This window comes from Mustela erminea, chromosome 10 (assembly GCF_009829155.1).
Source record: "Mustela erminea isolate mMusErm1 chromosome 10, mMusErm1.Pri, whole genome shotgun sequence".
In the NCBI taxonomy this organism is placed as follows: domain Eukaryota; kingdom Metazoa; phylum Chordata; class Mammalia; order Carnivora; family Mustelidae; genus Mustela; species Mustela erminea.
In genome coordinates, this window is record NC_045623.1 from 11,502,357 (window position 1) to 11,747,449 (window position 245,093).

The 245,093-nt window shown below is 39.9% G+C and overlaps 5 protein-coding genes, 1 non-coding gene and 2 pseudogenes across 17 annotated transcripts; 5 read left to right on the forward strand and 3 right to left on the reverse strand.

Moving 5' to 3' along the window:
- Window positions 1-607: 607 nt before the first annotated feature.
- On the reverse strand, window positions 608-698 carry LOC116568443 (annotated as a pseudogene).
- A 2,461-nt stretch (window positions 699-3,159) lies between these two features.
- Window positions 3,160-42,895, forward strand: CSDE1 (cold shock domain containing E1). 4 transcript variants are annotated; one of them, XM_032302652.1, is made up of 21 exons: window positions 3,160-3,278; window positions 11,865-12,251; window positions 20,179-20,328; window positions 21,955-22,153; window positions 23,140-23,249; window positions 23,652-23,744; window positions 24,362-24,459; window positions 26,935-27,016; window positions 27,368-27,496; window positions 27,602-27,727; window positions 28,320-28,532; window positions 30,100-30,240; window positions 30,325-30,489; window positions 33,525-33,632; window positions 34,238-34,413; window positions 34,990-35,102; window positions 36,290-36,409; window positions 39,248-39,426; window positions 40,190-40,353; window positions 41,097-41,229; window positions 41,577-42,895. In XM_032302652.1, the coding sequence occupies exons 3-21, from the start codon at window positions 20,188-20,190 to the stop codon at window positions 41,622-41,624; spliced, it is 2,538 nt and encodes an 845-aa protein (XP_032158543.1). In that variant the 5' UTR covers window positions 3,160-3,278; window positions 11,865-12,251; window positions 20,179-20,187; the 3' UTR covers window positions 41,625-42,895. The 4 variants fall into 4 exon arrangements, with proteins under 4 accessions (XP_032158543.1, XP_032158545.1, XP_032158544.1 ...); XM_032302654.1 differs by lacking the exon at window positions 20,179-20,328; XM_032302653.1 differs by lacking the exons at window positions 3,160-3,278; window positions 11,865-12,251; window positions 23,652-23,744 and having other exon boundaries at window positions 20,173-20,328.
- A 128-nt stretch (window positions 42,896-43,023) lies between these two features.
- NRAS (NRAS proto-oncogene, GTPase) lies at window positions 43,024-52,934 on the forward strand. Its single transcript, XM_032302661.1, has 7 exons — window positions 43,024-43,160; window positions 43,657-43,784; window positions 45,777-45,955; window positions 47,960-48,119; window positions 48,668-48,791; window positions 49,374-49,415; window positions 49,523-52,934. Exons 2-5 carry the CDS (start codon window positions 43,674-43,676, stop codon window positions 48,785-48,787), a joined length of 570 nt encoding a protein of 189 aa, XP_032158552.1. The 5' UTR covers window positions 43,024-43,160; window positions 43,657-43,673; the 3' UTR covers window positions 48,788-48,791; window positions 49,374-49,415; window positions 49,523-52,934.
- Window positions 52,935-59,273: 6,339 nt separating this feature from the next.
- Window positions 59,274-59,406, reverse strand: LOC116568408. The gene has a single exon (XR_004276614.1).
- An 8,287-nt stretch (window positions 59,407-67,693) lies between these two features.
- On the forward strand, window positions 67,694-90,287 carry AMPD1 (adenosine monophosphate deaminase 1). Of its 2 annotated transcripts, XM_032302656.1 has the most exons (16): window positions 67,694-67,843; window positions 69,129-69,140; window positions 72,761-72,941; window positions 73,996-74,161; window positions 76,794-76,959; window positions 80,294-80,513; window positions 81,262-81,391; window positions 82,511-82,705; window positions 82,995-83,126; window positions 83,949-84,112; window positions 85,917-86,043; window positions 86,227-86,390; window positions 87,262-87,382; window positions 88,048-88,221; window positions 88,635-88,745; window positions 89,103-90,287. In XM_032302656.1, the coding sequence occupies exons 1-16, from the start codon at window positions 67,720-67,722 to the stop codon at window positions 89,259-89,261; spliced, it is 2,346 nt and encodes a 781-aa protein (XP_032158547.1). In that variant the 5' UTR covers window positions 67,694-67,719; the 3' UTR covers window positions 89,262-90,287. The 2 variants fall into 2 exon arrangements, with proteins under 2 accessions (XP_032158547.1, XP_032158548.1); XM_032302657.1 differs by lacking the exon at window positions 69,129-69,140.
- Window positions 90,288-91,649: 1,362 nt separating this feature from the next.
- On the forward strand, window positions 91,650-175,675 carry DENND2C (DENN domain containing 2C). 7 transcript variants are annotated; one of them, XM_032302645.1, is made up of 20 exons: window positions 91,650-91,921; window positions 109,047-109,232; window positions 137,306-138,319; window positions 139,263-139,399; window positions 140,008-140,120; window positions 140,753-140,923; window positions 145,248-145,344; window positions 150,921-150,965; window positions 153,166-153,353; window positions 156,036-156,145; window positions 157,717-157,786; window positions 158,519-158,596; window positions 159,126-159,266; window positions 160,042-160,190; window positions 161,218-161,395; window positions 165,399-165,440; window positions 166,338-166,443; window positions 171,680-171,916; window positions 172,160-172,246; window positions 173,818-175,675. In XM_032302645.1, the coding sequence occupies exons 3-20, from the start codon at window positions 137,496-137,498 to the stop codon at window positions 173,847-173,849; spliced, it is 2,805 nt and encodes a 934-aa protein (XP_032158536.1). In that variant the 5' UTR covers window positions 91,650-91,921; window positions 109,047-109,232; window positions 137,306-137,495; the 3' UTR covers window positions 173,850-175,675. The 7 variants fall into 7 exon arrangements, with proteins under 7 accessions (XP_032158536.1, XP_032158538.1, XP_032158535.1 ...); XM_032302647.1 differs by having other exon boundaries at window positions 109,105-109,232; XM_032302648.1 differs by lacking the exons at window positions 91,650-91,921; window positions 109,047-109,232 and adding exons at window positions 135,543-135,936; window positions 136,171-136,789.
- An 893-nt stretch (window positions 175,676-176,568) lies between these two features.
- BCAS2 (BCAS2 pre-mRNA processing factor) lies at window positions 176,569-191,254 on the forward strand. 2 transcript variants are annotated; one of them, XM_032302658.1, is made up of 7 exons: window positions 176,569-176,739; window positions 176,844-176,936; window positions 180,272-180,342; window positions 183,339-183,500; window positions 187,967-188,017; window positions 188,852-188,932; window positions 190,376-191,254. In XM_032302658.1, exons 1-7 carry the CDS (start codon window positions 176,647-176,649, stop codon window positions 190,500-190,502), a joined length of 678 nt encoding a protein of 225 aa, XP_032158549.1. In that variant the 5' UTR covers window positions 176,569-176,646; the 3' UTR covers window positions 190,503-191,254. The 2 variants fall into 2 exon arrangements, with proteins under 2 accessions (XP_032158549.1, XP_032158551.1); XM_032302660.1 differs by lacking the exon at window positions 188,852-188,932.
- Window positions 191,255-194,466: 3,212 nt separating this feature from the next.
- LOC116567548 lies at window positions 194,467-195,597 on the reverse strand (annotated as a pseudogene).
- Window positions 195,598-245,093: the final 49,496 nt, after the last annotated feature.

A 245,093-nucleotide genomic window follows, 5' to 3' on the forward strand; every position in this document is an offset into this window, starting at 1 on the left:
AGCCCTGCATTGGGCTTCCTGCTCTGCAGGGAGCCTGCTTCTCCCTCTCCCACACCCCCTGCTTGTGTTCCCTGTCTCGCTGTGTCTCTCTCTGTCCAATAAATAAATAAAATCTTAAAGAAGAAGGAGGAGGAGGAGGAGGAGGAGGAGGAGGAGGAGAAGGAGGAGGAGAAGGAGAAGAAGAAATGATTATTCTTTATGAAAGTTGCTGCTCTAAATGGTGTTTTCTTGTTCTGAAATCTTGAATATGGATCCCCTTACAATCCACTATAACCAAAATTTTATAAAAGAAGTTCCCTTTACCTTCCCTAAATAGGAAGGACATAATGTCAGAATAAAGAGTCCAAATCTTGAATAAATTTAGCCTTATTTTATTTAAAAATCTCCACACTGACCTAATTTTTCTCATTTCATAGAGAACTTAGAAAAGTCTCATCCTATACAGTTCCCATCACTGCTCAAGAAAACTTTACAAATGTGTAAAGGATGGTTACTTTTGTTTGTCAAATATACAAGAGATAAGTGCTTATTGATATTCGTAGAGAGATTAAGAAAAACAATCATAATCGATTTCATTGCCTCTATGTTTCTCAGAGAAGAAAAACTAATATGATAAATACCAAAAATAATATATACTTTTTTTTGCTTCATGTTATTCCTTAATACACTTGATCTTAGCCAAAAGGCCAAGAAGCAATCACATTACTCCTTAATAGACTATCTCCTCAAAATCCATGACTACCCCATTATATAGGAAAAGGTTTACCAAGTGATTTCACAAGTTTCTGCTTTAACTTCTGTTTTAAAAAATAAACCTAGGGGTGCCTAGGTGGCTCAATGGGTTAAGCCTCTGCCTTTGGTTCAGGTCATGATCCCAGGGTCCTGGGATGGAGGCCTGCATCCAGCTCTCTGCTCAGCAGAGAGCCTGCTTCCCCCTCTATCTCTGCCTGCTGCTCTGCCTACTTGTGATCTGTCTCTCTGTGTCAAATAAATTAATAAAATCTTTTATTTAAAAAAGTGATCACACTACATTTTTTCAGCTTTTTGACTTCAAAATTAACCTGAAAAAAAAAATTATTGCCGTAAAATGTAGTGATCTTCTAAAACTGAAATCAACCTCTAGTTATGGGTAGTACTTGTAGAAAGAATAAATCACTTAAACTGTGATTTAAATCAAATGACTCCATCTTTTGTTTTCTTGACTGCATTGGGGAGCTAAAATGTAAGCCTCTGGATGTAAGCATATTTGCATTTTTGGTTAAATGTAAATGATACTAATTATGGACTGAGGAGGAATTTAAAGGCAACTGAGACACTCAGAATGATGAGGATGAAATGGTTATATGATTTAAGAAGGTATTTAGAAATTATGTGTAATGGTAGAAATCAAGACTCACTCATTCTTATTCTTTCTTATTAATTGGAATTACATATATAGAATTTGAGACTATTACTCTTTACATTTCCCATTACTGTGATATTTGAGAATGTGCGCTCTTAGACCTAATTCTACTTTTAGCCCAGCTTCACATGACCTTGTTTCTAGTGCAAGAGCCCAGGGCAGTTTCTCTGTAACATTAGATTGGATTATCCAGACTAGATCTATTGCTAAGAAAAGATCTCAATTTAAGAAATGGACAAAGGAAACAAAACAGCTGGTTTGATATATAAAATGATTTGTACTGCCCCAAAAGAACATTCCAATTTCTGCCAACTTTTTACACTGTTGTTCAGTGTTATTCATTCAACAAGCCTTTGACAGTTGTCTATGCCAAGCATTGTCAGGACCAAGTATGCAAAGATGAATGTCATAGGCTCTGTCTTAAAGTATCACTAGCTAGTATAAACTAATAATTACTTACAGTAAGTGATGAAAAGTATTGAAAGCAAATACATAGCAAATATCTTGTGCCTACGAAAGCATGGGAAGGCATCAAAGAGAACAAAGAGGCTGCTAGGAGGTGGAATGTAATTGGACCAATAGCAACAGAGGTAAGAGGAAAATCTTTTAAAAAATCTTAAGTAGGATACTGCCTCCTCTTAGAATTCGATAATTTGCTCAGCATTGGAGGCTACTTACTCTCTTAACACTGCATCTTTCCTTCATTGCACTTATTTCACTGAGTACCTTAAATTTGTTTTTGTGATTACTGAATGATGCTAGACTGAAAGTTCCTTGAGGGCAGAACCATATCCATTTGTCTTGAAAACGGTATACACCCCAACGGTGACACATAAGAGACGCAGGATAATTATGTGTTGAAAGCGAAAATAAAGTGGCTATCAGAGTTCTCAGGAGCATGACTGGTCATTGCTTATCCAATACTGTCGAGAGAGAGAGAGAGAGAGAGAGAGAGACAGCGAGTGCGCGAGCCCGAGCGCTACAGAATCTGGGAAAAGCATTCCTCTCACCGGAGGGTACTGCTCTCTTGTTTGACAAGGGAAAAGTCATTGAACTTTTCTGTGGTCACAATTAACTGCTTTCCTCACTCCTCTTACCCTGTTGGATTAATCATCCATTTGCCCTGATTTCAAATTTTAGTTACTGATTCAGCCTCTTTGATTACCGGATAAACCACGAATATCTTGTGGTAATTACAAAGGTCAGATGAAGGTTTTGGGGGGGGGGGGTTGGCTGTTTTTTTAATGATTATGCGCCTTGCTCACTCTTGTCCGTCGTTGCAAGCAATATAGTTTCTGGGAGACAACGGTCTCACGTAAAACTTCCCAATTACCTTACTAAAAACCTACTCTATACTAATGAAAATGTCAATATATTATAGCAAACAATAGGTGGAAAAGACTTGCATTATGAGGAGAAACTAGGGTTTGGGGCTTCTGGATTATCTGAGAAAAAGCGAAATCCTTTATATGACATTCCTGGAAATGCCCTCTAAATCGTTCGCCCTCAAGTTTACCCTGGTCTCGAGGCTTAAGATTTATTCAGGATTGCTAAGACCAGAGACGCCGAAAGTTACCCGCCACCCCTCCCCATGCGTCCCAGCGGAGTCAGTAAACACAGATTGCTTCCCGCAGCTCACGGGTAAGGGAATGTAGGGTAACGCGGGCAACCATATTGGTTGTGGTTAAGCGCAGCGCTCTGCTTGGCGTCACTCAGCCCTCGTACGCAGGCGTATTAGGAGCACCACCCCCCCACCCCGCGCTTCCCGTGCACGCGCTCGGAGCCCGCAACTCTCGCGAGAGAAGCGAGATTTATTCCTACGTACCGGGCCGTGCTGCTTATGGCGGCGCTGGAGAGGGGGCGCTGAGCTGTTGGGGTGAGTACGACCTCGGGGTCCAACTGGGGGTAGCAAGAAGCCGGGTTAGGGGCAGATAAGAAGACCAAGATTAACGGGAGAGGCTTCTGAGCCAAGGTGGCCACTCCTAGGGCTCCGGGCAGGGAAGATCTCACCCTGAGTCTTTACCCCGGGCTTTCCCACCTGGGCCTCGTTTAACTGTCTAAGCCTCACGTCAGGCCGCAGAGCTGAAACGAAGAGTCGAACCCAGGCAGCCGCGCGTGGTAGTGGTGGTAGTGACTACAGTGGGGGGAGGGAGCGAAAATGGAGGCTCCGACCGCAGCCAAGATGGAGGCAGGGGTGCGGGGCTCGGGCGCGGAGGCTGCTGGGAATTGTAGTCTAGTCACTTCCTCCTTTGCGGTTTGGCAGGGGAAACGGGAACTACAAGTCCCGGCGGGCGGGGCGAGGGGGTGGTGGCGCGGTCCTTTGTGTGAAGCTGGAGGAGCCGGAGGCAGAGAGAGAGGGGCCTACTCTCACTTCGGACTCTGTAGTTTACTGTCCGTCACCTGCTTGGGGGTCTGACTACGAGTGCCAGAGCGCAGTGCGGTAGAGGAGCCTCCTTTGTGTTTGGACTGACCCTGCTCCATCTAAATGCTTAGAGGCATCTCCTTTCCCCGACCACGTCTGGCACAGTAGCTTAGCCGAAGTGTCATCTTTACTTCCACTCACCTGGAGCTGTCTGTCTTCAGTCTCTGCACCCAGCCTTCCTTTCTTGCTTCCTCTTCGGGTTTTTGAGAAAGGAAACCAGTCCCTGATCTTAGGCACGTGGCTCTTACTCCTTTATCCTGGGATTAGGGCGTGCTGTTAGAACCACCATCTCTGGCTCTTACGGTGCAAAAGCCCGGTCTACGTTGAGCAATGAACGGCGTGGCTTCGTCATACTGTGTAGGGTTAGTTTTTTAGAGCCCTGGTTGGAGACACTTGTGGTTTTTAACCATTTTATCAGTACGAAATTTCAGTGCCACGGTTCTTTTGCTTTAAGGTTTTCCTTTAGAAACACCTAGACGGCTTCTTTCTTGCTTGACTCACAAGTGAGGTGGGGAACGCTGCCTAAAAACAGCTTTCAATTCTGCAAACACAAATCTGAACATTGTAGGAGGAGGTAATTGATTTGCACCTAAAATGAGTGAAAGAATGTGGTCCTCTTTAAAGGGCGTGGAGACAGGGTTGGAGAGGGAGGGGAAGACTCTCAAAGGCACTGTGGTGGTTAAATTCGGCAGATACATGAACTGACAGCTCTTGGCCAGAGCAACTGGTCTATAAAATGTAGGTACAAAGTTGTAGCTCATAAGTTATTCTGTATCAAAATGCTGAGTAATTTGCATTTTGAGTTTCTAGAAGATTAGCATTCTCAATACTACATTGAGGGGCAGTATAATACCTTGGTCCTTTTGGGGTACTAATGAATAATAGGTGTTCTGGGTGTGGATAGATGGGTTAATATGCCTGAACAGGCATATGCCTGAGTCATAATATTTAGATAAAAATTCAGTCTTGTTTCTTTTTTTTCCTTTTAACCTTAGGCCTGAAATAAGAGAGATGGTAGTGGTTTGAGTGATTTTGCAGCTGCTCTGGATGTTTACCATTGAGATGAGTATTTATAGCAGCTGAGTTGAAAAGTAAAGTATTTGAGGCGCAGAAGATAGGTTTTCTTTTTTTGTAATTAAGTTCTGACTTATAAAGTACGGCCTTTAGAGTGTTGTTGAAAATTCTAGTAAATTCCTGCAAATCAAAATTTTGAGAGCATGAAAGCTGACATACAGTCCTGCTTTTTCCCCCGCCATCCATGTAAAGACCCACTCTGAAGGGCCATCCAACATTTTAAAAAAATTAGTTTCTTTTAAAATGTGCTAAAATATACTAACATAAAATTTATCAGTTTTAATCTTTTTTTTTTTTTAAGTGTATGGTTCAGAGTTACTAAGTTCATTCATGTTGTGAGGGCCATATTTTTGACAAGGTAGTTGAAACATGATAATGCTGTTTGGAAAGATTTTTTTTTTTTTTTTTAAGGAGCTGAACTTCGGGGTGGTATCATGAAATATGACAAAAATCCTGATTTTGTTAAATAAACACAGGATTGATGTGCCTTCTTAGCTTTGTCTTTTAAAAAAGCAAAAGGGAACTTTCTTTGAGATCTTTAACTCAAACTATCTCATGGAGAGGTGTCTGTAAATCTTGTAGGATTTTTCATAATAGAGAATTACAGCCACAAAAATTATAACTTTCTTTCTCTCTCTCTCTCTCTCTCTTTTTTTTTTTTTTTAAAGACTTCATAGCTAGAATGTCTCCAGGGGTGAAACTGCTTTGGTAGGACTGACTTTTTTCCCATCATTTCTTGATGTTAAATTCTTTTTGCCGAGTCAGGATTTAAAAATTCCTTTGTCTATAGATACTGGAATGTTTTCCACTTCCACGTATGAGTACCAAGTTAAAAACAATGGAGAACTTTTTTTTCAGTTCATACTGCCAAGCTTGAGGAATTGTGCTACATTTTTCATTAGGGTTATTAAACTGGAATATGATATTTTAGGCAGTATTCTGTTCAGAAGTATTGAATAGTAATTTTATTTTTGGAGTGTTTTTTATACTTAGTATGTCCTTTAATGCTGAGGCAAAACTGTGTAGTTGAAAATAAACTAATAAGCAGTTTCTTCATAGTTAACATGTAGGCTATCCATTGGTTTGTACCTATAGCCAGTAGATAACCACAGCTAGTTATTTGGATTTCTGCTTCTCAAATGTAGTAGGTACCAAGCTCCGGCTATGGTTTGCTAGATAACTGCCTCCTTTTAACTCTGAAAATCTTCTTCCAGGAGTTTTTTGTTTACTATTTATTGGGTATGCCAGTGCCTTTTGCCCTCATGAGCCTATACTTACTGTGACCAGTATTGTAGCCAGTAGCCATGTGTGGCTGTTGGGCATTTAAACTGGGTACATTCTGAATTGAACTGTTGTAATTGTAAAATAGACGTTGGATTTCAGAGAAAACATTTTTAAGATTGATTATATATGGGAAATAACATTTTGGATATATTTGATTAAACAGATGTAATTAAAATTAGTTTCACCTGTTTTGGCTTTTTAAAAGATTTTATTTATTTGATAGCATGTGCATGCACGATCAGGGATAGCAGCAAGGAGAGGGAGAAGCGGAGCCTGATGTGATGGGGGGCTTGATCTCAGCACCCTGAGATCATGACCTGAGCCGAAGGCAGACACTTAACCGGCTGAGCCAGCCACCCAGGTGCCCGATTTCACTCAATTTTAATATGATTACCGGAAAATTTTAAATTACATATATGGGTTGCACTGTGTTTTTTTTGGGACAGTGCTGGTCTGCACTATTTTCTGATTTTGTGTCTGGAACATTTAGCTTCCTATACTGGCATCTGTCCTATTTCAGAGTGTCAGTGTATTGTAAAAACAGTTAAGTGATAAATGAATACATAACTTTAAATGTCCTAGCAGCTGTTCAGGTAACAACTCATCATAATTGCTGTTACTAAACATACACAAAAAAATAATTGTAACAATTTGATTTTCTCTCATTTCTGCCTGACATGTTACTGACTTAAATTGGTTAATTATCTGAACTCTGTCATTTTCCATAGATTCTAAAGTGAAAGTGAATTAAAACCTGTTAAGCTCTTCAGTTTTACAGGTTATTGAAAAATCTGACATACTTAAACTTGTCTTGAGTTATAATCAAGAAATATGAAGGAGGAAGTTAGGGTAAGAATATTATTCATATAAAGCAACAATAGAGAGCTTTCTCAGTCCCATGCTGTGTAATTGGATCTTCACTTCTCTCAAAAAAGGGCGGGGGTTGGGGGGGCTCAGTGGGTTAAAGCCTCTGCCTCCCAGGGTCCTGGGATCCGGCCCCTCCTCCTGCTCTCTGCTCAGCAGGAAGCCTGCTTCTGCCTCTCTCTCTGCCTGCCTCTTGGCCTACTTGTAAGATCTGTCAAATAAATAAATAAAATTTTTAAAAGTTACTTAAGAAAGTGGGTTGGGGGGGAGACTTTTAGACTGGTTTAGCCTTTCATTAACATTCTCCCCCAAGTGAGTGCTGTACAAACTCTGAGAATAATGTCAAAATGAAGTGAGTTATGGGATAGATTTTAGGTGGGTTGCTGGCCACATAAGTTTATTAATTCAGCGTGTAGTAGTTTCTAGTAGTCCTTTTGAGCTAAAGCAGTGAACTGGAGAAGGCTATGAATAAAACAGGTGATGATAATTTTAAGACAGGTGAAATAGGGAATAACTATTTGGGTTATCAGTTTAAGTAAAGGAATTCGCTTTAACTCCTAACTAAAACAATGACATAATAGTTAGGGTTGTTTCTGTTTCCAAACTGAGCAGAAAGAAAGGAAGTAGATTACTTAATAATCAGGGAGACTTTCAGATCCAACTATCAATTAGTATTATAGTTGTTACTCTGTATTTCATGTGACTTAAGTATCTAGCCTTTGGGGGATAGAGGGATTGCACTGTGTTCAGAGGTTTAAGTCAGAAGAGTTTATCAGTACCACCCATGAATGTTAATAATCTTGGCATGAGTGCATAACTAATTTTATTAAAATACCCAGTGGGTACTTTCTAAGTGTTTCATTAAGTGTTAATTTGACTGGAAAGTGTTTAGTTAGCCATAGAAATCTCTTAGCTATGAAGGTAATAATGAAGTGAAATTCCACCACTTTGGGTTTTTCATGGTAGTTGGTGGGTTTGTTTGAGCTTTAATGGATCCTGATAGGCTTCATTAGTGCCCAAGGCTGGGTCTGCAGTGCTCCCAAGTATTAGATTCTGGAAGTCTCATTTCTCTGTTACTGTGTGTCAAATTAGACAGTTCTTAACGTAATACAACACCCTAGACTGGGTTAATCCAATTCAAGTTTTTCAAGGTAGGTTGTTTTTCTTAATTCCCCCCACTGTGAGATACACAAGCTTGTCCTTAGCAGTTTGATGAAATTCGTATCTGTTTTATGATATAGCAATTTTGAGGTCTTTGGGTTCATAAATCGATGTAAAAAATATTAAGATTCAACCAGTGTTTTGAGTCTGTATTTTTTTTTAAGATTTTATTTATTTATTTGACAGAGATCACAAGTAGGCAGAGAGGCAGGTGTGGGGGAGAAGGAAGCAGGCTCCCTGCTGAGCCGACAGTCCAACATGGACAGGGGACTTCATCTGAGGACCTTGAGATCATGACCTGAGCGGAAGGCAAAGGCTTAACCCACTGAGCCACCCAGGCACCCTTCGAGTCTGTATTTTTAAAAGAAGACCTTATTTCTTGGTGGGATAAGTAAGACTATACAGCTAACTAAAACAAAATTTTTTAGAAGTTGGTAGAACTGTCTGCCCTTAAATTGTGATGTCGTTTCCTATTATGGATTAACTACCTCTTTGCTATTGTAGTTTTGCTATGGTAAAGTTTGTCAGTGATGTATGCTGCATTAGATGCTGAAGGGGGCTGTGGTAAATATACTTGAGTTTGTTTCATAATTGGAGGAACAAGATACATAAAAATGTGAATTAAAGCAAAGTGCGGAAACGATTTGGTATCAGAAAGAATGTTGCCTACAATGGGAGTTAGTGCCTCACATAGTGGAAATTAACATAACTCTACTGGAATGGTCAAGAAAAACTTCTTTATTTCTTTGAAGATGGCAAAAATTACTTTCTTTGTGAGAAGAAGACCCATATATATGCATGAAGAAGACTAGAATTCAGGCATCTCCCAGGGATTATACTTAAGGATTAGGCAGGAAAATACACCTATCTAGGAGAAGATCTGGAGAGAGGGAAAAGGTAAAAATGGAAAGGTAGAATAGAGAACATCGTAAATGGTGATTCTTAAATCCTGGCTGTAAATCAGAAACACAGGGGCAGGGGTAGAGGAGGATAAAATGTACCAACTCCCGGGACCTAATGCTAGTGAAATTAAATTAGAATCTCAAGGTAGGATCCAGGCTTTATTTATAAGTTACCCAGGTGGTTGGGTTGGATGTGTGGCCAGCATTAAGAACTTCCCATCTAGAATGCTGGAAAAATCACTGAAGATTTTGGACAATGAAATGAGTGAAATTGGAATTTAGATCCATCAGTCTGGCAGTGTTATGTGACAAAATGGAAAAGGTTGACAAAAGAAGTTAGCAGATGTGTTAGATATTTGGACTAAAATGTGATGTCATTTAAGACAAAAGATCTCAGTAAGGAGGTATTGATAAGACTTGGCAACATTTAGTGTGAAGGTGGAGTGGGAAGAATCAAAGATCATAACAGAAGTGGCCCTACTTCAGGCCACTTAAATTATTCATTGAGTGGGGACTGGGCGTAAATATTTTTTAAAACTTAACAAGTGATTTGCAACGATTGCTCTAAGAAGTATCTATGTGGGAAATAGAATGATCCAAATAAAATCTGAAAGATGGGACAAGTGTAATATTTGAAGAGGTAATATAAAGTCAGGAACTGTTAGGTATAGGCCCCCCCACCAGAAACAGCGCCATAAGTCAGCCGTTGATAGGTTTTCATTTTGCATATGTGAAACTGAAATTTAGAGAGATGAAGTGACTTGTTCATGGCATTTTACTAGGAAGTGTCAGTGAATGAACTTGAGCTCTCCTAGTCTAAACTATTTCACAATCTCCGGCCTCTCACCATATAGTCATTCTTATTTCTGATGTTTTTTAAAATAAATACAACATTATGGGTGCCTGGGTGGCTCAGTGAGTTAAACCTCTGTCTTTGGCTTAGGTCATGATCTCAGGGTCCTGGGATCAAGCCCTGCATGGCATCAGACTCTGTGCTCAGCGGGGATCCTGCTTCCCCCCTCTCTCTCCACCTGCCTCTCTGCCTACTTGTGATCTCTGTCAGATAAATAAATAAAATCTTTTAATAAATAAATAAATAAGTAAACATACCATTCATTTTTTCAGCATTTCTAAAACCAAATCTACTTTTTCTTCTCCCCATACAAGTTTAGCTAACAGAACCAGTTTAGTTAATATCCCAGTCAGTGCAAAAGAATCACTTTTATGGCCAATATAAAGCACAATTCTGTGGCTTTACTTATAAATATATATATATATATATATTTTAAAGATTTTGTTTATTTATTTGACAGAGAGAAATCACAAGTAGACGGAGAGGCAGGCAGAGAGAGAGAGAGAGGGAAGCAGGCTCCCTGCTGAGCAGAGAGCCCGATGTGGGACTCGATCCCAGGACCCTGAGATCATGACCTGAGCTGAAGGCAGCGGCTTAACCCACTGAGCCACCCAGGTGCCCCTACTTATAAATATATTTTTTTTGCTTCCCATCTCCTCTCATCTTAATTGTTTCTTTTTTATAGGCATTTCTCATCTATTTCTGGCAACAGCTCAAATGAGATTTCTGTTTCCTTCACTAAGTCATCTCTCATAGGATTTCAAGACTTAATACCCTTTCATCAAGAGCTAAGGCTTTCTGTTTCCTGTTATATCAAGTTGAAATACTTCATAATCTGGCTCCACTACACCTGTCATACCACATATCCCATTTCACTTTAAGCTAGCCCTCTGTTCTGGCCGGACTAGCCTATTGATTTCTCTGAAACGAGCCGCGCTATTGCCATGGTCCTTCATGTCATAAATCTCCCTTGATGTCAGGCATAGAAAATCATATATGTGGTCCCTGCTTTCAGGGAACTTAGAAGTTAGTGGCACACCCTGTCTTGGCTTGCTTGACGTGCCTAGAATACTTGGCTGTTTTATTTCTCTTAAAATTTTCCTGATTTCTCCAAATTAAGCCTTCAACTCTGATTAAAAGCCTGCTGTTGGGACGCCTGGGTGGCTCAGTGGGTTAAAGCCTCTGCCTTCGGCTCAGGTCATGATCCCAGGGTCCTGGGATCGAGCCCCGCATCGGGCTCTCTGCTCAGCAGGGAGCCTGCTTTCTCCTCTCTCTCTCTCTCTCTGCCTGCCTCTCTGCCTACTTGTCATCTCTGTCTGTCACAAAAAAAAAAAAAAAAAGCCTGCTATGACTGCACACCATGTTGCTTCAATGTACATGCAGTGGTGAATAAATAATAAGTAGTAGTTCTGATATATAGTATATGACAGCCAGTACTCAGATATTAGTTGAGCAAATTAATTTTTGGCATTTTGTTCTATATTTGGTTCTATATCTGGTTTTTCTCTACATATAATTCTTGTCTTTTCAGAAAGCGTGTAAATTACCTGATGGAAGGAACTTCTTTTATATTTTCCACAATACCTGCCACAGTGCTAGATACCTATAAAACACTTGTGTTAAATTGAATGTTATGCTCTGTAAATTAGAACTTACAGTGTGGGGGCATCACCAGGAAGTGTGAAATAATTTCCCATTTTGAGTGTGAGGTCAAAGGAGGTGGTATCCATTAGCACTTGAGAGGTTGCTCAGGTAACATCAAATGAGTGTGCTTCCAGGTTTCCCGCATTACTTGTTAACCAGTGGTTCTAAGTTTATGAAATGAGTCTGTCCCTCTACCCACCCTCTGTCCTGGTTCTTTTCTGTAAATTAAACTTAACTGTCTTCATTTTTTATCTCTAGTATGAAGTGTAACAGAACAGACTTTACCACCTGAAACTGCTGCTTCAAGTTCAGATCAGGCAAGGAACAAACCTCGAAACAACCAACAAGACCAAAGAAGAGTACACTTAAGTTGAAGACACAACACTTGATCTGAAACAAGAAGTTTGTGCCTACTCAACAGCTTTGAAAGAGCACTTCCCAACGCTGCTAGTAGTCTTTGTTTTCTTCAGTGCTGCACTGTGAGATTGCCCGGTGCAGCAGCAGTTGTATTCTTTATTAGCTTGATAGATCATTTTCTCTCGCTCTTTTTTTTAATACTAGCAACTTTCATCCTTTGAAACGTGTGCTGAAAAAGAAGAATCAGCAAATACTACTGAAAGTGCAATATTTGATTATCACTGCGAGGTAGGTTTGTAGTTTTCTTTCGGCAAGAATCAGTTTATAATTTCCTAGTTATTTTGGTCAAACAACAAATCTTAATCTGTTCTAAAGATACTTTGAAAACAATTTATAGTCTCAACTAGTATGAAAATATCAACACTGGATTGTTGTATTGAATTTATTGTCTCTTATTAAACAAGGACAATATTTATGGTCACACTATGGGGGGTTTTTTTTCACACGGGATTACATTTGTTAATACATGTGGATCTCTCTTAACTTACTAGTCTCTTAGAAAGAAAAACTCCCATCTGTACTGTTTAAAAGTTAAGGTTTCAGTTATGGATGCCCTTTGCAATCTATGTTCAGAGGTCTCTCTAAAGGGGTAAAGAAAGAGAGAAGGGACATTAAAGGTGAGTAGTGCTTTGAGAGAGAGAAGAGTCTTCTGATAGCAGCAACAGAATGAGCAGATTCAGGGAGGTCTGAAAGCACATGGTATAATATGGTAAGTTCATTATGAACGAACTAGAAAATACAGCTTTGTAGGTAGAATAATTAGAGTAGGAAATAAGTTTTGTGGGTTAAGAGAGTAATTAGAAAGGGATGCTTGCTGAAGGCAGGTTTTGAAGGCCCGCTGTATTGACTTTGTTCTGTGGAGAAGTCATTAGGTGTTTATAAGCAAGGGCTTAATGGGTTTTTTATTTCAAAACTGAGATAGTTTTATTGCTTCAAATTTTAAAGAAACACTAAAAGTTACATATTCAGAAGTGTATCTTATAAAACAAATGGTGTGACTTTAAGAGATGGGCTGAAGATGGGAACACCTTTAAAGAGCAATGGATAGACTATAAGGAAGATAAAAGCCAGGGTATAGGCAGAGAAGGAGGCAGTAGGGGTTTTAGTGGTAGAGGTCATAGGACGTGATAACAAATTGAATGTGAAGATGAGCCTGCAGGGATTTGACCCAATCTATCCAGTTTTAGAAGTTCAAAATCTTTGTTTTTCATAGGAATAGGGACGTTTATGTGGGGACTTGCTGAAAGCAAAATACACTGTGGAAATCTATTGCATTCATTAGATAGTAATCTGAAAATTGAGAAAGTATGCTAGCATGGAATGTCAAACTTTTTTGGGGGAGGGAGGATGAGAAAAGGTGGTTTTCCTTTTTAATCTTTAGTTTTGGTTTTCTAAATTGGATAGAAATTAAAGCTTGAAATTCAGAAAGGAGTCCTCACTTTATACATAATAAATGAAGAAGGGAATGTTCAGAGAAATGAGGTAGCCAGGAAGGAATAACAAGGAAGATAATTTCAAGGAGGGTTTACTTTGTGGTAAATCTTTTTAAAAATGCTGCAACAGTCAAATAGAATGATAGGTTGTTGTCTTACAAAAGGTTCATCACCATTTCAGGAGGCACTCTGACCTTTAATCTGTAGTTTCTTTAAAGGTTGATGAGCCTACTATGGTAATGACCTTACTGTGGACCAAAATTACTCCTTAACTGAAAACTACCAACAGTACCAATTAATTTAAATTATCTCTGTTCTATCAACAGACAGTTACTCAATTTTAAGGCTGTTGTACCATTTGCTTTTTCTGTTTGTTTCTTCATATATCCTCATCTGATTAAAAAATAATTTTAAGCTGTAATAAATTGTGCTGGGTTACTTAAGATAGTACAGATTGAAACTGTACAGTTTTTTTTTGTTGTTGTTTGTTTTTTTGTTTTTAAGATTTTATTTATTTATTTGTCAGAGACAGAGAGGGAGAGAGACCGAGCACAGGCAGACAGAATGGCAAGCAGAGGCAGAGGGAGAAGCAGGCTCCCTGCCGAGCAAGGGGCCCGATATGGGACTCGATCCCAGGATGCTGGGACCATGACCTGAGCCAAAGGCAGCTGCTTAACCAACTGAACCACCCAGGCGTCCCGAAATCTTGACTGTATAGTTTTATCTTGACTGTTGAAAGAGTAAAAGACTAGAACTAAAGCTTTCATTTCGTTTTATTGAAATGAATTGTAGAAATGGATTTAAAGTAGCAGTGCTTTTTTTAGTCTAATGTTTGTATTCTGAATATTAGTTTAGTACATGAACATTTTTACAAATTTTATTTTATTTTTTAAAGATTTTATTTATTTGAGAGAGAGCACAAGCTAAGAGGCATTGGGAGAGGGAGAAGTGGACTCCAAGCTGAGCAGGGAGCCCAACGTGGGGCTGGATCCCGGGACCCCAGGATCATGACCTGAGCCGAAGGCAAATGTTTAAGCAGCTGAGCCACCCAGATACCCCTAAATTTTATTTTCCTCTACTCCCAGCATTGGGTTCAAACTCAAGAGTTTCATGCTCCATTCACTGAGCCAGCCAGGCACTCCAATGTGAACATTTTTAATATATAAATATATGCACTCACAGCTCTCAAAATAGAAGTTCACAAATTTTACAAAAGATAAAAAACAATTGGGGTTTTTTTGGATATGTAATTGTAAAGTATTCCACTTAAAAGGGGTATAGCAAAGGAAATATATCTGATAATGCAGTAGAACCCTAGATTTTATTTTATTTTATTTTAAAGATTTTATTTATTTATTTGATAGAGATCACAAGTAGGCAGAGAGGCAGGCAGAGAGAGAGAGAGGAGGAAGCAGACTCTCACTGAGCAGAGAGCCCGATGCGGGGCTCGATGCGGGGGTCGATCCCAGGACCCTGAGACCATAACCTGCGCCGAAAGCAGAGGCTTAACCCTCTGAGCCACCCAGGCACCCCCAGAACCCTAGATTTTAAAAGGGACTTTTTTGTAACATGGTAACGGTATTACATAATTAAGAAGGAATAAATACGGAAGACATTGGCCTGAAAAAATGTCAAGGAAGAATAAAACTTCTGAGAAATTTGTTTTGTATATGAAATGGATTGATTCGTTTTTTGCTCAAGGCACTCTAAAGGTGACAAAAGGAAAACAAAGGTGGGAACATTAAAAGAAAACTAAAGCCCCAGATTGAATGAGAATATAACACTGTTAACTTGCTAGGAGTGTGGTAGTAGTTAACGGAGACCTGTGACCAGGAACTGTACAGATCTTGACTGATTTTTAAAGACAGGTGTGGGAACTTTGAAGCTTGTTTTCCATCCCTAGCAAAATCCAAGAGCAAATGAATTTAAAAAAAAAAAGTTTTCAGTGATGGTATTTGATTGGGTATCTCCTGATATTCTGATATGGTCACTCTGGAGAAATGTAGGTTGGATGATAATCATTAAAAGTTATTAACTAATGGACTGATTTTCAGAGAGGTTTCCAAGTGTGTTGCCAGATTATCTCCTTGCCCTGCTTTTGAAAAGGACCTGATAATAAGTAGTTATGTGAGCATTTATGTGCTAAGTACTACTATAGGCTTTTTATTAGAGCAGCTCATCTAACCCTCCCAGCAACCCTGTGAGGTAGGAATTAAGGAAGGGCATAGAAGAACGCTTAAAAAATTGATTACAAAGCCTAATTTAAAATTACCTCTAAACTGGAATTGGAATTCCAGGTTAACCAACAAAGGAAATGTAGCGTTCAGTTAGCTTTTTCTTTAGGAACAAGAGCAGTTACAGAGCACTAAATGGAGAAAACCTGATTTTACTGATTTGTTAAGAAATGATGTGGAGAATATTTTTACTGTACGGAGTTACTGAAACTTAGGGCTATAGAATCAAACATAATCACTCCATGCTCTCTAAATGTTTGTCAGGGTACACTAAGAGTAGTAGTAAACTGCACATTAACGAGTAATTACTTGGAACATCTCCAAAACTGAATCGTTCAGAAAAACAGTTGCATTCAGAAAACTGAAAGGAGCAGTGGGAGTGAAGGGTAGATATGTTTAGATAAAGAATACCAAGTCATTTTCTAAAACTGTCTTCAAGTGAAATAGGCTACCTCTTCTAAACTAACTCCTTGTCAGTTAGCAGCCAAGCAGACTAGGTTAGGAAAAAGGCAGAAGAAACAACTCAGGTTTTGGATGAAGAGATTTCAGAACACAGAATTTTGATTCCTCCCCGCAGGAGAATTTGGAGACCCCTTAGGCTTCCACTTTACATTTGAGGAAACAATCCTAGAGAAGTTAATGTGTGAGAAGCAGGACTAAAAGCCAGTCTTTTGATTCTAGTTCTGTTTCTTGGATCAAGTTTAAATTTGACCTCTGATTCTAATTCTTTTTTTAAAGGGTTGGGTTAACACTGTTAATGACTTGACTTTCCAATTTTAAAAATTAATACGTAGAAAAGAGTAGAAAGTTTAAACTTTGTAAAGTTGGGGATTTTTGTCTGTTGTGCTCTCTATGTGCGCAGATCCTAGAACAGTGTTGATGTATTATAGGTACTAAGTGGTTACGAATGTGAAACACAGGGGTTTCTGGGAGACTCAGTCAAGGGGTTAACTCTTGATTTTGGCTCAGGTCATGATCTCAGGGTCCTGGAATCCAGCCCTGCATTGGGCTCTGAGCTCTGCGTGGAGTGTGTCCTTGTTCTTGCCTCTCTGCTTCCCCCCACGCTCGCTCTTGTGCTTGCTCTCACTCTCTCAAATAAGTCTTAAAAAGAATGTGAGTCATGGAATGAGTACTGGATTCTATCCGCATTTACCATTTTAAGACACCTTCCACGTGTTTTTTTGAGAAGTCTGAGCATTAAATTAGATTTTTCTGGTCTTTCTTTTTTAAGTACATTTGAAATCACACTTGTATAGGTATCTCTCTCTCTCGTTTTCATATTATAGCATAAGCTTATTCATACATCCTTTCTAATGACTGCAGAGCATTTATATAAATTACTGTGACTTCTTGAACTAGCTTTAGACTAGATTCTTTCTAGGCACTTGTTACTAAAATATTTCTATGAATGCGTTTTTGCAAAGTGTTCACGTTTCAGACTGCTCCAGGATAGGTTTCCTGCATTGAAATTATTAAGGAAAACAACTCCACATCTTGATACATGTTGCTAAACTGCATTTCAGAAAGGTTATAACCAGTTTACCACCATAAAAATATTTGAGCATATTATTCTTAACCTACCTTCTCACAGTTTTTAAATCTTTTATCTCTGGTAGTTTGATAATGACTAATTTGCTTTTTCAAAATTTTTTATTGACAGAGCTAAAGTTCTTGTGTTTTGTGTCTAATGTTTAATTATGGTCTTTAAGACTAACTTATTTGTCTTAATACTTTTAGTGTTAAGACAAATGAGTGCCTAATATGGGGCAGCAACTGTTTGTCTAGACTCTCAGGATTTAGCTTTGAACAAAAAGTCCTTGCCCATATAGACGATGTTTTCCCTATACTTCCATACCTGTGATTAAGTTTAACTTCTAAATTAGGTGCAGTAAGATACTAATATATAGCAGTTATAACAGTATTGTGAACATGTCTCTGGAAATAATCTTATTTATTTATTTATTTATTTATTTATTTATTTGACAGAGACATAGCGAGAGAGGAAACACAAGCAGGGGGAGTGGGAGAGGGAGAAAGCTTCCTGACGGTGGGGCTCTATCCCAGGACCCTGGGATAGTGACCCGAACCAAAGGCAGACACTTAACAACTGAGCCACCCAGGCGCCCCTGGAAATACCTTACAGTACTTGGCCTTGTTTTAATGATGTGGGGTGATAAAATGCTTACATGAGGGGATGAAGTGATGAATGACATAAGGATAGTGACGCAGTGTGACGCTACTATTGACCTTCTGAGGATGTCAGGAGATAGCACCTGCTTCCAGACTGCTGTTGTGGGGAGGTGGGGGTTTAAAATTGCAGAAGGCAAAATTAGGAAAAGGGGTGACTATTACAGAGCTTACTGATTTCAGTTTCCTTAATAGTACACTGAGATATTTGCATTTGTTTTCCTTAAGTTTGAGTATAAAACTTGTCCTTTTCATTTAATCAAATATTGATCCTTTCCTTTGCAGTTTTTTTCTATTTCAAATCTAGAAAGTCTTCCTTCCAAAAAAATTTTTAATAGTATGTTTTTATTTGATGTTTGTTAGAGTATTTAACTCAGTCTGTCTTCAGTATATTTTTGTATGCTATAAGGTGAGCAAATAAATTGAATTTTCCCACTATTTAAAAAAAGCCAAGTAACATTTATGCATTGGTCCTTTCCTTCCATCTTTTTGTGGGGGGGTCTTTATCTTAATTTATTATTAGGTTTCTGTTCTTGAGCCATGAACTTTTTTCATTGGACTTACACTTTTATGTAATTGGCAGTGTTTTTTTAATGAACTTTTATTTTGTTTAATGGTGAAGTGTAGTGCTGGTTAAGAAAATTTTACAATGCAATAGAATTGTAGTTTAATTTGAATTGTGAGGATTCTTTGAAGGGAAGGGTGTTAACATATTGTTTTATCTAAAATTGAGTAATACGTTTTTCCTTAGAAAAAGAAGACACACCCCCCCCCCCATGGATGAAAGCTAGAGAAGGAAACTTCAGTCAGGAAAGATGCTAAGAGAAAGGAAAAGCCTTTTTCAGTTGTGTTTTGATGTTCATTTAGAGGTGAGGTGAGACTTAAAGAGCAATACAGCTTAAATTCCAGAACCTTCCTTGTAATTCTGTTTCATTTTCTCTTAGAAAAACAAGTGTCTTACCTCGTTCCTATAGGAATGTGTGGTAGGACTGGAGACTTGAGGTTTCTGTGATTTCATGACCTGTGTGTTACAAATGCCCGTGTAGTGTTCTTACCTGTATGTAATAAGAACTGTCATCCAAAGATGAGAGAAGCTCAGCTTGAAAGTCATGATCCAAGATAAATCTTGGGCTCAGAGTAGTCTTCTTCAGATTAATTTGATGAAATGGTTAGTGTAATAGCATGTACAGTCGGTGTGTACGTGTGTATATACTTAGAGATCATGTGATTATGCTATATTTGTGTTGTAAAGTCTAGTGCTACAAATAAGATAAAGATGAAATAAGCAATATTATAAAAATATTTTACTGTTAACAGTGCAGAAACTTTCCACTCTTACTAAAAATATTATGTCTAAATGCTTTTTAGGTGTTTAAAAACTTTATGCCATCATAAATTATTATGTGGGGAACAATGTACATGTAGTGTGTCTTATTGCTCCTAGTATGTCTGTACATAGTCTTGATATTAATGTTTTGGCAGACTTGTCAGATATTATTAAATGGTCATTTTATGTTCTGATTTGGAGGTCAAAGAACTAGTACTAGGATGAGAAGTGTCGGATCCCATTTACTTTGCCTATGTTTTGCCTTGTTTAGCATGGCCTACCTAAGATTATTCTGCAGCAATCTTTTTCAACCATTTGTCTGTTTTTGAAGGCAGTTTAGTTAATCTAGATAGCTAAGTTTGTCCACTTAATTGGGCAAATATAAACTAATATGCTGAAAGTAAATGAGTGGGGGTTTCACTTACCACCCTCTTGTGTTCCTCACCCTTCCCTCAGAACACCTAATTAATGTGTATATATGTGATGTGATCTAACATACCAACTCATTCCTCTCCTGCAAGTACATGATAAATATTTACAAAGCTTAATTTTATCTTTGGACAAAATAAATACGTAGTTGTAATATTTTCTTCCCATATCCCATTGGATTATCTTATGTGTACTCTGGGGAGACAAGTTGATTAATAATTTTAGATTATTTGTAAAGTTGTGAGATGTTGAGAAGAAATTGGGCTGAACTGTGTCATTATAGCAACCACCAGAGAATCCTGATGGCATTTTAAAAATTGTAAATGTTGTGGATTAGGGATTGTAAAAATACAAAGTTTTAAAAATACATTTCAGCTTGATCTTTTAATATTAACGCCATAATTTCTTTCGTCAATAGAAATCTGATTGAATTATATTTTGCTGAAGTAACCTGGTGAATCTGAAAAGATGAAGAAGTTGACTGTCATGTGTGTGTTAAATTGTTCTTGATCCATAGTTACAAACATTGTGCTATGTTATCACAGCTGTTTGAGATGGAGAATGCTTTTACTGTGTCATCATCAGATCCTCATCCCCCTCCTGCAGCCCCTCCTTCACATTCTTTACCTTTATCTTCATCTTCTACCTCATCTGGGACTAAAAAACAAAAGAGGACCCCCACGTATCAGAGATCTGTAAGTCAGGAAAACTGTCATCTTAGCCTATTTTGCTTTGTGTTAAGAGCATGACTTAGGGCCACTCACTTCTGTTGAAATAACCTGCAAACTCACTTTCTAACCCCTAGGCCTTTCCTTTATCTTTTAGTTTAGGGTCTTGCTACTCAGAGTGAGTCCAGAAGTCTAAAGTGTTGCTGTCACCTTGGGAGCTTGGAGAATCTCAAACTCCTGCCCCCAATATCGTCAGTATTTTGTATTTTAACCAGATTGCCAGGTAGTTAAAGTTTGAGAAGCCCAGATCATAGAGGTAGGCCTTCTTAGTTTGAATCCTCTGCCGTTTGACTTTGACAAGTCATTTAACCTTTCTGGGTCTGTTACCTCATTAGTAAGGGGGTGATAATACTACTTTCTAATGGGCTTTGTAAAAATTAAATAAGTTAGTAAGTGGTAAACACAGCAATGTCTAGCACGAAAGAACTAGAACTTCAGCACCTACTTGTTGGGTGACTTTGATTTGCATGATTTGGCCATCTTATGCACTGTTTCACTACTCATTCTTGGGTTTAGTGTTCTCCAATTTGTCATTTTTTTTTTCCCTAATGAAAGATATTTTTATTAATAATGCCAACATCACACTTAGGATGCTTTTTAATAAGTCAAATTTTCAGTGAAAGGGTCTAAAACTAGTAAAGATGTGGATATGTTGCTGTTACAGACCTGACCTTTGCTAGGGATTTAGTCCTCTTTAATTCATCACTTATATTAATAAAATAATTTGTTTTTATAGTGTCTCTCAAGGCAAAATGTGATAGACAGTATTTGACGATGTAAACAGGTTCCATTGCATTGTACTTAAATAGCTCTTTTCACTAAAGATGTTTTCTTTTGCTTTATGTGATCATAGAAGCAAATGGCAGTATTTAGAGATTTCATCGGCACCTGAAATGGATGAAAAGATTTCTTTAAATATACCTGTGAAATGATTAAAAATTTTTAGATTTGAAGAGCTTTTGTTTTCTTGGAGTTTTGTTTTAGAAAAATCCTGTTTTCCAACTCACTGTTTGGCTCGTTTTCCATTGGAGAATCGAAGTATGCATTTATTTTCTGATATTTTCTAGTTTGAAATAAGTATTTCATACCAGGTTTCTTTTGTTTTCATCTCTACTAATTTAAATAATTGCTTTTGGATGCATGGCTTAACAAATAGTATTCAGGTTTCTATTTAAGTTTCAAAGTCGATTTTAATTTCTTAAGGAAGTGTTCTGGTAGTTTGGGTTTCCATCCCTTGGATATCCATTACCCTGCTTCTGAAATTACTGTTTTAGTCATTTAAAGTTAACATAAAAGAAGCTTTTACTTAATGTAGCTGCTCTGCCTTAACACTGAACTCCAGAAATCCTATTTGCTGGTAAGTGAAAATTCTACCATAAATTAGGGAAATTCCCTAAAATAAATGAGATTATTTCTTCTGAAATGTTTTATAGCTGAACTAATATTTCAGTAATAAAAGTCCATAAATTTCCCTTTACCTACTTTATTTTCTTTACCTTTTTCCATTAAAAATTTAGTGGTTTGTTCATCAGACTTCGTATGCTATGAAGATAATGTACAGATCTGAGTATATTCTTTTTCTTTTTAAAACAGATGAGCTTTGATCCAAACCTTCTCCATAACAATGGACACAATGGGTACCCTAATGGTACTTCAGCAGCACTGCGTGAAACTGGGGTTATTGAAAAACTGCTAACCTCTTACGGATTTATTCAGTGTTCAGAACGTCAAGCTAGACTTTTCTTCCACTGTTCACAGTATAATGGCAACCTGCAGGACTTAAAAGTAGGAGGTAATCTGTCACTGATTATCCTTTTTAAAATAACTCATCACACATTTCTGTTGCATAATCAACTTGCTTATGACAGTATTACAGTTTTGGCCTTTTAATTGTCCCAATTACAGATGTGTGTCTCTGTAAACCAGCAGAATCTTGATTTCTGTTGTGGTGTCTTTGAGGGGGATGAAAGACTCATTGACTTAAAGATACCTTTGAAATTTTTTTTTAATAGATACTTGGAAGATCTAATTATTTTTCTCCACGTTTATGACTAGAGTTATATATTGGATTTTAAGCCAATGGAAATACTAAACTTACAATGTTAGTTTTAACTATTTTATTGGGTCATATATTTGGTAGTACCTGAAAAAAAAAAAAAACAGAATGTTACCACTTGGACTGTTCATCTTGGTTTACACAATAAAAATCACTTTTACATATGAAAATATATGACTTAGTAGAAGACTGAAATTATAAGATCTCAGTGTGTGTTTTTTAAAATATCTTTGGGGGAAAGTCAGAACAATAGTTAACATGAGTATTTGCATACTGAATACTTTAACCCTACAAGAGCATTATTTTGGTTAATCCTTATTTTGTGTATGAGGAAACCTGAGAAGCTTAAGAAAAAAGAAAACTTGCCAAAAGTTATGATTTGCAGTATACGTAAATACTGTGAAGATTAAGACTAAGATATTCCTATCTTAGTCTAAAGCAGTAGTTCTGGAGCATTAGTATGTATGAAAATAAACTGGAAGGCTTGTTTAAACATAAATTGCTGTACTTGGTGCCTAGAGTTTGTCTTTGAGTAGATCTGGAGTGGGGCCCAGGAATTTGCATTTCTTCTAAGCTCCCAGGTAATGCTGCTGTTACTGGTCCAAGAAGCACACTTTGAGAAGTCACCAGTGTACAGCAACTCAAATGCAAAGTTTGGCTTGAAAGTGAGATACCATTTTGTCAAAGTTAGTCCAACAAATACAATACTTACTTTATTTTAGATGATGTTGAATTTGAAGTATCATCTGACCGGCGGACTGGGAAACCCATTGCTGTTAAACTGGTGAAGATAAAACCAGAAATCCTCCCTGAAGAACGAATGAATGGACAAGTTAGTGGCTTTGATGCTTTGTGTTTTCTTAGGGCCCTGCATTTGGATATCTTTCACATTAGAAAAGGAAGATTCTCCCCATCTCCTCAGTTTGCACGCAAGAGAGCTATAGTATATAAAGATTATTATTTTAAAATTCTATCAGAAGCACTGGCATTTCTTGACCTGAAATATAAAATATGGTCAAGATTCAATTTGGGTTTTTACATATAACCCTAAGTCTATACTTACAGTCAGTTTGTGTACTGTAAGTTTGAAACTTGGCAGCATGACATCCTCTTGTGGATCATATTAAAATGCATCCCTATGTATAGTATAGAGGATATTAAAATTCAGTTAATATTGCACAGTGCTGCTCCTGAAATGATTAGCAATGGAAATTTTTTTTTTTTTGACTGGTAGGTTGTGTGCGCTGTTCCTCACAACTTAGAGAGTAAATCTCCAGCTGCCCCGGGTCAGAGTCCAACAGGGAGTGTATGCTACGAACGTAATGGGGTAAACTTGTGTATTTTTCTTAAACCTTTGCCTGATCCACCATGTGATCTATAAGCGTACTTTAAAATTCAAAATAGAAAACGTAAGCTGCAGTTGATAAATTCAGTTTTAAATTTGGTTTCTAAGAGACTTCGAGTGCAGCATAATCAAAAATTTTAAAAAGAAAAAATCCTTAGGACTTCCAAGTGTCTTAGCTTGCCCAAGTGTGACCTTAGTTAGAATATTAAGGTAAAATGTTCCTTTTACTTGCTTTTTTGGGGGTTGTGGGAGGGGATCTTTTTTCTGGTTCTTTTTAAGCACTAACTCCATCTTTTTGTTTGGAATGCCTTATATAAAAATTGTTTTTTTTGAAATGTAACTACAGTCTCTGGGCAAATGCTTCCACGTGTGTAAGCTTTTTGAAGTTGGATTGCTGCTCAGCTGTGGACTCGCAGAAGTCATCAGCATCATGGAGGGGAAGTGTGTGTTTATATGACTAAAACGATGTACTTGTTATAAAGCATTTTTAAGAAATTTGGCTTAAAATGCCAGCTTAAGAGGTATTTAACGAAGTAAATCGCAGTATACAGAGAACATGCATCCTGCCAATATAGTAATAATAACTTATTAATTCACAGGAAGTGTTTTATCTGACTTACACCCCTGAAGATGTCGAAGGGAATGTTCAGCTGGAAACTGGAGATAAAATAAACTTTGTAATTGATAACAATAAACAGTAAGTTCTTTTATTCCACCTAAGTTGGGGTTTTTTGTTTTGTTTCTTTTGTCTACCCCCTCCAATAAGAAGAAAAAATCTGAAATGAGTTAAAAACCGAACATGTAAATGTGGATAATTTTAATGATTTTCATGATCTTTTAAACTTCATTAAGAATTTTAGGGTCTGTTCTATGATGGGCACTGTGTGGATGTCAAAAATAGGAATATAATTAAAATATGGTCGAGTTTTTAAGGAGCTGTTTGAGAAGTCAGTGAAAGTTTTGCAAAAGCAGTAGTGTGGGAGAGAAGTTTTAAGGGAAGGGTGAGGGTGTAAAAGTCACTAGGGAGATTGCGGGGGTGTGGGAGCATTCTGTGTAGAAGTATAATTTTGAGGAAATGGCCAAAAATTTGAGTTGATTGAACTGACTGGATCATGGGAAGATGAAGTTTGAGATTTATCGTGTAGTCCTAGGACTCGTTGAAGGATTTTAAGTTGGGTGGGAGCCAGAATGGAGGTGTGATCAATTTAGGTCATTGTAAGTCATGGAGGTGGTAGACATGGAGAGTAGTGGTACTGTAGAGGCAGTGACATAAGAGTTAATATGCAAGATGAGGATCTAATACACTAACAAGGATAGGCCAGTGGTGATCAGGTGGAGAAGTCAGGCCACACTGCGAAGATAAAACCACGTTTTGTGATTGATTAGGTGGAGGTGTATATGGGAATTACTGAGAGGGGAATCCCAAATGACACTTGTCTGGCTACTGGGCAGATGATGATATTATTAACCAGACTAAGAAGATACAAAAAAAACTATTAGTGTGGGAGAAAAATTCTGCTTATTTTGGCATTTTGAATTTGAGGTGTCTGGGTATATCTAGGTGAAGCTACTGAACATGTGTTGTATGTGTAAGTCTAAAACGAGCTAGTACTAGGATATACAGCTGTGAAATTCATCAGCATAAGCAGTTTAAGGGAAGTGTAGTTAAGAAAGCCTAGGGATAGTTATTTTTAAAAGAGTACAGAAGGAAGTTAAAAGAAGTAGGAAGTTGAAAAAAATGCTAGGAATGCACTTTCCAACAGCACAGAGAAAGCAAAGACCCAAGAGCATGTGCAGAATTAACTATCCCTGAACCTTATTTCTTATAAGACTTTAGTCTTCATTTTTAAGGAATCAGATTGAGGGGCTTCTGGATGGCTCAGTTGGTTAAGTGTTGGACTCTTGATTTCCACTCAGGTCATGATCTCCAGGTCGTGGGATATGGGCCCATATTGGGCTCTGTGTGGCTCAGCGGGGAGCCTACTCCCCTCTCTTTCCTCTTCCCCCACCTTGCATGTGCTCTTCTTCTGTGCTCTGTCTCTAAAATAAATCTTTAAAAAATAGAAGGAATCAAATTGAGTTGGTGTTATATTAATAGTTCTAGTCTAAGGGCCTCGATGTGATCTCGCGAAGTACGGGGATAGGGCTTGAGTTTAAGGTGGAGCCAGGGAAAGGGTTTTATTTAACCTTTATTAAATTTCTATGTGTGCCAAGCACTTGCACTGAATACTTTTAAGTGTAGTTGTTAATCCTGAGAACAGCTTTACCTGATGTGTTCCATCTGTAAAATTGAGGTATGTTCTCACTTGCCTGAAGTCATAACAGTCTTGAAATAGCAGATATTTGAACCCCAGTGTGGTTCTAAACAAATTTTTCCAGTGCCTTCATTATTTTGTTGATTTTTGAAATAAAAAGCACAGTTGGGTTATAGTTTGTCCATGAAAAATTAAGGGAAGTACCTGCTTAATCTGCAGCTTTTCTTAAAACAACTCTACCAACAGTTTGTACCATCTTTGAGAAGAAGTCAGATTCATACTGCTGCTGCTCAAAGATGGGGACAGAATAATATGTGGTCCTTAATTTGTTTTCAGTGAAGGTGAATGTCATTTTTAAAAGTGTAGCAGATTTCTTCCTTAATCACTGCATTTACTCAGCTTTCTTTTATGGCTTTTAATCAGAAATGATTGATGGGATAGCTAAATTCAGCACGTCGGAAATAGGGACCATCTCTTACTCATCTCTGTATCTATCCCAGTACCTTTGTTTGTAGCATGTATAATACCTACTCAAATGTTTATCCAAGAAATGATCTTCCTAAAATTTCAGATTCTCCATCTTTTGTTGCGTTCAACTTGTGACTTCATTTCTTTTGTTGGAATAGGAAAGCATTGAGTGTCCATGATATTCTTTTAAGAATCTAAGAGAAAAATGATTCATATGTGTGTGTGTCTAATTTAGAAGGATAGGGAGTTTGAACAAAAATCCTTTGCATATGAAGCCATATGAAAAGGATCATGTGCTGTAAACTATATTTGCTCTTCATGTTGACATAAAAATTCTTGAGACCTCAGAAAATTAGTTTGTCTGAACTTATGTCTAACCAAACCAATGCATTTTTCACCCCCTCTTTGATTCCCGCCCCCCCAACCCCACCCAATTACTCCCTTTCTAGTACTGGTGCTGTAAGTGCTCGTAACATTATGCTGTTGAAAAAGAAACAAGCCCGCTGTCAGGGAGTAGTTTGTGCCATGAAGGTAAGTGTCATCAAGTACAAGAAACTTGAGGGTTTTTTCTTTTACTACTTTTAGTCTGTACTTCATACCCAAGCAAGCCTTTTGTTTTTGTTTTTTTCTCTTAATCTTCCCTTTAAAAATATTTTCACTGTTAATATCAGAAGTACTCTCTTAAAATTCCTTGGTTACTAATTCATTATGTTTTTTAAAATTGATACTGTTAATAGTAGACCTAACGAAATATATTGTTTCTGATACAGTATAATTTTATGAAAAGATTGCTTATTGAATGCAAATTATAATCATAAATACGGCACTTAATAGTACCTAATGTTCCTATTATTTTTTTGGGTTTTGCTTGTTTGTCTTTAGGAGGCGTTTGGCTTTATTGAAAGAGGTGATATTGTAAAAGAGATATTCTTTCACTATAGTGAATTTAAGGGTGACTTAGAAACCTTACAGCCTGGAGATGACGTGGAATTCACAATCAAGGACAGAAATGTAAGATAGTTGACTGGCTTGATCTTTGGCCTTTTAAGATCGAAAATGAATTACATTTTTAGGAAACACTTAAAATTATATGACCCCCCCCCTTTTGTGATTTAGGGTAAAGAAGTCGCAACTGATGTCAGACTATTGCCTCAAGGAACAGTCATTTTTGAAGATATCAGCATTGAACATTTTGAAGGAACTGTAACCAAAGTAATCCCAAAAGTACCCAGTAAAAACCAGGTAAGGAGTCTTTTTCAAGAGAGTTTTCTTTTATCTCATGAGTAGTAGAATAATTTGGTATACAGAAATTTTAATTAATGTAATTTTATGATGTTGAACAATTGACTATTTCTTGATATATATAATTAAGCTAAATGAGAAACCAGTGATTATATATGAATATGTTTTAGTTTTTACTGGTTTATAAGGAGAAAGGGACAAAACTGTTGGTTAAATTGGGGGAAAACCAGTTTGGGTGTGCATTTATTGGGGTTCTCTCCGAGGGCACACCCCCCTCCCCCCATTTGTTTCATTTGTGTGGGAGGTAAGGTGAGGAGAGGACACTGGTGGTGTCATTGCTGAAGAAATGTGAAACATTAAAGACTTGAAATTTTTTTTCTTAAATATCTCTGTGTCATTTTATGATTTTATGATTGTATTATGTGACCGTAGAACACAGAGCTTTCAAATTGGACTTGTTATCAACATCGTTTTTCCCTGTAGGGAACTGTTTATTATAAATAACATGGGTTTGCTGTGTGTTCTTCTTGTTTGACTTAGAACTAGGAAGGATGAGAAATCTCCAGCTAAAATAGTTTTTCCTTCTCATCAGAATGACCCATTGCCAGGACGCATCAAAGTTGATTTTGTGATTCCTAAAGAACTTCCCTTTGGAGACAAAGATACAAAATCCAAGGTGACTCTGCTGGAAGGCGACCATGTTAGGTTTAATATTTCAACAGACCGACGTGACAAGTTAGAACGAGCAACCAACATAGAAGTTCTTTCAAACACATTTCAGTTCACTAATGAAGCCAGAGAGATGGTACGTGTTGGATATTGTTTGATACTTGTATTCAGTATGGGGCCAATATTATATTTGAATTTGTAATGCTGTATTGAGAAGTTTTTAAGGTAATGATAACATTGGGCAGTTACCTTAGTGATTAAGAACACAGATCTTTGAGTCAGTCTAGGTTTGATACCTAACCCTGCCAGTTATCTTGGAGTAGATGTGAAAAAGTTTTAGAAAGTGTGTACAGGATGATTTCTTAGATCTTTAGAGAGTCACTGATTCTCTGGACCTTAAACAGAAAGATTGAGAAAAATCAGATCAATTGTAGAAAGTAAATTTTCCCAAACTGTTCCATAAAATGTTTAGTAAACACTAAATAAAGTTAAATAGGTTTTGGGTTTTTTTGGGCTTTGCAGATTCTTTTTAGTGGATATAAATCCAGGAATGACATGTACCAGAATTGTTTCCCAAACATATTTTATGGGCTTGCTTTTCATAAATTAACTTTCTCAGATGTAATACATTGTTTCGTTGAGGGTTATAACGTGTGGTATATCTCATGCTGTTAGTAGAACTGGGTACATTTACTGGAAATTTAAATTCCTTGGGACTTCTAACCTTTAACTTTGGAGATCTGATCTTATTTGACATTTGCAGTGTGCTTTTAACTTTAAAAATTTTGAGAACCAAAGGAATGTGTTTTTAAGAACTTCGCAGGTAGCATCTATTTTGCCTGACAGTGTGAACTGCACTGTAGAGTACTGTGGCTGCCATTAAGATTTAGCAAGGATTAAATGTCAGAATATTGTTTATGCTACATTCAGAACTGGTTATAGAATAGTCATCAGTAATAATGTAAATAAACATGCAATATATAAGTCATTGGTAGGTTAATAATAATTGTATCAATAAACATTTGAATACCTGCCATGTGCCAGGTAACTCTGGATATAATGCTACCACAGAGCTGGTAATTTAGTAAGATGGGGGGAAAAATAAGGAAAGGATTTCCTGTATTTTATTTATTCTTCAGACCTAAATTTTAAGCCTTTCTTGTGCCTAAACCCAAATAAAATTTTTTAAGGTAGAGACTAAAAAATTGCTTTTAATTGACTTTGGAAGTTCTTGAAATATTAGTGTATAGATTTTTGTAAATTCCCAGATGTCATCATAAAGCTTGGGACTTATTTGGAGTCTTTGATTCTGTCACTTAATTAGCTGGGTGCTTTGGACAAACTGCTTAACCTCCCTCAGCCTCAATTTCCTCATCTTGCAAAACGGGGTAATAATACCAAGTTCACAGATTTTTGAGAATTAAAAGGAATACATTGTGTGCATGTTCACATTCAAATGTTGATAATTTTTCCTATGCATACTGGCCAAGGATTAGCATCTCACACATTGCTTAAAGGTTAATTTACTAAAAGACTGAAAAGCAGTGAGTTTTTATTTAAATGGAGAAATTAAAATGTAGATACAGAATTTGAGTCATTAATACAGATAATTCCTAATGAATTCAACTTGATGCTTCCAAAGTTGAATATTGTTTTCTTGGCAAGCTTCACAGCCAGTGAAAATATTATTGTCTGGATTTCAGGGTGTAATTGCTGCCATGAGAGACGGTTTTGGTTTCATCAAGTGTGTGGATCGTGATGCTCGTATGTTCTTCCACTTCAGTGAAATTCTGGATGGGAACCAGCTCCATATTGCAGATGAAGTAGAGTTTACTGTGGTTCCTGTGAGTAGTTTTTGAGCAAAGAATGGAATGGTTTCTTGGTGCTTCATTTTTCAGTTTAAAGTTACTTTTATTTTTCACTTGTAGGATATGCTCTCTGCCCAAAGAAATCATGCTATTAGGATTAAAAAGCTTCCCAAGGGCACGGTTTCATTCCACTCCCATTCAGATCATCGTTTTCTGGGCACTGTAGAAAAAGAAGCCACTTTCTCCAACCCTAAAACCACTAGCCCAAATAAAGGCAAAGAAAAGGTAAGTTTTACATAATCAAAATGATTTGTGTAGCTTTTTTATTTTTTAAAGATTTATTTATTTTAGAGAGAAGGGCATAGTGGGGTGAAAGGGGCTGAGGGAGAAGGAAAAAGCAGACTCTAAATTGAGCATGGAACCCGATTCAGGGCTTGATCTCACGACCCTGAGATCATGACCTGAGCTGAAATCAGGTGTCGGATGCTTGACTGACAGCCCCCCGGCCCCCCCATGTATGTAGATCTGTATTAGTCTTCGGCTTCAAGGAAACCACTGTCCACACAATAATGGAGTTAAGTATTATCTCTTTTGGAATTCTCTAATATTAATGGTGGTGAACTAATCTAAAAGTTTTCTGATCTCAGCACTATTGACTTTTGTGTGGGAGTGGGTTGCTCTTGAGTACAGTGTTGGATACTTTGCAGCATCCCTGGCCTTTTCCAGTAGAGACCAGTATCTTCCCTCTCTCCCTCTGTGACAGCCAAAAGTGTTTCCAGATACTGCCAGACGTCCCAGAATCACCCCTGGTTGAGAAACACTCATGTAAAATGACAGTACTTGTCTTCCAAGGCAGTTTAAAACTTTGACATTTGGGTAGACTCCGTTCACACATTTGAACTCCCATTTATTGACTAGTTCACTGAATAGAAATATAAAGCTGTCTAGTCTAACATGGCTTTTGCTCTCAAGTAAGTAATAAATTGAGAGTGTACAGAAGCAGGTAATTCATGCAAAATATAAAATGTTGCCCAGAAATGTCAGTAAGAGTGCTATGGTTAAAATGAATTCTAAACTCAGGGGGAGAGGGGAGGCGGGGGTTGCTGGGATGGTTTCACTAAGGCACTGGCATTTAATAGGTAGAGATAACTGAGGAAAGGACATTCCTTACAGAATAGAGGCCAGATGAGAAAAATTCCGTTTCTTAAGAAAGCACTAAGTATTAAATAGGAAGACAGGGTTTTTCTTTGATGGGGCCAAATAGGGGAAATAAGAGTGAAAAATCAGAATACAGAAAGATTGAGAAGGTTTGATTGCTACTCTGAAGAATTTAGACATTGTTCTGTACTCAGTAGATTTCTTTTGGAAAGTGTCATTTCAGGAAGAAATGGCAATAGTATGAACCCTAGATGGGGGTATGGAGAAAGGCAAAAGATCAAGAGGCTTGATAGGAAATTTAGATAGTTGTTGAACCAGGGGACAGAGATCATGGATGTAGAGAAGAGAGAAGGAACATGAGAGAGAAGGTGATACAATTTAAAAAAAAAACTAGGAGCCTGTAAGAGTGGAATAGCATCTTCCCTTTTTTTTTTTTTTTTTGGAAAGAGCACAGGGGAGGAGTAGGGAAGAGGAGTATCTAGACTCCCTGCTCAGCAGGGAGCCCAGTGTTCTGCTTGATCCAAGGACTCTGGGATCTTGACCTGAGCTGAAAGCAGATGCTTAACTGACTTAGCCATCCAGGCACCCCAAGACTAGATTAGCATCTTGTTTTGCCTTTTTTTTTTTTTTTTTTTTTTTTTTTGTAGTTTAGGAAATCACTTCACCTCTGAGCTTAAGTTTTTAAACAAAAAAAAAAGTCAGTCTCCTGTTTCGCTGAAAAAGCTCTCACAGGGCCTAGCCCATAGTAGGAATTTCACAAGTGCTTCTGTTAAAAATAATAAAAACAAAAGAAAACCAATGGGGCTTATTTTTAATGGTTTTTAGGTCTTAGAATGTCCAGCTTCCCAGATGGCTCTGGCAAAGCTGACTTGATCAAGACAGCCTTTGTATGAGAAATTTCCTGCCCTTCTATTATTCTTTTCTTCTTGGCCAATACTGGACCCTAGTGAGTCCTTCTGTCATTGGGCTTATTTATAACAGTGTATTACACTTGTTTATGAATCTGTGTTCTCTACTAAACTGGGTTCTTTGAGAGCAGGGATTGTCTTATCTCTATTTCCTATACTTGGTGTAGAGTATGGTGTCAGGTGATGGCTAGATATCGAGGTTAATGGACTATATTTGAGAGCAAAATCAAATGCTGAGATTTTGAGTGTGGTTGACTTCAGAAGAATCAGTGTAAGACCTGATTTCGCTGACCACCTCCTTCATTTAACCAAAGTCAGATACTTAGCATCATTTTGTGCTGGCTATATAACCTTGGTCAAGTTTATTTTAACTTCCTAAAACTTTCCTAATAGAGGTCAGAGTAACTTTTGAAGATGGTTTTATCATAACATTAAATTTGGTAATAAAAGTGCCTAACATAATATCTGATATAATTTAAATGTTCAATATGATTACATAGTAGTTGTACAAGGAATATGAATGGTAAAAGAGTAGAAATTAACTGGTTTTGAATATTAATAGTTGGTAATGTATTCTGGAGCTTAGGAAAGGAGAGATGTGGGCAGTAATCCCCATAGGAATGATATTTGAAACCATAGGAGCAGTATAACTTATGTAGTTGCTCTACAGTGTTGTTTACTGTGTGATTCTATGTCACATATCCGAAATTTCTTAAGACTTTTGAAGAGCGAATCTTTCTAGTATTCATTTAAGTGTTACTGTGGAAACATTGGTATAATTGCCTGAATATCACATGCTCTGAACTGCGCTAGATCCTATATCAATTTAAATTCTAGTTCATTAGTTAAATTAATTTCATACAAAACACTACAGGGTACTATGGGAGATTCAAAGTAGGTGATAGAAAAGCTTCTTTACCCTACAGAATTTCCACTTTGCTAAAAAGTCATGCTTAGTTTAATTTTTGACGGTCTATGAGAAGTATGAAGTAAGCATGTGGTAAATTTTCAATAAGCTTTTCCTCCTCAACAAAAAAATCAGGTTCTTGAGACTAAAAAGATAGCAGATTGAGTTGGTCTTAGGTTAAGGTAAGACCCCCTTTTATTCATGAAAAATCTATTACTGTTAAGGAACCCTAGAATAGGGTATTTCTATAGTTGTGCCAATTCTGTAGCTCAAAGGTCTGTAAAAACTAGCTGCTTATTGCCTTTTTGTTCTTGATACTTTTCTTTTTTTTTTTTTTTTTTTTTTAGGAGGCTGAGGATGGTGTTATTGCTTATGATGATTGTGGGGTGAAATTGACTATTGCTTTTCAAGCCAAGGATGTGGAAGGATCTACTTCTCCTCAAATAGGAGATAAGGCAAGATAATTCTGCTGATTTGAGAGCAGGGTTAAAAATTGTCATCTTAATCATAAGTCTTGTACAATGGTTTCTTTTGAATTTTATCAAGTTTTGCTAAAACTGCTTTGTGCTTATGAGGTTAATATAGGAACATCTTCCCATTTAAAAGCGGCTTACTCAATTAAAACAGGGTCTGGAAAGCCCTTGTTAAAGCTTTTTGAGGAGTATTTAAAACACTAGCTAAGATATGCCTAAATCAATTAACTTAGATAAAAGTAATAATATTACAAGCTAAAACAGCCACCAAAATACTAGCAAAGTAAAATCACACTAAAGATTTTTTATTGCTTTGCATTTTTCTTGTACTTACAATGTCTGGTTTTCTGATAGCCCTGCTTTAGAGAAATTGAGACTCTATAAGGAATAAATATACACTGGAGAACAAAACTTGATCCCTTATGAAAAATGGAATGAGACATAGAAGTGTTAGTTTTGGTGAAAATGTATTTAACACAAAGGATATTTAGAGTGGAAAGCGTGGTCTAGGGGAAGTTACAGAACCTGAGGTAAAGAGCTTGATGTGGAAAAGACATGGTATTGATGAGTGTCCTTATTTTTCACAGGTTGAATTTAGTATTAGTGACAAACAGAGACCTGGACAACAGATTGCAACTTGTGTGCGACTTTTAGGTCGTAATTCCAACTCCAAGAGGCTCTTGGGTTATGTGGCAACTCTGAAGGATAATTTTGGATTTATTGAAACAGCCAATCATGATAAGGAAATCTTTTTCCATTATAGGTGAGGAATGCCTTATAGAACTTAGAGCCTACTATCCATTCTTTGGGAGTCCAAAATACTTAGTATTGGGTAGTTATATATTTTTTTAATTCCAAATCTCATATTGGTAAAATTATGGCAATATATAAACAAAAGTTACATATTGTATAGAGAATATGTGGCCAAGAGATAAAGGCCTGTACCTGCTTTGAACATTGGATAGGAACTTTCCTGCATCAGTGAAAGAATACTGTTTCATATGTTGTTACCAGATTAATTATACGTTTGATTTGGCGTTCTAATACAGCATAGTGTTAGTTAAGGGTGTGGACTCTTAGCCGGTTCAGATTTAAACCCAGACTCTGCCACCTAATTAACCTCCTGGTATCTTAGTTTCATTGCCTTAAAACTGGGGATAATGGTGACCTCTTAATGGGTTGTTTCTGAGGATTAAATGAGTCAGTGCCTATAATGCGCTTAATACAGTATCCAGCATAAGTAAGCACACCATGAATGTTGTTATATAAGAAATAAAATGTATTTGCTACTGTTGATATTTGTGGTGATTGTTTATTCACATGTTTCCTTTCTTCCCAGTGAGTTCTCTGGTGATGTTGATAGCTTGGAACTGGGGGACATGGTCGAGTACAGCTTGTCCAAAGGCAAAGGCAACAAAGTCAGTGCAGAAAAAGTGAACAAAACACACTCAGGTAATGAACTATGATTTCTACTTGTTCAGTCTGCTTTTGGTGTGAAAACAGGAGTAGGTAGGATGTGAGAGAGAGCAAAAACCCATTCATTCTAGATTAGTGGTGTCCCAGGTATGATCCAGCCGCATCACCTGGCTACTTACTTACTAGAAATCATAAGTTCTCAACCCTACCCCATAAGTACTAAAGTCAGGATGGACAATCTGTTCTAACAAAGCCTTTAGATAATTCCGATGTATACTCGAATTTGAGAACCACTAGATAGATGGTTTAGGTCATTTGCTATATGCTTATTTTCAATTTAATATCTGTTTCTTAAAAAATAATTCTAAGATAAAAAAAACTCAGGGATGGGGAGAGAGGCCTTCCTCTAGGAGACTGTTTTGGAAAAGAATGAGTCAATTAGGTAAAATAATGGGAATTTAAGGAAATTGTTGCTATTTGGATCTCTAACTTTTAAAAACCTGTACTTTTTGGCTTTCATCTCAGTTTCCCAAGTAACACTTCTTGGTAAGACCTAGAGAAAGGTCAGCTGTAAATGTTCATTTCAATTTAGTAAATATCTAAGTGCATGCTGTGTTTTAGGTACTGGGGATATAGCAGTGAAGAAATCAGACAAGTCCTTGCCTTTGTTGAGTTTATTTTTTAATTTGTCTGTAGTCACAGCAAACAAGATGAGTATTGTATATAGTATATTCAGAAATATAGTAATATATGTTAATTAAGATTAAAGTAAAGAGGGGCGGGCCTGGGTGGCTCAGTTGGTGAAGCCTCTGCCTTCAGCTCAGGTCATTATTCCAGGGTCCTCGGATTGAGTCCTGTACCAGGCTCCTCCCTCTGCCCACCCTCTTCTCTCTCTCTCATTAAAAAAAATAATAAAAAATAAAGATTAAAATAAAGGGAAATGTGTAAGTGTTAGGGTTGCCATTTTAGAGACAGGGGAAGGCACCCCCTAAAAGTAATACTTGGTCACCTAGAAAAGATGAAGAAAATAAGACATGGTTTAAATATAAGTACTTGTTAATTTCTTAAATTAACTTTCTCTGTTTTATGGTAGTTTAGAAATATTTCAAGAATAGCAGACAGTCAACCCACTGTTAACATTTGTTGCAATGATTTTAGCTTCTTTTAATCTAGAATGAGTTGAAATTGTTGAGTAAGAAGTAGAACATGCTTTTGTTTTGTAGTGAATGGCATTACTGAGGAAGCTGATCCCACCATCTACTCTGGTAAAGTCATTCGCCCCTTGAGGAGTGTTGATCCAACACAGACTGAGTACCAAGGAATGATTGAGATTGTGGAGGAAGGTAAGAGCATTCCTGTCAGATACGTTGGTGGTGGTGCAGTTCTTTTTGGATTCCTTAAAAACTGAAACTAAGGAAAAGGGATTCTTGTCTCTTGGCCAAAGCTCTGCATTTTCATTTTTGGCTTTTTTCTCCACACCTTCAGTAATTCTCTCAGTTCTGGTACCATTCCTTATCCCTAGGAATTAGCACCAAAAAGACAACTTTGGGGGTACCTAGGTGGCTCTGGTCATGAGTTCAAGCCCCGAGTCGGGCTCCACTCTCAGTGTGGAGTCTGCTTGAGCTTCTCTCTCCTCCCAGTCCCACTCATGTGCATGTACACGCACATGTGCGATCAAATACATCTTTAAAAAAAAAAAAAAGACTACTTTGTACATAAAATAAGTTTGCAATAGGGGTGGTAGTAGGAACCAATGGATGATTAGTATAGCTAAATTACATAATGATGGGGTTGGTGAGAGGGTTTGAATTTTCAACCAAAGATAATAGCTTGGTTCACAAAGAGAATAAATATTGTGTCATATAAGTGTCAAAGAGCCCGAAGTGGGGAAGAACAGGTCGTTTGAGAGAAAGAAATGAACCTTGATAACATGTTCCTTTTACCATATGAGGTCATTAGGAGTTTGTTTTACACAGAACCTCAGAACACCCATTTCCCACCTACCCACCTCAAAAACCCTCCAAATAGGAATAGATTTTATAGCAAATCACTCTTACTTTAATCACTCCTTTTGTTAATTTGGGTCTAATTCATATTAATTTAAAATAAACTTTGTTCTGCTTTCCCACCTTTACTTGTGGTTAAATACACTGTTTAAAAAAAAAAAAAATCACTCAGTATAGATCTGGCCTTTTACAAATCAGTATTTTAAACCAATGCCATGATACCATACTCCTTAAAAGGGCTGTGGGGGCTAGGCAACTTATTAAATTGTCCTTCTTCCTCCTCTGTAAATGCCACTTATTTTGTGTTCCAGTCCCCAATCCATTTATTCTTCACCACTGGCTCTAGGATACAGTCCAAAGCAAGGATTTTATGGAAGAGGAAACTTTCTGAAATCTCTAAGCCTAGAGGTTTTTGAGACTAGACCGGTCACATTTTCCCACTTGTTGATGAGAACAGTTCTTTTGTTCAGGAATAAAAAAAAACTTTGTATAAGACCGTGGACTTTGAAGTAGGGCAAGCCTGGATCTGAAAACCAGCTCTTGTACTTCCTAGCTATAGAATCTTAGACACATTACTTAAATCTTTCCTAGCTCAGTTTCTTCATCTTTGAAATGAAGATAACTTCAATCTAAGGTTCTGGAAATACTAAATATGAATCTATAAGTGTTTAATAAATGGTAGTTAGTATTAACACAGCTACATCACACCAGCTATCTCTAATCCTACATGACCTGTTGGATGTGTATCCAAAAATTTGTGGTTCCTGTATGTTGTGTTTTTTTTTTAATTATTTTATAACTTTTTTTTTAAGATTTTATTTATTTATTTGACAGAGATCACAAGAAGGCAGAGAGGCAGGCAGAGAAGGTGGGGGGGAAGCAGGGTTGCTGCTGAGCAGAGAGCCCAGTGTGGGGCTCGATCCCAAGTCCCCAGGATCATGACCTGAGCTAAAAGGCAGAGGCTTAACCCGCTGAGCCACCCAGACGCCCCAGGGTTCCTATATGTTTGAGAAGACAACCTTCATTTACCCTATAATCATCAAGAGAATTATTAAAAACATTTCCAATTCTGAAGCTTCCTCTTCCACCTGATGGTTTTCTTCTCTTCGTTTTTGTTGATTCATTGGCTTTACCATCCTGGTGAACTGATAAGCAGCTGAACCTTTGGCATGGTTTTTATTCAGCCTGCACTGACCTACGGCCAACATTTTTTATTTACTCTTTTAAATTTTATTATTTATTTATTTGTTCGTTTATTTTTAAGTAGGCTCTGTAAGTACCATGGGGCACAATGCAGGGCTTGAACTCAAGTCGCTGAGATCAAGAGTCAAACGCTTAATCAACTTAACCCCCAGGGCACCCCAGCCAACTTTTTCCTCTAAGGAAGAGCTCTACAAAACTATGGTGGCTTGTTTCTGTAAAGAAAGGTGTCTTGAAACGCATTAATTTATATATTGTCTTTGGTTGCTTTCTCACGGCAGCAGCAAAGTTGTGTAGTTATGACAGGCGCAGGATGACCTGCAACCCTAAAATGTTTACTGTTTTTTAAGAAAAAGTGTGCTGACCTCTGAACTGGGAGAAAAGTACCAATTGGTTTGAGGGAGCCACAGTCAGAACAAAGAAAAGATGTAGAATGCCAAAGAAATTTATCCACATTGTTTTTGCCTGTTTCTGACTTGTTTAATGCCCTGTTAAGTGTGGGCCAGAAGTATTTTCAGCTGGTTGGCTAATAGTGTGGAGTGGGGAAGAAGATAATCCAGTGGATCATGTTAGCAACCCATTGTGCTTAAAACACCCAGATATTTAGGTAACGAGATTGTGAGTGATAGTGTTAAGTGTAGTTTAAAACTGTTATTAGGGGTACTTGGCTAGCTCAGTGTAAAGAGCATGTAACTCTTGAACTCAGGGTAGTGAATTCAAGCCCTACATTGGATGTAGAGATTACTAAAAAAAAAAAGAAACTTCAAACTATTCATTAGCTGGTGAAGTACTGCAAGTTCTTACTTTTTTCATGATAGTATTTCATTGAAGCTTTATGGTAAAAATTTCTCAGGTATGAAAATCTTTTTAGGAACATGCATTTTTAGCAATTTACTTATTAATTTATGAGGAACATCAGCATAGGACCGTTGTGAAATACTAGTTTTTAGACTTTGTATCTATTTCTCCTTACAGGGGATATGAAAGGTGAGGTCTATCCATTTGGCATAGTTGGGATGGCCAACAAAGGGGATTGCCTGCAGAAAGGGGAGAGTGTCAAGTTCCAGTTGTGTGTCTTGGGCCAAAATGCACAGACTATGGCCTACAACATCACACCCCTGCGTAGGGCCACAGTGGAGTGTGTAAAGGATCAGGTAAGTGGTAGTATCTCTGGATCTGAACTTGATCCTTTTATTAGTTGGTAAACAAGTGTTAACCAAAACCTTGAAATTTTTTCAGCCAAGGGAAAACTGCCAATATTCACTTGGTTTTTATTTCTGTTCCACCCCTTTTTCAATGATTTGAGGTAGTTTGTAAAAAATATGAAAAAAAACACGTGAAGAAAATGGCGATACGAGCAAAAAGAATGTAAAGAGTATTATTTATATTACATGACTGGAAAATAAATTTGGAGTGAGATATTTCAGAATAGAACAAGATTTTGTATACTTTAGCTTAGAGCTGCTTTTGCAGACCACACAAGAAAGAAAGCTGTGTAAAAATGTTCATAAAATACATTTAGGGCAAACAAAACTATTCCTAATATTAAGATCTCAGTATGATTTTTTTTTTCTTTTTTTTTTTTTGCCTAATTCAAAAACTCCATATACTATATGAAGACACAAGCCAACATTTGTCTCAGTCATGCTATGATAGATTAAATGGCAGTGATTTCAAAGATTTCTTCCCTGACAAGTTTTTTGGACCCATATCTTACATTCTAGCACAGACAAGTCAACATTAATATACCATGTTTTATAAATCCCATTCTAGTTAGGTTCAGGCAGTGTACTTCATCCAGAGTGATGTACTTTTCCCCCTTGTAATATGTCTCCCCCCTTTTTTTTTAAAGCTATCATTGTCTTTCCTTTTTTTTTTTTTTTTTTAAGCTTTTTTTTTCCCCCCCTCTTCCCCCAGTTTGGCTTCATTAACTATGAAGTAGGAGATAGCAAGAAGCTCTTTTTCCATGTGAAAGAAGTTCAAGATGGCATTGAGCTACAGGCTGGAGATGAGGTGGAATTCTCAGTGATTCTTAATCAGCGCACTGGCAAGTGCAGTGCTTGTAATGTTTGGCGAGTCTGGTGAGTTTGTTGTTGTTGGGCTGATGAATTCCCTGGACTGCCTTTAAACTTTCGTAAACTCTGGTTTATCATGCTTCCTCACCTTTCATCACAGCTTTTTTTTATCCTGCCACTTTCTGGTTATTTCTTGATCTTTTCTGTGTCTTTTTTTTTTTAACCTCTAGTCTTCATTGTCTAAATTTTATAGTCTTACACATCTGGCCCAATGAAACATTAATTGGGTACATCCTATGTATTAGAACTTAGATACAGTAATATTATGTAATCTTTGTTCTTAAAGGTTCTGTTTAACTTTTTCTTTTCATTAAGCCATTTATATGCTGCTTAAAATTCTAACTTTGTAGTCTCTATTTTTTTAAGTGTTTTAAATCTGTAATATTACCATGAGAGGAGCTGGGAGTCTCTTGAAATATTTCTTCATATTTAACTTTTCTAAGGCTTTTCATATTCACTGCCTCATTTTGTGGAACTGGTTTTTCTAGTTGTAGATTAGATGGAATGAGGGATGACCCTCACCCAAATGATTCTTCCAGTTCCTCTGTAGTAATAAACCTTGAGTTCAGAATAAAAACATAAACAAACTTGTCTGTCCTGTCTTGCTAGCTAGCTGGCTAGGTGAGGCAAGAGTCCCTTATTATAACTGAGTCATTTGGGGGTAGTTAGTTAGAAAACATACTCCTCTGCAAGTGCTTGCTTTCTTCCCACCAAGAGTTGTTTGTTCTCACCTCTTGACTTCATTGCAGTGAGGGCCCCAAGGCTGTTGCAGCTCCACGACCTGATAGGTTGGTCAATCGCTTAAAGAACATCACCCTGGATGATGCCAGTGCTCCTCGCCTAATGGTTCTTCGTCAGCCTAGGGGACCAGATAACTCAATGGTATGAGGGTGTACAAGGTTTTGGGGTGGGTAGGGGCAACTGACCTGTATGCTACTCAGGGTCTTGTTTCGGCATAGCACAGAGCTTAATGAAGCAGGAAAACTTAAGGATTCTCTTTCACTACTCAGTATGCTTTTAACTAGTTAAAACTCCCTACTCATTTGTTCAGCCCCTAACAATAACAGATTGCTCACAATGAGCACATTTCTTGATCTTTCGAACAGATTTTAGGTAATAGATCAGGAGGGCTTACTATGGATTTCCTCCTCTGAGAAAGAAATGGTGGTGGTTACAAAGATTACAAGTAATGCTTTATAGTAATTAACTGCAATTTTACTTTTTCACAGGGATTTGGTGCAGAAAGAAAGATCCGTCAAGCTGGTGTCATTGACTAACCACATCCACAAAGCACATCATTAATCCACTATGATCAAGTTGGGGGGATTCTGGTGAAGGGTTCTGAATATCTCCCTCTTCATCCCTCCCAAAATCTGGAATACTTATTCTATTGAGCTATTACACCAGTTTTAACACCTTCCTCGTGTTATGTTTAAAAAAATAAATAAATTTAAGAAAACCATTTTAAAATTATGCACAGTTGCAGCCTGGAAAACTTAAGGTGGCGCCTTATAGTATCAATTTTAGGAGCTTTATTTGGTGCATTTAACGCAACTGGTAATTGCAAAATCCACTTCGCCTGTGTAAGTGAAAAATATAGACTGTTATCTCGTTGGCCCTATGAAATTCTGCACTTGGTATTTAGTATATACTCTACCTTCATTACTATCTGGCAAGATGTTCTGCCTTAGCACTCAGTTGCGTTCTTTTCCTTTTCTTTCCTGTTCATTATGCTTTAATCCTGAGGACCATATGAAGGTAGAATATATTAAAAATTACAAAAATTATAAAAATTTGTATAGGCAAACCATTTCCTTAAGTTGATGGCCAAATGTTAAAATGTTATTTTTCATATCATTTATAATCTTGTCACAGTCCACTTAACGAAGTTTGGTTAGATTTCAGTGAAAATTATCTTCCAGAGTAGTTTCTTTTTTCCTGGGATTGGGGAGGGGGGGTAATTTTACTACAATTAGTATGTATGGTGCAGAATTTCATGCAAATGAGGTGTGCCAGCAGTGTGGTAATTTAATCGTATTTAAACAAAAACAAAACAACAAAAAAAAAGACGAATGCACAAACTTGCTGCTGCTTAGATCACTGCAGCTTCTAGGACCCAGTTTCTTTTACTGATTTAAAAACAAAACAAAAAAAAAAATAAAAAAGTTGTGCCTGAAATGAATCTTGTTTTTTTTATAAGTAGCCGCCTGGTTCCTGTGTACTGTGAAATACAGGCACTTGACCCCTGGTGTAGCTTCTGTTCGACTTTATATCACGGGAACGGATTGATCTGATTTCTTGGCCCTCATCTTGAATTGGCCACATCCAGGGTCCCTGGCCAGTGGACTGAAGGCTTTGTCTAAGATGACTAGGGCAGCTCAGGGGATGTGGGGGAGGGCGCTTTTATCTTCCCCGTTGTCATTTGAGGTTTTGATCTTCTCTGGGTAAAGAGGCCGTTTATCTTTGTAAACACAAAACATTTTTGCTTTCTCCAGTTTTCTGTTAATGGCGAAAGAATGGAAGCGAATAAAGTTTTACTGATTTTTGAGACTCTAGCACCTAGCGCTTTCATTTTTGAAACGTCCTGTGTGGGAGGGGCGGGTCTGGGTGCGGCCCGCCGCGTGACTCCTGGGTCGGTGGCCCACGTGGCCGGGGCGGGGACTCTGGCGCCCCGGGCGCCGTCTGATTACGTAGCGGGCGGGGCCGGAAGTGCCGCTCCCTAGTGGGGGCTGTTCATGGCGGTTCCGGGGTCTCCAACATTTTTCCCAGTTGTGGTCCTAAATCCGTCGGAAGCGGAGGCAACGAAGCTTGAGGTAAGGTTGTGTGGTGTGTAGCGCTCCGTCTTTGGAGCATACAGGCGCCTCGTTGTTGCCAGGAATCGAACGGAGTCTGCAGGCTGGAGACAAAGGCCCTTGGGCGGGGGTCTTTAGTTTTGAGCCCTCCGGGGGAGATCTTTGGAGACTGGCGGGGGTGTAAGACTAGGGGACGGCCTGGAGGTTGCCCCGCCGTAGCTGAGAAGTGCGGGAGGAGTAGGAAGAGGGTATTCATTTACCTTGGGCTGAGGGCGGGGCCCGCGGTCTTGAAAATAGAGCTAGGTGGGGGTAGCTCGGCGACTCCCCAGAATTCTGAGGCCTGCGGTAACCTGCGACTGTTTTTGCACTCCTGAATCACTTTGAGAACCAAGTGGAGGGTCACGTGTCTGGAACCGATAGATTTCAAACTCGGGCTTTAGATACTATTGATTATGGAAGGCTTTGAAGTACTGTAGTTGTGGCTCGCCCATTAAACCTAATTGCTGCTTTCCCACAGGTTCTTGCTGGTGTGAAATGACTGAGTACAAACTGGTGGTGGTTGGAGCAGGTGGTGTCGGGAAAAGCGCACTGACAATCCAGCTAATCCAGAACCACTTTGTAGATGAATATGATCCCACCATAGAGGTGAGGCCCAGTGGTAGTGCGCTGACCCTACCTCTGACTTTTGGTTCACCCGTACACCCACCTTTTGCTGTTCGTTATCTAAAGGAATAATCAAGAGAGAAAGTAAAAGTTATTTGGAGTAGTGCCTTCAGTAATACAATAAGGAAGCTTTCCGTGTTTGTGGAGAAGAGTTCAGGAGTTCAAGAGTTCTTCATGGCTGCTAAAGATTTTCTTTAAAAAAAACCTGATAATGTAATAGTTTAGTAAACTCTCATACTCATTGTTGAACTCATGACATCTCTGTTAAACACAGGCCATAGGAATAATAGGATGAAGATAAAAGTTTCAAGGATCAGGTGATCCTTCACTAACTAAAATTCTCCAATTTTAGTTAGCTGGCTGAAGCAGCTGAGACTGGGCTGGAGTAGAAAGAATAAGAGATTTTGAGTCACTGCCTAGATTTCTTTTGGTCCCTGTTTGCAGTTTATTTAGTTATGTTATATTGAGCAAATCACTTAAACTCTGAGCCTCATTTTCTCATCTACTAAATTACCATAAACATGTTCTGCCTGTCACACACAGGGATGTTCAGTAAAATCAGTATGTTTTTTGTATGAGTTCATGTTATAGATTGGCTTGAATAATGGCATCTAAGTTCCTTTAAATAAAAGGTTTTGTTTATTCAGGTTAGAAATGTCTGATTAGAGATTATTTTATTTTAACCCACATCCTGGTCTTCCTAACCCCCAGCTATTTAATGTTTAATGGAAGCTAACTAACATAGCCATTATTAAAAATCAGTCTTCAGTCTTTGAAAGAAATTTCATTTTAAGTGTAAGTACTCATTTAAGCTGTAGTGTTAATAGTTAGAACCTTTTTATATTTTTCTGGGTTTTATTTATTGAAGGGGAATGTACATACAGTAAAATACACAAATGGTAAAATACACACAGTGACTTAAATATTTGTATATACTTACATAACCACCACTCAGGAATATAGACAGTTTCCAGTGCCCCAGAGAGTTCTCCCATGCCACTTTCCAGTCAATAAACCCCCAGCCTGCCAGGAAATAACCACTTCTCTGACTTCTGTTACTGTAAATTAGTTAAAATTGTGCTCATTTCTTCGGCATATTCGTACACTTAGCCATATTTCATGCTTTGAACAAGTTTTGTCAATGCGAATGCTGTGTTAATTTCAAAGTACATTACAGTCCCACTGTGAAGATGCGTTACAGAGGCACTGATCAATGAACTGGGAAACTAGGTCACATTCTGTTTCTGGAGCCAGATCTTTACCAAGAGTGATGGGTTATTTTCTTTGAACTGAATTCCCAAAACATGAGTATTAAGATACAAATAAAATTTTGGCCTCAGAACCAAATTGTGAACTTTTAAAATGTAAATATATGTGATCTATGCGTGTTTTTCCTTCTTAGGAAATATAGCTGTAAATCTTGTTTGGCACACTTAGGAACTTGATTCAGGAATATTTCCCAAAGGTAAAAATTCACCATGATGAGAAAAGTATTTTTATTTTATAATCTTGTCTGAAATAAAAAAATTTGTGTGTTTAGTCATAAAAACAAATGACACCGTGTCTAGGGCCAGGTATAATTGGTGGAGGTATATTTAGAACTTTGAATATACAGTAAATAAGTAAGAAAAGTCCACTTTGTACCTTAATGAAACACTGTGAAACTGAATCTCTAGTCTAACTGCAATAGAGCTGTCTTTTGAATTACCACACTTTTGCATCTTTTCCAGGAAGAGAATGACCACATTTTTCTTTTTACAGGCAAATAGGATTTGGGGCTTTTTTCCCTAGGGTGACATTAAGTACTTTCTGATTGTGATTATATATGAGGAGTTTGAGGGATAACCAGAGAGATGGAAATAAACTTAGGTAGGAGCTTATCTTACCTTGGCAATAGCATTGCGTTCCCTATGGTTTCTAATAAAAATGAAATCTTCCTCTCTCCTTGCCGTCTCCCACCCTCCATACCCCCAGGATTCTTACCGAAAACAGGTGGTTATAGATGGTGAAACCTGTCTGTTGGACATACTGGATACAGCTGGTCAAGAGGAGTACAGTGCCATGAGAGACCAATACATGAGGACAGGCGAAGGCTTCCTCTGTGTATTTGCCATCAATAATAGCAAATCATTTGCAGATATTAACCTCTACAGGTACTAGGAACATTATTTTTTCTGAAAGGATGATCTGTAAGTGTATTCTGAAGCTTTGTGGGGTGGGGGTGGGGGGATGAGGATACCACACTAGGGAAGATAGTGTTTTTTAATTATGAGAAGAGTTGGTTTCAGTTTGTCTAACATTGAGGTTCTGGGTTATAACTGAAAGTTAATATTGGAGTTTATGTAATAACGTGGCTAGAATGTGTGATAACACTTAAATGAAGTGCTAATTGGATTATTCGGATTATTCAGATCATTGGATTATCCAATTGCTAATTGGATGATTCAGAACCAGAGGTGATGGTATAAAGATCACACAGGAATTTCAGAAAGGAAAACATGTCTGAGAGTCCTCAGTCATGGAAGAGAGAAGATGATAGGAAGAAATGAGTGGGAAGTAAATAAAGAGGAAAGATGGTCTTTCTCAGTAAAACCATTTCAAAGATCACTCAGACCATAAAAAATTCTAGTACAACATCCTTGTTTTACGGAATCAGAGGTAGAGTTGCAGGAAGTGGTTTGTTAGGTTTTTGGAGTCATGGCTGTTACCAGTAGCAGAGCCAGGACCAAAAACCCAGGACTCCTTTCTCTTAGCTCCGTATTCTTTGAGCAGAGTAATATAACAGGTAGAAACTTGGCTCCGTCATCTATTATCCATGGGACTTTGGGGCAAACTACCAAATGTCTTTGCCTCAGTTTCCTTATCAATAGTATGGAGAGAATACCAAGAGTTGTTTTAAAAATTAAACAAGTAATAAACATGTTAATCACCCAGAAAAGCGTGTGGCACGTAGTCAGTTCTATGCAAGTGTTCTTCCTATGGCCTGCAATGCTGGCTTGTGCTCGATCCGTGTGATGTCTGCTCAGAGAAACAGGCTAGCCCAAAACTGACTTCAGTGGGGTTTTTTTCCACCTAAACCTGTTCTATTTTCCATCTGGTCTCTGGAAGTAATAGCAGTATGTAGTAAGATTTCCAACACTTGGCAAGCATCTAATATTTGTTGAATTTCTAAAAGTCATTTTTCCTCTTTGGCTGTCTTGACTTATATTATGCTTTAAACACTGCCTTTACAGGAAAGGTCAGTTTTAGAGCTAACCAGTGTGACACCAGTTCAGCACATGACCATGTCTGTAATCCAGGGGTAGGATCTGGAGCGGTACTGTGCTGTATGGTGGCCACAATTTTATGTGCTTATTTCATTTAATTAAAGTTAAAGAAATTGGAAAATCAGTTCCTTGGCCACATAGCAACTGATTCCTCAAGTGTCCAACAGCTGCATGTGACTAGTGGATGTAGTTGGGACAGCCTGGATAGAGAACCTTCCCACCATCGTGAGAAGTTCTTTTAGACGGTATTGGTCAGGAGAATCTAGAGCAGTTGTTTCCAAACTGCTGTGTGCTATGTCGTCTTTGTCATTGAAGGGAGTGCTGTAAGTTGGGAGTTGCAGATCTTTCCCCTTTTAGTAAGAGCAGTTCTGGTGTTTTCTGTTTTGTATCTTGGACTTCCAGCTAATACTGTTTGAAGAAAATGTCTGAATACTACCCAACTAGAGAAGTGCATAGACTGTCTTTCATTAAATACTGTTACTTTGAAGAAAACCTCAGAAACTTATTTTGAGACAGTAAGCTTTACTTTCTATACTTCAGATCTTAATCTAGAGTGTGATTTCAAGTTGCCAGTTAAATCCAGAGCCAAATTCTTTGGAAAATGAAGGGGCCTAACAAGGGTATGTGTCAAAAGGTAGAATTGCCATCCATTTCCACTAGAAGGTGAACCAGTATTTGGCTTCCCTCTCTCTACATCAAGTCTAAACCAGTTAACGTAGTATGCTTGGTCTTTTATAATTAGTGGGGAGGGGAGGAGTAAAAAGTAAAACTCCATACTAGAAGCTAATAGGGCTAGCTAAAATTCATTAGAACCTTTGTTGTTCTAGCTGCTCATTCCTTCCTAAAAACCTATTGTTAGTTTAGGATAACATATTCTTTTTTTTTTTTTAGGGAGCAGATTAAGCGAGTAAAAGATTCAGATGATGTACCTATGGTGCTAGTAGGAAATAAGTGTGATTTGCCTACAAGGACAGTGGACACAAAACAAGCCCACGAACTGGCCAAGAGTTATGGGATTCCATTCATTGAAACCTCAGCCAAGACCAGACAGGTATAGCAAAGCTTTGAGCATCTGGCAAGCGTTTGTTGAGTGCAGAAAAGTTTGACTGCTAGAGATAGGAGCCGCGTTCTTTGTTGTTAATTTTCAGTATTCTGTTTTTTTAATCTTCAGTTTAACCCAAAATGAACTGATGAATATTCTGGTGTGGTATTTTACTCCCACCTTAACATGCTAATATTACTTAACATTACTAAAATGAGGACCCTTGATTAAAATAAGTACAAACATTAGACCTTTCTCCATCAACCCCAGCTACAGTTTAGGGCTTTTGCTCTCCTGAATGGAATCTTTAGATCTGGTAGTTCTATATGTCCCACATTACCCATTTTCCTGTGCTTGAATGTTATTTTTGCAAAATACTGCCATTTGTATATCAGGCTGTTGAGGTGTTCGGTAGAATGCTAAGTTTGCTGTCCTCTTCCTAAATCACCCTATTTCATCAGCTAATTGGAATTTTAAATCCACTAAAGAAGTACAAATGAGAGAGCTTACAACTTGGATTGTGTCTATGAAGCCATCCTTACCATATTCTTTTATAGGGTGTCGAAGATGCCTTTTACACACTGGTAAGAGAAATACGTCAGTACCGAATGAAGAAACTCAATAGCAGTGATGATGGAACTCAAGGTTGTATGGGGTTACCTTGTGTGGTGATGTAACAAGGTGAGCATTTTGTGGTCTCCTGACATTATTATCAATTTTATTAATTTAGCATCAGGAAATTTGGAGGAAATTGCTATTATTTTTTTCCAGTGGTGCTATTTAACTGAGAGTTTCTGCTCACTTACAGTTATAAAACATTTTCCTTATGACACCTTTTCTGAGAGTACTGAAGTCTAAACTGTTTTTAAAGCATTTAAGTAGGCTACACCTGGGTGGCTCAGTTGGTTAAGTGTCTGCCTTCAATTCAGGTCATGATCCCAGGGTCCTGGGATCAAGTACCACATCAGGCTCCCTGCTCAGCGGGAAACCTGCTTCTCCCTCTACCTGCTGCTCCCCTTGCTTGTGCATGTTCTCTCTCTCTCCCTGACAAATAAATAAATAAATAAATAGAATCTTAAAAAAAATAAATAAAGCATTTAAGTAATTTTATAGACATTATTACACTTTCAATAATACTAGAAACTAGAAGGCATTATTATGAAAAGTACATACTTTACCATATTCTTGGCACTGATTAGGAGTTTGAAGAACCGCTACATGAAACCTGATTATAATGACCTGGTATGTGTGCTTTTCTTATAGATACTTTTAAAGTTCTAGCATCAGAAAAGAGCCACTGTCAAGGTAGGACAGGTTTGGAAATGAGTATGTTATCGTTTGTGTTAATTTCTTAAGCTTGTTTTTCTTACTTTCTTTGTATGTCACTTATACAGATTCTGTCTTTATTTTAGCTGCACTGACACCCTGGTCCTGACTTCCCTGGAGGAGAAGTATTCCTGTAGCTATCTTCAGTCTCACAGAGAAGCGCCTGTTACTTCCCCAACTCTCCGTAGATCAGTACAATATTCTCTATTTGAGAAGTTCTCTGAATAACTACCTCCTCACTTGGTTGTCTGACCAGAGAAATGAACCTCTTGTTACTTCCCACTGTTTTCCACCCTGGGTTCTCCCCCAACATAAACAAACCTCCGCCATCCCAGGTTTTTCATCTGAAAAGTAATTCATGCTCTGAAACAGAGAACCAAACTATAGACATGAAATTCTGTAGGAAACAATGTCTTGAGCTCTAAAGTAGCAACTGCTGGTGACTTTTTTTTTTTCCCTTTTTACTGTTGAACTTGGAATTATGTTGGTTTTTGGAGAAATGTCATAAATTACTGTTTTGCTGAGAATATAGTTAAGTTGCCATTTGGTTTGTTTGTGATGTCTTTGGCTATAGTCTATAACTTGGCATCTGCTTTGCATTCATAAATAGGCAAGTGAATACTGACTTTTGAGTCTATCCTAGTGTTCTTGACTTTCACATAATTAAATCTTAACTCTTGCAGCAAAGTGCCTTTTTTCTTAGGAGTGGTTTGTAGACTTGCTTTATAATATTTCAGTGGATAGATGTCTCAAAAATCATTATACTTGGAAATGAATTTCTGAGATACATCTATGACCTGTCTATGTTTGAGGGAAAGACATACCGATGTGATAGTAGATGCCATTTCTTCATTGTATGAGGTTGGATTTCCAGAGACCGGATTTGGGTCTCTTCCAAGAGAAAGGTGAAACTGGAAAAAATTATGAATAATTTCACTTAATTTTTACCTAATTTCTACTTTTTGGGGGGGGATGGGGCAGGGAGTTGGTTACCACTTACAAAATGTATGCAATTTGTTTCTTCCAGCTTACTGATAATGAACTTCCATTCATATTTAAATTTAGGTCATATCTGAAAGCTCCACATTTGCAGGTGTTCTAAATTGTAATAGTTTAATGCAGTTTTAATAGCTTTTATTAATGATTTTTAAGCCTCAGATGTATTAACAGACACTTTTACTTTATATCATGGTATTTTAATGATGTATATAACTGCCCTCGTTCCCCTTCTCACTCCACCCTCTCCCTCATCCCACCACAATGGCAGCATGGTTATTTCCGTTGAGTAAAGCATGGTGCTGACAGACCAGGGTCACAGTTTCCAAACTTGAGCAAGCCAGTTAGCCTCACAGAGAGAGAAATTCTTCCATGTTTGCTCATTGCACCAGTAACTTCAGCTAGTAGTTTTGCCAGATGCACACTGTTAGTCCTGCAAGGAAGGAAGAGGTCAGTTAGCACAAATCCTTCACCATGGCTGGAAAAACTTGCCATCTTGTGGATGGTCAGCCTAGAGGTTTTTATAAATAAAATATTTAGACCTTTTTAGCCATGTGGAAAGTCTGAATTAAACCCTTTTTTCTTTTCATTATTTTGAGAATGAGGATGCCTCAGATCAAAATTTTTTAAAGTTTTCTCTATTGATAAGTGTTCTTTGAAGGATGCAAAACAGTATGTTAATGAATTAGTCTGTGCATACCAGATATATAAGCTGATGAGTTTGTTCAGAACAAGAAGTCGCCTTTCTGTTGAAATCGTCATTTGAGAAGAGAATCGAAAATAGAATGAATTGTTTGTTATGAGGATTTGGAGGTAGGGCTTTTCCATTTGCAGATAATTTCATGGTAATTCTAATGAAAAATAGACTCGATACTTCTGATAAATGACTAGTTACAAAATGGCCACTTTCTGTTCTGGTCTTAGATGTGTAAATTCTTACTGAGGGCCTCCATCTTCTAAAATGAATTTTCCTTTAAGTAAACTCCACATTACCTTGAAATGAATTCCAAAGATGGGAAGAAACGTCAACTGTGCCCAGAGTGGAATAAATCCAGAGAATTGTGTTCCTTTGCGTTAATTTTGAGACCTTTCACATACTGTCAACATCTGTAAACAAAAACTGCTGCTGTGTTTCTGCTCCTTGGGGAACACTGCTGTGTAATTTTCTCAAGGATGGATCGAGGCCTGTCGCCTCCATCCTTGTCATTGTCTTCCACCTCTTCCTCCTCGTCCTCTGGTCTGCTCTGTGTGACTCACAGCAGGACTTTTCTTTTTTTTTTTTTTTAAATATCAAATTTAGGGGAAAAGATACTCATTTTAGCCCTTACATGGATGAACCTTATAGTTTTTTCAAGTATGTTCTAAGCACAGATGTATAAAAATGGGCCCAAAATTCAGACTTCAAACTTTTCTTTTAATAGCTTCTTAAGAAGTTACATGTAGGTGTGAATTTTGGCACAATAGAGTGACAAACTTAGGGTTAAATGCTGAATGACTTCAGTTGGTGTGAAGTAAAGTGTGGTTTTTTGAATATGTTTGTAATTGCTGAAAACAGTTCTAGTTTACCTCAAAGTCTGAAAGTCTCTTTCCCCGAGTTAAGTGCCTGGCCAGCTGTTAGAAATTACATACTACTTTATGTGTGTTTGTGTTTTAAAGGTTGCACCTTCAAGAGTGTGAAAATGTTCTGTCTAAAGGCTACCATGCCTAATCTGTAAATGAAACTGTTAAGTGCTGTATTCGCTCCAGCAGCATACTCTAGAATGTTACTTGGTAATATATCATCATACTTATTACAGTTTTCACTTTAGTGTAATAGGTAAAATTATCCTCAGTATGTATTTTAGTTGGCCCATGTTTAGTCTTTCATCATCATTTAAACTGCTGTGAATTTTTTGTCTGACTTGAATTGAAAGCAAGGATAGAGAAACACTTTTAAAGAGATATTTTGTTTTTTTCCCATTCCAGAATTTGTGAGCATAATCATTGCTTTACATTTACAGTCATGAACTCTCAAGCTGGCAGCTACAACCAAGAACCAAAAAATGGTGCATTCTGCTTCTTGTAATTCATCTCTGCTAATAAATTATAAGAAGTGAGGATAATTAGGGAAAATATTTTATTTAGGTGGTTTCTATAAGCAGGGGACTATAATTCTTGTACATTATTTTTCATCTTTGCTGTTTCTTTAAGCAGTCCAATGTGCCACAAAATTAATCTTTAAGGTTTTTTCCTGTAAGAATTGTTTTAAAAGTGTTCTCATTATCAGAGTAGTTGTAGATATGTTTCAGAATGTAACTGGTGATTCTTAAAGGCCCAAGAACTGACCTAAGAAGCAACTGTATGAATTCTACTCTGGAGGGAATGGAGGATCTCAATGGAAATTGTATGACTTTCATATTTCTGTGCCATCGAGTATAGGTAAAAATACCAGTTGTGCAATTCTGCTGTTAAACAGGAATTATTGGCCTCCTCGGCCCTAAATAAAAAGGGCTGATATTTTAAGTTGACTATTTTATTGTAAATTAATCCATCCTAATTTTTAAAAATTTGGTTGAATGTTTTTCTTGTTAAATGTTTAAAAAATAAAAACTGGAAGTTCTTTGCTTAGTCATAATTCTTTTTTCCACGTAAGTGCCATTATTGAAAGTTAATATCAATTTTAGACATTTGGATATGACATTTGGACAATATTTGGAAGATGAAAATTCCTTATTTTATACCAACATAAAATATGTCAAAGCCTGCTTTTAAACTCTTGCGTTGGGCGTGATTCATAGCCCTGATCCACAGCTTCATGTCAGATTCTAACATTAATATGAAGTGCTTGAAACTATCTTTGGAAATCTTTTGTCCTATTTTTGCATTACTGCAGTCTACCAATCTCAGTTATCATTAGAAGAACATCTTTGTAGGAGCCAAAGAACATGGGTTCCAACTATAATTTTACTACTCTGAACTATAGTTCACTCATTTGCAAAATAGGAAAGTTGAATTGGTGTATCTCAGATTCCCAGCCCTAATCAAGGAAATGTAGTTACTAAGAAATAAACACAAAACAAACTTTACACCTAGGACTTTCCACCTAACGCTGGCATACTGTGATTATGAGGACCTTGATTTGTTCTACCACAGATAGCTTTTTAACTTTCACTTTAATTTCAAAAGAGGACAAGGATGGATACATTAATATTTGGCTGAATTAAGCTTGAGGAAAACCAAGGTAAATTACAAAATACTGTTTCCAGTTAGGACTATTAGGAAATATAAACATTTTAAATTATAAAATGTAAATGTAAAACAGAATTACCTGCTTTGTATATTTAAGACATTTTCCCCCAAGTCAATCATCTGTGCCTACTGTCATTTATTTTTTGCTAGTATTTGATAACCGTAGTAACAGAAAGAGGAGAGGAGAAAAGGATGTTTTCTGGCTTCTGCTGATGGGTGCTATTCTGTTTGGCAAAGTGAAGCTATAAAGAGACAAATGATGAAAAAGTAGCCTAGGAAGCTTGTTTATTTGGAATATGTGGGACCTCTCATGCATCTCTATGCAATGAAGATTTCTGTTCTCAGAACAAGCAATACTCAAGGTCGTTAAAGGGCCAACGTAATTAGATGAGTTATTTGATAATCCATGAATATGGGTCAAGGGCCAAAAGGCCATGCTAGTGATCATTTTGCAAAACTGCTTAACAGATGTTTCAGAGAGTGTCCATCTTCGTGTCTTCAGAGCACAGGATCGATGTCCAGTATCCAAGTGGGAAAATGTGTGCTTTGTATTGCTTTAAAAATAACTTGGCAATGAAATGTGGTCAATAAAAGCAAACAGAACTCTAGGAACATACAAAATACAGGACGCAAGTATCCTTTGCAGCGTCAAAAGGAGCAACAAAAGGTTCAGATTCATGAACTGGAAGTAAACTTCATAAATCGATCATTCTTATTTGGAGATTTTGTATTCCTGATTTACTTCACACTTGGCACCAAAACAGTTTATTAACCTACTGCATGTTCCTTTTTTTTTTTTTTTTAAGATTTTATTTATTTGACAGATCACAAGTAGGCAGAGAGGCAGGCAGAGAGAAAGGAAGCAGGCTCCCCGCTGACGAGAGAGCCCGACGTGGGACTCGATCCAGGACCCCAAGATCATGACCTGAACTGAAGGCAGGGCTTAACGCACTGAGCCACCCAGGTGCCCCTGCATGTTATTTTTCAACTTAAAAGAATGAACTTAGTCTCTTAAAATAGTATAAATATTCCAGTATAAACATACAACCGACTTGTAGGACTGTAAAAAGAGGTAGCAGTCACCCAATGTTGGGAGTTAAAGTGATATTAAATGTTTCTGAAATGTTTGTAAAGATAGAGGCAACTTACAGCCGAACTACTACGGGGGGGAGGACCGGGGAGGATGTGGTTGGAAGGGAGCCTTGCCTCCTAGAGCTTTTTAAGCACAGGAGCCTGAAACATCCAAGTTAGGAGAAGTCTAGAACGGCTGCTGTGAAATGATTCAAATGGCACTATTGACCCTTTCTTTAGGAGCTATGAATGTGCGAGGTAAATACAAGATTAAAGGCTGACAGAAAACTTAAACATTATTTTAAAACATCTTACCATAAATTGATTGTCCACATTTACAACTGAGACCCAACATCCCTGATATTTTTTTTAATCAATGGAATTAAGTTTAAAGACCTCTTTGAAGTTAGATCAAGAACTCTCATAAATTTATGCTTGTTTTGCCTGTGAATTTGAGGAGTTTGACATTTAATAATTAAAGTCCAAAATGAAACTCTAGCATACGAACTAAAATTACCAAGACCTGTGCCTGTGTCACCCCATCATTCTGTATGTGGTGTTGACATTTCCTCTTAGAGAACCATATTTGGAGCCCGCTGTGAAGCAGAGCCACATGCCCTAACAAAATGTATTTGGTTCATTGGCTCACTAAATTTTCCTTATGACTTACTTTCCTAATTCATTCAGCAAGTTTTTATTGAATACCTGCTATGTACTTGTGTGCCATGCTCTGGACATTGAGTAGGGAACCAGAGAGACATTGGTTCCTTATTGATCTTTTAAAATAATCTGTTGAGGAGAGATCATTAAAACAAAATTTCTTAGTTGGAATTTGATGATTGTCTCCAAGACTCTACCCAGTTTTTCTGATTCCTCTCACTCCTTCCCTGTCTTTCTGAGAATGCTCAAGTCTACCCAAGATGCTCCAGAAACTGCCTTGTGCCTCATTGCCACTTGGGTCTCTCCTTTTCCAAGTTGAGCCTCTATAGAAATGGAGACTTTATATTGCTTCACAAGTTCAAAGTGCTCTTATGAACCTCATCTTATGTAATCCTCAACAACAAGGTAATACATGAATGGCCTCCATTTTACTGGTGAAAAAAACTAAATCTTAAAAATGGATTTTGGACAGCTGGGTAGCTCAGTTGGTTAAGTGTCTGCCTTCAGCTCAGGTGATGATACCAGGGTTGTGGGATTGAGTCCCACATCAAGCTCCTTGCTCATCAGGGAGCATTTTCTGTCTCTGCCTACTGTTCTCCCTGCTTGTGCACTCTTGCTCTCTCTCTCTCTCTCTCTCTCTGACAAATAAGGTCTTTAAAAAAAAAAAAAAAGGATGGATTTATTTAGATTTGAGCCCAGGTCTCCTGATTCCAGATCCTGTGCTTTTTGTTTCACTTAGTAGTTTTGAAACCATGCTTCTCAAAGCTCTTCGAGTCCTTACAAAGAAGTCTTCTGAGAAAGCCTGAGTGGTTGGCGCTCTGCCCTTCCTTGTCCCCCTACTTAAGCCAAAGCAGTCCACTTTCATCCACTTTTCATTTTAGGCTTTCAGTCAAGATTTGGTTTGAAGATTCCTTAAGAAAAAGGTCAAAAACCACTCGACTTCACCAATCTACTTCCACAACCATCTATCAATGGGGAATCACTAGGTCACATCCTCATGACTAGTCCAGAACCCAGTACACTCTAGGCACAGTCATGGTCATTGCACAACTAAGAAATAGTGAGGCAGGATTCAACACAGTGGTTCAAAATCCCCACTCTGGAACCAGAATCCCTGGGCTAGTAACTTGCCACTAAGCTTTGGGTACATCAACTTTTATGTATCTAAATTTCTTCAACTGTAAAATGGAGGTAATAACAGTTCCTCAAAAGACTATCGTGAAGGGGCGCCTGGGTGGCTCAGTCAGGTAAGTGTCCAACTCTCGATTTCAGGTAAAGTCATAATCTCGGGATTGTGAGATTGATCCCCACCCACAGTAGGCCCCATGCTGGGTGTGGAGACTGCTTAAGATTCTCTCGCCCCTCCTCCTCCTGCACATGCACACCCTTCCCCCCTTCAAAAAGACTATTGTGAAAATTAAATGAATTAATATATTTTTGAGTTAATATATGTTTACAAAAACAACAACCACCAAAAAGCTTGAAACAGTCCTCAGCACAATTACCATTGCACAGACCCCATAGCACACCTCCCTCTTACTTCCAACAGAATGCAGCACCCTGTTAAGTTTAGATTGTTTTGTTAAAAGCAAATTGCTGAATTTCAATTCCATTCAAGAGACAGGAAATAATGTCAGCTTGTCTCATGGAAAAGGATGAGTTTTAAAATCTGACTTCTTTATTTTTAGGCATGTATGGGAAATTATTATCCACAGGAAAATGAAGCTGAATCCAGTAAAATTCCACAGGTCTCATTATACTCCAAACAAAAACTGATTACTTAGGTATAAAGTAACTTTTCCATACCTGTAACAGGGTGACAGAAACAGTGCATAGATGCTGCTGGCAAAAGGATTGTGTTCCCCAACCAGAAGTTGTAATCCACCCATTTGCTCCCACGAGGAAACGAGGCATGTAACAGAAGACGAAGCTGATCCTAAAAGTGTACTTAGAGCCACCCTGAGCCCCATAGGTGGCTTTGGATCTCTGGATGGCATGCATGGGGGGCGGGGGAGGGGGTGGGATGAAAGGCAGGTTGGAAAGGGGTGGGACCTCCCAGTGGGTTTCACAGCAGAGAGGGAGACCTGCTAGAGCAGAACAGAAGGGCTTTGCAGACCAAAAAAGGGCAGGCAGCAGTGAGCTGCGAACAGCTGATTCCCTGTCATCCTCCCCTACAGTCTCAGGTTACAGATCTCTCTAACTCAATGAAATACAAGTGATCTCACCCTTTTAAAAATACTTGTAGGGGTGCCTGGGTGGCTCATTTGGTTAAGTGTCTGCCTTCAGCTCACGTCATGATCTCAGGGTTCTCTGATCAGTCCCTACATCAGGCTCCCTGCTCAGCCAGGAGTCAACTTCTCCCTCTCCCTCTTCCCCCTGCTCTTGCTCGCTCTCATTCTCTCTCTCTCTCAAATAAAATTTTTTAAAAATTTAAATCTTAAAAAAAATACTTGTAAATTTGTTATTCAGAACTCTGGACATTTTCCATTGGAATAATGTTCTAAAGGATTTTTTCCTAGGTTAGCTCCAACCAATGTAGTCCTTAATATAGCTGAAATAGTCACGTTAATAGTTTTTAAAAGAAAACAAAATAATACTTTTTTTGTGTGTGTGTGTGAAAAACTAAAGCAAAAAATATATAGAGAGAGAGTTGAGTAAGACTAGTTTATCTTATATACTGATGCTCGAAGAAAAGCAAGCTTGGGACCCCTGGGTGGCTCAGTTGTTCAGCATCCAACTCTTGATTTCAGTTCAGGTCCGATCTCAGGGCAGTGAGATTGAGTCCCAACTGGGGACTCCATGCTGGGCATGCAGCCTACTTAAGATTCTCTCTCTTCCTCTGCCCCTTGCCCCCCACCCTAGCTCTCTCTCCTTCTCTCTTTCAAAAAAAAAAAAAAATGATTTAAAAAAAAGAAAATGGAAATAAGCCAATAGAAAAAGTAAAAAATCTCCATCATCCCACTCCCAGACAGAACACTCATGTAAGTTCCCCAGGTTGCTTTTCAATGTCTATAGTGATATTTAAATTAAATGCCTTTCTCTCTTTTTATTTTTCACAGAAACAAGACTATACTATGTATACATCTTTGCACTATGTTTTCTCACTTTATCAACATTTTTTAATGATTCCTATGTTACTATATATTCATTCACATCATCATGTTAATAACTAAGTGGAATTTTATGTGATGGTTGTACTATACTTTAATCAATCTTCTTTTACAGATAAATCCATTGTTCCCACATTTTTGGCTCTTATAACGGTTTTGCTATAATTAACATTTCTTTTTTTTTTCCCCCCCACGGAAAGTGGTTTATTGCTTTTAGAACAAGAACTTTTGTTAGTGAACAACAATGGTTAGAACTTGAGCACTTTCCTCTAACAGTATCTTGTCAGCTGACGAAGTAGGCACTTCAACAGAGAGAAGTCCCGGCGTGCGACAAGGCGTGCGACAAGGCGTGCGACAAGGCACGCGACAACGGGCACAGCCGGGCCGTCCCAACACGCCCCGCTCGCCGCTCAGAAGCGGGGCTTGCGCCTGCGGCCGGTGTACGGGGTGTCCGGTCTGACCTCCCTGCCCTGCCGCCTGCGGCGCGCCTTCTTCTCCAGCACCCACTGGCGGCTCTTCCTCACCAACCCGCGCCTGGCCATCCTGTACGGGATCCTGCTTCGGTGTGTTTACTGGTCAGGCGCTGCCCGTGGGGCAGGCACGGAGGAGCCCCGCTACTTTTGGGGCAACACAGGCCCGGGTCAGCTCCCGAGAGCCTGGCACCATCCAAGGAGAGCCAGAGGCCCCGTCCCCGGTGCGGCCACTTGAGCCCCTCACGTGGCCGTGGGGTCGGCAGGCCTGGGACAGAGCACGCGCGGGCTCCCGGCAGCTACGGTGTCGGAGGCCGGAAAACGCGGCTGCCAGCTCGCTGCAGCCCCGACAATGCTCCTCCAGGGCTGACCTTGGCCTCTGGCCCTGGCTGAGGAGAAAAGAGACCCCTCATACAGCCCCGTGGGAGAGAGGCCCTTTAACATTTCTGAAATACATTTTTGAGTACTTGTATAACAATTTCCTTAAAGTCATAAAAATAAAGTTTTTTTATCAATAGATAAGCAGATTTTTTAAGGGTTTCTGATAAATGTCTGTCAAATTCCCGTCCATAAAGACTAAAATCTTATACTTCCACACCAACCCCATATGAGAATCTGTTTTTCCCATTTATTAAACATTGAGTATTATCAAAGAACTGGTTCTTTTTTTTAAAGATTTTATTTATTTATTTGACAGAGAGAAAGAGAGAGATCACAAGCAGGCAGAGAGGCAGGCAGAGAGAGAGGAAGGGAAGCAGGCTCCCCGCTGAGCAGAGAGCCCGATGTGGGCCTTGATCCCAGGATCCTGAGATCATGACCTGAGCTGAAGGCAGAGGCTTACCCCACTGAGCCACCCAGGTGCTCCGGAACTGGTTCTTTTTTTATAGAAAATTCACTTCAAGTTGTATGGAATAATAGAAACAAATTATAAATTATTTTTTAAAAAAACAATAAATGTTAGGGAGTCCCTGGGTGGCCCAGTTGGTTAAGGGACAGACTCTAGATTTTAGCTGGGTTCATGATCTCAGGGTTGAGAGATTGGGCCCCACCCCCTCAACCCCCCCTCCCAATTTGGGCTCCATACCGGGTGTGGAGCCTGCTTAGGATTCTGTCTCTCCCTCTCCTCCTCTCCGCCCCTGCTCATTCTCTCTCTCTCTCTCTCTCTTTTTTTTTTCTCTCTCTCTCACAACAACAACAAAAACAAACCCACTAAGGGGCACCTGGGTGGCTCAGTTGTTAAGCATTTGCCTTCAGCTCAGGTCACAATCCTGGGGTCCTGGGATTGAGCCCGCATCAGGCTCAATCCTTACTCAGTAGAGTCTGCTTCTCCTTCTCCCATTCCCCCTGCTTGTGTTCTCTCTCTCTCACTATGTCTCTCTCTGTAATAAATAAATAAAACCCTTTAAAAAAAACCACCAAGTATTAGAATACATGCAGTTTTAGAAATTCCTCATAGTATAATGAATCATATTTTTCAAACTTGCATCAGGTGGAATTCTCCAAAAGATAAGTCTTTTGAGATATTTTCATTAAAAAAAAATTTTTTTTTATTTATTTGTGATGCCAGAGTGGCTCCGTTGGTTAAGCATCTGCCTTCGGCTCAGGTCACAATCCCAGAGCCCTGGGATCGAGCCCTGCATTGGGCTCCTTCCTCAGCAGGAAGCCTGTTTCTCCCTCTCCCCTCAACTTGGGCTCTCTCTCTCTTCTCTCTGACAAATAAATAAAATTAAAGATTTTATTTAAAAAAATGTTTTTTACTTATTTATTTTGAGAGAGAGAGAGTGCATGCACACACAAGCATAGAAAATGGCAGAGAGGAAGGGAGAGGGAGAGAGACTCCACACTGAGCTTTAAGTCCATGGGGCTTGACCCCACAACCCTAAGATCTTGACCAGAGATGAAATCAAGAGTCAGCCACTCAACTGACTGAGCCGCCAAAGTGCCCCAAGTTCTTTTCATTTTTTTAAGGTTTTATTTATTCATTTAACAGAGAGGGAGAGTACAAGCAGAGAGAGCAGCAGGCAGAGTGGAAAGGAGAAGCAGGCTCCCTGCTGAGTCAGGAGCCGGGTGTGGGACTTGATCCCAGGACCCTGGGATCGCGACCTGAGCCGAAGGCAGCTGCTTAACAAACTGAGCCACCCAGGCGTCCTGATCTTTTCATTTTTAACTTGATGGTAAATACTTAAAATTCTTCTCTTTTCCCCGTTACTTAGACCTACCAACTTTGGACATCTCTATGTGCTAACAACGTTAGATTCACTAATCTATTTATCCAGTGAATTGGAAATATAAACATAATACAGGGCTTAGTGCCCCTAATACTACCCCCACGTCTCAAAATGTCTCTCTCTGCATTCTTCTTTCTTCCTCTACTCCGGATTGAGAGGAAAAATTCCTCTCCTCTTTCGAGGTTCTTCCTCCACCTGGGCCTTCCTTCCACCTCCCCCCACATCCTTCAGGACTGGAAACTTGTTCCGTCCTTTACTGCCCACTCTCTATTTGTGTTTCTATTCCTCCATCGATAAATATGCGCCCTTGACCCGAGTTCCCTCTCCCTATCATTCTGTGTTTTCTCCTTCCACTCTCTGACATGATTAGGAAAGAAAGGTCTCCACCTCTTCACCTCCCATCCACTCTCCAACTCACAACCATCAAGCCTCCTCTAAAACCTTCCTAACAGTGTGACATTGCAGAGCTGGGACAAGAAGTCCTTGAACTTGCTTTGAGGAGCTTGCTGACAGCTTCTAGCTGCCACACCTTTTTGTCTGCAACCCTGAAGCCATGCTCAGGACCCACCTTCCCTAACTCACAGTCAGTGACTGAATGTGGTAGGGGTGCTAGAGTTGGGCCAGTTCTGCTCCCTATAGGACTCCTCGAATGGGCAATCCTCGTGCGGAGCTCCCTATTTGCCAGACCATGACTTTCCCATACTACAGCCTGAGTCTCTTTCTACTCATCCTCCTTCCTCCCCTCTCTCCTCTGACACCTTCCTCTTGCATCGCACAATGGTCCAAAGACTTCCCCTGCTAACTACTGCTCCCTCTTCTTTTATCCTTCACAGGCATTACCCCAATAAATCTCTTGTATGTCTTATTCTGCCTGGGCATCTTTTGGAAGGACCTGAATTGACGCCAACTTTCCTAATTGCCAAACCTATGAGCTGTTTTCTGTCCCCTTGTGAAGTCTCACTGCATTAAACCTGTGACTCGGTTTCAGATTGCTTGTCTCTCATAGCCTCCACGATACAGTATGTTCTACTTCTCCTCCTTTCCCCCCCATCATTTCAACTCTTTCTATGGTCTTTTCTTTCTTTTCTTTTTCTAAGATTTTATTTATTTATTTGACAGACAAAGATCACAAGTAGGCAGAGAGGCAGGCAGGAGAGGGGAAGGGAAGCAGGCTCCCCACCGAGCAGAGAGCCTGATGCGGGGCTCAATCCCAGGACCCTGGGATCATGACCTGAGCCAAAAGCAGAGGCTTTAACCCACTGAGCCACCCAGGTGCCCCTGGTCTTTTCTTTCTATAACCAATCCTTAAATATTGGTTTTCCCTAAGAACCTGTCTGTGGCCCTCCACTCTTTCTCTGTGCAGGTCCTGTCTCAGTGATGTAACTGATTATCAGAATTTTAACCACAATCATTGCCAATGACTCACAAATCTATCTCCCACTCACGATTCTCTTCTGAGCTTCAAAGCCAAACATCCAACTGCTGACTGGACATGTCCACTCTGATGAGTTAAGCCAGATATATTGGTTTGGGCCTTATTCCTATCTATCCCCTTGTGTTATCTTCCCACCAATCACTCACAAGGAAACTTGAGACTTATTCTCAACAACTCCTCTTCCATCACCCCCCATATCCAATTTGTGGTTTGATTGTCTTGTCCTTGAAATAGGTCACATCTATCACTACCCCCTGCAGTTCTGTAGCGATTGTATCATTTTAAGCCTTCGTGATCTTTAACCAAGATTTTCAAAAATGACCTTTTAGTGATTTTCCTTCTGCCAGCCTTTCTCTCTTTCTAACTACACTGTGGACAAAGGGATTTCCTGAAATGCAAATAGATCATATAAGAGACAGTAAAATGCAGAAGTAAAGCACAAAAGCTTCAGCTTAGGATGAATCTAAGTTCAAATCCTGACTCTGCCTCTTATTAACTGTATAACTATGGATAATCCCTTAATATTTCTAAGTCTCAGTTACTTCATTTGAAAAATGAAGCTTGATAATAGTATCTACCACAAAGAAACATTGTGAAGATTAAATGAAATAATAAACACAGGTTAGTTGGTAGAAGATATATGGTCAAAATATGTTTTCTGACTCTTTTTTTTATTGATTGTTGTTATTTTTCAAGTAAGCTCATACCCAGCATGGAGCCCAATGTGGGGCTTGAACTCACAACCCTGAGATCAAGACCTGAGCTAAAATCAAGAGTCAGACACTTAACTGACTGAGCCACCCAGGTGCCCCTTTTATTATTTCACATTGTTCCTGAAAATTTTCAGTGGTTCTCCAGTGTTATAATGATTACATTCAAAACCCTTAACATTGTATACTTGTGCCTCGGTTTCCTCCCTGTCCCTTGGCAGGCACCATATCCAATTCTATCCTTCCATCTCAACCATACTGAAGTAACTGCAATTCCACAAGTGGGTCATGAATTCTTGAAAATAGTACATTTATGAAAAAGGGCCTGGGCTCTGAAATGGATTGGTATATAAACCTTTGAATTTGAAGGATGGGGGATACCAGTGGAATAAGAGTATGAAGTAACTAGGGTGATCCCATAAATTTGAGGAAATTTGTTTTCTCTGCAGTGTTCCACAGTCATATGGAAATCTATTCAAGAAGTCCTCAAATTAATTCTTTTGGTGGGGAGAGTGGACAATTTTCTAAAAGTGCATTACACCATTTGTGTGGATACTCTTGATGACCCACTAGAGACTTATGTGAGTTATCTAAAAATCTATACAAGTAGTCTAAACAGTTCTTTAGGGACACCTGGGTGGCTCAGTTGGCTGAGCGTCTGCCTATAGATCAGGTCATGTTCCCAGGGTCATGGGATCAAGGCCCGAATTGGGAATCCTTGCTCTGTGGGGAGCCTGCTTCTCCCTCCGCCTGCCACTCTCCCTGCTTCGGGCTCCCTCTCTCTCACAAATAAGTAAATAAAATGTTTAAAAAAAAACAACACCCAAAAACAGTTCTGAGAAGAGATCTGCTTCTGTCCTCAGTTATAGAATTGCCTGAAAACCATCCTCATCATTAGAAAATGTCTCATTTTATTTTCTTCATAGCCCCCATTACTATATGAAATTACCTTATTGCCCATTAGAATATAAACAGAGACCTTGTCTTTCTTGTTCACTATACATATGCCACTGCCCACTACAATATCAGGTTAGGCTTTCAAAAACTGAAGCCACACAACTAGTAAGAAGAGATATAACTAGAACCGAGGTCTGTCTGAACTTACCCACTAACCTTGGTGTCCTTGAGTACCCAAGAAATATTTGTTGAAACAATAAATGAAGAATCAATGAATTTTTTAAAGATTTATTTATTTATTTATTTATTTATTATTTATTTATTTGAGTGAGAGAGAGAATCTCAAGCAGACTCCGTGCTGTGCATAGAGCCTGGCATGGGGCTTGATCCCATGACCCTGAGATCATTACCTGAGCCGAAAACAAAAGTCAGACATGCAACTGACTGAGCTACTCTCAATGAATGTTTTTAAATGGAGAATATAGGGATCAAAGTGGTGTTTTAAAAAGATTTAATCTGGCAGTATTTTGCAATATGGTTTGGAGGCAGGAAAAATATTTAAGAATCTATTGCAGTCATCTGAATGGGAAGAGACTAATAACTTACCAGAATTACATTAGTTGCTAGTAGCCAAAATACCTGACTGATCAGTAACTAAAGTAAATTCTTCTTATATACAGTTAACCCTTGAACAACATGAATTTGAACTGCCCATGTCCACTTACACACATATTTTTTTGATAGATTCTGTACCATAGTTGTATTTTCTCTTCTTTATTATTTTCTCTCCTCTAGCTTACTCTATTGTAAAAATACAATAAATATACATATACAATATATGTATAATACATATAATATACAAAATATTTTTTAATCTACTGTTTATGTCATCAGTAAGTCTTCCAGTCAGCAGTGGGCAATTAGTAGTTAAGTTCTGGGGAAGTCAAAAGTTCATGTGTCTTTTTGACCATGCAAAGGGGTGGGAAGAATTGTATCAGTGCCCCTAACTCCAGAGCTGTCTGGGGGTCAACTGTATTCGGAAGTCTGCAGGTGGGCAGTCCAGAGCTAATATGGTGACTTCAGGGGTCATCAGGGACCCTGACTCTCTCTTTCTGCTCAGGCATTCTTCATATGTGGCTTTTGTCCTGCTTGTCACTTGAATCACAGCAATGACTGATTTGCACCCACTCAGAATTTTTTAATTCCAGACAAGAAGAAAAACATGGGAGAAAGGCAAAACATAGGCCAGCTAAGTTGACCTCCTTAAAATTTTTTTTTAAGATTTTATTTACTTATTTGACAAAGAGAGACACAGCGAGAGAAGGAACACAAGCAGGGGGAGCTGGAGAAGCAGGCTTCCCGCTGAGCAGGGAGCCCCATGCAGGGCTCAATCCCAGGACCCTGGAATCATGACCTGAGCCAAAGGCAGACACTTAACCACTGAGTCACCCAGGGCCCCTAAATTGACTTTCTTTAAAAGAGCTTTTATAGGGGCACCTGGGTGGCTCAGTGGGTTAAAGCCTCTGCCTTCAGCTCAGGTCATGATCCCAGGGTCCTGGGATTGAGCCCCACATCGGGCTCTCTGCTCAGCAGGGAGCCTGCTTCCCCCTCTCTCTCTGCCTGCCTCTCTGCGTACTTGTGATCTCTCTCTGTCAAATAAATAAATAAAATCTTTTTAGAAAAAAAAAAAGAGCTTTTATAGACAGGCTATCCAGCAATCCTATCTATATCCCATTGGCCAGATTGTGCTGCCTGAAGTTTAGCAAATGCAGTTTTCCGTTGAGTACATTAGTGTCCAAAGGAAAAAAGACTTTATTAATAAGAAAAAAAGGGGAAATGACTTTGGAGTAGAAAACCACAAAGGGAATGGGAAAATTGGAGGATAATATGTAAAGATAAGAATCACTGAAGGAGAAGCAGGATTGGGGAAGGAAATGTTTGGTTTGGATGTATCAGTTTGTAGATACCACTGGGAAATCCAGGTAGCAATGTCATCCAAAAATTTGGAAAAGAATGAAAAACTATTTCGGTTCAGTCACGGTGTTGTGATATGTTCTGATGTCGTTGATTAAAAGGAGGTGATGACCATAAAGCTGGGCAGCAAAATATTCGGTTTTGCCAACAAAGAGGCTTGTCCCAATTTTTAACAGGAAATGGTGGTAAAAAGATCATTCAGTCTAGGTCCATTCAATTTATTCCAAATCTGAAGTTCCAACCTCTGCTACTGTCTTTTTTTTTTTTTTTTCTTTAGATTTTATTGATTTGTTTGTCAGAGAGAGAGAGCTCAAGCAGGGTAGCGGCAGGCAGAGGGAGAAGCAGGCTCCCCGCTCAGCAAGGATCCCAGTGCAGGATTCAAGCCAAGGGCAGACGACTGAGTCAACCAGGCATCCCTCTGCTACTGTCTTTAATAACAACTGTTACAGCAATGCCTCGGTGGTACAGTCAGTTGAACATCGAACTCTTCGATTGGGCTGGGGTGGTGAGATGAAGCCTTTCATCTCTGCGCTCAGCAGGGAGTCTGTTTGGGTTTTTCTCCCTCTGCTCCAATCCTTCTCAAATAAACAAATAAATCTTTTCTAAAAATTAAAAAATAAAAACTAGTACAATCGATACATTCTGCTGAATCCAGGAAAAAACTTTCTTTGCCTAGAAGTTATTAGCACATAATTAGCCATAACAAAGATTCACAATAACATTGTGGAAAGATCACAATATTTTGGTCCAGAGAGCCTCAGCTTTGCCATTTATGAGCAGAATGGCTCTGGGTAGGACATTTCACTTCTCAGAGCCTCAGTTTTCTCACTTGGGAAGCAGGAATAAAGTACTTCTAAGATTGTAGTTAGGATCAAATAGATAAAGTCTGGAAAATGCTCTGTGTACTATAAAATATTATGTAAAAGAAAGATACTATTCCTTTTGTAACAATTTACAGAGTAGCGGTAACTGAGCACTCTGATGGCAGCTGACTTTTCTCTAAGATTGGAAGTAAGTTTACCACCTCATTTATTACATAAGTTCCGTCGGGTGAGTTTCTGTTCAATCTAGGGTATTTCTAAAGAAAATGTGTGAGTGCACGCACATGTGTGTGTCTGTGTGTGTATTGCAAACTCAGTGAATACACCAGTATATTCATCAACTACAGAAAGCTTTTCTCATGACTGAAATCCTGAGACCTTGGACATTCGAGCCTGGAAGATTCCCATGGTAAAAAAAAAAAAAAAAAAAAAAAAATCATCACCGGTGGTCAGGTCATGTGAGAAAGCTACACTTGAGGAGAATCCAATCCGTTGGAAGATTTAGAAAGTAATGAAATGCGGTTCCTGACCTAGCACGTATCATCTCTGAAATCCCTGAGTAAAGACCAGAGGCTTCACCTGTTTTGCACCATCAATTGCCTCAACCTATAAATAGGTCTAAACTCATCTCTCTCTTTTTAGCAGAGAAGGGTCGGATTACAGGTGCAAAGCAAAATCACAAAATGAGTGTCAGGGTATTCTACTGTCAGACAGTCATCCCCACAGCCTCTCTCCTCGCTCCTCCTTCCTCCTGTGCTATCCTAGAATCCAGGACCCCGGCAACAATGCCTCTGTTGAAACTTGCAGGTAGGTGTGCAAAAGCGTTTGGAGAGCTCGATTCTTTTAAATGCAACCTGTTCCTCTAGGTATCTTGTCAGCTTTGACTATCCTTTCTTTAGGGTCAGAGTAGCTTTGATAATACTTTTCAGGAAGAAGCAAGACATGATTTTCAAGGATTTTTTTTTTCTTGTTAGTTTTGGAAGGGAGGTGATTTCCTAGAGCTGTGTCATGTGGTAGCATCTTGGATGATCCCAGTTTGAAAACTGTGGGAGATATTTAAAATCCCCTCTGCTCGTCCAGACAAAACCGGTGCTGTCACCATTGTGAAAAGGGTCCCCTACGACATCTTTAGCTAGAGGATTTAGCTGACAACCATGAGCATAGGGAAATATTAACCCAATCACAATCTAGGTTTGTACACATAGTAATTTTTAGAATAATAATGTCTTTTTCTTTGTGAAAGAAATACATGTCTCCTATGAAATAAGAAAAAGAAATGACACTGAAAATAAAAGTAGTAACACTCAGGTAGAGAATGCAGAACTTTCAAGTAAAGGTGTTGCTAAGTGCAGAAGCAAGTAGTAGCAAGAAAAAAAACAATCACCGGCCCATCATCCAAAGATACACTTCACATGTCAATTTATTTTCTATGCAAATTTAAAGAATTTTTAAAAGCATTGTTATGATTATTCCATACATGTCACTTTATAGCCTGCCTTTTTTTTTTGGCTTAATATTATGACCTAATCATTTACCATGGTTTTTAAAACTCTCCCTAACATCATTTTGAACGGCAGTGTAATATTCTAATTTCCTTAACTAATCCTCCAGGTTCTCTACAGTTGGGGTAAGTATGATTATACTCTGAGCACATTATTTGCACCTAAAGCTTTTTCCATTTTTAAGTATGAAAATCAGTAGGATAGATTCTCAGTAATGGCTGTTTGGTAGGTGTTACTAAAGTGTTGACCAGATGAGGTGCATGGTTTACACGCAACCAATATCGTAAGAGAGTTTCCATTTCTCTAGATCAAATTTCTTTAAAATCACATTTTACAAAGAGTATCTCTTTAAGATTATAAACATAAATTTAAAGAGCCATATTAGAAATAAAAAAGAGAGGAAAAAAGGTTGTATACTGGCCATATTCCTAGGGGCTTCTGATGGCAGCAAATTGTAGGTAAATCAAGTTCCATCACACCCCCTTCTTGTACAAGTCTACGCATTTCTTTTCCAAAGCACTGAGTAACAGCCACTATCATTTCTGAAAGTTGTTTATATCTTTTATCTTGTTTTATTTTTCTTCATACAGCTGAAGAAAAACGTGAGTATTTTGGACTACTTTTCCTGCTATTTGCCAAAGAATCAGTTAAAAAATGACACTATTCATTAATTCAGAAACAAGAGTATTTTTCAGCAGTGTTTATTAAATATCATTGGAAGCCAACAAAGATTAATAATCACCAGGGGTGCCTGGCGGGGCTCAGTCAGTTAAGCGTCTGCCTCTAGCTCAGGTCATGATCCCCGGGTCCTGGGATCCAGTCCCACCTAGAGCTCCCTGCTCAGTGGGGAGTCTGCTTCTCCCTCCCCCTGCTTGTGCTCTCTCTCTCTCTCTCAAATAAATAAATAAAATCTTTTCTTTTTTTAAAGATTAGTAATGACCATAGATATTCCATAGCATTACAAATGAACTCATGGATTTTCTGGACTCCCAAGAAAAACCACATTTAAAAAAAAAAAAAGTCTCTCATGGGGCATTCATTTGATGTTTTAAAATAAAATATGTTCTTCTTTAGATATAGATTAGCCAAAGGGGTCTATTGAGTCTTGCCTTAGGAAATCCTCAGCTCGAAAGCAAAACATTTCATGGTCAATTTTGGTGACCAGATAAAATAAAATCTTGCTTTACGTAAAACCGTAACTCTATGTTTCCCTCCATCACAAATGAGGTTTGTCTTTTAGCTGATGAATAGTAGGTCTGCCTTGGAGTTCCTCCATGAAAAGAGATGTGGCAGATGAAACCCCTAAGACCTGTCTTTCCTACACACCCCTAAAGCACTGCTGGGAAATAAGCATGCTTTTCCGGATTTGTTGAGTGAAGAGGCAAGCATGATATTCCTTTTCTCAAGAATCTTGCACTTCCCATGTTAATAATAATAATTCCCAACTTCTTTATAGTACTGTGTAGTTTTTAAAGTATGTTTGTTTAATCTTTATAACAGTTCTCTGAAGTTGACATCGTTATTATTAACATTCCCCTGTTATGATGATGAGCACTGAGGCTCCCTGTGATTATGGAGTTTGCCCAAGGCCATCCAGCTGCCACAGACACTTTTCCTCTCCCCTAGTTCAGTGTCTTGGCTTTGTCATTCTACTACTTGTTTCTATTCTCTGTCGATTCTATATGTAAATGTAGATGTGATGCTGCATTATCACGAGCATAATATGCTCAAAAAAGAACTCAACAATGATCTGTACAACCCACGGAAGTCATCTGTCCTTTATGCCAGGAATTCCACCTGTCACCAGATCTTATCTACTCATCTTTGGAAATACCAGTTTCACTCTTTCCTTCCCACAATCATCACCACTCCCTGAAATATTTTTGAAAGGCAGAGTTCTTGAATTCAGAGTCAAATTGCAGCTGTGGTTGCATGAAGTCAAAGCAACTGGTTGATTCAGTGGAAGGAAACATCAACCATATAATTTGGGGGCATAATGTAAACCACTTCTTGACAGTAGAGTTTCTACTTGACAACTGTCTATAGTGGCTTAGGGAGATGCAACCTTAGGAAAAACAATAACGTTTGAACATATGAAACAAATGGATATGTGCAGTCCTAGATAAAGACTGCTTGTCCTGGAAGAGCTAGATATCCAGCGAGTAAGATTTGGTTTCTGGGGATCCATTTCCCTGCCGTCCTTCCTGAGGCCTCTGACAGCATTGCCACAGGCCCACCATGACAAGCCAGGTGCATTCTCATCGCCAGCCCTATGCTCATTCTCATCTCCATCCTCATCTTCCTCCTCCTCATCATAACCAACCAGCCTATTTTTATTTGCCTTTCATGGTGCATGAAGCCTCCTCTAACTTCTGCCTGCCATTCATCCTTGAGGTGCATGGGCTTGCTTGTGATTCTCATGCAGGAATGATACTAATTTCTGGGAATCTGTTGGTAGTGGGGTGGTGAGGTATTCTCAGGCTATCAAATGTACCTACTTAGAGTTCCATTTGGTCCTTTTTGGATTGTGGTACTTGTCAAAAAAACCACTCCAGAGCATCCAAAGATGGTTTCCAGTTTCAGGCTTTGCTTGAGTCTAATGAAGCAAATAGATAATAAAGTTCAGCCAGTAGAGTGGGTTGCTAATATTCTCCTGGAAAAAGCCAGATTTTGAAAGGAGGATGACCTGACAGTGTTGGCAAAGTTAGGAAACAATCACTATCATTTCCAATGTATGCTTCAGCCTAAATTAAGTCATATCTCTGATCTTTTCCTTAATAGCCAGCCCAAAGCTAGCCTCAAATGCCACATAGCTGTCTGACCAATGCTACCAAGTTGAATTATTCAGTCTGAGCTACTGCTTTATTCTCTGTAAAGCATTTCCATGTACATTATCATGATAGCCTATGAGTGAGGTTTTGTAGGTATTAGTCTTACCACTTTACAGATAAGGAAACTAAGACAGAGGAAGGTAAATGTGTTACTAAGTGCAGAACAGGGACTTGAGCATATGACACTTCCTTAGGTTAAACTTGAAAACGTGGCATTTTGGATACCTGTATAGATACTGATGGGACAGAAGTGAGGGGTACTTTCTCTTTGCATGCAGTTTGCTCTGTCATCATGTGAAGAATGTTCCATCTTCTGTTGCTTCAAGTAGCTACTTGTTTGTCATTCTCATTATTTGCTACCTGCTCTTTTCTGGAAATACCAAGAGATTTTGGAAGTATTAGAAGTAATGCTAAAACAACTGGGTATGTGGAAAATGCAATGGAACTTAACAGAAGAACAGATCTTTAATGGCCATCACTCCCCTATATGATGAAATTAGTTCTCTTACATCCTGAGAGTTTTGGAGTTAGTCATTGCCAAGCAAAAGGTCACCCCTCCACCCATTCTAAGGATGGGAATACTAAGGGGTACCTCAGTTGAAAGAGCATGCAATTCAATCTCAGGGTTGTGAGTTCGAGCCCCACCACTGAGTGTAGAGATCACTTAAAATTAATTAATTAATTAACAAACTTTTTTTAAAAAGATGGACCTATTAAAGCATGCAAAGTGAAATTTGCTTTCTATGGGTCATTCATTATGGAAGGCCACGTGTCCACAAGAAATGGGACTCCCAACACTGGGTAGTAAATTTCAGTGGCTCCCTTCCTCAGTGTATCATCAAGTTGTTAGGATTTGAAATAATGTCTAAGAGAAACACAATATCTGCTCCATGAGGAGAGAAGACCCAAAAGACATACTCATTTCTCAGAACTACCTACATCCCTGGTTCTCTTTAGGAAGAAAAACTCCAAGGACTAGCAATCCTATTCACTCCTTCACAAGCATCAGAAAAACTCCACCAATCTAATGAGAAGGACTATGTTGCATGGTTACTATGAAGTCAGATTTAGCCTTGCCAGAAACAGGTGATTTTAGATTAAGTGCTAGTCCTACAAGAAGCCAGTCCCATCTTCAGGACCTCCTGGGATGGGCTGTAGGAATCTGACCTATGTCTCTGTGAATGGATTTCCAATCTACCCACCGAGAAACCTCTAAAGAGAGAGCAGACATTGAACTCTGACATGTTTCTGGGACACTGGTTAGAGTATAGGAGAGTCACACACCACCCCCCCAAGGCAGTCTTTAGCACTGTGCCTTACACATGGCAGGAATTCTCTAATGACCTCTGACAAAGGGTTCTTAAATACTAACCCATGAAAACCTGTTTCAGAAATTGATGATGCATTACGTAGCTTTGCTGAAAAAGTATTCGCCTCTGAAGTCAAAGATGAGGGAGGCCGTCATGAGATTTCCCCCTTTGATGTGGATGAAATCTGCCCAATTTCTCATCAGGAGATGCAAGCACACATATTCCACCTGGAGGCCATGGCCACCTCTGTAGAAGGCAGGAGGTAAGCGGTGTAAAGGGAATGCTGGGACATTGAGACACAGGAAGCAGAAATGTCAGTCTGTCTGAATGATGGTTCAACATGGAGGAAGAACTGTGCCAGAGATAAAAACTCCTCCCTCTCCCCAATACCCTCACCCCAGCACCTTATAAGCTAGGGCAAGTTTACCAATGACTCAGAAGGAGAAAATGGTAGACATCCTGTGCTCATCGCATCTTCCTTTAGTTCAAGCCTCCCTATCTATCCAAGTAAGAGGATGTGAGCTCCTGGGCAACTGTTCCAAACCACAGTGGGCTGATGGCTGCTAGGCACACACTCAGCTTCCATACCAGGGGTATAGAAACCAGAACTCGAGAGCCTCATTTTTAGGTCGGTTTGAGCCAACCTTAGCACTGTGCTCTCTGATGTGAATATTGCCCTCTGGCCAGTCTGACCTTCTCCAGGCCTCAGGGACACAACCCTCCATTTCTGTCCTCCTGCCCTGGTCATCCTTTTCATTTTATGTTTTTAAGGAAAGAGCAACAGTCCACCTTCTTGGGCATGCCCCATAGGACCTATCATAAGTGTCAGGTCAGAGCAGAAACTCAATACTTGTTGATTTGAGGAAGTAATACTAATTAAGCAACTTACAAGTTCCATACACTAAATCTCACCGAATTCCTATAAGGTAGGCATTTTCATATGGGGCAACACGAGCTCAAAAGTTTAAAAACAAACATAAAACGACACACGTAGTGACTGACAAAGCCTATGCTTATTATGATACCCAGACCCCTATCTGCTAGGAGCCCACTGCCTGTGAAGAACAAGGTCATGCTGAAAGCCTTCTAGCGTGTTCCCAAAGGCCCACTGTTCCAAGGGCTACCAGGAAGAAAGGAATACAGTCACGTGATACCTCTTCCTATATGCTTGAATCCTGTTTCTGACACGCCGCTGACATTTTAAATTTCACTTTTTGTCCTCAAAATGAAATTGGACGGTGAAACATCATTCTATCACAATGAAACTCCCAATGAGGCCAACATTAAATCCTCTTATTTTTGCATTTCAAATCCAGAAAAAAACGTTTCCGTGGACGGAAGACAGTTAATTTGTCCATTCCCCAATGTGAAACATCGTCCACCAAACTGTCCCACATCGACGAATACATTTCTTCATCTCCAACCTACCAGACCGTGCCTGATTTCCAGAGAGTGCAGATCACCGGCGATTATGCCTCAGGGGTGAGTCGCTCCCTGTCCCTCAGATGCAGCTGCTGCGAAGACACAGCTTCATTATTTCAGCTTCCTTGCCTTCCTCCCTTCCTTCTGAGAAAGGTGTTAGCTAGCTTGTCCTTGTTCTACTTCCTTATTGCCTCTCAACACCAATATGCTATACCTTCTATTTCTGTTTTATCATCCCATATAACTCATCCTCCTTCATCTCATTTGCTTGCACATGGAGAACATGTGACAGGAAACACTGTGTGTTATGGAATACGTTAGACAAATTTGGGCACAGGAGATGAGAACAGCTGGTGGGCTAGTCTCGCCGAGGATACCACGAAGCAGGACAGGGAGCCTTGAGAGGCACAGGGGACTTTTGGGAAAAGATGGTGCCAGGGCAGCCCTAGACCTAGAGAGAGGGCAGCATAAACCAGTCAAAACAACAAAAACAAAAACAGGTGGGAAGAAAGAGAGGGAGATGAGAGGAGCAGAGAGCCCAGAGAAAAGAAGGAAGATGAGAGACAGGCTAGAAAATTCTAATGGGGCTATTGTTTTGTTTTGTTTTGTTTTTGACCAGCGGTCATCTCTGATTTCATTACAGATGCTTACACAGTAGATTATTGCCTGGAATAGACTCTAGTTATGCCACAGGGATCGTAGACTTATGTCACAAACAACTTGACCTGCCTGTCCTATCCAGAACAGTTGGGCAATTAATAAATCTCTGCCACATGGACTTGCAGAATCAGCATCATATTGGTGAAACCGATGGTTAGCTATCAGTCTGTGCTCCAAATATAGTTTTAATGACCCATCCTAAGCCCTCTTCTCATGTAACTGACCCACTTGGGGTCAATCCCAAGATACTAAAAGTGACAGAGCAAGGAAACAAACATGATTCTTGTCTGTTCACTTTCTGTACGATAACACGAGTGCTCTGCAAATGGTTGGCGTTTTAGATGGTCAATAACTGAAAGGAGATGTTTACTAGAGACAGGGAAAACAAGGTTTGGAGACACACACACACACCCGCCCTGGAAGTTAAAAAAAAAAAAAAGCCATAAAAATTGGGATACAAACTTGATACCTCTGTGCTTGGTAGAAACAAAAATAAAAAGAAGAAAGATGGGAGGGACGATGAGTTCACAGAAATCAGGGAGCAGTAGCTAGCTGCTTCTTCTCTGAAAGCTGGAGGGCACATGGAACCATGGCTGGGAGTCTTCGAAGAACTAGGTGTGTTGCTGTGCCTGTTGGCTGAATGTGGCTGGGTGATGAGCAAAACCCTACTGAGCTGGAATCTGTGCCCCATTGGTCTTCACCCTTGTAATTGAACAGAGAGGTAGGGGGATCAGGACTAATTTTCCAAGGCCATTAATCCCTGCTAATCAATTGATGCCATTTAATCAGGTCTTACCCAGCACTGTACTGTATGAGGAATGGTGTGCTAAGTGCAGAAGACACCAAGGTGAATATCTTTTCCAGCTCTTATCCTGGAGAAGATAGACTGGTGGCCCACCATGTGGCAAAGGCACAAGCATGCCGTGTTGGAAGCAGACCCTTAGCTCCACCACCTGAGCCAGACTCTCTTGGCCAATGTCAGCAGACTTTAAGAAGAGTTCAGCATATTAGGATCAACATCAGGACCTCAAACCCTGGAAACATGCTCGCACTGGTCCCACAAAGTCTTTGGGCTCTGATGATGAGCCTTCAGTGATTTCAAGTTATGACTCCCTGGGTGTGCCAGGCCCAACCAGGGGTCGGGGATGGTGTATGGGAGTGGCCAGTTTAGGAAATTTCCAGCAATTCTAAGAAAATGTTACTCTAGAATCTTGCTATTTTTAGCCACGGCCAAAATTCTCTTTAAAGCCATCCAAAAGAGGCTGCCTGGGTGGCGAAGTTGGTTAAGTGTCTGACTGTTGGTTTTGGCTCAGGTCCTGATATCAGGGTCCTAGGATCAAGCCCTGTGTCAGGCTCTGTGTTAAGCATGAAGTCTGCTTGAAGATTTTCTCTTCTTCTCCCTCTGCCCCTTCCCACCACCACCCCCACACTCTCTCTTTCTAAAATAAATAGTTAAATCCTTTTTTAAAAGTTAAAAACTATCCAAAAGAATGGATGATGTTCTGATTCATGTATAGCTAAAGAAGGCCATGCATGTGTGGTGGGGTTGGAGGGATGTGACACTTTATTCATTCCCAAATATTTCCCTTAGTGACCAAAAAGTAGTTTGAATTCTCAGATTAGAGTCATGTGGCCTTTCTGTTGAGATATTGTCTTCAGAAGCCTCTACGTAAAACATCCTTAACTGGAAGAAAGAAAGTATTCTCCACGTTAGAGAGAATGCGATCTTTTCATCACATTTGCTAGATAATCACTGCTTTCTGGCAAACACGGCAAACACACACCAGCCTGTATAAGCCAAGACCTGTAGAATAGGTGAGTTTTAGTAGAAATGGGAGAGTTGGGAAAACTTCAAGACCTGCTCCTGGAGGAGGACGGAGGGCCCAAGTCAAGCAGGAAGCAGCCATGTGGGCAGGCCAGGCTCAGTGTGGGCAGAAACAGCCCGGAAGGCAGGCTCGTACCAAAGACAAACTTAACCTGCTCCCTGGATTTTCACAGGAACGACTCTGATATTCTGATGTTTTCTTGGCAGGTTACAGTTGAAGACTTCGAAATGGTCTGCAAAGGTCTATACAGGGCATTGTGTATACGGGAGAAGTATATGCAGAAGTCATTTCAGAGGTTCCCTAAAACCCCTTCCAAGTACCTGAGGAACATTGAGGGTGAGGCTTGGGTAGCAAATGAGAGCTTCTACCCAGGTAAGAAGTTTTCTCATGCAGAGTATAAAATAGATCTTTAGGTTTAATTACTAGATACCAAATATGCCCCTAGATTACAGTAGTTTCCCACCCCCCGCCCCACCCTCCCCTCCCTACCCTGTTCCACCCACGGTTTGGCTCTCTGCGGTTTCAGTTACCTGTGGTCAGCTGAGGTCCATAAGCAGATGATCCTCCTGATTTATTGTCACGTCAGGAGTGGCCCAGTGCTACGTCACAATGCCTACATCATGCCCCTCTCTCCATCTCATGTAGGCATTTTATCATCTCATATCATCATAACAGGAAAGGTGAGTATAGGTCAATAAGTATTTTGAGAGGGGTGCCCAGGTGGCTGTCAGTTAAGCATCCTACTCTTGATTTTAGCTCAGGTCATGAGATCGAGCCCAGTGTCAGGTTCTGTGCTCAGCGGGGAGTCTGCCCGAGATTATCTCACTCCTTCTGCTCATGTTCATTCTCTCTCTCTCTCTCAAAATAAACAAATAAATAAACAAATAAAATCTAAAAAAAGGTATTTTGAGAGAGACCACATCACCTAACTTTTATTATACTAAATTGTTATAATAGTTCTATTTTATTATTCATTGTTGTTATTAATCTCTTACTGTGCCCAATTTATACAAATACGAGTAAGGTGGTAGACCAGTAGCCCATCAGCAGGCATGTAAGTATAGGAAAAGACATGGTACACACAGGGTTCAGTTCTAGTCACAGTTCCAGGCATCCCCTGAGGGTCTGGGAACATATCCCCCATGGATAAGGAAACACTCTCGAATAAGTAATCCAGTCTAAAAATATAGTCATCTTTGACTCCATTGTCTCTCCTGCCCACATACACAATCGTAATTGACTCTGCACAATATCTCTCAAAAATCTCCCCTCTTTGCTATTCCCTAAACCCTAAGTTAGGCCTATAGTTCTTCTTGTCCAGATTGCCAGTTTCTGACCTACTCTGTTAAATTCTAGTATCACTCCCTTTTGGTTCATATTCACTTTAGTGCCAATTATTAAAACACAAATCTGAGCATGTCCTTCTCTTAGCAAAAACCTTTCATTGCTGCCCGTTACCTACAAACTTAAGTCCAGTCTTCAGCCTGGCATTCAAGGTCTACCATCAGCTGGCTCCTAACTACGTTTTATTTATTGATTTTTTAGATGTGTGCCCTCAACGTATTTATATATTTACCTTATCTACTCCACTCTGTTCTGGTGGGAAGTTCTGGTGGGAAGTGGTCTAGCACTTTCCGTCCCTTGCCATGCTGTGCCCCGTGCCTGAACAGGGGAACAGTTCACTTTTTCTCTGAATGTCCAAATGTCTAGATCCAACCACATCCTTCAACGTGCAGCCCAGATACTATCATTTCCTGACTTGCTTTTACCCCTGGATAAATCTAAACTACGTATTTTGACTTTCCATAGTCCTTTATTTACATATCTCACTGGTTTATTTTCTCCCTTACATAAAGTTCAATATCTATTTTTCAATAGTCAGATTTTAATAATTTCCCAGATTTCTATTATATAACTGTATCATAATTTATTTAACCAACTCTTATTTTTAGGCATTTAGATTTCTGACTTTTAAACTTTATTTCCAGTAAGGCTATCATAAATGGCTTTATGTAAACATCTTTGTGTAGCTGCTTTACCTAGTTCAGATTATAATTCTAGGATTGAAATTTCAAGGGAGGCAAATATTAAAGTGTTTCTGAACTTTAAGATCGCTGTATCATTAAAAGATTTCCAGTTCTACAACTTCTTCTCTATAATGCCTTTTAATATTAAAATCATTTTAAACATGTATCCAGTTTGGTAATACATCAAATTGGTTTACCTATTTTTCTATAATATCGACATTTAGGATATCTGTTTTGTCTTTGTTTCTTCTAAATTATGCTTTATCTCTCAGGATGTTTAAGTGTAAAGATTGGAAAATTAAGATTTCACACAGAAACATATTGTTTTATGTTTCTTGTGTTCCTTAGCTCCCAGTTTTGAATAGATAATGTATGACCTTTTCTTTCTATATTCTTTTCCCCACTCTGGCCATCAGTCATCACTTGCAAACTGGAGCCTTCCTGCTGCCTTGGGCACACACTTGTTGAAAGTAAAAGGCTGAGGGGCACCTGGGTGGCTCAGTGGGTTAAAGCCTCTGCTTTCAGCTCAGGTCATGATCTCAGGGTCCTGGCATCAGGCTCTCTGCTCAGCGGGGAGCCTGCTTCCTCCTCTCTCTGCCTGCCTTTCTGCCTACTTGTGATCTTTGTCTGTTAAGTAAATAAAGTCTTAAAACAAACAAACAAACAGAAAAGAAAGTAAATGGCTAAGTGCATTACAGGCCATGACCACATAGAATTTGTTCACAGCTTTCTTAGGCTGAAATCATTAACATGGGAAAGAAGGGGACATTTACCCACAAAAATCCCTTCTCTATTCCTTTAGCAGACATTGTAAAATTATAGGTGCTTTAAAAGGTGGGTAATACATTATAACAAGAACTATGGTTCTTAGAGTAAGAATTTATTTTATATTTCCATTTCTATTAAAACCACTGTAGGTGGAGCACAAGGGGCCTTTAGGGCAGTGAGACTATTCTGTCTGATACTGTAAGCGTGGATACGTGTCATTATACATTTGTCAAAACCCATAGAACGTACAACCCCAAGAGTGAGCTCTAAATAAACTATGGACTTTGAGTGATTATGACCTCCAGTGTACGTTCATACATTTTAACAAACATACCCCTCTGGTGGAGGGTGTAGGTAGTGGGGAAAGCAGTGCCTGTGTGGGGGTACGAGTATATGGGAACTGTGTACTTGGCCCTCAATTTTGTTATGAACCTGAAGCTGCTCTAAAATATAAAGTCTATTAAAAAATAACCGCTCTAAATGAAGACTTATAGAGAAAGTTGATTTTATCAAGGAAAAGATCCAAATTCTACTTTTTAACTGTAGTTTGACTTTTATTTCTATGTAATTATCTCATAAGCTCATAAAATGTTCTAACCAGAAAGGCTTTGATAACCTACTGCAGTAAATAAAATTCTTTGTAAGTAGTATATCAATTATGTGAACAGTTCTTCTTAAGAGCTTGAAAATCATTCTTATACTAGAAACAATCTTATAGTTACTTTACACTACTAATTTAGTCACCTTTGGAAAATAATACAAAAATAAACTTTAGCTCAGCATGGATAATTATAACTAAGATGTACAGGATTCCAAACGAATGAGATCTTACAACGTTTCATGTTTTGGTTATTTTTATGCAGCCATTTATCGTATTTCTTGATCTATTGCTCTGTGTTTTATTGAGAAAGTCTTTACCCCTCCTGTGAAGAAAGGAGAAGACCCCTTCCGAACAGATGACCTCCCGGAAAACCTTGGTTATCACCTCAAAATGAAGGATGGCATAGTTTACGTCTATCCTGATGAGGTGGCCGCCAGCAAAGATGAGCCCAAGCCACTTCCTTATCTAAATATGGACAGCTTCTTAGATGATATGAATTTTTTACTTGCTTTAATTGCCCAAGGACCTGTGTAAGTGTTTGATGGTGACTGAACTACTATTCCCATCACTACTACCGCCACCCCACTGCTACTACTGCCACCCCCATGACTACCACCCCCACCCCCACTACTATGGCCACCACCCGTACTACTAGGACTACTACTACTCAGAGTAAGAATGAGTATTTATTAAGTGCTTACTATGTTCAAACATTGTGTGAAACCCTTCGTGTATATTTTTCCTCCCTCCTCGCCATCATTCTCTGAGGTGGGTATATTTATAATTGCAATTTTATAAGCTGAGACTTTGATGAGTTAAGTAATGTGCCCAAAGTTACACAGCTGGCTGAGCCAGGATTCAAGCCCTAATGTGCTATCTCCAAAGCCAGGGCGCTTAACCTTGAGCAATATTGTCTTACATGGCTTTATTATTCTTATTCTTATTAATTTAAATAATCCCTACACCCAATGTGGTGCTCAAACTCACAGTCCCAAGATCAAGAGTCTCATGCTCTTCCAACTGAGCCAGCCAGGTGCCCCTCGCCCCACCCCGGCCTTTAACTGCCTTCCCAAATTCTCCCTCATTATCCTTTCCAGCTTTGATGAAAAGAATGAGCCCAGGGAGCCCCATATTTTTCAAGTGAGATTAACTGCAAACTGAATGTTCATTCCAGTAATTGTTTCCAATACGCAATAAGGGTCCTGATGATTTTGAAATTGAGTCTATTTTCTTTAAGTGTCTGAATGTTTCAGAACGATGCTATTTAATTTTTCACAGTAAGACCTATACCCATCGACGCCTGAAGTTCCTCTCCTCCAAGTTCCAGGTGCATGAGATGCTCAACGAGATGGATGAGTTAAAGGAGCTGAAGAACAACCCCCACCGAGATTTTTATAATTGCAGGAAGGTAAATATTGTCACAGGTCACTGCTGGGCAAGAACATTAACCCAATGTGTTCTTGAGGGGGACAAGAAAGATAGTGTTTCTCTGATTACTGTAAGATTCCTGCAGGTTCAGTGGGTTTAATGAATGCAGATGAATTACTCTAAAAGGTTAAAATGCCATTTCTATGGTTTTTCCAAACAGAAAGGTTTACCACATCCTTACCATAAAAGTTAAAATGATCGTGAACAACAAAAATAACAAAAACAAATGAAATCTCAAAAACCGCTACCCGAGGATTTGGAAGATCTTTATTCTAGTCCTTTTTCTTCTACTTCCTATCATAGAGATATTGAGGGAGGTACTTAAATATTTCTGAGTTTCACTTTCCTCATTTGTAAAATTGGGAAATACACCTGCCCAGTGTAGCTCACAAGAGGACTGTGAACATCAAATGCACTAAGGACTGTGGATAACTAATCAACTTAGAAACATTTCTGAGATGTGTTCTGACCCTTTAAGTGACTGTAAGAGGTAGGGATAGACAATAAACGAGCAGATATTTGGGACCAAATCCTGGCTCAGCCGCCTGTTTAACCATGGATAAATTAATCTATCATTAATTAATTTAATTAATTAAACATAAATCTAACAAATTTATTATTTTATTAATAGTTAATGAATTAATAATAAATCGATATATTTATAATATAAATCTAGAACAATTATTTATTAATAATTAAGGTTAAATATTAAACTTAATGAATTTATTATTAAATTAATTGAATCTCCAGCTTATAAAATTGTAATCATAAAAATACCCAACTCAGAAATGCTATCACTGGGCCATGGCGTCGTAATTTTGATCCTTTCTCTCTTTGGGGTGAAGGCTAGGCCAGCTACTTCATTTTGGGGATGCAGAATGCCCCCCAAGAATTTTATGTGGATCAAATATAGGGAGTAAATTGGATGTACAGATATCCAAGAGAAATGCGCATTATTATTATATCCACCTAACCTGTGACATTCTTGCAAGGGTACAAAGAGGTGCCATGGGTTCTTTTCTGCTGGGCACCATAGCCTCCAAAAGAGCAGCACAATTAAGGTTGACTGTTGTTTTTCTTTTTCTGAACAAACACACAGGTGGACACCCACATCCATGCGGCTGCTTGCATGAATCAGAAACATCTGCTCCGCTTTATTAAGAAATCTTACCAGACTGATGCTGACAGAGTGGTCCATAGCACCAAGGAGAAAAATCTGACCTTAAAGGAACTTTTTGGCAAATTAAAAATGCATCCCTATGACCTGACTGTTGATTCTCTGGATGTTCACGCTGTAGGTTGAAAAAGATGGTGTCAGTTTCCTGATCCTACTCAGAACCCTGCGTGCCTTTCTCCTACAAAATATCCCCTTCTCAGAACCCTCTTAACCTGACCACGCTGGCTGAAAGCACCCACAGACAATTTTGAGGCTCACTCATTGTCGACTCTCCCAGAGTCCATTCTTGGAGACCGACCCTTGCCCCTGTTCCCAGGCCCCCGTTCCTGGGGGCCATTCCCTAGCTCTCTATGTCCCATATGTCCTATGTATAATGATACACTTGTGCTCCTGTTTCCTGATTCAGGGACGCCAGACCTTCCAGCGTTTTGATAAGTTCAATGACAAATACAATCCTGTAGGAGCAAGTGAGCTTCGAGACCTCTACCTAAAGACAGACAATTATATTGATGGAGAATATTTTGCTACTATCATCAAGGTGAGGAGGAACCAACCAGATCTGTGGTACCTGGTCTGGTTCTTAAAGAGGGGGAGGAAGGAGGAAGAGGAGGAGGAAAGGCAGGAAGGAGAGAAGAGCCAAGGAAGCTAGGAGGGAGGGAGGGAGAGGAAGGAGGAGGAAGAAGCTTGGCCCCTATCCCTGGGGCCGAGCACCCCAGAAATGAATACAAGAATTTCTTTGGAAACGTCCCCTGTCGGAATTCCCCCTCATCTTCATGGTCTGAGCACTAGGACAGGGAACGACATGGAGGACTTGGGAGATGTGTGCTTTGAAAAGTAGGAGGTATAAGAGAAACTGAATGTCTTTTGCAGGTGCCTTGGATAGATGACTCATCATCCTTTGACTTCTTCACTCTCTAGACTCCTTTATGTCTTATCTGTTTCTTATCTACTGATTAGATTCCCCTCATCTCTCAATTTCCTTAGATCTTTTTTTAAAGATTTTAATTTATCTATGAGAGAGAGAGCATGCACAGGAGAGAGAGAAAGGAGAGAGCAGGAACAGGGCCAGAGGGAGAGGGAGAAGCAGGCTCCCCACAGAGCATGGAGCCCAGCACTGGCAGGGCTCTATCCCAGGACCCCGGGATCATGACCTGAGGCAAAGGCAGGCACTGAACTGACTGAGCCACCCAGACACCCCTCAATTTCCTTAGATCTTAACGTGGAACAGTTTCCCTCGGGCTTCCTTTCACATGGGCTTTGTTTTTCGTAGTACCCAAGTCCACTCCCAGACCCCACAGGTTTAGACCCCTGATGGACTTGAGGGAATTCCTGGCTTTGAACTCCTCTCTTGGCTTCGCAGGAGGTAGGCGCGGACCTGGTGGAGGCCAAGTACCAGCACGCCGAACCTCGCCTGTCAATCTATGGCCGCAGCCTTGATGAGTGGAGCAAACTGTCCAGCTGGTTCGTCCGTAACCGTATCTACTGCCCCAACATGACGTGGATGATCCAGGTCCCCAGGATCTAGTATGTACCTCCCCATCGGAGCCCCTCCCACCTGTCTGACCTCCTCCACATGAACAAGGAATATGCAGTCACAATAAGCTTTATTATAGCACCACTCAGAACCCGGTCCTGGGGGCCTGGTTTTGTCCACTCTGGGTTCAGCATTCTTGACCAGAGACAGGAGTTAGGAAGATCATTTCACTTCAGTTCTCTAGCCAGAAGGTTTTTTGATTTTTTTTTTTTTTTAAAACACAGGACATTATGTGATCACAAAATAACTCATTGAGAATATTTAAAACTTAGCTAGGCTAAGAACTATGTCCACTTTATTCTATCTTTTTCTTTCTCTTGTCCAGCTCATTCTTCCCCATGCTTATCTGGACTGGGATGTAGCTTTCTTGTATCAGAACCTTTACTACCATCTGCTGATTGTCTCATCTACATGTGCTCAAGTTCCCCATAATCAATGAGTATTTACTGATGATATTACCACCTGCTAATTACTCATTGGCCTCAGAGATGCTCAGTATCATTGATCTTTTGTCAAACTTATATTTATTTTCTGGCCACTTGCCCCTGTGTTCTGTGTGCTCTGGTAACACAGGAGTCTTTTCCTTTCTTTTTAGCCAAAAAACTAACCTTGTTGACTGGGGTAGAACTTCCTGTATTATATCTTTATAGCAAGGAGGTGGTAGCTGTGGTAGTTAGGAGCATGGACTCTGGACCTAGACTGGCAATACTTGACTCCTGGTTCTGTTACTTATTAGCTGTGTGATCTTAGGCAAGTTTCATGAGCTCTCTGTGCCTTTGTTTCATCATCTTTAAAATGGGGGCACCTGACTGTCTCAATGAGTGGAACATAAGCCACTTGATCTCTGGGTGGTGAGTTCAAGTCTCACATTAGGCATAGAGCTTGCTTAAAATTTTTTTTTTAAAAATAGGGTCATAAAGGTACTTAACATAGTGAGTTGTTATGATTAAATTCACTAATCTTTCTGGCCACTTAAAAGAGTGAATTACATATACTGAGTGGTATATTAGAGTTTGTGAGAATGTCCAGAAGTGTTCTTTTAAAAAATATTTTATTTATTTATTTTTCAGAGGGGGAGAGAGAGAGTGTGTGTGTGGCAGGCAGAGGGAGAAGCAGGTTCCCCGCTAAGCAGGGAGCACAATGTGGGACTTGATCCCAGGACCCCAGAATCATGACCTGAGCCGGAGGCAGATGCTTAACAGACTAAGCCACCCAGGTGTCCCCAGAAGTGTTTTTTTTTTTTTTTTTAAAGATTTTATTTATTTGTTTGACAGAGAGAAATCACAAGTAGACGGAGAGGCAGGCAGAGAGAGAGAGAGAGGGAAGCAGGCTTCCTGCTGAGCAGAGAGCCCAATGCGGGACTCGATCCCAGGACCCTGAGATCATGACCTGAGCCGAAGGCAGCGGCTTAACCCACTGAGCCACCCAGGTGTCCCCAGAAGTGTTTTTAATAACTATTTCATGCTCCGTATTTTATACGCCACAAATAAATGACTGAATCTTTTGTGGCACAGTTCCTATACGCTTCACTTTCCACCTGGACTTCGATGTGAAGGTTAATATTTTTGCCACAGAGGGTTTGTAGAAGAGGTAGGGACAACCGGTCCAGCAAGACATTTGTATCTCTTTGCCAGTTCTGAACTGAATCCCTCTTTATGGTAACCAAGAAGAATGTATCTAGAATGGGCCCAGTCTTTTCCTTAACATAGCATGTTGGTCCTTTGATTCCTTCACTCAGGGGCTACCAATCCTAAAAATACTTTCTTCCTGAATTCTCTTCATTCTTGCCTCTAGTGATGTGTTTCGATCTAAGAATTTCCTCCCACACTTCGGAAAGATGCTGGAGAATGTTTTCATGCCAGTGTTTGAGGCCACCATCAACCCCCAGGCTCACCCAGACCTCAGTGTCTTCCTCAAGCATGTAAGTGTGACCCGTTAGGCCTTCCTGTTGCTGTGCATGAACCAGGACTCCCACATAGCTGTGACTCATTTTTGCTGCTTATCTCTGACGTTTGGTCCTGGGCTTTGGGAGCTGAAAGTCTGTCTGAGGACCAGGATCCTGCAGTCAGACTGACCCCATTGCATGGCTCACTTTTCCGGACAGATTACTGGCTTCGACAGTGTGGACGATGAGTCCAAACACAGTGGCCACATGTTCTCTTCCAAGAGCCCCAAGCCCCAGGAGTGGACAATGGAAAAGAATCCCTCTTACACCTACTATGCCTACTACATGTATGCGAACATCGCGGTGCTCAACAGTCTGAGAAAGTGAGTAGACGAGAACTGGAGCTAGGAGAGTCTTTTTTTTTTTAATATTTAATTTATTTATTTGAGAGAGAGGGTGAGCGAGCACAAGAGCAGGGTGAGGGGCAGAGGAAGAAGCAAGCTTCCTACCAAGCCAGAAGCCCAATGCGGGTCTCGATTCCTGGGACCCTGGGATCATGACCTGAGCCAAAGGCAGACACTTAACCGACTGAGCCATCCAGGTGCCTTGAAGGAGAGGATTCTATCTGACACACCTCTGCTGAGACATTGGTGCCCTGTGTGGTTATCCCACTGCACTGCTGGGATGCCTCCGACCGGCCCCAACCAGACCCTTCTTTCCCTTGTCTTTTTGTTTGGTTTCTTTATTTAGCAGGATGAATAGACGTTTTGGAACCTTCAGTAACTTTCACAGTTCCTTTTCGTTGGAAGTTTAGGAATTGATACTAATCTCTGTGTGATGTATTATAGACCTCCATACATGTTGCCCTTCTTGATATACATGGGTAAGGAGTAGAGGACTATTATAACAGGGTTTTCTGGAAATGTTTTCCCCTCAAAAGCATGAGCAGGAGAAATGAGAACTTGGTGATACTGGTAAACTTCCTGTTGAAACTGCAGGTAATCAGATCATGACTAGGTTCCTCCATACCCCAATACTCTTGGCTGCCTCTTTTTTCAGAAGTCTGCGTTCGGGAAGAATTAAGATTGTGATTTGGAATTGCCAGTTTCACTGAATCTTTTAGATGCCCCCACTCCCTTTCAGAGTGTTAATTTTTTTTTCTACCAGATTTTCTTGTAAATCCCTCCATGCCCAGAATTGCTGCCAGGTCATAGTCAGCGGCCTGTGACTACCGTGGCTGTTCTCTTTCCCTAGGGAACGAGGCATGAATACGTTCCTCTTCCGACCCCACTGCGGGGAGGCTGGGGCTCTCACCCATCTCTTGACAGCATTCATGACAGCAGATAATATCTCCCATGGCCTGAATTTAAAAAAGGTGAGTTGGAGGCTCTCTTCCGAATATGTTTTATATTGGAGCTAGAGGAGTAATTTTTTTTCCTTATCATTTTGTCATAAGTCATTATCAACACTGGAATCAAATGAAAGCAGAGCAAAAAAAGATTTTTAGGTTATGAAGTGCAGTACATTTTACAGAGGCCCAGAGAAGTCAAAGGAGCTGCTCAAAATTACCTAACCAGTTCGTGGCAGAGATGAATTAATGCAGGTCTTTGGGCTTCCATTTTAGAACTCTGACAAGGGATAATTCAGAGGCACTTGGCTTACCTTAAGCTGGTTTTTGCCAGATTTCTTGTTATAGCATGTTTCCAAATGCCTCCGACAAGAGTCAGAACTTTCTCGTAGAGAAAGAAAAAGTGTTTCAAGATGAAGTTTCTTCCCTGAGAGAGACCATCTAACTTAGGGAACTAAAACTCAAACATATGATTTGACCAAATGTTTCTGAAAATTGATTATCCCAAATAAATTTATTCTAAATAGTATTTACATTTCAACACTAGTATTCTTTTTTACTAAGGGATTTAAAGAACATGCGATCATTTTGTGGAAAGCTGAAACTTGAGGTAGACCACGGGGTTTTAACATTTCTAGTTTGTATCTCTTTTTCAACATCCTTAAATATTGTTTTTCACTATTCCTTTTCAGACTCCTGTGTTACAGTACTTGTTTTTCTTAGCCCAGATTCCCATCGCTATGTCGCCATTAAGTAACAACAGCTTATTTCTAGAATATGCCAAAAATCCTTTTTTAGATTTCCTCCAGAAGGGACTAATGGTCTCGCTGTCGACAGATGACCCAATGCAATTCCACTTCACCAAGGTATGCCTGTGGACTCTTAAGCAACACCAGCATATTTAGGACAACAGCATGGGATTGTTGTTGCCCACCCAGAATTTTATTTATTTATTTGTTTATTTATTTATTTATTTGAGAAAGACTGAGTGAGTGAGAGAGAGAGAACACGAGCGGGAAAAGATCGGAGGGAGAAGGAGAAACAGAGGGAAGAGGGAGAGGGAGAAGCAGACTCCCTGCTGAGCAGGGAGCCCCTCATGGGCTGATCCAAAGGCAGACGCTTAACCAACTGAGGCACCCCAGGGTCCCTGTTGGCCATCTAGAATTTTAGAGTCTACTCAAGATTTCACTGTACTTTTTCTGCTGGGTGTGTGTTATTTTTTTTAATACATTATTTCCTTTTTTTTTTTTTTTGGCCTCATTTAAATAAATAATCCAAGGAGCCCCTAATGGAAGAATATGCCATTGCTGCACAAGTGTTCAAGCTGAGTACCTGTGATATGTGTGAAGTGGCAAGAAACAGTGTTCTGCAATGTGGAATTTCTCATGAGGTAGACCTATTATTGACTGGTTGCCCTTCTGTATATGGGATCTGGTAACTGAGTACTGAAAAGATAGCTAGGGAAACACATGTGGAAAAATTATCCCACAAATCATATGCTGTTACTATGGACAGGGACTAGAAAGAAGTCTTCTATCTCTCTGGCTCTGCCTTTGGCAAGGCAAATAAAATACACTTGCCTTCTCAGCAGACCATGAGCATTGAGGCCCTGGATGAGTGCTTTGAACGGTCTGTTTTTTCCTTTTGTCAGTAAGTAATGCAAGGAAGGAATCTTTGTGGGAGATGTAATTATAGTCTATATCAGGATAAAAAGACAATAATCATTCTGCTTCCTTTCCTCTTACAGGAGAAAGCAAGGTTTCTGGGCAACAATTACCTTGAGGATGGTCCTATTGGAAATGACATCCGGAGGACAAATGTTGCCCAAATCCGCATGGCCTATCGCTATGAAACCTGGTGTTATGAACTCAATTTAATTGCTGAAGGCCTTAAATCAGGAGACTAAATTAAATAAACCAAATAATAATATGGGTGAGATTTTCATTGAAGAATATGAATCATAATAGTTACCAGTTATTGAATCTCTGCTATAAACCAATGATTGCTCTAGATATTCCTCCACTGACATTATTCACTTAATCATTTTCACTTTATGAAGTAGATAATAATATCTTCATTTGGGGGAGATGAATAAACTGAGGCTAGTGAAGTTAATAACCTGCACAAGGACACATCTGTTGAGTGGTAGCAGTGGGCACATGGGTTTGTCTGACTCCAGAGTCTCCATGACTTTCAGGCAAAACATTTGCTCACAGTTGCTTGTATTTTTGCCCCACCTTAAAAACTATTAATTACTCATAATAACTTGAAACAGGGCAAAAATTTGAGCAAATGACTTGTGGTTGGGAGGATGTAGGCTTTTGGTTTATAGAATGAAATTTGCTTGAAACACGTAGACCATTAAAATATCCTTTTGATAGGATGTGACAGAAGTCTGGCATTCTTAGACAAAAACATATGATGCCCAATATAGAAAATCCATAGTTATGAGCTATTTCACTTCAGGAGAACTTACCTTACAAAAGGATTCTTAGTTGTAAGGACATACTTGGCAATAAAGTTATAGTCAGCTGTCCTTGTACATTTTAAATAATTTCACTTACCAAAATAAGATACACATGTAACTGTTTAGAAACCTGCCTGTTACTCAAGGCCAGCCAGGTAGAATTCCAATTAGCTAGACCATACCACTACACATACAACTATGTTGCCACCTAGTGGCTGGGCTGATAGTTCATTTGATTTATTAATAAACAGCTACTGATCAAACAGCTCAAATATCAGGCTCTATTTAGGCAGCAAAGTTATAAAGAACAAGATTTCATTCCTACTCTCAAGTTGTTCACAGTGTGAAATGATGTGTGTGGATACAAATGTGAAAAAGAACATTTTGTGAAACATCTCAGAAAGTAATGACTTTTCAAATGGAAAAAAAAAATTAAATAAAGGCAAATTCCTGCATGTTTCCACATTCTGTACTGGTCGCTGTAAGCATGGGTGTGATCCTGACAGCGTGTTTATACTAGCCCTAGTGTAAGAATCCTCTCCTTGATTTCTGAGGTTGAATTTCTGTTTGCTGAGTATTTGTAAGTCCCTTAGAGAACTTGATTTTATTTTACTTTGTTCTCCATGTCATCAAAATAATACAGATTGCTAAACTAAACATTCTATTCTCGAACTTAAAAGGCATTAACTAGCATTAGTTATATTTCCATCTTACCCATGAGAGGGCAGTAGAATACATACATGTTAATTCCTTTATTACAGCCACAGAACCCTTGCCAGGTTTGGTTTCCTATCTGGTACTTGGAATTCAGTCGGCGTCATTTTGCCAAATAATCTTCTTGAATGCAAAGTTTGGACTCTGAAATCAATTTGAATTTGAAATAAGTTGTAAAATCATGCTGTTCTAGCTTAAAATTTCGTCTTAGACAACTGCTTGGGAAGTTTTCTAAATAAATACAGACTTGGGGGAAGGTGAGAGGGGTAATCCATGAAGATCGCCATTTAAAATTTATGCAAACAATATTGACATTTATTTCCTCACCAAGACACGATTTTTTAAAATGTCTTGTCGTTATTTTTTTTTCCCCACCATAAAGGTAATTCCTGTTTGTCCACAGCTCGCGGTTTCACAACGGTGTGGGATATGCAGCTTTCACTGTCTTGGCTAAATTGGCTTGTGACAGTCATCTGTGATGTGTAACCAAACACTTCTCTTTCTGGCAGTCTTCTATTTTGGTACCTCTCTGCGAACAGATGTGGGAAGATTTTGGTCATCAGACCCAAGAGGCTGGGGCGGGTTGGGGTGGGGTAGGGTGGGGCGGAATGGGGAGGGACGAGGTGGGTTGGGGTGTTTAGCGAGTGCTGGGAAACAGGCTCAACTCATCCCGACTCTCAGCCTTAGTGAAACTGGGCTGCCGCTCACAGTAGGCACAGCGCCACGCACATACCTGAGTACGAGCGTGTTGCAGGCGTAGGGCTTAGGCAAGTGTGTCACAACAGGGCGTGGGGGCCGACCTCAGGCACTGGGAGTATCAAAGGCACCCTGCTCTGGGACTTCAAACCTCAGGTGTTCCGAGCGTTATTTGCATCTGTCTACGTTTCAAGTTGGCACCGGACTGCAAATGCAGTGGCAAGGGAGAATTTCATGCTTTCCTTGAGGGAGATGCCATCTGGATTCCTCGCTTAAACTAGGAAGAGTCAACCTTCATGTAAAATTCAGGCCCATCACCGTGGGGCCAGTAGGACCGCAGGCACGGCAACTGCAATGGGACTTCGGCTACAGGCCTTGGCCGGAATCCGGGCCACCAACTTCTGGGGCAAGGTTCTCACCCAGACTCCAACAGGAGCTATTCCCTTCTCGACGGTTTTCGGGCGGTGCCGGGGGCGGGCCCTAGCGTGAAGGGTGGGAAGAGGAGCCAATAAGAACCGAGATTTGCCGGGCGGGGGTGGGGCCGCTGCCGGCCGGGGGCGGGCCTTCGTAGGGCCTGCGGGGGCGGGACGGAGCCAACCCGGAGTGAGAGCGCCGAGACCTGGCGCGTCCGCGGAGAGCCGGACAGCTTCGCAGCCCGGCTGCGGGGGCGGCGTGGAGACCCAGGGCAGGTAGGCGCGGGGCGATCCGGGGCGGGCTGGGAGGAGGGGGCCTCGGTTCCTCGTGGCAGTGGACGTCGCATGCTGGGCGTCCGAAGCCCGGCTGGCAGTGCGGGAGCGGGCCGGCGGAGGTGTCGGCTCCGTAGTCTGAGATCCTCCCCGGCCCCGAGGGACGCGCGAGTTGTCGGGACCCTGCGCCCCGCGACGCGACGATGAGCCCTGGGAGCCCAGCTCGTAAGCCCCGCGGCTGTGGAGGGGCCGGGCGGGGCATGTCCCCGCCACTCACCTCGGGGACCCGGAGCATTGGGCGCTGGACAGCCTTAGGGCAGGGAGAGGGAGCGCCCCGTCGCGGAGGAAGCGCTGGGCTATCGCCCTCGGGGGCTGGCCAGGGAACTTGAACGTCGACAGGCTCAGAAGATGGACTTTTAAACATTCTTGCTTTTTGTGTGTTTTGATTCATAACAGAATCTAATGAGCACAGCATTGAAAGTTGTCCAGTAGGATTTTGATGTTAAAATTGGACAACGCAACATCTAAGAACTTCTGAGTAACGAGTATAGCAGATGATGATTAGATAATGAGTCAAGGGCTGGAGTCTCGGCCAGGACCCACAGAACAGATGTGATACCTCGGTCAAATCGACTTTTCTGGGCCTCTGTTTCCTTAGCTGTAAATCTGGGATGTTCATGCTTAGGGGTAGTCTGAAGGTCAAAGGAGATGAGTGAGAGTAGTCTGTAAATGTTAGGTATTGTAATTTGCGCACCAGCGTTAAGCATATTCTGTAAAGCAACTACTAAATGCCAGGCACATAGTAGGCACTCTGTAAACCTTTATCCCGAAGCTAGTGATTCACCTCCAGTGTTGTAGATAAAGTCCTAAATCTCTGTTTACTTAGTAAATAAATTGTTTAAGCTCCCCCTACCCCAACAAAATCAGTATTGTTTGAAGTGTGGTCCATTTTTTAACTGATCAATAAATTTTTCTAGAATAGAACATATTATCTACATATTGTTACTGCATTATCATGAAGTTCAGTACCAATCAAATAATCTACTTTTTTGCTTTAAGTAAATAGAGTTTAAGTTACCTGGTAAAGTAAGCTGGGAGTATTGCTTCAGATCTAGACTTTCATCTGCTTTTAGTAAAAACTTAGTAAATTTTCAGTCCTTCAAAACAAAATTAATATGTAGCTGTATTTTTTTGTACGACCTTTATTATAGACATGTGCATTCTTTTCTATTGGTATATGAATGTATGTGGGGTTTTAGAGGGGGAATGGAAATAAAAAAGAATAGCAGTTTGTAACCAGCAGACTTTTTTACTGGGGATACTTGTAGGCGTGTTCTGAAGTAGTTTCCCAGGCAGAAACCAGGAAATGTAGTAATTGTGTCTCTTGGCCTTTCGTTGTTGTTGTTGTTGTTGTTGTTTTTAATATTAACTGTGGCAATAGATTTTTTAAAATACAGATATAAAGGAAGAATGTTAGTTTTTTTGATGTGAAAAGAGAGTTTTCTAAACCTGGAAATTGAGTTTCGTTTTTTTTTTTTTAAAGATTTTATTTATTTATTTGACAGAGATCACAAGTAGGCAGAGAGAAAGAGGAAGGGAAGCAGGCACCCTGCTGAGCAGAGAGCCCAATGCAGGCCTCAATCCCAGGACCCTGCAATCATGATCTGAGCCAAAGGCAAAGGCCCTAACCCACTAAGCCACCGAGGCGCCCCTGGAAATTGTATTTTAAATGATCTGTCTTATACACAAGAATTTTAGACCACTGGATACTAAGAGCAAGTCAAATGGAGTAGAGGTAAACTTCCTAATGAATACAATTTTTGTATTGCTTTAAAAGTTTTTTTTTTTTAAAGATTTTATTTTATTTATTTGACAGACAGAGATCCCAAGTAGGCAGAGAGGCAGGCAGAGAGAGAGAGAGAAGCAGGCTCTCTGCTGAGCAGAGAGCCCAACGTGGGGCTCAATCCCAGGACCCTGGGATCATGACCTGAGCTGAAGGCAGAGGCTTTAACCCACTGAGCCACCCAGGCGCCCCAAAAGTTTTTTTTTTTAAGATTTTACTTATTTATTTGACAGAGATCACAAGTAGGCAGAGAAGCAGGCAGAGAGAGGGGAAGGGAAGCAGGTCCCCTGTTGAGCAGAGAGCCTGATGTGGGACTCGATCCGAGGACCCTGAGATCAGGACCAGAGCCGAAGGCAGTGGCCCAACCCACTGAGCCACCCAGGCGCCCTTGCTTTAAAAGTTTTACGTTTAAGCAGTTCAGTGGAAGATAGGTGTTTTGAAAATACTTAAAGTATTATTTTAAATGCATTCTCTATGTATAAATTTTGCTGTAACTTATAGTTTGTTCCTCTTGGAGGTCTGAAGCCTTACAGGCACATTATTTATTGAGCACCTGTTATATTCCATGGCACAGTTTTAGTACTTCCATCGAATTTGTGTATGAGTAGAATACAATTCCTTCCTTCTGGGAGGTTAACACTACCGAGTTGGCTAAAATAAGTAGCAAGAAAACTGTTTTTAAAACTGGTCATAACATCAGTCAGCATTTATTGGGACCTCTTCTCAACCAGGCAGTGTTCCAAATTTTTTACGTGCATGAGTTTATTGAGTCCTTACCACAGCACCATGAGGGTTGTCGTTATTTCTGGGTCCTCATTAAGAGATACAGAGGTGGAATAATCCCCTATCAAAGAGCCTAGGCAGGAAGGCTAGCATTCAGACCAGGCAAACTCCAAAAATCCTAATCCTAACTTTTGCATTGTATGGAGTTTCATATTCTGTGAGTGAAATACCGATAAAACCCAAGGTGTGTTTAGGAGAGTTCTGTAAAGAACTTCTTCAAAAAGAAGGAAAGAAAGAGACATAAAGAAAAAGAAACTGCTATTGCAAGATGTGGATGGAGGTTTGTCCAAGCTACAATTTAATTATACTTTGTATATAAGAGCACCCCCCCATGAATGATGGGATTCTTCTTGTTTCTAAACTCTCCGTCACTCAGTTACTGCAATTATGGCATTATCTTCATAATAGAAGAGGTGGTTATTTTTCAATAAGAAGTTTAAAATGTCTGTTCTCAGACGGTAAGTTAAATGTTTGCTTTAAGAAAAGAAAATGCTCTCCTGGTGGCAAGAAGCTAATGACCAGACATGTAAATAAGTCCCTACAATTTCAGTGTGATAAGAGTTGTAACAGAGATAGAGATAGAATTCAGCGGGGACAATGATGAGGGGAAGGAGGAAGATTAGAGAGAAGATATCATATTTGAATCTGGCTTTGAGAAAAGGATAGGAGTTAACTGAGTTGGGGAAGGAAACAGAAGATGTGGATGAAAACAGAAATATTACGTATTAATATATGGTATTTGTGAGGAATATGTTGTAGTTTATTGACTAAAGGTCAGAGTGTGGGCCCCTCAGTAGCTCAGTTGGTTAAGTGTCTGCCCTTGGCCCAGGTCATGATCCCAGGCTCCTGGGATCCAGTCCCATGTTGGGCTCCCTGCTCAGGAGGGAGTCTGCTTCTCTCTCTCTCTCTCTCTCTCTCTCTCTACCCCACCCCCCCACTCCTGCTCTCTTACTCTGTCTCTCTCTCTCTCTCTCTCAAAAATTAACCAATCAATTAATTTTTAAAAATCTTAATGTCGGGACGCCTGGGTGGCTCGGTTGGTTAAGCAGCTGCCTTCGGCTCGGGTCATGATCCCAGCGTCCTGGGATCGAGTCTCCCACATCGGGCTCCTTGCTCGGCAGGGAGCCTGCTTCTCCCTCTGCCTCTGCCTGCCATTCTGTCTGCCTGTGCTTGCTCTCTCCCCCTCTCTCTCTCTGATAAATAAATAAAATCTTTAAAAAAAAATCTTAATGTCTATTTAAAAAGAAATAAAGGTTAGAGTGTATGGAGATAAGAGGCTGGGCTAAAGGGGATGGTGCTTGGAAATAAACTGGCAAAAGAACATTTCTGAACTTGACTGCTAACCAGGTTAGGATCACTGAAATTGCTAGAAATGAGGTAAGCATGGGGTTTCAGTCCTCTCATTTGGATTAATGAAGGTTTATCCAATTTGGCAAAATTGTTCACTATAGAATGTGGTATTAAAGGTAGTTTTAATACTTTGAAATGCAGGATGTGTTACAGAAGAACGTATGGAGGTAGGTAAGTAAAAAGTTATGACTCAGAAAGAGAAAAAAGAAGTCTGCTGGTGCCACACAGTGAAGAGCTTGTGGATCATGCTAGAACTTTGGACTCAATTCTAAAGACAATGGAGAAGCCAGTGGGGGATTTTAGGTAGTGAAGACAGATAACGTAGCCGCATGGGACAGAGGCTCGATTGGACGGAGAGAGGTAAAACGTAGAGAGATAAGTTAGAAGGCTAACAGTATTGAAAATAGTCCAGATAAGAGAGGGTAAGGGCCTGGAGTGGGAAAAACGTAACAGAGGTGAAGAGGAGAGGACAGGATAATGAAGATGTAGAATTTACAGGGCTTAAAACGTGATTGGCTTTGAAGGTGAACAGAAAAGTAAATGACTTCATTTTTTAGCTTGGAAACTGGATAGAGGAGCTTGTTCTGTTGTTGGTGGTTTTCGTTTTTTGTTTTCTTTTTGTTTTTGTTTTTTGTTTTTGTTTTTGTTTTTTAATGTGGGAGGAAGAGCATTGTTTCATTTAGAGCATGTTGAGTTTGAAGTGTCTTGGACACTTCAGGTGGAGTTGCCAGAGGAGGGTCCAGAGCCACCAGTCTCAGGAGGGAGGCTGAGATTGGTGATTCAGATTGCAGAGTTAGCAAGTAAGTGGTAATTGAAGGCTTAAGAGCAGACGGAATTGCTCAGGAAGAGCATATGGAACTAGAAGAGAAGAGGGCCGGGGATAAATGGTTTGCTTTGTATGAGTGGAAGGGATTACTGATTGATTGATTGATTGATTGATGCTAATTTTGTCTTATAATTTGTGATTATAAATCAATAAGATGGGATTTAACTGAAGGTTAAGCAACTTTTACAACCCAGTGAATCCTGTTCTTTTCAACCTTTTTTGAGGGTGGGGGTGCCTGGCTGGTTCAGTTGGTGGAGCACGCAACTCTTAATCTCAGGGTTGTGAGTTCAGGCCCCATGTTGGGTGTAGAAATTACTTCAAAATAAATTATAAAAATAAATAAAAAGTGAATAAAATAAAATTTTATTTGGGAGTCACTCATTTGTTCCAAAAGTATATTGCCCGAAATACTATTGGAGTTGCTCTTTGTAAAAAAAAAAAAAAAAACAAAACAAAACTATAGCATATTCCCAGCCACACAAGAAAGTAGATCTTCTAGTTTTATTTTTCCTCCTCTGTACTTACTTTTTTTGTTGTTGGACTCAGGACTGAGATCAAGACCTGAGCTGAGATGAAGGGTCCGACACTAAACTGACTGAGCTGCCAGGTGTCCCCCACCTCTGTACTTTCAATTTCCATGCATATACAGCCTATTTATCTTGAATCAGAGCTATGAAAACAAATTACTATACCCTCACATGATTGGTAGTCAGAGAATGCTTTTTTCCAGAAGAGATCTTCGCTTCTGGTAAATATATAGATTATTAATACATGTTTGTTGATTGATTCATCTTGATAACCAGTCTTACTCAACTTTGTCTCCAGGTGGCTTAACCATCTCCAGAATTCATACTCATAATCAAAGAGTGAAGGTTTGCCACCATTGAGAAGAGTCAAAAGAATATGTTATAGCTATGAAAGCATTTTCAAAAATGGACTTTCAAAAATGTTTTCCTAATTTGTAGTATTATTCAAATAAATGTATGGTCTCCTAAGGCAGGGAGTGCAAACGTTCTGTAAAGGGCTAGCGAGTAAATATTTTAGACTCTGTGGACCATCCATCTCTATCAGCCCTCAGTCCTGCCGGAAGAGACTTGTCATACTTCAATGAAAGAGCATGGGCTGTGTTCCAGTTAAAGTTTATTTGTGGACACTGAAATTTGAATTTCATATTATTTTCACATGTCACAGAATATTATACTTTTTGATTATTTTCTCAACCATTTAAAAAATAAAAACCAGTCTGCTCAGGGGCTATATAAAAACAGATGGTGGGCCACATTTGCTTGATTCTATCATATGGGATGTTTTTTGAAGTATTTAGATCTGTAAGTTTAGTTTAAAAAAAAAAAAAAGTTCCTGGGGCACGTGGGTGGCTCAGTTGGTTAAGCTGCTGCCTTTGGCTCAGGTCATGATCCCAGAGTCCAGGGATCAAGTCCCACATCCAGGGTTCTTGCTCAGCAGGGAGCCTGCTTCTCTCTCTGCCTCTGCCTGCCACTCTGCCTGCTTGTGATCTCTCTCTCAATGAAAAATAAATAAATAAATAAATAAATAAATATGAAAAATTTTTAAAAGTTCTTTACTACATCTGAGACTAATGATGTACTATATGTTGGCTAACTGAATTTAAATAAAAGTAAAAATAAAAGTTCTTCGAAGTTGCACCTCCTGCTGAAAACGTATGAAAATTTTCAAATTCATCCTCCCATTTCTCATATAAAATAGGTGGAAAATACTCCCTTTATTGTTTTGGAAACTGAGAAATAGATTAACTTGTACAATGTCAGGATCAAAAATATGTTTGAGGTTAGGGAGAGGGTGGTCGGGTTATGGACATTGGGGAGGGTATGTGCTATGGTGAGTGCTGTGACTTGTGTAAGCCTAATGATTCACAGACCTGTACCCCTGGGGCTAATAATACAATATATGTTAATAAAAATAATTAATAAAAAATGTTTGGCAAACAGTGATCTGTTTGCCTCAGTGAAAGTGGGGACATTGAAAACTAAATGAAAAAAAAAAAAGACTAAAACTTGAAGGAGTGTCCTGCACTGGTTCCCAGAGGATTAGACAGGATGGAATCTTTTTTGTCTTTTTCCTCTCTGACTTCAATGAGTAATTTTTATCCTAAGGAAAAGAAAACATGAAGTTTTTCTTCACTTTATCGGCATTATAGGAGGTTGTAAGATTGAAGGATTAAGTAAATGTTGGTGATACAAGAGAAGGAAATGGAAAGGACTGACTTCACATCTGGCTGTTCCAGATGTTTCTCTTGTACCCCCTGTTTTTGAGAAGGAAATTCAATATTTTTTTCCTTAGAAGTCTTAGACTCCTGAGTAGCAGCCTGAAAACAGACTTTTTAGCATTCAGTTTAGGCAATATTAAGCCACTTATATTAGTTAAAGGTTATTATTTATGCTGTTTTTTTTTTAAGTTAGATTTCTGACTTTCAAGGTTTTTATCACAGTGATAAATGTTTACAACAGAGAACATGGAAGAAAACTACTAGTCTTCCTTCAAAGTTTAAATTGATAGAAATGGCATATGTATGGGGTTTTTTGCATGGATATTAAAATTAAGAGAGATGGGTGAGTGTGTGTTATTCTTACAGCAACTTAAAAGAGATGTGGTTTGTTGTTGTTTTTGTCTTTCTTTTTTCCACTGGAGTGAAAAAAACAAAAATCTCCAGCTATCTAAGATATGTTTGAATTGGTTACTTGGCAGTATGAAGCATAATTTTATATTTAAATATTTATCTGTATTCTTTGATACTCTATAGAGCCTATTGAAGCCAGTGATAATAGGACCTGCTGGGAGGAAAGGCCACAGCCTGCTCTGCAACAGTGTTTACTGCAAACTCCCCTTTCCCTGGCCCCTACCTCCATGGTAAGGGCTAGCAAGGAACAAAAGAGCAACATTATGTGAATTAAAGTGATGGTCCATTTGCACAGGATCACGATGCAGTGGTTATCATTGCATAGTTCAATCCAATTAGCATAATTCAAGGTCAGGCAAAATGTCTCAAAATCGTCTTGGCTGTGTGTGAAAGTGGTGACCTGCTGTCTAATCGAGAGAGAGAGAGAGTGCACGAGCAGGGCAGAAGGGCAGAGGAAGGAGAAGCGGGCTCCCTGCTCCCAGACTTGATTCCAGGACCTCGGGGTCATGACCTGACTCCAAGGCAGACGTTTAACGGAATGAGCCACCCAGGTGCCCCTAATAATTGTAATTTAAAAGTAAATTAGATCAGTTTGCCTGTAAAATTTATTGTTTAGCTATTAGAAGAAAGCATGAAGTAAGGATCCAGAAACATGTTCAATAGCTGCATTTGGAAGTATAAAAATGTTGAGAAAATAGTGAATTGAGAAAGAGCCTAAGACTTTTAATGAAGATTATTTAAAATACAGGTTTATCAAATGTGCAAAACCTGACTATAATGACAGGTTTTTGTATTAATGTCTTTGTATTTGTATTAATGTTGCAGATGAAAGCTAAAACTCTTTAAAAAGACTTTTAGAAACACAGTATACTGGGTTTTTCAGTAAGCCTTTTCAAATATTTTCAAAGACAAAAAAAGTAAAATTATCTCAGGTTCCTTTTTATTCAAGGACCATTCCTGGTAAAGATTCATTGTTTTAATTTCAAAACAGAAATGGCTACATGCCTCTTGGGAAAAAATATTCATCTAGAATGCATGGATGGGGGGCCCCTGGGTGGCTCAGTTGGTTAGGTGCCTGCCTTCAGCTCAGGTCATGATCTCAGGGTCCTGGGATCGATTCCCTGCTCAGCAGAGAGCCCGCTTCTCCCTTTTTTGTCTGCCCCTCCCCACCCCATGCTCACGCTCTCTGTCTCAATAAATAAAACACTAAAAAAGTAGAATGCATGGATGTTATGTTTATGACTTTTTGAAGATAAATCAGCTGAAAATTATAATTTCATCTCTTAGTGATGACATACCTCATTCCATACCATTATGGGATGTTTCATTAATGCTGATAAGGTGGCTGTAGTCTGGTACAGATATCACAGTCCAAAGTGATGGGATCACTGATATTATAAGTTGTACCATGCTTTTAATTTGCCAAGAAAATAGATTTTTGTGGTTTAGTTCTTCATTTACTGTGAAGAATGATTATATGACATTGCTTATCATTTTGTATTAAGACCAGAGACTTTCCATTGCAAAGTAGAAAGAATGTAGTACTATTTTTGCCATTCACACCAACTTATTGTTTCAACTAGGATTTTCCACCCTGACCCAATTTAAAACAAAAGAATAAAAGACTCTATAGTGAACCTGATAAGTACGTAGCATTGTCTGTGTTTTTCAGAACTGGAATTAATTTATGAACAAGAAAGGTCACCTATTGCATTACACTGAATCTCTTCTAATTTTAATTTTTATATTGTTTATTTTAGAATTTTAAGTGTATTTACATCATGGGAACATAATATTTGATGTTAACTTTATGTTTTATCATATGTAGTAAGGGTAATTATTTTGTGCAACTTCTGTTTCAGATGTGTGTATTTTTTTTTTAAAGATTTTATTTATTTATTTGACAGAGAGAGATCACAAGTAGGCAGAGAGGCAGGCAGAGAGAGAGGAGGAAGCAGACTCCCTGTTGAGCAGAGAGCCCGATGCGGGACTCGATCCCAGGACCCTGAGATCATGACCTGAGCCGAAGGCAGCGGCTTAACCCACTGAGCCACCAGGCGCCCCTCAGATGTGTGTATTTTGACAACAAATGTATTTCTTGCCATGGGTTTGGTTAGGACAGTTCATGAAACACTGGCCTGTAATGCAGGAGGAAGGACTTGACTCGCTGGGCAGTCCTCACTCACTAAGCCGGCTCAAGAATCTTGGTGATGGTGTGTGCATGTTTTATAAAACCAGACCAATGTATACTTCTGCTGTTCCTGCCCTTTGATGATCCCTTTTTGCCTCCCCAGAAAAATTATGATTGCCCGCTCTATCCCCTCCTCTGTGGATATTACATGTTCCTACTTTCCTTGTGTTTTTTGATTCCCTCAAGCCCAGTTTCTCCCCACAAACAGGCCTCTCCTTCACCCAGTGCCTGAGACTTCAGTTTTGCCCTCATCATATCACCAGGTTGCTTTCTCCACTGATCTTCCATTATGCACCCCAAGAAGCAAGGCATTCCCCTGAGTGGAGTGAATCACTAGTTTTCCTCTTTCTGGCCCCAGCTTATTTTGTTCATTCTTATGCCCAGCTTCACAGGGAGGTGAAGAATCAGATAAGCCGGACCCTCTAGGAATCATGCCATCCAACTCCAATCAGCTATCCAGCCACTTATCTCTGAACTGTGCATCTTGTTGAGTAGCTTGAGTAGATTTTTTTCAAGATTTTAACCTCAAGTAGCCAGGTCTTTTCTCTAAAATAGTCAGGCATTTTCTTTTCATAGATTGAGACCTAGTACACCATGAGCAAGCTTCACTGACTTGGTGTGAGAAACTTTTCCTGACTTGGTCTGAGTCTTCATTATACACACCTTCTCGTGTTTCTCCCACTTCTGTGAGAGCTGCCATCCTTCTTGGACTCCTAAGCTTTTTTCTTCCATAAGACTTAACTTTCCCCAAACCGTTTTCCATGTATTTATCCTTCTTCTTTTTTTTTTTTTTTTTTGGCCACAATTTTTAAAGATGTATAGGTTTTTTTCCCAGCTTTAAAACATTGTGTTTGAAATGACTTGCCCCTTGTGTTTTTATTCGTCTCACTGGCTTTACGATAGCTGTTGTGTTCATCACTGCTCCATTTGCTCACTGATTGTCATCTAGCTAGCTGTCATCTGTCCTTACTGTCCTTTTGACACCATTCGTTAATGCCCTCTCATCAAGAATGAGGACCCCGGGGCGCCTGGGTGGCTCAGTGGTTAATGCCTCTGCCTTCAGCTCAGGTCATGATCTCAGGGTCCTGGGATCGAGCCCCACATCGGGCTCTCTGCTCTGCAGGGAGCCTGCTTCCCCCTCTCTCTCTCTCTGCCTGCCTCTCTGCTTCCTTGTGATTTGTCTGTCAAATAAAACAAAAAAAAAAAAAAAAAAAGAATGAGGACCCCTCTCAGTCTTCAGGCTCCCTACTCCTAAGATACTGATGCGCCTCTTCCTTTTCTTTCTAGGACATTTTCCCTCCCATGATCACCTGTGATCCACATTATCCTGATCCTGTCAGCCCTCACTAGTCTTTTGGCCACTCATTGCCTGATTTTGTCATTTCTGCTCGTTTACAGATCCTAATCATGTTTCATGTTCTTAAAGGTTTAGTTCCTGACTCTGCTTTTTAAAAAACTCTCTGCTTAGGGAACCTGTAGATTCTTGCTTCTTTTTTCTGCACCGAGCCTATCTTAAAACCTCTGCGCTGGGGTTTTCCCTCTCTCACTTGACTCTTACCAGATAATCTCACCTGTTACTTCAGAGGGGAGACGGCAGCCTTCAGGGTGGGGGAAGTTCATCCGTGCACGGCCCTTCCACCTTCTATAAGTACACCTGCGTCCTTACTTTCTTTCCTCATTCCCTTCTGTCCCAGTGGGAGAGCTGTCCCTCTTCCTGTCAGCTGCTAACCCCTGCAGCTCCAGGTGGGTGCCACACCATCTCTCCCTTTAGGGGTTTGCTCTCACACCTTTGTTTCTTCTCTACTGACTCCTTTCCACCAGTGTTTAAATAATCTTAGTTCTTTTCTATTAAAAAAAAAAAAGGCTTTACTGAAACCTGTGTTCCTGGTTAGCTACTACTCTGTTGTCCACTTGCCTGCCTGGATGAGCTCCTTGAAGGATTGTCTCCAGTTGCTGGTTCCATTCTTTTTGTCCTATTCACCTGTCAGTTCACTGTGACCTCCTTAGCTTCCTCCATGCCACCGAACCTGCTCTTGCCTAGGTCCTAATGACTAATACACATTCAGGTCTTTATTTGATCTCACCTTTGTTTTTTAAACTTTTTTTTGAAACTTGTTTTATTTATTTATTTATTTATCTCAGAACACCCTAGGGCAAACCTAAGTGGAGGCGGGTAGGGGGATGGGTAGAGGGAAAGGGAGAGAGAAACACCTTAAGCTGACTCCCAGCTGAGTGCGGAGCCTGATACAGGGGCTTGATCCCAGGACTCTGCGATCGTGACCTGAGCCAAAACCAAGAGTCAGATGCTCAAACAACTGAGCCACCCAGGCATCCTTACCTTAGTTGACCGTCTGGTGGTGTATCTGTTGACCATTCTTTTCTGTTTGGAAGATTCTCTTCCTTTGGCTTCCATAATTCCACACACTCTTGGCATTTTCTCCCATCTTTTATCTAAATTTATGACAGAAATTACCATCTATGATAGAAAAGAACTGACCTAGAATGTCCCCAAACTGACCTGTTTCGGGTTAGTACTGTTTTTGGAATTTATAATGCTTCATTCCAGCAGAGTATGATAACCTGTAAAAAAAAATCATTTGAAGAAATAAAGTATGATTCTGTGGTAATAAAGGATGTGTGGCATGGTATGGTAAGAAATAAATGAGTGTAAAGTTTACATGGAAACCACAGCGAGATGCCACTGCATAACAGAATGGCTAAAATGTAACAGACTAACAGTGTAAGTGCTGGTGAGGCTGAGGAGTGACCAGAACTAATAGACTGCTGGGGAGAGTGTAAATTGTAAGTTGTGTAAGTTGGTACAAACCCTTCTGAAAAGCCTTTGGCAGCGTCTATTAAAGTGAAGCATCTGTCTGTCCTATAACCCAGCAATTCTACTCCTAGTTAATACCCAAGAGAAATAAGTAATTGTGTATATTAAAGACACGTAGAAGAATATTTATAAGAGCTTTCCTCATAATAGTCAAAACCTGGAACAAATGTGTGTATCTGTCAAAAGTAGAATGGATTCGGGGCACCTGGGTGGCTCAGTGGGTTAAAGCCTCTGCCTTTGGCTCAGGTCATGATCCCAGGGTCCCGGATCAAGACCCGTATTGGGCTCTCTGTTCAGTGGGGAGCCTGCTTCCTCCCCTCTCTCTCTGCCTGCCTCTCTGTGTACTTGTGATCTCTGTCTATCATATAAATAAATAAAATCTTAAAAAAACAAAAACAAAAACAAAAGGAGAATGGATTAATAAATGCTGGTGTTTCCATTGGATGGAATAATACTCAGCAATGAAAAAGGGAAAACTACTGCTATATACAACAACATGAATGAATCATACAGACATTATTTTGCATGAAAGAAAACATACACAGAATACTACGCCTGTGGGGCACCTGGGGGGCTCAGTTGGTTAAGCGTCTGCCTTCAGCTCAAGTCATGATCCCAGGGTCCTGGAATCGAGTCCCACATCGGGCTCCCTGTTTGGTGGCAAGTCTGCTTCTCCCTTTCCTGCTGCCCTTCCCCCATGCTTGTTCTTTCTCTCTCTTTCTCAAATAAATATTAAAAAATTTAAAAAGGAATAATACTATTGTATAAATTATGTTAAAATGAATTCAAGAAAAGGCAAAAACAAGAGAAATACTTGTTACTGTTGTTCTGTTTGTCCGGTATGCCTCTTAGTTCTGTTCTTCTGGTAGATACTTTCTCATCTGTCAAATCCCATTTAATAATAAACTTCCCGTAATTATATATAAATTTCCTGTGAGCGTGTTTGTATTTTATTTTCATGTATTAATTTTCTAATGGGATGTAATATGAAATGAAAGGTACATAGACTGATGACGTTCTCTGCCACTCAGCTATGTGACTCTACACCTCTGTTTTCTGTCTACAAATGAGGACAGAAGTAACCTGCCTGCAGCAGAGATTTTTTGCTTACTTTAATATGCATTCTCCAAAGAAACAGAAATCAGTTTTTTGCTGGGCACATTGCAGGATGAAAAGATGAATGATTATATTCCAGCCTCCATTCATACAGTACATGTGATTTAAGTCCTGGTCAGTGGGCCATAAGCAAAAGTGTTACATGGAACTTCCAGGAATGAAGCTTTAATAGAGCTCCCTTTTTTCCTTTTTATTTCCTGGAATGTGGATATAATAGTTGGAGCTCTGACAGCTAATTTGAGCCTGAAGTGATCATGACAACAGAAGCTATATGATAAGTATGGTGTAGCAGAAACACTGGAGCCTGAGGACCTGGGGGCACCTTGGGCTGCCTACTCTCTCTTAAGTGGCAGAGAAACAGACATCTCTTTGTTTAACAAACATTGGTTAAGCCACTGCTCTTTTCAGTTTTTAAGTAATCTGTACACAAACTTAATCCTAACTGATCTACTACCGCAGAGAGGTGCTCCGAAAATTAACTGAGATAAAGTGACTGAAGTGATTGGCGCATAATAGTTACTTAATAAGGCTCAATACTGGGGCGCCTGAATGGCTCAGTGGGTTAAAGCCTCTGCCTTCAACTCAGGTCATGATCCCCGGAGTCCTGGGATCGAGCCCCACATCGAGCTCTCTACTCACTGGGGAGCCTGCTTCTCCCTCTCTCTCTGCCTGCATCTCTGCCTGCATGTGATCTCTGTCTGTCAAATGAATAAATGAAATCTTTAAAAAAAAAAAAATATGGCTCAACTACTGTTACTGCTATTGTAATTCCCAAGTGCCTTTATATGAAGTGGGTGCTCAGGACATATTTGATGAATCTTCTAAAAAGCAAGTTACCTTTATTGGTAACAAATGCTATACAAGTGATTTATGTTTATTTTTATTTAAAAATTAGAAAATACAAGTGTTCCTGGGTGTCTCAGTCAGTTAAGCATCTGCCTTCAGCTGAGGTCATGATCCCAGGGTCCTGAGATCAAGCCCTGTGTCTGGCTTCTTGCTCAGTGGGGAGTCTGCTTCTTCTGCCTCTGCCTGCCACTCCCCCTGCTTGTGCTCTCTCTCTTTCTTTCAAATAAATAAATCTTTAAAATAAAATAAAATATAGGGTACCTGGGTGTCTCGGTTGTTAAGCATATGCTTTTGACTCAGGTCATGGTCCCAGGGTCCCTGTATCAGGCTCCCTGCTTGGTGGAAAGCCTGCTTCTCCCTCTCCCACTCCCCCTGCTTGTATTCCTTCTCTCATTGTGTGTCTCTCTCTGTCAAATAAATAAATAAAATCTTAAAAAAAGTAAAACACTAAAAATTAGAAAATACAGATTAACTAAAAGAAAACCATAGTTCTATTATTAGAGATAATCACTGTCAATGTTTCAGTATATATTTACTTTTAAATTTTATTTATTCATCTAGATTTTTTAATTAATTCTTATAATATTTTTCTTTTTCTTAATAGATTTTGAACATGGTATAACTTATTAGTATTTCAGTGTATGAATTTACCGTAATACTGTACATTTAATGATAGTCCCCTGTTGGAAATTTATTTTCAGCTTTACAGTAATCTCAATTTACTCTTGGGGTACCTGGCTGGCTCATTTAGGAGAGCATCTGACTCGATCTTGGAGTCATGAGTTCAAGCCCCACACTGGGTATAGCGTTTACTAAAAAAGAAAAAAGAAAAAAGGAAAACCTCAAAAAAATAAAAAAGCCTACTCTTGTGTACATATTCGTGAATTTATCCAGTTACACCCCTAGGATAAATTATTGGAAGTGCTATTTCTGCAATATCTGTGTATTCATTTTTTTTAAATTAAGATTTTATTTAATATAGAAAAATATAAAGGATACAACTTAAAAGATCCATTATTCTACCACCCGAATAGATCCTGTTTTAATATTAAAAACAAGAAAAAATATATAACCATCGTTAAAAAAAAAAAAAAGATTCAAGCCTTGTAAAAAGTTATAAAATAAAGAGTAAAAAAACTTGTTCCAGGGCCTTATCACTGGTCCCATCACTGGTGATTTCTTGCTTATCCAGCACAATCCAACACACAGTGTCCATAAAATTTAATCTTATAGAATATTGAGTCATGTTACTACAAAGACTATAAAAATTTTCTTAAAGTATGGTCTGATTATATAAAAAGTATCAATGTGAAGATAATGTAACTTTTACTGACAGAACCAACCACATACTGAACTGAGAAAGTCCAAATGATTGTAAGATGATCACTTTCTAAGCAATCCCTTGGTCCACTTTGAGGAAGAGAAGAAGTCTCGTCCATCCCCTCCCATTTCAGAGAAGGAGGCTGAATGCAGGAGAATCAGCTGTGGTAATGTCAGTTTACATCATGGCAAGGGGTGTGTGTGTGTGTATGAGTATGTATTATACATATCCGTATATCCTTTTTAAAAGTCTGTATAGAGATGTAATCATACTAGAGAGATTGTTTCCCCCACTTTTATTTTGGACATTTTTCCATATGTGCCCACAGATCTCTACCTCATTCTTTTTTTTTGCTTTTTAATTTTTTAAAAAGATTTTATTTATTTATTGGACAGAGAGAGATCACAAGTTGGCAGAGAGGCAGGCGGGGGCGGGGTGGGGAGCAGGCTCCCTGCTGAGCAGAGAGCCCGATGTGGGGCTTGATCCCAGAACCTTGAGATCGTGACCTGAGCTGACGGCAGAGGCTTAACCCACTGAGCCACCCAGGCACCCTCTACCTCATTCTTTTAAATATTTGCATGTTACAGGTATCCCCCATTTTTTGAGAGTTCACATTAGGCTGCTTTGCTTTTATGGGCAATCTGCAATTTTACAAAGAAAGGCAAAAAGTGAAAATAGCATTCAGCATTTGTTTTGCATCACACTGAGCTGTTATAGACGCAGCTCCCCCACCCTCTGCACAATGACCCCCTACCCCGCCCTGCCACACACACAGAGCTAGCCTGTCTCTGAGGAGCTCCTTCCCCTGAAACTACTCTCAGTATCTCAGCATCCAGCCACCATGGCTTTGAACTGCATCTGTGAGCATCTGTGCTTTAGCTCAATTTATTTTGTGCATCCATTAGCAAAATGTGTCCTAAGGTAACAGAAAACCCTAAGAGAGGTTATTTTGGAGGGAGTCTAGGAAAGCTCAAACAGTTTTCCATATAAATTAACGGTGATCGCTTCTTCACTTTACACCAGTTTGGGTTAGGAAAGGTTTCCTAGAAATGCTCTGCTTATAGATGGGGGGAAGCCTGTAGTCAATCAAGGTGTTCTGTTTGTGCAGGTTGTCTGTTACACACTGACACCCCGCTGACAGCCTGAAATCCAGCCAGAGTTTCACTTGTCAATACTGTGGGCCAGTTTGCCCCGGCTCCTCGCCCCACGCTGGTTCTGAAAGTCCACCCAGACCACCCATCAGCCTTGTACCCCCTCATTTTGCTCAGCCACTGACATCCTCGGCAGGGCTGCACCTGTGTAGGGCCTGCGCACTTGACCTTGTTCAGGCCCCACAGGCCACACCATGTGACCTCTTACACAGATGCTATCCTGATCCCTCCAGCTCCAGTGCTCTGATCCCCTGCTCTGGTCCCTTGCAGCTCTGCCTTACTCTGGATGCCTGCCTTACTCTGTTCCACCTAATGGCTTTAGGACTGGATTGTCCAGGAAAGAGGAGGGGAAGGAGAGTAACTTGGATGCTTTAAAGAGATAATTGTTGGGCCCGAAGGTTAGTATACTACAGATCTAATACTTCGTGTGTTTCTATGGTAATTTGAGGAATAGGGGACATGTTTAATAATTATGTGAATACGGGGCGACTGGGTGGCTCAGTGGGTTAAGCCTCTGCCTTTGGCTCAGGTCATGATCCCAGGGTCCTGGGATTGAGCCCCACATTGGGCTCTCTGCGCAGCAGAGAGTCTGCTTCCCCCTCTCTCTCTGCCTGTCTCTCTGCCTACTTTCGATCTCTGTCAAATAAATAAATAAAATCTTAAAAAAATAATAATAATTATGTGAATACAGTTTTACTTTCTGTTGTTTTTATATTGTCAAGTGAGAGAAAATATCCATTGAATGTATAATTTGGGGATTTGAGAACTTGAGAAATCCGGTCTTCTGACTTTTTGGCTTTAGAATAACATTGGAAGTTATGTTCAGTGGATATAAATGTATGTTTTTAGGAGTGCTTGTTATGTCTATAGTTTTAAATCCTTGAAAGTGCATTTTTTTTTTACATAACACTAAAAAAAAGCAGGATGTGAATACATATATACTATAATTGCTACTATATAAAAATATGCTTATGAAAAAAGGCAGGGAAGAAATATACCAAAATATACCAGCGATTATGCTGGAGGTGGTAGGCTTAGAGGTGTTTTCCCTCATTTTCTCTATTTTTCAAAATTTCTAAAAAGTAGTAGTTTATGATATTTAAAACTTATTTTTTTTAACTTTCTAGAATTTTTTTTCAACCTTTGAACACTATAGGAAGTAAGAATTTTGGTGCTAAGAAGAGCTCAGCAAAGTTTGAATTTGTGATTTAAAAACTATGTTACTGGGGCATCTCAGTGGCTCAGTTGGTTAAGCATCTGCCTTTGGCTCAGGTCATGATCTGGTCCTGAGCCTACTTCTCTCTCTCTCTCTCTCTCTCTCTATGTCCCCCGGGCACCCTCCCCATGCACGTGTGCACGCCCTCTCTCTCTCTCTATCTCTCCTGCATACGTGTGCTATCTCAAATAAAGAAAATCTTAAAAAAGAATAATAACTGTTGCTTTAAAGTTATTTTGAAGTTATTTGTAAAGTTTAAAAGTTCTGATTTCTTATAGTTATTTCTTAATACAGAGGAGGTTTTAAAAAGGATAATTAGATAAAAAAATTAAGATAAACTTCATTAATTGTATGGACAGTTACTAACATTACATTAATTTAATGAAATTGTAAAGTTTCATGTAATTAAAGTTACTTTTCTATATGTTTTCACATTGTGGCATTTCATAAAACTTCCTCTTCTGCTGAAACATTTATTCCGACTACTGTACCTAAGTGGTCTTTTTTTTTTTTTTAAGATTTTATCTATGGGGTGCCTGGGTGGCTCAGTGGGTTAATGCCTCTGCCTTCAGCTCAGGTCATGATCTCAGGGTCCTGGGATCGAGCCCCGCATCGGGTTCTCTGCTCAGTGGGGAGCCTGCTTCCTCCTCTCTCTCTGCCTACTTGGATCTCAGTCTGTCAAATAAATAAATAAAATCTTAAAAAAAAAAAAGATTTTATCTATTCATTTGACAGACAGAGATCACAACTAGGCAGAGGCAGGCAGAGAGCCCGACGCAGGGCTCAATCCCAGGACCCTGAGATCATGACCTGAGCCGAAGGCAGAGGCTTAACCCACTGAGCCACCCAGGTGCCCCTGTACCTAAGTGGTCTTTAAAATTTAGCTATGAACCGGGGCGCCTGGGTGGCTCAGTGGGTTAAAGCCTCTGCCTTCGGCTCAGGTCATGATCCCAGGGTCCTGGGATCGAGCCCCGCATCAGGCTCTCTGCTCAGCAGGGAGCCTGCTTCCTCCTCTCTCTCTGCTTGCCTCTCTGCCTACCTGTGATCTCTGTCTGTCAAATAAATAAATAAAATCTTTAAAAAAAAAAAAATTTAGCTATGAACCAGCACTTTTTATCCCCTTGGGTGGGAGTGGTTAACAGTCCCTGTGTCTCTCTTATTCTGGGTACAAGTTAAGCACTTGGAGTGATTATCTTGAGCTTCCAGTCCCTTGGCTTGAGGTAACCAGGAAGTACCTCCTCCTTTTCCTTTAGGAGGCAAGAAAATACACACTGTCTAATTTCTTTAAAGTTCTTCACACACACACACACACACAAAGATTAAAAAAAGAAGTTCTTTACATTGTCCCTTGTAATCCTTACAACTAACTAATTATAATTCTTTTTACATAGTTGCGATAAGAGGGTAATGAACTGATGTTAGCAGGGCTGGTTTTTGGCTGCCCCACTTTATAAGCTTTGCACTTCTCTTTAGAATATGGAAGTATTTGACTCCTATTGTTTTGATCTTGGCCTCTGAGGCCCCTGCTGAAATTCCGAGAGGACAGGAAAAGTTGCATTTGACATCCTGTTATATTAGCTGATATTATTGTTATGTCTACCCACAAACAAGTAATGCATACTGGTTAAATGCAGAAGCTTGGGAGCAAAGCGGAACTAAGTTTGTGTTACCTGGGTAACTTACCGAACCAGTTCAGTCTCGGCTTCCTCCTCTGCAGAAGGGAGGGAATAATAACTGTCTGTCAGAGCTGTGAGAATTAAATGTAATAATGTCTGTAGGTACTAAGCACAATGCTTGGCACCTGGAGCACTTCATAAATGATGATGATTATCAGTTAAAATATCCCGTTACTCTGCAGACAGACCTGTGCTACCTGGAATTTTTTCTCTTTACCTTTTATTTGCTAAACATATTTGGGTAGTGGAAATTAGGTTCTGCTGATGAGAAATATAAGAACTGACTTAGAGAAGACTCTTCTGACCTTAGTTATGCTATTACATGACATTAAATACTCTCCTGTTAACTTATAGCCTTCTTTATAAGACAGGAACAGTGGTGAGGATAACCAACCATACCATTAGTTGATTTGGAAGATAGGTTGTAAAACTTAGGGATTATATTACGTGGCTATTTTTTCCCCAAAGTATCTTTCAAAACTTATTTTTCTAGATAAATTTAGTTGGATGTCTTCGAAGTGTATTTGGTAAAACATTAATTTATAGGTTAACTGCATTATAGTACTCTTTCATTTAGTATTCTGTTTCAGTCCAAGGATATGGTTTCAACAGTGTACTGATTAACATATGTGTTTTAGCAGGGGTCCTACTGTAAGAAAATTAGTTTGCATTCTTTTCACAAACATTACCTAGTAGCAGGAAGAAGTGATGTAAAGCCAATGAAATTGCTTGACAAAGTGGGGCAAATATTAGAGATTTGAACAGAATGTTGTCATACTGTGAATCAGCGACACAGTCATCATCTGGTTTTGATTGTTAGCGTGCCCACTGTACAAATCAAACTATTGTCACCCCCCCTTGTCCAGAACAATAATATTATAAGTCCTGTTTTTCTGTCTATATCATCTAAATCTGTTTTGCTATATCAATGTTTCATCCACGAGTGAAACGTTTTTACACCTTTCACATCAAAAATTGAAGATACATTTTTACAAAGGAGGAAAAAGCATAATTCTCCAGGAAAATAAAATAATTTTAAACTTGGATATACCTAACAACATAATCTTAAAAAGAAAGGAAGGAAGGAAGGAGAAAAAGAAAAGAAAGAAATGAAAGCCGCATCCCAAAGAAATTTCAAATTTTATAAAGGAGACATTTAGGACAAGGCAAGAGTTGCTAAGAGCTTGGTCTCTGGATTCCTGATACAGGGATCAGATAAGGATTTTTAATGCACACAGCACTCCCGGTGCTTGTGAATCTAATTTCCAGCTTCATTTCGGGATCTGTGCTCCAGAGTAACTCTTTGGAAATCAGAATTATCTCCTAAGTTCTAAGAGGTATGGTTAGCTGAAGAGCCTGCTTTCACACTCCTAGGGATCTGGAATTTTTTACAAGATGCTGGTTTGGGAAGTTAGTACTTCTACTTTATGTAAGGCCTGTTTTACCAGGAGCCCACACAGCCTTCTAGGACCGGTACACTTCCGGATATAGTACATTGCACAGTTAACCATACTTAGTTTGCTTTAAACTAGATTAGCTGGAACCCTGGATTCAAGTCTGGCTGCAACAGAAGCACAGTGTGATGGCCAGCCAGCCTCCTGGGTATTTAGACTGAGGAACACTTTTCCCAAATCCCATTCTTCTTTCCTCCTGCCTCTAGTGCCTATCTCCCCTGTCCCCGAGGCTGCTTTTGTGTTTCCCTGTCATTCAAGAAAGGCTAAGGATGGTTGGCTCAGTGGGTTAAAGCCTCTGCCTTCAGCTCAGGTCGTGATCCCAGGGTCCTATTTCGAGCTGCATCGGGCTCTCTGCTCAGCGGCGAGCCTGCTTCCCTTGCTCTCTCTCTGCCTGCCTCCATACTTACTTGTGATTCTCTGTCTGTCAAATAAATAAATATTTAAATATCTTTTTTAAAAAGGAAAGAAAGAAAGGCTAAGCACTGTGCAGATGTAAATGACCTCTGTATTTCCCACCTTTCAAAAAATAGTTCTTGGTGACTGGTTAACATTACTGTTGCTAAGGGAGTAGATCTTAAATATTCTTGCTACAAAACAAAATTGTAGAGAGGTGATAAGTGTGTTAACTAACCTTATTGTGGTAATCATTTCACAATATATACACTTATCCAGTCACATTGTGCTTCTGACTTACACAGTGTGTTATGTCCGTTATATCTCAGTAAAGCTTTGGGGGAGAATACTTCTTCCATCTTCTGAGTACTCCTCCTGAGCTTCAAAGGAAAAGGTTGTTTACATTTTAGACTTATAAAACATTTTGCTACCTGTCCCCCGAATTTTCTCAATTTATCTTTGTAAAGTGGGATTAAAGTTAATGCATGTGTAAACTGGAACGCTTTACTCTGTCTCCTGGGGGTGTGCAAGATGATACACTATGAAGCGAAAAGAGCATTTGAATTGTTACTTATATTAGTTTTCATTGAAAAAAAACAAGAAATTAGGCTTTACGGGATATTTACTATACAGATTGACATTGGTGCCTTCACTCCTTGTCAAGAGTTTATCTACGGGATTAATCCCAATGGGAAAAATGGTCATTCCCCAACAAAAAGGAGTTGACACTGACATCCTCACTTTGTGTTCCCTTTTAGCTGTTACAGCACATAATAGTTTTTATGTGTCCAGCTTATATGTGTCTGAGTAGGTAGATTTACAGATTTGTTGTTGTTGTTGCCGGATCCCTGGATATTTACAAATTATATTATATTTTTTAAGATTTTTATTTCTTTTTCGACAGAGAGAGAGAGAGAACACACACAAGCAGTGGGGAGTGGCAGGCAGAGGGAGAGGGAGAAGCAGACTCCCCACAAAGCAGGGAGCCCAGTGGGGACTCGATCCCAAGACCCTGGGATCTTGACCTGAGCCTACGGCAGATGCTTAACCCACTGAGCCACCCAGGTGCCCTTTCAAATTATATTTTAAATTGTAGAATCGGGGCACCTGGGTGGCTCAGTGGGTTAAAGCCTCTGCCTTCGGCTCAGGTCATGATCCCAGGGTCCAGGGATTGAGGCCCGCATCGGGTTCTCTGCTCGGTGGGGAGCCTGCTTCCTCCTCTCTCTCTCTGCCTGCCTCTCTGCCTACTTGGGATCTCTGTCTGTCAAATAAATAAATAAAATCTTTAAAAAAATAAAATAAATTGTAGAATCATCGCAGTCCTTTGAAAAATAAGATGAGTAATAGCCTTGGAAATAATTGGTATCTTATAATAGGTTCTTAGTCTGTTACCAAGAACTATTTTTAAGAGTCTCCAGAGTTAAAATAAGCCAAACAACTTTCTTTTTCCAGTAGAAAAGTTCCATAATTGTTGGTTTTATGTAATTATAATTGGTTATCAGCAGAAAATTTTAAAAATACAAACACCGGCTGCCTTCGGCTCGGGTCATGATCCCGGCGTTCTGGGATCGAGTCCCACATCGGGCTTCTTGCTCGGCAGGGAGCCTGCTTCTCCCTCTGCCTCTAGCCTGCCACTCTGTCTGCCTGTGCTTGCGCTCTGTATCTCTCTCTCTAACAAAAAAATAAAATCTTTAAAAAAAAAAAAAAACAAACACCTTCAGTATATGCATTCAAAGCAAAAGTGATGTATTAATAAATGAGAAATCTGTTGTTTTTCTGAAGAATCTCATGACTTGAAGAGAGAATTTGATATTTGGAATGTTTTCATTGCTATTTGTTGCCCAAATACAGAGGATGTGTCATCTATAAAACTCTGATATCTGCACCATTAGGACCCTTGGAAACAATTTTCTAGTCTGTTTTAAAATCTTTTAAAGTAGTTTCAGTGGATTTTTAATCACTTTGTTAAAAATTTAAATAATATAAGAATGACCAAATAATATGCAGATATGGTCCATAGACACTGAAGGAGATGGAAATATACTAGTCACAATTCAAAAAACTTTTGCTTCGTTGGTGAATGGCATCCTCAGATTTTTTTTTTTAATTCAGTCCATGAAGCTTTTCTTTCATTGGCTCTGTGTTACTGTGGAGAGTTATCTTTTTCAATTACTATGGCCCTTTGTATTAGTCAGCTCAGCTGCTATAAGAAAAGTACCACAGACTGAATCGCTTAAACAAAAGAATTTATTTTCTCACACTTTTGGAGGCTAGAAGTCTAAAATTGAGCTGTTGGCAGGGTTGGTTTCTTCTGGGCCCTCTTCTTGGCTTTATAGATGGCTGACTTCTTCCTGTGTTTTTACATGTCTTCTCTTTGGGTTTGTGTACAATTTTCCTTTCCTTTCCTTTTTTTTTTTTAAGATTTTATTTATTTATTTGAGAGAGAAAGAGAGCATGAGCAGGGGGAGAGGCAGAGGGAGAAGTAGACACCCTGATGAGCAGGGAGCTGAGTGTGGGGCTCCATCCTGGGACCCCAGGACCATAACCTGAGCCAAAGGCAGATGCTTAACCCACTGAGCCACCCAGGTACCCCACAAATGTCCTTTACTTATGGAGATACCAGTCATGTTGGGTTAGGGCCCACTCTGGTCAACTTATTTTAACTTGATTACTTTTTTTTTTAAAGATCTTGTTTCCAAATACAGTCATATTCTGAGATACTAGGGTTTGGGACTTCAACATATGAATGGGTAGGGGGGGCAAATTTCAACCCATAACACCCTTAGGACCAAGCATGAAATAAAGTGAATTTATATCTTTGAATCACAGTTTCAAGAAAAGAACATAATGGGGACACCTGGGTGGCACAGTCAGTTGGGCCTCCAACTCTTAATCTCCTCTCAGTCATGGTCTTGTGGTCTTGGGATTAAACACTAGGCTCCCTCCCCACCAACCCCTCAGCTCAGTATGGAGTCTGCTTGAGAGTCTCTCTCTCTCTCTCCCTCTGCCTCTCCCCCTCCCTGTTCACACGCTTTCTCTCTCAAATAAATAAATAAATAAATAAATAAAATCTTCTTCTTCTTTTTTTTTTTTTTTAATTGTGTTTAGGGTGCCTGGGTGGGTTAGCTGGTTAAGCATCTGCCTTCGGCTCAGGTCATGATCCCAGGGTTCTGGGATCAAGTCCCACGTCAGGCTCCCTGCTTGGTGGGGAGCCTGCTTCTCCCTCTATCCTTACCCCCTACTTGTGATCTCTCTTTCAAATAATTAATAAATAAATAAAATATTTTAAAAAGTAAAATTAAAAAAACAAAAAAATCATGTTTGATTACATTAGTCTTATCCAAAATATTTATTATTTGTGAGACTTGAGTGAGAGAGAAATGGTTATTTTATCATCCATTTACATATTTAATTCTTTTCTTTTTTAAGATTTTATTTATTTGACAGAGAGGGATCACAAGTAGGCAGAGAGAGGGGGAAGCAGGCTCCCTGCCGAGCGGAGAGCCCGATGTGGGGCTCGATCCCAGGACCCTGAGATTATGGCCTGAGTTGAAGGCAGAGGCTTAACCCACTGAGCCACCCAGGCGCCCCTATATATTTAATTCTTAACAAAGACAATAAAATGAAATTTTTGAAAAATCTTGTGCTCTAAAATTTTTCATTTTATAGTATGTATGATGTTATTGTAGTTGTTACATCTGTAATTTATAAATATACACAAATCAATTTTCTTTTTTAGGCATTTCAAGGCAAAGTTTGGTGACCTCTGACTTAGATATGTCCTTTATCAAAATGTCTTTTTATCTTGAAGGTAGTATGTTATGTGCTAATAAGAACAAGAGTTTTAGAGTTCAAATTCTGTTTTTTCCACTTAATGTAATGTATATGATCTTAAAAAGTAATCTAACCCTGCTAAGCCTCAATTTCCTCAACTAGAAAATGAAAATATCTTCCTCCAAGAGACTGTTAAAAGGATTAAATGAGAATATGCATGTAGTACTGGGCAAACAGTAAATATACAAAAAGCTCTTATTACTGTGGTGCTTATTATCATTTAAGTAAGTTGTTTTGGTGTTATTTCCCCTTAAATTATTCTAAGATGTTTTCCCCTCCTACAAATGGGGCAACTTCACATCATCAGAAACACTTAAAGTAATAGACATTGCTAATTGTCATAAACCTTTCCTTGCTCTTTATACATTCTTATATTCAGGATTTAGTCATTCAGCAAATACTTATTGGGGCATTACTGTATGGTGCATAGTCTTCTGGGTGCTCGGAATATAGTAGTGGAAAGTCTTTTGTTCCAACAAGGGAGACAAATAATGCGTAAACAAACAAATAACGGAATTTTAGGTAAATGATAAGCACTGTGGAGAAAATATAGAAGAGTAAAGACATAGAGCACTATGTGGGGAAAGAAGCCTTATTTTAGTTTTTTTTAATTTTATTTTTTAAGATTTTACTTATTGAGAGAGAGAGAGAGAGCATGCGCATGAGCAGGAGGAGGGGCAGAGGGAGTGGGAGAGAGAGAATCTGAAGCAGACTCTACGTGGAGCATGGAGCCCACTGAGAGACTTGATCTCACGACCCTGAGATCGTGACCTGAGCCGAACCAACTGAGCCACCCAGGCACCCCAAGAAGACTAATTTTAGATGGGCAGGAAAGGTGAATATTGAGTAGAAATAAAAAATCAAGAAGGGGAAAATGATGGTGGTGTTGATTACTGTGGTAGCAGTGAAGATGGTAAGTGGTCAGAGTTAGGGATATGTTTTGAAGATGAAATTACTGCTTGTCTAGTCAGCTCAGGCTGCTATAACAAAACTACTGTAGACTGGGTGGCTTAACAAAAATTTATTTCTTACAGTTCTAGAGACTGAGAAGTCCAAGATCAAAGTACTGTCTAATGTTATTCCTCACGAGGGACCTCTTCCTGGTTTGCAGAGGGCGGTCTTGTATCCTCCCATGGGGGTGGGGAGAGATCTCATCTGTCTTATGTCTCTTCTTATAAATAAAGGCACTAATTCCATTCATAAGTACTTCATGCTCCTGACCTCTCAAAGGTCTCACCTCCAATAACATCACATTGAGGCTGTGGCTTCAACATGGGAATTTTGGGGGGACACAAGCATTCAGCCCATAACCTTGGGTTAGTTATGAGGATTGCTCCTAGGGTCACACAGTTTTGTTAAATAAAATCTCCAGCACCCATTAGAATCAGTGAACAGCAAAGAAGAATCATAGTCATATGGAAGCTTTTTTAATAACGTGGATAAACAACCCTGTAAACACAATCACAAAATTAATGTTATTCTAGTTCTTTGACTTGTGCCTCAAAATTCTGAATATAATCTAAATTAAGTCAACTATCATTTTTCATTCTTTCATTCAAAACAAAACAGGTAATGCCTGGGTGGCTTAGCTGGTTAAGTATCTGCCTTCAGCTCAGGGTCCAGGGATTGAGTCCCCCACCAGGCTCCTTGCTCAGCAGGGAGCCTGCTTCTCCCTCTGCCTGCCATTACCCCTGCTTTTGCAATCTCTCTGACAAATGAAATCTTTAAAAATAAATAAATCAATTAAAATTTTTTTAAAACTCAGAAATTTTCCATGACATATGTCTTAAGAGAGTTGTTAGAATTGGTAAGGAATTAAATTTATTTTTTGAAGAATCCTATTGCTTGCTTTGTGGTTAGGCACAATAGCTACTGAGAAATTTATATTGTCTATTATTAGTAGTATTAGGGTTTTTTTTTTTTTTAAAGCGTCTTTGCTATTTTGGGAATCATTTTTAGTTACCTATAAGGCTGTTTCCTCTGATAGAAATGAGATAAAAGGCTGATATCCTGTATGTGCTTGCTTTGAAGATTTGTTGTTCAAGGAAAAGTTAACAAGATGGTAATAGTTTGAAAGGTAGAAACCAGTTTGACATTATTTTTTTCTCTTTTGCTTTAAAATATTTTGAGCAAATTCAGTGAAGAATTTTATGCAAGATTTATTTTTGTGGGTTTTCTCAAAAATTTAACCAGAGGCAGGGAATCTGGGCAGCTAAGTCAGTTGAGCGTCTGACTCTTCATTTTGGCTCAGTATTAAATACTATATTAATATTTTATTAAATATACCTACTAGGAATTTCCAAAATGCAGATAATTTGAGCAGTTCAAATTCCTACCCATCTTCCTGAGCAGATTTAATTGCATCCAATATTTCTTAAAAAAAAAAAAAAAGATTTTATTTACTTATTTGAAAGAGAGAGCAAGCGCATGAGTTGGGGACTTGTGGGGGAGGGGAAGAGGGCGAGGAAGACTCGGGGCTGAGCAGGAAGCCTGATGTGGGCTTGATTCCAGGACCCTGAGATGATGACCCAGGCCAAAGGCAGATGCTTAACCCCAAGCCGAAGGCAGACACTTAACAACTGAGCCACCCAGGCGCCCCTGCATCTGGTATTTCTATAACACATGTCTTAGCATCCTCTGCTATAGCAAGTGGGGGCGTCCTCTTCTGACATTTAGGTTCGCTTTAGGGCTTTCAAAACAGCATTACAGAGACATGTATTCTTCTCTGGCTATCAGTGTTGCCTCTCCATTTTCACCCTTAAGTGATTTTCTTTTTCTAAGTATCCCCAGCAAGAACGACTCCAGAACATTAAGATTATTGAGGTTATGGAAAATGTATGCAGAAGTTTTTTGTTCTTAGAGGAATTTAACTTTGGAAGAGGATTACAGAATACTAAGGGGTGTAATGGGAGCACTCGGGAGTGATTAACTCCAGGTCAAGGTCTAAGGAAGGTTTCACAGTAAAACTTTGAAAGGGTCTTGAAAGTATATTGTGTGTTCAGGAAGTAATTAGTAGCTATCATGTTTCTGTTAAGTAGGCTCCACACCCAGTGTGAAGCCCAAGGCAGCAGGGCTTGAACTCACGACCCTGAGATCAAGACCTGAGCTGAGATCAAGAGTCAGACGCTTAATTGACAGAGCCATCCAGACAACCGGATAGCTGTCATTTACTGAGCAGTTACTATATGCCAGCAATTGTCTTAGTTTTTTTTTTACATCATTTCATATTTAATCCTTACAACAGCCTTATAGAATGAATACCCGTGTCTTTTGTGGCAGAGAGTACCAAAACCTGTATCAGTTATACTTAACCTCTTTGTGCTCTGTTTTCTCTTCTTCAAAATGAGGATAATGACAGTATTTATATCTCATGGATTATTACAAGCATGAGATGAGGTAATATTGGTAAAGTGAGTAAAATTATGCCTGATTTATAGATTTATAGTAACACTCAATAAGTGTTATCTGTAATAATATGATCATTCTATAGATAAGGAAGCAGGCTTAGGAGGATTACATAATTTGAGGTTACACAGCCAAGAACCAAGTCTGGCGATATTTGAACTCTAGCTCTAAACCACTGGCGGATGTAAATTATTTGATGTTCTTGGAGTGTTCTTGATGTTCTTAGCATGTAAGCAAGGCAAATGGCAGGAATCAAGCTGGAAAGAGAGCGTGAAAGATCATCTATATCATAGAGAGGAGTATGGACTTTATCTTGTCTCTGGACACCATGAAATATTTACGTGTTTACTTTTATCCTTAAACCAAAAACCATTCGAGCAGCAAATTTATGACCATATTTTATGTAGCACTATAAGAGCGCACATATATGTATCTATGACATTTTTAAAAAGCTTTAAAACTTCATGACTGGCTTATCCCAATTTTTTTTCATTAATTTATGTTGACCATGTGTTTATTTTGCCATTTTGTTGGTATTGACTAGCAAACACCACAAACAGTAGTAGGGGTCAAATGCTGAAAGATAGGCTTGTGGAGGAGAAAACCTAATATTGAGTAAATAATACCTACTAATATAACTTATTTCTGCAAACTCGTGTGGGGGGGTATTGTCCAATTTTTATGTTCTATCTCAGTTCAGTTCTTGGAAGTCCCTTGTCCTTTGGAGTAAGTTTTGATAACCACTTTGGTAGATTATGAAGCACCAGAACCCACCAAAAGTTTTAACTGGCTTGTGATTTGATCATATCTAACTTTTAGAAATATCACTTTGGCAACAGTATTGGAAGGGGGTTGATAGTAGAGGCAGGTAGGTCAGGTCATAGAGGAGGCTATATTATGGTAGTTCTAGAAGAAGAATGGTAAGTACATAAGTTGAGGTTGTTGTACTAGGGATATTACATATACATATTACATATAAAATATACATATAATATTTAAATAAGTTGTGGCAATAATGTCATAACTATTCTTGGTCACTTACGTTATACGAGAGACTTTATATATTATTTCATTTGATCCTTCTAATAACTCTATTGTTGTGTGTTATCACCTTGTTATGGAGTAAGGCTTGGATTGGTTAAGAGTACAAGGCCCACTAACAAGTAAGTTGCAGAAGATTTGAATCCAGGTGTCTGGCCCCAAAGCCTACACTGTTTGTATCCTGTACCATAATGCCTCCCTTATAAATACTGTGGTCTGTACCTACGTTTTATAACATGCTTTTTAAAAATTTTTTTATTTTTTATTTTTTTTTAGATTTTTAAAAATTTATTTGACACAGAGAGAGAAGTCACAAGTAAGCAGAGAGGAAGGCAGAGAGACAGGGTGAAGCAGGCTCCCTGCTGAGCAGAGAGTCCAACGCAGGGCTCAATCCCAGGACCCTGAGATCATGACCTGAGCCGAAGGTAGAGGCTTTAACCCACTGAGCCACCCAGATGCCCCATGTCTTTTTTTTAAAGATTGTGTTTATTTATTTGAGATAGAGCAAGAGTGAGCATGAGTCGGGGGAGGGAGAGAGGGAGAAACAAGCTCCCCACTGAGCAGGGAGCCCAACGTGAGGCTCGATCCCAGGACCCTGGGATCATGACCTGAACCAAAGGCAGACACTTAACCAACTGAGCAACTCCTAAACATGCCTTTTCTATGGCTTGTTTCATTGATGCTGAGTTAAAGATGATTTATTCTGTTTACTTAGGAATAACCTTCTTACATTCAGAGAATCTTCTTATCTCTTTCCCTTCCAAAAAAAGAAATTTTAAAATATTTTTATTAAAGAAGCCAAATATAAACGGAGCACATTGTGTCTCCAGAATATTTCTTTGCATTCTTAATCTAACAATAGCAGTCAGTAAGCAGCACATTGAACTGGCTTTAATAAAAACCAAAGATTGTTTGTTATTAAAATATTTTGATGTATTTCATTCTTCTCTCATAGTTGCCTATTGTGACACTTTATGCTTCATGTATTTTTCCAAGGACATACTTAGTTCTGTGTTCATATGCAAAAGGCTGTATTTTTCTGTGTTTCAGTGCCTGAAATTCAACTAGCAGTAGACAATTATCTTTAAAGATCCATGTCCTGATATCCTTTCTCTGAACTCTTTGCCTTGCATTGACGTGGATTCCCAGGGCTCTAGACAGACTTTCCGAGTTTTTTGACCACACTGCACCATAATAAATACATGTACAATCCATTACACACACACACACACACACACACACAACCGTGAAACCAACATTCTGAAGCAATACTTACCCTTACCTTCATGCAGGGTATTCTGATTAATACTGTTGTTCACTGTTCTATTTCATTAAAAACATTTTAAGATTCTTCCTCTTCCAGTTAGGATGTAGGACTTGAAAAACATTTGTTCCCATAGTAACGAGAAAATCCTGGACAAAATAAAAATCATGCATTTCTCTGGGGCTAGTGAATAGTGGGGCGGGGGGGAATTTTGGTGAACTGAATTCCAAAGTGAATTCCTTTATAAGTGAGCAAAGAGCCATAACAACTTCCATACCTGAGGATAAGAATATAGTCTGGATACAAGTAGCCCTGGCATAGCTGGTGAGGCTTCCCAGAGGAAAGGGAAAAATCTGCCAAGTCTTAGTTCACAGTGTGGACTGTTGGAATTAGAATGTGGTGCTGCTTCGGCAGCACACATACTAAAATTGGAATTGGAGAGTAGATTGGAATCTGGAAGAATCCCACATGCAAAAACAAACCACTTGGCCCAATAATTATCTGCTGTTTCAGTTTTTACTAAGACAGCAGCATTGCAGGGGGTATGAGAGGCACAAAGAAGTTTTATAGTCCCACATATTTGTGCAGTGATATCCTGCCAGGGCTGAATCCAGAATTGAACCAAAAATAATTGAAACTGTACCCATCCTTAGTCCATCTCAAATACTAACAGTATTTAAAAGGTAGCAGCCACTCAGGAGGTTAGAGATGGGGCTAAAACCAGGTGAATTCCATGTAGTAAGACCTGCTACCCAGCTTCAGCTCAACTTGACTCGATGAGGAATCTGAATGATCAGCCTCTCAATCTAATTACCAGAGAGAGGAATGTTTATAATCTCAGAAATATATAAAGAAAAACAAACACAAAGTGTATCTAGTTTATCTTTTCTTCTACTCTTCTTTTATAGGCAGTGTCACGAATATGATTAAAAATTACAAGGTAGTAGGGGTGATTGGCTGGCTCAGTGGGAAGAGCATGTAATTCTTGATTTTGGGATTGTGAGTTTGACCCCACAGTGGGGGTAGAGATTACTTAAATACATACATACATAAATTAAAATTGCAAGACACTAGAAGAAAATAAAATGTGAGCCATAATGAAGAGAAAAAAGAGTCAATAAAAGGAAACCTAAAGGTGACACAGTTGTTGGCATAGCCAACAAGGGCTTTAAGATTATTATAAATAAATTAAATAATATGCAGGAAAAAAATAAATGGGTGAAAATATGGAGTATTTCAGAAGAGGAATGGAAGTGTTAGAAGAACTGGATAGAAAATTTGAAGCTGAAAAATACAATATCTGAAATAAGAATTATTAGATGGACTTAAAATCAGATTGGACTTTGACCTGTAGAATGTTTAATGAACTTGAAAACAGGTCAGTAGAATTTATCTAAACTGAAACAGAGAAAGAAAAAAAAAAAGTTGTGGGGCGCCTGGGTGGCTCAGTGGTTTGGGCTGCTGCCTTCGGCTCGGGTCATGATCTCAGGGTCCTGGGATCAAGCCCCGCATCGGGCTCTCTCTCTCTCTCTCTGCCTGCCTCTCTGCCTGCTTGTGGTCTCTGTCTGTCGGATAAATAAATAAAATCTTTAAAAAAATTAAAAAAAAAAAAAGAAAAAAAAAGTTGAAAGAAAATAAATGAACAGAGCACAAGTAACCTGTGAAATAATATTAAATCATCTAACATATGTGTAGTTAAAGTTTTAAAAGGAAAAGAGAAAGAATGGGGCTTAAACTCACGACCCCAAGATCTAGAGTTGGATGCTCTACCGACTGAGCTGGCCTGGTGCCCCAGGATATAACTTTGTTCAATAAAATCCACCCATTTTAAGTGTATGGTCGGTTAGTTTTGACAAATGTATACGCCCTTGTAACTGCCATCCCAGTCAAGATATATTTTCATCACCCCCAAAAGTTCCCTCATACTCTTTTGAGGTTAGTTCTCACCCTCCTGGCCCTAGACAGCTACAGATCTGCTTTCTTTCATTATAGATTAATTTTGGCTGTTCTTTAATTTCATATAAATGGAATCATACTTTATGTACTTTTTTGTTTATGGATGTTTTGGGGAGATGTCTGCATTGTGCATATGGTGGGTTTTGTTCCTTTTCATTGCTGAGGAATATCCTGTTGCATGAATATATTACATTTGGTTTATGTATTCGCTTGTCGATGGCCTTTAGGCTGTTTCTAATTTGGGCTGTTCTGAATAAAGATGCTGTGAATATATTTATGTAGAAGTATGTGTGTGAACATAGCATTTTTCTTTCACATGAAATACCTACAAGTGAAATTGCTCCTTCATACGGCAATCATATGTTTAATTTTATAGGAAACTGCCAAACTGTTTTCCAAAGTGTGTACCATGTTACAAGGGCACAGTGTTTGAGAGTTCCAGGTACTCCCATACTTAGTATCCTTTCACATTTTAACCATTCTAGTGGGTATGTAGTGGTATCTTGGGTTTTAATTTGCATGTCTTTAATGACTAATGATAGTGTACCACTTCTCAGGTACTTTATTTTACTAACTGGCTACTAATAAAATCTTTTGTAAAAAGATCACATCTGATGCATATTTTAATTATATTGTTTGCCTTATTCATTTGTGATAGTTATTTATATGTTGTGGATTTAAATGCTTGTCAGATATATGTAGTTTGAATATTCTCTGCCTCTGTGGCTTGCTGTTTCATTTTTAAAACATACTTAGAAGAATGCAAGATCTTAATTTCTTCCTTCTGTGGGTTTGTGCTTTTTATGTCCTAAGAAATCTTTTCCTTAGGGTACCTGGGTGGCTCAGTGGGTTAAGCCTCTTCCTTCAGCTCAGGTCATGATCTCAGGGTCCTGGGATCGAGCCTCACATCAGGCATCTTGCTCAGCGGGGTGCCTGCTTCTCCCTCTCCTGCTGCCTTCCTCTTCGCCGACTTGTGATTTTCTCTCTGTCAAATAAATAAATAAAATCTTAAAAAAAAAAAAAGAAAGAAAGAAAAGAAAAAAATCTTTCAAAAATCTTTTCCTTCTCTAAAGATTTTTTTTGTCTATGTTTTCTTCTAGGAGGTTTATAGTTTTATTTGTTGGGTTTAGGCTTATGATATATTTCAAGTTAACTTTTGTAAATGCTGTGTAATGGTCAAGGCTAATTTTTTTCCCCTGGAAATATCCATTTGTTCCAAAGCAATCTATTAGAAAGATTATTTTTCCCCAGCTTTGTGGAAGTCTATTGACTATATTAAGTGTCGGTCTCTTTCTAGACTCTGTACTGATCTATTGATCCATTTGCTTCTGCTTTCACTAATACACATTGTCTTGATTACTGTAGCTTTACAGTGTCGAAATCAATAGTATATGTTCTTCAACTTTCTTATTTTTAAAAAGGTTTTAGGCTATTTGAGGTCCTTTGCATTTCCAGATAAATTTAAGAATCAGCTTGTCAATTTCTGCAACAAAGCCTACTGTGATTTTGATTAGGACTGCGTTGAATCTACAGCTCAATTTTGAGAGAATTTGATGTTTTAACAAAATTTAATCTTCTTGTTCATTAATGTGATGGATCTCTATTTAGTAGCTCTTTAATTTTTTTTCTTAGCAATATCTTGTATTTTCAGTGTACAAGTTTTGTACCCCTAAGCATTTCATGATTTTTATGCAACTTTTTATGTTATTTTACATTTCACATTCCAATTATTTATTCCGTGTATGTATAAGTACAATTTCTCTCTTACATATTGATCATGTATCCTGAGACCTTGCTAAATTCCCTGATGAATTTTAGTAGCTTGTTACTGTAAATTTCTTAGGAATTTCTGTTTTTTTTTTAAGATTTTATTTATTTGACAGACAGAGATCACAAGTAGGCAGAGAGGCAGGCAGAGGGAGACGGTGGAAGCAGGCTCCCTGTGGGTCTCCATCCCAGGACCCTGGGATCATGATCTGAGCCAAAGGCAGAGGCTTTAAACCACTGAGTCACCCAGGCGCCCCTCTTAGGACTTTCTACATATACAATCATGTTTAATTTCTTTTCCGTTTTCTTTCTTTTCCCTTTTTTATGCCATAAGTTTATTTACAAACATATTATGCTGAATTCAAGAGTTTGACTCATTTTTCAAAGAGATTGAACCTCTTAAATGTTCCTTTTCACATCTGTTTAATGGATTAATTAAAACATCCTTATTTCTTAAGCAGCTGGTGTCTTACTATTTAAAAAAAAAAAAAAAGGTGCTGCAAATCCAAATCCAGAGTACACAGTTATCATAATCAGTAACTACTACTTGTTTTCCACTGAAAATGACAAATTCTTCCCTAAGCCCTTTTCATAGTGGCTACTACAGACCACAGAGGTTGTGAACCACTAGATGGTCTGTCCCAATGTAGCACTGTAGGGAGTTCTGTAAAAGGTGTAGGGACCCAAGATCAATGGCAGCACCACACCAAGTCCTCCTCTTTTTCATGACCTTGTTCCTCAGTGTGTCAGAGCCGAAAGGGCACTTTCCCTATAAATGAAATAAGAGTATTGAATAAAAGCAGTGAAAGAAGATATCCTTGCCTTTTCCCAATCTTAAGGGAAAGGTGTCAAATCTTTTACCACTTAGTATAATATTACCTTGGTTTTTTCATAGTTGCCATTTATCAGATTGTGGAAATTCAATTTCTGATTTGCTAGAAGGTTTTTTCCCCCAATTATGAATAAGTGTGAAATTTTTTCAAATGCTTTATTGCATCTACTAAGATAATTACAAGGGGACTTTTTTCTTTATCTCATAAATATAAAGATTTTTTTATTTTAAAGCAACTTTGCATTCTCTTATAACTCTACTTAGTCATGACTCAGTATTTTTTGTGTTTATGACTTACATTCGCTGATGTTTTGAAAGGACCTTCACATGAGTTCATGAGTTCTGTTCTATATTTTTCTTCCCTTGTAGTGTCTTTGGTTTTCCAACAGGGTAATGTTGGTCTTACAAAATGAGTTAAAAATGTTTCCTCTTCTGTTCTCTGGAAGAGTTTGTATAAGATTAGTATTATGTCTTTGAATGTTTAATAAAATTAACAAGTGAATGTTTAATAAAATTAACAAGTGAAGCTGTGTGGACCTGGAGTTTTTTTAATGTAAGGCTTTCAATTAAAATTTTAATTAAAAAAAATAGAGACACTCAGAATTCCTGTATCTTCTTGTGTCTGTTTTGGCAATTTATATCTTTCAAGGAATTTGTCCATCTCATTTAAGTTGTCGAGTTTACTACAACAAATTTATTCATAATCATTCTTTATATCCTTTTATGAAAGATCTGTAGGTAATGACCCCTTTTTCATTCCTCATACTTTTAATTTGTGCCTTTTCTTCTTTTTTTCTTTGTTCAGCCCACTTAGATGTTTATCAATTTATTGACATCTCAGATAACTTTTTATGTTTCATTGATTTCTCTGTTGTTCGGTGGTTGTTATTTCATGAATATTTACATCTTACTATTTTCTTCTACTTGCTTTGAGTTTAATTTACTTTTTATTCCTTCTTAAGAAACAACCTTAAATCTTTGGGATTTTTTTTTTCAGATATAAGTGGAATAATGACATTCAAATTTCACTATAGGATTTAGAAGCATGTAATACTGAAACGGATGGTACATTGCAGGATGGGCAGTAGGATAATTTAGACAGATGTTAATGTAGAGCATTAATCTGGAGAATAATTTAAAATGATGACTTGAGGGGCGCCTGGGTGGCTCAGTGGGTTAAAGCCTCTGCCTTCGGCTCAGGTCATAATCCCAGGGGGATTATGAAGTGAGGCCCATTTAGGGCTCTCTGCTCAGCAGGGAGCCTGCTTCCTCCTCTCTCTCTCTCTCTCTCTCTCTCTCTCTCTCTCTCTGCCTGCTTCTCTGTGTACTTGTGATCTCTGTCTGTCAAATAAATAAAAAAATTTTTAAAACTTTAAAAAAATAAAGTGATGACTTGAAACTTAATGGAATAAAATGTGTTTTAACTTGAAACAGCAAGATACAGTGTTTCCAAACTTTTTTCTTTTTATAACATAAGCATTTCCAAATATCTTGGCATTTTCCAGATATCTCTTGATTGTTTATTTTTCTTTTTTTTTTTTTTTTTTTTAAAGATTTTATTTATTTATTTGACAGAGAGAAATCACAAGCAGATGGAGAGGCAGGCAGAGAGAGAGAGAGAGGGAAGCAGGCTCCCTGCCAAGCAGAGAGCCCGATGTGGGACTCGATCCCAGGACCCTGAGATCATGACCTGAGCCGAAGGCAGCGGCTTAACCCACTGAGCCACCCAGGCGCCCCTGATTATTTATTTTTAATTAAGTTCCATTGTGTGTTAGAGAATCATTCTCAGGATGACTTCAGTCATTTAAAATTTATTAAGTTTTATTTTATTGTCCAACATATGGTTTACTGGTTAATATTCCATGTATGCTTGAATATATGTTCTATTGTTGTTGGGTGTAGTGTTCTAAAATGTCACTTAGGTCAAGTTGATTAATGGTGGTATTCAAGTCTTTTATCTATTTCCTGATTTTCTGTCAATGGGGCTATTACTCATGAAGAGTAATGAAATCCTCAATAAAATTACAGATATGTCCATTTGTCCTTTTGGCTCTACATTTTTTGCTTCTTACATTTTGAAACTGTGTTATGATGTACATTAACATTTAGGATTATTCAATCTTGGGGGCACTTGGGTGGCTCAGTCATTAAGTGTTTGTCTTCAGCTCAGGTCATGATCCCAGGGGATTGAGCCCGCATTGGGCTTCTTGCTAGTCAGAAAGCCTGCTTTTCCCTCTGCCACTCCCCATGCTTGTGTTCCCTCTCTTGCTGTGTCTCTCTGTCAAATAAACAAATAAAATCTAAAAAATAAGGGGGGGGGATTATTCAATCTTCTTGACGAATTGTCTCCATTTTTGTTTGAAATGTCTTTATCTCTTTATCTCTGCTAGTATTTCTTGGCCTAACCTCTTTATTTTAACAGAAGTGTCTTGAAATTCAAAATGCAGTTCTTAAAGAAGTGCAGAGTTAGGTCTTGTTTTTTTGTTTTTTAATCAAGTATGATCATCTTTGCCTTTTATTTAGAATTTAGCTCATTTTCAGTTAACATAATTATTAGTATGGTTAGATTTAAGTGTACAGTCTTGCTATTCATTTTCTGTTTCTGTTTGGGTTGGTTTTTTTTTTTTGATTTTTTGGTTTTTTGGGGTTTTTTGGTGGTGGTGGTGGTGATTCTTGCGGTTTTTCTTCCTCCCTGCCACCCCTGTCTTTTTCTGCACTGAGTATTTTTTTAGAATTCGATTCTAAAGTGATTGCTTTAGAGTTCACAGCATACAACTTTAATCTTTCCCCTTGAGATAATGTACTACATGGGGCTCCTGGCTGCCTCAGTCAGAGGAACATGCAACTCTTTTTTTTTTTTTTTTTTAAGATTTTACTTATTTATTTGTCAGAGAGAGAGAGAGAGAGAGCGAGCACAAGCAGACAGAGTGGCAGAGGGAGAAGCAGGCTCCCTGCGGAGCAAGGAGCCCGATGTGGGACTCGATTCCAGGACGCTGGGATCATGACCTGAGCCGAAGGCAGCCGCTTAACCAACTGAGCCACCCAGGTGTCCCAGGAACATGCAACTCTTGATCTACACGTTGTGTGTTTGAGTCTCATGTTGGATATAGAGATTACTTAAAAATAAAATCTTAAAAAAAATGTACTACTTCATGTATAAAGTAAGAAATTTATATATTTCTTTCCATTTTCCTTTCCCTCCTTTGTACTCTTCTTACATTTTATTCCCACATTGCTATAAATTCCACAATATAGTGTAGACAGTGCCAGCTTCATGGGCAGACAATCAGTGTAGCTATACAGGGTCCTGCACTCAAAAGGGCCCTTGTGGGGCTTTATGCTCTGTTGTAGACATCTTGAAATTCTGATAACTTAATCTTTGAATTTGTGGGTTTGTTTGTTTGCTTTTTAAAGATTATTTATTTATTTGACACAGAGATAGAGAGCACAAGTAGGCAGAGCAGCAGGCAGAAGGAAAGGGAGAAGCAGGGTCTCTGCTGAGCAGGGAGCCCACTGTAGGATTTGATCCCAGGACCCTGGGATCATGACCTGAGCTAAAGGTGGATGCCTAACTGTCTGAGCCTCCTGCTTTTAAGACCTTTCAAAAGCTTTGTTAGGGGGGCGCCTGAGTGGCTCAGTGGGTTAAAGCCTCTGCTTTCAGCTCAGGTCATGATCCCAGGGTTCTGGGATCGAGCCCCGTGTCGGGCTCTCTGCTCAGCGGGAAGCCTGCTTCCTTCCCTCTCTGCCTGCCTCTCTGCCTGCTTGTGATCTCTGTCAAATAAATTAAAAAAAAAAAAAAAAAAAAAAAAAAAAAAGCTTTGTTAGGGTAGTTCTAAAGTAGTCTTTATTGTAGGGCTAATTTAGCCCTGCTGACAAGCCATGCCCTCCTAACGTCCTTACTGAATTGCCTGGGTGTTCGATAAGTCTGCTCCTCTATAGATCATTGGAAGTTGGACATTTCCCAGCCCTTTGTGAACTCTGGGTATTAATCAGCTTCCAGGTCCCCTATAGTTGTTCTTTCCCCAGTAATTTGTTTCCAGCAGTGTTACCCTGTGCCTTAGCAGCTTAGTATTTAAACCAAGACTCCAAGGATCCTACATAGATTTCTGGAGCTTTTTCTGTGTTGCTCCCTCCTATCTGATACGGGGCCCCGAAAATGCCATCTTTCCTAGCCCCTCCAAACTCTGATCCATTTATCTGTAACTCAGCAAGCGTATCATGTTCTGTGCTATTTTCTGGACAGAGCCTCCAAGGTGAAAACTGAGCCAACACAGTGCCTGCCTCATTTGTTTTTCTTCATTGAGAGGTTACAGTCCTGTGTTGTCTGTTATCCAATATCAAAAGCATTTATTTTATTTAATCTATAAGTCTGGTTTTGTAGTTATGCTGGGAAAGCAAGTCTAGTTCAATGACTTTTGTGGCCGGTGGTAAGAGTATTTCTTGTCCCTTTCATCATTTTTCTTTCTTTTTTTTCTTTCTTTCTTTTTTTTCTTTCTTTCTTTTTTTTTTTCATTTTATTCATTGATTTGACAGACAGAGATTACAAGTACACAGAGAGGCAGGCAGAGAGAGAGGAAGGGAAGCAGGCTCCCTACTGAGCAGAGAGCCCGATGTGTGGCTTGATCCCAGGACCCTGGGATCATGATCTGAGCCAAAAGCAGAGGCTTTAACCCACTGAGCCACCTAGGCGCCCCGGAATATGAACTTTTTAATTCATTTAAATTTCTCACAAATTCAGGACACCTGGGTTGCTCAGTCAGTTAAGCAGCTACTTTCGGCTTAGGTCATGATCCCAGGTTCCTAGGATCGAGTCCCACATTGGGCTCTTTGCTCAGCAAGGCATTTGCTTCTCCCTCTGCCTTCCTCTCCACCTGCTTGTACTCTCTCTCTCTTTCTGACAAATAAATAAAATCTTAATATTTGTTTATTTATTTGACAGACAGAGATCACAAGTAGGCAGAGAAGCAGGCAGAGAGAGAGGAAGAAGCATGCTCCCTGCTGAGCAGAGGGCTTAATGTGCAACTCGATCCCAGGACCCTGGGATCATGATCTGAGCGGAAGGCAGAGGCTTTAACCCGCTGAGACACCCAGGCGCCCTTTTCATCATTTTCTAATTGAGGTAAAATTCACATAAAACTATTAATAATTTAAGAGCATATCCTCAGGGCGCCTGGGTGGCTCATTTGGTTGAGCTTAGACTTGGTTTCAGCTCAGGTCTTGAACTCATGGGTTGTGAGACTGAGCCTTCACCCCTACCCCACATTCCCTAACCCTCCCCATTGCACCCTCTGTTGGGCTCTGTGCTCAGCGGGAGTCTGGTGGAAGAGTTTCTCCTTCTGTCCCCCCCCCCACACTCACACAGCTGCCCTCTCTCTTTGTCTGTCTAAAGTAGATCAGTCGTTAAAAGTATACTCTTACATCAGTTTTTAAATCAACTTTCAGAATGATCCAGATTCTTCCTATTTTGTCAGATATTTATGTTTGATCAAATAAAATGTTTTAAAGGATTTGGAGTGAGAAGCTTTCCCATGTAAGGCTTGAGTTAGTAAAACAGAACATCAGTATTCTCTTTTCCAGAGAATTTCACTTACCTGAATGGACTCAAATTGGTTTCTTTTTAATATGTTAAGAACACAGAATCCTGTATATGATAAGTTATATTATACATTACATTTTAAGCTGATAAAGTATAGCTGATGGGTTTCTTGGATGAAAGTAAATCCTCAAGGAGCTACCTGGGTAGCTCAGTGGGTTAAGCCTCTGCCTTCAGCTCAGGTCATGATCTCAGGGTCCTGGGATCGAGTCCCACATCGGGCTCTCTGCTCAGCAGGGAGCCTGCTTCCTCCTCTCTCTCTCTCCTCTCTCTCTCTCTCTCTCTCTCTTTGGCTGCCTCTCTGCCTACTAGTGATCTCTCTCTGTCAAATAAATAAAATCTTAAAAAAAAATAGAAAGAAAGTAAATCCTCTAAATAAATAAATAAATAAAAACAAGGAGACCTAGGGGTGCCTGGGTGGCTCAGTGGGTTAAAGCCTCTGCCTTCAGCTCAGGTCATGATCCCAGGATCCTGGGCTTGAGCCCCACATCGGGCTCTCTGCTCAGTAGGGAACCTGCTTCCCACCCTCCCACCCCACTTGCCTCTCTGCCTACTTGTGATCTCTGTCAAATAAATGGATAAAATCTTAAAAGAAAAAAAAAAGGCGGGGGGTGGGTATGGGACTTGATGAAGGATCACCTCTTTGGGAGCAAAGAATAAGGGAAAAAAAAGTTTGATTAGTACCCTTTATTCCAAGCATGGTATTTTATTATGCTTCTAAAACCATGCTTGATTTTTCATATTTGTACATCTTTTGTTCTGTCGCTGTTTCTTCTGTTGAGATACCCATTATGGTGATTGAGTGCTCTCCCTCCTCTTGAAGTTGTGAGTCCTGCCTGCTGTCTTAGTCATCTTTACTGGGAGGGAAGTCTGACTCATTTCGTGGTAATAAGAAAAAAAATCCTAAAAATTGTTGAAGTTGTCATATTTTCTCAGTCTCTGTTTTTGTTAGAACCATTGCAGCGAACTTGAGGAAGTAATCTCTAGGGATAAATGTGTGAGTTGGCCTGAGGGAGTTTTCCAAAAGATGAAGCTGTGGAGAGATCTAGGACTTGAAAACTGGGCCGGCACTTGGGGCTTGGAGTGTTTCTGGTAGTGGAGGTCAGCGCAAGGAACTGGGGATGTGAGGGGGGAGGGGTATAAAGGAGCGCACGGAGCAGGAGAGCCACGCAGAGGGGGTGCTGGGGAGGAAGCTGACTCCGAATTCAATTCGGTTTAAGTCAGACATGAGATGCCTCTTGGTTTGGGGAGTGATTCTTATTTTTTGGAGGGGACAGAATCAGAGAACTTGTATATGAGAATAGACAAGCCACATTATAAAGAGTTTAATCTGTCAAAAATTGGAACTGTGAAGTCAGATACAAAGGTAAATTCTCTGTACTGTCTAGGTAGATACCTGTCTAGTTAGAATGCATTAAAACTTTTTTGTTTTTGAAATCATTTGTCCATATTTTGAAAGTTGCCGTGTATCAGTACGTATGTTTAGGAGCAAGTAGCATTTGTTTATAATGCCCGCGTCTGTTAGGAGTGTCTTAGGTTCCTCTGCTACCTGATTGCCACTGAAACACCATCAATACACATCATTCATAATTGTGTGTGAAGTCCATAAATCTAGCGTTTGTTGCTCGTGATCTTCAAGTTAAAAATTTCTTTGTTCCTGCGGTCTCTGGGCGGCTCAGTCAGTTAAGCCACTGCCTTCAGCTCAGGTCATGATCCCAGAGTCCTGAGATCCAACCCTGCATCGAGTTCCCTGCTCAGGGTCTGCTTCTCTCTTTCCCTCTGCCTGCTGCTCTACTTGTGCTCTCTCTGTATCTCTCTGTCAAATAAATAAATAAAAATCTTAAAAAAAAAAAAATTCTTTGGCCCTTAAATTTTTTTAACCCTAGCAAATTTGATCTTTCTTCCCAGTTTGATCCATTCGTACCTTCCAGTCATTCATACATTACATACATTCACATATTAACAAAGGAAAGGTAAAGAAAACATTGACAAAGACTGATGAAAACCTCTACTAGGCTCCTAGGAGAGAGAAAAATACAGTTGACCCGTGAATGACACAGGTTTGAATTGTGCAGGTTCACTTCTAGGTAGATATTTTGCGATAAGTACAGGACAGCACTGTAAATATATTTTCTCTTCCTTAAGATTTTCCTTAATATTTTCCCTGGTTTTTTTTTATAAGAATACAGTATATTTAAAAAAGAATACAGCATATAATATGTATAACATACAAAATATGTGTTAATCAGCTGTTAATGTTATGGGTAAGGCTTCTTCCTGCCATCTGTAGGCTGTTGGTAATTAAATTTTGGAGAAGTCAAAAGTTATATGCAGATTTTCACAATAGACCATGTCTGTTGTGAGGAAAACGTGAGTCTCAAGCACACCCTAAAATCCTTAGGACTACTCTATAAACATCAGAAGTGACAAAATGATTTTCAGTTTAATAGTGAGCGGTGGCTGATTGGGCCTTCACATTGTACGCATTAGTCTTTATGGACAGTTCTGGGCCTGGGCCCCAGATGGTGTGGGCAGGTCACGCACAGCAAGGGCTGGGGACTGTGGTGGCAGTGGCAGCAGCCAAAAAAAGAAAGAGTTCTGCAACAACAGCTTTGGTATTTCGGGGCTTAGGGTTTGTTTTTTTCCACCCACATTAGTTTAATATCTTAAGGTTATTTATTTATTTATTTATTTATTTTTAAAGATTTTATTTATTTATTTGACACACAGAGATCACAAGTAGGCAGAGAGGCAGGCAGAGAGAGAGAGAGAGAGAGAGAGAGGGAAGCAGGCTTCCTGCGGAGCAGGGAGCCCGATGCGGGGCTCGATCCCAGGACCCTGAGATCATGACCCGAGCCGAAGGCAGCAGCCCAAACCACTGAGCCACCCAGGCGCCCCTCTTAAGGTTATTTAGAATGATTTTTTTTTTTCATTCAATCCTCATCAGAGTCTATTTGCAGGCCAAGCTGATTTTCCTACAAGCTTGTAGGAATGTTTGAAAGGAAAGTTGATGGAAGCCCTGATTAGCAATTGTCCCGCCTAGAATAAATTTTGCGTGTGAATTGTGTATCAGTTTTGGTCAGCTGCCCTGACAGAGCTGGGCCAAGATATTTTCCTGCCTGTTAATCAAGGCCCCACAGACAAAGCTCAAGGAAGGATGACCCCTGCCTCAGGAAGTTTTGAATCAGTTGCTATTTATAACCAGTATACAGTAGAACTTGAGATCAGGTCTTTACTCAGTTGATAAGAAAAGTTCTATGCCAAGTTTTACATTTGAGGAAACATTTATGGGCCTAAATGAGTGAAGCCTGTCTGTGAAAGGAAGGACTGTGACAGTGCCTGCAAGTATTTTTGCCGATTTGGGTCAAGGGTGTGGTGGCTGCAGTGTGCAAAAGTTCAGTGGGTGACAAAATAAAGTTATGATATTTTAAAGCAAAGCAACTGATAGTTAATGGCACATTGACTTGTCGTTAGCACTGTGCGTATGGAGTCCTGTGCTGCAAAATGGGAAAGTTGAAATAAGGGTATGTTGAAATAAGGGATAGTATTATCTCCCAACACAGAAGAGGTGGAAGAAATTAGGTATTGATGTGTTTCCAGACTAACTGGATCTTTCTCTGGGTGTATGCATAAACTTATTAGTTATTTGGGAGGTATTTCTATATATGTATGCTTTTTATAATACTCTGATGGTTCTTGTTTTGTTAAGAGAAGTTTTCATAAGGAATTGATTTTACAAAGTAATATTGTATACTACTATATGTAATCTCTTATAAAACCTCCTTCTATGTAACTTAAGGAAATTAAATAGGGCAGAACATTAAAGCTGACAATTTGAGAAATATCACAAGGTAGTTATTTTCTCTGTGTTCTAGCACCATCTTAGGAATGCCTTTATGGAGTTGAATGATTTAGTGGATGATAAGTATATTTTTACATATGCAGTGTAAATGAATTGTTTAGGGAGAGATAGGCAGTGTTTTAGTGGACTTTAGGAAATTATAAAACTGTGTTAACATATGATTGTCTCTTTTTAATAGGAATATTCAACATAAAGTTGCAGCCATTTTCCACAGGATCAGTAATCAAGATTTTTCTTTTTAAAAAGAGATTTCCAGGTTAAAGATGAAAGGAAAATGCTGGAATTGTTTGGATACTAAGTGACAGGATAAAGAGTGCGGTATTTCACAGTTACTTACAATGGAGCCTCAGTAAAATCCGTACTTTGTCATGCACCCAACTGGGAACATGGATGCCGGTTTTTCTCGTTCTGCTGTTCAGACACTGTCAAGAAGCCACTGCAAAAATATCAAACAAAAAATTTCTCAGTGGGAAGGAAGAGCTAACGGTATATCTAATCCAGAGAAGTGGCATCCGAAGGACTTTGGAGTGAGATATACTAACTGCCATCAAGAGATTCTTCTTAAGAAAAGTCCTGTTGCTGAGGCAAAGAGCAAAAAGTTGGATATAACCAACTCTCGAAGTGTTGGTCTAGACGTTAATGAAGATGCTAACAGCCCCGATCAAACTGAGGACGAAAGTGGGCAGTGTGGATGTGATGACCCACACCTCTTTAGAAATGAATCGGAATCCAGCTGGGTATGTTCTAGAGTCAAACAGATTGAAAGCTGGAAAGGGGTTGTTCTGGATCCAGAGACTTCCTTACCTCTGGGAAACTTCTATACCTCCCAGATACTGTGGAAGAAAATAGAAGCACTCCCCCCGGATAAAGTCTTAAATTTGGCTTTAGAACGCTGTGACTCTTCAGAAAAAGAAAATTTCAGAGTTCTGGATAGTTCATGTGGAATAACCAAGAGCTTAGAAAATATTTACTCTGAACCCGAGGGACAAGAATGCGGACCTTCTATAAATCCTTTACCCAAACCTCGCAGGACATTCAGATATTTATCTGAATCCGGTGTTATGCCATCTAAGGAAAGAAACTGTGACAGAAAATACTGTGAAAGTAATTCCTGCACAGAGGCTTCTTTGGCCTCTTCTCAGGAACCTGAACCAAAGAAATACAGCAGAAAAATCAGAGGGAGATCTAAAAGGTGTGTTTTTATTTGCTCCGTAATGATTTCTAAGTATTGCCCTTACAGAGCTGCTGAGCTGCTTTTCTCTTTTCAAAGCCATTTTCATTTCCCTGCCTGGGTTACATGCCTAGTTTGATTTTACAGATGTTGATTAACCCAAGGGAAAAGTACCTACAAAAGGAAATAATACCTAAGACAATTTGCGGACATAAGAACAACGGGAAAACTTGCATTTTGTATCATGTAAGAATGTGTAGGGAAGTAAGTACGTTCTTCTGCTTCATTTAGGACATGCTCGTCTTGGCTTCACTTTTCATCAGAGTGAATTTTATAAAGTTATGCAATAAAGAATGTGAATGTAGTTGGCCAAAGGCCTCCAGTTTTCTCATGGCGTATATAAGGTATCAGCCTAGTTTATTATTCTTAGGTATATGATAAAACACCTTTGTAATTTTGCATGCAAGTCCTTTACTTACTGATTTCTAGCATACCAATTTAAAGAACACTAGCGTTTCATTTATTTTTTTTTTAAAGATTTTTTTTATTTATTTGACAGATCACAAGCAGGCAGAGAGGCAGGCAGAGAGAGAGGAAGGGAAGCAGGCTCCCCGCTGAGCAGAGAGCCCTATGCCGGCTTGATCCCAGGACCCTGAGACCATGACCTGAGCCGAAGGCAGAGGCTTTAACCCACTAAGCCACCCAGGCTCCCCATTTTTTAAAGATTTTTTTAAATTTATGTATTTAACAGACAGAGATTGCAAGTAGACAGAGAGGCAGGCAGAGATAGAGGAGGAAGCAGGCTCCCGGCTGAACAGAGAGCCCAGTGTAGGGCTCGATCCCAGGACCCTGGGATCATGACCTGAGCCGAAGGCAGAGGCTTAACCAACTGAGCCACCCAGACGCCCCAAGAACACTAGAGTTTTAAAACAATATAACTTTAAAACATATCTCCTTTCTTAAGGAAATCCTTTGAATTTGAGGATATTCAGCACTTTCGAAATCGGAGCTCACAGAAGATTCATGAAGAACTTGGAAGAAATTCCGGCTCAGCACTTTATTACACACAGTCGGAGGACAATATCTATGAGGATATAATATGTACGTGTCCACAAACTTTGCAGTTAAATTTAATGAGTATGTACTTGGTGGGGCCCTTAACTGTAGGATGGTATTTTCTTTTATAATCAAGCGTATGTTGCTGTAGCTGTTTCTTTTATTTTTTTTTAAGATTTTATGTATTTATTTGACAGAGAGAGACACAGGGAGAGAGGGAACACAAGCAGAGAGAGTGGGAGAGGGAGAAGCAGGCTTCCCGCCACAGAGCAGAGAACCTGATGCAGGGCTCGATCCCATGACCTGGGATCATGACCTGAGCCAAAGGCAGACAAGCTTAACAACTGAGCCACCCAGGCGTCCCACTGTTTCTTTTAAATATGGAAACTTTTGTCATATAAATTCTTTTATTTTTGAATGGTTTTTGTAGCCAGTTTAGTGGACTGCTGAGTTCAGAAGTAGATGTTTATAATATATAGTATTTTGAGAATTCTTTTAGCTTGGTGGGATGCCTGAGTGGTTTTCAAGCTTAAAGGGCCAGCAATATAGACTAGGGAGCCGAACATAGTTCTTTATTTCTCCTCCTAGCTGTAGTCCCTTTGTTTCCATGTAACTGTGTTTCTCTAAACTTTGTTTTCCCATTATTTTTCAAGATCCCGCCAAAGAAAATCCCTATGAAGACATTCCAGTGCACCCTTTACCCATGTGGAGATCCCCTTCAGCTTGGAAGCTACCACCCCCAAAAAGTGCTTTCAGAACACCAAAGGTAAAACCAAAGGATCAGTATGAGAAAACATTATATGTAATTAACCTAAGAAAACCCAAGATTCTTGTTTGTGATCCCCAAAAAATGTTAAAGTGGTTTAACTAAGGCCAAGATGAAGAGGCACTGAAATATGGGTCTTGTTGGTAGCGGTGGTTTTTGTGTTCTTTGTGGGGTTGTGGGGGGCAGCACACAACTTTTTATTTTCTTTCGTTTTGGGGTTTCTGTTCACTTACTAGCACTTCAAAAATATGAGATTATGCACACCTTTAGACAAGCTACTAGCTTTTCGTTTCACTGTAGTTACCACAGCTCCCTATTAGTCCCACAACACTCTGTGCCCTAAATTACCTGACTTTTCCCTGAAAGCATTCGTCAGCCTGGCAGGCAAAGACTGCCTTGAGGTTAATGAGGACTCTGAGTTGTTGTTTTCTGGAAATGTGATGACATCTTTGTAGAACATTGGATTAGAAACCTGATAAATGACTTTACAAATGGGGAAAAAGAAATTCTGATATCCTCAACTGAGGTGACTTTAAAGACAAGAGACGTGGTTTTCTGAGATAACTTGACTTTGACACATTGTCATTCCCTACACGATCTTACCCTTACCAATACATCTTCTCCTGTTTTAGCTTCCTCCCAAACCACATTTCCTCAACCGGAAGACTATGGAACTGAAGAGCTCCCAAGCTTATTTACGGTCAAAGCTCACAAAGGATACCACTTTGCCTGTCACTTTAACTGAATGGAAGCTTTTCCGAGCTGGAGAAGTTGCAAACAGGAAGAGGAAAAATCTTCCAAGAGTAAGGACTCTAGTACTTTCATTCTTTGACTCTTACTTCATTTCCATAAATGAGAATAAATACACTTTAGACTGAAATGAATAATAGGTTAGAACTGATCTACTGGAGGGGCAGCTGGGTGGCTCAGTGGGTTAAGCCTCTGCCTTCAGCTCAGGTCATGGTCTTGGGGTCTTGGGATTGAGCCCTACATTGGGCTCTGCTCAGCCAGGAGCCTGCTTCCCCCTCTCTCTCTGCCTATCTCTCTGCCTACTTGTGATCGCTCTCTCTGTGTTAAATAAATAAATAAAATCTTAATTAAAAAAAAAAAAGGACTCATCTACTGGAATGAGAAGATTTGGAAAGCAGCCTTAAAGTTTAGGTTTTTGCTCATGCAAGAAGAATGCATGAGTGCCTTTTGCCAGGGCTTTTTTATGGATTTGGAAAATTGATTTTAGATGGAAGGTTTCACTTCAGTTACCTTAGTTCTCATTAAAATCAGCTGCCTGTTTCAAGGAAGCACTAGAATCTCATGTAAGAGGACATTCTGTTAAGCTGGCTTCAGTGTTGTTCTTTTCTTTCTTTTTTTTTTTTTAAGATTTTATTTATTTATTTGAGAGAGAGAGAGTGCACAAGCCGGAAAGAGGCAGAGGAGAGAGAGAAACAGACTCCCTGCAGAGCAGGGAGCCGGGCATGGGGCTCCATCCCAAGACCCTGGGATCATAACCTGAACCAAAGGCAAACGCTTAACTGACTGAGCCACCCAGTCGCCCCAGTGCTGTTATTTTCACTCACTCATTTAGTTGCTGAAGTGAACACTTTTATGCCTGAGTTTACAGATTTTCAGTAATCACAAAGTATATGCCTTTAATTTTGGACAAAAATTTCCATTTGGGGGAAGAAGAAAGAAATCTGACTCTTGCTTGGGAATAGAAATTATCAACAATTACATTAAATAAATTATTTTTCTCTCAAGGGAGAAAAGGCAGTAAATCTAAACCATCTCAGACAGAGCTATTAGGACCAAAATGAAGAAATTGGGATTATTTGTAAACAGATATATATTTTTTTAAGGAGAGACCCTTAAGAAAGTGCATGAAAATATTTTTAAATTCTTTGTTACTTTGTTCTTCTATAATTTAGAACGTCTTCAGGATAACTCTGCAGAAATGAAAAAAAAATCAGATCACTTAAATAGTATTCCTTCCCTTAATCCCATCTGAATGAACTGCATGTATTCATTTGGCACGCAGTTTTTGTACCTGATTTTAACATTAAACAAAAGTCCCAGCTGTTTTTTGGTTTAGTAACTGCTGATCGGTTCCTTGGGAAATATTCTGTTCCACAATACTTTAATTCTTCTGATCTATTTCCTGCCCCTCCCTCTTTATTATGTGAACAGTTAAAGACACACGGTTCTAAAAAAGCACCAAACACATCTCTCTCAGTGAAAGAAAAAAAAAAGCAAACCTCTTCAGCTGTTTACTCTCCTGCATATGGTGAGGAATATGTAAGAATCTGACGTTTAAAGAATGGCTAGGCTTTCTAGAGTAGTTCTGTCCTCTGATCTGTCATGCCGGCACAACAAAGCAGCCTCCTGCATGGCCCAGAGACAACAGATAATGTGTTCACAGGGTCGAGAGTACAAACACAGAAGGGACTGCATTTAAGACGTGATTCTCGGGGGCACCTGGGTGGCTTAGTCGTAAAGCGTCTGCCTTCAGCTCAGGTCATGATCCCAGGGTCCTGGGATAGAGCCCCGCATTGGGGTGCCTACTCAGCGAGGCACCTGCTTCTCCCTCTCTCACTCCCCCTGCTTGTGTTCCCTCTCTCTCTGTGTCAAATAAATAAATAAAATCATTAAAAAAAAAAGAGAGACATGATTCTCGGAATGACATTAACAAATATTGGGGAGTAATGGATTGTAGATTTCAGTGAGACTGATGGAAATTTGCAGTGCTTTTAGTATCATGCCTCGGTGTTTTAGGTACTGTGGATCCCCGAGTACTCAAAGCTCTTTCTCTTCCTAACTTGGGTGATGTGATCCAGCTTTTCCTTTTCTGGTTATTTCCTCAAAGGCCTTTGGAGAAGTGAGTGGGGGGAATGTGGTGATGAATCCTTGATGACCAGGCAGGAATAAACTATTAGTGACCCTCCTTGGATTAAATCCTTTTAGGATGTTCTGTTTGCAATACAAAATTTTGACTTTTGAGTATCTTCAGCCACAGCATTCCATGAGGAAAGCAGTTTTAATTTACTTCCCCTTTGATGACTAGAACTATCCAGGAAGGAAAACCGGTTTCATGGTTTGAAAATCACTGATCTAGTCCATATGCCTCTTCCCCACCCTTCCTTTCTTTCCCTACTGTGAAAGCCTGTGTGGGATTGTTTCCTAGAGTAGATTTCCCAAGGTCTCATATTAGTTGTGTCAACTGTATATAGCAGTATGGTTTCTATCATTTCGTTGGAAGAATATAATAATTCCTGCTGTACCCTACAGTATTTACTGGAAGATAAACGTAGGCTCCTCTTCCTAACTCATAAGCAAAATTACAATTTTATTACTTTATCTCATGTTTCGAGAACAGACAGTTCCCTTTCCTTTATAATATTTGAGGCTCCTTTTGAGTATACTTTTCAAATACTGATTACTAATTACACTATTTTTAGGGGTGCCTGGGTGGCACAGTCAGTTAAGTGTCTGACTCTTGGTTTCAGCTTCGGTCATGCTCTCAGGGTCATAAGATTGAGCCACATGTCAGGCTCTGCGCTCAGCATGGCATCAGTTTAAGATTCTCTCTCCCTCTCCCTCCCATTCCACCCCTAGAGAACATGCTTTTTCTCTCTAATATAAGTACATAAGTCAATCTTTAAAAAAAGAAATAATTACACTATTTGGGTATGTCTCCAAAATACATGTTTGCTCTCATATGTCTTTCCTATAGCCCCTAACAATATCTTTTTATGTTGAATTCCCTTATTTTTTTAATAATGGTAATATTTAAGAACACTGGTAATTTTTCACTTGAATGGCAGCTATAAAATCTTTAAAAGAATAAACTCATCCAGAAATGTGGGAATAATCTGCATATTGGAAGCACATGTTTCTCACATGTTATTTTTCTTGCTCTGGGCTGATTCACTGCCTGTGGATTGCCAGGATTGCTAGAGAAACAAGGACAAAAAAGAAAACAGAAAATTTTCTCAAGCAAATTTGTTGGTTCTTATGTTGCTAACAGTTGTAATTCTGGGCGTTAAATATGTTAAATCAGGATTAATGATTAAAGAAAAGCTTGGAATTTTAAGAAAGAAAGAGAAATATGCATGGAAAACTAATGAATTCCTTCTTTCATTTCTTTTTTAAGTGTATTTACCTAAGCAATCTCTACACCCACGGTGGGGCTCAAACACAGGCTCTACCGACTGAGCCAGCCAGATACCCCAAATTCCTCCTTTTAAAAGTGACTGTTCATCAGCTTGATTTTTTTCTCTCTTTTAGAAAAGATTTTTTTATTTGAGTTTTGTTGACACATCTTTCCTTTTTTTTTTTTAAAACCTACTCTGTGTGCATGTCTGTCTTTCTCTTACACGGCAGCAAAGAAAAAAAATTCCAAGTAATTCTTACTAAGTGGAACCTGCTTTTTATACTAAAGTATATTTGAGAGCCTCCTATTTTTAGGATGTTTCTAAAATAAATTATAATATTAGTGCTCCCAGTAGCAAAGAGAGTATTTGCTTTGACAAAAACTTTGTCAACATGATTATTTTCTTTTGCAAAGAATTCCAGGGAACAGAAATAACTGAGCCTTACCCTGACTTCCAAGTGGAATGAGTATTCTTCTTCCTACTCTGGGCAATAGGGAAGGCTTGGTCAACAAGTAGAATGCAATAGGCAGATTTCTTGCATATTGTGACATAGAGTGACAAGGAATGTCTCTAAGAGCCTGTGCTGGATTCTGCTGGAAATGACATACCCTTTCCTTCTCCTCTTACCCATGTTGTATGGACTTTGTGTTAGAACAACATATCTTAATAAAGATCACTTTAGTTTCAAAATTTTTAAAATGTGAAGGGTTTTATGTATAAAAATGGATCTTTCTCTGAATGAGAATCACTAATTAATATCATCAGAACTTTGTATTGAATCTTTAAAAAGAAAAAGTAGGGGCACTGACTGGTTCAGTCAGTGGAATGTACAATTCTTGATCTGGGGTTGTGAGTACCAGCCCCAAGGTAAGTGTAGAGATCACTTAAAAATGAAATCTTTAAAAACAACAACAACAACAACAACAAAACAAAGAACAAGTTGGTGTTGGTTTTAACTTGTACTTTTTTAATCTTTTTTCAGCTTGTATTGAAAATCGCTGACATATTTGAATCTAAGAGAGGGAAAAAGAGGGTAAAGTTACAGCCATATACTGGAAAAGATGTACCTCCCTCAAAAGGTAAGAATTGTTCCCGATGTCCAGAGCTGTCAGGATTTGAGGGGAAAATCACATAACTTAATGTCTATGTGATTATAATTTTTGGTGTAGTTTCCTACCCTACTTCAATATAACTTTTTTTTAAAGATTTTGTTTATTTATTTGACAGAGAGAGAGAGACAGCAAACAGGGGGAGTGGGAGAGGGAGAAGCAGGCTTCCCACAGAGCAGGGAGTCCAATGCAGGGTTCGATCCCAGGACCCCGGGACCACAACCCAAGCCGAAGGCAGGTGTCCAGCCAACTGAGCCACCCAAGTGGCCCTCAATATAACTTCTTTAGGATAAGGGATTATTTCTATTCTTCCTCAAATCTCTTTTATTTAGTTCTGTGGCAAGTAATAACAACATAAACAAATTAAATAAGTTTAAAAATATTAGAAGCCAGTAAGACTGATTTTCTCTTTTTTTAAAAAAAAAAAAAAAGACTAATCTTCATAGGCAGAATGTATCATTATTTTGTAATCCTACTTTGATTTATAGTCATTTATCAGTATTAACCCTTTAGTGGAGAAATGAGCATATTAGATATATACAGACTACAGGTGTGTGGTGCTCAACTGATAATCATCTACTCAGCTCAGTAGTTTTATCCGTCAGATGCCTAGAGAAAATTTACATTGTCTTTTTTTTTTTTTTAAGATTTTTTAAAATTATTTATTTATTTATTTGACAGCGAGCGAGCAAGAGAGAGCGAGAGATCGCAAGTAGGCAGAAAAGCAGGCGGAGAGAGAGGGGGAAGCAGGCTTCCCGCTGAGCAGAGAGTCTGATGTGGGGCTCGATCCTAGGACCTTGAGACCAAGACCTGAGCTGAGGGCAGAGGCTCAACCCACTGAGCCACCCAGGCACCCCTAAAGATTTAATTTTTTATTTTAGGGAGAGCATGAGTGGGAGGGACAGAGGAACAGGGAAAGAGAATCTCAAGCAGGCTCAGCGCTGAACGCAGAGCCTGACATGGGGCTTTATCTCAGCCGCCTGAGATCACAACCTGAGCAGAAACCAGCAGTGGGATGCATAACCGACTGTGCCACCCAGGCACCCCAAAACTCATCTTACTTAATCAAGAAACTTTCAGCATCCGTAGTAAGTTATTAGAATTTCATATGGATTCATGCAAGATTCTCAACTTGGCTGTCTGGCAAAGAATATGTAGAATTTAGCAATTTTTGTCAAGTGGGAAACAACAGCCAAGTCATACCACAGAAGAAAGTTTCCTATTTTTGCAGACATCCAAAGACAGCAATTTTTTAATTTCCCTTGAAAACCTATCCTGCATTCCAACAATTACTATCTGAAAATAAAATCCTCTATGCTGCAATTTAAGACTCTTTTCTTCTTACTCTAAAATCAGCTAGTCACCATTTTAGATACAAGTGTTCATATTTTTTTCCAGTTTTCATATTTTCAAAAGCAGTTATCAAAACATGTTCCAGTCGTCTCTTCTGCAGAAAAAATAATTTTGGTTATTGTGACTCATAGGTACCTTTTACAGAATGCAGTATTAGTTTTTCTACACCCTTTATCTCATGGACAACGTCCGACAACACTAGGAGGCAGGGACTACCCTAATTTTATAGAGGAGGGAGCGGAGCCAGAGGAGGAAATGTCCGTTTGAAGGAAGGAGCATGGGACCATGAAATCTTATCCTTTATTATCACTAACAGCTACTCTCAATTTTTCTCATAACCCTTGATTTTTAGCAGTTTATTTCTTCTCCATGTGTATCTTTTATCCTCAACAAGGATATTGTCAAAGGCTTTGTGTTTGTGTTAGATACAGAAGATGAAAACTGATGCCAGTTACCATGCTGGACCCTTTCAGACACATTCTCATTAATTTTCTCAACAGCTCTATGTGGCAGATGTTATGTCACTGTTTCTAGATAAGGAAATACATTATAAATTTTAGGTTATGTAAAATTTCAGGATACTGGGGCCCGGACAAATTCTTAGAGAACTTTACCATTTTCTCAGATTAATAGCAGTCTTCTAACAGGTGTACTGTCAAGTACAAGAGTCAATAAGACTCTCACTGAGCTCTTATTCTGTTTGTATGCCTTATTTATGCCTTAAGGATTAGGAATATTTTAGTAGACTTGACTCTAAGATAAGTTTTTGAAGAGCCAAAACCCCCTTTTTTTTTTTTTGCTGTATCATTATTGAAAAAAAAAAATTCAACAGCATGAATGGCGAACTTCTAATAAGCACAAAAACAAAAAAGAAAGGAGCAATCTTCCCCACAACTGCATTTTTCTTTTGCATGGCTCAAAGAAAATACACATTTACCCAGTCTCTGGGAGCAGGTCCTCTAGTGGGTCTGAGGAATTTCTCTCATGCCTGAGGATCTCCTGGTTCCCTATTCACATTCTCACATTTTTTGTTTTCCTCCCTAAGCTTTTGTCTGTAGATCAACAATGACTAGTAGAACCAGATAATTATATTTACCTACTTTGTCAGTACATGCTAAGTTTTACTGAATCTGTTCCAACCTAAACGTTTCTTAACTTTTAGTTATCAGCTCTTACAAAATGGTTTATTGTCCTTCTTCAATTCTGTCATTATAATTTTGGTGTTGAAGTCACATATAAAAAAAGGGACAACCTCTTTCTTTTTTGATCCCTACAGATTCTCAGTAGATTTTCCTATTTGCTTTATAAACCCCTTCACCCTCATTCAGTGTCTTGGAAAGCAGATCATCAAAACCTACAGATGTGAATGTATTAAAGCTATCTAAATGAGCTTTGGTAGCGTCTTTTTCCATTGTATAACCTTTCCTTCCTTTCCCCTTTCTTTTTCTCTCTCTCCAGACCCTTAATAGGCCCCTAAGAAGTGTCTGATGCTAAGGACACAAACAAGACTCAGGAGCTCACAGTGTTTGTTCCTTCATACTAAGTAATGCTTCCTAGCTCCATTATGCTTTCTATCACGGATAATTTGAAGTTATAAAGCCTGTGAGATAGTAGCTATGCTTGCACGTCATCAGAGCATAATGTATGCACTTGTCAAATCACTGTATTGTACACCTGAAACTAATGTAACACTGTGTGTCAACTATACCCAAATCAAAAAAAATTGGGGATGTCTAACTGGCTCAGTCTGTAGAGGGTGTGACCCTTGTTCTCAGGGTCATGAGTTCAAGCCCCACACTGGGTGTGGAGCTTACTTTAAATAAATTAATTAATTTAAAGATTTTTTTTTAAAACAACAACAAAAAAAAAGGTGCCTGACTGGCTCAGTCAGTTCCTGGCTCTTGATCTCCGGGTCATGAGTTCAAGTGCCATGTTCGGGCATAGTTCCTACTTAAGAAAAAAAAAAATCGAACCTGCCAAAACCCATACAACATTTAAATAGTTCCTTTTTCTGTTATATCTCTTACGAAGAAGCTGAAGAAGCAGCATTTTTTAACATTCTCTTATTCCTTATTATTAAATTTAAATGAATATAGCAAGAAATTATAATAATAAACCCCCCCAAGCATCTTAATTGCTCCCAGAAGATTTTATGCACATGTAGATGTTTTTCTACCAAATAATTTTTTATACCATTCAGACTTTGTATATCTTGCTTAAAACAGAAAGTGATATATTTCAGAACTCTTTCAGTACCAACATATGGAGATCCATGTAGCTGTACTACAGTTCATTGTATGGATGGTAGACATTTTGATTGTTTCATATTTTTTTAAAAGATTATTTATTTGAGAGAGAGAGAAGTGGGTGTGGGAGAGGGAGAGGGAGAAACAGACTTCCCTCTGAGCCGAGAGCCCAATTCGGGACCTAGTCCTGGGACCCTGGGATCATGACCTGAACTGAAGGCAGACACCCAACAACTGAGCCACCCAGGTGCCCTGATTGTTTCACGTTTTATTTAACCTATGGATTTGAAGGTATATATATATATATATATATATATATATGTATATATATACACACACACACACACACACACACCCCCCATACACACACACACACATAGACACACACACACTTTTTTTTGCCCTTCAAACAATGCTATGTTATACATCTTTTTGTATATATATTTGTATATTGGTAAGAATACATCTGTAGAGGGGCGCGTGGGTGGCTCAGTGGGTTAAGCTTCTGTCTTCGGCTCTGGTTATGATCTCAGGGTCCTGGGATCAAGCCCCACATCAGGCTCTCTGCTCAGTGGGGAGCCTGCTCCCCACCCCCACCTCTGCCTGCCTCGCTGCCTACTTGTGATCTCTTTCTCTCTCTCTCTCTGTCAAATAAATAAAATCTTAAAGAAAAAATACATCTGTAGAATAAGTTCTAGCAGTGGACTTAACCAGAAAACATGTACACCTAATATTTTTATAACTGCTGTCAAATTGTCCCACACATCATAACTGCTTACATTTCTATGAACAGCATTGGAAAATGACATTCTTCTCATAGTTTTCACTAATACTGTGTTGTATAAAGCTCTTTTATTTTTGCCAATACCATGGTTGAATATTGGAGCTTATTTATTATTTTAGCTTGCTTTTCTTTAATTATAAATTTGGACAGTTACCATGTTAACCAACAGTTCTAAATCTTTTTCTATGTATTGCTTATTCCTGCCCTTTTTTCATTTTTCTGTTGTGCTGTAATTTTTCTTAATCATTCATAACAGCTGTTTGGATATGAAGAAATTTATCCTTGTGTCGGCAGTGTGTATTATAAATATCTTCCCAGTTCATTGTTTACTTTTCGAATTTAGTGATTTTTTTATAAGGTAGATACTTCACATTTTTATATAAATAAACTTATATGCATTTTTCATTTATAACTCCTAGCCTTGTTTTTCTTGATACAGAAAGTCCTGCCTTAGCACCAGGTACCTCTTAGGAAACTATGGAAGTGTCTGGAAAGAAAGAAAAGGTGAAAGGGAGGAAAGTTACAGAAAGATTTTCCCTTTCTGTGCCTTTTTAAATTTTGCTTTAACTTTTCCAACTTAATCTAGAAATTTTTCATTTACTTGTTCAGAAAGCTCTGAGTACTATAAGCAGTCTGAGTACTGTAAGAATTCAGAGTAAAGAACACTTGAGTTTGGTCTAGAGGTAGCTTAGAAGTATCATAAAAGGAGTATGGTACTTCGTAAATATATATGATTATCCCTCTGAGCCCCACATTTTCCTATGACTCTAAATTCATAGTTGGTTCTGTGTTGAGATTTTGATTCAGCCTGGTTGGTGTGTCTACCTTTGATACCTTATTTGGGAATATAAAGACAAGGCAAGGAAGGTAGAAATAGAATCTACTCTGAACCAGACTCCATAGAATTAGGGAGGACCTGGGACCTGGGGAGGAAGGACGGGGAGAGTGTGGAATGAAGCCAGGGTGGACAAGTGGCTTCTTGGAGTCGTCTGTTCTCTTTCGTGACTGCCCGACCCTGTTGTAACTAAGTGTCTGGAGAAAGGCTCAGCATCCTTAATACTCCCCATTCCCAAGTCTCCAGGTCCATGAAGGCCTTATGCTGTCCCCACCCCCAAGGACTTACTACTGTTGGACAGTACAATAGGAACTCTCTCTCTTTTCAGGTGAAGCCAGTGGGAACGAAAGTGATGCTGAGTATCTGCCAAAGAGTGAGTGAGTCAACGGGGCTGCTCCCTTTCTCGAGATGATCACCGTCATGGGTGGAGTGGCACCTTCCTTTGGGATTGAGCACATTTTCCCCACATTAAACTCTATTTTGTAGGCTATTTCTTCATTACAAGAACCTGTTGAGATTTGGGGAACTAAACAGTATGCCATCAGATGTTTGACAGCGTTAAAAATCTGCCATGTTGCAATGAGGCAGACAGGCTGGTTCTTAAGATGGAATGTTCTTAGGGGAGCGGTGGGGCTGCGTGTTCAGACATATGTGCGGTAGTTTCCCAGCAGCCAAAACAGAGTGTGTGAATCATCCTCTGAGACAAATACATACCATTAAATATCTGATTTTTCATAGTCATTCACATGTACTTATTTAAGTAACTTCATTATCTCTGACATCAAGACAGGAGACATTGATCTCTTTCTTCTCACAGGCATTTATTTATATTTCAAATTATTGTGCCATTTAATTTCTGTTAGGATATAGAATCTGCCATATGCAATTTTGGCTGTATTTCAAGTACTTCATGGTGCTCTGTATCCTTCATCTAATAGGTTTTCACAGCAAATTATAAGTTCCTGTTTAACTGATTGATCGACATACTGAGGCATGGGAAAAGTCAGAGACATGAATTATCCAAGCTGAGGACTGGGCAGTTCCAAGTCTGATACTCTGATCTTATGATTAATAGTCACGTGCTCTCTCTGTTGGCCTGAATCTCTTCAGGTGTTTGATTCAGTAGCCTGACTGAAGGTGAAACTTAAGTCATCATCAGGCTCAGCTTGCATGTGTAAAAATGACGAATTTAGCGCTGTCACTACTGAGAAACAGGACCTAAAATTGTCTTGACTTGAACTGAGACCTTTAGAGTTAAGTAAAGCTTTGCCTAGAGCCTAAATATACTGGATAATTCCAGGGAGCCGTTCTGAGGTGAATTTTTTTTTAAAGATTTTATTTATTTATTTGACAGAGAGAGAGATCATAAGTAGGCAGAGAGGCAGGCAGAGAGAGAGGAGGAAGCAGGCTCCCTGCTGAGCGGAGAGCCCGAAGTGGGGCTCGATCCCAGGACCCTGAGATCATGACCTGAGCCGAAGGAAGAGGCTTAACCCACTGAGCCACCCAGGCGCCCCCTGAGGTGAATTTTTAAGTGTTCTTAATATCTGATCCATAGTATAATTTTTGGGGGGACAGAATGCATCCTATCTCAAAAGAAAAGCGAACAGTTAAGAGACTGGGTCTTTTAATCGTGGCTCAGAATGACACATAATCAAATCTCTGGGATGCTTAGACTATTTCTTCTGCAAGTATTGCATTTCCCCTAGAGGAGACTACCCCAGATTGTTCACAGTTTAGAGATAAAGGAGAAGAATGGCTAAATGCTCTCCAATTTTGAGTGGAATTGCTCATACTATTTAAATATTTAGTATGCTTCCATAATCTCATTCTTTTGAAAACTAGTCCATTAATAGATGTCTTCTTTTTTTTTAAGATTTTATTTATTTATTTGACAGACAGAGATCACAAGTAGGCAGAGAGGCAAGCAGAGAGAGAGGAAGGGAAGCAGGCTCCCTGCTGAGCAGAGAGCCCGATGCGGGGCTCTATCCCAGGACCCTGAGATCATGACCCGAGCCGAAGGCAGTGGCCTAACCCACTGAGCCACCCAGGCGCCCCTAATTGATGTCTTCTGTTGCTTCATTTTTTTTCCCTCTTCATTTAGCACCATATGTCGATATAAGCCTATGTCCATTATTAGCAAATGTTTGCCAAGGAGAGAAGGGAAAAGGAAAGTTCTGTTAATGTGAGGATTATTTTTGTTTGAATTTTATCAGACTCATCTCTTCTGTACCTAGCCTCTGTAGGACTCAGTTCTTCTATCAGATATCTCTCTCACACACACGCACGAGCGTGTGATTTCATGGTCCTGACAACGGCATCTATTGTCAGGCTGGTGCTTTCACCTGACGTTTTCCACGTATCCCGTTGTTGTGTCATGAAAGATGGGACAGCACAGGAATATGTATTGGGTTACACATAGAGTATGGTTGGGGACGGGGAATGTCAGAGCCCTCCCAGGTCTGTCTGTGCGGCTGGCACTGGGTAGGCAGTCCGCATTTGGCAGTGACTGAGTGAAGAGTAGTCCATAGGGTTCATGAACCGAGGATAAGCCACGCTCCCTGGTTTCATTGCAGATCGCCACAAACGCTTAGCGCAGTTGCAGCAGTCTTCCAAGAGGAATCCTCACTACCAGACCTTGGAGAGGGATCTCATTGAACTACAGGAGCAGCAGCTCTTTGAACTTTTTGTGGTGGTGTCTCTCCAGAAGAAACCATCAGAAATAAGCTACATCCCCCAGGTCATACAGCAGTTCCCTAGCAAGGTAGGTGCAAGGAGACCCAAGAGGCATTCGGAAATGTTCTTGCATCTCTGCGTGTATTGTATTTCCTCTCTTCTTTTGATTGTGGTCTGAAGCAGCTTTTACTACTACTGTACCTCTTGTGGGATCTGGTAGGTGACTCTAAGGACATCTCCTGTCAGGCCTGAGCTACAAATGAGGGCCATAAAAGCTCATTATCCAAGTTGGTTTTCTAGTTTTTGCTCTGCTGTTTACTAAGTATCCTTTAGCAAGTTGCAAAGCCTCAGTTTTCTTGTTCTTAATGGGGGAAATGATAAATATGGCAGAATAGGGTTGCAGTTTAGAGCTAACTCTGCACCTGCCACTTATTAGCTCCATGACCTTGAGCCATTACTAACTGCTCTGTGCCTTGGTTTCTTCATTGGTAAAATGGAAGTAATCATAATAGTGTCTATCACACTGAGTTGTACTGAGGATTAAATGAGCCATATAAGGCACTTAGAAGAGTGTCTAGCATATAGTCAGCAGTATAGAATGTTATCCTTTATTAGTGAGTGTTTAATGAGATAATATATGTGAAGTGCTTAACACAGTTCCTGGCACGTAGTAAGCACTTGATAAATGGTATTTATTATTAACAATATTCTTTGGGTTTTTTCCCTACCTTATGCCTGAGGGAGCATAAGATTAAAAAACAAATAGAAATCCCACTAGAGGTTGAAAGACTCTAGAAGAAAGGAAAAAGTTTTATATTTTATTTTCTATTTAATTTTTCCTGCTTTTTGAACAAGGGGCCCACAGTATGATCTTGCTCTCTGCTCTGCAGATGATGTAGCTGGCCTCGGTAAGGAGAAGTCCTTTCACAAAAGGACACTGACTCACGCGCCTTCTTACCTTGGACCCCTCCTCTCATTTATGTTATCTGCTCGGCTGCTTTAGGACCTCAGGTTTAAACCCTGAGTTAACATGGTTCACCAAAAAAGCTAGTGAAGCCCGATTGTATTGCCATGGAATCAGAGACATTTCTTGCGTGACTTTTCATTTAAAAAAAAAAAAAGTGTTTGACAACATTCCTACTGTAAATAAGTCTGTGTTTAATTTCTTATAAAATTCTTCAGTGTAGCCTGAGAGCACAGTGTCACAACACTGAGCCATAGAAGTCATAACAATGTAATCCATAGAGTCTTGAGGAATCTGATTTCCCATAAGAGAAGCTCAATTTTTTCTCTGTTTTTCCATCAGTCTTACATTTGCTGAGAAAGCTTGGGGTTGAACATGTTTTCAACAAAGCTGGAATTAAGGGACTCCAAACCAGCTAAAGACCCAGTGTGACTCTGGCAGTGATTCAGGGTTGTTTCTAAGTCAAGTTTCTTAGCATCTTTGTGCATGAGGCTCCTCTGAGTTAAGGTGGGAAAGAGCCGATGAAGTCTCTCCTGATGGTGTTGTGAAGAACCTTAGATGAAGATGATTGTGTGTCATTTAACAATATAAAAATAACAGAGTATGAGATGACCAAAATTTTGTGAGAGTGGTTTTCCAGGGGCACCTGGGTGGCTCAGTAGGTTAAGTGTCTGCCTTCGGCTCTGGTCATGAGCCCAGGGTCCTGGAATCGAGCCCTGATTCGGGCTCCTTGCTCATCCGGGAAGCCTGCTTCTCCCTCTCTCTCTGCTGCTGCTCCCTTTACTTGTGCTCTCTCTCTCTCTGTCAAATAAATAAAAATAAAATCTTTTTAAAAAATAAATGCTTTTCTGGGGCGCCTGGGTGGCTCAGTGGGTTAAGCCTCTGCCTTTGGCTCGGGTCATGATCTCAGGGTCCTGGGATCGAGCCCCGCATCGGGCTCTCTGCTCAGCAGGGAGCCTGCTTCCCCCTCTCTATGCCTGCCTCTCTGCCTACTTGTGATCTCTGTCTGTCAAATAAAATCTTTTTAAAAAAAATGAATGCTTTTTTTCTGATGAGCTTATATTGCAGTGACTCAGAATGGCTGCCTCTTCTGTTTAGTAATTAAATTAAAGGATCTGCTGTAGTATGTTTATTAGGCTTATTATCTGCTTGTTTTAGTACTACTTTTTAAACATCTCTTGGTATAACTAATTTTAGATAGTTCTTTGACATACAATATCAGACTTGCACAGAAGGGTCTTTCTTGCTAGAATTTTACAGGAAGTTGCAAACCAGTAATTAGTTAGAAGAGATTATATGCTAAGGGAAATGATTATATATGGGATAGATTCTAAAAGTAGTGTCTTTTCTAAGTAACATTCACCTGCCTTTTCGAAACATCTCTGATTATTGATCAGAGAGTATCTGGAGCTAACTGGGTTTTTGCTCTCAGCATATTATACCATCAATTTTTATTTGATGTCCTGTGATTCATAAAAATATTGTTTCCACTAGTATGTGAATCCTGAATTAAGATTCTATCTCTAGACTAGAAACTATTTTCAGTCACCTCTCTTGCATCAGATTATAGGATCTTCACAAGTAAACATTTCTATGTAAAAATAAGATTCTTTATTCTTAACTCTGTTCTCCATGTGTCTTCAGTGATTATAGGTCTTGGCCTTCTGGTCTTGTTAAACAATATAAAACTGTGCTGAGATAACTACTTAGGCTTATCAGAGACTTCTTTTCCCGAGACGAGGCTTTTTGTATTTCTAGTCTCCACTTACATAGAATATTACTCACTTAAGACATTACCTTTTTCAGGGTGATCATGGCTTTAAACAGTCCAAAGACACTGAAGAGAGGCTCAAAGTTATCCCCAAATTTTGTTTTCCCGACTCAAAGGACTGGGTGCCAACCTCAGAACTCAAGAGGTAAATATGCTCCTTTATCTGATTTCTGTTTGTTGGAACTGCAAAAGTAGAATCAGAATGTTTGCAAAAAGGGTAGAGCCAGCAGTTAAAGCTACGTGGACACTGTGGCAGGTCAAGGATGCTGTGGGAGGAAAGGAAGAAACAGAATTAGAACATTTCCTATGTGAGTTCAGAAAAGAAAAACACGGAATAGTTTCAGTGTCAAAGGGAAAATGAGTTTGAGAATCTCTGTAGCTTGCCAGTTCTGCAGGGGGGTGGGCAGGGAATGTTCCATTTCACATACAGTCAGAAATGCCACCAAGTGGACAGAAAAAGGAAAGAAGACTTGAGCTTTGGGACTCTGCTTAGAAGGAGCTAGAACAGAGCAATGTCTGCACCTTGTTTGTCCTTCAGGTGGACAGAAGCCCCAGTGCAGGTTGTACATTCCCCTGTGAATTTTGTACGAAGGGAAGCTCCAGACTGGGAGGTGTGAGTGTATTGAGAAGGGAAGAGCATAAGGGAACCGTGTTCAATCAATAAACAGTCATCATCTCAGAATCTCAATCTCACTTTGTTCGGAACTATGATTATTGACCATGCTACTGGGGCTGAAAAGCGTGACTCTGGGAAGCATGTCACATGCAGATAACCTGCTGGTGGACAGCCTCCCCTGTGGCCTGAGCAGCTGCTCTGCCCTTCCGTGTCACATCACCTCCTGTCTGAGCTGCTGTGCCTCCTGACCAGTTTGGCCTGATGTCTGCTGTCCTCTCTGAGCCATCGGTCCCAGTGCTCTCATGCTGCCACGTGCACTGCAGCTTCTTTCACACCGGCCTGGCTGCTCTGTACCTGGCTTTCCTCCCCAGCCAGTTATATGGGTTTTTTTTTTTTTTTTTCCCTAGACCATTTGGAAGACACAGAGGAGTAAATAAAAAAGCAGAAATTATATGTCACTGGCATTCTGGTACTCAGAGATAATAACTATATATTCTGGCGTACTTCGTTTCCATCTTTATTTTTTGGCCATATGTAAACATACGTATTCACTGTTCAGATTTAGATTCCTTTATTAATGAGTTTCTGTCTCGGTCTTCTTTCTGAAAATTACCTATGCAGATCTTTTGCCCGTGTTTCCAGGGAGGATTGGGTAGTCTCCTATTAACTTTTTTACACCAAGGATCTAATCCTTGGCCTCTCACTGTTCCGTAGGACCTCTTGGGCCTAAATGGAAGAATTTGGAAGGACAAAAGAGCGTATCCAAGTCCTTCACAGCTTACCTAAATGTTAGACTAAGTTGGATAGTCACTAAAAGGAAAAGTAGGCTTGATTCCTAGCTAGAGCGGATGAAGAAGAACAGAAAAGCAGACAGTGGTGTCAGCGCGTCTCCTGCGCACACATGCTCACTCCAGTGCCAGGCAAGACATTTGCAGGCCTGGACATTCTCCCTCAGGAGGAAGGTGACTTGCGATTAATACAGTATTAATGCCTCCTCTCACATCCCAAAATGACTGTTGGACAGTCCTTTCCAGTCGTCTTTTGCATGAAGAATGCCCTAAGCGATTGTTTGGATCTCAAACTATTACCTGTTTTTCCAGTGAAACATTCTCCTTTGTCTTAACTGGTGAAGATGGGAGCCGGTGGTTCGGTTACTGTAAGAAGCTCTTGGTAAGTACCAGACTTGGGCTATAGGTGGGGTTGGTCAAGTCAGACTAGAAACTTCGAAAACCTTATTACTAGATGAGTTTGAGGGCTACTTAATGATCTGTGTATTAAAGAGGCTATGTTGGGGCACCTGGGTGGCTCAGTCAGTCAAGTGTCAGCCTTCAGCTCAGGTCATGATCCCAGGGTCCTGAGATCGAACCCCACATCAGGCTGCCTGCTTAGCGGGGAGCCTGCTTCTCCCTGTCCCTCTGCCTGCCCACTCCCACTCATGTTCCTGCTCTGTCTCTCTCTCTCTCAAATAAATAAAATCTTTTAAAAAGGAAAAAAAGGTACTTTAACTTTAAATAGTAACAGCAAGATTGGAGTTAGCCAGTGTTCAGAATAAGAGGGTTACGGACTTTTATTTATGTGTTTGTTTGCTTGTTTTTTATCTGTTCGTAGTAGATGAAACCAATGACAGAGTGGCTAGAGATCAGTCTGGGTCTGTCTGCGGGTGGACTGCTGCGAGCCAGTCGTCGGAGCTCTGAGCTACTTTTTTCTTGCTTAGGTGCCCCCACTAAAGCTGGAATAAGTTGTGCTGTCACATTTTAGCATTTTCCCATCCATCTTTCAGTGTTCAGTGAGCATGAGATCTTTGGTTCCTGCTCGGTACTGAAGACCACCAAGAGCGTGTTAATAATTTCCATGAACAGGCTTGTGAGGCTTCATGGTTGCTTTGATGTTCTTTTCTTCTAGCCGGAAGGCAGAGGGAAGCGACTTCCTGAGGTCTACTGCATGGTTAGTCGCCTTGGCTGCTTTAACCTTTTTTCCAAGGTGAGTGCAGCTTGAGCCCTGGGAAAGGTGCTGTTTTTTTCTAGGCTCTAAAGAAATTTTTATCTCTGATGTTGTCACAAGGCAATGTCCAGTGATGTGGCCTCTAACGTACGAGTTTAGGAAGGGTTCCTAGTAGGAGATTAGAGCCACAGGTTTACATTCAGGTCTCTAATCCAGGCGCTGTTGTCTTGTCATCCTGTTTGGTTTGCTAAACCTCCCAGCTTCAAGGAGAGCATAGCCTGAAGCTCCTCTTGTCTCCTGCCTCTCCCAGACCCCACACGGCAAGATATGATTGTCAGGGTCAACAAAAGTAGCTCCTCTTCTACAAACGAGTTGATTTATTTGAGTAACTTTTCTTGGGGATGTCAAAATACCGCGAAGACATATGATGGCTTTAATGGACGTGTATTCATTGCAGAAGCTTATCAGTCTGAAGATCTTCTGGTGTGATTTTCAAGTTTGTGCATCACGTCTGGCAATTCCTTATGTTTTTGAGTCCCTCAAACACTAACATATGTTGCGTGTGTAGATTCTGGATGAAGTAGAGAAGAGAAGAGAGATGTGTCCAGCCCTGGTTTACCCGTTCATGCGAAGTGTCATGGAAGCTCCTTTCCCAGCTCCTGGACGTACCATCACAGTTAAGAGCTACCTCCCCGGGGCTGGCGATGGGGTAAGTTAGCTCGTTTTGAAAAGGTTTGATAGGCACCAAAAAGCAGGCCTTACACTAACAGGCGAAGTTTCCAGAGGCCTCACAGCATAATTTTCCCTTTTCCATAAACTATACAAAATAGAAATGTCCGATTGATCTATGAGATAGTGGACCCTAGACCTAGGAGCCAGAGATTTCAGTCACTCCTAGAATGAGCCCCTTCCTAATAATTTCACCATGATAAATGAAGATGATACATGCTATGGTCAGGTGGGATAAAAGATTTTTTTAAGATTTTACTTATTTATTTGAGAGAGCACAAACAGGGGGAGCAGCAGGCAGAGGGAGAGAAGCAGGCTCTCTGCTGAGCAGGGAGCCTGACATGGGGCTCGATCCCAGGATCCCGGGATCATGACCTGAGCCAAAGGCGGACGCTCAACCGACTGAGCCACCCAGGCACCCTGGGATAAAAGATTTTATCAGAAATTTACAGCACAAAAGCAAGGTATTGGGGGGCACCTGGCTCACTCAGTCGGTAGAGAATACCATTCTTGATCTTGCAGTGAGGAGTGTAAGCCCCATGGTGGGTGTAGAGATTACTTAAAGAAATAAAAATTAAAAAAAAATCATATTCATGATAAGGTATTAGGTCTTGGAATTAGTGGAGGCAGTTCACAAGCTCTGTAGCAAAACCTGTATCCTGAATTTAACCTGTGAAAGAATGACAGGATCCATTGATGTTGTCAGGGATCCGTTTCTAGTCTGAACTCCCCTGATTCAGATTCTTTCATTTCAGTCCATTGAACTCTGCCGACCACTGGATTCCCGACTGGAGCATGTTGACTTTGAATGTCTCTTTAAGTGCCTGAGTGTGTGCCATCTCATCCGGGTCTGTGCCTCCCTCCTGCTGGAACGGAGGGTAATCTTTGTCGCTAACAGCCTAAGGTAAGAAATGCATAAAATGTCACTTCCTACTGGTATTTTACTTGTTCTCAGTGTTTTAAAATTTTGACATATTCGGGGCACCTGGGTGGCCAGTGGGTTAAAGCCTCTGCCTTCAGCTCAGGTCATGATCCCAGGGTCCTGGCATTGCGCCCCGCATTGGGCTCTCTGCTCAGTGGGGAGCCTGCTTTCCCCCACCCTCTGCCTATCTGCCTACTTGTGATCTCTGTAAATAAATAAATAAAATCTTAAAAAAAAAAATTGGGGCATATTCAAAAACTGAAGATGTCAGTTACCTAATGCCATATGGACATAGATAATTCCAAATGGTAAATAATCCTAAAGCTGTTTGCATTAGGCTATAGCAGTGACTTTGGGATTGCAAGTAATTTATCTTTATAAACGTGTTTTACTTAACTGTTGTTAAAAATTCAGCATAGGGAATATAATCAATGGCATCGTAATAGAGTTATAAGGTGACAGTAGCTATCCTTGTAAGCACAGCATAATGTATGGAGACTTTGAATCTCGATGTTTACACCTGAAAATAATGTAATGTGGGTCAGTTATACTCAGAATTTTTTTTAATAATTGTTATTGCTTTTCTAAGTACACACGAAATTTTAGCAACATAAATTATGGCAAAAAGCTGGTTAAGACTAAAATCTTTCAGGGTGCCTGGGTGGCTCAGTGGGTTAAAGCCTCTTCCTTTGGCACGGGTAGTAATCCCAGGCTCTCTGCTCAGCGGGGAGCCTGCTTCCCCCTCTCTCTCTGCCTGCCTCTCTTCCTACTTGTGATCTCTGTCTGTCAAATAAATAAATAAAATCTTTAAAAAAAAAAAAAAGACAAATTTTTCAGCAAGTTAAGTTAAAAATTTTAATAAAATTTTAAAAATGGGTAATCACAGCATCATTAATCTGTGATCAGTGATCACTAAGTGTTGTCAGTATATAATTCTGTAACATAACATCTGAACCATTCTCCATGCATTGCTCAGTATGTGACACCATTTGCTTTCTTCTCTGGCTAGCACCCTGTCCAAATGTGGCCATGCTGTGGTTGCCACACTGTATCCATTCACCTGGCAGCATACCTACATTCCAGTCCTCCCAGCGTCTATGATTGACATCGTGTGCTCACCCACCCCATTCCTTATTGGAATCCTGTCTTGCTCCTTACCACAGCTCCAGGACCTACCCATTGAAGAGGTGAGATGGGAGAAATAGTACGTATGGAAAAGACAGGGCACTGACAAATGAAAATGAATCACCTTTGAGAATGATGGAGCTGGGGGCGCCTAGGTGGCTCAGTGGGTTAAGCTTCTGCCTTCAGCTCAGGTCATGATCTCAGGGTCCTGGGATGGAGCCCTACATAGAGCTTTCTACTCAGTGGGGAGCCTGCTTCCCCCTATATCTCTGCCTACTTGTGATTTCTCTCTCTCTGTGTCAAATAAATAAATAAAAGTCTAAAAAAAAAAAAAAAAAGGAAAGATGGAGCTGGGGACACCTGGGTGGCTCAGTCGGTTAAGTGTCTGCCTTCGGCTCAGGTCATGATCCCAGGGTCCTGGGATCAAGTCCCACCTCAGGCTCCCTGTTCAGCGGGGAGTCTGCTTCTCCCTCCTCCTCTCCCTCTCTGATCTCTCTCACTCAAACTCTCTCTCAAATAAATAAAAATCTTTTTAAAAAAAGAATTATAGAACTGTCATTAATATTAATACATAATTATTATCTATATTATGCTATCATGTTTTTTATTGTTTTATTGAGAAAAATTCTGTAGTACACATGAATCTGAAGTTGTATCTTATTTACAGTAGTGTGCCTTGGGCTCATTCTTGTGTTACTCTGAAGGGTAGGTCTTTTTGTTTGTTTTAAGACAAACAAAAGAACAACTCTGGGTAAACTTAAAAAATTGTTTCAGGGGCACCTGGGTGGTTCATTAGGTTAAGCGTCCAGGTCATATCAGGGTTGTGAGATCGAGTCCCAAGTTGGGGGCTTAAGATTCTCTCTCTCTCCCTCTCCCTCTGTCCCTGCCCCCCACCAATTTTTTCAAATATAATACACATATAGAGAAGTGGCCAAAACAAAGTGTACAGCTCAGAAAATTCACAAAGTGAATGCTTATGTAACCCATGTTGGAAAAGAATGGAAGCATCACAGCCACGGAAACAGTGCCAGCACCTTGAGAAGTCTGCATCATGCCACCTTCTTCACTGTTCTTTCCTCACACCCCATGATAGGTAACCACTGTTTTGACTTTATGGTGTTCATTTACCTGTTTTTCTTTAAAGTTTTACACCCTAGGCATTTATTCCTAAACAATGGAGTTCAGCTTTGCCTGGCTTTATGCTTGTTATGAATGGACTCATATATATTTTGTCTGGCATCTTTTATTACCATGATGTCCGTAAGATTCATCCATGTTGATGAGTTTAAGAGTCATTCGATCATTCTAATTCTAGGTGGTATTCCATTGTGTGAAAGTACCACAACTTTTTATCCATTCTACAGATGATAGACATTTGAGTTGTTTCCAGCTTAGGGTTATGACGAGTAATGCTGTTAAAAATATTCTTGTGTACAACCCTTAGCACATATATGTTTGCAGTTCTAAAGTATATCCTTGGGCTTGCTGGGTCATAGGGTAAGTGTATCTTCAGCCTCAGTAAATAAAGTCAAACTGTTTTCCAAAGTAGTTCTGCCAAGTTAAACTCCTCTCCACCGATGTACAAGCATTCCTGTTTTCCCACACCCTTGCCGACACTTGTTATCATCAGTTTGTGTAACATAACCTATCTGGTGAATGTGTAGTAGTAGTCTCTTTTTGGTTTAATTTGCATTCCTGATTACTCTTGGGGGTGAGCATCTTTCTGTGTTTATTGGCCATTCAAATATCATCATCTCTTAAAAATTCATTATCTATCTTTCTCCTGGTTGGTTTACCCTCATTGATTTGTAAGAGCTATTTTATATTCTGGATATCAGCCTCTTTGTGGCATGTCTTTTTATTCTCCAAAATGGTGTTTTTTTTCATGCATAGAAGTTCTTCATTTTAACATAGTCAAAATTATCAATCTTTTCCTTTATTGTTAGTGTGTGGTTTTATTTTATTTTATTTTAGTGAGCTGTTTATGTTTTTCTTTATATTAACTTCATGGAGATATCCTCCTATATTATCTCCTGGATACATTGGTTGCTTTATTACTGTGCCTTTAATTTTTTATTCTGAATCCTGGGAGTTGTTTTTTTTTTTTTTTTTTATGTGTACGATCGGAGGTAGGGTTATTATTTTTTCTTAATAGGGATAGCTAACTATCCTAGGACCATTTATTGGAAAGATTGTTCTTCCCTATTACCCACCTTTTTTATATTGAGCTATAATTGACATTTAACATTGTTTTAAGGTTTAGGTGTACAACATAATGGTTTTATAGATGTAAATGTTGTGAAATGATTACCCCAAAAAGCAACACCTTACATAATTACAATTTTTTGTTCTTGTGATGAGAACTTTTAAGATCTGCTCTCTAAGCAACTTTCAGATAGACAGCACAGTATTGTTCATTGTAGTCACTATGCTATACACTGCAATAAATACACTTATTTATCTTAAATAAGATAAAAATTTTATCTTATTTATAAGATAAATAGCTTATTTATCTTATAACTGTTAAATAGCTTATTTATCTTATAACTGACAGTTCATGCTTTTCCACGACCTTCACTCACTTCACCCATCACCCACCCACCCCCACCTCTGACAGCCACCAATCTGTTCTTTGTATCTATGCGTTCAGGTTTTTAGATTCCACATATAAGTGAGATCAGACATAATTTCTTTTACTCTGCCTGACTTACTTCACTTAGCATAGTGCCCTCTAGGTCTATCCATGTTGTCATAAAGGGCAGAATTTTTTACATTTTTATGACTGAATAATATTGATATTATGCATATAACATGAATATTATATATTATATATATCATATCTTCTTTATCTGTTCAGCTACCAGTGAATACTGAGGTTTTGTCTTTATTTTAGCTTTTGTAAATAATGCTGTAGGTAACATGGGGGTGGAGATATCTTTTCAAGATAGTAATTTCTTTCTTCTTCTTCTTCTTCTCCTCCTCCTCCTCCTCCTCCTCCTCCTCCTCCCCTTCTCCTCCTCCTTTCTTCTTCTTCTCCTTCTTCTTCTGATAAATGCCCAGAAGAGGGATTGCTGGATCGCATCCACATAGCAGTTCTATTTTTAATTTTTTGAGGACCTCCATACTGGTTTCCATAGCAGCTGTACCAGTTTGCATTCCCACCAGCAGTGTGTGAGGGTTCCTTCGTCTCTACATCCTCATCAACACTTGTTATTTCTTGTCTTTTTGGATAATAGCCATTCTGACAGATTGAGGTGATATTTCATTGTGGTTTTGATTTGTATTTCCCCGATGATCAGTGGTGTTGAGCATCTGTTCATGTGCCTCTTGGTTGATTTGCCTGTTTTTGGAAAATTGTCTGTTCAGTTCCTCTGCTCATTTTTTAAAGTAAACCCTACTCCCAATGTGGGGCTCGAACTCATGATCCCGAGATCAAGAGTCATACACTGCACTGACTGAGCTAGCCAGGAGCCCCTGCTGTGCTCATTCTTAATAGAATTGCTTGGCATTTTGTTTGTTTTGTTTTGCTGTTGAGTTCTATGAGTTCTTTGTATATTTTAAATATTAACCCTTTATCAGACATGTAATTTACAATATTTTCTCCCATTTTATAGGTTTCCTTATTATTTTTTTGATGGTTTTGATAGGGATTACTATTGAACCTCTAAATTACTTGGAATAGTGTGAGAATTTTAACAATATTCTTCTCATCTGCAAGCACAGAATATCTTTCCCCTTGTGTTTTTCAGTTTCTCTCATCAGTGCTTACTGTTTTCAGTGTACAGATGTTTTGCTTCCCTGGTTAAATTTATTCCTAGGTATTTTATTCTTTTTGATGGAGTTGGAAATGGGATTGTTTTCTTAATATCTTTTTCAGATAGTTCATTGTTAGTGAACACAGCTGATTTTGTGTTAATCTGAGCCATCCAGGAGTCCCTGAAGTTAATTTTGTTTAACACTATTTCCATTGCCCGAGAGAATCAGTAGTAGTGTGATCTAGTAGTGCCTAATGTATGTGTCTGTGAATGTCTCTGGTTTAACCAACCTGGCTGCTTCATCCCATAGGTGCTGATAGTTGATCTCTGTGCAGACAAGTTCTTACAGGAGGTAAGTGACAAATGAGCTGATTACATAATGGATGAGGATAATAGGACAGAAAATATGTGAAAGTACTTAGAGAAGATGACTCAGGCCAGACTTTTAGTTCCTACACATGCTTGACACTGTGGCCAATCATACAGGATTGACCTGAAAATTGGGTTAGGTTTATAGCTATCTCTCCCAAAGAAGGAAGGAGGAAAGAGATTAAATGTCATTAGCAAAAGAGGTAACTCTCCTTTGATGTCCAGATGGGTTGGTGTATATACCTCTAATTTAATTGAATTTAACAAGCATTCAGCGCTGATTATTTCCAGTTACTCTGTTAGAATCTAAAAGTAAGACATACTTTGAACCCTCAGACCTTATAATCTAATGATGGGAAGGGGGAGCAGATATAGTTGTAAAGTTTTAGAAACAGTGTCATAGAAATGTCTACAGGGTAAAGTAGGGACAAAAAAAAAGTCATTTGGTGGGTATTGAAAGTGGAAGGGAGAGTTAGCAAAGCCTTCTTAGAGCAAGCACCCTGTGTGGAACCTGTATATAAGTTTGTGAGCACTGAACACAGGGTGAAAAGAACATTTCCCAAGACTTTGTCTCCTTTCAAAATCAATTAGCTCATAACTTACTTCTGGATGATCCTTGTAGTACAGTGTAAGACTTGCAGATGAGAGATGCTTGGTGGAAAGGTGCCAGAAAATGTCATAAGACATATTTATTTTCTTAATGTAGTTTAGACAATTAATATATGTGTACCATCACCATACTGAATTGTGCTCAATGTAGGGAAGGAAGGTTCAGACTGAGTCTTTAGCCAGAATCTATACAAAGTCACCTGTGGAATTTTGGGGACCTAATTAGCGTACGTTGGAGACTTTCTCTCACAGCTCAATTTCTTCTCTTAAGGTATCTGATGAGGACGAAATTCTACCTCCTAAACTCCAAGCTGCCTTGATGCAGATTTTGGAAGAACGGAATGAAATCTTGGCTCAGGAGCAGAATTTTTCACCAGGTAGGAGACAGATGGTCTGAGGACTCAAGGTCAACACAGTAGATACTGACTGGACTCCCAGCACCTTGCTGAAAGATGTACAGGAGTAAGCCATTGCTTAGGATGTGGGGAGCTTAGAATCAGCTTCCTCGCCGCCTCTCCGATGTGCTAGTCCCCATCTATTTCAGTACTTGGACACTTGCTGTGTTCCAGTTCTGGAATGCTGTTCCCTGGGATGGCCACGTGGCTCCTGCTCTTTTTTCCTGCAGGTCCATGCTCACATGTGACTCAGTGAGGCCTTTCCTGCTGTCCTTTTAAAATTGTACCCATTCTTAGGGCGTCTGGATGGCTCGGTCATTGGGCATCTGCCTTTGGTTTGGGTCATGGTCCCAGGGTCCTGGGATCCAGCCCCGCATCAGGCTTCCAGCTTGGTGGGATGCCTACTTCTTCCTCTCCCACTCCCCATGCTTGTGTTCCCTCTTTTGTTGTCTCTCTCTGTCAAATAAATAAATAAAACCTTTAAATAAAATAAAATTGTACCCATTCCCTTAATGCTGCCACTCCACTTCCCTGCCCTTAATTTCCTCCAGGGCTTTTATTATTGTCTGATTTGCTAGCAACATCAGGCCCATGAGAGCAGCGACAGTCTGTTTTGCTTTATCTCCAACACTTTAAACAATAGTCAGTAAGTAGGTATGAGATACGTATTTGTTGAGTAAGGGTGAAAAATATTTACTGAGCTACTTACTCTGTACCAGGCCTTGTGCTCAACACCTAGCATACATCTTACTTCATCCTTGTAATAGCCTTACGACGCAGGTCTCATTATTTAATCCCCCTTTTTTACAAATGAGAAAAGTAAGGCTGTTTACTGGTGGGGAACATTAAGGGACGAGTAGGTTCAGAGAAATAATTAAAAGTTCAGTTCCAAATATTGAGATACCTATTGGATGTCCAATACATAGCAGACATTCAGTTAGAGATAACAAGTAGGCATTCATATACTTGAATTTGGGATTCAGGGGAGAGATTTGAACTAAAGACATACCTTGAGAAGGTGCTAGGGTTTTTTTAAATGTATTTTTATTTATGTATAATGTATTTTATTATTACATATATATATTTAAAGATTATTTAATTATTTATTTGAGAGAAAGTGAGAACAAGTGGGGGAAGGGGCCCAGGGAGAAGGAGAAGGAGCAGCAGACTCCCTGCTGAGGAGTCTGGGGCTCGATCCCAGGACCCCGAGATCATGACCTGAGCCTACAGCAGATGCTTAACTGACTGAGCCACCCAGGCGCCCCTAGAAGTTGCTGTTTTAAAGCTGTGGAACCAGATGAAGTCACCCTATAGAGTGAGTATAGATAGAAAATGACAGATTTAAGGGTTGAACCCTGAGTCGGCTGGTAATAGTGTGGTCAGATTTCCAATGTTTGGTAGTAGGGAAAAGGCAGAGGATCCAGCAAAAAGTGATTACAAGAACAGCTAGTGAAGGGGGAGAAAAAAAACCAGGGGAAGTAATACTAGAGAAGTTGAGTGAAGAACGTATTTCACAAAAGAAAGTAAACAGTTATTTCTAATGCTACAGAGAGGGCAAGCGAGATGAAGACTGAGGATTGGTGGATTTGACAATGGGAAGAGCTTAGAGACCTTGGTAGCAGCAGATTCAGTGAGATGGTGGGAAGAAAGCAAGATCGGGGAAAGTTCAAGAGAGAATTGGAAGGGCATTCAGCTTTTTGTAAAATTTTAATGGAATTAGAAAGGGCCAAGAATAGTTAAGTAAAAGAACAACATTGAAGGGACTTCCCTCTGAAACATCAAATTAATCATGAAGTCATAGTAATTAAGACTGTTTGGTTTTGGTTCAGAAATAAATAGAGCAAGGGAAGGAATGGAGTACACAGGCATAAGGAAACTTAATTTGTGTCAGCACCAGCATTGCCTATCATCAGGAGAAGAATGAACCATTCAGTGACCAATAGTAAGGCAGTTGGTGTTCCATATGAAAAGAAGTGGATAGGATCTATACCTCACCCTACACACAAAACTAATTCTAAGGAATTCAAGTTTTAAATGTTAAGAGTAAGGACTCCCAGCTGGTAAAAAAGAAAGGATTAATTTGACACTTAAATTTTTAAAATTTTTAATCCTTGAGGAACACCATGAAAAAGAAAAAAACAAGCTACAAACTAGGTGAAGATTTCAACAAATACAACCACAAAGGAGTAGTATCCAGAATTTATTTTTAAAAATTCTTAAAATGCGGGGTGCCTGGGTGGCTCAGTGGGTTAAGCTTCTGCCTTCGGCTCAGGTCATGATCTCAGGGTCCTGGGATCGAGCCCCGCGTCAAGCTCTCTGCTCAGCAGGGAGCCTGCTTTCCTCCCTCTCTCTCTGCCTGCCTCTCTGCCTACTTGTGATCTCTGTCTGTCAAATAAATAAATAAAATCTTTAAAAAAATCTTAAAATGCAATTTCAATAATAAAAAGATGAACAACCCAATAGAAAAATGGGGAAAAGATACAAACAATCATTTCACCAAAGAGGAAAGATGAAAGGCCAGTAAGTATATGGAGAGATGTACAGCCTCGTCAAAATCTGGGAAATGTAAATTAAAACCACAGTGAGATACCATTTTATACCCACCATACTGGCAAAAGTTAAAAAGTCTGACAGTGTCAGGAGTTGGTGAGAATGTGTAAGTTATTTCAGCTGATTTGGAAAAATAATTGGGCATCATCTAGTCAACTTAAAGGTGTATATATCCTACAACCTGACAATTCAGGTTTTAGATATATACCCCAGAGAAACTCTGGCACATTATAATTAGGAAACAGGTAAATAATTTTCAAAGTAGCAGCATTTTACGTGATAGCAGAACCTAAAAACAACCGAACTGTTCATTGGCAGGAGAATATAGCATTTAAAAAAGCATCTTAAAAACATAAGTTATAGAACAGTAAGTTATAGAAGAATATGTTTCTTACTAAAACAGTAAGTTATAGAAGAATATGTTTTATGTAATGTTCAAAGATGTACAAAATCTAATAGTTTGTTATGGGAGTTGGCTATGTATATATGCACTGGAACTGTAACCTAAAGCAAGGAAAGGACAAACCCAGTATCACTGATAATGGTCGCCCTCTATTGGAGAGTAGGGGGAAGAACACCTCCGAGAGGGCATTCCCCCCCCCCCCCTCGCCCCCACCCAGGGCATTCTTGAGGGAGCATGTGAGATACACTTGATGTTCTTTTTCAAGCTTTGTGGTAGGTACTGATGTGTTCATTTCACGGGTGACCTTATGGAATATTTATATATGTAAAAGAATATATACGACATTTACGTTAAAACAGAAACAAATAATTAAAGATAAGTTATAGAAGTGCATAATTTTTTTTTAAAAGGGAATTAGATTAAGAAAAGGTACAGCAGGGGCGCCTGGGCGGCTCAGTGGTTTAAAGCCTCTGCCTTCGGCTTGGGTCATGGTCTCAGGGTCCTGGGATCGAGCCCCGCATCAGGCTCTTCGCTCAGCGGGGAGCTTGCCCCCCCCCACCCCGCTCTCTCTGCCTGCCTCTCTGCCTACCTGTGATCTCTGTCTGTCAAATAAATAAATAAAATCTTTAAAAAGAAAAGAAAAGAAAGGGTACAGCAGATATAAACAACTCTTCCAAGAAATTTGGATGTAAAGTGGGAGAGAAATGGGAAAGTAACTGGAAGGGGATGGGAGACTGGGGCAAAAGTGTTCATGATAAAAGTATTGGACCGTGGATCCTCAGCTGCAGAAGGAGAGACGAGAAGGATATCTGTTGAACAAAATATAGCAAAAATCTAGGATTTTTGCTTCATGATAGAACTCTTAACTACACCTAGGTCCCTGATTCCCAGGCCAGTATGGAACCCATGGAAAGAGTAAATGACATGACATGGAGAAGCGGGGGAATACTATTAGGAATGGGAGAAAAAAGAGGAGTCTAAGTTGAATTTGAAGTCTGAGCCTGGAACATGAAAGGCAATGTATTTCATGTTACAGTGGTTAAGAAGCACCTGACTAAGCACCTGACATGGGAGTCTGGCAGCTTCTGTACCCTGTACCAGATGAGCTGACCCTGGAGAATGTCTTTGTTTTGAGTGTCAGTTTCCTCAGCTGTAAAAAGGAAATAATACTTACTTCACTGGATTATTTTATTTATAAAAGCTCTAAATGCAGTGGCTGACAATATCTTAAGCACTAAATAAATTATTATGGAATAATCATTGCTTATGAAATGAGAAAGTTGAGAGAGAACTGATTTGGTGGAGAAATAGAATGAATTTGGTTTCACACATGTATTGTTTATTTATTTGATTCATATTTTACTAATCTCCAAAGGCCCTGATTTGAATTTTAGACAAATGGAATTTAAGTGCTGATGGGACAACCAAATGATGATTACCCATAGGTAGCCTGAAAATGTAGAAGGTGAGTTCTGGTGACTTATATAAGGGCTAGAGACATAGGTTGAGAATTATCAACATGGAAAGCCAGCTCCCCTTCTCTATACTAGTAAGCTCTTTAGGGAGGGAATGCTAAAGAGAGGTGGTCTGAGAACCATGCTTAGGAAGAGGAAGAAGAGGCAAGAGAAATACAAATGTTTGGTCATAAAAGCAGGAGAGGAATCCAGAAATCAGGAGAGTATAAAGTTGTGGGAGACGAGGAATGAGAAGAAAGTTAACACAAATGCAGCATAGAGTTCAAAGGCGAGACAGATAGAAAAGCAGATTAAGGGCGCCTGGGTGGCTCAGTGGGTTAAGCCACTGCCTTCGGCTCAGGTCATGATCTCAGGGTCCTGGGATCGAGTCCCGCATCGGGCTCTCTGCTCAGCAGGGAGCCTGCTTCCTTCTCTCTCTCTCTGCCTGCCTCTCAGTGTACTTGTAATTTCTCTCTGTCAAATAAATAAATAAAAATCTTTAAAAAAAAAAAAAAAAGAAAAGCAGATTAAATTTGGCTGGCACTCCCTGGTGGCCTTTGAAAGAGCAGTTACAGCGAGATCACCGATGTGCAGGCCAGGCTGAAAGATGGAACGGGAGTATATGTGGGTAGAAAATCAAAGTAAAAATATGAGCTAATAGTGTTTTGTTGGTTGTGGAGTGTGCAAGGAAGCTAAGAATGAGGATTCTCAGTCCTTCAGTCTGTGATTTCTTATGCATCACTTTCATAACAATTTCCCATAAATATGAACTTAAGGTTTTTTTTTTCTTCTTTTTCTTATTTTGCAACAGATGTGACACTCAACTCTCTGGTGTCTGAGGCATTTGTGAGGTTTTTTGTGGAGCTAGTGGGACATTATTCTTTGAGCATGACTGTCACTGAGCATGGGGAGCGTGTATTCCAAAGGGAACCATTCCGTAAATCCCACACCTCGCGAAGTGTACGCCACTTCCTGGATCTCTTCATGGAAACACAGATGTTTGCCGGCTTCATACAGGACCGAGAGCTTCGGAAAAGTGGGGTGAAAGGTCAGTTTCATCATAAGTTCTCCCCCTGTATTTAGTAAGCCCTTTGAGGGTTTGAAAATAATATAAACAAAAAAAAAATGGTATAAAGCTACAAGGGCTCAAAATCTGAGTTATTATGGGAAATAATTCTTTTTAAAATTTTGTTTTAGCTATGGGAGCACATTGGTAGTAAGCTGCAGAATTTTATTTAAGTGATTTTTAGTAAGTATTGGACAGTTTCACCAGCGTGAGTTTTCCTTGTAGGTTTGTTTGAGGTCCGGGCCCTCCAGTATTTGGAAACAATTCCAGAGTCTGAGCCCAGTGGGATGAATAAAATTTTGCGGAGTCTTGGTGAGTTGTTACGTTTTCTTGTTAAATAATGTGACTAAAAAACCTTTTGCAGAAACTGTGCCTTATCACAAAAGCTTTATAATCAAATCAATAATATAACTTCAAATAGGCTGACCTGAAACCATGACTGTACTTCCGAATTGTTTTGAAGAAAAAGAAGTCTTTCTCAGAGGTGGGGATTCTTTCATCAGAGTTGTCCTTGGGTCTGTTTTCCTCAGATAACATGCGAATTTGCATATCATAATTATTAATCTTTTCTAGGTCACATCACTTTGAAAATCTCATAAAAACTGGATCTTTGTCTCAGAAAAGTATGCTAGAACATACAAATTTGCATATAATTATAGAGTATTCATGGACCCTCCTGAAACCCATCCATGGACTCCAGATTAACACCTTTTAGGGGGGCGCCTGGGTGGCTCAGTGGGTTAAGCCGCTGCCTTCGGCTCAGGTCATGATCTCAGGGTCCTGGGATGGAGTCCCACATCGGGCTCTCTGCTCAGCAGGGAGCCTGCTTCCCTCTCTCTCTCTCTGCCTGCCTCTCCGTCTACTTGTGATTTCTCTCTGTCGAATAAATAAATAAAAATCTTTTAAAAAAATAAATAAAAACACCTTTTAGGGGTGCCTGGGTGACTCAGTTGGTTAAGCAACTGCCTTCTGCTCAGGTCATGATCTTGGGAGTCCCAGGATTGAGTCCCACATTGGGCTTCCTGCTCAACAGGGAATCTGTTTCTCCCTCTGACCTTCCCCTCTCTAATGCTCTCTCTCAAATAAATAAATAAAATCTTAAAAAAAAAAACAAACATCTGGTTTAGAGGTCATCTGAGGCAAAAGAGGATTTCCTCCAAGTCTAATTTTACACTTCAGAAAGAAACACAGATGTTTCTGATTTTTCAATTATAATAATTAACTTTTTATTATCCTTTGTGATATTGGGGAACAGTGGTGTGGTAGCCCAAAACAAGGAAGAACTATATTCCACGCTGTTTATATTGGTCCTTGAAATACGTAACCCCTGGTAACTAGACTTGTCATAGGGGTCATTTTGTAGTGTATGAAAAAATTTCAAACCACTATGATGTACACCTGAATCTAATAGGACATTGTATGTCAATTTTAATACAAAAAGAAAAAGAAATACATGCCCCTAATTAAAGTAAGGACTTGTTCTTATGCCTCGGTTGTTATTTCATCTTTATACCATGAGGTTAGATCAAACCACTGGTCCTGAACTCTAACTACAATATTTTAATCTCTGGGGAACATAAATGAACATTTTTCCCACTACAGGCTCCAAGAAATCTCTGGGGATCAGGCCAAGCAATTTTAACCTATAGTTAAGGTTGAAAGCCACTGGATTAGGTGAGGTCAGAGCTCTCTTCTACCTCTACAATTAGAGACATGGGGTTTGTTTATTTCTTTGGTAGTTAAACACATCACATGCTAGCTTGAGATGGCAGCTCACTCGTGCACTGTTCCAAATGACTAAGTTGTTAATCCCTTGCCTCAAATACTGTACAATAAATAAAAATGAACTATTGAGAGTTCACTCTACTTCTTTCTCCCTTTAGGAAGTAAGATGAAATTTCTGCAGAAGAAATGAAATCTTTGATAGACTCTCTCCATCTTAAACCGAAAGTGCCAAGAAAATATTTCTCCAAGAGTTGGGATGCCCTGCAGTGGCCTAAAAGATCCTGGAAAGATGAAAAGGTTACAAAGTGGGCCTGGTCCTTGGAGGAGGATTCTCCTGTTGCTGCTGTATAATCACTGGAGGATTGCTGGGAGTAGTCTGGAACCCATGTTCTCATTACTCTGCCTCCAATTTTTCTTTTCAGTGGCTTTTTCTGTTTGATTCTTGGTCTCATTCTTTGTGTTATGTGCTTAGTCTGTGAAGGCACTTGTTTTTTTACTAGGGAAAGATTTGGTGTTGGATTTAAAAAAAAAAAAAACAGCTCAAAGATGAGCACAGTGAGAGAAATGCTGGATTGAAGGTACTGGGGAAGCATGATGGATGTGCAGAGTGCACCCTACATACGTCATTCTCATCACTGAAATATCACCATGGCACCTTGAAAACTATGGGCTGTTGGAGCTGAGCTAAGGAATAGATTCCTCATATATCTCTAGTTTTTGTTTTTTAATCTAAAGTTCTATCTGAGGGAATCTAGTTATTAACACTGTTATTGAGTATCTTATACAAGTAGACACCTTGCAGCTCCTCCTCCACATCGTAGCTTGTCAACATTAAACTTTGTGGGATTATAGCTAATGAAAATACCCTTTGAAGAGCATGAGAACTCCTTCCCCTTTTCTTAGTGTCCCCCAAGTGCCATGTGTGATGTAGATCTATGTCATCTTACTCAGTCTTTAAGTCAACTTGATGAGATACTTGCATCTCCATTTTATTAATGAAGAAACTGGAATTCAGAAAGGTTAAGTAACTTGCCCAAAGTTCTACAGCAGAGCCAGAATTGAAGCCACGACTGTCAATTCATGAGCACAGAGAAAGTTGGTTAGTTCTGCAGATGGAAACTTGAGCTCTGTGAGATTATAGCTACTGAAAAGGTTTTCTTTTAAACTGAAGCATACCAGAGCTGATTTTCAGCTCTGAGGATAAGGGACATCAAACTATAGGAGCCTAGATGACTCACTTTTGGTTCCCCTAGAATTGGACTTTTTGCCCTAATTGAATTGGGACTCAGACTATGAATATTCCTGGGCATTCACCACATAATCACCCTGAACCTTAATACCTACAACAGCAGTAGTGATTAGGAGGAGGACCTTATCAATGATGGTTTAATTTTCACTGATAAATGTTACAAGCAGATGTCAGTTTGTTTTCTTCAATTCCTGCTGAGGGTTTTAACTGGCATAAAAATATTTATTCGAACTTAACAAAACCTTTTAAGTTGTATTATGATACAGTTTATTGAGTTGTACAGTATTGTCATTACAGCCCATTCAGTTGTGCATGAATGAACCTGAAGCAGACCCCATTTAAGACTGGTGCTATATAGTTCTTATGGGTCTAGAAAATAGAACTGAGCCTATGTCTTGTTAAAAAAATGTTTAAGCATCTTACCCCAGTGGGGTTCTTACCAGACATCTCTCCATTTGCCACTCCAATCCTGAGGGAAGAATGAGTAATTGGGAATTGTTTATAAAACGGGGGTAGGTCTTAGGGTGGTGAATCCTGACTGTCCCTCTGTGAGGAGACCTCGCTTCAGGGATGGGGGTCCTAGTTTATCCCGGAGACCTGAAGCTGCTTCCTTTTCTTAGGTCTGTTTTATCTTGTTTTTGTAAAGTATTATGAGTTCTGGACATATTTGTAAAAGAATCCCTCAAGACTTGTATAAAATGTTGTTTACAGATCTTTTAATGAATAAAAAATTGGAGAATTTTAAATAAAGTTGCTTAAGATGTAAAGATCTTCTACTTCGCATAAATCCATAACTAGCACATTAATCTAATGATAGGATTAGACAGTCCGTGGCCAGCATTTCTAGGCTGTTGGCAGACAAAGCCCGAGTCTGATCGTAGACACCGGGCAGGGTTTGCAGTCCGACTACCTTATTTGGCCTTGGCCTGCTTCGTGTATGGGAGCTGGGGACAGGGCAGAGCCGGCGCACCGGCAGCCGCAGGAGTGGTTGGGAGGTAACGAGAGGAACACGAGTCTATTTCCGACAGTCCTAAAGACAAGTGAGCGGATTTTATATAAGCCTCGAAGGCAAAATGACAGGATTTGTTGGAGCTGGAGTTGGTGGGCAGTTTTTAATCTCACCCTGGAGGAAAAGATCAGGTTCCTTTGTTATGTAGACCCTAAAGCTTCGCGAGTGTAACTGGCTACTGGCGCCGACTTCCAGAATCTGAAAAAACTGCATTTATCCAATGCAAGTGTTCTCAGAACGAAGAATAGTGAGGGGTACAGCAAGAAGTGCAAGGGGAGAAAAAAACCGCCACAAAGCAAAAAGTTAAGGGTTGTAGGTGGAAGGTTAGGGGAGTCGGTAACCTGTATCCCTCTCCCTGCCAAATCCTACTGCTAGTTCCTCCAAAAGTTTTAAACCATCCCGGTACCAGATACCAGCTTCCTCCAGGGAACGAAAAGTCCCAATTGCCCTCCAAAGTGCTCCCGGGTGGAGGCAAAAAAAAGGAGCACACTGGAGGACAGGAAATGGAGACGTTCCGCTGATTCTAGGACTCGCGACGTGACGTCACGTCCGACCAAGACAAAATGGCAGGGCACTTCCTAGTAGCTCGGCGAGGGCGCCTTCAGAATTGACAACTGAGCATGCGTCAGAGCCAAGGCGCATGCGACCTGTATTACGTCAGTGCGAGCGCATGCGTAATGAAATGGGCCTGAGTTTGAGCGCACACAGAAAATTTGGGCAAGCTTTAGAATGGCGGGCACAGGCTTAGTTGCCGGAGAGGTTGTGGTAGATGCACTGCCGTATTTTGACCAAGGTTATGAAGCGCCCGGCGTGCGGGAAGCGGTGAGTTCGGGCCGGGTAGCGGATTCAGCACTCTCGGGCCCTTGGTGCTGGAAGAAGCACCTTACAAGTTGCTACCCCTCCCCGGCCCCCGTTCTCGTTTCTAGGCTGCGGCGCTGGTGGAGGAGGAAACCCGCAGATACCGACCTACCAAGAACTACCTGAGCTACCTGACGGCCCCGGATTATTCTGCTTTTGAAGTAAGTGGGACGTCTTGAGGCCACCGTATGAGCTAGGATTCTCTGACTCTTTACTTTGGATCGAGAGTCTTAGACACGTAAATGCATTTTAAATTCTGGCTTTAACAATTGCCTGCTTGCCTACTACTTACTCTCTTATCGGTGTTCCCGATCCATTGAAAGCAGCTAGATCAGACTTCTCCGACGTTCTGATTCTGAGACCCCCTGAAGGGCTTGCCGGGGCTTGGCGAACTGCCCAGCCATGCAAAACGTAGTGTGTACGTTTTTCGGAGATCGGCTCCTTGCATAAATTCTCAGAGGCATCCTCTCTAGGGTCTTCTTTAAAACCAGTGATGAGGAATTTTTAATATATGTAAGCCTAGGTTCCTGAGAACCACTGGAGGGCGGCCTTTGTGTCACAGCGTAGATACTTAGCGAACGTATGTGAATGAGTGAAGTGAGAAACCATTTATAAGTAAAGTGCTCTTTAAATATTTAGCCTAGAAGTGCCCCCAAGATACTGCTTAGTACTTAGGGTGTAATTAGCTACATGAAATGTAAAATACCATCTCTAAATTAATAGATTCTGTTAGGCATTTTAGTATTTACATGTTTGGGGTTTTTTCCCCCCATTATAGGTAACCATGTATTTAATGAAAGAACTCTGTTATTTTTTAAAAAGATTTTATTTATTAATTTGAAAGAGAGAAAGATCACAAGTAGGCAGAGCAGCAGGCAGGGGTGGGGGAAGCAGGCTCCCCGCTGAGCAGAGAACCCGGTTTGGGGCTCGATTCCAGGACCCTGAGATCATGACCTGAGCTGAAGGCAGAGGCATAACCCACTGAGCCACCCAGGCTCTGGAAAGAATTCTACTATTAAAACACAGGGTTGGGCGCCTGGGTGGCTCAGTGGGTTAAGCCGCTGCCTTCAGCTCAGGTCATGATCTCAGGGTCCTGGGATCGAGTCCCGCATCCGGCTCTCTGCTCAGCAGGGAGCCTGCTTCCCTCTCTCTCTCTCTCTGCCTGCCTCTCCATCTACTTGTGATTTCTCTCTGTCAAATAAATAAATAAAATCTTTAAAAAAAAAAAACACAGTGTTTAGGGGTGCCTGGGTGGCTCAGTGGGTTATGCCTCTGCCTTCGGCTCAGGTCATGATCCCTGGGTCTTGGGATCGAGCCCTGGCATCGGGCTCTCTGCTCAGCAGGGAGCCTGCTTCCTCCTCTCTCTCTGCCTTCCTCCTGCCTACTTGTGATCTCTCTCTGTCAAATAAATAAATAAATAATCTTTAAAAACAACAAAAAAAAACCCCACAGTGTTTATACTGAAGTAACATGAAAAGTCAGTCAAGTTTTAAATAGGAAGATATTCCTATGATACATCATTTTATCAAATGTTTTCTAAATGTCGTTACCCAGATATAGATGGTACCACATTAAGAAGTAGATACAGTAATGCTTTCTTCTTAGATTGGCTCCCAAAATTTTCAGATAACTGCATTCAATCACGAACTTTTAAATATTTGAACCAGTTTTCCTTTTAACTCTCCTAAGTGCAACATATATCTCCTATCTTTATAATTAGCATACTGATCATTTATCCCTTTTTCACAATAGGAATTGATAGTGTACTGGGCTCACCATCTCAGTACTGAAAACAGCTCTGTGAACTATATAACTATATGTTTATTATCCTAATTTTTTAAATGGGAAAACTGCAGCTTAGAGAAAGTAATTTGCCCAAGACCATAACCACTCCTCAAATTTCTTTTGAAACTGCTCTTCCATTAATTCATTTAACTATTTATGAAGGTCTTTTCTAGCTAGGAATTGGGGGACTGTCTCAACTTTTTAGTCTAATTAATATAGTTGAAGCCCTCAAAAAATTGATAATTGCTCAGGATAACTGAAATACTACTATAGGTGAATACTTAAGCAGTTCTTTATACTCAGGGCCAGGAAATGTGCAGAACAGAAATGAAATAGGATATTGACCAAAACTTTGACCTAAAGAAGTAGAGCTCTACCATGTTTTTTTAACTTTACCATGTGTGCTTTGTTTTTGTTTTTTTTAAAGATTGTATTTATTTATTTATTTATTTATTTGACAGAGCAAGAGAGCACAAGCAAGTAGAGCCACAGAGGGAGAGGGAGAAGCAGGCTCCCCAGTGAGCAGGGATCCTGATTCGGGGCTCAATCCCAGGACCCTGGGATCATGACCTGAGCTGAAGGCAACGGCTTAACCAACTGAGCCACCCAGGTGCCCCACCATGTGTTTTTTTAAATCGTACAGTTGTGAGGTGCCTGCATGGCTCAGTCGGTTAATCAGCTGCTCTCAGCTCAGGTCATGATCTCAGGGTCCTGGGATTGAGCCCCATGTCGGGCCCCATGCTCAGCAGGGAGTCTGCTTCTCCTCTCCCTCTGCCTCTCCCCACTCTAACTCATGCTCTATAGCTCACTCATGGATGTGCTCTCTCTCTCAAATAAATAAATTAATTAAAATCTTTGGAGTTTTTTTTTAATATTTTATTTATTTCTTTGACAGAAATCACAAGTAGGCAGAGAGAGAGGAGGAAGCAGGCTCCCTGCTGAGCAGAGAACCCGATGTGGGGCTCGATCCCAGGACCCTGAGATCTCGACCTGAGCCAAAAGCAGAGGCTTTAACCCACTGAGCCACCCAGGCGCCCCTAATTAAAATCTTTAAAAAGAAAGAAAGAAATCATACAGTTGTTAGAGCAGATAGTAGAACCAGTTTCTTTAACCTCTTCCCTTTTTCTCATTCTTTGCAGAGTGAAGTGTAAAAATAGCAGCCAGGGTCAAAAGGAAAGTATGGATATAGGCTCAAAGCCCTAAAGCAAATTATTTTATGTCAAGTACTCTCCTCCCTTCCCCCACCCCCCAGTGAATACTTAGATCCAGGGTCCTCAACACTGGCTTCACTATACAGTCAACTGATGGGTTAAAAACAAGTTACAATCATGCCCAGTCTCCACCTCAGAAAAGTTAAATGGGAATGGTGGAGAGGGGTAAGATGATGTGGCTGGGAATGAAATTGTTTTCAAAGCTTCCACCTGATTTCTGTGTGCTGCTGGGACTGGGAACCGCTGATCTAGGAATAATCCTTTTCTCTGTGGGTCCCTTTACATATGAAGTGTACGTATTCTGATTCTTGAGAATATTTAACTCAGAGAAGACTTGGTGGGAAGGAAAATGATCCATTTTATTTTATTTTGTAAATTTTTTGGAAATGATCAGTTTGAATGGATAACAGAAATATTTAAGTAGGTTAGATTCATTGTTTGGTGGTTGTTAATTGAAATTTATTGATATGATTTTGGAAATAATTCTTTCCCCTAATTAGACCGACATAATGAGAAATGAATTTGAAAGACTGGCTGCTCGGCAACCAATAGAATTACTCAGTATGAAACGGTAAGTTATATTTCTGGTTTCTCCTGGACCCAAATCATTTTTTTTTTTTTAAAGATTTTATTTATTTATTTGACAGACAGAGATCACAAGCAGGCAGAGAGGCAGGCAGAGAGAGAGGAGGAAGCAGGCTCCCTGCTGAGCAGAGAGCCCGAAGTGGGGCTCGATCCCAGGACCTGAGATCATGACCTGAGCCGAAGACAGCGGCTTAACCTACTGAGCCACCCTGGTGCCCCCCCAAATCATTTTTTATTTTTAAGTTACTAGTAAAATCGCTATAGCTCGTAATATGTGGAAAATGAAAAATTCTTGTCTGATTTTATGTTTATGTTTCTTCACACAATAGTGGTTCCTCTATCCTTTGTTTATGTTCAGATATATTCTTTGCACCTTTATTTAAAAAGACAAAATAGGGGAGCCTGGGTGGCTCAGTTGGTTAAGCATCCCATTTTGATTTTGGCTCTGGTCATGATCTCGGAGTTATGAGATCAGTTGCCTGCATAGGACTCCATGCTGAGTGTGGAGCCTGCTTAAGAGTCTTCCTTTCCCTCTACTGCTCCCCACCTCCCCATTTGCTGACCCAAGTGCGTACTCTCTCTCTGTCTCTTAAAATACACACACACAAAATATGTAAAATCCAACAACAGGAATGGTGATTGTACTGAAGTTCATGTTTTTAAGGTTTTCCAAGGAGCGGCACCTGGGTGGCACAGTCAGTTGAGCTTTCTGACCTGTTGGTTTCGGCTCAAGTTGTGATCTTGGGGTCCTGAAATCGAGCCCCGCATTGGGCTCTGTGCTCAGCAGAGGTTCTGCTTGGGATTCTGTCTCCCCTTTCCCCTGTCTCTCTGCTCATGCTGGTTCACTCCCTCCCTGTTCAATAAATAAAAGCTTAAAAAAAAAATTCTTTTTTTTTTTCCCCAAGGAAATGTTCCTGATTAGGCATCTGGTTCTTCACTGATCACATATCTAGGTGAAATCATGTTATGATTTATAATGATCCTTGATTGATTCTGACATAGAACTAATCAGTAAACAGTGCCCAGATAGTTTGACTTTGGTTCCACTGTGTTCCCTCCTGTTCCACTTTATTACAAAACTGCTTCTCCTCTCTCAGAGAAGAAAACTCCAAACATCCTTTGTTACTGTCTCTAAAATGGAGAATCGGATTGCTTAACATGTGAGATCTCTTTCATCTTGAAGTAAGTATGGAATTATGAGAACCACTAAGTACTCTGTCAGAGCAGAATCCTTTGAGATAGAGCCACATGCACAGGTCTATCCTCTCAGCAGATGTATAGATTTAGAAGAGGGATTTGAGTCTGTAGAACCAGAGGATCGTATTTCTTGTGTACCATTTCCTGTCTGGCCTGAGTGAGTGATAAAGGAAGTTCTGGGATTCTTCAATTCTTCATTTCCAGGTGCTTCTTCTCTATAGATATTCACAGCAGGAACTCCTTTATGACCGTATATCTCACAGCAAAAGTAATGACCCATTAAGCAGTGGATCATGAAGGAAATTTAGTAAGTTTCCAAAAGTTAACTTTCTTAATAAGAAAGGTAGTAAGATCCAGAAGTTCTCAGAGCAGTTTTTTAAGGAAATAGAAAATAACAGAATATAATGCAAGTAAAGGCAACTATTGTTTTGTGAAACTTTTTTTCTTAAGATTTTATTTATTTGTCAGAGCAGAAGTGGGGAGAGCAGCGGGCAGAGGGAGAAGCAGGCTCCCCACTGAGCAGGGAGCCCAATTTGGGACTCGATTCCAGGACCCTGGGATCATGACCCGAGCTGAAGGCAGATGCTTAACCGACTAAGCCACCCAGCCGTCACTGTTCTGTGAAACTTTTGTTGAGCTATGTGTATTTGGGTACTGGATCACAGATACTTCCTACCAGGAAGTTTGAAAACTGCCACATTACAGCTTTTTTTCTTTTTTTTTTTTAAACAAAGTGGTATGTCACTTTTTTTATTTTGAGGGAGAGCAAGTGAGCAAGAGAAACTTAAGTAGACTCCATGCCTAGTGTGGAGCCTGACACAGGGAATCAAGGAATTGATCTCATGACCCTGAGATCATGACCTGAGCCGAAATCAAGAATTGGATGCTTAACCAACCAAGCCACTTAGATGCCCCTGGTTTATCACTTCTTGATCCTAGTTGCATGCCCCTCAGTTGTTCATAGGAATAATGTGGAGTCTTTATCTAGTCAAATTATTAAAATGGAAATTAAACTTAGTTTGTAGTAACTCCTCAATAATGAGCTAAGATTCATGAAGAGTGTACTTACTGGCTATATCAACAGTGGTGAAGGACTGTTTAGTGTGAAGCGAGAGAATAGAGAAGGTCCAAATACAAAGAATTTTTACATCCCTTACCATTTTTTTCTCTAGAATGGTTTGGTTGTGTCGGTGGGAACCTGGATGATTGTAAGTGTGTTTTTCAAAAATGATAGCAGGGGTGCCTGGGTGGCTCAGTTGGTTAAGCATCTGCCTTCAGCGCAGGTCATGATCCCAGAGTCCTGGGATTGAGTCCCACATCGGGCTCCTTGCCCAGTGGGGAGCCTGCTTCTCCCTCTGCCTGCTGTTCCCCCTACTTGGGTTTTCGCTCTCTCTCTGACAAATAAATAAAATCTTTAAGAAAAAAAAAAAGATAGTATAGGGTCCTTTGTGTCCTACTTTTTTCTCCTAATATATCACAAGCATGTTAATGTTTTAAGTATTCTTCAGTGGCATCATTGAGCAGCTAATTTAACAATCTTTTATATGAATACACTATAGTTTATTGAATCAGTTCATGTTCAAGTAAACAATTTTTTTGTTACTGTATATAATGGTGTTAAATCTTATTTGTAAATGGATTTTAAATAGGTTCTTATTGAACAGTCTGATCTATCTCGAATTTTCCATGGATTTACATTGTGCATAGACCTGTGAGGTGTTCTTTTGGAAGGAATGGAAAATTTAGAGGAATATGTGGTTTCAGTTTATTTTTGTTTAATTTCAGGTATGAACTTCCAGCCCCTTCCTCAGGTCAGAAAAATGACATTACCGCATGGCAAGAATGTGTAAACAATTCAATGGCCCAGTTAGAGCATCAGGCAGTTCGAATTGAGAATCTGGAACTAATGTCACAGCATGGATGCAATGCCTGGAAAGTATATAATGAGTAAGAAGCTTTTTGTTTTTATTAAACCCATCCCACCCACAGTTTTGGCATATTTTTTATATAGGAATGGGTGCCTGGGTGGCTCAGTTAGTTAAATGTCTGACTCTTGTGGCTCAGGGTCATGGGGTTGATCACCATGTCTGCTTGAAGATTCTCTTCCTCTGCCCTTCCCCTTGCTTACTTGCTCTGTCAAACAAATAAATCTTCATAAAAAAAAAAAAAGTGAAGTGGGATTTAACTAGTATAGTGGACTTTCATTTGAGATGATGTCCTGGAACTACTACAACCCGTATGATAAGCCATGGCTTTCAGACCCACCGCACAGAGTACAGAGGAGGGGTGCCTGGGTGGCTCAGTGGGTTAAGGCTCTGCTTTCGCCTCGGGTCATGATCTCAGGGACCTGGGATCGAGCCCTGCGTTAGGCTCTCTGCTCAGAGGGAAGCCTGCTTCTCCCTCTCTCTCTGCCTGCCTGTGATCTCTCTCTGTCAAATAAATAAATAAAATCTTTAAAAAAAAAAAAAAAAAGAAAGGTACAGAGGAGATCTAAACCTAACCACATTTATTGTGTAATATTGTAATTAAATGAGTTCTGAGGTCTGATTGACAAATCACATATGGTGGAATGGAATCCTTAATGTGGGGCATTGCTCATACAATCGATTCTCATTAGTTGCATGTTATATTCTATAAAGTGGCCTTGAATACTGAATTAGCAAATACTATAACATTTTTCCTGGTGGAAATAATGTATGTGTATGTATACACACCTCATATAGACTATAAATCCTAAAGACAACTCCTGGCAAATTCTATTTTCTTTATTTTATGAAAGAGAAAACAAAGTTCAGAAGTGTTAAGTAATTTGGCAGAGTTGGAAATTAAATCCTGTCCTTTGGTCATCTCTGTATGAGACCTGAAACAGTAAGTCAGAGTGCTTCCTTGTTCCACTCCAGCTAAGAATCTACACATCCAACAACTCAATTTTTGCACATGCTGTTCATGATCTCAAAATGCCACAGGTACTGATCTTGGGGTTACAAGTAAATTTGAGTGAGTGGGTAAGTTCATAAGTACAGAATCTGCAAATAATGAGAATTGACTATAAGAGAATTAACACAGGAAGCAAAGTACCCACATAAGCCACTGAGCTCTACTTTCTGTTCCATGCAACTTGCTTTAGGTTTTGTTATCTTTCTAGGGCTCAGTTTTCTTATTTGTAAAATTTGGTTAGACGATATCTATGATGCCTTTGAGCCCTGAAATCCGCTGAGACTGTATTAACATTTTAATAGTTTAAGGAGAAAAAGCCCTTGAACCTCATGACACTGCATCAAACTATTTTGCTAGAGTATGTTTCCTGGAATAATAAAGCAAAATCACAAAGAGATAAATGGTTTTTCTCAGTTTTTCAGAAGTTTTAAATTTATTTGGCCATGTAAGGATCCAGTGGGCAAAATCCAGAATTCGGGAAACTACAGCATAAATAGTTCATTTCTTTTGTGAATATGTTGCAAGGGAGATAAAGGAAAAATGGGTTTGGGAGGATTAAGAAACAGATCAAGCAAACAAATGTCTTTTTTTTTTAAAAAAATGGTCTGTATTGTATGAAGTGGAAAAATGGGATCTTTGTCCTCAAGAAGCTTTACCTAGTTGAGGAGATAAGATACTTCTCTGCCAGATAACCAGTAGCCCGTAATTAGCAATATGGGGACACGTGCTATATCGTGTACTGTGTTCTATAAACTACAGACATTTATAGAAGGGACATTAAGAAATAAGGTCATTAAAAAAAAATAAGGTCATTTTAAAATGGTGAGATTTGGGGGAATTTTGGTAGTTCAGTTGGTTAGGCGTCTGAGTGTTGATTTCGGCTCAGGTCGTGATCTCAGGGTACTGAGATTGAGTCCCATGTCAGGCTCCTTGCTCAGCAGAGAGTCTGCTTGAGATTCTTTCTTTCCCTCTCCCTCTGCCCTTTTCCCCCCATGCTCGCTCTCTCTAAAATAAATAAATCTTAAAAAAAAAAAAAAAATGGTGAGGTTTGGATATTTAGAAGAGAATGAGAATGCTCCCAAGAAGGTTCTAAGAGAGCATAGATGCGGGGGAACAAAATAATACATTGAAGAAAACATTGCTTTCAACTTGCCTAGAAACCTCTAATACTTTTCAGGTGCCTGGGTGGGTTAGATGGTTAAGTGTTTGCCTTCAACTCAGGTCATGATCCCCAGGTCCTGGGATCAAGTCCCACATCGGGAAATCTGTTTCTCCCTCTCCCTGCCTCTCCCCACTGCTTGTGCTTGCTTGCTTGATCTCTCTCAAATGGATAAATAAAATCTTAAAAAAAGGAAAAGAAAGAAACCTTTAATACTTTCCCATTTGTTGCAAAGTAAGATCCAGACTATTTAACATGGTATTCAAGGCAAATGGCTGTGTATCTCAATGGTAGACATTCATTCCAGCCAAGGGAATCCTCTCTGTCGTGATTATCATAGCTTTGTCCTTGCCTTTAGTCATGGTTCACCACCTCCTAGAGTGTCTTTACCTAGTCTACCTAAATTCAGTTTATTTAAGGCTCTATTCTAACCCAATCCTTTGTCTTCCCATCTTATAAAAGTAGGTTTTCTTCCTTGTAAAAGGATTTGAGGGCATCAAACATGGCATGGGCAGTAAGCTTTTAGTTCTAGGTAGGTTTTGGTTCGTGATTACTTTAAAAAAAATTTCATTAATGAGAAATTTTTGTACTTGCAATTAAAGGGAAACCTTCAAGGCCAGGCTTTGTTTTTACAGATAAACAGGTTTAGCCTCATTGATGTCAAGTGACTCATTAAAGGACATACAGCTTTTTAGGGCAGAGCTGGGACTAGAACCCAAGTCTTCTGACTCTCATGATGCAGTGCTAAAGTTTTAATAAAAATATGTTCAGTGCTTGAGGAGGGTCCTGTATATGGATAAAACCTCATTTTATTACACTTTGCTGTTTTACATTTTTTACGGATTGAAGGTTTGTGTCAACCTTGCCTCAGCCAGTCTGTCGGCCCCATTTTCCAATGGCATGTGGTCACTTCCTGTCTCTCACATCTTAGTAATTCTCTAAGTATTTCAAACTTTTCCATAATATTTGTTACAGTGATCTGTGATCAGTGATTATGACTCATTTAAAAGTCAGAACGTTGGTTAGCAATTTTTAGTTAATAAAGTATTTTTTGATTAAGGCAAGTACTTTTTTTTTTACACACAATGCTGTTATACACTTAATAGACTATGGTATAGTATAAACAACCTTTATATGTATTGGAGAACAAATTCATTTGATTTGTTTTCTTGCTATACTTGCTTTATTGCATGGTCTGAAACCAAGCCTGCAATATCTCTGAGGTACACTTGTACTCATGGAGGATGAAAGAAAGGAAAAGACAACAAATAAACGGGGCTTTCAGGAAGAGGTCATTCAAGGGGAAGCTTCCTATTAAAGGTCAGAGGTCAGGACTGGAGTACCAAACTTAACTGCCCTGAGGAACATGGAGTGATCCCTAGAAATCAAGGAAAGGGAGATGAGCTGTAGGTAAGCCTGGAGAGACACAGCTGTTTGAAGACTGAATCTTCAGAGAATTGCAGTTAGTGAGGGAAAAAAAAAAGTAAGTCAGTAGAGACAGAAGAATAACTTAGGAGAAAACCAGGATATTTGAGTCACGAAAGCCAGGAAACAATAGTAGATCTACAGCAAGAGGATAGTAGGGCCATTGTGGTTGAAATGGACCCTAAAGGTGATTTTCTGCTGCCTTAAGAGAAAATTGATATGGTTACGAGAGTTACATCTCAGTAAAGCTGTTATTTAAGGGCAAGGACAGGGGATGGCCTCTACTCTTGAATCACTTCTCTAATGACAGTAGTAACTTGGCACTCTATATTGCTCAGCTTTCCCCCTTTGGCACTAAGAGCCAACTTGCACTGGAATCACAGTCTCCAGCCTTCCAGTTTTCTCTTATCTCTCTAGCTAGCCGTAGGCAGGAGGGGAGAATAGCAGGACAAATGCAGGTACAGAAATATGGAGATAATAAGGGATTTGAATGAATACACTCATATGAGTTATTTTCAGTGTTCTCCATGAAAAGTACTGACAGTTTAAGTAGTGACAGGTACAAAAAATCAAAGTGTCCGTGAACTGGTTGGGCTCCAGAGGTTAAAAGACCTGAAATGGAATTCATCTCCAACATTCATCTATGTTACCTTGACTAAGTTACTTACTTTTTCTAAGCTCTTAATGTCCCTATATGTGAAATAGGGGCAATCGTACCTACCTCAAAGAATTCTTAGGAAAATTAAAGTAGCTAATATGTAAAGAGTGTCTAACGTGGTGTTTGGCATGGAGCTCAATAGCGGAAGAACTGGAACCTGTATCAACTAGATAGCTCAATTTTAGTTGGTATGTTAATGTCTGTTAACCTGATTTTCCTCTTTTCCTTCCTTAGAAATCTAGTTCATATGATTGAACATGCACAGAAAGAGCTCCAGAAGTTAAGGTAAGTTGTTTCTTCCTCTTACTTTATTTTATTATTTTATTTTAGTTTTTAAGTAATCCTTCATCCAATGTGGGGATCGAACTCACAACCCCGAGTTCAAGAGTGCATGTTCTTCTGACTGAGCCAGCCAGATGCCCATATTTTCCTCTTATTTGAGAGTGAAGTTTAGGTAGAACCTTAATAAACAGAATGAGAAGACAAAAGAATCAATGGACTGTAGTCATTTAAGAGTAATACCTGATGATCCACTCTGTCCAGCATCCAGTGCTGGGTTTGCCCTACTGGAGTGGAGGAGAAAGAGACTTAACGTTAGACTTAACATTTGGAAACATCTCTACCATGTCATTTGCAATTTGCAAATCTACAGACATTAAAAAGGCACTTTTAGGAGAAAATGTTGCAGAACGACGTGTATAATGTGGGGTGCCTGGCCGACTCAGTCAGTAAAGCATGCAACTCTTGATCCTGGAGTTGTGAGCTTGAGCCCCACATTGGGCACTTAATTTAAAAAATTAAATCTATACTAGCACATACACATATAGGAGTTTGGGGAAACACCCACCAAAAACTGAACAATAATTAGGAGAAGCATGTGGGAGGAGGGACTTCTGCTTTTTATTTTCTATTTGCATGTATGTGAATGTGTTTAATTTTTCATGGTGAGCTTATGAAATTTGTAATTGAAAAATAAAAGATAGTTAATTCTCAGAATTGGTCTGTAACTGTATACATCTGTCCTTTTCAAGGGATTAAAGATGTGTTGATTGTTGATTTCTCTGTTGATTTAAGTCTTACGTTCAAATGTAGGTGGGTTGTATAAATAATTTTTTACAGGAAACATATTCAAGATTTAAACTGGCAGCGAAAGAACATGCAGCTCACAGCTGGATCTAAATTAAGGGAAATGGAGTCAACGTGAGTATCTTCACTTTCATCAACTGTTAAATCGCTTAGCACATTTTAAGATCAGGATTTAACAGTATGGTTCAACAGTACTCAAATGCGATGCCACAAGTGTCACAGAAATGCTGTTTTCTGAATGGTGCTCTTGACTGCCTCTGCCTGTCTCTGATGTGTGGTCTTGGAAGGCATTAAGAGGGACAGAACCACTGTTACTTGATTCTGGTCTCAGAGCACCGTATTTTCAGTTCAGTATTTCTGCTCTGAATAGGATTCGACTTACATTCTCCATTTAAAAGGAAGTAAACCATCTATTTTTTTAACTCAGGGAGATTTCATACTTCGATACTTTGTGTCCTAGGGTTTTTTTCCTTTGTTTATATACTTTTAAAATGTTCCTCATATGTGTAGATAATTTTATATGAATCCCTATAATTATGAACCTTGTATCATTTCTCTTTTTTGCTTTGCTGTTTCCCTTCTTCCTCCTCACCCCCATCTTTCTCCTTGTTTTACTTTCTCCACCTCCATACATTCCATGTTATCAGTCTGTTCGTCTTTTCACATTTTTCTTCAGGCTAATAAAATCTCCCAAATACACATCTGTGTTTCTTTTTATTTGTCCTAGAGATTTTTTTTTCTGGGGGAGGGGGAAGGCTGCTTGGATCTGTGGAATTGTCTCTGGTTCTAGAAATTTCTCCACCATTTTTAACTGCTGCTTCTGCCCTATTTTCTCTCCTTTTATGTTAATCCCATTAAATATAATCTTCCATCACCTCGTCCTATCTCCAACTATTTCTAATTTGGTTTTTAAAGTTTTTTTAAATTTGAAATAATTTTAGATTTACATTAATTTATAAGAGATAATACAGCTAGAATCTTTTTTCTTCTTTTAAGATTTTATTTATTTAGGGCGCCTGGGTGGCTCAGTAGGTTAAGCCGCTGCCTTCGGCTCAGGTCATGATCTCAGGGTCCTGGGATCGAGTCCCGTATCAGGCTCTCTGCTCAGCAGGGAGCCTGCTTCCTCCTCTCTCTCTCTCTGCCTGCCTCTCTGCCTACTTGTAATCTCTCTCTGTCAAATAAATAAATAAAATCTTTTTTAAAAAAGATTTTATTTATTTATTTTGGAGAGAGCTTGAGCAGAGAGAAGGGCGGAGGGGAAGGGAGAGGGAAAGGGAGAGAATCTCAAGCCGACTCAGCATGGAGCCTGGCGTGGGTCTCAAACTCATGACCCTGATGTCATGACCTGAGCCAAAAGTGGACACTTAACTGACTGAGCCACCCAGGCACTCACTACATCTAGAATCTTACATACCCTTTTCCCCCGATTCAGTTTTTTAAAATGGAAATTTAGAAGTGAAGGTTCATATTATGAACCTGGCTGAAAACATGTATATGGTCAAATCTCCTAAGAGAAATTTTATATTGAGTAATTTTTTTCTTTTTTTACTTTTCTAGTTGGGTATCCCTGGTCAGTAAGAATTACGAGATTGAAAGGACTATTGTGCAACTAGAAAATGAAATCTTTCAAATGAAGCAGCAACATGGAGAGGCAAACAAAGAAAATATCCGGCAAGACTTCTAAAAAGACAAACTTGGTGGGAAGAAAAGAAGGCAAGCTGGGCTTTCACAGAAGATCAGGCACCTGAACTGTGAGGGAGAACCGCATCCTAAGAAAATCATCAGTGGTTAAATGTTTATTGTAGAGTGTGGACTGTTATATTTGTACATTTCAGCAAAATAAAAACTTTCAGCTTGGTGGGGTTTTTTTTCCTGGTTTTTTTTTTTTTTTTGCCATTTAAAAAAAATCTAGGCTTTCAAAGTAAGTATGATATTAGAATAATATTATATCATGGGATTAATTTTGAATCATTGGAACATATTTTGTATCTGAGAGATCTTTAACATGTACAAGAAGTGGGAAACTTTTGGTTTATATATTTCGAAATAAAGGGGTGTTTCTAAACAAATTTTTGATTACCAAGCAAGACTTCCAAAATACAATGGCTCCATCTCTGTCAACCAACTCCATCATCGTAGGTACAGTTTCATAAAACTTGATAGGTGCTGAGCCCTATTTTAAGCATGTTAGGTAGATGAACTAAGAGGAATAAAAAGATAATTTGATCCTCACAAAAACCTTAGGAAGCAGATAACTGTTGTTCCCATGCACAGACTTGTAATGGGTGCTGATTAAGTAGCCTGTTGAAGTTGTATAGCTGGAAAGTCATCCAGGTGTTCAGTCCAGTAGTAGTACAGTGCCAGAGTTGTGTTCTAACCCTCTATTTGTAAGGAATGAATAAGTATAAAAGATTACTGCCTGATTCAGAAAAAATACTTGCAGTCTCCTGTAATCTTTGTGCTCTTACTTTTTGCTCTCTGGGTTCCAGGTTTTCCTTATCCCAAGCCCAGCTGAAATGCAGAGTGTTAAGTTTGTGATTATGAAATAAAAACTAGACAGTAAAGCCCATTATTGCAGGAGGGGGTAAGATGGAGAATTAAAACAATGTTACTCCCAAGTTTTTCTTAATGGAGGAGAGAGAATACCATTCTTGGGAGCAGAGGGTTCCTGGCTTAAGGTTATAACTTACCATGAGCCTCAAATATTGCAATCTTTTATTTTTTAAGTTTTTATTTTACTTACCTTATTTTACTTAAGTATCTCTACACCCAAGATAGGGCTTGAAGTCACAACACCAAGATCAGAAGTTGCGTGCTCTTCTGACTGAGCCAGACAGGCGCCCTTGGACTCTAAATTTTTTTTTTTTTCCTAACAGTATTACTGCCCTATGGGAGGATTCATTCCACTATCATCTAATCCAATTTGCTGCACCTTCTACTCAGCCCCAAGAAATTGTATCTTCTGCTGTTCCCTAAGAGGCTAGACTTTGGGTAATCCCTGTCTCTTGCCACACTCCTCTCTCCAGTGATACTTCCTCAAATCCGCCTTCAATCTTTTCCTGTTTTGCTAGTAAATCCCAGTCTGGTTTAGTGACCAGCCTGAGGGCTTGCACGTTTCCTTGGCTGAAGTGAGCTCGGAGGGCCCAGTTCAGAGGACATTACTTCATAGAAAGCAGCAGCTCTCCTCAACAGCAAATCACTAAATTGAGATTGAGAGTTCCCTTTCTTTTCTTTTTTTTTTTTTTTTTTTTTAAGATTTTATTTATTTATTTGACAGAGAGAAATCACAAGTAGACGGAGAGGGAGGCAGAGAGAGAGAGAGGGAAGCAGGCTCTCTGCTGAGCAGAGAGCCGGATGTGGGACTCGATCCCAGGACCCTGAGATCATGACCTGAGCTGAAGGCAGTGGCTTAACCCACTGAGCCACCCAGGCGCCCCAGAGAGTTCTCTTTTCTTTAGACTCATCATAGTCCTGAAATTTGTCCCATTAGTTGAGATTGCCTTCTTGTTCATAAATAACTACGTAGAGCTTGAGGGTGACCCCAAAACTAAGAAAAGTCAGCAAGTTAACTATCACTAGGTTGATCTGTGAGCCCATAAATTGCCTGTTTGCACAAGTCAGTTTCAGTTGGATTTTCCATCACAACATAAACCATCCTAACTTAAGACGCTCAAGATAAAATAACCAGGTTTTTTTTCCTGAAGATATGTAACATACGCAGCAAAACACTGGATTTTTACAATGTTTTATCTTACAGTATGCAGCGTGGATTGAGGTCTCTTCTGTTGCCATCCTACAAGGGAAAATATGAGCAGAAGTAAGTGTGAAATAGTTACTGTTCCCTATCAACTTCGAGAGAAATTGAGCTTCCTAGCCCGTATGAAAGAAATCTCAGTTACTCAAAAGTTCACTGGCATGTTTGTAAGTTCTCTGGAAAAATCTCCGGGGTGTCTGGCTGGCTCAGTTGGTAGAGCATGTGACTCTTGATCTCAGGGTGACTTAAAAGTAAAATCTTTAAGAGATATTTTAATCTCGTTATCTTTAATCTTAATTTTTTTTTTAAATTTTTGCAAAAGATATGTACTTTGTCTTCCTTTACCCCTCCACCTCCTTTTCCCTTTCTGCTATTTGGTTCCAATCCAGTATTACTGCCATCCCAAACTTAGTGGTATTAAAAAAAACAATAACAAGAATTTATGTTATCTTTTACAGTTCTGAGGATTTACTGGGCTGAGGTAGAGAGTACTTAGGGTTTCTTGTACAGTTATGATTCCCCTCAATAGATTATTCACTTGTATCTGACACATGGGCTGGGAAGATTCAGACAGCTGAGTGCTGGGACATTCAGGAATCTTTGGGGCACCTCTCTCTGTGTTTGTTGTTTCTCTGGTATGGAGGCTTCAGGGTAGCCAGACTTCTTCCACGACAACTCAGGACTCCAAAGGCATACATCAGAGAGTCCAGCAGAAGCCTATTACCTTCTATGACTTGGCCCTAGAAGTCCTATTTAATTCTGATGCATTGTATTTGTTAGAAGCAAGTCAGTGAGTCCAACCATTATTCAAGGGAGAGGAATTAGATTCCATCTGTTGGGGATAGTGTTGAAGAATTTTTGGACATACTTGTTTTTTCTAAACTTAGACATGTCTTAATATCCCTCCCATTTCCTTTCCAATGATTCAGTCCTCAAATCATTAGATGGGACAGAAAAAGTAAATATCCATGTAGAGCATGGGCCCTAAATCCATTCTGGCTGCTGTCCTTAGAAGAGAGGAAGACACACACACACACACACACACACACACGCACGCATGCACACACGCACACACGGAAGGCACCGGAAAGACACACCAAGGGATCATCACGTAAAGACAGAGATTGCGGTGATAAGTCTACAAGCTGAGGAATGCCAAGGATTGCTGGCAAGCACCAGAAGAGCCTTCTGAAAGAGTATGGCCATGCTGACACTGTGACTTCAGACATCTAGGCTCCAGAACTGTGAGACATCGGTAAATGTCTTGTTTTAAGCCCCCAAGTGTGTGGTATGTTACTAAGGCAACACTGACAAATTAAAACAGATACACTGTGACAAAGTTGAGGGCCACAGTTGTGTTGAAAACAAAGACTCTGCGAATGATATTCTGGAGGACTGAGGCTGTTCATCCCTCCATCCCCTACTCTCTGCCCTCTCTCAACAGGAAATTGGAAAATCTTTGGAGCCCAAGAGAAAAAAACCTAAAGTTTGTTGAAATTGACAGTTTTTCAACAAATGACTCAGCCAAGTCACTTAGTGAGGCTCAACAACCCCTTCTACTCTAGCACACAGAGCTTCTAATCTGTGTTTTACTTCCCCACCTTTTTTTTTCCTCCAGAAACGAATTTTATTATTTTAGAATACTCCTTAATTAGCGAGCAATTATTTATGTGAAGGAGAGTTCAAAAAACAGATTTATGACTGTTAGCCTTGTCCTCGATTAGAGATTTATGAATCATACACAAAATATTGTTGCCTAGAATAGGTAACTCTAGAAGTGGTAGTAGAGAAGGTCTAAGAGGCTATGAACTTGGAAGAGCTTCTCTCTGCTTGTCTGACTGTGCCAGTTGGACCACAGGACTTGGGTACAAGGATGGAGATGTTTTCTCTGAATTTAAAGCTTTCCCACAGTTCAAATGCTCTTTCCCGCATGCATCAGTTCAAAGGCTTCATTCAGTTGTTCAGAAGGCAGATTTCAAGTCATAAATTCATCAACTTTAATCTTTTGGGGCATCTATTGGACACCAACTTTGGGACACTTTGCATACTCTTCCATTCTCCAAAGGCAGTGCCTTTCCACATGTGGCCTGTGACCAGCTAAAACGGGCGAGTGGTGATTTCTTCCCCTGAAGCGTCTACTCCGACTACCATGATGACTCCCCAGTCTTGGTGGTGGGCCTAGAGCACGGCTCTCATGACTTTCACGTAACCAGCACACTTGAAGGAATGGGCCACTCTCCCATCAGTCATTTCAATGAGCATTTCCTGGATGGGTGTCCAGAAGTCCTGGGGTTAATAGAGGCTCCAAACTCCTTGGCCCTTGTGAATTATCTTTATCAGTGTCCACACCAATGATCCAGGATGCACAGCCCATGAGAGCTGCCAGTCCAACTCCTCCGAGGCCAAAGATGGCACCAATGGAGCCAGACTGCCCTCTGTCAGTGTTCACAGCGGCGTCATGATCAGTTGAAATGCCATAACCCAGAAGGCAGACTTTATCCAGAGGTGCTAATGGATGAATTTTAGCAACAGAGATGTCAGCCACAACTGTATCAGGAAATGTGCTGGTTCCCATGGAATGTAGAATTGTCTTTCCTTTGCAAGTAAATCTGCTAGTACCATCTGGCATTAGTCCTTGTCCCTTGAGTAACTCTTACCTTCTGCAAAGGTTTGTTTTAGGGTTTAGACAAAAGTTACATTCTCCACACTGGGATATGAAGTGGGATGACAGTATCATCGGCCTTCAGCTTAGTAAAGCCTTTGACAACACTTTCCTTGATTCTAGCACCTTTAGGGCCCAAGATCATTGGAAAACTCCCCTCGGGATCAGCTCCACTCAGGTTATAACCATTGGTGTGGCAAACTGCAGTGGTGATCATCTTAATTCGAACTTCACGAGCCTTTGAGATGCCACCTCTACCTCCCATACAGAGAGAGGCTCTCCTGCCTCCCAGGCAGGTGAAGCCTTGCACTTGATAACGTGGTTCGCCGTGTCCTTGGACTCAGCTCAGTGAGGGGCAGACATGGTGGGCCTCATGGGGACATCCCATTCTTAACTACGAACAGACAATTGAGGATTAACAGACATAGCCAATGAGCATCTTTATCGTGAAAGACTAGGAACAAAAACAGAAGAAACCCCATGAGGAAAACAGATGGTGCAAGGAGGAAACTTTGGTTAAGAAATATATCCTCAGACGGGGCGCCTGACTGGCTCAGTTGGTAGAGCATGTGACTTTTGATCTCGGGGTTGTGAGTTCGAGCCTCACATTGGGGGTAGAGTTTACTTAAAAAAGAAAGATGTAGGGGCGCCTGGTGGCTTAGTGGGTTAAAGCCTCTGCCTTTAACTCGGGTCATGTTCCCAGGGTCCTGGGATTGAGCCCTGCATCGGGCTCTCTGCTTAGCGGGGAGCCTGCTTCCTCCTCTCTCTCTCTGCCTGCCTCTCTGTCTGCTTGTGATCTCTGTCTGTCAAATAAATTAATAAAATCTTTAAAAAAAAGAAAAGAAGGAAAGATATATCCTCTGAGAAGAAGATAAAAAAACAAGATGCTGTTTTATTAAGGAACACCCAGAGAACAAAACAGCTCTTAGGGATGTTGATGGTAGCAGAAGTTAAAATTCAATATAATCTAGGAATTAAAAATTTGGGGATGCCTGGGTAGCTCAGTGGTTCATTGTCTGCCTTTGCGTCAGGTCATGATCTCAGGATCCTGAGATGGAGTCCCTCATCTTCATGCTCATTGCTCAGTGGGGAGTCCACTTCTCCCTCTGCCTCTGCCTGCTGCTCCCCCTGCTTGCTCCTCTCTCTCTGACAAATAAGTGAAATCTTTTTAAAAAATTGCCAAACTGTCCCAGAAAGTGGGGCCAAAAAGGCAAAAATAGAATATAGAGAAAAGAAAAAAAATTAATTCAGAAGATCAATATCCAAATATTTTGAGATTAGAAAAGAGAGGAGAGAGAGAGAAAAAAAGAGAGAAAAAAAAAAAAGAAAGAGGAAATCATCAACACAATAATCCAGAATTTGTCAAAACTGAAGGATATGAGTTTCTAGATTCCAGTGTCCCAGCACAACAGATGAAAATAAACTTCAGAGCATATTATTGTGAAATGTCAGAATGCCAAGGACAAAAAGAAGATTATGAAAGATCTAGGGGAGATATCAATAATCAAGAATCAGTAATGCTCACTAGGAAAATGTTTGTGGTATCCTCCATACTGGTGATAGGGAGGGTGGTGTATTTTTTCTTGAGCTCCTTGTCATGAACCCAGAAGGGCCCAGGCAGGCACCTGGGGGTGATGTCAGGCATCCTCAAGATGATACCAGTAGTCCGTTCTCAATACTGTTTATATAAACAAAGACTGTGAAGACATTTCCTAATAAAAGAAGAGAATACAGCAACAACTTTGAAAAAAAAAATCTAGAATCTCTATATCTTCATGCTTCTCAAAATTAGCTCTGGAAGCTAAAAAGACAAAGGAGTAGTGCCTTTGGAATTCTTACGAAAATTTTCCAACCTGTGACTACACATAGTCAAATTATTAGGTTGAGGATAGAATAATGACATTTTCAGTTAAGTGAGATCTCAAAAACACTACCTGAGTATCTTTTCTTTTTTTCTTTTTTATTTTTTAAGGTTTTATTTATTCATTTGACAGAGAGAGATCACAAGTAGGCAGAGAGGCAGGCAGAGAGAGAGGAGGAAGCAGGCTCCCCACTGAGCAAAGAGCCCGATGCGGGACTCGATCCCAGAACCCTGAGATCATGACCTGAGCCGAAGGGAGCGGCTTAACCCACTGAGCCACCCAGGCGCCCCCTGAGTATCTTTTCTTAAGGAGCTGCTGGAGGGTGTGCTCTTCTGATCCAACAAAGGGAAACGGTAGGGTGCCTGGGTGGCTCAGTTGGTTGGGCGACTGCCTTCACCTGAGATCATGATCCTGGAGTCCCAGGATTGAGTCCTGCATCGGGCTCCCAGCTCCATGGGGTGGGGGGTCTACTCCCTCTGACCTTCCCTCTCATGCTCTCACTCTCAAATAAATAAATAAAATCTTTTTTAAAAATTAAAAGAAAAAAAAGGAAAACAGTAATGGGAAACTTACACAGAGATTGGTGAAAGGGAGTCCCAGATTATAAATCTTTAAAAAATAGTTAAGGTTCATGAGATGGGAAAATAATTCTGGATTAATCTGGGTGGCCCTCAAATGGGTAAGTAAAATCTTAAAAAAAAAAAAAAAGTTGGGGACACCTGGGTGGCTCAGTTGTTAAGCATCTGCCTTACACTCAGATGATGATCCCAGGGTCCTGGGATCGAGCCCTGCATTGGGCTCCCTGCTCAGCAGAGAGCCTCCTTCTCCCTCTCCCAATCTTCCTGCTTGTGTTCCCTCTCTCACTGTCTCTCTCTCTCTGTCAAATAAATACATAAAATCTTTAAAAGAAAGTTAAGGTTCATGAGATGGGGAAATTATTAATCTGGGTGGCCTGATGTAATCACAAGGGTCCATAAAGGAGGGAAGTTGGAGGTCAGAGAGGGAAGAAGATGCTGAATGGCTGGCTCTGAAGATGAAGGAAGGAGACCATGAGCCAAGGAATGTGGGCAGTTTCATGACACTGGAAAGGTAAGGAAACAAACCAGCCCAGAATGTTCTTCTCCTGAAGAAATTCAGCATTATAGATCCCAATTTAGACTTGTGACCTCCAAAACTATAAAATATATATTTGTTTTTTTAAAGCCACTAAGTTTGTGATAATTTGCTTTAGCATCAACAGAAAACTAAGATAATAATAAAAATGAATTAAATAACTTTGATTAAAATGGTTAAAAATGTGTTTATTATAGGCATTTTGGAAAACGCTGCAAGAAAGAAGAAAATGAAAATTATTCAGAAACCACCACTCAAGGATAGTCACTCTATATCATAGGGTACTGTTTTTAGTTTGTTTGTTTGCTTAAATATTTTACTTGACAGAAAGTACAAGCAGAGGGATCCGAAGAGGCAGAGGGAAAAACAGACTCCCTGCGCAGCCAGGAGCCTGAAACAGGGCCCCATCCCAGGACTCCAGGATCATGACCTGAGCCAAAGGCAGATGCTTAATGACTGAGCCACTCAGGTATGCAGAGGGTGCTGTTTTTAATCAGTAGGGCACACAGTCACGGAGAGAAACCCCACATTTCATTCAAGTTCAATACAATTTTGTTGTATACCAAGGGGATGGAAAATAAGTAAGAAAAATATAATACAGATTACTGGGGCACTTTTTAACTTATTTGTGAATGGATGTTTATATTTTTATTTTAACCTCGCTTTCTACCCTGACGACTAACGTTTGCTTCATTAGATCCTCTTTGCTTCCTCTATCTTTAGAATGTATTGCTGCATATTGGAACTCTATTTGCAAGTGACAGAAAGCTAACTAAAAATATCTTCAACAATAAAAGGACATTTACTGGTTCATTTACCTGCTAAGGACAGAGCTGGGTGCTGGGTCAACTAAATCCAGGGGTTCTTTGTCATTCTAATTGTTTTTCATTCCTTTTTCTCCTTTTCTGGCCTTATTCTCTCCTCCTACACAGAGGATTCCTCTGTATAATGGGAGCCAAAGCCAAGGCAGCTCCAGACTTCCATCCTCCCACTTTAGTAATCTCAGAAGAAACAAGTCTATCAGCACGTATAATTCCAAAAAAGGTTCCAGTTGATCTGGTCTGGATTTCATGCTTGGTCCTCGGACTCAAGTATGACCAGGTCATTGGGGTCATGTGATTAGCCAGGCTTGGGTCATTTACCTGTGGTTTTGGTGGTAGAATACTACAGTAGGAAGTTAACTAGATTCGAGTGATAATTTCCCAAAGTAAGATGGGGCTGGTGCTTCCCCCAGAAGAAGGAGAGAAAGAAGTTAGATAAAAATAATGTATCAAGTATACTTTAAATCTCCCTAGGGTAAAAGATAACCCTTTTGATTTAGCAGGCCCAACATGATGAGCAATTCACCCATCTACTCCCCATAATGTTCTTCTTTACAGAGAAGAATGTAATAGATATGTAATGGCTTTATGGTATAATTTTAGTAGTGGTGAATAGGGATGTTTTTAGAGGTCTATTATATAGTTTAGGCTGGAAAATAGCCATAAAAGTTGAGAGATGAGGGATAAGTAATTTGTTATTAACAGTAGGTTGAGATCTGAAGTTTCTAATACCTGTCATTTATTTTTTTTAAAGATTTTATTTATTTATTTGACAGACAGAGATCACAAGTAGGCAGAGAGAGGCGGGGGGGAGGGGAGCAGGCTCCCCGCTGAGCAGAGAGCCCGATGCGGGGCTTGATCCCAGGACCCCGAGATCATGACCTGAGCTGAAGGCAGAGGCTTAACCCTCTGAGCCACCCAGGCGCCCTCTAATACCTGTCTTTTAAAACATATTATAAAGATTCAAGATTATCCCTCCAGGGGTGCCTACCACTTGTCCCTTGAACATAGGCTCTCACCTTCTATAATAATGGAAGTCTTTGCTGGGCACGTGGCTGCTTAGCCAAACACTCATCCCCCAGTTTCCCATCCAATCATGTGCATACCCCACGTGACTGGGTTGTGTTCTGTGAGATAGGGACTGAAGTGATATATGCAACTTTCAAGTCATGCCCTTAATTTCCACATTCACCAACCAGAAATCTCACAACTGGATAGTGATGACTTATCTAACATCATACCATCAATTACTGTCGAGCTAACATTAGAAGAAAGGATGGCAGATAGACAAGGAAAAAGGAGGATACTGGGCTGATAATGATGTGAACAATGTGCTTTGTATTTATTTTATGTAAATGATTAAATAGTCTGTCTATGTTCAGTAGCAGTAAATTTCCATTTTAATGAGATTTGGATTCAACACAGTGATTCATATACAATAAAATGAGACTTTACTTATATTAAAAATTATTAATATTGACTACAACATTTTGACTTACCTTCAGTTAAACTTTAGTTTCCCAGGCGCCCAGGAGGCTCAGTGGGTTAAGCCTCTGCCTTCGGCTCAGGTCATGATCTCAGGGTCCTGGGATCGAGTCCTGCATCGGACTGTCTGCTCGGCAGGGAGCCTGCTTCCTCCTCTCTCTCTCTGCCTGCTTCTCTGCCTACTTATGATCTTTCTCTGTCAAATAAATAAATAAAAATCATAAAAAACACACACAGAAAAAAAAACTTTAGTTTTCCAAAGCTAATTTTGCACCATCATAAAAATATTAATTATAGGGGTGCCTGGGTGGCTCAGTGAGTTAAGTCTCTGCCTTTGGCTCAGGTCATGATCTCAGGGTCCTGGGATCAAGCCCCTCATCGGGCTTTCTGCTCAGCAGGGAGCCTGCTTCCCCTGCCCTCTCTCTGCCTACTTGTGCTCTCTCTTTCTCTGTCAAATAAATAAATAAATAAACAAACAAACATCTGCCTTTAGCTCAGGTCATGATCCCAGGATCCTGAGATTGAGCTCCACATTGGGCTCCCTGCTCAGCAGGAAACCTGCTTCTCCCTCTCCCACTTCCCTGCTTATGTTCCTTCTCTAGGTGTCTCTCTGCCGAATAAATAAATAAAATCTTAGAAAAAATATTAATTATAAGAGAATGTCAAATCAACTGAAGAAAAGTACACTAGTGGGGCGCCTGGGTGGCTCAGTGGGTTAAAGCCTCTGCCTTCGGCTCAGGTCATGATCCCAGGGTCCTGGAATCGAGCCCCGCATCGGGCTCTCTGTGCCGCGGGGAGCCTGCTTCCTCCTCTCTCTCTCTCTGCTTGCCTCTGCCTACTTGTGATATCTGTCAAATAAATAAATAAAATCTTTAAAAAAAAAAAAGAAAGTACACTAGTAATATTAGTTTATATACAATTTGCTATAGGTAAAAATGCCTTTTTTTTTTTTTTTAAGATTTTACTTATTTATTTGACAGAGAGACAGCATACATAGACAGAATGGCAGGCACAGGGAGAGGGAGAAGCAGGCTGTCCGCTGAGCAGGGAGCCCGACGTGGGTCTCAATCCCGGGACCCTAGGACCATGATCTGAGCTGAAGGCAGCTGCTTAATAACTGAGCCACCCAGGTGCACCTAGAAATGCCTTATATATTAACAGGGGCACTTGGGTGGCTCAATTGGTTAAGCATCCAAGTCTTGATCTAAGGTCTAGGTTTTGATCTCGGGGTTATGAGTTCAAGCCCCACAATGGGCTTGGAGGCTACTTAAAAAAAAGCAAAATGGACATTAACATCTTGTAATAATGAAATTTTGTTCACATGAAAACATAATCTCATTATGCAGAACTTAGAAATGAAATGGAAGTTACCCCAAATGTCCCATTATATTTCAGTAAGTGAAGAGAAATGCTTTAAATACAGTAGGAGAAGGAGAGGTGTTAATACCCTTCTATAATTCTCTTTCTCCCGGTCTTGAAAATTGTTGGTCAAGTAAATTACTTGAGTATGGAGTTTAAGATTACATAATTAGGACAGTTAAAAGCTCAGCTTCACCTTACCTCTCTGTTTCTTTCTTCTACTATGCAATCAAACTCTTGTAAAAAGGAAAGATGTATGTACAGCTTAGAAAGTAGCTTTCTTAAACTGAATTCTGTTAGTGACTATATGTTAGGCTTTTGCTGATGATTGTAATTAAATTTTAACCACTCACTAAAAATGGCCCAAAGAGCATCTACCTCACCACACTTAAATGTCCTTTGCCTTATTTTATGTCTTGTGCTTTTTACTAAGTTTGAACGTCTTCCCTTCAATCCACACTCTGTTATTCTCTCCTACTTTTTAAAATAGATTATATATTTATTTATTTATTTGTTTGTTTGTTTGAGAGCATGCCGGAGCTGGGGGTGGGGGAGAGGGAGAAGAAGACTCCCTGACAAGTAGGGAGCCCAATGCAGGGCTCCCTCCCAGGACCCTGGGATCATAACCTGAGCTGAAGGCAGACGCTTAAACAACTGAGCCACACAGGCACCCCTCTCTCCTACTTTTGAAAAAAAACTGCCTATTTCTTTTTTTTTTTTTTTTTAAAGATTTTATTTATTTATTTGACAGACAGAAATCACAAGTAGACGGAGAGGCAGGCAGAGAGAGAGAGAGGGAAGCAGGCTCCCTGCTGAGCAGAGAGAGCCCGACGCGGGCCTCGATCCCAGGACCCCGAGATCATGACCTGAGCCGAAGGCAGCGGCTTAACCCACTGAGCCACCCAGGCGCCCGAAACTGCCTATTTCTTAATAGTGTTCTTGTTTGACCATAGAGGGCACAAGGTCATCAAAAAGTTAAATAAATTGGGACGCCTAGGTGGCTCAGTTGGTTAAGCGGCTGCCTTCGGCTCAGGTCATCATTCCAGCATCCTGGGATCAAGTCCCACATTGGGCTCCTTGTTCAGCGGGGAGCCTGCTTCTCCCTCTGCCTCTGCCTGCCACTCTGCCTGCCTGTGTGCGCTCTCTCTCTCTCTCTCTAACAAAAAAAAAAAGTTAAATAAATTGTTCAGGCAGCAATGCATAATACTTGCTCTCTACTCCATGACTTGAGAAAATGGAGATAATTTATGCTAATGTTTTATGTACTAAAGAATACTTCTGTTTTTTTCCAAAGGTTAAATTTAATTTCACAAAGACTTTGCTTTCTTTGTTTGAAATATAAAGGGTGCCCAACTCACCGGAAAAATAAAAGATGATCAGTTTGTCTTCCTAGACTGTCAGATTCACACTGAAGATCTGCAAGGAAACAGAGTTCTTCTATATCTAAAATAGCAATTAGTTTGCCACCATTAATCTCAATTTCTTAACAAAAAATAAACAATAGCATATCTTGATATACTCCATTTATTACAGCGCTTTTGCATTATTTTGTTCTGTAGATAGATGCAAAAAATGCAGTGAATGTATTACAATAGCATACAAAAAACAGATTAGAAAATTAGAAACCAGAGAAGCATAAAAACAATGAAAATTGTAGTGTAACTAAAAGAAATTTTCATCAAGGGCAACAATACAAATTACCGGTACTCTTCTAAATTTGCTGAATTTAATATTTATAAAAAGGAATTTTAGGGGTGCCTGGCTGGCTCAGTCTGGGGAGCACGTGACTCTTGATCTCAGAGCTGTAAGTTTGAGCCCCTGTTGGGTATAATAGGCAGGTCCATCCTCCCCAGGCCGTGATTCACACCGAAACCCTGGAATCAGGTATAACTGCTTTCTTCCACACCCTGCTGGCTGTGAAAGATTGGGTATAGAGATTACTTAAAATCTTAAAAATAAATAAATAAATAAATAAAATAAAGGAATTTGAAAGAGTGACCAGATACCTTTTTTTTTTTTTAAAAAAAGATTTATTTATTTGAGAGAGAGCACAGGTACACCCACGGTGGATGGGGGCAGGGTGTAGAGGAAGGAGAGAGAGAAACTCAAGCAGACTTGTGCTGGTTGTGGAGCCCAGCACGGGGCTTGATCTCACGACCCTGAAATCACAACCGGAGCCAAAGTCAAGAGTCAGACACCAAACTGACTGAGCCACCCAGGCACCCCTGGAACCATATATCTTAATGCATCAATGCCTTCTTGTGGCATAAGAGAGAATAATAAAATGAGTGTGTCTTTTTATGTTAATACCAACTAATCAATTGTAATTGGTATAATTACTACTTTGCTACTTTCTCCTAGTATTCATTATTCCTGAACACACAATGATAGCACAGGATATAATTTATTCTTTGGCAATATATAAATTGCAGACCCTGCATTTTCAATACATTTCACTTTACAGAATTTGTATTTGTTAATAAAGAGTACAATGTAAGTCCATCTGTTTCAAGGCTAAAACCTTTTAGTGGGCACTGAATGTTACTTGTTTCTAAGCTCCATGAAGGAAATCTAATCTCGTGAAGGAAAGGACATTTGAAAGACAAGGCTTTAGGAGCACCTGGGCAGCTCAGTTGGTTGGGCGTCTGCCTTCCACTCAGGCCATGATCCCAGGGTCCTGGGATCGTATCCTGCATGGGGCTCCTTGCTCAGCAGGGAGCCTGTTTCTCCCTCTGCCTGCTGTTCCCCTGGCTTGTGCTCACTCACATAAATAAGTAAAATCTTAAAAAAAAAAAGACAAGGCATCATAAGGACAAAAAAGTGACATAGGTCGTCAGCAATAACTTCCCTCAAAAACTGCCAGACCAGTCATTGCCTTAGCAAGATATTTTGCACAGGTACTTTATGCTTTGGACACTTTGAAGCAACCCTTCTAACGATGCTAACCACTTTACCACCAATTTAATTAAATTTTATTTTATATTTTAGATTTTATTTATTTATTTGACAGAGAGACCGAGACATTGAGAGAGGGAACATAAGCAGGGAGAGTAGGGGAAGGAGAAGCAGACTTTCTGCTGAGCAAGGAGCCCGATGTGGGGCTCGATCCCAGGACCCTGGGATCATGACCTGAGCCAAAGGCAGACACTTATCCGACTGAGCCACCCAGGTGCCCTTTACCACCAATTTTAGAATGACAATGTTTTGTTGCCCATTTTTATTCCAACTTTTGAATTTCTAAACTTTGTTCATGGTGCTTATAAACTGAGGGAGAGTCATGTGCTTAACTGAGAGACGTCTGGTAGTATAATGGTTGGTGACGTTTTTATAAAAAGTGTTGCTAAGTACAAGATATTTTGGACTGCAACAACTTAAAAAAATCAAATGGTGTCACGGTTTCTTTGTGATCTGAAACAGGACTTTGTAAAATTTCCAGCTGTAGACTGACCACTTCTGCACCTGTGACCTGTGACCTCCGGGTGTATTACTCTACAAGGCACCCAGCAATGTGTTCCACTAGGCAAGAGTATATCCTGCCAACTGTCCCCTAACTCATTTCATTTTGATCAGTATTCATTATTTACGCTTAGCTGTTTGTGGCTGTACTTTTCTCAAAAACTGCACTGATATATATTTTGCCAAAGGGATATGTGATCTTAGATATCACAGGTTTTATAAGAGGAAGACCTTGGTATTCTAAACTAAAGTGTCAAAGTTGTCAAGGAAAACTGCTCAAACCAAAATCTGGGTTTACAAAAATTTTTTTGCACTTAAATCGTTCAGCAGCCTAGATGACAAGTTGTGTGAAAGTATAATTAATTATCCCATGTGTTGCAGTTCAGTTCCCAGGAGAAAAATCTGAGATGGAAATTTGCATGCAGGAAGTTTATCAGGAAGTGTCCTTGGCATCGGCACCTATGGGAGACTGAAGGAAGAAGGTTTAGGCAAGAGTTGAACTGTAATGTTGCCACCAAAGCCTCAGTTAATCCCTCCAGATTTGCAGCCCACAGGGTATGCCACAAATCCCCTCCCCCCTTAATTATAAGGGGGCGCAGATGACACTTTTGAGTCTTTTTGCACTTGGCGGAGTTAGATGGGCCTTGGTAAACCCCGTCAACCAGTTACTATGTGTGGGCTGCTCCTGGTGAGGTGGCCTGCCATCAGACAGGTGGTTCTCTTTAGCCAAGGGCAAGTTCCAGAGAGGAGCCTTGGCCGAGAGTTGCCAGCTGTCCACTGTCCCAGAAGCTGAGCTTCAGACCAATGGGGGCTGACCTGGGCCTCACAGACCAGCACCCACTACAGTACAAGATGGGCCATGGTAAAAAGTGTAATAATGGGGAGTGCCTGGGTGGCTCAGTGGTTTAAGCCTCTGCCTTCGGCTCAGGTCATGATCTCAGGATCCTGGGATAGAGCCCCACATCGGGTTCTCTGCTCAGTGGGGAACCTGCTTCCCCTCTCTCTCTCTGCCTGCCTCTCTGCCTACTTACGATCTCTGTCAAATAAATAAATAAAATCTTAAAAAAAAAAAAAAGAAGAAGTGTAATAATGGTAGACATTTCCTGCAGTAAAAACAGCTGAGATTGAATTAGCTACATCCTGCGCCTTAAGTATGTTACAACCCTGCCCAAGAAACTACAGTAGCTTGCAACTTGCATCCATTCAATTCTAATCCCATTCTCTGGTTTAGAAGAACCACCCCAATCTGCCTTTCCCTAGCCATCGAAAGTTCTACTTCCCACATGTTCCCAGTAGCGATCTTCAAGTTCAGTGAAGTCAATGGACTCACTTCTTTATTCCTGCCCATGCTCTTCCCTTCTCTACCTAAATCTAGTAAGCTTCCATACACAGGTCATGGTATTCTCTTCCTTCTCCAGATTTGCAGCCCAGAGGGTATGCCACAAATCCCCCCCCCTTAATTATAAATGATCTCTTTCTCCAGTGGTTTTTGGTATGTTGGGGGAGTAGTATCCCCAACAAAGTGAAAGCTCCTCCGCAGCAAGGATTATGCCTTGTATCTTCCCATAGCATCTACCACATCAGTGGGCATATGATTAGACATTGAACAGATTCAGAGGTTTAGAGACAAAAGAGACTTCAGGGACCACTTAGTCCAACCTAATTTTATAGGTGATTTAACAGAGACTCAGAAAGATGAAGTCATAATCCTCCTCTCAACTCCCACATTACTTTGTTTGTATTTTTTTAATGGTATTTATTACTTTGTATTTTTTACGTTAATTACCTGCCTACCTGTTTTACCAGTCTTTATCTTTATTTTTATGAGCTACTTCTCTCCTGCTGATTACTTACATGCTGGTGTTCTCTAAGGCTCTGTTGGGTTGTTTTACCAGAGCCATCCATTCCCATAGGCTTCAATTACCACTAATAAACTGAATGACTCACTAATCCATATCTTTAGCTGTGTGACTCTGCCTGAATAGTCCTTAGAAAACTCCATGGGATGTTCTGCAAGATTCTCAGTGCTCAACTTGTCCTCGACGCCTCCCTGATCCTTGTATCCGACTAACCACCAAATTCTATTCATCTACTTTGGAAATGCCACACGATTCCTGACCTCCCTGCAGTCCCCCAGCATTCACTGCCACACATCACGAATACTAGGAACAGCCTCTTCCCTTTTCTCCTGGGAACCATTCTTTTCCTACTACTTCATCCTCAGATCTGCTACCAAAGTAATTCTCCCTCTCAAATTGACCTAATATGTCACTCCTTTCTAAATCTTCTTTAAATTTTTCATTAAAAATTCTTCATTGGCGGGAAACCTGGGTGGCTTGGTCACTTAAGTGTCTCTCTCTTGATTTTGGCTCAGGTCATGATCTCAGGGTGGTGAGATCAAGCCCCATGTTGGGCTCTGTGCTGGGTGTGGTGCCTGCTTGGGATTCTCTCTCTCCCTCTCCATCTGCCCCTCCCCTACTAAAAAAATCTTCATTGGCTCTTTGTTACCTGTAATAAAAGCTAAACTTCTGACCATAACATACAAAGCTAGCTACAGAGAGAGACAGATAGTGAGCCTTATGGTTAAGACAAACTTCTAGGAGTAAATTCTGATTGTAACTCACAGCTATAGGACCAAGCAAGTTTATTTATTCCTTTCGTCTTTCTTGCATGTGAAAAATACATACAGTAATTGTACTACTTGATAAGATTTTTGTAAGGAATACATAAATTGATACACAGAAAGTGCATAGAACAGTGATGGTGCATATTAAATTCTGCTCTTATTTCTAAATCTAAGACAAGTGGGGTTTGGGGTGGGGGTGGGTGATGGATATTGGGGATGGTATGTGTTGGGGTGAGTGCTGTGTATTGTGTAAGACTGATGAATCATAGACCTGTACCCCTGAAACAAATAACATGCTATTTGTTAGTAATAATAATTTTTTAAAAATCCCAAGACAGGTTATCTTTTCAGTCTCATCTGCCGGTTCATTATCTGAACCTAATTCACAACCCATAGTAAATTTTCATAATTCTCCAAACCCACCATGATATACCCTTTCATTATTTTGTCCCTTTCCATATACCTTTTCCTCAGAATACTTTCCCTACTTTGCTGCTGGTGAATTTAATGCTCATCCTTCAAGGAACTGGTAAAGATCATATCTCCTTGCAGCCTTCCATGAGGCACTTACAGTCTTCATTATCAATGTTCTCTAAGTGGTAAACATATTTTTATATTTACTTATCACACATTATATTAGTGCTCCTTGTTTACTTGTCAGTCCTCCCAGCCAGGATAGGAATTCCTAGAAGCCACGCCTTAATTTTTGTGTCTCTGATGCCTACCTAGTACAGCTCCTAATACATATTGGGTATTCAAGAACTGCTTATTAAAGTGAACTATTTTTTTTTTTAAGGATTGGGGGCACCTGGCTGGATCAGTCTGTGAAGCACACAACTCTTGATCTCGGGGTTACAAGTTTGAGCCCCATGTGAGGTGTAGACATTACTTAAAAAAAAAAAACTTGAAAAAAGAATTGAATAAAATTTTAAGACATTTTTGGCTAGGAAGACTAAAATAGATTTTAAATATAGCTATTTTCCCAAAAATTAATCTGTAATTTCAATTTAGCTTGTGTTTGTTTGCTTATTTGGTTGGATTTTCATGAAATGATTTTATAGTTTATCTAGAAGAGTAAATATTGAGAAGATCCAAGTAACATCTGACAAAGATGAGAAATAGATGGTTTGAATTCCAAATAACCATGTAATAAATCTTATTATAAAGCTATAGTAATTCACACATACTATCACTCGAGCAGAAATGGACCTAAATTAGACCAAAGGAAAAAACTGAAAGTAGAAAAACAGACCTAAATGTACATAATATTTAATATGTACTTAAAAATCAGGGCGCCTACATGGCTCAGTTGGTTAAGTGTCTGCCTTTAGCTCAGGTCATAATCCTGGAGTCCTGTGGTCCATCCCCATACCGGGCTCCCTGCTCAGTGGGGAGACTGTTTCTCCTTCTGAACCTCCTCCCTCTTGTGTTCTCTCACTTTCTCCCTCTCTCAAATAAATAAATAAGTAATCTTGGGGAGAAAAAAAATCTCTTTCATATCAGTGAGGAAAGATAGATTACTCAAAACAATGGGGCACCCGGCCGGCTCAAGCCCCACATTGGGTGTTGAGCCTACTTAAAAAAAAAAAAAGTAAATAAGAGCAAAAGAATGTTAGGAAAACTGTAAAACCATTTTGCAAAAATATATACACCTCAATCTTTTCTTTATCCTTGTATGAGCATACATTTTCTTTATTTTTCTTTTATGTAATCTTTGTACCCACTATGGGGCTTAAGCTCATAACCCCGAGATCAAGAGTTGCACACTACTGACTGAGCCAGCCAGGTGCCCCATCTGTTAGCATTCTTGTAGAGGATCCCTTGTATGCGAAAAGTCAGTTCTCGCTTGTTGCTTTCAAAATTCTTTCTTTGTGTTTTGACAGTTTGATTAAAATGTCTTGGTATGGGTCTCTTTGTTTTCTTTGTTTGTTTTTAAAGATATATTTATTTGAGAGAAAGGGAGAGCATGCGCATGCGTGCACAAGCAGGAGGAAGGGGCAGAGGGAGAAGGAAAAGCAGATTCCTGGCTGAGCGGGGAGCATGATGCAGGACTCCTTCCTAGGACCCCAAGATCATGACCTGAGCTGAAGGCAGACACTTAACTGACTAAGCCATCCAGGTGCCCCAGTATGGGTCTCTGAATTAAATTTCCTTGGAGTTCACTGAGCTTCTTGGATGTTTATATTTCTCTCTTCCAAATTTGGGACGATTATTAGATTTGGGACCATTATTTCTTCAAATAATATATCTGTCCCTTTTTCTCTCTATTCATATTCTGGGATTCCCACAATGTTTATATTGGTCCATTTGATGGTTTCGCACAGGTCTTTTAGACTCTGTTGTTTTCTTCTTTTCCAATTTTTTTTCCTGCTCCTCAGGAGTGATCATTTCCATTGTCCTATCTTCAGGTTCAGTGATTCTTTTCTCTGAAAAGAATCTGGTCAAATCTGCTATTGAATTTTTCTTGTGAATCTTTCATTTGTTGTAATTTTCACCTTTAGAATTTCTTTTTCATTTCACTTTATGTTTTCTGTATTTTTACTGATATTTTTCACTTTGCTTATAATTATTTTCTTGCCTGTATTCATGTCTTCCTTTACTTCTTTGAACATCTTTAAGACAGTTATTTTAAAGTCTGTGAAAAAAATTAAAAAAAAAAAAAAAAATCTTTGGTAGGCCCTCCATCTGGTTGCAGGGATATAGTTCTGTTGATTTATTTCCTTTCAATGGGCCATACTTTTCTGTTTGTTTATACGCCTTGTGATTTTTTTGTTGAAAAAATTGGGTTTTGGGTGGTTGGGTGCTTGGGTGATTTAGTCAGTTACACATCTGCTTTCAGCTCAGGTCATGACCCGGGGTCCTGGGATTGAGCCCCGCATCAGGTTCCCTGCTCACCGGAGAGCCTGCTTCTCTCTTTCCCTCTGCTACTCTTTCTCTTTCCGAATATCAAATAAATAAGTAGTTTTAAAAAAAGAAAAGAAAAAAGAAAACTGGACTTTTGAACTTAATAATGTGGTAACTCAAAATAAGATTTTCCTTCTTCTCTAAGTTTTGCTATTTTTTTGCCTTTGTTTTCATTTTTCTTTTTGATTTTTGTAAACTGTATCTGTGCTGGGGATAAACCTGAGGTATAAACTTAGAGTCTTCTCCAGGCTTTAAGATTTTTTATTTATTTATTTTTTAAGTAAACTCTACACCCAACGTGGGGCTCAAACTCATCACTCTGAGATCAAGAGTCACATGCCTTGCTGACTGAGCCACCAGGCACCCTGAATCTTGTCCAGTCTTTTCCGGTCCTGTACATTTTCCTGGGCATGCATAATGACTTTATACATTCCCTCATACATGTGCTTGCTTTGGAATGTCCTAGTCCTTAAGTGTCCTCAAATGTCCTAGTGCAGCTCCTAAAAGAGGAAAAAAATAGAAAAATAGAGATTTAAAAAAAAAAAAAGCATCAGCCCTTTAAATCCTCTGAAAGTCGCCTCAACCAGAGCCGGAGAGGCATGTAACCCTGGTGGGGAGGATGGCTGCCTACCTCCATGTCTGCACCTCCATGATTGGAACCAGCAATCACTGATCCGAGTACAGATCCCTGCATCATTAGAGGACACAGTCTCTATTGCCTACCCTGGCTCCCACAAGCTGTGTGCAAGCTGCCCCTGGAATGTATATACACTTGCCTGCAGTGGGGCTGGGATGTAGGGGATAGGCAGCTGCTGCTTAGGTAGGAGCTTAAATTGACCAAAATTAACCACAATCTGTTGTCCAAGACTTGCCCTGGAAGTTGCAAGTCTTGCAATAGACTCCAGAGTTCCAAAATAGTACACCAGACAGATTTTGCCAATGAAATTGTTGTCAAGGTGGGGTGAGAGATTTCTGGTGCTTTTAACTCTGCCATCTTCCCAGAATCCTCCTTCCAATCCATCACTTTTCATTCAATCAGATTGGTCAACAGAAAAATAATTGATAATGCTCAGTGTTGCAGAAAATATGGGGGAAAGGAATTTTCAGAGTGTTGAGGGTAAAGATGGAACAACAAAAAAAGTGCTATAAATTGGTACAGGCTTTTGAGAAGGCAATTTTTTTTCTTTCTTTTTTTTTTTTTTTTTTTTAAATAATCTCTACACCCAACATGGGACTCAGACTCAAAACCCCAAGATCAAGAATTGGATGCTTCATCAGCTGAGCCAGCCAAATGCCACTGAGAATGCAATTTAATAATAGCTATAAAATTTTTTTAGGGGCACCTGGGTGGCTCAGTGGGTTAAGCCTCTGCCTTCAGCTCAGGTCATGATCCCAGGGCCCTGGAATCTAGCCTGAGTCAGGCTCTCGGCTCAGCAGGGAGCCTGCTTCCTCCTCTCTCTCTGCCTGCCTCTCTGCCTACTTGTGATCTGTCTGTCAAATAAATAAATAAAATCTTTAAAACAATTTTTTTGAATGTGTATACTCTTTGATCCAAGAATGAACTCTATAGTTTTATTTGCATAAAAACCCAATGATACATTTACAGTAATGTTCACAGAAGTATTGTTTGTAAGAGTGAAAAGCTGGCAGCATCCTGTGTTAATGGAGAACTTGGTTAAATAAACTAGAGAAGATCCATACTGTGAAATACTTCACAAAAGTTAAAAAATAATGAACACACAAAATATTTAGTAACTACAGCATAGTCTTTGACACTTTTGTAGAACACTGATAGGTTATTTTGTAGACTGTCCTGCAACTGGAACAATCATCCCACAGTTGTCTGATGATGACTGAGGTTCTGCATTATTGGAAAGAATACCACAAGATAACATGCCCCTCTCAGTGCATCACATCAAGGGTACAACATGATTTTTCTGTATCTTACCGGTGATGTTAACCTTGATCACTTGGTGTCCACCAGTGTTCTGGTGGACAAATAAACAAATGAAAAACAAAGTATTTATTTTACAAGAGGATAAAAATCTCTGGGGATGGGCCAAAAATGTCTGGAAATTAGTTATAAATATATAGGAGAAAACCTATATGTCATGTGCATAATAAACTGTAACTTCCATGTACTATAATCCACATGTGCTATGGCTTTTCATGAGCTGTTTCTTTTAGCACCATTCACTAACATTCTAAAAATAAGGATCTTTGTACAGTTTTTAAGGACTGATTCTTTTATCATTGTGCTAGGTTGTATTTTTCTAAATTCTTGAAAAGCCTTTCAAAATTTGGACTATATGATAATCACACAATAAATAATATATATTAATAATTATTATAAATATGTATATATTTTTTAAGATTTTATTTATTTATGTGAGAGAAAGAGAGCACAAGCAGGGGGACCAGAAGAGGAAGAAGCAGGCTCCCTGCTGAGCAAGGAGCCCAATGTGAGACTCGATCCTAGGACCCTAGGATCATGACCTGAGCCAAAGGCACTAACTCTACCAACTGAGCCACCCAGGGGACCCTAACTGTATGTTATTTAGACAAACATTTAAAAAAATTTTTTTATTAACATCTAATGTATTATTAGCCCCAGGCGTGCAGGTCTGTGAATCACCAGGTTTACACACTTCACAGCACTCACCATAGCACACACCCTCCCCAACGTCCATAACCCCACCACCCTCTCCCTACCCTCTTCCCCCTGGCAACCCTCAGTTTGTTTTGTGAGATTAAGAGTCTCCTATGGTTTAGACAAACATTTTTTTTCTTCTTACACAAATGCTTTTTTTTTTTTTTTTTAAGATTTTGTTTATTTACTTGACAGAGGTCACAAGTAGGCAGAGAGGCAGGTAGAGAGAGAGGAGGAAGCAGACTCCCCACCAAGCAGAGAGCCTGATGCAGGGCTCAATCCCAGGACCCTGGGATCATGACCAGAGCCAAAGGCAGAGGCTTTAACCTACTGAGCCACCCAGGCACCCTAGACAAACACTTTTGATAAAGAAATTATATTTCAGAAGAAAGGCATTTGGGATAAAATACAAATAAAGACACTAGTGCCCCCCCAAAAAAGATTTTAAGAAAAATTTAGGCAAAACCTCAGACTTAGATTTGGAAGATTTTAGCTGATAAATTAGGCATTTGGTTGTGTGTATTCTTTAGTTTTCCTTTGGAGGAAGATTGAAATTCCGTTTTCTTTTTAAAGAGGTAGTGGTTAAATGAGGCTGTTAAGGAGGATCATGTGTATTCAAATTTAGCACCAGGACGAGAATATCTCTTACAGAAAGGGTCAGTATAGAAGTTCTTGGCCTATGTCTTTGCTTTCTGCAAGGCCTTTGATCAGTCATTTCAGTGGCCATCAGAGGAACTACTAGAGGGATACCTGGGTGGCTCAGTAGTTAAGCGACTGCCTTTAGCTCAGGTCATTATCCTAGGGTCCTGAGATTGAGTCCCACATCAGGGTCCCTGCTCAGCAGGGTGTCCGCTTCTCTCTCTCCCTCTGCTGCTCCTCCAGCTTGTGCTCTCTCTCTGACAAATAAATGAATAAAGTCCTTTTTATGTGGGACTTGATCGCAGATCCCCAGGATCATGACCTGAGCCAAAGGCAGACGTTTAACCCACTGAGCCACCCAAGCATCCCAATTTATTTAAATTTTAAGGAAGGGGGCGACTGGGTGGCTCAGTGGGTTAAAGCCTCTGCCTTTGGCTCGGGTCATGATCCCAGGGTACTGGCATAGAGCCCCACATTGGGCTCCCTGCCCAGCGGGGAGCCTGCTTTCTCCTCTCTCTGCCTGCCTCTCTACCTACTTGTGATCTCTGTCTGTCAAATAAATAAATAAAATCTTTTAAAAATAGATAAGTAAGTAAATAAATAAATAAATAAATTTATTTTAAGGAAGAATTATTTGGGGAGCTAGGTAGGAGGATAAGGCCATTTAAAAAGGAAAGAAAATCAAATTGGCATAGACTTTCCAAGAGCAAAATTGAATGTCAGAAAACAGAAGAGCAATACCTGTAACATACTCAAGGAAAAAACTGAGCCAAAGATTATTTTTTATTCAGCCAAACTGTCTTTCACATATAAAGGTTACAGACAAATAGCTTTAAGCCAGCAAGAATCTGGAAAATATTGATTATGTGAACCCTTGAGAAAACTGCCAGAGATCTAACTGCAACCAGCCAATAGAACATGGGCAAACTTCAGCTAAAAGAGCTGGCAGTGAGAATCAGAATCAGATCTAGACCAAATAAGCAAACAAAAATAAAAGTAAGGATAAAGAAAAATAAAGGTGGGAATGAGAGTGACAGAACGTTACAGGCTCTGACATTGTAGGAAGACCAGAACTACCAAAAAATAGGAGAAGGGAGAGAATCTGGGAGAAGAGAAAGTTTTGAAAGCCTCCTGTGTAATAGCTTGGAATCAAAAGGTATCCTTTTAAGGGTAACAAATCAAGAAATCAAGTAGCAGAAGGATAAGTGTATTAATGCTTATAATGGCACAAAACTAAGCTCTGAGCCAGTGATGTTACTGATTGAAACTGGATGGAGAGAGAGAAGGTGGTGAGACAGGAGGAAGAGGCTATAAACTCATGTTGCACAGGGCAGGGAGATAATAGATATTGTTGAAACAAAGAAGGAAAAAAGGTATTATAAAAAGGTGGAATTATAATCATGAGAAAAATAAAACAGAGCATTTTAAAAATGTTTTAAGTGATCTCCACACCCATGACCCCAAGGTCAAGAGTTATATGATCGGGGCGCCGGGGTGGCTCGGTGGGTTAAAGCCTCTGCCTTCGGCTCAGGTCATGATCCCAGGGTCCTGGGATCGAGCCCCGCATCGGGCTCTCTGCTCAGCAGGGAGCCTGCTTCCTCCTCTCTCTCTGCTTGCCTCTCTGCCTACTTGTGATCTCTGTCTGTCCAATAAATAATAAATAAAATATTAAAAAAAAAAAAAGAGTAATATGCTCTACTGACTGAGTCAGTTAGGTGCCTCCAAAGAGAGTGTTGTAAGTAGTAGAACTGCAGTAACAATAACAACAAAATATAGAATACCAAAAAAAAAAAAAAAAAAGAATTAAACTTCTTATTACTGAATATAAACGACATAAAAATAGCTAAAGTATGAATTACAGAGTAACCAATCATTATGAATCATATACACATTAAACACCAAGCCAGGAAATGCAACATTACTAGCATTCCTTCCTGATAACCAGTAGCCTGACTTTTACAGTAATTATATACTTCATAATATATGTATATATGAAGTATATAATTATACTTAGACATAAACTATATGTGTTTTATAATCTATCTATCTCTCTCTCTATATATTCCTAATTTTGCCTGATTTTAGTCTTTATATATATGGAATCATACTATTTTTTTTTTTTGTATCTTGTTTCATTTATTTAAAAATGTGTTTTGGGAGCCTGGGTGGCTCAGTCAGTTAAGTGTCTGCCTTTGGCTCAGGTCATGATCCTGGGGTCCTAGGATGGAGTCCTGCATCGGGCTCCTTGCTCAGTGGGGAGCCTGCTTCTCCCTCTCCATCTGCCCCTCCCCCCACTAGCGCTCTCTCTTGGTCTCTCTCTCTCTCAAATAAATTTAAAAAAATAAAATCTTTGGGGGTGCCTGGGTGGCTCAGTGGGTTAAAGCCTCTGCCTTCGGCTCAGATCATGATCCCGGGGTCCTGGGATCAAGCCCCGCATCGGTCTTTCTGCTCTTCGGAGAGCCTGCTTCCTCCTCTCTCTCTCTCTGCCCGCCTCTCTGACTACTTGTGATCTCTGTCAAATAAATAAATAAAATCTTTTTTAAAAAATAAATAAATAAAAATAAAAAATAAGATCTTTGGGAAAAAAATGTGTTTCAAGATTCATCCATTATGTTCCATGAATCTTCAGCTTGTGCATTTTCATGGAAGGATGGTATTCTCTTGTCTGAACAGGATTTATTTACCATGCTTCTACTGATAGATATTTGCAGTGTATCAAGTGGATATGTTGTGATAGCTCATTTAAAATATTCTTGCATTTCGGGGTGCCTGGGTGGCTCAGTGGGTTAAAACCTCTGCCTTCAGCTCAGGTCATGATCCCAGGGTCTTGGGATCAAGCCCCACATCAGGCTCTCTGCTCAGCGGGAGCCTGCTTCCTCCCCTCTCTTTGCCTACTTGTGATCTCTGTCTGTCAAATAAATAAAATCTTTAAAAAAATTTTTTCTTGCATTTCACTGATTACCAACAATATTAAGTAGTTCTTCATAGGTTTATTAAGAGTCTTCATTTATGAATTGCCTGATCAGAATTTTCTGCCCATTTTTCCCAGTAGGTTGCCTTTGTTTTCTTATAGATTTTTAATATACCTTCATATAGCTAGATTATGAGCCTTTTGTGAGTTACATATGTTGTAAATATCTGTCTTGTCTTTTTGTATGGTGTTTTGAGATGAACAAAATCTCTTATATTTAATGTAGACCAATTTATCATTTTTCCCTTTATAATTGATGCATGAAGATATTCTTCTATATTATCTCCTAAAAGTTTTGCAGTTTTGTCTTTCATAGTAAATCCATAACCTTTCCATAGTTGATTCATGTGAACAGCACTCTTCACTTTAAAAAAGGGCTGAAAACAAGAATTCTTCAAAGACTATATAGAGTTGTTAGACCATCCAGCCCCTTCTCCACCTGGGCATAACCATTCAGGTGATGTGGGAGGGGCTCCAGATTTAGGCAACACAGACATGCCTAAGGGGTGGGGTTTGCCTTTGGGCTAAAAATGGAGGGCATTAGTGAAAGGTCAGTCTCTTTTCCAGCTTTGGCCCCTGAACTCAACTAGCCAGGCATATACATTTGAGGAGATTGGGATGTTCTTCTACAAAGAAATTGAATGGCTCCAGAAAAAAGACCTGCAGATAAAAACATTTGTGATTACTAAATACAGAATTTCCCCTGATAACCTTACATTGTAGCCCATTTTGTAAGAATTACTCCAAAATGTGATGTCTAAATGGGGAGGCCCCCAAATGTGGGGCAGGAATCTGGTGGAAGCCATTGGCCTCGAAGGTGAAAGAATTCACCCGTCGCAGAACAAAGGAGATAGAGTTGTGTTGAATCCACCACAAGGGAGTGGCCCAGCAGGAGAGCAGAGGAGAGCTGTCTACCGTGAAGTAGTCGGTGGGGGCGGTTTTTAAAGGGGGAAATTGAAGAGGCATGGTGACTAATGGGATTCTTTCTTCTTTGGTAACTGTGCCTGGTTGTAAGTAACCCACTGGTCAGTGAGGGCCTATGGAAATCTTGAGGTGGGCCCCCTGAGGGGCCTGTCCATATCCAGCCAGGGCCTTGCTATCTGCCCTTCCTACCTTCCTTCGCTCAAGTCTCTTTGCCTAAAAGCAGCCTCTACATAAAACATGATGGTTTAAAACAACAAACACTTATTATTTCACAGTTTCTGTGAGTCAGGAATCAGGGCATGGCTTAGCTGGGTACTTCTGGCTCAAAGTCTTTCATGAGATCGCAGTCAAGCTGTCAGGTTGGGCTACAGTCTCATCTGAAGATTCACCTGAGGTGAGATACACTTCCAAGCTCATTTCTGTGGTTGTTGGTCCCTCACCAAGTGGGCCTCTCCATGGGACTGTCTTCTTCCTGGGCAAGCAATGTAAGAGAGAGCACCCAAGATGGAAGCCTCAGCCTATTTCTAAACTAATCTCAGAAGGGATATCCCATCACTTCAGTCAGATTTTGCTTGTTAACAAACCAGTCAATAAACCCAGCTCACGCTCAGTGGATAAGGATTACACAAAGCAATACAAATTTTGGGAATCATTCTAGCACCAGCTGCAAACTTGGGGGTTCCCAAGACTATGCTCAGTTTTGATAATTGGCTAGAAGGACTCACAAAACTCACTGAAATCTGTTCTTTTCATAATTACAATTTATGGTAGTGAAAGGATACACATTAAAATCACCACAAGAGGAACATAAGGCAGCGTCCATGGGACTTTTCAGTGGGGAGTATTCAGTGTTTTCTCCAAGTGGAGGTGTGCGTGCATATGGCACTTACTTCTCACGGCACCATATGTGACAGTACACACAGAGCATTACCAACCAGGGAAGTCCACTGAGCGTTGGTGTCCAGAATTTTTATTGTCCACATCTTTATTATCTATTATGTCTACATGACTGAGTACCTGCGTGGCTGACCTTAGTCTCAGCCCCTCTGGAGGTTTAGCTGATACTTCGTGGTCCCAAACTTCCGCCATAAATCACAATGTTCAGTGGAGTGTCTGGACTAGCCCAAGGCCCCCAGGTAAAAAAAGAGACTCTTATCACGCAGAACATTCCACAGGTTGAGGGATGACCTCCCGGGAGCTGAGGGCGAAAGCGAGACCTCTCTTTGGGAAGGGTTGATTCTTCACTGCATAGGCCTGACTATCAGGAGGTGAGGACGGCCGCCTGCCTGCCACACCCACCATCTAGAAAACTACCCCCCTCAGGCCTCCCTATCAGCTTAGATCCTCTAAGATCAGGAACAAGATAAGGATGCCTATTTTTCTGTCAGTTCTATTCAACCTTGTACTGGAAGTTCTAGCAAGAGAAATTAGGTAAGAAAAAGAAATAAAAAGCATCAAATTTGAAAAGAAGAAGTAAAACTATCCCTTCTTGCAGATGACATGGTCTTATATATGGAAAATCCTTAAGTATCCACAAAAAAACTACTAGAGCTAAAAAACAAATTCAGTAAGTTTGCAAGATACAAGAGCAATACACAAAAATCAGGGGCACTGGAATGGCCCAGTCAGCTAAGCATCGACACTCGATTTTGATCCCAGGGTCCTGGAATTGAGCTCCACCAGGTGGGGCTTCCTGCTCAGCAGGGAATCCGCTTCTCTCTCTCCTTCTATCCCTCTCCCCTGCTCATGCTGTCATGCACTCTGTTTCTCAAATAAGTAAATAAATGTCTTTTTTAAAAGATTTTATCTATTTATTTGCCAGAGAGAGAGCGAGCACACACACGCAGGGGAAGCAGTAGGCAGAGGGAGAAGACTCCCAACGGAGCAGGTCCAATGCAGGACTTGATCCCAGGACTCTGGGATCATGACCTGAGCTGAAGGCAGACACTTAAATGACTGAGTCACCTGGCACTCCTAAATAAATAAATATCTTTAAAAAGAAAGAAAGAAAGGAAAGAAGGAAGGAAGGAAGCTCAGTTACCAAAATACCATCCTTCCCAAGCCCTCTAATAAATTAAATTTGTGCTGAACTCTTTATTATTATTATTATTATCATATTATGTTCAATTAGCCAACATCTAGTACATCATTAGTTTCTGATGTAGTGTTCAGCAATTCATAGTTGCTATAACACCCAGTGCTCATCATCACATGTATTCTATTTAAGAATGCAAGTGTAGCTATATGTTAAAAAATCATTTCCTTAATTTTTATTTCATTATGTTCAGATTTGGGGGTCCTAGGTTCTGATGTTCTTATTTCTCTCTTCTTCTCCCCAAAATTTCCCATGGCAAAGAAAATTAAATGTATTTACTAAGCTGGTTCATTTTCCTCTTAAGAACACAGAAAGACTCCATGTCCCAGTACATCTTTCAGTTAAGTGGGGCCATGTGACCAGTTCTGCACCATGGAAATCAGGCAGGGGTGATATGTGATTCTCCATGCACAAGCCCACTCATCTGCCTCTCCCTTGTCAGTGGTCTTAAAGGTCATGTGTTTGGGTTTTTGTTTTTTTATTTTTTATTTATCTATTTGAGAGAGAGAGAGAGCCCAAGCAAAGGGAGTAGGAGAGGGAGAAGCAGGTTCCCTGCTGAGCAGGGAGCCCAATGCAGGGCTCGATCCCAGGACCCCAGGATCATGACCTGAGCCAAAGGCAGATGCTCAACTGACTGAGCCAGCCATGCTCCCCTTAAAAGCCATCTATTGATCACTCCCATATGAAATCAGCCTGAATGTACCCCCACCTACTTCGCTATCCCTACATTGTACTGTGACGTGAAAGAGGAGAAATCTTTTTTTTTAAAATATTTTTTAAATTTATTCGACAGAGAAAGAGAGATACCCAGAGAGGGAGTGGATGAGAGAGAAGCAGGCTTCCCGCTGAGCAGGGAGCCCAATTCGGGGGTTGATCCGTGGACCCTGGGATCATGACCTGAGCCAAAGGCAGACACTTGCTGACTGAGCCACCCAGGCGCCCCGAGGAAAAAAAAAAAGATTTTATTTATTTATTTGAGGGAGCAAGCACAAGTGGAGGAGAGGGACAGAGGGAGAGTGAGAAGCAGACTCCTGGCTGAGAAAGGAGCCCAACATAGGGCTTGATCTTAGGACCCTGGGATCAAGACCTGAGCCACAGGCATACCCTTAACTAACTGAGCCACCCAGGCTCCCTGAGAAGACATTTTTATTGAGCTGAGCTACTGGAATTTGGGGGATTATTATAGCTGTTAGCCCACCCTAGTGTATATTCCTTAATTTTGTTAAATTCTTTTAACGTATATTGCATGTATATACATATATGTACCTATATGTGTATGTAACTTTGACATATGATTTCTAGATTAGTTAAAACTACAGTTAGCTATGGGGATTAAGAAGGGTACTTGTTGTGATGAGCACCAGGTGTTCTATGTACGTGTTGAGTCACTAAATTCTTTTTCTTTTCTTTTTTTTTTTTTTTAAAGATTTTATTTATGTATTTGACAGAAAGAGATCACAAGTAGGCAGAGAGGCAGACAGAGGGCGGGGAAAGCAGACTCCTGCTGAGCAGGGAGCCCAATGCGGGGCTCAATCCCAGGACCCTGGGATCATGACTGGAGCCCAAGGCAGATGCTTAACAACCTAGAAGCCCCTGAATCGCTAAATTCTACACTTGAAACTGATATTACACTGTATGTTAACTAACTGAAATTTAAATAAAAACTTGAAAGAAAAAAGAAACTACAGGGTGCCTGGGTGGCTCAGTTGGTTGGGCAGGGGCCTTCAGCTCTGGTCATGATCCCGGAGTCCTGGGATCAAGTCTCACACCAAGCTCCCTCCATGGGGAGCCTGCTTCTCCCTCTAACCTTCCCCTCTCATGCTCTCTTCCACTTTCTCTCTCTCTCTCTCAAATAAAGAAATAAAATCTTAAAAAAAAAAAAGAAAAGAAAAGAAAGAGAAACTACAGTTAGTTGAGCATTATCAGAAATATGCTTTTTTTTTTTAAAGATTGTTATTTGAGAGAGCGAGTGGGCACGTGAATGTTGGGGGTAGGGGCTAAAGGAGATAAACTTCAAGGAGACTCCCTGCTGAGTGTGGAGCCCCATGTGGGGCTCAATCTTAAGACCCATGAGATTGCCCCCCATCCAAAACCTAGAGTCAGAGGCTCAACCACTGAGCTGCTGAAGCCCCCCCAAAATAAAATAAAATAAAATGGATAGCTATTAAAATTATTGTGCCATGCGTGTTTACATCTTACACAAATCAATACCTATAAATTTCTAGCTAGGTAGCTATCTAATTTGTGTTTTAATTTATAGATACTAATAATTGGTTATAGAGATTACTAAGAAAAGAAACTTTAAAAACACAAAAGTTACTATGCTCTAAATTATATCCCTGTGCTTTATTTATTTTTTTTTAATGATTTTATTTATTTATTTATTTGACAGAGAGAGAGAGAGAGCAGAAGCAGGGGTAGTGGGCAGGCAGAAAGAGAAGCAGGCTCCCTCATGAGCAAAGACCCTGTGGGACTCGATCCCCAGACCCTGGGATCATGACCTGAGCCAAAGGCAGATGCTTAACCAACTAAGTCACCCAGGTGTCCCACCTTATTTATTTTATAACTGGATGTTATATATGACTAATACCTGAAGTCAATTAGACCTATTCTTCTCAAGCATGGCAAATCAGGGTATACAGAGTGACTGTATGCCCTGGTTTTCCCAGGACAATCAGAGAATAATTATTTTTTAAAATATTTTATTTATTTATTTGACAGAAATCACAAGTAGGCAGAGAGGCAGGTGGTGGGGGCGGGCGGGGAAGCAGGCTCCCCGCTGAGCAGAGAGCCCGATTCGGGGCTCGTTCCCAGGACCCTGAGATCATGACCTGAGCCGAAGGCAGAGGCTTAACCCACTGAGCCACCCAGGTGCCCCCAGAATAATTATTAATAGCATCCCCTTTCATTCTCAGGTGTTTAGGTTTAGATGATAAATTATATGGTTTTCCTTTATATCTAAAGAATAAAAAAGTGCAGGGATGCCTGGGTGGTTCAGTTGCCTTCCACTCTGGTCATGATCCCAAGGTGCTGGGATTGAGCCCTTGCAACTGCCTGGGGTCTCTGCTCAGCACGAAGCCTGCTTCTTCCTCTCCTTTGGGTGCCACTCACCCTGCTTGTGCTCTTTCTCTCTCTGTCCAAATAAATAAATAAGAACTTAAAAAAAAAAAAAAGAACAACTGTAAATGAACTGTTGGCAACGACCTAGAAGGGGTCAGTAAAGAGTTTACTTTCCAGAAATGAGTAAATTACATTTACATTTCATTTGAATCCCACTAGCAGTTCTCTTGTGTTAATACAGAAGATCCAGAGGCTAAAATTTCTGTAGACTTAGAAACACCAGTTCTCCCTTTTTTTCCCTTCTTCTCATTCAACTTTGATACAGTGGTTTCCTTTGTTCTTAAGAATGGCTGACAGGGGCGGTTAAGCGGCTGCCTTAGGCTCAGGTCATGATCCCAGAGTCCTGGGATGGAGCCCCTCATGGGGCTCCTGCTCAGTGGAGCTTCTCCCTCTCCCTCTGCCTGCCACTCTGCCTACTTATGCTCTCTCTATCTCTCTGCCAAATAAATAAATAAAATCTTAAAAAAAAAAAATGAAATGGCTGACATGGGGACCTGGCTGGCTCAGTCGGTATTGCTTGCTGCTCTTGATCTCAGGGTCTTGAGTTCAAGCCCCACATTTGGCCTAGAGCCTACATAAAAGCATTGGCTGGGGGGCACGTGGGTGGTTCAGTCATTAAGCTTCTGCCTTTAGTTCAGGTCATGATGCTAGCATCCTGGGATCCAGCCCCGCATCTGCTCCTTGCTCAGCAGAAAGCCTGCTTCTCCCTCTCCACTCCCCCTGCTTGTGTTCCCTCTCTCAAGGTGTCTCTTGCTGTCATAAAATCTTTAAAAAAAAAAAGGCCAAGTGATTTTACAGCAATTTAGGCATAGTTGGGGATGGGAGTTGGTGGTGGAGGGCAGTGAATGAACTTCCAATAATATAGACATTACAACAGAAGGAAAATCTTAGGACACTCATAAATGTGGAAGGCATTGCACTGATCTCTTTTATTGGACTCACTCCTTAAAACATGACTGATCCGGGGCACCTGGGTGGCTCAGTGGGATAAGCCGCTGCCTTCGGCTCAGGTCATGATCCCAGGGTCCTGGGATCGAGTCCCGCATAGGGCTCTCTGCTGAGCAGAGATCCTGCTTTCCTCTCTCTCTCTCTCTCTGCCTGCCTCTCTGCCTACTTGTGATTTCTCTCTGTCAAATAAATAAAAAAATATATAAAAAAAAAAAACATGACTGATCCACTATACACATGAATTATGTATATTATTTAACAGTGCTATATAACTGGGTGGTTCATTCACTTGAGTGTCCGACTCTTGATTTCAGCTCAGGTCATGATCCCAGGGTCCTGGGATCCAGCCCAGAGTCAGGCTCCATGCTCAGCAGAGAGTCTATTTCTCTCCCTCTCCCTCTGCCACTCTTCCCAGGAATGCACAAACCCCCTCTTTCTTTCAAATAAATAAATAAATAAATAAAGCTTAAAAAACAAAACAATTCTACAACAAATGTTTATACATCTTTGGGCACTTGACCCATTATTTCCTTAGAAATTCTACTTCTGGGCGCTTGGGTGCCTCAGTGGGTTAAGCCTCTGCCTACGACTCAGGTCATGATCTCAGGGTCCTGGGATCGAGGCCCGCATCGGGTTCTCTGCTCAGCAGGAAGCTTGCCTCCCCTCTCTGTCTCTGTTTCCCTACTTGTGACCTCTCTCTGTGTTAAATAAATAAATAAAATCTAAAAAAAAAAAAAAAAAAAGAAAGAAAGAAATCCTTCTTCTATTTATCTTTAAAACTTAAACAAATATGCATATTAAATTTTTTCATACATAATGACAATTGCTGTACCTCTTATGGTATATGGAAGTACATCTTTTTCTCACATCTTCGATAACACCGAATAATATTTTCTTTAACCACCTGATCTATGAAAAATACCACATTTTTCTATAGTTTTTAGATTACCAGTATACTTTAAACATTTTTCATACATTTATTGGCCAGTTGTTATTTTTATTGTTCTATAATTGGTCATGCCTTTTGTCTATTTTATATTAAATGCCTTTTTCTTCTTGATTTATAAAAGAATTCTTTCTATACTAGTGTAACTAGTATGATCTGTTCTATAAATTCAAGGTAAAATGTGGTCAGTTAAATATGTTAATTTTCTCTATCATAGCTGAGACCATCCCCATGCCCTATTAAAAGAAAGTCCCAATTTTTCCTATTGTGGTTTCCCTTGCTCTCCACTGATTGTCTAAGAATTTGGTGGGGGAAGGGAGGGCTTTACTTAGCCCAAAGAGCGGAAGAATTCTCATCTATATATGTATACCTATCTATATTTAGATTTTATTTACTTCAGAGAGAGAGACAGAGTATGAGTAGCGGGAAGGGGCCGAAGGAGAGGGAGAAGCAGGCCCCCTGCTGAGCAGAGAGCAGACAACAAGGATCCCAGGACCCAGGGATCATGACCTGAGCTGAAGATAGAAGGCCGACTCTTAACCAACAGAGCCACCCAGGCACCCCAGAAGAATTCTTTTCTAAATGCCAAATACAAAGAGAACTAAAACTGGTGTATATCCAGTCTTCCTGGCCACTCATTAGGCCTTTGCATGTGTACATATGTCTCCTTAAATTCAGAACTTGGTGAACAGAAACTGGGGTCTTGGTCCCCTCTTTCCAAAAGGTGCCAGGCTCCTGAGACAAACTGATCCACCTCTTCCCAATGACCAGGCAAAACAAAGGGTGAGGCAGTTTTTGCCAGTTAGAAAAGTGCACACGCGCGTGCACACACTTACACACACCCACCCCAGAAACCTTTGTTAGAAACTTCCTGCAGGCCATTGGGTTCTTTTGCCACATTCAATTGACTCTTCACAGAACAAAGAATATCAACTTCATCTGATGAAAATCTAAAAAATAAACAAAAAATGCTGTTAAGAGAAACCCAAACCTAACTCTTTGGTATGTGTGATATATATATTTCCAATTGTGGATTGCTTTTTAGCCTTGTTTATTTTCAAAGGAGGAGGGTAATATCTGTTTTAAATTTTTTATGTAGTCAAACATAAAGCCTAAGTGGCTCAGTCCCTTAAGTGTCCAACTCTTGGTCTTAGCTCAGCTCTTGATCTCAGGGTCGTGAGTTCAAGCCCTATACTGGGCATGGAGGCTACTTAAAAAAATAACAAAAAAGCAAAAAAACCCATATAGGCTTTGTTTGTTTCTTAATTCTTCAAGTTTCAGAGATCTTCCTAACCCTAAATTTATAAGAGATACCCAAACTTTATTTTGGTACTTTAATATTCTCATTCTCTCACATTTAAAATTTTTAAATGAATGAATAAATAAAATTTGCATCTTATCCAAGGTTTATTTGGTAAAGGAGTGAGGTAATGATCTTTTTGCTGTGTCTGACTAGCCAGTTGCACAGACATCACTTACTAAGAATCCAATACTTCCTCATGATTTAAATTGTCCTTTTACCGTATACAGGAAATTCCCACAGCAATTATTTCAAAACCTTATGACTCTTTTAGCCCCAGTCAGCCACTTTTCTATCACTCTCAGCAGACAACTTTTTGCAAATAATTAAGTCTGTCAAAAACTTCTTCAACTTTAACATAACTCCACTTTTCATGTGAACATACACCATTCCTTATTTCTGGAACAAGGCTCGACAACTGTTTTCTGTAAAGGGACAGATAGTAAATATTTTAATTTTTTGTGTTTTTTAAAAGGTCATTTATTGATTAATCTCTACACCGAACATGGGGCTCAAACTCATGAACCCAAGATCGAGAGTCACACACTCTGCTGACTGAGCCAGCCAGGTGCCAAGTTTTTAAAAAATGTTTTTAAGTTTATCAGGTAGTAAATATTTTATGAGACTGACGCGCTGCCTACTGCGCTAAGGAGGCACCTCAGATAGTAAATATTTTAACAGATTTTTTTTTTAAATATTTTTTAAATTTATTTGTCAGAGAGAGAGGGAGAGAGAGCGAGCACAGGCAGACAGAATGGCAGACAGAGGCAGAGGGAGAAGCAGGCTCCCTGCCAAGCAAAGAGCCCGATGTGGGACTCGATCCCAGGATGCTGGGATCATGACCTGAGCCAAAGGCAGCGGCTTAACCCACTGAGCCACCCAGGCGTCCCAAGATAGTAAATATTTTAGATTTTGAAGACCAGGAGGTAAAATCAAGGATATTATGTAAGTATTTTTTTATACTTCAGTATATAAGTATTTTTTTTTAAAGATTTTATTTATTTATTTGACAGAGATCACAAGTAGGCAGAGAGGCAGGCAGAGAGACAGGGGGAAGCAGGCTACCCGTTGAGCAGAGAGCCCGACTCGGGGCTCGATTCCAAGACCCTGAGATCATGACCTGAGCCGAAGGCAGAGGCTTAACCCAGAGAGCCACTCAGGTGCCCCTTAAAAGTAGCTTCATTTTTTTTTTTTTTAAGATTCTATTTATTGATTTGACAGATCACAAGCAAGCCGAACAGCAAGGGCCGGGGAGTGGGGGGAGGAGGGAAGCAGACTTCCTACTGAGGAGAGAACCCAATGCAGAGCTTGATCCCAGAATGCTGGGATCAGGACTTGGGCCAAAGGCAGAGGCTTTTAACCCACTGAGCCACCAAGGCACCCCAAGTACATAAGTATTTTTATTCTTAAAAATACCTACATATACCCTGGAAAAAAACCCCTACATATATTTCACACACACATATATATGTATGTATGTATGTATATATATATATATATATATATATATATATATATATATATATTTCTGCCCATGAGAAGGACTTTTTTTTTTGAAGATTTTATTTATGTATTTGACAGACAGAGATCACAAGTAGGCAGAGAGACAGGCAGAGAGAGAGGGGGAAGCTGGCTACTTGTTGAGCAGAGAGCCCAATTCGGGGCTGGATCCAGGACCCTGAGATCATGACCTGAGCCAAAGGCAGAGGATTTAACCCACTGAGCCACCCGGGAGCCCCGAGAAAGACATTTTTTTAATTAAAAAAATTTTTTTAGTAAGAACATTATACTTAATTGCAGCTCAAATCATTTACAAATATTCATCCATTAAAATCATTTTTCCCTCCTGGTGTCATGGAAAAATGGGTTTGTTCCTGACCTTCAACATCTCTCTGTCCTTAAATGGAGAACTGCTCCTGAGAGCCCCTCCTGCCCCCCCAAGGTCAGTTCCAGATCTCAATTCTTCTGGGCTCATCAGTGACATTAGCCATAAATCTAATTAGCAATTCTATTTCAATCCCAAACCAGCTTTCTAAACTTCTCTTTCAGTGTTTAATTCGCATATTTACATAATAAAAGCAGCCTTTATAAGGCCAAAGAATATATAAAAGTAATTTAAATAAGTAGGCAGCAAATCCTGTTTGACTACAGTATATTTACAACTAAAGGATGTTATAAGGCACATCCTCTAGTAAATCCATACATTTCTGTGACAAATATGATACAAAATATTTTTAAAATTTAAAAATAATTTATAATTTAGTTTCAAAATACAAACAATTTTTTTGTTCATCGGAGTTGCATTTCTATTTCTGTTCTTTTTTCCTTATTATTAATTTTCGGTATCTCATGAGGATGGTGACTGATAACACAATAATGTGCTAGGTAGTTAGAAAAAGCCAGGCTTTCACAAGGAAAACTTTATGTATCCAAAACACATACTACCAATGGAGTCTTTATTATAGTAACATCACACTGACTTATGGGAAAGTGCTCCAGGAGACTGGTGTTCAAATTCCGATGCTAACACTGACTCAGGACTCCTTTCTCTCAACTGTCTAATGACTGCTAACTTCCATTTTTTTATTTTACCTTTAAAATTTTTTTGGAAATAATCTAAAGCATAGAGAAAAAGGTGTAAGTACAACACAAAAACTTTTCTTTTCCCCCTGGATCATGTGAATACAAACAGCAGACGGGATGCCTCCTTGTCCTTCCCAAACACTTCCATATATTTCCCACCAGTAAGGATATTCCGTATAGCCACAGCACAACCATCATAATGAGGAAATTCATATCCCTTCATTACAATTACCTCAGACCCCATTCAGCTTTTACCAGTTGTTCCAGAAATGTCCTTTGTGTTGAAATTTACCATTTTAACCATTTTTAAACCATTAATATATTCCCATTGTTGTCCAACCATCACCATCAACCATCTTGACTCTTTCATCTTCCCAAAATGAAACTCCATACCCATTAAACAAGAACTCACAAGGTTCTCCTTCCCTTGGCCCCTGGCAGCCACCATTCTACTTTCTGTCTTCAGGAATCTGAAATCTGACCAACACTAGGTACCTCACATAGGTAAGAGCATACAATATTTGTCCTTCTGTGTCTGGCTTATTTCACTTAGCATAATGTTTTCAAAGTTCATTCATGTTGTGGCTTGAATTTCCTTGCTCTCTCTTTTTTTTAAGAGTTTATTTATTTGTTTGACAGAGAGAGATGAAATGAGAGAGAGGGAATACAAGCAGGAGGGGGAGTGGGAGAAAGAGAAGCAGGCTTCCACGGAGCAAGGAGCCTGATGCAGGGCTCGATCCCATGACCCTGGGATCATGACCTCAGCTGAAGGCAGATGCTAAACAACGGAGCCACCCAGGCACCTCAGAATTTCCTTTCTTCTTAAAGCTCAGTACTATTCTCTTGTGTGTATATACTACATTTTGTTTATCCATTCATCCATTAATGGACACTGTTCTGTATTAATAATGCTCCTTTGAACAGAAATATCTGTTCAAGGTCTTGCTTTCAATTCTTTCAGGTTTATACTCATCAGTAGTATTGTTGGATCATGTTATAATTCTGTTTAATTTTTTAAGAAACTGCCTTAATGTTTTTTTAATAAGATTTTATTTATTCACTTGACAGAGAGAGACAGAGATCACAAGTAGCAGAGAGGCAGAAAGAGGAAGGGAGAAGCAGGCTCCCTGCTGAGCAGAGAGCCGGACTCGGGGCTGGTTCCGAGGACCCTTGGGATCAAGACCGGAGCCAAAGGCAGACACTTAACCAACTGAGCCAGCCAGGCGCCCCGGCCATAGTATTTTTAAGAGCGCCTATACCGTTTTACATTCCTGCCAGCAATACACAAAGGTTCCATTCTCTACATCATAACCACCACTTGTTATTTTCTGTTTGTTTGGTATTTTTAAAAAGATTTTATTTATTTATTTGAGAGAGAGAGAATATGAGTGCACGAGCAGAGGGAGAGGAAGAACCCCAAGTGGACTCCTCACTGAGCACGGAGTCCTTCTCTTGGCTCAGTCTCAAGACCCTGAGATCATGACCTGAGCTGAAATCAAGAAGCAGATGCTTAACCCACTCAGTCACCCAGGAGCCCTTGTTGTGTTTAGTTTTTTTTATAATAGACATCTTAATATGAAGTGGTATCTCACTGTGGTTTTTGTTTTTGTTTTGTTTTTTCGTTTTTGTTTTGTTTTGTTTTTCATTGTGGTTTTGAGTTGCATTTTGTAATGCCTTTTTAATCTCTTTCAATCTGGAATAATTAATTCCTCAGTCTCTCCTTGGCATTCATGACCTTGATGTTTTGTTGTTGTGATTCTCCCAAATGACCGTGGCTCAAATAGAACTTTAATCACCACTCCCATAAATTCCAAAACCAATTCAAGATTCAAGAGCCAGGCTTCTTCCATCTTGTATCTTTGTCATCTTACAAGGTTTCCAAATGACCTTGAAACCTTTGAAGATTAGAGATATGCAGGGTTTTAAAAAATATTTTATTTATTTATTTATTTGACAGAGAGAGATCACAAGTAGGCAGAGAGAGGGGGAAGTAGGCTCCCTGCCGAGCAGAGAGCCCGAAGCAAGGCTCAATCCCTGGGATCATGACCTGAGCCAGAGGCAGAGGCTTTAACTCACTGAGCCACCCAGGTACCCCTGGAGATATGCTATTTTACAGAATATTCTAAGTTTGGGTTTGTGTGATGTTTCCTAATGATTAGATGCAGATTATAGACTTTTAGCAGGAGTGTAAAAGAACTGATTCTGTATTCTCACACCTTCCTAACATGATTTTCATTTGTTTCATTACTGGTTAACTTAAATTCAATTCCTTGATTTAGGCAGTGTCTGCCAGACTTCTCCACTATAAAGTTACTCTTTTTCCCTTTATAATTTTTATTTTAATTCTAATATATTTAACATACAGTTTTACAAAAAAAAAAAAAAAAAACCACCCATACACTGTTATATTAGTTTCAGGTGTATTTATTAATAAATCTTAATAAATTTTTTTTAAGATTTTTAAAAAATTTATTTGACAGACAGATCACAAATAGGCAGAGAGGCAGGCAGAGAGAGAGAGGAGGAGGAGGCAGGCTCCCTGCTGAGCAGAGAGCCCGATGCTGGGCTCCATTCTTGGACCCTGGGATCATGACCTGAGCCAAAGGCAGAGGCTTTAACCACTGAGCCACCCAGGCACCCCTTAATAAATGTTTTTGAGTAATACTTGGACCCTATGTAAACGTGATACGAAATTATGCAAATAGTAAACTGTGAGGCTATGTTAATAAAATTTCCTCAACAAACTTTCAATTTGTTTACTTATTTTCTTAGTTTAGATTCATGGTTTTCTGTTTTATTCAGTGAGTTATAAGTTATAATCTGTCACAGTCATTATTTATTTTGATACTCAGGTTATTCCAGATTTGGCTATAGGGAGCTCATTCAAGCTGGCTTCTTTGATCTTTTAATGTATTAGCATCATTCTATGAGGACTTCCTTACTTCCTACACTAACAAGCTATTTCAGGCTCATCTTGTATTTTCCCTGCCTGAGCCTTAGAATCAGCCATTTCACCAAGGGGCACTAGTTCTTTTGAAAAGAGAAGAGCTAGGTGCCTGGGTGGCTCAGTGGATTAAGCCTCTGCCTTCAACTCAGGTCATGATCTCAGGGTCCTGGGATCAAGCCCTGAGTCTGGCTCTCTGCTTGGTGGGGAGCCTGCTTCTCCCTCTCTCTCTCTCCCTGCCTGTCTACTTTTGATCTCTCTCTCTCTCTCTCTGTCAAATAAATAAATAAATAAAATCTTTTAAAAATAAATAAATAAATAAAAGAGAAGAGCATTTAGGGGGCCCTGTGTGGCTCAGTTGGTTAAGTGTCTGACTTCAGCTCAGGTCTTGATCTCAGGGTCCTGGGATTGGCCCCCAGCCCTGTGTTGGGCTCTCCACTCAGCAGGGAGTCAGCTTGTCCCTCTGCCTATCCCCATGCTCTCTCTCCGCCTCTAGCCAAATAGGTGAATAAAATCTTTTCATTATTATTTTATTTTTTAAAGATTTTTTTGGTGGGGTGCCTGGGTGGCTCAGTGGGTTAAAGCCTCTGCCTTCAGCTCAGGTCATGATCCCAGGGTCCTGGGATCGAGCCCCACATCGGGCTCTCTGCTCAGCAGGGAGCCTGCTTCCTCCTCTCTCTCTCTGCCTGCCTCTCTGCCTACTTGTGATCTCTCTCTGTCAAATAAATAAATAAAAATTTAAAAATTAAAAAATAAAAGATTTTTTTTGTAAATTAAATCTTAAAAACATAAATAAACAAAAGAGAAGAGCATTTAAAAGCCAGGATCTGGGTGGGTGCTAGAGTGTTTGTTGCTGTTGGAGTGCTGTTGTTCGCAAGCCTCTCTGTGAGTAGGCCTAAGGAATATATATCTATTTATATCACACACATATACATATGCATAAATATATGAAGTGTGGTAGAATATGCCACCCCCAAATACACTACCTTGGTGGAAGGATTCTTTTAAGCGAAAGGCACTTAGCAAACAGCCGTTGCCGGAAGGGTACTGTGACTACCATCCTCCTTTTCTTCCTGAAAGCAGGAGATGAAGCCCCCATGTGAAACACGCTCTCCCTACACCAGGAGAAAAGGAACATTCTTATCCTCAGCGATGGGGAGCTGAGGCTAAGAGAATTCTATACACACAGACCTTGTTAAGCTCCCGTGTGCCCTGTTGTAGACTTGGCTCCTGGCCACTGGGCAGCAGTCTGCCCTTCACGTCCACATTGACCCCTTCCTGGGGCTCTGGGGTACGTGTCTGATGTTGCCTCCACCTCCTCCTCTCCCTGGGGAGGCTCCAAAGCCCTGAATACATCCTCGTTCCCGTGGTTGACTGAAATCTCAGGGCCCTAGTGTGGATGTCCCAGCCTCTGCAGAGAAATGAAGTAAGGAGTATCTTTTACAAGAGGAAAGAAAGGTGCTGATTATGGTGGACTCGATGCTTCTTTCTTCCACCAAGCCTTCTTAAGCTTTAGAAATTGTATCATGCAGTCTCATTCCCTGGATGAGGGAATTATTTTGAATAATTTGAATCACATTATTTTGAATGATATTTGATTCCATGCACTCGTGTGGATGGTTTATTTCCATTTCTCTTGAGACATGCGAAGCAGATATTTCTGTCAGGATGTGAGGATGATCTACTAAAATCAGTGACTTAAGAATACCACCTAACTGGTACCCAGAAGCCAGAGCTATACAGTGAAGATAATATTCCATTCGGGCCCCACGAACAGAGACATACACATTCCCAAGATACTTGTCAGCAAAATCTGGAGTTAACTGGGGCCCTTTAAAATTACTGGCAGGAAATATAATCTTTAAAATAAAGGGGGGAGGCACCTGGGTGGCTCAGTGGGTTAAGCCTCTGCTTTCGGCTTGGGTCATGATTTCAGGGTTCTGGGATCGAGCCCCGCATTGGGCTCTCTGCTCAGCAGGGAGCCTGTTTCCCCCCTCTCTCTGCCTGCCTTTCTGCCTACTTGTGATGTCACTCTCTCTCTCTCTCTCTCTGTCAAATAAATAAATAAAATCTTTAAAAAAATAAAAATTAAAAAATTATTGGCAGATGAGATCATTGAAGCGAGTGATACTGCTGTCAGTATATTAGCAGATATTTGCTCTTTTTCTTGTTAATTTGGGAAGGCTGGGCAGAGTGAAGGTGGGAGGCAGGGAAGGGAATATGTAGTAATTTACCATTAACAGAAGGTGCCATAGTTCACTGAAAAAACAGAGACAAAAAATACACCCTGCTAAGATAAACTTATTCTTAATTAGGGCACCTGGCTGGCTCAGTGGGAAGAGTGTGTGACTCTCGATCTCGGGGTAGTGAATTTGAGCCCCACCTTGGGTGTAGAGATGAATGAATGAATGAATGAATAAAATGAACAAAAAATGAACAAAAATGTTCATTTTTTAATTTAATTTTATTTTTTTTAAGATTTTATTTATTTATTTGACAGAGAGAGATCACAAGTAGGCAGAGAGAGAGGAGGAAGCAGGCTCCCTGCTGAGCAGAGAGCCCGATGCGGGACTCGATCCCAGGACCCTGAGATCATGACCCAAGCCGAAGGCAGCGGCTTAACCCACTGAGCCACCCAGGCGCCCGAACAAAAATGTTCAAATGAACAAAAAAAACAAATAAATAAATAAACTCCTATCTTCCTTTAGGTTCCCCATATATTTTAGTTACTTTCCCATAATTGCCTCTCTTTGTTCAATGTCATATATAAGTCCTTGCATTTTTGTCAATTCCTTGGGTCTTCATTTCCTGATGAAGGCTCCCATGTTATGTAAACCTTATATCAAATAAATCTGTAAGCTTTTCTCCTGTTAATCTGTCTTAAATCCATTTAATTCTGAGGCCCAGCCAGAGATGTGAAGAGAGTAAAAAAGTGTTGCCTCCCTTTCATATACATGTGCATAAAAACACACATGTATGTTACTTCTTTCCTGCCTCCTTTCCTTCCTTCTTTTGCAATCTCTACACCCAGCATGAGGCTGGAACTCATGACCAGGAGATCAGGAGTCACATGCTCTTTGGACTGAGCTAGCCAGGCACTCCTGTCTATATTTACTTCCATACTCTCTCTATATATTGACATCCTCAAGGACCAATAGATACCACAATTCCAACCCAGCATTGCAGAGTTCATTTTCATTTTTTCCTTCTGTATTTGTAGCTGAAGAGGGTGTCCTCACCCCACTGGGTCTCTGACATTTTATGACAGTCCCATTCCTGTACTGATGCCCTCCTTCACCCTGTTGGGCTATGCTGTGCTGGACTAACCCGTGTACTCAAGGCCGTACTCAAGGCTGTCCTCCCATTGGATTTCTTCCTTAACCTGCTCGGGATCCATCACTGGGCCTTCCTCCCATATAGATGCCTTCTCCATCCATCTTGGCTCTTACACCAGGACTGGGCCATCCCCTTGTGCCCAGCCACCCTTCTCAGCCTGTTCTTCCTCTGATGTCCCATGCTGCGTACCCCTACCACCACCCAAGGGGGACAACTTCCTCACCCTGCTCTGGCTTTTACTAGCTGTGCCGGGTGGCAACCCCTATGTAGACTTTTTTTTTTTCTTAAGATTTTATTTATTTGAGACAGAGAATGAGAGAGAGCATGAGATGGGGAAGGGCAGAGGGAGAAGCAGACCCTCTGCTGAGCAGAGAGCCCCATGTGGGGCTCAATCCCGGAACTCCAGGATCATGACCTGAGCTGAATGCAGTCGCTCAACCAACTGAGCCACCCAGGCGCCCCCTTTCTTCAGACTTCTTGATGGCCCATTCTCCTGGGCAGAAGCCTTTCTCCTCACCCTGAGCCAACTTTGGCACCCTGCACAAGGCTGACCCCTCAAACCCTGGGACACCCCTGCCCAGTGTTCAACTCTCTGCTCTGGACCACAGCCCCTCAGGTATGGATACTTACATTGTTGAGCCCACTTAATGGCTTCTGGGCTGAATTGTTGGGGAAGGGTAGAGGAAAGGGAAAGAAGAGGAGCTCAGTGACTTTTTATTTATCAGTTGTGACAGACCATGCTGACTGCCTTCTCAGTACCCACTCTTCCCTCATCTTGTGTTTCTTGCAGCCAAAAGAATTCTAACTGCCCCACTCCCTTTACTGATGCCCCTTCTTTTAGCACAAGGTCTTGCTTCTTTCCAGAGGCTATGCAGGCTTTTCCCATTTTTCTTTATCCCCAAACCTGAAGCCAAAAAATTAGCTACATCTTCACAGTACTCAATTTCCTTTCCCATAATTTTGAGGCAATGGTATCCTTTCTCTTATCCTAGACTGATCTACTCATCTGTGTTCCACATCCTATTTTTCCCGCTAAAAATTTTCCTGTCTTTTTTTAATTTTCAAACTCTGGAATATCATTAGTTCTTTCTTTTAAGCATAAACATGGTCAGGTCTTTCCCTTCTTCTTCTTTTTTAAAAGATTTTGTTTATTTATTTGACAGATAGAGAGATAGCAAGAGAGGGAACACAAGCAGGGGGAGCGGGAGAGGGAGAAGCAGACTCCCCGCTGAGCAAGGAGGCCAATTCCAGGCTCCATCCCAGGACCCTGGGATCATGGCCTGAGCTGAAGGCGGACACTTTTTTTTTTTAATTTTTAAAAAAATTTTTTAAAGATTTTTTAAAAAATTTATTTATTTGACAGACAGAGATCAAAAGTGGACAGAGAAGCAGGCAGAGAGAGAGGAGGAAACAGGCTCCCTGCTGAGCAGAGAGCCCGATGTGGGGCTCGATCCCAGGACCCTGAGATCATGACCTGAGCCGAAGGCAGAGGCTTTAACCCACAAGCCACTCAGGCGCTCCAGACACTTTTTTTTCTTAAAGATTTTATTTATTTATTGACAGAGAGAGACACAGCGAGAGATGGAACACAAGCAGGGGGAGTGGGAGAGGGAGAAGCAGGCCTCCCGCTGAACAAGGAGCCCGATGCGAGGCTCAGTCTCAGGACCCTGGGATCATGACCTGAACCAAAGGCCAGCGCTTAATGACTTAGCTACCCAGTCGTCCCTGAAGGAAGACACTTAACCGACTAAACCACCTACATATTCCAAGTCTCTCTCTTCTTATAAACAAAATTAACCGTCCTCTGAGCATTTGGATTATGGGTATCAGAAAATACTTAACCTGTGCAAATTTTTGATCTAATAATTTTAAGAATCATTTTTTAATTTATCAAATATTTATGAGCACCTATGTGTCAGGCAATGTTAATAAGATGGTAATCAGAAATAGATATAATCTATTCATGAAGCCTATTCCAAGAGGCAAATATCAAGGTACTTGGGTTCAGTCACTAGAGCATGCAACTCCAACTCTTGATCTCAGGGCTGTGAGTTTGAGTCTCATGTTGGTCAGGGAGCACTTCAAAAAAAAAGATCTTTACAAAAAGGAGACAAGTTAAAAAAAAAGAGAAAGGACACACCAATCAGATAATCACGCTAATGAATGCATTATTGCAAATTGAGAACTTAATGATAAAAGGAAATATTGTGTACTTTACATTTGCTAGTTTATATTCCAAACTTTCTATGTATTAATTTAATCACATAAAATTACTTATTATATGAAATATAATATGTATGTACTTTTATCACTATCTTACCCATTTGCAGATCATGAAACTTGGGCAGAGAGAGGTGAAGTAACCTGTCCAAGGTCACACAGCTAATAAGTAAGTGGTTGAGCTGGAATTCAAACCCAGATAGTCTGGTCCCTGCTTCTAACCATTATACTACACTGCTTCTGAAGGAAAGAAACAGGCATCTGTGAGAATATTTAAGAAGGAAAACTGACTTAAAGTTTATTTTTAAGTAATCTCTACACCCAGCATGGGGCTCGAACGCATGAGCCATGATTAAGTATTACACACTCTTCCAGCTGAGCCAGCCAGGCATCCCAGAAAGAAAACTGATTTAGACAGAAGCTTTCTGTGAAAATACTGCTTGAGCAGAGACCCCAAATTTGAGTAGGAATTAACTCTGCAAAGTGGATGGTGGTGGTAGGAGAAATGATCATTCAAGCTCGATGACATATTGTGCAAAGTCCCTGAGGCAGTATAGAGCGTGGGACAGTGAAGAAACTAAAAGGCCAGTGTAGCTACATTGCAAACAGCAAGGGGGAACATAGGATGTCATCAGGCCAAATGAAACAGGGTCTTATAGGCCCTCAGGATTTTGTTTTTCATCCTTAAAGCAAGGGAAAGTCATGGAGATGAGGGTTCAGAAAGCAGGGATCAGTTTCTGTTTGAAAAGATGACTCTTACTGCAGTTTAGACAATGTGTTGCAAAGGAGTCACAAGCGCATGTGGGGGTGAGGGTAGTGGTATTTTGAGGGTGGTAAGTTGATTTAGGGTGGTAACAATGGAAATAGAGAGAAATGGTGGGATTTGGAGAAATATGTAGAAAGTCAAAATGACGGAACAGGGTAATAGGTTGGATGCGTGGCAAAAAGTTGTAGGTTTCAAGGATGACTCCCTCTTATATCCGATCTGTTAGTAAAAATCAATTAATTTTTCTTCTAAATGTCTTTCTTTCCAGCACAACTAAGTGAATGGTAACAGGTTGTTTTTTTTTTTTTAACAGCTAGACTTCTTTTTTTTTTTTTTTTAAGATTTTATTTATTTATTTGACAGAGAGAAAGTGAGAGATCACAAGCAGGCAGGCAGAGAGAGAGGGAGAAGCAGTCTCCCTGTAGAGCAGAGAGCCCAGTGTGGGGCTTGATCCCAGGACCCTGAGATCATGACCTGAGCCGAAGGCAGAGGCTTTAGCCCACTGAATCACCCAGGCGCCCCAACGGCATTTTTTTTTTCTTAAAGATTTTATGTATTTATTTGAGAGAGAGTATGAGCAGGAGTGAGAGGGAGAACGAATCTGAAGCAGACTCTGGGCTGAGCAGATCCTGACACAGGGCTGGATCTCACCACCGTGAGATCATGACGTGAGCTGAAACCAAGAGTCGGCCTCTCAACTGACTGAGCCATCCAAGCGCCCCAGTAACAGCATTCATTGAGGTAGGAACTGTGGAAGAAGATGAAGAGGTTTAGGGAGAAGATTATTGAGTCTTTGACATGATGAATTTGAGGTGCCTTTGAGACATTCATGTGGAGATAGTAAATAGGGAGTTGTCAAGGTGGATCTAGATTTCAAAGATTACACCTGGGCTGAAATTACACACTTAGGAACTATCATTGCATACATGGCAAATAAAACTGTAGCATGGATGGGTTTGCCTAGGGGCGAAGAAAATGGATCGAGAAGATAAGTATTGAGAAAGTCTAACATTAAGTAAGAGTGAGAAGTGCTGGAAAGGGCGAACTTAGGCCTGGATGGTTTAACCCCCACACATTCCAAAGAACGGCCTGTCTTTAGTCAAACTTGTGCTTGACTGACCCCCAGAAGATAGTATCTGAGCCCTTGAAATACTCTAATGAGAGTGTTTTGTATGCCTGAGGTGTGGGCCATGTTGTATCAATGACTTCTGCGGGCTGGAGACAACTAGCTGGGGTCAGTTAGGTGGGGACTCTATGCTTACATGACAGATCCCCAATAAAAAAACCCTGTCCACCAAGGCTTGGGTGAGTTTCCCGGCTTGGCAACCTGCGTGTTGTCACACATCACTGCTGGGAGAATTAATGCCTGTGCAATTCCACTGGAAGGGGACCCCTGGAACCTTATGTGTGCTTCTTCTTGGATTTTACTCCAAGTAGTTTATCCCTCTAGTGATTTTAATTTGTATTATTTCACTGTAATAAACCATAACTATAAGTATAATAGCTTTTCTCAGTCCTGTGAATTCTTCTTTTCTGGTCATGGGGACACTTGTCAAGGTCTGTAAAAGAGAAACAGCCATCTAAGAAGCAGTGGGAAAACCAAGAGAGTGTGGTTTCATGAAAGCCAAGGAAGTTAAGTGATTCCAGCAGGGGGATGGCCAATGGTGTGAAGATGTGTAAGGTTGGGGAATAAAATATGTCCACTGGATTTTAAAACATGGAGGTCATCGATGACCTTATCAAGAGCTGCTTCGTAAGTGATGGGAGTGGAAACAGGCCAGGGTAGGCTAAGGAATGAGAGAGATGTGAGGAGATACCTTTAGAGAAATAAACTGAAATTTGAAAAAAAGACTACATGTTAATTCCACCTGTATTTATAGTAGCAAAATACATCAAAAACAATCTAGTTATCTGATAACTTAATAGGAACCCTTCAAATTTATTTACTGAAAATTTTTACAATGGGTCTACTTGCTGAATCAGCAATTATATTTTAGAAATATTCAACAGAAATAATTATAGACATGCAAAGAATTATTCATCATGTTTATCACATTATTGTTTATAATAGAAAAAATGAAAACCTTATTATGTAACAACAGCTAATACATTACAGTACACTCAAGTGATGGCAACTTATTGCCTAATTTGAGATGTATCTTTCAAAAATTTTTTGAAAAAAATTAAAAAAAAGATTTTATTTGCCAGAGAGAGAGCGCGTGTGCATACACAAGCAGGGGGAGTGGCAGGCAGAGGGAGAAGCAAGCTCCCCACTGGGCAGGACTCAGACTCGATCCTGGATCCTGGGATCATGACCTGAACCAAAGGCAGATGCTTAACCAGCTGAGCCACCCAGGCGCTTCTCTCTCTCTCTCTCTCTTTTTTTTTTTAAGTTTTATTTATTTATTTGTTTGTTTGTTTGAGACAGGGAGCAAGAGAAAGAGCATGAGCGGTGGGGAGGTGTAGAGTCCCCCCTGAGCAGGTAGCCTGACATGGGGTTCATTCCCAGGACCCTGCAATCAAGACCTGAACACAAAGGCAGATGCTTAACCAGTTGAGCCACCCAGGTGCCCCTCATTTGGGATGTATCTTACTGGTTGCAAGAATTAGAGATAATGTATATGAAATGACTTTGTAAATTATAAACTCCTGTTCAAATGTCTTGTTTATTACTGGGATTACTAATGTGCTCCTGGAAGGCCTTAGAAATATGGAAAAAAACAAGAGTTAGCAGTTAGGCTCAGCTCTGCCATCTGTCTCTCTTTTGTTGGTACTAGTAGTTCTCAAATTCATTCAGACAACATAGAACCTAGAAGTTGAAGTACACTTTGAATAGCATCATGAAATGTTGACTAATGAACTTTATTATTTTTTCTTTGATTTTCAGCATCTTAAGCCTTATGAGTACATAATTTACAAATCTGTGCTGATGGTATATATCCTCTGTTTTAATCCTTCTAATGAGTTGACAAAAACACCATTATCTATATTTATATATATACACACACATATATATACACACATGAATATATGTGAGTTCTACAGTTTTATGTGTTTGTGAATCACTGTTTAAAGATAAACCTTTTTTTAAAAAAATATTTTATTTATTTATTTGACAGAGAGAGATCACAAGTAGGCAGAGAGGCAGGCAGAGAGAGAGGGGGAAGCAGGCTCCCTGCTGAGCAGAGAGCCCAATGCAGGGCTCGATCCCAAGACTCAGGGATCATGACCTGAGCCAAAGGCAGAGGCTTTAATCCACTGAGCCACCCAGGTGCCCCATTCTTTTAATTTTTAAGTAAGCTCTACACCCAGTGCGGGGTTCGAACTCACAACCCTGAGATCGAGTCGCATGCTCCACTGACTGAGCTAGCCAGGCACCCCAAGACAATTCTGAATTATAACTCAGTCTTACTTAGATAGTAAAGGATTCAAAAACAAAGTTTAACTTGCTATTATATGTCATGCTGATTTTTTAAAAAGATCTTATTTATTTATTTGACAGAGAGAGATCACAAGTAGGCAGAGAGGCAGGCAGAGAAAGAGGGAGAAACAGGCTCTCCACCAAGCAGAGAGCCTGATGTGAGGCTCAATCCCAAGACCCTGGGACCATGACCTGACCTGAAGGCAGAGGCCTTAACTGAGCTACCCAGGCGCCCCTGATATATATATATATTTTTTTAAGATTTTATTTATTTATTTGACAGAGAGAGATCACAAGTAGGCAGAGAGGCAGGCAGAGAGAAAAAGGGGAAGCAGGCTCCCCGCCAAACAGAGAGCCCGATGCGGGGCTCGATTCTCAAGACCCTGGGATCATGAGCGAAGGCAGAGTCTTAACCCACTGAGCCACCAAGGTGCCCCTGTCATGCTGATTTTTAAAAACATCTGATCTTACAGGTAATTTACAAAATGTGAGAAGTGTTAAATATTCTTTGACATTACACATAAACCACACTAAAATACCTTTCATTGAGTAAAAGGCAGCATTGTAGATACAGGGAATTTCAGTTGGCATAATTAAGACCAAAAGATAAATTGGACATTGCTACCTTATCTTCTGCACTGTAACAGCCCAATGAACACACATTGAAGGACAGGTGAGTCTTGCTCAGTTCTATGAAACAGTGAAGGCATTTCTTCAGTATTTAAATATATTAATATGACCAGTTATAGAAATCTAAATATAAAAAGCAATCTCCTTTGGTTTTGAGATGGCATTCACCATCTTTGTGAAGAGTTGAACGTTACTAATCAAGTCCAGTTATATCTTTTTTTTTAAAGATTTTATTTATTTATTTGACAGAAAGAGATCAGTAGGCAGAAAGGCGGGGTTGGGGGGAGCGGGGAGCAGGCTCCCCGCTAAGCAGAGAGCCCATGTGCGGCTCGAACCCCAGAACCCTGGGATCATGACCTGAGCCCGAAGGCAGAGGCTTTAGCCCACTGAGCCACCCAGGTGCCCCAGTTATATCTTTAGAAGGGAAAGGAGTGCTATCACTTGCTGAACTAGAGTTACTACCAAAATTTAAAAAGCTGATTGTATTAATTTAACCATAAGCCAGTTCTATTTAAATCAGAACTGTCCAACAAAAATATTCTGTTAGCCATTCAAGATCAGAATTCTTGTGTATAAGATCAATTTTTTTTTTAAAGTAAGGTCTACACCCAACATGGGGCTTAACCTCAGGACCCCAGTGTAAGGGCCTATTTAGCCAGAGCAGCTCCATCCTGACCGTGACCCCTCCTTCAGTGAACTTACTTAAAAACAAGTCCCAGAAACCAGTACCAGGTAACAAAGCCCAAATACAAGCGTGGGTCAGGCCAGGTGGAGGTATCCAATCTGTGGGGGCGCATACTGTCTCCCTAGCTACCAAGGAGTATGCCCCCCCCCAATTTGGGTGCCCTTTGGGCACCAATTCTGACCAAGGTGATAGGCTAGTTCAAATATCTACTATAGGGTAAATTGTAATTCAATTTGTCACTTATGTGTGACCTAGCAGGACTGTGCAGCTTTCTCTGTGTTACAATCTCATTGGCCACCTGTGCGTGGCCAGGCCCAACCACACGGCCTTTGCCCTTAAAAGCTAGTCTGTAAGGCAGAGAGACGTCGCCTCTTTGCAAGAGACGGCCCTGGCTGGTCATTTGATTCTCAATGCTTGGTGTGAATTAAAGCTTTGCTTGACCTTCGCTTTGTATCAGTCTTGCTCCTTTGACCATGGACCCAACACCCAAAATCAAAAGTTGCATGCTGTCTTGACTGAGCCAGCCAGGTGTCCCTGCATGAGATCACTAAAAGTATGTTACACTTAAAAGAAGTCAGGCCATTTCTGTTTTGTAAGAAATAAGGCAGTGGCCAACTATTACTCAATACCTTTTTTGAGATACATTGTCAAGTCTGCCTTTTTTGCCTCTTAATGCTAGCAGATTATTTTTGTTCCAGGGATATACTTCTTGGGATATTCTAAATATCTCTCTCCCCAGGTGAGGCCTTTGTTCTTCTTGGTGTCAGGGTATCTGGGGGCCTGACGGGTCTTCTACCCAAACAGACCATGGAGATTTAGATTTCTTGTGCTTGTTTTCCTTTTCCTCAGTGTTGTGCTGCACTCACTTCTAGACAAAAATTTGCTCTTCCCAACATCACCCCTTTTTATTTCCTCTTTCAACAATTTGTATTAGGAAGGTCCCTTCTCTGAAGCTGGACATCCCACTAAGTCCAAGGATAACTTGAGTCCCAGGTGCATGCACTTATGAATCAACACTGTTGAGAAGTGAACTTATTTATTTTTTAAAGATTTTATTTATTTATTTGACAGAGACAGATACAGCGAGAGAGAGAGCACAAGCAGAGGGAGTGGGAGAGGGAGAAGCAGGCTCCCTGCTGGGCAAGAAGCCAGATCATGACCTGAAGGCAGACGCTTAACGACTGAGCCACCCAGGCGCCTCGAGAAGTGAACTTTAAATCACAAAATTTCACCTTTAAGACCTGATGGCCTCACCCACTCATGAGTGTTAAGTATGACATTCAAGAAATGCTCCAAATCTCAATGGCAGTTCAGCATTCCTCTGCTGGCCCCCAGGCACTCTTCTGCTCCTGCTATTGACCATGCTTGCTGGGCCCAAGAGCTGCAGAACCGGCCCTTAAAAGTCTTCATGCTACTATGGGCCTGCTGCCTTATTGTCACAGACCTCCTGTGCCCAACCAATGGATTATGCTCTCACCATCACTAATTCATTTAATGTCATTTACTTCTAGTGCTTTTTCTCTTTTCCAGACAACTGGAAAGTTCCTTCCACTTCTGGTTACCAACAGCCTCAGGGGGTTTTCTCCATAGCAGAGCTGCTAGGCACCTACAGCTCTCCTTCATTTCAGAACTATTTTTCTCATAATTCTTGTACAAGAGGGTCAAAGGTAAAAGGCAGCCTTAGCCAGGGGAATGGCTGGGGACAGCCTCTACTTACACCCACTGCTCAGTTTAGCCCTTAGCAGAATTTCTCTTTTTGAGATTTTCCTAAGGTACCTTTGTTTCTCCCTCCAGTTCAGTCCCCTTTAGGAACCTTTGGGTCTGCCTCCTTTATATTCATTTCAGATTTACCATGTGCCAGGTACTGTAAGCACTTTACAAATATTTGTCAACCTTAAGGTGGGTCATCTTAGGATGAAACACCTTTTTACAAATGAGGAAACTGAGGCAAGTTAACTAAGTTACCCTAAGTCACAGCTATTAGGTGGTGGAATCAAACTTCAAATCAGGCATTTTTTAAAAAATTTTATTTATTTATTTTGACAGAGAGAGATC

What these genes read in the sequence shown, in the direction of transcription:
- AMPD1 (XM_032302656.1), top strand. Translation starts at nt 67,720, where the DNA reads ATGAGTGTCAGGGTATTCTACTGTCAGACAGTCATCCCCACAGCCTCT. An exon ending in ATTTTGCTACTATCATCAAG is followed by an intron (nt 83,127 to 83,948) that starts GTGAGGAGGAAC and finishes TTGGCTTCGCAG; the next exon opens with GAGGTAGGCGCGGACCTGGT. An exon ending in AATGTGGAATTTCTCATGAG is followed by an intron (nt 88,746 to 89,102) that starts GTAGACCTATTA and finishes TTCCTCTTACAG; the next exon opens with GAGAAAGCAAGGTTTCTGGG.
- DENND2C (XM_032302645.1), top strand. Translation starts at nt 137,496, where the DNA reads ATGCACCCAACTGGGAACATGGATGCCGGTTTTTCTCGTTCTGCTGTT. An exon ending in TATCTATGAGGATATAATAT is followed by an intron (nt 139,400 to 140,007) that starts GTACGTGTCCAC and finishes TTATTTTTCAAG; the next exon opens with ATCCCGCCAAAGAAAATCCC. An exon ending in AGATGTACCTCCCTCAAAAG is followed by an intron (nt 145,345 to 150,920) that starts GTAAGAATTGTT and finishes CTCTCTTTTCAG; the next exon opens with GTGAAGCCAGTGGGAACGAA.
- NRAS (XM_032302661.1), top strand. Translation starts at nt 43,674, where the DNA reads ATGACTGAGTACAAACTGGTGGTGGTTGGAGCAGGTGGTGTCGGGAAA. An exon ending in AATATGATCCCACCATAGAG is followed by an intron (nt 43,785 to 45,776) that starts GTGAGGCCCAGT and finishes CCATACCCCCAG; the next exon opens with GATTCTTACCGAAAACAGGT. An exon ending in GCAGATATTAACCTCTACAG is followed by an intron (nt 45,956 to 47,959) that starts GTACTAGGAACA and finishes TTTTTTTTTTAG; the next exon opens with GGAGCAGATTAAGCGAGTAA.
- CSDE1 (XM_032302652.1), top strand. Translation starts at nt 20,188, where the DNA reads ATGGAGAATGCTTTTACTGTGTCATCATCAGATCCTCATCCCCCTCCT. An exon ending in AAGTACCCAGTAAAAACCAG is followed by an intron (nt 27,728 to 28,319) that starts GTAAGGAGTCTT and finishes CCTTCTCATCAG; the next exon opens with AATGACCCATTGCCAGGACG. An exon ending in GATTGAGATTGTGGAGGAAG is followed by an intron (nt 36,410 to 39,247) that starts GTAAGAGCATTC and finishes TTCTCCTTACAG; the next exon opens with GGGATATGAAAGGTGAGGTC.
- BCAS2 (XM_032302658.1), top strand. Translation starts at nt 176,647, where the DNA reads ATGGCGGGCACAGGCTTAGTTGCCGGAGAGGTTGTGGTAGATGCACTG. An exon ending in GCCTGGAAAGTATATAATGA is followed by an intron (nt 183,501 to 187,966) that starts GTAAGAAGCTTT and finishes TTCCTTCCTTAG; the next exon opens with AAATCTAGTTCATATGATTG. An exon ending in AAAGAGCTCCAGAAGTTAAG is followed by an intron (nt 188,018 to 188,851) that starts GTAAGTTGTTTC and finishes AATTTTTTACAG; the next exon opens with GAAACATATTCAAGATTTAA.